Source organism: Acanthopagrus latus, chromosome 23, assembly GCF_904848185.1.
Source record: "Acanthopagrus latus isolate v.2019 chromosome 23, fAcaLat1.1, whole genome shotgun sequence".
NCBI lineage: Eukaryota > Metazoa > Chordata > Actinopteri > Spariformes > Sparidae > Acanthopagrus > Acanthopagrus latus.
Window position 1 is genome coordinate 21166584 of NC_051061.1, and position 281385 is coordinate 21447968.

Genomic DNA, 281385 nt, shown 5'->3' on the forward strand with positions numbered 1-281385 from the left:
GCACTCCAAAAGGGCTGAGAGGGAAGGGGCCGAGCGAGGAGAGGCGTGAAGGGGAGAGAGAGCGAAAGAGCTGTAATGAAAGAAACTAGTGGAGCACTGGAGTGGAAGCCTGCAAACACAGGAGGTTAAATCACTTATCATTTCAGTGTTTACTTTTTAGATTTCTTCACCTCCTCGCAGACTCTGGTATCCTGTCTAGGATAAAAAACCTGACTTACAAATGGCTTAAAAGGTTTATTTCACCAACCTGACATTAATAAAGTGACACTTACTTTAAAGGGACAGTCAAAAATAGTGTTTTACCTCTTACAGTGGTGAAACGTATCCATCTAGATTGTTTTAGTGTGAGTTGCTGAATTTTGAAGATATTGACCAGCACTTGTGGTCCATAAAGTGCCAAAAAAGTACATCTGAATAGCTCAACAACAGCGTCTCTTTCCAGAAATCTTGACCCGGTTACTCAAAATAATCCACAAACCTTGTTGTGACAGTTTCATATAGGAACTATTTTCTTTCTACTGAACTATACCAGCCATCTGCATCACCAGGCAGAAGAAAGCATCTACTCGAGGATCAGAGGCTCAAGCTTGTGGCAGCAGCGGTGACAGGATGCAAACATTAATGGCGTCCTCCTCCGCTGAGCTGTAATGTTCGCGGGCTTATTTATCTGACGGCGCCTCCGGTTCGTGAGTTGATGCGCACTTCTTTCTGCACGGTGGGAAGAAAAATAGCTCCTATGTGAAACTGCTCACAACAAAGTGTGCAGATTATGTTGAGTAACTGGGTCATGATGTATGGAAAGAGACATCGCTGCTGAGTTTTCTGAGCCATTGAGTTCTATCATACATCATATAGACGAGACGAGGCAGACACGTCTACGGCCGATATCTCAAAAACATGGCAACTCACACCAAAACAGTCCAGATGAATAAATAGCCCTACAGGTGAGAGGAAAATCTGTATTTATGATTGAGGATGAACTGTCACTGTAAGTATGCGTGTGTCTAGTTTTATATTATATGAGGGTCTGTGATGCACTGACAGTAACAGAGAACAGAGCAAGTTCAAAACATTCAACATTCATTTTATTGGTTTGGTTTTTTGAGTACAGTGGTTATTTCTGCCTTTCTGGCATTCACAGACAAAACAAACATAAAACAATAACTGGGAACACAAAAAATATAGCTTTCTGATAATATCTGTGGCTCAGTCTAGTAGTTACAACAGATACAATAGTAACTCTCCGTACCTGATCAACACAAACGTAAATACAAACACTTAATAAACATGTAAAAACTGTCCAAAACCTGGAACTAATACTTTTGAAATTCTGTGTGGTTTATAAAATGAAATAGCTATTTACATTCAATTTGAATAATTATCATTTCAAGGAGAAAAAAAAAAAATATAGTGTATGAGTCTGTCATTAACAAAAATAAACACTGATTATTCAAACTTGTGATAAAATATATAATATTGATTACAATTTCCATTAGGTTCCATTATGTACGTTCAAGTGCTATTAATAAGGATACACAGGAGAGCCGCTGGGGTCGCAGCCGTGTCGGCTCTCCTGTCAGAGTGGCATAAATCAAGGTGCAGCTCAGAGAGTCCGGGGGCAAAAGTCAAAGGTTACAAAATTCAGTCAAAGCTCCACCTCTGAGACACAGTCAAAGTGGTTAGTACAGAAAAGTGGTAGTGATGTGGAAGGGTCAGATTCCTTCTCATCACCACCTCGGTTACACAAAAAGAAAGATAACATTGTGTTACAGCACAAATACTGCTTTTTTTTTTCTCTGCTTAGGTTGTTGTTAATCATAGTGATGCAGGGCAGTCTGATTAGAGCAGCGGCTCATCAGGCCACTGAAGGTAAAGGATGGTTAGTTGAAGCCAGTGCTTGTTATCACTGCCAGTTCTGTTTTTTTTTTTTTTCCGTCTGAGGTCTGATGGTCTCAGTTCACAGCTGCTGGGTGATGTTCTCCTCCTCTCTCACCCGAGACCAAAGAGTGACCAGTTCTGCTTTGAAAGCTAAAAACATGCACTGACCGAAAGCCTCCGTCACAGGAGAAAACAAGTTCAAACTAGAAACTATCGACATTAGCAGCTTCTAAAAATCCTCTTGAAAAATATACATTTTTTAACTTTTTTTTTCATATATAAAAAAATATCTGTAATATAACTATGCAGTTCTTTTCACTGGACGGGTTTGACTTGCAGTCAAATGTGCTTCTTGTGTCTTCACATGTGTGAGTTTGTGATCATGTTAGATTGGTCTGTGGCGGCACGATTGCATGTGTTAGATTGTACTCTTTAATCATATCCTTCTCTTAGAATGATTCCCTTTCTTAAAGACTTACATGTCTCCACTATCTGCTCCTCACCTGTGCTATCTGACATTCTCCCTGTCTCTCTGCAGTCCAGCTTCTCTTATCCTCTGATTCCTGGAATGATTGCGTGCGCCTGCTAACAGACAGTTTGCTGGCTGGACAGTGGACTCTCCAGGGACATGCTGGTGGGAGACAGGTTTGGACGGGCGCAGGGCTTAAACATGGAGGAGATGTAGAAGGCCTGCAGGCACAGACACAAAACATGTGAGGAAATGTATGCAGACCACGCACGCTGTCAATCATTCCCTGTTTATGAACACCATCTGGGATCATAGTGAGGAAAACGAGGCAGAGAGTCTATTGTTTAAACTAACTGTCAGCAGAGAGCTGAGAGGAACAACAGATAATAGTTTTTTCAAGAGTATTTAGACAACAGAGATGTTTAACGTACCACCCAGTACGCGGTGAGTCCTCCTTGGATGAAGCCTGTGACGACGTCAGACGGGTGGTGACGGTAGTCAGAGATGCGGGTCAGGCCGGTGTAGATGGCGATCATCACTAAGAGGAACTGTATTAGTGGGCGCAACAGCCGAGCTCCTCGCCACGACAACCGCGCCTGCAGGTAGAACTGCAAGAAAGAAAAAAAAAAAAACATTGGTTACTCGCTCATGTTGATTTTGACGTTTCAAACACGTTGAGACAGGGTCAACAACGGATTGACAGGTTTATTATTAACAGGTGAGAGAAGTATCATGATCGTGTATGAAAGGCGGCCTCCTCCAAAGGCCAAGTCGTTCAAGAGCAGTCGTGGGGCGAGTCTCTCCACTTTGTAAACACATTATTGCATGATGGATTTTCCCACATGGGCTCTGGAACTCTCTGTGAAACTGTTGTCAGTAAACACAGTTCGTTTGCAAAGGATTGCGTTCTGGTTCTATTAAGGCTTCACACAGAGTCCAAACTTTTTGTGGAATCAATTCAACTTCTATAAACACGGGCGGAGCCCTTCAAGAGAAATATACGACATCCACTCCAGTCTGCTACCCAGAGGGGAAGGAGAAGCCTGGCACGAGTCCATTAACACTATCTACGTCCCATTTCCTCCTTTTGTTCATCCTCATCTCCTCCACCAGCGCTGCAGAATACATGTTTGTGTCTGTAAAAACTGGGTCACAGGGCGAGTGTGATGCAGCTTTATGGAGGTGGCTGGAGGTCTGTCTTGACTAGGAGCACGTGGCCTACATTCCTGCGGCGAGGCCGATGGGGTCCTTCTCTCCCTCTCCTTCCCCAGCTGAGTGCAGGTGTCACTGTTCCTGCCTAAAACACGAGCAGCTGGCCGCGGTCCTGGTGGCGTGTTGCTACAGGTTTCACACAGTCTGTCTGGGTTGTCTAAAACACTAGCTAGCAGCAAACCTGAATGCGAGGCTGTGTGTTTGTGCCTGCGGTGAGCGTGAAACAACAGAGCGGGAGAAAACAGGGGTAACAAAGACTGGGGGGTCGTGTTTTTCTCAGACCACTTCATCCCTTCAGTTCTTTACCCTTTTCTTCCTCTCATTCAGTCGTTCCCTACTCATCCTCGTCTGACTCGTTCTGCTCTCAGAGGAGCTGCTTTTCATTTGGACTTCTTTATTGCACAAGTGCTAATAGGGGATTTTCCTTTCTCTTCTCTCTGAACATCTTCATTTCATCATTTTTCTCATCAGCTGCACACGACAAAATATTTAGGTCACCTAAAACTGTAATGGAAGAGTTAATGACGGGGTTTACATGAGGAATATGGACAGTTTGTGTTTAAGAATGCTTTTGTCTCCATCTAACTGTCATTTCTCTCCCACAATGCACCCATGACCACTGGGCAGTGCAGTGTGGGAGAGCGGAGGAGAAAGATGAAGAGATGGGGGAGGCTGGGGGGGGAGAGGGGGGCATGAGAGGGTGTCTCTTGCTGAAAGAAGCCTGTCGATCTCTCAGCAGGCATATTCAGCCCTCCACCCCCCTCCTCTAAATGAGAGCCACAACAAGGCCTCCTCTGTCTGTGTAGTCTCTTCATCTATTCATGTTCCCCATGGAAAACATTCTCCCTCATTCTTTAACTCCCCCCTTCTCTCCCCCCTCCTCTCAGTCTCACCAGCTCTTTCAGTTTGAAGCCTTTGGAGAATTGCTCCTCTCAAAGATCTCCTCCCTCACGATCAGGAAGTGTGAATATATTTAACAGCACATGTCTGTGTGTGTGTGTGTGTGTGTGTGTTTGCGCATGTTTAATTAGCTTATCTAGTTAATAGTTGCACAGAGTGCTCTCGGCCTCCAGAGACTGGTGCTGTCTCTAATAACTGAAATGCAACTGAGAGCTGTAATATTTCCACAGAACCAAATACTGTAATTACACAACACAAGCTCAGGTGAATGTGAAGGTCACACTCCAGTTGTGTGTGTGTGTGTGTGTGTGTGTGTGTGTGCTTGTGGGGTCCCCAGAACATAAATCCTAAAATTGTAAGCTAAGGTTAGATTTACATGGAGACATATAATGCTCATTTTAAGGTCCATAATTTTATTTTGGATGACTGCTAGAATAGATTTACTTGTTTAAATGCTGAAAGAACGCATCAGTTTTCTACTGCTGCAACACTTCCCCCTCTGTCTGAAACACTCAGCGATCCTGTCTCTTTAAGCCCCCCCCCAATACCCACTCTGCTCTGATTGGCCGGCTCACGCACACCTGAACCAGCACCACTCAACATGTCACGAGTCAGCGCTGATGTGTTTTCAGTTTCTCTCCTACTGTGAATACGGGCATAGATGATGCAAATGTATGACGGGGTGATACAACGTGATGCTAAGAACCACTGATGAACATTTCAGGCACAGAAGTCCTTTTTCTGTGGGAGAGAGGAGTTCCTGTTGGCACTTTGTTTTGTGAGTTTGTTTGTGTGTGTCTGTGTGTGTGTGTGTGTCTATAAAATTAGACTTGACTTACTGCCAGATAGAGCATGGTGTACATTGCGAAGGAAGCATGGCCGGAAAAAAAAGACTTCCTGAAAGAGAACACCAATAAAAAACGTCAAAGGTTACACATTAACGGCAGAGCTATTGTACTCCTCACCCATGGCAAACAAGCCAAATCATTTCTGAATGAAGACACACATGCACACAAGCCACACACACCTTGCTTCTTCCACCAGCTTCTGATTAGTCTCCTTGCACTCGAACTGGGAGACGTAGCTCCCCAGAGTGCAGTTGATGGACTCGTAGGTGATTTTACAGACGCTCAGGAAGTTGGGCCGCAGGCGTCCCACACTTAGCTTGGCCATATTAGTGAGAGACTGACCCACACAGCAGCCAAACATGAAGCTTCCCAGCTCCTTGTACAGGCACGACACATAGAGGTTTCGAACAAAAGCTCGCGAGTGCACGCCTCGGAAACGCACCCGGTAGCATTCAACCAGCGCGATCTGGGAAGAAAAAAGGACAAGAGACACTCGTTAACGTAACTCATAAAGTACAGCTGCACGGTGAAAAGTTACAAACACTCTCTCCATTTCACAATATCAAAGTGATTAACATTAACTCACTGTGCAAACACATAACAGCTATCGTTGTCTTACCGTTATGCCAGTGATGGCTATACCACCAATAATGAGCACGCTGTCAGGAATGACTTCCTTGTCTTTGTTGGGATAGGTGATGCTGGAGTCTCCGCAGAAGAAGCCTCGCCTGTACGGAGTCACCGCCTTCAACTCACACGCAAAGAATGGGATGGAGGCTGATGAAATGTGGGAGAGAGACGGGAGAGAGGGGGAGCAGACAAAAAACAAAAGATGGCTTGATGAGCGTGTGGTTTGTGCAACACAGATAAGACACAGAGAGACAAAGACACTCTTGTCTAACAGGAGCATGAAGGGGACATGCTCCTGTGAGCTCTGAAGAGTGTCAGTCGTCTCGTAGCATGATTCCCAGATTCCTGTTGGATGAAGCATTCCACACATAGCTGCTTTTCCCAGATTATCAGGCAGAGGAGATGACAGACGGACAGACAGGGAGATGGGCATGACAGCGGAGGATTAAGATGAAGAAGTAGGAAGAAGATATTAGAGTGTGCCAGGGTGCCAGAAGAGGACAATGAAGTCACTGTAGGAAGAGTGAAGTATTGTTTTATTGATAGCATGAGTTTTAATCCACCTGATCTTACATTAACAACTGTCCTACTTATGTGTTCACTCGCTTCCCGCCTGGTCACTAATTATCAGAGCTCTGTATCAGGTGAAAGTAGTCCAAGGTCTGGCGTGCTTAGGCAAACAAACCTCACAGCCTGATGGTGAAAGTTCGTTGGGGGAAAAAGTTGCGCAACATTTTAATGACAACATGAAGGGAGATGGTGTGTTTGTGTCCCCTGAAACAAGGACTGAGTTACACAGCTTTTATTCTGTGTTATTTATACTTCAAACTCGTGGCCAGTAGCCCTTTAAAAGCCTGCCCGGCCTGCTCCATTTCTCTGTCCCCTATCCCATGTCCCCTCGTCACCCCATGGAATGCAGCGAGAACATGGGACTAATCATTAACCTCTGTGCCTCTTCCTGTCATCCCTGGCCCTGCTGGTTGGTTGGAACGCGCCCAGGCCAAAACATTGCTCCTGCCAGGGAATCTCTAAGAGTACGTGACTGAGTAGCGCACAGGATACACGCTCAAAATTAGGCCAAAAGGAACGAGCAACCAAATACAAAACCACAAACAATGGCATGCAAACATTCTCTTAAGCAGGATAAATCGATCATTACTGACTGCCAAAGAGCTGGACATGAATACCTGACCTACTAAAGGTAACAATGTGCACACAGGCTTTGGTTCAGTTCAAGCGTCTATTCTGTCATAAACTAATGAAAACTTTCTTTTTTGTCCCCTTGTTGTTTCCGCTTTGTTTTTACTTTTACTTTTTATTTTCATTTGGCCAGATTAAACTGTGGAATAAACGCGACTTGATTGGTTGCCATCACAACCATACAGTCCACTAATAAAATGCAATGAAACAGCCTCGGCGAACTGATAAGCATTGATAACAAGGTAAATAATCTATAGGTTTGAGGCTATCAGCACAGAAAACACACGAGGAGGCGACTCCTCACAGCCGTGTGACTACAGCCGAGACGTAGCCAGACTTGTTTAAGAACACTGAACTGCAGTCGAAAGTGTTTTCAAGTGACCGCTGTAGTCAGAGTCATGCTGACCCTCACAGAAAGACAAAACACAGATAAAAACCAGCCCTCTTCTATATATTCTAACGTGGGCCTTAGTAAGAAAACGAGGGAGGGAATGGGCGATGGAAACATGTAGCGGGCAGATAGTCGAGGCTGTGACGCCAGTAAAGAGAGAGAGAGATTGGAAACACCTCTCATCTGACCCCCGATCTCTCCATCGTCTCATTCAGTCGCCACGTCGGCAAGTGTCTACCTCGTGTAACGCACACATCCACATCCAGGTGCTGTCTGTTGTGTCAGACTAAGGAATTCTCAAACTATTTATCATCTATTTTTAAAACCTGGTGTTGTCTCGTCAGACGTCCTGCCTGTATAACTAGTTGAATGTTATCGTGCAACTGGATAATTCTATTAGTGTGTTTTGTAAGTCATGTAATGCGATCAGTTGAAATCACCCTGCTAGTAATTCTGCAGTCAAATCTTACACTGTAGAATCTAATAATGCTGAATGTTGTGGACGCTGATTACCTGACATGTCTTTAGGAGGAGTAACGTCACAGAAAACTGCTTGAAGTACTTCTGATTAGTTTGTATTAGCTGAGATCACACGAGTATTAGATAAATACTTTGGGAAAGTCCTTTTTTTCCCCCCCTGTTAAATTAAAAGTTAATCTCCTGTATGAGGATTTCCTGGTTCCTCCCGGCCACCTGCATAAAGTTCTCACACATCTCGTAATCTTGTAATCGTAATCCCCTTATCTGTGCGTCATACCTTGGTGGAGACCTGCAGGGATGTGGTGCGATTCATCTCTGATTCAAACTGAGTGGGTGTGTGGATTTTTGTTTTGGTTGGCTATAATGTCTATAACTTGGCATTTCATTTTAAATATGTTTTTTTTTAACCTGGGCACTAAATTAGCTAATCTGGCAGATGTAGGTTTACTAGATTTGCGTTACTCAACAGCAACAACAAAAAACAATGGAAATCTGTCGAGAGCCCGTGAGAATATTCATGTTCTCAGAGGTTTGGGTGGTGGACAATCAATGTATAGTTGTAGTTTTTTAAATATTTAAAGTAATACTTGATATGGGCATACTTACTGGACATGAAAGTTACATTTACAGATTGTAGAATCGCTGCTGGTTCTCACTATACAACATTAAAGCAGATTTTTTTTTTTTTCTAAAGTCTTTTATGTCCAAAAGCAGGGAAAGTTAAGGAAGAGTTGGCAGCTTTGTAGTCATTTTTCTACAGGCTCGGACACGCTACAAGTTCTTCTGAAGTGTTTTTTTGAACTTTGATCACGTTGTACATTAACTGCTTTGGATGTAATCAGACCAGTTTTGTGGCAAAGCGAGATCTTTTACTGCTTTCTATAGCATCCATTAACAGGCTCTCTCTGCATCCTCGTCCCATTCCACAGTATGGCCAGTCCTCGCTCAATAATCAATATTTTGCTGCATTGACAAGAGTGGTAATGGACAGACTGTCCATTAAGGACACTCTGCGGTTACAGTAGGAATATGGACTTCTTCAGAGATCGTTTACAATACATATAGGGGACTAATGGGAACCATTAAGTGCAAGGCCAGATAGCAGCATATTTTATTACCCCAGGCCTGCCAGTACTTGTGGCCTGTGTTGTCCATGTGCAGGCTAATGGCCAAGAACCAAAGATCACTGCACAGTGGCAAAACTGTTTGTTAAGCTTCTAGATAAAACAAAATGTACCTCAACCTGAGTTGTGTCACAAATCCTCCGTGCATGTTCAATAAACAAAGCAAAGGCTTTAGAAACCACACGCATCATCCTCCACAATCCCGTAGAAATGACAAGCTTTGTCACAGTCAACCTCTATGCTTACAACTACATTAAAACAGTTTTCACAACAAGACACAAAAACACTCCAGAGACCCTCACATCATCTGTCAGGCAGCTGTGAGCAAACCTCTGCACCTGGCCAAGACATGCTTTAAAAGAGAGCCGGCCAGGAAAGCCTGTGAGGGGACCCAAAAGGAGGCGGAGGAGTGGGTCGGCTCACAGAGCCGGCCAAAATGTGCTGCTCGCTGGGCCTGACACTCAAGCAGGAATGCTTTCAAATAGTCAAAAGGGATAGAAAGAAAGAAGAGGGGGAGAGAGAGAGAGAGAGAGGGAGGGAGGAAGGAGGAGAGGAGGAATGAGAGCAGAGGGGATATGAGCCTCACTCTGAGAAACTCTTCTGGTTCTAATTTACACATCTATGACCACAGCCCAGAATGAGCTCACTGTGAGGGGAGAACAACAACAACCAAAAGCAAGAAATAAAAAAAAAAAAAAAAACTATGGAGAAAGTGATTAAAGGCGGCCTGCTAAAAGAGAGGGCAGATGGTAGTTACTCATCGACATGCTCTCCAGACAAGTTGCTTAACATCTGCTGATCAATAGAGTGTCAAACTAAAAACTAGGCTAAAATGCATAGCCAGGAGGCTAGAAAATTGACAAATGAGGGTGAGGGCAGAAATACAGGGGTGAGAGAAAACTGGAGAGATGGAGCCAAGAGAGATGCGGCGAGGTTTTACTCTGCGGAGAACAGCAGACGGAGGCGATTAGTGGTGGTTCTGGAATGTGAGGGTCAGAGATCTGGGCTCTGCTGGGACCCGCTCTGTAAACACGACCCCACCTCAACCAGCAGAATACCCCCAAACACGCTCACGTACACATAAAAACCTCACTGGGATGCAAACAAACCCAAGCCACAGCCACATACAACCAAACAAACCACCAGGAGAACCCACCAGCGACTGGGAAGAAAAACTAACCAACCAAATAAACCACACCAGAGCCAAAGAATCCTAAAGGGATGTATTGAGGCAAGCAGCCCGTTCACTATCGCAGACCTAAATAAACTCCTCTGGAGGCTGTTGCTACAAACAAACAGCCTGCGCATCAGAGATTAACACAATACCCTGCCTGCAGCTTTATCCAAGCCACAGTAACGGCCATCTGCGTCATCACACCCAATAATGTTTGACTGTACGAGCTACATCGTTCTACATTTGCCCTCTGATAGGCCTGGTGGACACACAATTAGTGACCTGTCAGCACAGGTCCATCTGGCCTGCAGCTCTGGACTGAGCCGGCGCTGTAGCACCCTTCAGGGGTGGTCCACCCTCGCTGGGCCTCTCACCCCGGCTTCGCATGTGCCAGTGTTTCCCAACTAAATTTTAAGCTGCTTGTTTACCTTTAAGTCAACACTGCAAAAAAGTTATAAGGTCGTGAACTGAACTGTGAAGTGTCGTAATCTGAATCTCTGCAAGCACGATAATCCGTGTTCACAACATTACGAGAAGCAGCGCGACGGCCCGCCTGACACGCTCGTAAACAGCAGTCTGCAGTTGGGTTGGGTGGGCTCCAACGATTATTTACGCAATAATGACTTTCACCGCACAAAGTCTCAGTCTCCATAAGACGGCCTTGGCTTGTTCTTTCATCTAATCACTACTCAGTTTGTGACAGGTTCTTTAGGTGCAGAGCCAAGCCTTTTATGTTTCACCTGATAAAAACAAAAGTCTTTGTTTGAAGAGGAAGTCCAGGAACAGACAGTTTGCACCATCACACACAAAAGGCTCAAGCACACAAAAGAGCACAGTTACAGACACACAAACAAGACAGACTGTTGTCCCGTAGGGTAGGTAACACTCACACAGGAGGTGAAGTCATTCGCACCAAGGCTGTGATTATGATTGTCAAGCATAACCCAATAAAGTACTGTGCATGTCTGTGTGTCCTAGGAGTCGGTTCTTCCTGTTCATCCTTGGTGGCCCAGTCCAGGTAGTGGAAAGGTAGGATAAGGTTGAGTGGTGCCACCTGCACTGACACACAGCCAGCTATCTTTCCATAACTGTCTGGACTATTCTGAGGGACTGTGTTTTTTTTTTTTTTTTGTCTGCCCTGACGGAAGAACAAACAGTCTAATCAGAGAAGAACAAAGAGGACTGAGGAGCCACAACAGGCCTGGATCTAAGTTAACCATCTGCTATCATCAGCATCTGCTACTGCTGGACCTCATGCCATTTTTTTTTTAAGTGGATACTTACAGAGCTCACAGGTTTGTCATATTTTTTAAGAACTACGCTGCATGCATCCACATCATCCGCACTGACAAAAACAAGTCATAAAAGGACCAAGGGTGAAACAGCAAGACAGCTGAAAGTAGCTTCATGGCCAAAAATGCTAATATTTACAGAGGAGTTTGAAGTGCAGAACAGAAGACAGTGTGTGGAAACTGAAATATAATGTTTCTTGTTCTAACTAAAGCTGAAACAATTAATCAATTAATTAATCAGTCAGCCGAACAAGAAGTGATTATACTAATATTATTGTTGATGCACATTATAGATGCGTTTTTTCAGCCGGTACAGATTGGCTTCTCTTTGCTGATACCAACAACAAAACAGTTGATTTCACATCTCGGTCAACCTGTAGTTTATTAACACCAAACAGTAAAAAAGGCTCAAAGTAGTGAGCAAAGATGGATGATCTATTATTCCGTTGCTCTATTTTTAATACTCTAGCCGATATTTGTTGTGTTGAAACTGTTTCAGAGTTTGTGAACGTTGCACTTGTTAAGTCCGTGAAAGCAATTTGGCTTTCGCAGGAATTGGACCAATGACGAGGATGATAACGAATGTTTCAATTTAATTTTAGTAATTCATCATGAAATAATCGTCAGCGAGCTGAACAGTCGCAGGCCGACCACCAGCGCACCAGGTGAGCTCTTTCTTGCCCCCCCTGCTGTTGCTGTGACCACCGGCCAGTGGAGACATGCTTCCCACAGCTGCTTCTGTTCTCTCCACACTTCACTGACCTGCTTCCTGGAGCCCGGCTCTGGAGTTCAGGGCATGAGTGGTGAGGGCTGAAGTGGGCTGTCTGTGTGCCTGTCTGATTCAGCAGGAATATAAAGGACCCGCCACTGTGGTATGTACCTTGGAAACTTTAAAGGAGCTCTCTGGTGGTTTCTGTGGTGTGAAGGTAAGGGTGTGCGAGGTGAGGTGAGGTGCTAGCAGTCTGCAACGTGAGAACGACACGGGGTTGTGGTCGACAAGACTGAAGGAGGGGGGGGGAGCCTGATTGTGGTCGTGCTGTATGTATGGAAAGAGTCGAGAGCTGCAGGCTTGTTTTGTCTGAGTGTCTTGGTTTGCAGTGGAACATGCAGTTGGATCGACTTCAGACGGAGCGGAAGCCTGAGAGGATGAAGGGAGAGAAGGCTCCGGCAGGTGAGATGTGACACAATGATAAAATGGTCCCAGTGATGAGTAACCACGCCATGGCGCCCAAGGGTGGATGTTTTAGTCTCCTTACGGGGGGGACAGACAGAAGAGGACGAGTCATTAGTTCTGACAGACGTACAGGCCGGGCTACAGGCTGTGTTCGGATTCAGGTAGATACTTGGATGTTAAACTTCTCCAAACCCATTCTAGCTAATGAGCACTGAGGATTAGAGTACTACACACATCTTCATTCACTCATTACGGCTAATACCTATGGACCACCCTGGGCACTTACGTAACCGCCATCGAGGAAAAGATTGCAGCTGCCTCATTAAAAGTACATTTGAAGCTATTTGCTGTCGAACAGTTCCTATCCCTCTCAATACTACTTCCTCACTTGGACATGGACAGACAGCTGTGGATTAGATCCCCTCAGGCGCCCACGGGTCTGACCTCTGACCCCTACTGTAGATCCTCATCCCCGTCTCTCTTTCAGGCTACTCTCCCCCACCCCAGGGCCGTTCAGGCTCTCACTTGCCCTTCCGCCTTCAGGCAAACGAGACATTTCTGAGGCCCGAGCTGGCTCTGGAGAGCTAATGGGTGAATGGAGACGTATTGACAGCAGCACACGTGTGTCCATGTAGACGGTCTATGGCAGAGCGTCGCTAATGGATTCCTGATTCTGCGCTGCTGTCAAATGGGAAGGAGATGCATTAATAAACTAACGAGGGAGCGTAAGCAAAATCACTTCTTCCACTAGCTAATGATGCGACTGAGCCATTTTTAATGGCTCTCCATCTGTCATCCGCAGAGTGACGCCAGCGTGTTCCATAACTTCAGAGTGTGTTTGATCAGGGCCTGAAACACGCAGCAAAACACACCCGGCGAATTTGTCAACAAACAGCACGCACATGGCAGCTGTAGTAGGGTGTCCGCATTGGCAACCATGACTCATCCACAAAAACACCCACACCCACACTTTTACTCTCAAAGACACACACACACACGCGCATAAACACACACATAGGAGACAATTTAATATTCCTGGCCCTTTACACACAGACATGCTGTGACTTGTTGGCCTTTTGCTGTCTCACTCACTTGGCGGCTTTCTCTGCCAAAAGACTAGAAGCAGGAATCCTCTACGATAAACCCGCCGCCCGCCCAAAGCACACAAACAGACATAAAACACACACGCACACACTCACACACCTCGCTACATTGCTGGATCACCATCAGTCCCAAAATAGAGTCTGTCTGACGAAAAAGGGGGACAAAAAAAAAAAGAGGGGGGGAAAGAAGATATAAGCTGGAAAAAGGGAGCCCTTTAAAACTCAGATCTCCTCGGTAGATATCGGTCCTCTCGTCCTGGCATGCTGCTTCACGTCTAGAACAAAAACACACTCACACACACACAGAAGTGATCAACTGATTCCAGCTTTCTCCTTCTGTAGAATCCGAGAACCAGTTGAATGAAATCACTTTCTGGTTTAAAACTGCCAATTCAAAGCAGGTGTGACAACTGTGAGTGTTTTGTCTCCTTTGAATTATCTAACATCTTCAAATGATCTTCATTAGCTGATGTTTAATTTTTACAAGTCATCATTAAGGAGGTAAAATGTCAGATAATGTTGAAAAATGCTCATCCGTAACTCTTTGTCATAAACGATAATGAAAATATGCAGTAAGAAGCTGAAAATAGCAAAAGTTTGATATTTTTGCTTGAAAAAAAGACTGAAACAAGTAGTCGATCATCAAACCAGCTGACAGTTAATTTTCTTCTGACTGACTGAGCATGGTGATGCTAATGGTTGCAGCTCTATTGTCCATATAGCATGAAACTATTTCACAATTAACCTCTACAAGAAGGTTAAGCCTAGTGGCAATCGTAGTGTTCCTCTAAGCTGTAAAAGCTAATAGCAGGCTGTCAAGTGTCACTTCCAATCGCTTCCCAATTACTCTTAAGAGAGCCAATAACTGGCTTTATTGGGGTGATGACAGAGAAAGGACCACCTGTGCAGGAGGGAAACAGCAGTGCAGGGCTGCGAGGCTTGTCCCCGCATGCTCTGCAGATATGACAAACACCCGACACCTCCTGACCTCTCCGTGGCTGGACTCTAGATCTTAGATGCAGCCAGGGGGCGCAGATCCTGTCAGCTCTGTCCCGGTCAAACTCCTACAGACCCACCAGGAATGCATGCCGACACTTAGGAACACAAGCAAACACTTGCATACTGCAGCTTACTTGGAACTAGCTGACACTGAGCTGAACCAGAACAATCCATCTCCGTGAAGCATCCCTCGTGTGCATGTCAGAACAGCCCCGTGAGCAACACCTCCTTATGGCCGGGGTGCAACAATGTTAGACAAGCCTGGTGTTGAGTAAGAGTCTGATCGGGTAATCTGAGTCAAAACAGCAGTTCATGTCCTCAACATCCATGCAGTCCACAGCTCATTCTTAAGCCCATACCATGCTAACATTATGTCACCCTCCTCTGAATGTTTAGTAAATACAGAAAAACACACGGAGACACTGTGGAATCCCTCTTAAGCTGATAGTGTAATTGGGACAGGATGCTTCAGGGTGAAATTCCACAATTACAGTGGTGAATGAGCCCCTTTACAGGGTGAATAATGCCAGCAGCCAGTCAGCCGTCTGAGTGAATCTGATGATGGCATTTTTAAGGGAAAATTGGGTTAGTCAGAGATAAGAGGGTTTAGCTAAAAGAAGGGCCCTCTTTATTTTCCCTGAGTGATGGCATTCACTGCCAAATACCCAGAGATGAGTCAAGATCAGGCCTCTGCTGATAACTGACATGATGGTTAACACAGCAGAGACATGCTGGAAGCTGCCAGACAGATGGGAATCTGTAAGTAATCTAATAGCTCAGGAGCAAGACTGGGTTTAACAATATGTTATACTCTGCTATACTGGGGATAGACTCATTAACGGATCCAGTATGCAGCATTTTACCGGAATTAGTGAGGGTTTTCTTGCTCCGCTGAGGGTGACACGATTTAAAAGCGCTCAGGTTTGGCTCTGATGCAGCTGTTTGTCTGTCTGTGCAGTCACGTCTCTGCAGGCTGATTGATTATTATTCATGACGTGTAACCAATCAACACTAATTCATCTGAATCTGCACAGTAACAAGCAACTGGAGTTATTGAATACATGAAGAGAAGAAATTTGCCTCCCAAAGGTGGAGAAGTGGAAGTGTAATCGTCATCCTGAATAAAAAGATATAATTTAATATTGTGCCGTCGTGTCCGTACCCTTTGTGTACTGAACAACTGATCACATGTTTTGTTTAACAGGTGGTTATTGGTCTCAGAATGACTTCTGGTTTTGCTTGATAAAACCCACTTCTTTTATTTTACCAAAGAATATTTCAGTCACAAGACCAACTGGCCCTCTGAATCCTCTCAGATGGGTCTAGCTCGAGGCCCGGTGACTCAGTCTCGTGTTGTAATCTAGTGGGAAGGGGGATAAGAGGGGTCAGGACACGCAATTTTGTGAGAAAGCAAGTGGCGTGTCTGCGGAGGAGAACTGAGAGAGACCATTTCCTCCCTTCTGCTGACTGATGCTGGGTGACTAGCCACTTCCGAAGCACAAAACAAAGCTGCTGAGATGTGTGCGGAGTGAACAGCTAATAGCATACCTGCAGGGGTTAAGAATAACACGGCAGAGAAACTGACTGCCTCACACTGTTGTTTTGTCTGCCGGGCTGCTTCCTTTGCTTTAACTGCCAACGAGACTGAGACCTGTCGGTCCGCCTAGACGGGTTCTGCCTCTGTCGTGTTTGCTGCAGGTCCAGATAATCAGTCAGTCGCACAGCGCCGATGCTCCCGTCCCGATCAGTCATGTGACATGACGACATGAAACTTATTAAACTATATTTTGTCACAATGAAACTGGCTTTTACAGGGTTTCCCCCACAAGGCTGAACAGAGGTAGAAGGTAATTTAGTGTTTTTATTCATGTCCTATTAAAGTCCAATACAGTTCTAAGGAGCCAGAGTTTCACTGACGTGTTCCCGTTTTGTCAGACATTTACGCGCTATAACATTTAAGAGATTTCTGCCGATGAAAAGCTAATTCTCATTATTTTACAGTAATTCGCAAACGATGAGGGCACGATGAGAGGATGTGTGATCAACGACTGAGATCAATCTAACTTTAATATAATGATAATCATGCTGCTCTTTATAATCAAAACACAGTCCGATCAAATCTGATCACGTGGAGGTTTCTGATGTTATATGGCTTCATAGGACAGATATCGCTGGCTATGATTATTATGTTACGTTATCTATTGTAGGGCTGCACAATGAAAATATTATTTCATAGTTCTGTCACATTTTACCTCCATCACCTGCGATTTCTATATTTGCACTTTGCCATATTGAAACGTATTATTTCATCATTATTTTAATTCACTGCTTATCTCTGAGTTGTTGCTGTAAAAATGTAAATACACACCAACATTCACAATCTCCTCCTCCATTGTAAGTTTAAAACTATTTGATATTGTTTGGCAGACTGTGTCTGCAGGGGCGAGATGACTTTGAAAAACCTGACCTTAAAAAACACACAATTAGCCGATCAAATCAGCTGTCAGGTGGAATCATCAGTGATTTACAGAGAAACTAACTGTGAGCGCTCTGTCCTGTGTTCCCCTCGGATGTCTCCTCCACATGTTTTGTTCCTGATTGTTTGTACCTGTGAAAACTTGCTGGTTAATTGAATTATAAACCTGCACAAGCCTCCAGCTGAGCTCTGTTAATGAATCTGTGGCTGACGTCCAGCAGTCCTGCAGGGAGAGAGAGAGGCAATTTTCGGCACGAGAACACAAGCACGGGGGCCATGTTTTTATCCCGATTCCCACGTTCTTCTCCCGGGAACTTTGGGGGGGTTACCATGGGAACAGATGAATTCCCGGGACAACTCTGCTGCCAGCTGAGCCCCCCTCCTCCTCCTCCTCTCCTCCTCCTCCTCTCTTCCTCTCCTCTCCTCCTCCTCCTCCTCCTCTTCTCCTCTCCTCCTCCTCTCCTCCTCCTCCTCTCTCCTCCTCCTCTCCTCCTCCTCCTCTCATCTCCTCTCCTCTCCTCCTCCTCTCCTCCTCCTCCTCTCCTCTCCTCTCATCTCCTCCTCCTCCTCTCCTCCTCCTCCTCCTCCCTCCCTCCTGCCCCCACGTGCACTGAGGGGAACAAGCTGAGACTTTCTGCCTGTTTGAACAGTTTCCACTTGACTTCTGGAGAAATGCTTTGCAGCCTCGTTGACTTAAACAAATCCCCATTCGACGTGTTTTGAGTTGTGTTTTTTTTTTTTTCTTTCCATGAGAAAACCAGTTTCGTTTAACCTCCTTCAGACCTTCTGTTACAGTTCACATGATCCGCAGAGCTGCCGTTGACACAAGGCGAGCTGACAGCGTTATTTAAAAGTGTTAAAAGTTACTGACTGTAACCTCAAAGCTTTTTTTTTTTTTTTTTTTTTTAAAGGCAAATTTTAAATTGGAATTGTGGCTGATAAAGTGAAGAAAGAAAATAGTTTGCCTCAAGTCAAAACCCACTAAAATAGGCCAAATGAATAGACCTGCTCTTACCGACACAGAGACATATTACATCCAGACCGACAAGCATCCTCCTCTTGGTGCAAAACGACCTTTCCTCCTCAGGCTGGGCGAGGAAGTGATTCCCAGCCCCGTTCCCGGTGCTCTCCCCGGCACCGCCGCTGTCAGCCAGCCGCAGCTGGAGCTCCGCGTCCCGGGGCAGCGTGTTGCTGTTGGTACCGGTGGAATTAACCTTTTGCATGTCTTTACACGTTAATGACAAAAAAGCAAGAAGAGAAAAAAAGTAGTTGCAGTGAGTCTGTTGAAAAAAAAAAAATCCCAAACTTTTCAGTCCATCCGTCGTCTGTGCGACAAATCCATGTCAAGGAAAGTTTGACAGCAGAGGACCCTGCTCAAACACCCGACCGACCGACCGACCGACCCGACCGACCAACCGACCGACCAGCCAACTGGTACTTTAGGTAAACTCACACGTCTGTCATCAAAAACGCGAGAGAAAGGTGAAAGCGGAGTGGAAGAAGGAGGGAAAGAAAACATCCGAGTGAACTTCAGAGCTCTCAGCCAACTCGTTCAGTGGGAGCGCGCTGTTCCCTCTGCTCCAGTCCCACAGCGTCCCGAACACCTCCACAGTCTCTGCAGCACCGTCCAGACTTTCAAAATAAAACTCTCTCTGTCGGTGAGGGCAGCTCTCGCCGTGGGACGAGGAAGCTGTGACGTTAATTTTGGTAGAAAACTCGTCTTGTTTCCGGTGAAAAAAAAAAAAAAGAAAAAAAAAAAGAGACTAACTAGTAAATCAATGTGTGACGACGAGCCTGCAGCTCTCAGCGGGTTCGATCCACCTGACCTGCCAGCTGAAGCCGACAGAACTGCGATGTCTCCTGTCCCATTAAACTGTCCCACCCGCATGAGACCTCCTGCTCCTTCTCACAACGATACGGGACATTTAACGAGGTTTGTCTCAGCATGCACAAACCCTGAAGGTGTAAACCAGCAGAGAGACATATAGACTATTATACTGATAATGTATGGAAGCCAACTGAGGACAATATAGTAAAATAAATGCTCAGAAATTAAACTTAAGTCAAATAAATATCATAATAATGAGTTACTATCTAAAATAATAATAAGCATTTTTATAAAATGACTTGAATAAATATCAGAATAATGATTTTGTAGCATCACAAAAAAAAGGCTGATCTCAAAATAAACAGTTAGTGTCTCAAAATTATTGAGGGTTTCTCCCCAAAATAACAACTTTCTCTTCTCAAAATAGTGAGCAAAGACTTCAACATGAAACTTACTTAAATTAGTCACAACTTACAAATCTCAAAATACTGAGTCACTTTTCTCAAAAAGGAACTTTCTCAGATACAAATACAGCCACATGGTATCTCAGAATAAAAGGAAACCCTCTCAGGCTAATGACTAAAGCCCAGCTGAGCCCAGTTTTACTCATGATTATAAGATTATAGGTCATTATTTGTAGGATGACCTTCACTACTCTGGCGGAAACGAGCTTCCATCCTCTGTAATGAGTTTATAGGACCTGGTGTGTTTCATTATAACGCAACAATTAATGAAGTCTCTGAGTTGTGATGTCGTTCTGGTCAGAAACCTGCACGGCTGCATGTCACTTTGATTTTTCCACAGTATTGACTTCTGCTGTCTGACTGTGTGCCAGCTCACCACACACACACACACACACACACACACACACACACACACACACACACACACAGTCCAACACATGATGTAGTCGTTCCCTCGTGAAGCTTATGAGAAATTTTGTAAAAGCCACACATTTTATGTCTTAAATCAATCAATCAATCAGCTGCAGATGCCGTGTGGCTCCTCAGTGACTCCTGGTTCAATGTGTGGTGAGAGTTTTCCTGCCACCTGCTGTAGAGACAGAGGCACAACTCCTCCAACTCCTCCATCTCCTCCAACTCCTCCAACTCCTCCAACTCCTGCAACTCCTCCAACTCCTCCAACTCCTCCAACTCCTCCAACTCCTCCATCTCCTCCAACTCCTCCAACTCCTCCAACTCCTCCAACTCCTCCAACTCCTGCAGCTCCTCCAACTCCTCCAACTCCTCCATCTCCTCCAACTCCTCCAACTCCTGCAGCTCCTCCAACTCCTGCAGCTCCTCCAACTCCTCCATCTCCTGCAGCTCCTCCAACTCCTGCAGCTCCTCCAACTCCTATCAAAGGTTTTTCACCAACTTCAGACTTTGGCTGTTTGTCGCACACATGAATGTAATCAGGGGCTGCAACCAGCAATAATGTACATGGTTGATTAATCTAAAGATTATTGCTTAATTAATTTATTGGTGGTGAATAGATAGAAAAAAAGAGGGGTAAAAAATATAAATTCTCAGAATCCAGGTTGGACATTTATCAAGTTTAAATAAGCTTTGTTGGCAGGGATGTTTAAATTACATTGTTGCAGCAGCAAAATTATATATAATTGAATTATTACATTTATATTAAAAAAAAGATGATCACGATGATCATAAGATAAAAACATCAAGAAAGACCAAACAAACTAGCAAATATTCACATTTGAGAAGCTGGAACTGTTTTTTTTTTCTCTTTTGCCTAAAAGGCAGCTTAACCAAAAGTTTGATTATTAACATCGTTGCTGATTGATTTCCTCTCATCTGACTAACTGACTTCACTTCTAAATATATATTTTCCCATTTCCTATTTCCACTCAGCTACATTTAGAGCTGCTTTTTGTATAGATTACAGATATTTATGAGCACACAGTACTCGATATTTACCCTAAATGGAAAAATAGATTATTATTACTTCTCTGCCACTATCAGGATGATTGAGTCATTATTGAATGAACGAAAATGAAAATCGAAAACTACAAATGACCTGAAAAATATTGAAAAGCTTTTGTTTCCCTCTCTCTCTCTCTCTCTCTCTCTCTCTCTCGCTCAATTTTCCATTTTCTCATCTGCTTCTTTCATATTTGTATTTTATTCTATGAGCTGCATATAAACTAGAAGATGTAGCCTTCCTTTTTTTTTTTTTACTTGTGGCTCATCTTTTGATCGATCCCTCGCTGATGGAATGAAAACAGACGGTGAACACCAGCTTTAAATGTGTGTTAGGATCATATACAGCACTAGAGTTTTGCATTTACAGCAGGCCAAGAGCGATGAAGAGCAAAGCATACTGTCATCGGTTTTATAGCCTGTCAGTTTCTATTCTTTAATATGAGGTCTCTCTGGTCTGTGCATTATTGATTTACATCCACTAGATGGCTGTACATCTTCATAATTAGGCCAGAAAATCAGAGGAAGTCAACAAATTGCATTTCAACAGCAGTCAGTGAGACTGCAAAAGTCACAACAATTCCTCCTCTATGGATCTGAAATCATTTTGTTGTGCGTGTTAAAGGATGTCAATATGAGGCCTTGGTATATGGTGCCGTAACACTTTGAGTGTTTCCTCATGTTTAGCACGTGTGTTGCGACACTGACGGTAACGATCAAAGTAACACGATGGTGTCATCGGCCTCAGGCGACTCTGATCTGATGTTCCATCCTTCTTTGACATTCTGTGTCACTGCACCATTATCATTAAACCATCATCAGATGCATCTGCCCTCACCCACGCCAATTAATAGATCAAAGGTCATTTAGAATGAGTTGTAACACTGGATTTCCTCTTTGCTTCTGTCATGAAACTATGATTCATTACGGGTTGTGCTAAGTGCTCTGGCTTTTGTTTGGAAAGTATTATGCTGAAAATGCAGAACTACTGTTTGTCATCTCAGGACTAGAGAAACAAAGGCGATATCTTGGCACAGTATTGAATGTGCACATGACTCCATTCTGCTGACACTCAAAAACACAGCTGCACTTCTGCTTTTCACGTTTGACACGTAACAATATTTTCTATCTGCAGTTATTTAACTCAGATTCTATCCTGCTGATCTGCAGCTCGCATGCAGGACCCTTAACCACTGTGTGATCAAAGTCAGTAACCAGTCTGGGCATGTTGTTTGTTTTGGTGGTAATTGACCACTGCCAGTCATAAAGGTAGCCTACAGGTATCATTTTGTCTTTGAGTCCTTTATTCGGTGTGATGACGCATACCTGAACCAAAGCCCATCCTGTTTTGCTGCCATAAAAACTTTCCCCGACCAAAGCACGAACGGAGAAAGTGAAACCACATTTATTGACCTCAGCCAGATTTAGATGCAGATGGGAATTTTCAAGAAGTGCGAATAGTAAACAAGTAATGGTGACATTTTGTAAGTTCCACTACGAATTAGAATGTGACATTTCATCTGGTGGGTTTGCACCACAACCTGATGAGGTGATGATGCTTCTGTCTGAAAACTGCTTGTTTGTTTTAATCCACATACATTATTAATTATTTTGACTAAACAGTTAGAAAAGTACACTTTTGTACCCGATGTTGAATATGGAATAACAATTTAAAAGGACATTTTAAAAGGGACTAGCCCTTTCAAAATAACGGCATACATTTATTTCCTCCTGGCAGTGATGCACAAAAAAGTCCCCCTTGTTTATATTGTATTCTTTGTTTAATTCCTATAGGTTTTTTTTGTCTTATTAACCTGTAGGAGTCTGTTATGAATGTGATTTGTTTAGTAGTTTTAGTGTGTCAAGTAATTTTATTCTACAATGTTAAATATGAAGATATAAAGGGAAAAAGGCAAAAAAAAAAAAAAAAAAAAAAAACCTAAGATAATGCAAACACCACCGCCTTCAACCAAACACTGGTCATACAGTCAAAGTTCTTGACTCTTCTCTCCTGGTTGTGAGTTTGTTCCTCCTTTTTGTGTCTGTTGTGTTGAGTAAGAGGAGAGGGCCAGCCCCAAGATGCAGTCCTGGCCTGCTGTGTTCGCCTTCATAAAGGGGAAAGTACCATCTGGATTCCTCTTTGTTCTATACGTACTCAGATCACAGCAGCACACAGGCAGACATCAGGACGTCCTCACCAGTTGCACACACTGTGCTCAGGAAGCAAACACACACACTGCTTTGGTGCACAGCAGAGGAAACCCGGGACCTGTGCAGTCATCAGCTCTTAACATCTGTCTTCCTCAGGCTCGGCTCGATCTGAGCTCTGTCGTCTGACTGACAATGCCGCAGCCAACCCAGCACTCCCTGATCCGCGTCCTCCTGTTGTGGACCACCGTCCTCTCCATCATCCAGACTGTGTTCATCATCCTCTTCTTCACCGCTGGACATCTTGGCCAGGTGAGACCTGCTTTAAAAAAACATCCTCACATTGAATTTAAAGATTCATACAACATCTCATGGTCATTAATGAAGAGATACAAAGTTTAAATTGTCCTTTTGTACAGCAGTTTTACCCTTCCACCATCGTATTTGAATGAATCGGATGAATGTTGGCACCGGTGTGTTAAAACACCTGAGTAGTGCATCTGTTGTTTCTTGTGGTCTTGACAGTAGCACAGCTGGTGAGAAAGACACCTCTGCCTGTGGTCTGCAGCTGGTTACTGAGACCCCTGTCGTGACTCACAAACAGTGAAAGCAGCTGCATTATGTTCGGATAGAAATGTGTCAGCCAGTACCCCCACAGATCACACAAGGCAACCCAACAAACACAGCCATAATGCAGAATAAATGATCACGTTTTACAGTCTAATATTATCGCTGAGTACTCATCACATGTGTTCACTGCTTGGTTGAATATTTTACTTTTAACAAACTATACACTGCATCAGAATTTAGCACTGCAAGGTTTAGTGACGGCATTTAGAGAACTTGAGCGGCACCTTCTTTCACCAGGCAGCTTTGTTGTTCAAAAACGTCTTGCAACACTTATTATGAGCATATTTTGTGCTTCTGTTTCCCTCTCCAGTCTCAGAACAGTAGCACTGTAGCACCAGAACGCCAAATTGAACCCCAGCCATTCAGTAGGCCCACACCTTCGGTAAGATAACCACAGCTTCAGAGTTTGTGCGTCTCCTGTTGACCTCACTGTGTTCCGTTATATTTTCGCACATATATGTCTTTTTTTTCTTTACTGATTAAAATTGTCATGCTGTTGTTGTCAGTGTTTGCAATCCCAATGTTCCAAAACACAAAAATCTAAAAAAAAAACAAACAAACATGCAGATTGATCGCAATTTACGTTCCCTTGGAGTTATTTATGTCAGACAGTCTAACAACTGTTCTCATGTCTTGGAGGAAGCACAGTGACGTCATTGCCACATTCGGGGAAATGCCACTAAACTGAACGGTTGTCTCTTCTTTTTTCCCTCTGAAGATAATGAATGATGTTCTGTTCTTACTCCTAAGATGGAGATACAAGTCTCATGACCACAGTTTAGAAAAATGGAACATCCATGAAGCTGGTCTATATTACACTGTGTGAACCTGGTGGGCCCCAAATGTAAAGTTTCATCTTCTATATTTAGAAATTAATAGCTCTCTTCCTGTTTCAGCCTCCTCCAACTGACGACAGGCTTTTGTTGGGCAAAGGCAAAGTGCTCACCTATGAGGCTGCTCTAGGTAAAGGTGTCCTATTTTAAGTATTTCCTTTTTCAGAGTGTATGACAAAGCTTGTAAATATGTGCACACAATGAGTCAGGTCACCAATGTGCAAGCTGCTGGAAGTGCAGATAATGTCCCAGTGTGATCAAACTCAAAGCTAACTGCAGCTCCTCTGTCACCCACAGACACAGACCAAATCATATGGAGGACGAAGGATGTAAGCAACGGCGTCATCTCAGGAGAAGGAAAAAATCTTACAATACTGAAGGATGGATATTACTTCCTAAGTCTTCAGGTGACACTGAAGACTCCTAAGTGTTCATTTAATGGGACCAGGGGATCAGAGAACAGTCAGTCGGTCAGTGTGACGCTGACAGGAGACATGACACGAGACACGACAAGAAAAATTCTCCTGCAGGGTAGGATCAGCACACACACATGCAGCACAGGCCTCCTCAGCAAGGCAGAGAAGCTGACTGCTGGGAAGAAACTGACATTCAACATCACATTGCCACCGAGGGAAATTGATAACGCTGCACATCGTACCCACCTGGATATCATCTTCTTTCTAAAACCACAGATGATATGATGATATATCGCAGATCACAGATCTATATTTTTATCAAATCCCTGGTGTATTCCAGGGTACCTGTTCAGCTCGGAGTCCTTCTCTGCAGCGAACCCGTTCAGATGCAAAGATGGTCGAGTGTACTCGTCCATCTTGTTACTGAACACTTGTACCAACTTTCACCAGATTAGAAAATCAAATCACTCAACTCTTCCTGGTGTACGAGATGAGACTGAGTCACAGGGAAGGGAGGAAAGGGCTGGACTCAGTGAAGATCTTACACCCTCAAAAGAAAAACCTCCCCTTGTTGAATTCTGCTCTGCTAAAACCAAACTAAACAAACTAAAAATCAACCTCAAAACATAATTTATTGGATTAAACGTCTAACTATAACAGCTCAGGATTGGTTAATGCTGACGTCATCACTACAAGTCTGCTTCTTTACTGTTGTGCTTCACAGACGACTTTTAGAAATTCACATTTTAAAACTCAGCTTTTGCAAAAAAAAAAAAAAGGATATTTTTTTTACTTGTGAAGCAGAAAAAGCTTAGAAAAGCTAAAGTTGGATTGTTTTCCTTCTTCTCTGTGATCAAGAAACACATTTTCAGACAGTAGATCAGACGTTCAGTGTCGGGCGGGGGTCTATGGCTATATAATAAATAATATTGTGATTTTTTTTTTTAGGCTGAGTCAGGATGCACACTGGATATCAATATTTTTAAGTCTCCTCAAAAGTACCTCATAAATGCTAAGACAAACTGAAATACCATGATATATTTCACCAAATACCTTGACATCAATATTGTGACAATATTAAGGATGACTATTGGTAAAATATTAACGCAATCAAATATTTGATGAATAATCATCACTAATTTGTATATAATTATAATGTTGGTGTAGGCAAAAAAAAACAGTGTGATAAGCTCAAAAAATGACATTACTTTACTGTTACGCACCTTCAAAACCAGGAAAAGCAACACTTGCTTGTGCTGTATCACGATATAACGATATCCAAAATCTAACAGGATATTTATTGTCTCATATCGCGATTTAATATCAGTAGTTTGTCCAGCTCTGATCTTATTTGACCACTGAAATTGCATTTCTTTGCTGGAGTTTTCTACGTTTCAAATGTGCAGTAATTGACGGCATTGTGAATGTATTATTCTGAACGACCACATCAGTGAACAGAACTGTGTCGTTTGCACAGCTCGTATCTGCTACTCCATGATTTACTTCTTGTTTATTTGAAATATATTGATTTTCTATTTATGTTGTATTTATTTATTGTTTGGGCCTAAGATGCAGTACGTTGCAGTAATATATACAATGTTGTATTTATCAAATTTCCACAGAGAGGTCAGCAGCTATTGAATGAATGTATGTCACTGTGTGACAGTGTATGTCATTGTATGTCATACAAATTAGTGAGTCGCTGGAATTATTTTACAGTTTTCTTTATTGATTTTTGCAATATTGCAGCTAAAATGATTCAAATGTGTTTAGGGGAAAAAATAACCAAAATTTACGGCAACACTTCACAAAAACCTTCATTAATAAATTCTAAATGTATAGTTAGTTAAACTTTAGTTAATATTGTTTCACTGAAGCTTTATGAATCAGTCATTATTGATTAGTTATTGGTAAGTTCCAACAGATGTTTCTAATTCTCTGTAAATGGTTAATACCATTAAATACTGTGTCGTTCATCTATAAACATTATCTGGATTATAAAGTTGCAACTGATGTTTATAAACACTTGCAGTTGCTTAACAAACAGCTTATTGAGCAATTCAGTTCTTGTTCGCTGTGAAATAACTATTAACTAAAGTTTGATTAACTTTTCGTTTACCATTTTAAAATGATGATTATTATAAAGTGATAGATATGATTGATTTGTTTAGACGCGGTGTCATTCTCATTGTCTTTTCCCAGCCTGTAATAATTTAAAGAAGATTCACTGTTACATACATCAGTATTCTATTCTCGTCCTCTGAATTTGTAACGAAAAAGTGAAATGATTTGACTGAGAATCCTCCTTCGCAACTTGAATTGCGCGTTGTGACACATGAAATCACGACTCGAGGTGGTTTACGCGGAGAGTTTCGTGTGTTAAGAGATGCTGAGAGAAGGATTTGGTTTCTTTCAATGATTTTCAGTCGTTAAGTCCTTGAAGATGATTAGTATGAGTTGGAAAAAAAAGAGCCTTTAAACATGTCTTTACAAACTGTTATAATTAAAAACCATAATTTCTTAGTGGTGGTTTGTATTGTGTCGTTATTATATATGTGTTGATATGGAGCTAAACAGCGCAGGTGAGGTTACAATGACAAATCGTGGCATTGTCTGTGATTGTGAGTCACTTTCGAGACCCTTGATATGAAGTGAAAGTGAGAGGTTATAAGTTAACAATGGGACCCTGCTGATCATGAGTCACTAATAGAAGGACACAGCGGGACCCTCCCTGCCCTCTATGCTGTCGAGGAACGTTCCCTCCAGAATCTGAAGGAGCAAAATAACAAATCTACACAAGAACACAAAACATCACATCTACTGACACACATTACAACATTAGAGATGCATTACACCAATATAAAAGGTCATGGGGACAGTGAGTCATCGCAGCCAAGACGCATATTTTCCAAGTTACTTTGAAAACTATTCCTTTCCAAACCTCTGCTGCCATATTTACTGCCACTCACTCTATTAGTGTTACCACCACAGCTTTCGATTACACTGAGGAGAGGTCCAAGATACTGAATTCTAATGCAGATAACAGACATACCGAGTCACCACCCACTCTGTCTCATTTATTAGACATATTTACATGGGCCGCTTTGTTCCTCCCCTCGTTTTCCACTGCTCCATGTCAGAGCAGATGCGAGAGATTTGTGTGTCCACGTAAAGTTGTGTGACAACTTCTGTGTAAACCTTCACCATGTCTTTCCATAATTTCCATCCAACGACACTCCAGGTTGTCGGGCATGTTTTTTCTCTACTGTTATCATTAGTGAAGCCAGTTAAGAATCAACACATTATTATTTCCCAGGATTTAAGATATGTGAAGCCCAGTCACCTGAATAACATGTCCGCATTTGAATTTTTCTGTAAACCATGGATACTTTCCAGGATCAGGATGTTTTCCTAACTCTGTCCTATCCTGCCCTATTCCTAACATACAAATGTCGCGTTGTATCGTAGGCGACTAGACGTGTTTCAGTTTCTTGACTATATTTCGCTTCAGTTCTGACTTGCGTCCAGTCACTAAATATAACCATGACCTGGATGACTGAGAACCTTCATCAACAACTTTACCAAACATTTCAACACATCCGTCAATGCAGAGAAACGCGTCGGCGACATTTATTTTGCAGATTGGGTCGATATGTGAGACGGCTTTTGGTAAGCAACATCACAAACCCAACCACAGGACTTTATACTTTCAAAATTACGAATATCAAACATATGTGTCTTGTTAGGTCTCTGTGAACCAGTCAATTAAAGAGTATGGTCGGAAATCTTCTCCAGTTGAAATGTGTCATAAGATATCTTTTTTCATGAACTGCTGCTATAAATATAACTGATTTGACTTGTGAGAAAAAAGGGATGAATACCCTATGTGACACATATTTTCACTACCCTTGTGACCCTGACCCTCTGAATTTACTGCCTTCAGATGATGCAGTTGTCATCAGCTCCCCGCTGCTCTGCCTCGTCTAGAGACCGACACAAGGGGACAGCATTTAGCCATGAGCTGTGTGCTCCAACAGTCACGCTTTACATTAAAATGTTACAGGAGACATCTCATGTTGCTTCACTGGGTAAAAAAAAAATATTAAGGCTTCCCATGTGACTGATAGTGCCTGATTTCCAAGTAGCTTGTAAAATTTGCTGTCAGCGTCTCCACACATTGTTATCAGACAGCCCTGCTTTATCAATGGAAAATGTTTCATATAAGGAAGTGTGAATGGTTTGTGATTCGTCAAAGAGTATCTTACGAAATAACACTCTCAGTCCCACACAAATTCTCTATAAAAGTCATGTCTAGACAAAAAGTTAAATGGTGAAAGAAAAAGTTACGGCATGAATCCCAACCACACAGCTGTTAAAGTCTCTCACACCTCGCAGGTCAGCCAGCGCTGGAACATAATGACTCACACATGAACCGAGAATGGGAAACATTCAAGACAGTACAAGAAGACTGTACAGAGCATCTGAGCCAAGGCCGCTATGACTTATGACTTATGCAGTCAGACTACACGTACACGAGTGTATGTACTACTGCGATTAGTTTCGGCTTGGGGTGTTTTACCGATTTGAACAAAAACTCATCGTACAAGCCTGAGGGAAAATGAAATTAGAGTTTCACTTAACCTCCTCGCCCACCTGTACACACACATGCACACTCACAGCCCTGCTCAAGTACATTTACACCAAGCGATGATCTGGGGTTGGAAAGTGAGTCAGGCAATCTGCTGACACCCCCCTCCCTCCCTCCCAGCGGCCCCCACCACCACTTCCTCTTCAGTTTACAAATATACAACTCTGTGGGTGTTTTCAAGAGCAGCTTCTTCGAACAGATACAGCTGAGGGGAAAGCGTAACAGTGACTGCATGAGAGACACAAAAGAGAAGAAAAAAAAAAAAAAGCCTTGCAATGTGACGAGGTTGGCCTGCTGTTTGCACATGTATGTGAGCTTGCGTGTCACCACGGTGATGAAGGGCATTACGGGGAATGAGGACGCTGATCTGAGCGCACTGTCCCGGCAGACGTCACAAAAGGTGTTCTCAAATATATCGTGTCACTGCAGTTTAAAAAAAAACCAATTGTCCACAGCTTGCATCGTGCGGTTGGACTAAGTGGTTGAGACATTTGCTGCTTCTGAGACCACTCAGCGAAGGCTTGAGCACGGCAGGAAGTGCACAAAGTAGATCACTTCAACTACCTGACGACCTGTCAGAAGAGTTTGAGAAACACCAACAAACAAGACCTTTTAAATCATCATCTGTTTATTTCAACGTTAATATACATTATTGTAGATAAATACAGTAGAATTTAAGCAGTTCTTTATTCTATCACTGAACGAACAAATAAATAGTCTGCAGTGTGTGTCACAGCAGGAATGAAAAGAAATGTGTAAAGTTACAGTTAGTTTTAGCATGAACATTAACAATACGTCTATACGTAGCAACTATAAATGAAAAATGTTTAACATTCAGAAGACTAAGTTTAAGGTATGTATACATGGAAGCATATAAAAAGTCCCTGATGTGATGACAGTGAGGAAACCCCCAGCACTGACACGACCTTCATCACTCACTGAACAGCATTTTCTTTACAAAGAGGATCAGTAAATCCTCCCATTTCTTCTTCTACATTTTACTCTTATTTCAAGCTTTCCAATTTACAATGAAATATCAATTTGATATTTATATCATAAAAGCACCAAAGACGTTCTCAAAAGATTTGTGCCGGTGAATTTTTGAGGTATCGCTCACGTTCACAAAAATGGCATCACCTGTTTGGAGGTGAAACACTCCACCCAGGTAACTGTTTGAGCGTTTCATTCTCTGTGGCTTCATTGTGATTTTGCTGGATTTCAGAAGGGGAATACTTTGTCCAACGTACAGCTCAGTTCTCCGTTCAACAGAGTGGTGAAATATACCAGTGTCTGAGAAGGACACCTTGGAATAGACGTAGTAATAACCCTCCCTCTGAATGAAAAGACCTCCACCTTCGTAGCCCATCTCACAGAGGATAGGATCTGCAGCAGTGCTCCAAGCCATGATTTGGTGTCCATGAACTACGTCTTGTCCATCTGAAAAAGAGCAACAACATTAAGTCTTTTAAAACAGGGGCTTTGAAATAAAGAATAAATTATGAGGAGGAATTATATTCAAAGCACATGATTACCCAGCTGACACTTTAAAGTGAAACTCTCACCAAAAAGGAACCAAGGCTTTATTCGTGGTTGAATATGAGTCAAACCTTTGTGTAAAAGCATAATTATGATGGAAGAGGCACTTTTAAGATTTACCGTAGTTTCATTTTCAGGCAAGCTAATTTTCAGTGGGAGTGCTATGGGCACTTGGCGCTAGCATCAAAAACAGTAAGAAGGCTCAACACAACATGAAACTTTGCTCGTAGTATCACCAGGGTCTCTACACATGAACACCAGCATTGAGAACATTGTTTGTATATACAGAGTTTACTAAAAAGAGGGTTTTTGAACAACTCACCATAGGAGCTGGATCTCCGGCTCGCCGCCGTCATGGCAAACAAAAAGTGTTGATCCCCGACCTAACAGGCAGAAGAGTAATGGTGGACCTCCTACCTGTTAAGTCGTACTTGGTGATCGACACTTTTTGTCTGCCATGATGGTGGCGCGCCGGAGGTGCTACTATTAACGTGAGTTGTTCAAAAACTTTCTTTTTATTAAAGTCTGTGCACACAAACAATGTTCTCAATGCTGGTGTTCATGTGTAGAGACCCTGGTGATACTACGAGCAAAGTTTCATGTTGTGTCGAGCCTTCTTACTGTTTTAAAAATAGAGATTTTGATGCTAGCACTAAGTGCCCAGAGCACTCCCATTGAAAATTAGCTTGCCTGAAAATGAAACTGCGGTAAATCTTAAAAGTGCGTCTTCCATCATAATTATGCTTTTACACAAAGGTTTTACATATATTCAATCACAAATAAACCCTCGGTTGCTTTTTGGCGCAAGTTTCATTTTAAGAAATGTGCCTTCGTTTTTTTTTTTTTTGGTAATGACTACAGCAATATATGTGATGAAGTAGACACAACACCGGTCTCACCTGTCAGATGTGCAACTGGTTTGGAAGGAAGAACACAACCTCTGGGCCTTTCACTGGGAGAAGGCTCATCTTGACCTGTGTGAGGAGCACACGTAACGTCTCTGATGTGGGTTAAGTCTCTGAAGGTATTTAGAGTAAAAAGGGGCTATGACATACCTGCAATGAGCTTAGAGACAGATGCTGAGGTGTCCTGTGGTGGAAATGAAATAGTTAGACTCGCAGATGTATGTGGACACTTTGTTGTGATTGTGAGAAGCACATGTGAAGAAGAAAATATCATGTGCAATATGCAACTAACTGAAATAAGAATTAAACAAACAAAAAAAAATACAATCTTGCTAAATGTAATCAGAGTTGTTCAAATCGAAAAATCGGAGTTGTTGTTAAGGGCCGCTTTCCGGTTGTTGTTTGTTTCTATGATTTTTATCTTTCAGCAGAAGAAGTAGGACAGATCTGCCTTTCTGGAAATAACGAGGTAGATAACGATCATGCAACAGGAAGTACCCTGCTTCCTTTTCTCCATTGTCCCTTGTTGATATGTACTCTTCTTAGTCACAAGGTGTCAAAGCGGGAAGGCATGTCCCCCTCCCCCTACCCAAACTCATGACTAATCCCTTCACATAGGGCATCATACGCAGACAGGAAACGGCGTCCTGACCATCTACCATCGCGGGTCGTCAAGTTTGCTTGCCCTCGCCACCGCGGACGTCACACGAGTTCCTCGTAAATGGGCCGGACTTTAATGTACTTCTCTATCCCTTCTGCACTCTCTTCCCCATAATCGTGAAATTATTATTCATTGTCAGCAGTTTCTGGACGAAAACAACCATTCATATGATTGAAGAAAATGTCACGAGATTTTCTTGGTTGAGTGATGTCTTGAAACGAGTTTGACAGCAAAGCAAGTTTTCCTCTCGCGGCATGTGACTCGGTAGATGTCCATATATTAAAAAGTTACGTAAGCAACGGCAATCGTCCTCGCGTTTGCTTCTGTGTATTTCATTAATTATACTCACGATACTGAAATTTTACAGTTCAAAAGTAACTTTCTAAAACTAACATATGAAGTGTGCTGCTTCCATTTTATTTCTTGATGTCACTCTCAGGTCACGATTTTGTATTTCACTTTGTGAACACTTTGTCTTGAGATTTCACCGTAATGGTACAAATATATATCTAATTCACTTCAAGGAGTTACATTAATATATCAAAGCAAAGGCCCAGATGGAAAAAAAATCTCAGAAGTCACACTTGAGTAAAAGTAAAGAGACCGCCAATCAAAGAGATTTAAATATTTCTTAGGTAAAAGCGAAAGTCTCATACGAATAATACATAAATTAGATTCTTAAAGTTTCTGATATTCAATATATACTTTAAATGTATACCTACATGTACACTACATATATAGATGTAATTTATGGGTCAACCGATTATCAGATCTGATATTCAGCCTTTTTCTGATAATGGTAATGTTTTGTTAAACCAACAGCCAAATGAATAAATTAATCTTAAAATGGTCTACTTTGATTCGGATACAGTGTACAGTCCAGAAAGTAGTAACTAACATTATCCGATAAATGTAATACACTAAAAGGAAAATATCTGCTTCGGCAATGTAATAAGTGGAAGTAAAATGTAACAGAAAATGGGAAAATACTTAAGAAAAGTATAAGTTTATAGTACATATTGTACCAAATAAGACATTTTCACTGCTGAAGTTATAGTACTTGAGTTAAAGCACTGCGCTGTAACATTCCACCAAAAATGTTAATTCTTAATTAAAAAGCATTTTTAAGAAAATGAAAAGGTGTCATTGACATTAAACATGAGAGCTTTGGGTTGAGAGTGACATGAGAAAAGAACAAACTGTTTTAAAAAAGATGATGCGATAAGAAAAAAAAACTGAAAGTGAGAATAAGGTGTAAAAGCTCATTCAAAGTGAGAATCAAAGGGCTTCAAAGGAAAAAAAAAAAAAAAGCACCGTGACTCTCAGTTTTTAAGAAATCAAAGGATGATATTGCGAAAGGTTGTGCAGGCAGCTTCAGACTCAGACACGGGGTTGATACTCACAGATTCAGCTCGGTAGAGATGGTAGATGAAGCAAGCTTCTATGGCCATGCCACACAACGCCAGGCTCACCAGCAGGAACAGCAGGGTCTGAGCCACTCCAGCCCGCCGTCGCCTCTGACTCAGCCTGGGCGGCACAGGAGGCCTGTTGGCAAAGCTGTCCACCACATACACAGAGGGATATCCACCCTCGGCCATTCCTACAGCGTTCACTCTGCAACTGAAGAGGGATTCAGTGTGGAAATACCTTCCAGTAGTTGTTGGAAGGTTCTCAGCGTCAACAAGGCCGGAGACAAACAGGCACTTGAGAGTCAGAGGCGAGTGGAAGAAGTAGAGAAATGGGTGGGCTTACTTGTGGTTAGTTCAAGTGGAGAAGGCTCACGAGTAGTCAGATGAAGAACAGAGACAGATACAAGAATCTTGAGATGTATCACCAAAGCATCTTTAGAGTCTGTCAGGGATGCACGTCTGGACTCAGAGACGACAAGCATCAAAAAGATACTGTAGTTTTTGCTGGTATTTCCAATGCAGCTGCAGAACCTGACAGTCAATCAGTTTCAAAGTCTGGAGGTAGCAAGCGACATCACTAAGTTGGAGACCGAGCACAATTCATTTTAACCTCCCCTTCACACCCTCCCTCTTCACCGTAACAGCAATGTTGAAATATCTCCATTCACACTTCCTCTCTCGCAAACACTCTCACTGTGGCTTTTCTTGAAGTCGTTCTGCAACAATTATTGACCAAAATGGAGTTTATGATCCATATCACGACCACATATCCCTTTCAACAAGGCTTTGTGCCACGTCGACAGGCATAGAGATGCATTGTGAGGCAAAAAAAAAAAAAAAAGAAGACTGACGACTCAGGCAGGGTAGCGTTCTGTGAAGCGGTAGATTAAGACCACTGTATGTTGAATTGAGGATACATGTTGAGGTTTAAATGCTACACCTGTTTCCCCTAGACGTGACATATATTCAGTTCTTAAAATAATTGTGTCTGTGTGATTGGTGGACTTGAACATAAGAAAAAACAGCAGTGAGAGCTTACATGTCTAATACTGCAGCCTTCAGTCATGTATTGCCTTTGTTCATATATGTATAATATATAAGTAATTCACTGAATTGATAAGCATTTAGCATCCCAGAAAAAGGTCCGGCTTGAGTGTATGGTATTTGTACTTCATGACAGTAGGGCAGGACCACTGAAGGGGCAGGAGGGCACAAGAAGAAAGATGATAAACAGGATGTGATGTAAGGAGATAGGAAGACAGTCAAACAGCCGGGTGGTGCACTGAGCAGAACTGCTCTGTTCCTGACCTCTGACTGTCCAGTGAATTTTTACATTTACGTACACAAAGTACGGTTCTCATCCTCTCTGTGGATGGCCTGAAGCCACAGACGCCTTCTTTTACTACCCCTCATTTTTTGAGGAAGTAAATAAAACCATAACCTTTAGGGTTTTGATAGTTTCGCTTGAAAAAGTGCAACGCAGCATCTTTTAGGATGTGACGCTACTAGCTGTTTTCAATCTGTCACCAGCGCTTTCACAACCCCTGTTTTCAATCAAATGGGCGAATGGTCGTTCTGGTAATAGAAAAGAAATGTGTGGCTACTCTCACCCACGTATTCATACGTTCATCCATTTACATGCGCACAACCTCACAAACACATGCACACATGCGAATTTCAGCTTCAGCAATAATACGTTGCAGTTGTCGCGGAGTCGGCGAAACTGTGAGGACGAATGAACGCACTTTTATGGCAGTGTTATGAAATTATGGCTGACACAGCAATCCAGAAGGAGCATCAATGATGCTTCCCTGAAGAGTCAAAGAGAAATGATTTATGAGTGATGAAATTGGATTTAATGAAATTGTGTGCTTGTGTGCATGTGTGTGTGTTTGTGCGGCCTTGTTTATCTATGTTTGTGGGGTCCCTTAACGTGGACTCACAATGGAGGGACCGACAGCTCAGTGAGGACCAAAATGCTGGACCCCATAACGTACGTCATAGAATTTAATTTTAAAGTTGTGGTTAGGGTTAGGGTCCTGGAAAATTAATATAAGTCAATGTCATGTCCCCACAACTGAATAAAACTGTGTGTGTGTGTGTGTGTGTGTGTGTGTGTGTGTGTTTGGGTTCATGCAAATTTGCTGTAATTGTGCGTCACCACTGGAGTGGCCAATAGCAAAAGGGCTCATCGCTTCTAAACAGAATCACTCAGCATTATGAAACTGTGCAAAAAGGCACGAGCCCAGACAGATGCACACATAGCCCACAACCCACAGCCCCCCAACACACACGCACAACCTATGTGCTGAATTTCAGCCTACTGGGGTAAAAACTGTGGCCCACAAAGGTTTGGGAGATTTTTGTAAACAGACTGACAAGCAAGCTGTGAAGCTTCATTCAGGTTGTTAAAACACATATATTTTTCAGCCATCAAATGGAGAACATTGTGAGTTTTTACATTTAAAAGATAATATCAGGAATATGGTTGTTATATTTATTAGCTTCAACTGCAAGCTCTGTAGGTCAGATCAGTTGGTCCAGCCTTATGATCATAATAAGTCTGTCTGAGCCTCATTGAATTTGTAATTTCAGCAATGAAATTGTCTTATTGGGTCGATTCTTTGTCATTTTCGGAGCTATTCCGCCGATTTTGGATATTGCCTTTCTCAATCATTTTGATTTTAGATTCTAAAATGTTCATTTTGACCTAATGGAACTTTTAATTGGACCCCTAATAAAGACCTTAAAGACCTCCCATCTGACTAATCAGAGGTCTATGATGTGCTGAATCCTAAACACATCAATTTGCTCTCTCAAATATATTCTGTGTGAAACTTCAATTTACAAAAGAAACACATCAGTTTTGACTCTACATATGATGGAAACCACTGCATGATCAGAGCTGACTATATTATGTTAATGGCATCATAAACTTTGGAAAGAATTTCAGCGGAGACGACGAAACGATCTATTCTAGAGCAGCTTTTATGGACCGAAAAAGAGGAATGGAAATCTCTATATTTCTTACCAGTGGAGAAATCTTTAAAAATGAATCATTGTAAAAGTCAGCATGAACACAGTTAGGTCCATATGTAATACTTATGACATGATCACCTAGTAAAAGTAATGGATGTCACCAGTATGGAAGTAAATCAGTTCACTGTTGTGCCGTAGTTGACACCAACCACACTAAAATACACAATGTTTTAAGTAATTTGTGGTGTATTAACGTCATTTCTACTGTCATCGGTAGAAATGGTTGCATATTTCTTGCTATTTGCTAATAACTTGCTAACATTTTGTATCTGTTGGCAGGCCTGGACACTCATGAATCATGAGTCATTATGTGTCATGGATATCTGTTTCACCATCACAGATTTATGAGTTATTGCTTAATAAGATGATCAGTAAATGATTAACCGTTACAGATGTCTCACTTGGAACCTGTTAGATGTTTCGGTTTCACCTTTCCACTCCTCACTACACTGTAAATGATCACTGGCCCATCTGCTTAATTTGCCAATGTAAGTAACATATTGTGAATTGATTATGTCATAATACAAACTCCTAGTTGACTGATCTTCTCTATGCGATTTGTCACCAGTTACATTCATTAACGCATTTAATCATTATGGTCCATAGATCAGTTATACTTAAGATAAGCATGTGTATTACCCCCCAGTGAGTTTTCTTCTTATTGTTCATTTACTCATAGCAGCTTCTTCCTTATACATCCATGATAACAAGACTGTCTGCTTTTACACATAGCTCCCCCCACAGGATAGAAGAGCACAAGGAGAACATCTGTTAGGGAGAATTAATAATTCAGAAAATATAGAACATATTGTACGGGAACAAAAAGAAGTAAAGAGGTGATAGACAAGTTATGAAGTATCAAAATGTACTTTCACTACAGCCCATCATACACCAGGTGTCATCAGGCACCATCAGGTACTACATGATGAGCGGATCACACCTTGTCACAGTTTTGTATGTGGCTGCAGTCCAGACTACAAAGCGACACAGACGGGAGTTCACTCATTCAGCTCTGATCGAGGAACTGTGACTGTACTGTCAGGTGATTTTTCAGCTGTTGGAGTATGACAGTAAGCAACTACACAACCGTAGTGAAATGCTGATGTGTGTATGAGTAACACAGAACAAAGTTGCTCCACGTTGGTGAACGTAGAATAAATGGACTTTGCACTGTGAGCAGAGGATGATGAATGTGTCTGCAGAGCTCGGTTTGTTGGCAGGTTTGATTCTGACTGTGGGCTTGACTTTGGGACTGGGGCCAAACCAGAATGTGGAATTTACATTTCTGTTACCTGCCGGCAGAACAGAGTGTTTTTTCCAAACCACCGTGAGGAATGACAGCATGGAAGTTGAATACCAGGTAATTGTTATCTTCTCTCTTGCTCTCTATCTTTCTCTCATGTCCACTGACAGTGTAATATATTGTTGTTTTAAACACATATTTTTCTTTTAAGTAAGATTTAGAATAATGCCTCGCTGAAAAACAAGTGAGCAGGCCTTGGACTTTGGTCTTGCATGCAGAGAGATAAGAAATTCACTGCTACAGTTGTTGAAGACATCTGTCTTCCTGAGGAAAGGCAATGTGGTGGAAAAACCCCCGTAAACCACATCACAAACATTACTTAGTATGCATCCTATACAAGCACAAACATGCCTTAACACAGTGAGCTTTGAATTGAAAAGTTAATCTCTAAATGGGTTATCGGCCTTAATTTTTTTATGTCCATGACATTTGCATTGCTCCACCTCCTGCCATCACACCACAGTCACACAGCTGCTGCACCCTCTGGCAGCTGCAGGTCAGTAAAGGTTCTGTCCCGCCTGCCGACAGTGACACATCTCAGTGCTTTGCATGGAGTTTTATAACTGAAACTGTTGACATTTGATGCTCCCGGATATCTAATTCAATCAACCCAGCTGCTGCAGTTTCAAAAGAGGCAATCACAAGTGCCCACGGTGGCTTGTAAAGTTGAAGATTGGCACATGGATCTGCACTTATCCGACTCAACTTATGAGAATCGTGCAGATGAAGATCATGTACAGTTTACACAGACTGGATAGTTTAAGAAAGAATTAAGTATTGCTTAACTGAATCCTCTCAGGAACAAGGTTGATGTGATAAACAAAACAAAACCTTGAGAAAGCCACCGATCCCTGTCAGAACCATCGAACTGTGTCTGACACTGAGCTCTCCTTCTACTCGCAGTGATTAGCAAAAATACAGAGTTTCCGTACAAAGATACTCAAACTGTTTTGCTCAGTGTACTATCAGGGCTGTAATTTGAATTTCAGACAGCCATTGCCTGGGCTGTCTGATTAATGCTCGAGCTGAAGATGTGAACAGTGACCTCAAGCCTGAAATGTTCTGACTTCCATCCCTCTGTCTCTTTTCCAGGTGATCGCTGGGTCAGGTCTGGATGTTGGCTTTACCCTCATCTCACCCAGTGGATTCCGGCTGGTCTCGGACTTCAGGAGATCTGACGGCATTCACACGTGGGTCACCTCAGTGCTCTCAAGTGTCTCTGTCTTCCCAGTGTCTTATTTTCTCAGGGTACTAGGTTTCCAGGGTCATATGTTGTCAGGATCTTTTAGGATCATAGGTTTCCAGGCTCCGATGTTCCCCAGTTTAATATTTTGTTCACACAAATTAACCCTTCTATTGTGTTAAGGCCAATAAACTCTAACCCCTAGAACTACAAAGGAACAAAGGACCATGGGAAATTATGACTTTGGGAACATCACAATGACTCTATGATCCTCTATGACTTTATTTTTCCTGCAGGGTGGATGCCACAGAGGATGGAGACTACCGGTTGTGTTTTGACAACAGCTTTAGTAAACTGTCAGAGAAGATGGTGTTCTTTGAGGTGATCATTAACAGTCAGAGCAGCGCTGGTGGAGGCCGAGACGACTGGGCAGACGTGGCCCTGGAAGAGAGTGTGGTGGAGTACAAACTGGAGGACATCAGGGTGAGACGGCAAAAACAAAAAACAGCACTCAGATTATCTGACGTCATTCTTTATGTGCTGGCATTCATCCGCCTGTCTTTTCTTCGTCTTCTTCTAGGCGGCGATGGACTCTGTGTACCAGCGCCTGGAGAGGACCCGCCAGGTCCAGACTCTGCTGCGGGCCTTTGAGGCGAGGGACCGCTACCTTCTGGAGGACAACCTGTGGCGGGTGTCCTTCTGGTCCTGCCTCAACCTGCTCGTCATGATTGCAGTCTCAGCCACTCAGATCTACAGCCTGCGACGCCTCTTTGATGACACCAAGAGGGTCCACACATAGCCACAAAACTGTTCTACTAAGCTCCAGCCAGGAGAGTGCACAACCCACCTGAAGAACCTTGATTGACAGGTGCTTGGTGAGCTGAATTTAAAGGGATAGTTCACTCTTTTGGGAAACAGAGTCACCAAGCACTGGAAACTGTTATGTTGCAGCCAAGGGTGTTTGTGCAATGCCTGAAAATCACATTTACAGCACTGTAATATGCACACACACACGCACAGTATACAAATAAAATATTCATGAGTACACACACATTTTTAATATACTTGCTGCACTGGTATTTGTTAACAATTCAATTTTGGAAGGTAGGAAACCACAGCTGTTGTCACTGGAATGCTGCTTTATTGAATACAAGTAACGTTTCACATCAACATTCACGACCCCAAGCTAATTTTTATCAAACCAACAATATAAACAAACCACAATAATACCAGACACCTCTCCTCAGTAAAAACTGTAACAAAATTTTCATGAAGCCTCAAGCAGTCTTAAGAAATTACACCCAAAGTCTTTACTGTGATAAGAATAGATGTATTCACACAGTCATAGAAGCTGTCTCCCTGATCAATGTCTCCATCTGGAGGTTAAATACACAGAAAACAGTGAAGAAGTCTTTTGGCTCCACATCTTTTGCACTGCAGTCAGTTGCATCATAGAATTGCACTTTGTGGTATAAACATATATAATGCCTATTTTATTGACTACCACTACATCCTTTCACCATTTAAAACCTCCTGTGACTGCTTCACGAGCCATCGTTCAACGCTTTGTTACAAATCATATTCAGTGGTTGAGCTCCACCACTTCAAAGGCATTTTTCTTTGTGGTTAACAGAACAGATGTGCTTCAGTAATAATAATGATAAAAATAACCTTTAGAACTCGACCCTGTATTCTATCATATTTTATCTGAAATGATCACTTTTGTTCAAATAAAAAACTGACACGTTTTCTGCTACATCGTGTGGTAGAAGCCATCAAACGCAGCATCACATTTATCTTTTAAATTAGATTTGACACAATTACAAACTGTTTTCACTGTTTGTGGAAATATTAAAATGTGTTGTGATCACAAGGATTTCAGACATTCACTATAAGGAAAATGACCTATTTAGTGTTATGCAAATATATAATATAAACAGTTAACATGTTTTACTGGCAGTATCAGATTACTTATGTTGGCCTGTAATAGCCAGATGGAGCCTCTTCTTGGTTTTAGAGCAAAATTTAAAGTAAGACATGTTCCTCTGTCGTCCTGCTGCTGTCACGGATGGAAGTCATTTCCACTTCGGGCCGGTCGAGGTCACCACTGGTTTCGACGGGGAGCCGGGCGCCTGTTCAGGAAGAATCAACCAGCATTAATCTCTTAACCTTGTGACGTGCACTCTGACAGATAGTACTACACGATCAAGCCACCGGAACAGCGAGGGCATCTGTAATGAGGCAATCTCTATTAGTGAGGGGGCTTACCCTCCACTCTCATTGGAGGATATGATTAGTCATATAAACCTGGCTTAAGTCATTAATTAATATTTAAGCTCAAAGAGAATTACATGAACAAAAGGGCTTATTGGAAAAAAGTGGGCTTTCTTTGCATTTGGGTTAAGCTTTATATATTATTAAGTGGGTGTGCTTTATTGTCTTACAACTTTGAATTAAAGTAGACCTTTATTACTTTTGACATTAAAGGGTCTTTTCTTATCAGTTTTTTTTAAAAGTAATTAAATGCACTTTCATTCAAAGCTGTCAAAAGTTTAAGGCTCACAAGGGGCTGAATTATTTCTACAGGCGGAGTAAATATTGATTTAGTCTAGTCGATACAGAAACGCAGCGACAAAAGGATACCGTCACTTTGACAAGGTATAGATTTTTTTTTTCTTCCCGCCATTACTTTGGTGAGAATGCGTGCCGAGTTATGAACAGTGACCATTGTTCAAGCAGGCTGCCAATACCGGGTTGCCATAGGAACATATGGGGCTTATGTCATTCTGTGCTGGTTTAGATGTAGAGAGGGAGGCACATCAGGAGAGGAAAACAAGGAGGGCGTTACATTATCAGAGAGAAGAGAAGAGAAAGTGGATCACACAGGACACAAGGAGACACCAACCACCAGAGCCAGTCCCTTTTATTGTACACAACACCTCTTTATTTACTCTCCATTCTAAATCAGTCCATGGTTTTTATTGAAATCAATTAATTGCTACAGAGGCACTTGACAAGGGTTTGCAAAACAAAAAGAAAAAAAGAGATTTCTGCAGGTTGGTTTCCAACCCCTTCCACCAGATTCAGAAAGGGGAGGGAAAGAGGAAGGAGGGAAGGTACACCCATTAGGCAGAGAGGCGATATTGCCTTAACCTGATGTGTTACAGGGTATTTACAGTCTGGGCTTCTCGAGGGCAGGCTGAAGTGACAGGCACGAGGGAATTTCAACAAACTTTGGCCAATAAGAAGTTTTATCACATGAACTACTAACTTTTATGTACCAGGGGTTTGTGGAAGATCTAATTTATAGATTCAGGGTTGTTTTATAAACGTATTTACTCCTTCTGGCACTGTCACTGAAAGCCGGCCCTATAGAAAATTACAGGGGAAGAGTAAACACACTCTGTCTCAGGAGTCTGTGGTTTTGGACAGTTTTGAATTCTTTACAGTTTATTTGTCTTGTCAGGTTTGCTAATTGAGTTACTATCCACTGTCTTGAGAACAGAGAATAGTCTAGACAGCCTCTGTAGACAGAGTGTGCTTTGATAAACCACAATTCCCACCACCTGCTCACCACCACTACTGATCAAACCAATAACAGGAAACATCCTAGTAGCCCAACGTCACACCCCGCTTGAGCACTTTCTCCCTAAACACCTTCAATAAAAGTTGGTTTAACACGGTCAAATACCCTCACAGAGCAATCAAAAGATATTCATCATCAATTAATCACAGATGTGTAGACAATGTCTAACCCCAGGTGCCCTCCCAACACACAACACAAATGTTTAGACACTTATTCCCCATAGCAGAACCCCAAATAACAGTCCGGGAGAAGCTGGGGAGCTGAGTTGTACAGAGCTGATACAATAGCAACCAAAAACATCAAATGAAATGACGAATGCCCAGGTTATAAATAATGCATCAGGAAGTGACCTTTCTCTTTTCCCCCCAAAACGAAGGCTGATCTATGAAATGACAATGTTAGTGCTTCTTTTCATGTGACGACTGCGGTTGCATTTTATCATTGTGGGCATTGATTATAATCAGTAGAATGTTTTTGTCATCAACCCTGCAATTAAACGAGATACAAGTGCTAACTCCCCAGTATAGGCCAGCTATATACAATATTTTTAACGCGTGGAAGCAGAACTGATAGCAATAATAAATGTCCTTGGCAACTAAGCCCAGAAAGAGATGTGCCAACTCCTAAACGCTCAACACCATCTTTATACTCTAAATCACGGATACATCCTCGTCAACACACCCCACTGCTTCACTGAGTTTTATCCTCTCTGAGAGGAAATTGTACTGTGTGCTCTGCTCTATATGAATCAGCTAATCCAGGAATGAACAAAGTCTACCCGAAGGCTCAACGTCGCACCGGGGTTCAATTCAGACTAAAGGGATTAAAAATCAAGGCTTTAACATCTTTGTCGGAGAGAAAGCTTCAGACCGACAGCCTTCAGTCTCGCTCTCCCTCTCCCAGATTTTTGTGCATAGTGTTCTGGTAACGGTCGACAACATCCCCGTTATGAGTGGCTAGTTGTAAGGCTAGATGGTTGCAAGTGCTTGGATTGTAAAGGTCAATCTGGCTGACATCTTTTTCACCGTGGAAGAATCATTCACAGAAGGGGGCTGAAGCTTCTTTCTTAGTCTCATGCAACTCTGCCCCCCGTCTGTTCACGCCTCGTTTTCTTCTTCTCTGCATTAGGATTTTCACTCTTAAAGCTACATTTATGACGCTCATTAAAAAAGGACAAAGTCCCTCAAATAAAATAACACAAGGGGGGAAAAATGTAATCGACATTACCAAAATTACAACAGTGATAATAAGCTATTGTTTTCAGTATGAAATCAGTTAGAAAATGAAAACCCAGTAAACATTAACAGGTTAAGCGTGTATATTACAGAGGTCAAGACTTGGGGGAGTCTGGGCCAATCTAAAACGGTGAAGGGAGGGGAGAGGAAAGCCAGCCTGTAACAGTTAATAAGTTACTTAATGAGCTTTGCCGGGAACCTTGTCAGAGGAAATAAACCAGTTATTACAATAAAAAAAAGCTCTTGAACTGAATCTGACACATCATCTCCTACTGATGATAACTTCGTCCTACAGATCAGCTGGGTTTTATTTTGTATTAGACAATTGCCACAGCAGTCAAATGTAATATTCAAGTTGTTAGGGGCTTTTCTCTCGTTCATGTGCACTGATAAAGACGGTATTAGCAGCTTATTACATTGCTTGAAGAGACATATTAATACGGCTGGACGGTGCACATAATGCACCGCTATCAGTCGCCCCCTCCCCTCGAGCCCCCGCCGCTGGCCTTCAGTGTGCAGATACACACACCCACACACAAACACACACACTTTAGGTGGGCTTGGCCACAGGTCTAGTCTAGCAGGGAGGGCTCAGCAGGGCGGATAATGGTGGGCCGGTGAGAAGGAGCGCCAGGGGGTCTTCGGCTGCAACGGGGAGAGGAGATAAAGTACAAGAGTGAGACCGGAGACAGAAACAACCCGACAGAGGGAAAAGAGGGAAGGTGACAGAGAAAAGTAATAAGTGAGAGGAGGCTTGATTGCCAAGAAATAATATTAAATATAGAGATGGGATAACTTAATAAAGTGAGAAACTACGCCTGTGACTCTTGAAAGACAAAGGATAATGAGATGTTAGTGATCAAACATTAAAAATACAGTGCAAAAAAAAAAATCCATGATATACACACACACACACATCATGACAGGAGGCCATACCTGGGTACACCTGGTGGGACGCGGGCTGGTCGCGAGGGGATCTGTGGGGGTGCACTGAAGGGATCCAGGTTGCTGTTGTAGGCGTTCATGGGTGGGCCTGGTCGAGAGGGGATTGGTGGTGCACCGAAGGCAGGGGAGGGGTTGAGTGGAGCGCCAAAGGCAGGGGAGGGGTTCATGGGTGGCCCTGGTGTTGGGCCCCGAACAGCAGGCGGGCGGCTGGGGGGCGGGGCCGCTGCAGGAGGCGGCCTGCGCTGAGGAGTTGGGCTGAGAGGACGTTAAGATTCAGTTAAACTCACATTGTAATGAACACCTGAAAGATCTCATTAATTCTCCTTTAAACGTGGAGCAGAGTTCACTTATGTGTAACTGCACCTCTGTTGAATACAGCAAGGCAGGCATAAAACTACAAGTTGATTGGCTTGTCTGTATCTCGCCATTTCTATTCACGTACTTTTAGAACTGGATGTGTCATCAGACATTAAATCTTCCAGCTGTTACACGTACAGCTTAACTTAATGCAAGTTATCCTTTATCACCTTGCTTCTGGGATCCAGGTGTTGTTGACCGGGGGTGGTACTGGGGTTGAGATGGTGGTGGTGCTGATGTCACCAATGATGTTCAGTGACTCCTTGAGTGCATGGTACATGCGTAACATTTCGTCTCTTCGCTGGGCCTGGTCAGCTGACTCCTCCATGAGGCTGTTCTGGTCCCCAGATGAGTAGAGGTAGGCCAGCAGCTCCGAGTGGATGAAATCCTTTGCCTGAATGGAAGTTAAAAATTTGTACACAAAAGGAGGCAACTTAGATCTATAAAAACAGTGTGAAGGTTAACACAGTTGAAAATGGCCAACAGAAGTGAAAGACCTAAGTTAAGGGAAATCAAAGCAAAAACAGTGTATTTATTGGAAGATATCTGATCCTTAAACAACATAACAGAAAACCCTTGTAAAGGAAATGCCCAGTGGACAAAGGAGCAAGTGTTGGTTTTGTGTGTGTGTCTGCTGGATTGCTGGAGGCCATCAAGTGAGCTCACAAGAATAATAACACCTAATAAAGGGACAGTGGACAAGTCACTGTGAAGGTGCATCATAAATTTTGTTAACTGGTGTCTCAAAGTTTATGACTTTGTGCCAACATGAAATACACGACCTCTGTTGCTATTAAAATGAACACTAAACACTATTCTGCACAGCGCTGTGGTGCAAAGATATTTAGAACTAATTCAACAGCAATTTATTTGATCTCAGATCGCAATTTTATCAGGAGCCTTGATGATTCAGGATCCTACATTCACTGGATAATTGTAACATTTTTGTCAGCATACATAGCAAGTGGTATATTATATCCATACATACATAAAAGGAGGTCACTGGCCTGTTTTCTTTAAAATCTCCGTAAGGTAAAATACATTAAAGGGTGTTGATGTAACAGACTCAAATCTGCAGACACCCTGTCTGTGTCTGCTGCTGGCAGCTGATCGGCTCACATTGTTGATCATGAGATGCATGATGGTCTTGGGCATGAGGTCCCTGATGGATTTGTTGATGATACCGATGTACGAATCCACCAGATTGCGAATAGTTTCCACCTGCCGTTCCAGCTGAGGGTCCATAGAGAACGTGTCTGCAGGGGCAGCCTCTTCATTCTCCGTCTAATGACAACATACAAACACACAAAGATGGAGTATAAATACAAAATAAAAACTCTCTGTAGAATAATCCCAAAACATGAACAGAGAAATACAGCCGTCTATGTGTTCATTTGTGCTAGGTTTTCCGATCATTTAATATCGCTAACCTAAATAATATTGATTCGAGTTGGGAAATCAGTGACAATACCCAACTCTTGTGTTTAAGACCAATTTATTATGAACTAGTTTATAGATTCTATAGGAACAGAAAACCCCACCAGACCACCCACATACCTGGTCCTTCTCTGGATAAACTCCTGCCCTGAGGAAGGACGCTTTCCAGCTGTCCACATCCTCCTGAGAGTCACAGGCCAGTTCTACTTGGCGAAGATCTTTGTACACGTTCCTGCATAGACACACAAAAGACAAACACACGTGCGTTGGCTTGCTAAGTATACAAGGACATAGGAAAAAAAAAAGAGTATTCAAAGATGCCTTTACAACATAACCCTGACCTCTGTTCAGTGTTGAAGATTGCAAAGATGTGTTTTGTGGACATAAAGCCTTTCTCCACATCTCTGATCTTCAGGTTATCCAGTGGCAACATGTACTTCTTTTCTTTCTCCTAGCATGATACCGACAGAAGAAATGTGCATCAAAAACAGAACTGAAACCAGTTAGTTCGTGACATATTCAGACATTTCATGTATTTTGGTATCTGGGCTGTAAACACAAGGCAGCAGTGCTAACACTTCTCCACCAATGAGCAGACATGATGGAATGCATGTCCTCCTTGTGGACCACCACCAGGCTGGTGAGATGGAGCAATGCATGATGAGGGAGAGGAGGAGGAGGAGGAGGAGGAGGAAGAAGAAAAGGAGGAGCATGATGGAGCTCTGGGGGGATGGGGTGCCAGCTTTCACTGTTGAGCAGCGACATCTGGAAGCATTTACGTCTGCACTAACACAGAACGAGGCGCAGGCCCAACAGTTACATCACTCACAGTTCCACACAATCCCCTGCCCCCACCACACACACACACACACACACACACACACACACACACACACACACACACACCAAGTACACGTGCAAAGACAAACATACATATATGAGCCTGAAAAAAATTGTATAAACACATATCAAATCTTGGGTGTGTACAAAAACACACTCTGCTACGGATATGACCAACTACCTAAACACTAAAAGATACAGGGGACTCATCTCAACAAGCGCCTACACACATGCACTCTTGTACACACACAATCACACCCCCCCCTCCGGCCCCCGTAACCCAGTACGATTTCCTGCAAATTCCAAAGTCAGATCCCGGCTGGAACATTTCAGCCCGCCTGCCACGTCACTTTGCCTCCGCCAACCTCCCTCTCTCGTTCTCTTTCTTTCCATTTCGCTTTGCTTCTTCGGAAAAGGCGACTGACATGAAAATGCACTGTTTCCAGTCGGGGTTTGGGCACACAAGGCCAGTGGACAGGAGTTCATCCTTAGGAATGAAGTGAAGTAATATCTTTCAGGGGTCTTTTTTATTTCGCTGGGAGAATGGATATGACTGAGGCCTTGGAAAGGAGATCAAGTGGTGAGTAAAGCAATAATGCTATGCTTGCATTCTACGCATTTTTGATCACTGCAGACAGTTCTGAAGTTAGTTTCATCAGTTTTTTATAATTAAGTGTAAAACAAAATGATCAGAGAAACTAGATCATGTAAACTTTATCCATCAGCACACTGACATGTCTCTTGTTCTGAATGTTAACCATCAGGTCAGTGAATACAACCTTTGAAAAGGTCTATAATGTAAATAAACTGTAGAGCTGATTCTGCCGAGTGTGTGCTTCCTGAAGTCATTTTGCCAATACAGTCCAACCATTTGTAGATCTATTTGCATAAACCGTTTGAAATCATAGTTGCAGAGATTGGATTTTTCCTACTCAGCTCTATTCAAATCAATATTTGGCTTTGTTTCCACCTGTTAAGCTGTTTCATGTACGTGTTATTTTTCATATGTGCAATTGTTTCACTGTGGTAATGTTTACTCTTCATGCCCTCTGTTCCAGTGTCCTAGGGTAGCGACCTGAAGCCGAACTGACCTCAGGGTCCTTCCTCCCATCAGAGTCCTCCTCACCCCCCCGCCTGCCCAGTGTTCAGACTACCTGTTCATCAGGCTACAGCTGAACAGTAGTCTGCACATTGGTTAGGCTGGGCTGGGACGCACACACCTCCAGACACCAAATCTCCACTTGGGATAACTCATCCCACCAGTGTGAAATTCAGCGTTGTCATCTTCATACATTCTTGTGGTGACGTGTCATCTTATCGTAGCTAGCCATATCTCTGCGTGTGAAGCAGAAATCCCTCTCACCTCCTCATCTTTGTACCAGGACAGGGACTCAGCAGTCAGGACAAACCAGTACTCCTTGGAGCCTCCTTTCATGATGCTGATGTTGATGGTTAGCCAGCCTTTCCTGATCACCTACATAGTAAGGATAAGATGTGGGAGAGAGGGGTACCAGGAGGGTGGAGGAAAACAACCTTGTCAATGAGGCGTATACGCTGGTGACATGAGTGACTGGTGATAATTAGTGTTGCATGATTAATACCAGGATGTCAATGAAGGTTATAATAAAATCTTGCCTACTTACCTGATAGGTCACTGAAATTTGGTCTGTCTCTCATCTTTTAATCTTAATATCCAACATTTTTGTGTCTGCAAGTCTAATATCAAATATGCGCTACAATAAATAGGCACAGCTGAAACATGATAATTACTGAGTTTGTACACTGTGTGTCATATGGCTAAATGTATACAAAAGCATCAAATGGTTTAGTTGAAAGTACTGAAAAGGGATGCAGTCTAACCCTTTTTTCACTCAACAGAGAAGAAATCTTTAAACCAACAAACAGGAGCAGATGGTGTCCACACCATACTAGCCCCAAACCAGTCAAAGACCAAAGGTCGGCGGTGGTATGTTAGTGTCAATGGGTCAGTAAAAGCTAACCTATGTACTTTTTTTAAAAAAAGCAGTTAGTGAGGTTAAATGGATCGGGACAAGTGAGTGCAGAATCAGGGGAAGGGAGGTTAATATATATGCAATGAAAGAGATCAAATGTAGAGTGAAGTCAGCAGATTTAGTTGAGTCCACAGAGGGACAGACATCTAAAGAGTAATGTGTAAATCTAAATTTGAGAGATGGAGAGGGAGGAAATACATCAGACTGAGCGGCTGAGTTGAGTGAATCATTCTGAGGACAATAAGCCATGCATTTTAGAGGAGCTCTCTTAGCGAGGTCTCTTTTCATTTTTTTCCTCACAGACTCTCATGCATTTCAAGTACAACAGACCAAACTATTTGTGAAAAGTGTGCTCTTGTGCTCAGTAAAGTCGAGTGGGAACTTCTGTTTCAAAGTCAGCTCAAAACCTCTCTCATGTACTCCCTCTCCATCCAGCAGAGGACTGGAGTGAGTTATGGGAAAAAAAAGGTTCATTAGTTCAAAAGCGCCAACATAAACATGGGAGAGGAGGCAATTACATAGGAGCTAAACTGGTAGTTTGCCTTGGCGAGGAAATAAATTCAACTTTCAGAAACAAGGAAATCCCCTGTATTAAAGTCAGTTGGAAATGTTTTAACCGAGTTGACATTAAAAAGGAGGAAGAGATGTGATGTGAAGGTGTCACGGAGGAGAGGAGATGCTTTTGTTTGTACACTATTTGCCAGAAGTAAACGCTGTCAAGAGATGTTCAATCCATTTCTGTAAACTTACTGAGTGTAGCTGTAAAAGTGACTCAAGGATTCAAAGATTTTCTTTAAAATGATTAGTATGAAAAAAGCTCATTGGAATTTTAAAGATAGTTAATTATGAAATGATGAGATGTTAATAATGAATTTGATTTAATAATTGAAATACATCCCAAAGCCACAACCGTTTGCTTAAAAACTAACATTTTTGATCAGTTCGGAATGCAGAAATAACAATTGGAGGGTTTTGCGTTTTTTTGCCATAAAGTGAATCTGGACACAATAAAAGTACTTCGAATAGAAAAGTATTTTTAACATGCACCGGGAAAAAGTGATCACTGGAAATTAAAAGAACGGTTCACCCACAAATCAAAATTACATGTATGTTCTTCTTTCCTGTTGTACTAATTAATCCATTTACATCGTTTTAGTTTGAGCTGCAGAGTTGAGGAGTTATCCACCGTAGAGATGTCTGACTAAATGTTTGGGGTTTTTTATAGGGTGTGTGTCCAGCAAACAAACACATAAACTCACTCACATACACACACTCCCTCAAGAGGAACAATGATTAAGGACTTTGGAGACCTGGGATTAGGGTTAGGCATGTAGGAAAAATAGTTCCTACACAAAAATTTTCACCACAAGCTCTGTGGATTATCATGAGTAACCAGGTCGTAATTTCTGGTCAGAGACATTACTGTTAAGTCTTTCAAATGTATTCTTTTGCCGCTTTGACCACCACAAGACGGGTGATATCTAGTTCCACTATAATTATGAGATGGCAGACCTCTCTAGGGCTGACATCTCCAAAACTTAATAACTCACACCAAAACAATCCAGATGGATGAGCAGCACTGCGGGTAAAAAGAAATGTAGGTTTTTTATTTTAGGTTGAACTGTTCCCTCAAAAGAAAAGAAAATGCCGAAGAATCAAATAGTTAATTGTGTTATGTGTCGCTGATTTAATCACTCCCCGCTCCCTCCCCGTTTTGTCCAAAGTGACGCTTAGGATGATTCTCACAAGGCAAACTTCGAGTCACCATGCAAGAGGCAGCAGCAGAGGTATAAACCTGAAGACATGAGAACTGACGCCGTCCAAGGTCAGTGGTGGAACGTTGTGTTCTCTCTCTCTCTCTCTCCATTGTCAATCATAACACACAGCGGTGCACAAAGGGTAAAATGTTAGTAGCAACCCAGATGTTTACAATTAAAGACAATTACTGTCTTATTAAAATTAAACCAAGAATTACGAGTGCAAACCTGCCATGTGTTACTGTAAATGCAGCTCCAAATTACGGGTAACTGCACTGTACTACTCGAATTGATATCATTTTGATTAGTCTGGAGACACTACCTTCTCCTCGTGGACCTCTCCCAGTCCGACAAGCTGCAGAGGGGTAGAACAACTTGTTACAGTGAAAGGTATCGACTCCTGTATCTGCAGGAAACTGTTGATTCTGTTATCTCACAGCACTTTGTCTTTTCTACCCTAACCATATTGGCTGACCTGTGTGTGATGGCCTCAGTTCTTCAGCATGGTCTACCCCTGCTGCTCCCTAGCAGGGTGTGGTTTAAATCTGTGGGGTACTTACCAGAATCTCACCCTGCAGTAATAGGAAGGGGGAGGGGAAATTAAAGCAAAAAAAGGGGGGGGGGGCAGTATAAAATCATAGCAAAAAGAAATGAGAAAGCAGGCAAGCAAAGATGTGGGACAGATGAGAGTCAGGAGGATAGGAGAGAGGAAGTGGACAGTAGGGAGAGCAGAGAGTCGTGGAATAAAGAAGTAATAGACAGTAGAGAATGAATGTTTGAGAAAATGTTGAAGGGGGGGTAGAAGGTGAGAATGAGAGGTTTGACGGAAGGAAAACAGGAGGAAAAAGAAAGACAGAATCCATGAGACAACCAGAGAAACACAAGAAGAGAGGCAGGAGAGAGAAAGAGAGAGAGAGAGAGAGAGAGACAGAGCAAGAGAGTTACATGCAATTAGAATTATTTCAAGTATACCACAATTTGGTTATGTCATATTTGTTGCTCAGTGGGGGGGCGAGGTCCATGCACGTTCTGGATTTCAATACAAAAGATGCTTGTGTGTTAATGGGGAATGCAACAAAACAACCGTCATGAGACCGTGATTAATTGTTGCTTTGCCGTAGAACATGCCTGGGTTACATGCAAACAGCAATTAATTGTAGCCATGGAAACAAATGCTTGTTTGAGAAAAAGCAGGGAATGTGGGGTTCTTGTTTAAGTTCGCTGATACTACTTTCCTCTGACTTCAGTCTATAAAGCTGATTAGCACTATTATGATCATGATCTAGGATCTTACCAACACACACTGAAACTCAACAACCATTGCTAAGTGTCAGTCTGAATAAAACAAAAAAAAAAGGAAAAGAACAAGTTTTACAACATTGTGGACAAGGACCAGCAAGAATAATATTAGGATTAGACGACTAAGACTGGGTACAGTCAGTAGATAATATGATGCACAGGGGAGGTATCATCCCCAGTTAGACAGGTCGAGGTAGATTAATGGCTACTGGCTAAATCATTGCTGGGGTGAGGTGTATTCACATGGTTGATTAATCGACTGGTAATGGGAGGCATCAGTTAAGGGAGATTAAATCTGTGACTGCTGAAAAGGCCAGAGCGGAGTGATAAAACATACCTGGTTGGGTATGGCCCTCTTCTTGTTTGCGGCTGTGTTCCTCTGCTGGGCACTGCCATTACACAAAGAAGGACAGAAAGGACAGTAAATATTGATGACAACACACCAAACACAAACTGTTTAGAATACAGACTAAATAGTCATGTTCAAATATTCATGAACTGATATTGTGTTCCATGAGATGCAGACTTTTACCACTAGGTGTTGCATGTTACTCTGAGTGGCATATAACGAAATCCCATGAATGAGACTGTAGCAGCCCCCCAATTTATCAACACAACTACGACACATAATGTTTTTGTCTCTCGTAACAACCATTCAACGATCTTTTCTCCTTCTAAAGTTAAAAAGAAAAGTGTTCATGGGAACCTTGCTATTGTTTTTGTATTTATTTATTTATTTATTTTTAAATAACGTGGTAATGGAGTTAACACGGCCGTCAGTGTGGAACATGGATAGCATAACCTGCATCACCTTGTTACTGATAGAGAATCTTGTGTGTCAGTTTGAGTCGCTGCGTCTCAAACCTCAACAAATAAGGAAGTCATCATCATGTAGCACTCAGCTAATCATCTATCCTTGGGCTTCTGCTACCTGCCCGCATGCTGCTTGCTCTCTCCACTTACACGCGACAAATTCTAATTCAGTCAGTTTGCATAAAATCAAACCAGTTTAAACTTGTACACCAGACTGGACAAGCTAAACCCTACACCTACCCAACCTATAGCCTTCAGTCTCTTTATATGAATCAACTGCCTGGTTTTAGATGCAAATCCAAGTTTATGATTGCTGTTACTGTTAACAAGGTGAAGGTGAAAGTGAGTTCTGGAGGACTGTGGACAAAGTGTAGGGTCAACATTTCTCTCACACACATACTATACCACACGACCCTACATCCTTTCAGTGAGCCCACCTGTTGTTGCCGTACCCTGGTTGGCTACCATCATCCAGCCTCCTGTAGTCAATACTGAAAGTGACGTCATGAGAACTGTTAAACAGCCCTAGCTGACCTCCGACATATTGCAGCAATCCACTCCGCCATGCAAAGGCTAGGCATAAACCCTCACACAGGCACACATGGGGGGGAGGTTGCTTTGTTACTCAGTCAACAGTGCAACCCACACACACGAGGGAGGGTCCACTCAACTGCATGCTACTGTAACTGCTACACTAGTGACTATGTGAATTCAACCACAACCTCTAAACTGCTTAGCGATACACACCACAAAAACTGTGAGTGCTTTGCAGTGTGCAAATGAGTTTCCAGTGCACATCAACAGCTACAAGTGATGCAATAACACATTAACACTGCTCTGTCCAATGGTAGAGTCAGCGGCAGTCGAACAGGCTGCAGCAGACAGGAAGTTTATCTGACAAACAATCAAGCATGCTTGATCGACTTTGTTTGAAGGAGTAGTAGTATTGATCCATGCAGGAGGGAGAAGTAAGCGACTAAGACAACCTTGATTATTGTAGCTTCGGCTCTCCCACAGGGAGACCAAGCCTCCGATGTGGCAGGATCACTAATTGGCATGCTACATCACACTGACCCACCACAGCCAACAGCATGTGGCTCACTATAAGCAACATTTTGATTCAGGGTCAGTGAAGTGGAAGGGATTCTGTTACATTTTTAAAACAGCCGCTGGGTTAAACGTATTGATAACAGAGTTACAGGATTACATGTCTTTGTATTTGTAAATCTAATGAATCACAAGTGCACCTCAGACAGCAGGCAACATGTCGTTATTTGGGATCATGATGCCTGTGAACTGAGACGAGCTGTGAGTTGGGATACAAAAGGTGGGTGCAGGAGGGTACATACTTTGCGAAGCCAATGAAGTCCTCATGGTTGGTGTTGATGTAGGACAGCTCAATGTCAATCAGCAGCAGAACCTTAATCAAAGGCAGAAAATCCTGATTAGAATGGAGGGGCCTTAATTTAACATCACTTACCAAAGGCACAATGTAGAAGTGTGAAGTCTCACTTGTGAACTGCATAAAACAACTACAACATAGATTACATCTGAAGCTAAATCTACACAAAGCCAAACTAATATAGCCTGTCAGACTGATGGCAGGTATAGTGGAGTTGACAGTATGATTTTATTCAAAAGATTCAGGTTATAATCCAGAAAAATCAACCTCCCTCACATCTTATCTGACAGAGCTGCAACCAAACCTAAAACTCTTGACAAGTCTTGGTTAATGATACATAACGCTACTTAACTGTGATATTATCAAAGCAATTTTTGAATCAGACAGGAAGTTGGAACAAAATGTTTATTGTATCTGTGGCTGTTAATGCATCTTTATTTCTAGAATAGGAAGATAAGAATCTGACCAAGACAGCTGAAACTCTTGCTTGGAAACAGACGGCTCACCTGGTCCTTGGTCTTCCCTTCTCTCTCTCTGACGTGGGTGGTGACGATCCTCTCAGTCTCCTCTCTCAGTCTGGGGTAAGAATTGAGCTGAAAGGCAACACAACACAACTGCAGCACTGAACGGAGACACATACAAACCACACACACACACACTTACATGTGAGCTTGAGCTTAGTAAGACTTACCAATAAGTATCAGAGAGAAACACGGGTGAGAAGTGAGATTAAGTGTAGAACAAAGAAAAGGGAAAGAGATAGTCAAGTGACATTTCAGCGTCACGCATATCCAAACTACCGCAAACCAACACGCACACACTTACAGTCTTTAGATACACGTTGACTGTCCGCAAGGTGAGAAGGCATTTACTATCAGCCAGGGACGACTTTATGAATACAGAACCTATGCCACCTCTTTCATACCAATACTATTAATAACCAAGGAAAACATTGATATTGTTTGATATTTGTTTGTTGACTGCACCGACTGATATGTCACATCCCTGTCATCAGTCTGTAAGGCTATGCAAGTACCGAAGATTTCTTATGATTGAGTAGATAGCTGAATATTTGCTTAAAAAGGCAAAAAAAAAAAAAAAATCTAAATCTGAATCATCCTTTGCTGTTACCCATGTTCACTTGAAGAGGACTTTTATGATTAAATCTGTGTTCTATCAGCTTTAGTGTAATGAAAGTGAGAGTGACTTTGAGGCATTTCATTTCTAAAAATGCAGATTTCCTTTTTTGGCCATGGCACAAAATTTCACCGGTTCCACCTTCATATTAACAGATGAACCCCGTCGATTTGATGACATATGAATTCATTCAAAACTGTCATCTCTGGCTGATGGTAGAGTTCTGAAAGTTATTAAAATTAGTCAAGACTGGATGAGAAGGGAAAGTGAGAGAATGGGGTGAGACAGAACGGAAGGATGGCTGGGTTACTGGGTTGATTCAGGCGTGCTGCGCCTTCCTCTGTCCACAAGATGGCAGTGAAGCCCTGTTGCTATGGAAACACTCCAGTCAAGCTTCCACTGTACCCACGAACTATTAGTATCATCCCCCACCCCCCAATATCACTCCCTTTCCATCCGGTCCAGCAGATAGAAGAATGTCAGTCTGCTGTGTGGGTCAGCAGGCGAGCAAAGCCGGGCTCTGCTCTGCCCAAAATGACAGAGCAAGCTGGGCTGTGGGCAGGGAGAGTGGGAGGAAGCAATGTGGAGGTGGGCAAAAAAAAATAAAGGCTTTAATGAGCTGATGCTGGGATCTGGCTGGTGGAAGTTCAAATTCAGACGTGATTTGTGATTCAATACTCGATGTGAATGATATGGAGACTTTCAGGAAGTAAGGATGGGACGATACACAAACTGGAAACAGTGGGCACGGATGGTGTAGTGGCAAGGGTGGGGCGATTTCATTGGGATGACCATTTTACTGGGATGACAGAGACAGACATTTAGAGAGGAATGAAATCCCTTCTCTTTTTATGTCATCATCTCTGCAGGTGTGACCTTTGTTACCTTCACGGCACACTTCATGACGAGTGCGGTGAGCTCGGAAACCACGAGGTCCACGCATTTGAGGCTGGGCTCTTTCAGTTTGAGGATCTGCTTTTTGACAATCGCCTCGAAAGCCAAGTCAGGGGTGAAGAGCCCCGTTCTAGAAGACCAGCGGGTAAGATTGCATTTTGTTGTGGTGGCAGACAGAGAGGGATAGGTAGAAATGAAGGTAAGAGAAAAAAAAAGAGGACAGCCAGGAAAGAGAAAGAGAAGAAATAAAAAGAGAAAAAGTCTTTGTTCAGTTAGTCATTTCTAGTTGTTGACAGACAAATCAACCAGTGGAGAAGGACAAGCCGCAGGTTTTTCACATCCTCTTCCCTGACAAGCCAGTTCCTTAAAAACTAGGTCAATATGGTTGAGATGGAGACATGTCACCTCCAACTCCAGGCCAGATTACAGCTTACAACTACCTCTTTTGCTGGCTTTGTGCACTGAACTGTGAAACCTGCAGCTTGTCCAGGAGAGAGCAGAGATGCTTAGACAGGTTGAGTCCCTGAAACATCTCATATCCATGACGACACGTCACCCGTCACAACACTCCACAACACGACAGCACTGCCTGCACACAGGGCGTAACCGGGCTGGGCTGAGGGCAAACTGCACAGAACATTTATAAAAACTAAACTGGTCGGTAGAGCCTTTTTCTAGATATTGTAGGAAGCTGCTGGTCTAATGCTCTGTGCCAGTGTACCCTCTGGGACACCCATGGTTGCCCCTGCCCCATGTCTTGGCTGGGTCGGGAGATGCTGGACACCTGCAGTACCTTGTTGGTGCACTGCCTGACTGTGTTGATGAGCTCCTGAATGACCAGATCGATACATTTGAGACAGGGCGTTTTCAGCTTAACGATCTGCTTTTTCACGATGGCCTCAAACGCCAGGTCTGGAGTGAACAGCCCCGTTCTGAGGATTCACAAAGAGACAGAGGCACAGCGACAAACAGATGGGACAGTTAACAGACATGTGGGCCAAAGAAACACATGATGAGATGGATGATTAGGTACATAAGAAGACAAACGGGTGACTTAAGAAATTGGAGGTTTTGGACAAAGAGAAAGAAATGGAAAATTAACGTACTCAGCCACAGCAAAGAGAGAAAAGATAAAGCTCCATAGAGGACCAGGTATACATGTAATTATGCACACAAAATGAGATTTGACAGGCAGGAGAGTATCAGTGAAGAACACATGACAACATTTGTGCAGTAGACACAGATATATGCAACACAATAATAATTGAATGCTTCAGCACAGAGACAGAAAAGGAGTGGGTGGTGTTGCAGTGAGGAGATAAGGGGATTGGAAGAACAGTGAGGGAAAGTTGAACAGAGAAAATACATTTCACATAGAACAGAAAACAATTTTCTGAATATGCCACTTTGAATTGGTGCTTTGAGTCTGTGATGGCAAGGCTTGATTATAAAAATTTGAATTAGAGAACAATAACAGCTTTGATGAGGGGAGAAAAGTAAAGCATGTTTGTATTTCACATAAAAACAGAATTAAAGGTGTCTATTGAGCTCTTTGGGTGGCTACTTTGAGAGACAGGCAGGTTTGTTATCTCTGCTCCACTTGCCTGACACCGTGGACATTCTTGATTGCGTGACTGATTTCTCGCCTTAGCTCCTTCTCGTCAAACACAATCTGAGTGACAGCGGAGAGAAGAAGAAAATTATGTTTCTAATCTAACAGCACTTCAATCTTTGTGAAGACAGCCAGAACATAATAATCACTCATCTTCATGGCACACTGACCTTGACCAGTTCAAAGGGAAAGCGTTCATGGAAGATGCGGTTGATCTTGGCGCCACCTGACAGCTCATTGGTGTCTACCTGGTCCCCAGAGCCCTCAATGCACTTCTCAAAGTCCACACCAAACTGCTGCACCATCCTGAGAAAGGTCAAGAACATAACATATGTGCTAAATGTGAATCATCTTTAGTACAATTTGAGTCAACCTAACTATAATGTTTGCAGTGGATTTCACACTGCAAAAAATTGTAAATGCAATTTCAAAAATGTGTCAGCATGGTATGTATACATTAACTGTGTCCTCCCCAGCTGAGCTGTCACATGTGCTAGTTTAGTTAAATAGCTTGTCGTCCATCAGTAGAGACACACTTCCTTGTGTGGGGTGATACGCTTGGTGGGTGTAGTTTCGGTGGAGTTAGAAACAGTTCCTATCTGAAACTGCTCATATCATGGTCTAGTGATTGTCCTCTGCAACCAAGTTATGATTAATGGAAAGAGATATTGCTGCTGAGTTTTTCAAAGGAATATTTTTTTAGCTATGACCACTAAAAGCCTCATTAATTGAATGTGTCAGCAAAGTTAACCTCAAACAATTATTAGTCCTATCAGCTTCAAGGGGGCTAACCACTTAGCAAGCCGTGCAAGTTTTTGCAATTAGTATCAGTATATCGTATATAGGGTATCAAATGCATGTTGCATTGTTATTAACAGCAACACTCAGATGCACTTACTGCAACAAGGCCTTGGTCTTGCGTGTTGGGTCGTCTGGACGGAAGTTCTTGTATTCCTCCACCTCCTTCTCCAGGGAGAGGAGCTGGCTCTGCAGTTTACTGCGCAGACCAGGCAGGGTATCTCTGATGTGGTTGGTCAATTGCTGGAGACAAAAGTCATATTTACAAATAGATATATTTGAGAATCAATAGCATGGTAGAAAGGAATCACAATTATTATTATCAACTATTGACAGCAGACCTGGTTGAGTGTTTTTTGTAGATGTGGTGTGCCCATACGCTCTGCCAAATGTCTGTAAGCAGGGTGGGAGAGGAAGAACTTCCTCTCTGCAGCGAGAGCCGCACGAATGTCCTTCTTTCCATCGATGTCTTTCTGGCTGCGGTTCACCACACCAATGTAGCCTGGACACAACAACACAAGTAGTGACTATCAGGTAAAAATCAAATCCTGTGAAAGTTCATTTGAGTGATAGTGTGTAAAAGTCTCACCTCTACGCAGTGGCAACAGTTTATTTTCTAGGATGTCCTTTGCATCTGTCCCTTCATCCATCAGGTCAAGTTTGGTAATAACACCAATGGTACGCAGACCTGCACAAAATTATGTGTAACTACATCAATTCAAACAGATTTACTGACTGTCAGCGATGTATTTCCTACTACATCTCTTGTAGAGGAAAAGCACTGATAAGGAACAAAACAGACACTAAAGTACTGACCAAATGGCAGCAGTGGATCAAATCAGTTCTAATGTGACTTTTACGTTACTGCTACATACTAACCCTGTGGATCCACCTCCTTGGCAATCTTCAGAGCGTCTGAGTTGGCCAGGTCAGAGTTGGCAGGGGTGACGGCCAGGATCAGACAGCTCTCCTTGGTTATGAACTGCATCAGCATATCCCTGATCTGGTGCTCGATGTCTACGGGCTGGTCGCCGACGGCCACCTTAGTCATTCCCGGAAGGTCGATCAGGGTCAGGTTCAGCACTGAGTCACATGGACAGAAGTCAAAAAATTTGGAATGCAAAAAAAGATGTGTTTTCATTAGAATTACTTGAAGCCCACATATTTCTCACCACTGTATCAAAATGTATCTTAATAATGTGTTTACATAATCCTTTAGTCCCTACAACGTCGGAGATGTATTATAAATTTGACATATCATTAACTTTATAGGTAATGAGACAAGTAAATGTTGATGATGCTGTTGTTATTAAGTTCTTTCACATGGCAAACTAATGATAAGTACAGTGCTTTTTTATATAAATTAATTTCCTAAAGCTACACTTTAATGCTTATGTGTCTTTGGTAGTGGTGGGAAGTTTATCGTGTGACATTTGAGTTGGGAGGCTTTCGCTGCTGCAACTGTTTAATTCCTTCATAAAACACCGTACGAGTTTTATTACTTACAAGTGTCCAATTAAGTGAAAGAAATAAAACATGAAAACATCTTTCCCACAAGATGAAAGGATTTTCTGTGACAGCCTTTCAGTTCTGCTCAATGTTTTGCCAAAGCAACAACAATCTGTTTTTAAAAAGGAGAATCCTCTTGTTCTCCGTCATGTTCACTTTGCATTAGGTGTACACAATACAGATACAATATTTCACTGTGCTTTATGTAATATCAAGACATAGAGAACATATTTTTAGATATAAGCAATTTAGTGTTTTTTTTGGCTTATCAAGTAAATTAAATACATGACTTCACCAAAATGATTTCATACATTACTGCTACTATGACCTTATAATTGTCAGTCAGTCTTTTTTCTCATTATATACCACAGTGATGTAAGTTAAATGCATTCTACTGCCTTCAGTCTTAAACCAGTCAAGGCAGTCTACCACTCCTTAGGTTTATATATGGCGATGGCTGTAGGACTCGTTGTTTACTGTGTGACAAAGTGGGGTGGCAGTGAGAGGAAAAGAGCACTGCTGTCTATTTATTTTCATAGCACTTCTAGATGTTGTCTTTGTTTGTATTGTATATGTATCAGAATCAGAAAGCAGAATCAGTGTGAGGGCTGTGATGTATATGGGCCTATGTGTCGTGTATGTATTTTATCACACGTAGTAGCAGGGGGACCATGAAATATGTTTTTTGTTTTTTTCTGGTCACATAACATGCAAATTCATGTTGGAAATGCCAAATAGCACAAGTGTTTACACCAAGATTAGCATCCATTACCGTGTGGGGAGTAAACCCTCAGGTTAATTGGGATGGGAGAGATGCCTTTGTTGGAGCCAGTTATCCTGTCAGTCTCCGCTTCAATTTCCTGCCGCACTTCCTCGAAATCCACAAACTTCTTCCCTTTGCAGTGCAGGAATTCAGCATATTCTACACACAGGGTCAAAGAAACACACAAGGGGAGGGTAAAGGCAGAGAAAAGGACAAAGAGAGAGAAACAGCAGGAGAGAGAGATAAAAATAGAATATTAAATTAAAGAGATGAAGGTAGCAGACAGCCGACAGCGAGCTTAGCTTGAGGCAGTGTGGCAGAGTAGCCATATGCACTGCAGCGATGAAAGGAGACAGCGATGTGACTGTGCACAGGGCCGTTACACTCACCTGCTTTATTGTTGACCAGCTGCAAGATGAGAGGTCTCCGGGTAACAATGCCTGATCCACGCGGAAGAAAGTCCCTGAGGGAGGGAGAGAGACAGACAGAGGAGGAAAATAAATATCATGATTGCTGGAGTAAAAAGATATGAAAAGGAAGGATATAAACACAAGTGGGGGGCATGTTGGGTAAACAGAGACAAAGAGAAAGAAAGAAAGACAAACAATAGGACAAAACGGGCACAGATTTCATGCCACAACAAATCAAATGTGACCAAGTAATTTTCTGTCATCATTAGAGCTTTAGAGATTAATTCATGCATATATTCGTTGGCTGTTGTGGGGAAATTCCAACTTAAAATTCACAATATTCTTCACTTCAGTTCATTTTGAATTCATGAACTTGAACATGTCTCTCTGTATGTTGAACTTATCAGGCTGTGATAATGATCTGCTCTAAAGCTGCTCCCTCAGACAGTAAATAATTGAGTAAGTAGGTCACTATGACAGCACCCATGGAGATGTTTCTGGGAATATGAATCCATGCTGTGAATTTGATTCACACATTTCCTACATTCAAATGACACTCATGTTGATGCAACACCTCAAACAAAACCCCTCGGACCACATGTTCAGCCAGCCAGTTAAATGTGTTGTTTCTCTCAGTTTTTAGCCCTGCGTCTCCCAGAGTGCTGTCACGTGTTAACATGTAGTTTTTATTTGGGCTGTGATCAAATAATAACTTTACAATCGTTTTGTTGTCAGACAAGCGAACGGGAAAAGTTTAAATAAGAGCAAGTATATTGTAAATTCAGCTTCATCAAGAACACAATGTAGATGACCACAGAGGTATAACAGGCTGTGATAGGCGGAGGCAGCGTGGCCGTAACGTTTAGCCGGCAACTTTCTGTTATCTAACCTTTTCTGTAGTCAAACAGCAACCTAGCAGTTCACAGTGAACAGCTGATGTCATCGACCTGTATTTACATTGATTTTGTCAGACAAGGTCTCAACCATAAAATACTGATTTGGTCAATTTGGATTTTGGGCTGTCTGTCTCACTCCCCACCTCCTGTCAGGTGTGATGCACAGTTTTGCTATTTGCCAGAGGAGATTTTGCAGTTTTCAGAGGTTTCTAGGAAAACCTAAGTTGGATGCAAATTGTTTCTCTACACAAAATTAACATTTTATACCCCGTGCTAATACCAGTAAAAATGTCCCACTGGGTCATCAGTTATGATGATTTAATTTCTAATTTAGGGTGATCTATGTAAAACAACATTACTTTACCCTGGCTGTAAGGTTTGTGGTGTTTTTCAATTAACAAACTTGTTGAACAATCAATTTACCGCCTGTTTAAAGGACAGTCAAGGCCCATGTTTCAGCTACCGACTATCAGCTAGCTTTTGTGTGAGCCCAGGATGTGTCAATATAAGAGATATCGCCCATGATAACACCTTAACCACACTAGCCTCAGGCCTGAGACTTGACATTGTGCTATGTGCACAGTCACGATCACAAACATCAAGCAACTTGATTGCACAATGTAATGCATTGCACAAAGCAGAAGATGACGGTCGACAGACAACGACTAATGCCATTTGTGCAATACTGCATTATTGAGGCTGCAGTCCATAGGAAACGATCAGACCTTTTATCACAGTGTTCCTCTTAAAGTGACAGGGTACCTCTGGAATGTCTAACTACATGGCCAAATATGCTTAGTCAGCCTTCAGATTACACTCCACCTAGTCTTCTGCACTCCCCTCCCAATTCTGAAGGCCTCTCTGCTGCTCTGCAAACACACTACATCTGGTGGCAATCACCATCCTCAGACCTGGAATAATCAAAGCAGAGCTGAGCATGTCACTAACCCACATTCTCCTTTTCCTCCCCACGGCCAGATGTACAGGCTTTGAGGGGACTATGGTGGTGCTCAGCCTGCCCTCTGACTTCAGACTGGAAGCAATGTGTCAGCCACAGGACAGGAGAAAAGAGAGTAGCCACCATGCTACATGCTGCCTGCTTTTCCTACACTGTAGTCAACAGTGGGGAACATTCTGGACGTTCCTTACATCAGCAAAAATCCACAGGTCTGTGGTTCAGCACTGCTGCTGTGTCATGCACATAATGCAGGAGCACGCAGGCATTTGTCCACACGGCGGACAGTATAGAAAGGCCTGGATGAGGAATGGGAGGAAGGGAGGCACAAAGTTAGGGATAAAGAACAACATGGCTACGGGCTGGGGGAGAGGGAGTGGAGACTGACAGTAAGATGCTGCTGAGAGGGCCGAGCAAGAATAACATCCTCAAGAAACTGTTCAACCACAAGCAAAAAAAAAATTGCAATTAATGGATAGATATTGCGATATGAGTCAGGATTTTAGAACTTCTACATTTTAATTTTTACTGAAAAAAAGGGTGTGATTTTTCACTGGGGTCAAAGAAGCACATGCTATAACATCTGAAGAAAATGATTTGTACTTCAGGACATCTCTGTAGGACAATGATCAATTTATTAGCATTTATTAATTATTTATTAGCACTGGGCTGAACAATATGGTTAAAGAGCTGCAATCGTGATATGATTCACTCAACTATTAACATCATAATGTGACATTTGTGAGGGTCTGTACCAAACATGTAGGCTACTTCATTATAATGCTGTTTTGTGACACATTTTACCTTCATCAGAAAACTGCAGCTTCTTGCAATTTGAGTATTGCCCTTGGCCATAATGTGATTTTGATTACTTCAATTAATTGTGAAGCCTTACTGCAACTTTACTAATGCAGGTCTTCAGTTACAGGAAACTCTCACTGAATTTTGAGTAGTCAAGTGTCACATCATTGGCTCACAAAGCTGCAAACTGGTCAAGGAGGCATTGCAATAAAATAAAGAGGGAAAAAAAAGGTTTAACCATTTGCTCAAAAATACTCCTCATAACATAAGTGCAGAATTGAACCAATCAGTCTTCATTGACAGAATCTGAGACACAGCAGTGGCATATTGAAAAGAAGCAAGAGGCCAGGATTACATTATTGATGCGCTGTAAATGATAGACGAAGCTGAGCAGATTGTGTATCGTGTCATGCATTATGGATCGCTGAGCAAAGAGCATCAGTCTGTGAGCCACCCTCCCTCTATCTCAAGAGAAAGCAAAAGGGAGAGTAGGGCAAGAGGAGAACGGGAGAGCCAACTCCCCTCCCCCTGCCTGACTGCCCAACAGCCTCTGCCTCAAACTGGCAGAGCAACTGCGAGGAGCCATAGCCCACAGCTGATCCTCCTTTTCCTCAAGTCTACAGAGGCCTGGCAGAGCCCGTTTTCAAACATGGGAACTGGTGTGTGAAACTCTGAGGTCATGGAGAACTCTCACGGGAGGGTGCAGTGCATAGAAATGTGTCTGTGGTTTGATGGGACTTATCCCATGGGCCTCTGGTGTGGCAATGAACATATAATTATGGCTGCCCGCATTCCCCCACCACACTGTGTCACTGAGGGTACCAAGACGCATCGCTAGGGAGTAAAGCCTTTACAAGCACTACCAAAATCCAAGTGCTCAATGGAAAATCCCTTTGCTCTCAGTCACTTGGCTGTCTGAGCTTCTTCCTCACAGGGATGTCCACTGTGCTCCACACAAGCATCCAAACTTCTGGACATATCTGTTCAAACTCCTTTATACATATATATGTATATATCCATGCCACTTTTCTAAAAAGTAATCTGCTGTTACAAATGGAGAAGGCCAGCAATGGATTTAATGCCACTTCTCATCAAATAGGTATTCAAGACGCTAAAATTGTCATATTTGGTCGTATTAGAGCAACGCAGAAAAAAAAATGTTTTTAACAAGGAAAAGTTTTTAACCACGATGCAGTCTCAAAATTAGGACAACTGGTCCACACCTTAAAAACTCCTGGTTTCTCAGTCGTTTACTTGCACAGATCTGATAAAAACCTCCACCCAGGCCAGCTTGCAGCGCTAGATATGATGTCTTTTCTCTCCCCGGGGGCAATGACATCCCACCACAGCCTAGAATGGAGACACAGGTCTGATCATCATCTCTAATGTAAGGGTTAATGATGATCCAATAAGGCATGCGTTAAACTGCAGACGAGCCAGTCACAGAAAACTGAAAAGTGAAGAGAAATGTAATTCTGCATAAATTGGCAAATGTACTACAATCAAGTTCTTGTCTCCAGAATCTATTATTCTCATCATCTTGTAAGATTTTTAAAAAAAATCCTGAGTATTCTTTTGACGTCTTTGTTCATTTTAGCAGCTGTTGGTGTCATATAACCTGTTGATCAAGAGTGGCTAGAACGGGATCAGTCTGGAGATTTTAACAAGCTCTACAATGTACACATAACAGTGGCTGTAGACGGGTATACGCTTGCTTTTCTCACAAGATATCCATGCCAATCAGATTTCACAGTGGAAATCTTGAATTATCATACAAATAGCATGTGTATAACTCATAACACTGATAATGTTTATTTTGTATAAGCAAGCATAATATCAGTGCCATACAGCCGTAACTTTAGTGATTACTTAGACCTGCATCTGTTATGGGAAATAGTAATTACACCTAAAAAAGTCTACAGCAGATTTAAGTATATGTAATGAATGCACAATTAATGTACGTTTAATGTCTCAGCAAAAACTTGAAAAGGTGATTAGAGTATTTTTAAACCCTGAAATTGGTACAAACCTCAACCCAAACCTGCGAGTAGCTGCAACATTACCCTTGAGGGCAACCGTGCTTATTATGGTACATCCACTAAAAGTGCTAGTTTTGGCCACTGGCAGGCTGAGGTTGTTATTCTAAGCATCAGACAACATTAGAACCTTTTGTTGATGAGGGAGATCTTTTTTGTTTAAACAGAAACAAACATAATATCTCTCCTTCTCTTCACTGTCACCAGACTCTGTTGACAAAAACAGTCATTTCACCTCATAGAACTAAGGACTGGTCCTGGTCTACAACTGCCTAGATCAGTTTTTTTCTGTGTTATTGTGCACCTTTGGTGTTTAACACGTTAATTCAGTGTGACCTAACCCTTTTTTTTAATTTTTATTTTATCTTGATGACAACTGACAAGCCTGCATACCAACAAGGCAACAACACATATACACATGCCCCTACCATAAGCCAGAAACATTCACAAATACACAAGGCTGTTGAGCCAGAGTGATCTGATTAGCTTCTGTCTAGCAAAGAATGCATGCCAGCCAGCTCTCCAGTAAGTAACTTGCAGGGAACCAATGCCAAAATCACATCTCCAAGATGGGTCAAAACAGCACAGTGAAAAATCTCAATTTCCCCTGACCGGCCGGGGCTGAATATCAGAAGTGTGACAACTACACATAAATTACGGTCCAGCCCTGCCCTCCTCCCTCCATCACAGCCAGGAAATATAAAGCAGAACATAAGCAACGACAGACGTGCATATCATGATGGCACAAAGTTTGCCAGTTATAGAGAGTGAAGCAGTAAGTGAAGCCACTTGATCATGACATTAATGTGGAGTTCAGGCAGAAGACAAAAGGAGGAGCATTTACACTGTGACTGAATCATAGATTCTGTGGTCTGAAATTTGCCTCTTCCCAGCACCAAGTGACTCTATTTCTGCTGTCCTTGGTGCCAGAGAAAGGAAAACAGTTTTTTTTTTGCAAGCCTGGGGGTACAAGGATGAAGCCAGGCTCTCACACACATCACGGTCCTCACCATAACAGAAGACATCATCGACTGGGAAAACCATGGAGTAATCAGTACTGACAGTCTCTAATTGCTCAAGGTTCAAGTCTGTGTCTCCACAGAGAATTTGCTAATCAATTGTCTTACAACACTTATCCTTCATTGTTTTCTCCAGCACATGATGGAAAAAATGGCTGCTAATGAGCTCAAACAAGCCCTTATATCAACAATGAGTCACCCCCACCTGCTGCTATAGTGACTCCACCTTCTAGCTCTGACTTTGACTTTTACTGTTCCACATTGTAGTACAACAAGTTCACCTTCACAGAAGCAACAGGAATACAGAATAGCCACAGTACTTTCCATCTTTTGGATAAAAAAGGTGGGTAACACTAAAGTGCACTACTGACACACACTTCAAAAGTTAGAAGAAAAGACGAGCATGTATACGTATATGCGCCATAGCAAATCTGCATTGTGTTTGTTTAACTTTTCCACACATGGGTGTGTGTTTGCCCTGTCAACAGGAAGACAGTGGAAGGTCTGCACACATAATGAAATTGACGTCGCCACGAAATGTCTCATGATAATTACAGCTGATGTGTGTCAGGTGCTCTCACAGTGCAAAGTCCCACTCGTCTGAATTAATGTACACTGAGTGGTAGTCTAATCTGCGTGTGTTCTTGCCCGAGAGAAGTTAAGAAATGAGCTCACTAGCGTGTTTATTACCAAAGGCCTGTCTGCTTTCCATCTCAATATCCTATGTTCTTCCTCCTCTTCAGCTGGGCGGCCTGCATGCATGTGTGTGATTGTGCGATCACTGTGCGGGCTGGGTTACACACACACGGAGTGTCTCTCAATAGGGTGGAAACCTGCTAAACAAGCTGCTTTCAACTGGCTTGTTTTGTTTCCTTATCTGCAGGGTGATCTCACTCACTGCTGATGTGGGAGAGGACAACAGATGCAACCCGGCGAGGAGCTCCATAGTTTGACCTTCACACCACAGAGAATGAAGAAACATCAAGACCATTTCCTTAATTTGGACAGAAACGGTAACAAAAGAGGAAGCTGCTACGGGAAGTTGTGTCTGCTACAGACGTGAGCTTGTTTTGTGCAATGAACTGACACACTTTTGAACAATACTACTTTGAAGTAAAAAATGATGCATGACCAAAATGTACATCCTTTAGCTCCGCCTCTATTACTTAACTCCACTGGCCTTCTCAATGACATGTTTTTACCCTCTCATATAAATAAAAACACTTATCTAACAACACAAGCCTATGACCCAATACAAGTCAAATCAAGAGCTGTGAGTTGCAGACAATCACTTGTAAATATAACCTCTGTGGGGTTTTCTGGGTGTGGCATGGAAATACAACTGGAAGCACAGGAAAGCACTCCCATTCAGAGCTGGAGCCAAACAGACAATGACAAAACAAGATCAACTGCACTGTGATTTCTGAAATAAAGCAGCGAAATTTTCACTTTAAGCACTCTCTCACTTTCAGAGGAGGAAGATGATGCCGCGGACGCCTGCCTCAGTGTGTTTTATATATATATATATATATATATATATATACATATATATATATATATATATATATATATATATATATATATATATATATATATATATATAGTATTTAGAAAGTACAATTATTGTGAAAGTACAATTATTGTGAAGAGTAATAAAATGACAATGGATCAGCCCACCACAGTAAAGAGCATATTTATACACATCATAGTTTGGAGAGTGCTCGCAAAAGTAAGAAAGCCTACACGAGCTCTCGCAATAAAATATCCTAAACCTCAGTGTGTTTTGGCACGTAAAGGACGCATTTACGTAAAGTTGTTGAACCTGCAGCAACTTCACCATCAACGCCGGTTTACGACAAGTGCGTAGCTCAACACTGACGTTACGTACCGGTGGAGATAACGAACATATCAAACCTGCTGGAACATAAAATACCCAGTTCGACTATGTTAGACCACGCGAGACACCGTATTAGCTATGAGGTCACCTCAACGGTTAACTTAATTGGTCGTGGTAACTCACCTGCCGACGAAATTTTCCAAGACTGAGCTTTTGCCAGCGCTCTGTCCACCGACCACAGCAATCTGAGGAAGATCTAAATTGCAACTCTGGCCAATGGAGCTGAAAGCGTCTTGAAGCTTGTTAATCAGGGGAATCAGGTCTTCCATGCCCCGGTTCCCCATGGCTTCGTTAGCTCTGTGAGCCCCTTCAACACAACGTAGACCAGAGGCTAAAGCTAGCCGCGCTAACTATATAGGTAACGTTAGCTTAGCAGCAAGGTGCTCTCGGGTTACTCTGAAGTGTTGAGTTCCGCCGCTTCAAACAGCTCGGGCTTTTGTTCTCTCCTTGAACACTTGAGCGGTTACCGGTAATGCAATTCACACCAATATCATTCCGTGTTCTTTCAAGCGCATTAACTCAATACTCGGTCAGTCGAAACGGACGGAAAACTCGCAAAACAAAACTTCCTACACAAACACCATCCGGTCAGGGGAGACGACATCCGATCGAAACCGGTGAACTACGACCCGCCTCTTGTCTGTGAAACCATGTTGTTCATTGGCTGATTTTGTTGCCATTCTGCGAAAAACACATTCTGATTGGATATCTATAAAGGCGTGTTCTACGCTCGAAACGAATAGCTCGTCACTGATTGGTCAACGCGATTGTCAATGTCAGTTGGTTCGTGTCACGTGTCCAACGCAACATGGCTGCTACCACAGAGTGTGGAGCCGATTCAAATATGTTAGGAAACAACATGTCGCTGAAGAAAGCTTTCTCTGCGGCTTCTCCGCTCACTCTGTGTGTTATCGCCGAGTGCCCGGTGACAAAAGCAAGAGCCTGTGATCTTATACTGCCACATTCTGACGTCAGCACCCCGGTGTTCATGCCTGTCGGTACCCAAGGCACTATGAAGGGAATCACCGTGGATCAGCTGGAAGGTCTTGGGTGTCAGATATGTCTGGGGAACACGTACCACCTGGGCATGAGACCGGTGGGCAATGCTGCACTGATGGCAGTGCTGTTTTCCTTGTTATTCATTTGACTTCATAAGTTTTCTCTTGAGAATGTGCTTTTCCATTTTAACTCTGCCACACACAGGGACCAGAGCTGATCGAGAAAGCCAGTGGTTTGCATGGGTTCATGAACTGGAAGAGAAATCTGCTAACAGTGAGTATAGCTTTTTTCTAAACCAATCAATCACAGACAACAAAATAGTTAAATGCAAGGGGAGATATTTTATATTCACAAATGTACAAGAGGTAGGTGATCTTTAAACTCACTTTCTTCTGCTTAAAGGACAGCGGAGGGTTTCAGATGGTGTCTCTTGTGGAACTCTCGGAGGTCACCGAGGAAGGAGTGAAGTTCAAGTCCCCGTATGATGGCAAAGAGATTCTCCTAAGTCCTGAGAAGTCCATCAGCATACAGAACAGTCTGGGTCTGCAATGAGTAAACCAATTTGCATCAATAATAAGTAATAAAGATTTGGAGCTTCCTCTCAATTTCTTTGTGGCTGAAAGACCATGTCCATGTTTCTCTGTCTTCTTCCAGGGTCAGACATTATGATGCAGCTGGATGACGTGGTCAGCAGTACCGTGACCGGACCACGGGTGGAGGAGGCAATGCACAGATCCATTCGCTGGCTGGACCGATGCATAGCAGCCAATAAAAATCCAGACAAACAGAACCTTTTTGCCATAATCCAGGGCGGGTTGAATTCAAAGCTGCGCAAGGCCTGTCTAGATGGTAAAATAGTTGTTTTTTACAAGCATGCTGGAGGATTGCACATATTTCGATAGATCCTAAGAACATGTTTTAATGGCTTGAAAATCCAGTTAAAATAATCTAGAGCCACCATATTAACTACAATCACTCCATATATCCTCCAGACAGCTTGAATAGTAACTTCTTCAAGTGTCATGATGTGTAGAGGAATCCAGTAATAAAAGATATGTACTGTCAAAAGTTAAAGGGAAAAATATTTGTGCAAAGATAGTGGCAGCAATGTGCATGTTAATGTCAGGTCTTGTAAACCAACAAGTTTGACGGTGAGTGACTGATGATACGGCCGTCAACTTGTGCTTTAGATATCTTGTCTTTTTCCTGTAGAAATGACAAAACGTGATGTTCCTGGTTTTGCCATTGGCGGCCTGAGTGGAGGAGAGGAAAAGGATGACTTCTGGCGGATGGTCACACTAAGCACCGACCACCTGCCACGAGATAAGCCTCGATATCTCATGGGTGTAGGGTATGTTTGCCTCTCTGCTGAAAATATCTCATGAGAACTGTGGCATTAAACATGCTTCATGATTTTTTTTTAAATTGTATGATCCTTATGTGCTGCAGGTATGCCGTGGATTTGGTGGTGTGTGTAGCTCTGGGCTGTGATATGTTTGACTGCGTGTTCCCCACCCGCACTGCAGTAAGCTGTCTTCACCTTACAGATAATCACTTTTCCATGGTCATTTAGCAGATAGAATTCAATTTCCCAAACAGATTGAAACTGTGTTTCTGACCGTCATCTTTGTCCTCCCTCAGAGGTTTGGCTCTGCCTTGGTGCCCTGGGGATCTCTTCAGGTTAAACAAAAACAGTATGCGAAGGACCTCCAACCCATAGACCCAGACTGCCAGTGTCCCACCTGCAAGAGGTAATTCAAGAACAAACCAGAGATTATTGTGTCAGTTAAGCCTGGCGATTTAGCTCACACAATGCGCATTGTTCCATTGAATTCTAGAAAACAATCTTGATGGACAATTAAGATGTAAGAGGAAAAATATTATTTTTTGATTTTGGGATGGATTGTCCCTTTAACTGGTTATTTTGATCAGACAATGCAATAATGCAGTGTGTTGGGAGAGGCAGAGGCTTTAAATGTATGGAAAGGTATATTTTGTGCTGCAGTTTGATGCCAGTGGCACCCATTGTTTAGACATACACAGTCTGCTGCAGGACCGTATTACTGGGTGACAAATGTAACTGATGAGCCTGCTGTCTGTTTCAGACACAGTCGGGCTTACCTCCACGCTCTGTTCAAGAGTGACACCGCAGCCATGCATCACATCACCATCCACAACATCGCCTATCAGGTCAGTATTGGAAATGACACTTAACAGTCAACATCATATCAGAACCGAGAGACTGAATAAAAACAAAAAAGCAATTTACCAATGAACATAATAAAGTACCTTTTTACGCAAATTGTTTTTTCTTCCAGAAGATTTTAGACCAAAACAGCAAGAGTTTTTGTTTTTTTGCACACTATCAACCCATTTGACTTGAAAGCTGAATAGAATTAAACAATAATTAAACAATAAGTGTGTTTTATCAGTTTATTAGTTAGTATTAAGAGATATCAGCTTACATAATGTGTCCCAAATGTCTAATCGCTCCAACAGAAATCTGACAAAAGATAAAGAACTTCACAAATGTATGCGACACAATTCAGATCGTGTCCTCGCCTTTATCCTTCTGTGCTCTCTGTACCTCCAATGTGGTACAAACTTGCTCTGCTACTCTGACATTATCAAAACAATGAAAGGTCTCTTCTCGTGACACGTGTCCCAAAACATCACATTCACGTAAAGAGAGCTTAACAGATACTGTCTGATTATGCAACATGTTAATTTCTTTATCAAGCAGGGAGGCTGTTGCGATGTCAGTTTTGTCTGGTCTGTTGAGCTTTGACTCTACCACTTCGATCCAAACTGTTCCAAATGTTAATGTCTAAATAGTTATAAGTGTTCTTTCTGTTTACTGTGAGGATGCTGACCCGTTGTTGACCCGTTCACTCTAAAGTTGCAGAGGAGTCGTTGACTTCCCTCCGGAGATCAAGATTTACATTTTTTCACTTGGATTCATCAAACGTTTCTCTTTGCAGCTCTCCCTGATGCGCTCTGTGAGACAGAGCATCATCGAAGGCCGATTCCCCGAGTTTATACGGACGTTCATGAAGCGAATGTTTCCCTCTCGTGACCAGTATCCCAGCTGGGCTGTGGACGCTCTCGCCTCCGTCAACGTTACACTGGAGTAGAACCAGAACCACAGCTGCTCTCCAAATGGGTGTATAACTGTCAAACAGTGACTGAGATTTTATATCTTTTTAAATGACTCTTTTTATGGATGATTGTTTTTTTTCTACTCTTTGTTTATACTTGTATATGCATCGCCGGTTTTGTTGGCGATGAAGAAGATGGCTTTTGATCTGAAGGGAGAAAGCCTGATTGTCTTTTTCGCAACAACCTTCTTTACTCAGCCTCCAAGAATTGTCCTCATAGTACACATTATCATAATGTGAGACCGAATGGGGTTTAAATGAGGTTTGAAACACATGAACTATCTCCTCCGATATGCTCAGACAGTTTTGTGTTGTTACCATGGCTACACAGTTGGCCCACCCACTTGAAATGAAACGTCTTGCCTTCCTGTCAGCCTCTTTTTGTATTTATTTTCTTTGTGCCTCAGTACATTAAAGAGGTATTTCATTTTTGCCACAGGCACAATATTAATACATGCATATGTATTCTGGTATTTTAACCCACATCCTAACAGACTGGTAGATGTCAGCTGTAACTGTTTAAACTGATAAATGAAGCTCGCTACAGATTTGTGTGCTTGTGTCATGTTGACCACCAGAGGGCAAAATAGACAAAACTAGAGCCAAGACTGACAGTGAAACTGAGTGATTATGCTGTATAAGTTTTCTAACAGAGTTAACAGCAGTTCAGCTTTCTCTTAGCACAAAGTAACCTTATTACAGTGAGATTAGACGTATGATCCGAAATGTTATCAGAATGATTCACAACCTAAAGTCAGCATCCATCGAGGTAATTTTAAATCATTGTTATCTGTCGTCATTCCTCATTTTCTCATCATTTCATTTGGCAGTAATCCTTTTTGAGTCTCTTAGGAGGTTTTTGTTCAGTGCTTCCAGAGGTGCTGGTTTATCAAGGCCCCATTTGTGGGTGATTAATATTAATCAGTGTAAGTTAATTTAAATAACACCTGGTGCCTGTGGCTTTGAGTCAACAGTCCTCTGGAGTGCCACATTTGAATTTCATTACAGCTTTCTGTCATGACCACAGGCTCTACAGGATTAAATCTGTGACATGTATTGAGTGGCGGGCAAACAAACATCCAGCACAGCAGTGAAGTGCTACAACACTTATGATGGGTTGGCTGCAAGTGCTTATTCTCTTCACTATAAGTATAGCCAACTTAATTATTCATAGGAGGAGTTCTGCTTTGAAAAAAGTGACTTCTTATTGTATTTCATGGAGAGCCCACATTCAGAGGAGCTTCCAGATTGAAGTAATGATTGTAACTTTTTTATATAAATGACAGTATTATGGTTATTTGTGATGAGAAGAGATTTTTTTTCTTTAATCTTTTGCTTCCACTGTGTATTTTTAACAGCACTCAGAGAAACAGTCAGCAGGATTTAATAACATAAACTGGATGTGTTCTCATGTATATTTCAGCAAGATGGTCCCCAACATGTCATTTGTGCCTCCTTAAACTGACTCTTAAAAAAAGATTTATAACTCCATATTATTTTATTTTCATAGAAGCCCAGTTAACATTACAGAAAGTCTCCGTGCAGAAATAGAAAATTAGGCGTAAATTTGAGCGCTGTTGAGACTCACGACTGAGATGCGCACAAGTCTCAACAGAAGTCAGCTAGAAATATCTGGGCATCGTGTGTGTGTGTGTGTGTGTGTGTGTGTGTGTGTGTGTGTGTGTGTGTGTCAGTTTTATTATCATGCAGGGTTTCAGCAGCGTGTAGACGGACACCGCTCTTTGTAGAATATTAATTATTAATTTTTTTTAAACGCCTTTGTTTTTGTGATCGATGCTCTTTTTTTTAGGTTATTGGTGAAAATGAAAAGTCGTCGCAACAGAAGCCCACAGTGTGACGGTTGGTTACACATTTGCAGCCAGTGCGTCCATGCGTAGCTTAGCCCGGGAGGATGCTGGTGTGGAGAGAGACAACCAGTTGCTCTCCAGCTGTCAGTGTGAAAGTGGAGCCTCCCCTTATACGCACCGACGGATGAACATCCTCGACCTGTTGCCTCGGCGGGAGCAAAAGTAGAGCTGCATTGTGACGGGAGCCAACAGACGACAGAAGTTGATTTTAATATTGACGGGGGGAAAGGTCGAAGACGATGCCATGAGGTGTATCAATGTGTTGGTTTTTGATCTCCTTTTTGAATAGCAGAAGCAAGAGGAACGGAGTTGGTTTTGGGGGATCCACCTCCTTGGTGTGGAGGTGCGGTTTGCGGTGATATCTCTCCCTCTGGGCTCTATAGAGGAGGACCATGGTCGAACTGGAGAAGGAGGTGCTCCCGTTGCCCCCTCGGTACCGGTTCCGAGACCTGTTGCTCGGGGACTGGCAGACCGACGACAGGTAAGGATGCAGCTGCTTGCATCGTTTACGCACGGCGCGCCGAATCCGATGCGCATCTGTGAGCCATGAGAGCATCACAGCACCTTCCTTGTCTAAAAACAACAACAACAAAAAAAAATAGCAGAAAGTACTTATTTGTTCCCCTCTGTGATCTCGTTGATTCTGGGGTATGAGTGTGTTGGAGTAATTCACTGCCAGCTGTGCAGCTCTGTTGTTATGGAGGCTGCAACAGGTTTCCTTGTTGCTTGAGTGCGCAGCGGCGAACGTTGCTAATCCTGCTAATGATCTATATATCCCATAAAGGCATTTTACAGATGAGTATACAGATAACAGAAACACACTCGACAAAGAACGAGAAATGAAATATTAATTTTGGAATATTTCTTTTTTAAATTAATTTTCATGTCGTATAAGGAGCAAATCTTACAGGTACATATCTGGAACATCAGAGAAAATTCCTTTGGTTGCATCGAGCAGGAAGGAAATGAGGAAGCAGCCAGTGAGGTGAACGTACAGTTGGATATTTATGATCCTCCTCATGTCATAATTCCTGCGCTTTACAGTGAACCGCCTGCCACCTGCACAGGCAATTTCAAGTGGGTGCTCTCTGTAACTGGCAATTAACCTTTGCTTACACTCCATTTACAGGGCAGTTCGACGTGCTATAGATATGCATTGCTTAATTTGGCTCTTTCATTATGCCCCCTAATAGAAAACGCTCACCTCCATTTCACGCTTGGTGTCTCTTGTTGCTCGGTTGGCTTTGGGACTGAAACACTTGTGGACTTGAGTGGCTGTTTCAAATCCGATAACTGGCAAATCTTGCGACTGAAAGCGTGGAAGAGATCAATCAAAGTCCAGTCACTGGAAGGGTTTATTACTGAGGCAGTGCTGCATGTTAACATAAAGTCCTGTCTATAATGCATGTCATATTGTTGAAACTATGCAAAAAGCATCATTCCATTGTTTGTAATAAATCATGCAATGTTCTTGTGAATCTGAAACCCAGTATGTTCTGTACAGCTGAGGCCGACGCAGGCCTGCTCGCCCCGGCTGTGCTCCTCTGGCCTTCTGTAATTTGTCAGCTATTGCCCAAGGACTAATGTTTCCAAACCAGAGTGCAGTGTGTGTGTGTGTGTGTGTGTGTGTGTGTGTGTGTGTGTGTGTGTGTGTGTGTGTGTGTGTGACCTCACTCACCTGATTACAAAGGTTCAGTGACAGGGGTCGCTGCCTGTTTCTTGGAAGAAAAGAAATGACTATTTGTAGTCCAGGCACCTCAGTCTTTAACAGAGATGAGGAAACTTGAAGACGGTTGACAACGACTTGATCTTTTGATGTGACAGAAACAAAAACAGGCGTACAGTTCAGTGACAGTGTGGCTGTGATTGCTTGTGTTGTATTGGATGCTGCTGAGGCAGTTTGAGAGGACTGTGTTTGTGTGTCAGTGCCAGTGAAATACCCTCAAAATGCACGATGTGGATGAGTGTTCAAAGATATCTCGGTGTCAATCACTTTAAGAGCTTTAAAGGGTACTGAGATTCAAATAAAACTTGTGTGGGCTGCGCATGTTACATTTGTTTTGTCGTGGAGCAGCCAGTGTGCCCGAGCTGCCTGCTCCACATAGAGAGAAGATCTCAATTATGAGCATTGTATCCAGCAAAATAGAAATTTAGCCCTTTGTATCTCTGATGTGTGGAACTGTGTGTTTGCCAGTCTCTCAAACTCACTCTGTGTGTGTGTGTGTGTCAATGCAAACACTGCTTTCATCTACAAACGTCAGGCGCTTGAAAGAATGTGAGAGGAAGAAGAGAGCGATTCTCAGGTTGGGTCAAGATGTTGATCTCTGTGCCCGGGAGAATTAGTCGCTATAAAATGGACTGATTAGAAGCAAAGCAGAAGCTTTGATTAATAGTGACAGAGAGCTTAATTACAGCAGAATCACACACACACACACACACACACACACACACACAGTTTATCTGCCATGGTCCATTAATGTAAGCAGTAGCCTTTAAAGCAGCATCCCCAAAGAACCAAACGGCCCCGTGAGCTCAGGTGCACAGATCACTCCATACAGTATCACTAATCAAAATGTCAACATGTGCATGCATAACTTATCTCCCTGACACATATGGGGACAGTCCGCTCTGGGAAAACTAACATTATTGAGCCCTATAATCCCTCTTCTGTCATCCTCTGTGGGCCTTCCTGTCCTCCTACCCCCACCGTCCCGCTCCTCCATACATCTTAGTTCTGATTGAAGTGCCATAATACGACGTTTTCCCCCTCTCAAGCACTCTCCTGAAACCTGGTGGAATGCATTTTGCTGAAGCTGTTGAAAGGCTCTTGGATGAAGCAATTTTCAACAATTGATTTTATAATTTATTTTACACATCTCCTATCCCACTTAGTACTATCACTGGTATCTATGGTGCCTCCTTTTTCCTCCTCTAGCAGTATATGTATTTTCTATTTTAATTTTTTTTGCCCTGTGGCACTGCAGCTCCAGTGTACATTTATAAATATTTCATGGTTTAATTTGAATTGTGCTTTTTTTCATGCGGTAAAATATTAAAAACTGCAAATACAATTAGAAGTTGTCTTCCACAACCCAGCAGTGGCTGTATCTATTTGTATGTCAAATTGGAACAAACAGAGATTAAATTTGGCTCTGTTTTTGTTGTACAGACTGAAACAAGCTTTCTCCCCGGAACAGTGTTTGAATAGCTGTCTGCTGCTAAAAGATTGGTTACAGCTGCCAATTATCTTCTATCTGAGTAAGTTCAGGGTTGCGCCTGATAATTGATCAGTAAGTGAATGTATGTCCTGCCGGTACAGAAATGTGTCAAGGACGGAGAAGTGGGAAGATTTTAACGACACAGTTCTGAATACACTGACACCATTTATTTAATTTATTTTTTTGGTGGTGAGTCAGAGGCTTCTGTTTTGAGGAAATGCCAGATGACTAAACAATTAAATACCGATCTTTGGCAGGCTGATGACAAGGATTTTACCAGTCAAAGGAGCTGTCTGGTTTTTTGGCTAAAATAAACATGATATCAAGACCTGATTTCTTCTTGGATGTTTTTTGATATTAGCAGTAGTCTTTTAGTTTGTGTAAATTTTATCACAGCTTGATTAAACACACTACAAAGAGTTTTAAATGATTATGAACAGTCTCAGTTTCTTAGTGATGGGGTGATAGGGTTAGCTCATAGCAATTCATCCTGCAAACAGCTGTGTTTACAAAAGAAAAAAACTAATACAAATATGAATGTCTTTCTTACAGTCACTTCCGAAACAAAAGCCAGATAAAGATCTTTATGACAGGAGTCGATGGAGAACTGCTCTTCCACAGAATCAACACCGGTGGAAGTCACTTGTAGCTTTCCTAAATCTGTAAAGATAGCGTTTTTGTGTTCACCGAAACACCCCCATCTTCCTATCTCTGCTGTTGTCAGACATTTTTACAGTGTGAGAATTCTCAACGGGTTGAATTTTTTGGCTTAATGTGCTGCAATTACTGTGCTCCAGCAATGCAGAGTAGATGGCTTGTTCATAACAGCCTTCAAAAACACACGACTTCCAGCACGGCTCTGCTTCTGCCTAATTTGTTTGAAGTAAAACGAAATACAACAGCGTCTCCATTGCTCCACAATAGAAAGCCTCAATGGGAGCTTTTCCTCAGAGTCTAGGATTATCATACAAATGACAGCCTTTTGTCCTCAGAACAATCTGTCATCGGCTGTCGCTTCCAAATCTTCCTCATCTCTCTGTCTCGACTCTCCACCAGCCTTTCTCCCCCATGCTCCTGTTCCCTTTCCCTCCCCCTTAATTCTTCCAGTCAAGCCTTAATCTAGTAAGGCCAGTGTAGAGCATAATCCATCAATATTGTCGATATTCATGCCCATTATATGCTTTGACTTCACTATAATGTGAACGCCAGAGTCCTTTAACCAGCCTTCCAAGGGCTCATGTAAGTTTCAGTCTTATTGATAATAAGACGGTTTGAAAAGCTGATAGCTATCTCTGTCAAGAATTGTAGAATCGTGGCTGCGTTATGCATCATGACTGCAGAGCCTGAGACTTGGCATCAAGGGTGGTTATTAAAATACAAATGGCTGGTATGATGAGAAGAGTCACTCTGAACTCACTGTGAAGGTGATTTGATCAGATATGAGGCTGGGTGAGAAAGACCTCATAACTTCTTTTGTGAGTCATGTGCTTCACCTCACAGTCATATCAGTCTGCCAGAGACAAATTGAAATTAACTTAAAGGAACCCAGTTACTAATGGAAATTAATTGGAGGGCCTGAAATAGTCGATCGGGAAAGCTGGGCGCCAACGGTGGTGTAGGCGAATGAAACCGAGCATCAGGCCTGACGAATGTCCCCTTCTGTTAATTAGAAAAAAGCTTATAAAAACAACATCCTAATTAATACTAGTGAAGAGGACATGTTGCCACTAGGCCCGAACATTAAAGAATGGTCCATTTGAGATCAAAAGAAAGGGCGAAGTGGGAGGATGGAGGGCTTATATGAGTCTGGGCATGATCCTGCTGCAGAGAACAACGTGCGTGTGATGCCAGGTGAACATGAGCCCTCGCTCTCTTTGTGCACAATACAGAGAAAATACTACCTGAAGGCAATCAGAGTATATTAAATTTAATTCTTTGTTCCTTGAACTCCAGCATCCCCTGTATTGACTATATATATATATATATATATATATATATATATATATATATATATATATATATATATATATATATATATATATATATATATATATATATATATATATATATATATATATATATACACACAGAGACATATTATCTTTTTTCATTGTTATCATGGACGAGCAAAAGCCTGAGGACATAGAGAGAACAGAGTCATTGGTCAGTGGTTATCTCGACTGATGGTTCTTTAATTTATACAGCTGTTTTTTTTACCACTGGGCTTTATTAAGCTACTTATTGAAGTTCCTAACCAGCCGTTGGGTTAGAAAAGCACTGTCAACACTTAAGAGCCTTCCTGCTGTGGAAACTAACACAGCCATGGGGCCGACTAGCATGTGTCTGAGCACTTGGGCCATGTTGCTTAAAGGCCCAATGGCATCAGAGTGGGGGCAGGGAGCTGCGGTGCCACGCTGTTGTGTGGGGATCACAAACACAGTTGTCCACTGATCGCAGCTCCCTCATTCCCAAAGTGTGTTAGCTGAATACACTGCAGGACTTTGGAATCCAAGAAGCTCCAGAGACACCAGAGGACAGAGAAGATTCCTCTCATGTTTCGCTGGTTTTGCGTCATGCGTGGCATCCTGAATGTGGTGATTTGAAGATGACGTTGAAACAGATTGATATCTCACGTTTATTTGATCAAATGCGCACATCTGAGGCTAATGTAATCTGAATGAACAGGGAGATAGAATGTCATTGGGTGGCTTTTGATAGAGCCGCACATCAATTTAAGCCATATTGTGTTTCGTCACTTAGAGATGAAAGGGTAGTTTATTAGCAAGACACACGTGGACCCATGTTTTTCCCATGAATTCAACAGTTAAGAGGAACTGATGGAACTGTGATTTGTGCCTCCTGCAGGTAAACAAAGGAGACTACATGAATGTGTCAGCATATCCTCCTCCAAGCAATAAATAGTGAACGATCGTTTCAGGAGAGGATGAGGCGAGGCTGGTTTACGTCAGGGAGCAGTAGGGAGGAATGGCTGGAGCATTTCCACTGATGATGTATGGAAAGTCTGAATCCATGACAACACAGGGTTGTTCAGGAAATAGCTCTGAGTAACAGCTACAGTGCACACTTCCTTACTGTTAATATACAGTGGGAAACATGACATACTCATTGTAAATGATGGCTGTCATTTCCCTGTTGTGCTTTACCTCGGCTAGTGTGGTAGAAAGAGATACTGTAGGAGGATAGATGCGCGTACGTCATACGTATCTACAGTAGGAGTGGGCGAACTGATGATTTCAGATCATGATCCATTTTGAAATTCTCCATAATCTACTTTTCAGACATTTTTGAAAGTATCCAACCGAAAAATCCAATCCCCTCTCTTCAGGTCTGCCTCTACAACTGCTCTTCTGTAACACATGAATGTTCACTGCCTGACACACAGACACCGACTGCTTTCTAGCTATTGCTGACCAGCCGGGAGAAATGTAAGTGACTAGTTTGCTACATTTAATAAGCTAATAGATATATAAAATAAACAACTTGGTTAAAAAACTATATTCATATAAACACAGCAGTCATGACAAACTTCAGTCTGAAAAGGCCAACCAGCACGACAGTTACTCCTTACTGGTCAAGCTGTGTGCTTTGTGCTAACATTAGCTGCTAAAATAGGCTGTTGTGGCTCCTTTCTGCAGTTCAGGGGTTGTGTGCTTTGTGCTAACATTAGCTGCTAAAATAGGCTGTTGTGGCTCTTTTCTGCAGTTCAGGGGTTGTGTGCTTTGTGCTAACATTAGCTGCTAAAAGAGGTTGTTGTGGCTCTTTTCTGCAGTTCAGGGGCTGTGTGCTTTGTGCTAACATTAGCTGCTAAAAGAGGTTGTTGTGGCTCTTTTCCTCTGTTCAGTGGCTGTGGGCTGGATCTTGATTCCAATTAAATACATTGTGATATTATGTTTTGGTCTGATCGTCTACCACTATTGCACAGTGGATAAAATGGTAGATAAATCGGTCACAACACATATTCCTTATATTTTATTCCAACAGGAGAGAAAGAGACTATTAAGGTATCAGCCATCGTTATTATTTAAGTTCTGGCTTTTTTCAATGAAGTGTTAAATCCGTATGTGGCAGAAGTGTTCTGTCTTTAGCGAGGATGTGTACTCTCATTTTTCATTTTCTGATACGTGTGATGGTTGTGTATCTGGGTCAGGGACATGCTGTCCTGTCAACCGTTGGCTGGGTGAAGCGGTGAACACCTCGCCTTCCTGTAAAGCTGTAAGAGTGACCCAGTGTTGATGTGCAATTTATTTTCCTCTTGTTATCCTATTGAATTTCTCCTGCTCTCATTTGTGTGTCCTGCTTTTTCTTCGCTCTTTAAGATGTGCCCTCTTTTCTCAGACTCTTGTCTCATTTTCATCCATACATCCTCAAGAAATACAGTGTGCTGACAGATAAGCTTCAAACTGGTTGATGGTAATTAGCAGTTCTCCATAAAATGGTTTGGGATTTAAATACCTGGACACTTATTTATCCTTGTTTACATATCAAAATTATGCATACTGCTGAGAGTGTAGATTGACAGGCAGCAACAATCAAGGAGAGATCTTTTTATTTATTTAAGATTCATTCTTTCTCTTTCCTTACAGCATTTTAAGTAACACTGTATTTCGTGATAATCATATTTAAAACAATAAATAAATGCAACACCCTTAATAAGACATATTTCTTGCTTTGAATGAAGTATTTTAATCTAACAATAAAAATTATTATGATGTTTTTATAATTAAAGCATGTTTATAGTCTAATCAGCGGGCTTATTATCTTTTAACTAATGTTACAAGCATGTAAATATAAAGAATACAGCATGGCAAAATATTTATCATTGATGACTTTTTTTCCAAAGCAATAATCCAAATATTGATTTCCATTGTTGCTTTCTTTTAATTAATTAAACCAAACTAAGTAACAGCAATGACATCTTGTCAATGTGTGTTTCTGCAAACCACAAATATTTTTTGTGAAGATGCTGAACTTGTGTTCTGGTTTAGGCACAAAAAAACACTTCATAGAGGTTCAGAGGACGTGTTTAGACTTAGAATACCTGTATCAGTTGCCACAAAGACAAGATGTCCAGACATCTTGTTAAAAATAGCTGGTGTGTTTGCACTGTTTGGAAATTGCCCGAAGGTCTCACCAAGAAAAAACACCAATATCCAGTGGTTTCACACTTGTAATTGTTGAAAAGACATCCTGAACTGTGGCTACTGGCTTGCCTGTAATTTCACCACCATCTCCCCTACACCTCCTAGTATGAACGTCAGGTGATGAATATGTAATCTGAACGTAATATGGCACGTTTTGTAGAAATGTCAGCGTAGCATGTAGCCCATGACCTGTACAAATGTGAACATATCAGTGATTTGCAGAAACGCCACCTGTCAACATTTTATCTGTGACTGGACTGATTAAATACAACAAACACTGATATTGCCGATCTTATCATGAGGTAGACGTTTCCCTTGGTCGCCTCAATTCTATCCTTTATTTTTCTGCTTCTCTGCTATGAATAGTATTTCTGAGGTTGTGTGTGGAGGTTGTGATGAGCCAATGCTGTTGTGCACGCATAGATTTGGGTTTCTTTCGTCTCTTCAACTGTGTCATTAGATGGCCAGTGCTGTGTCATTATGGAGCACAGGCATGGGTGGAAGCAGCAGGAGAACAAGGTTCAGAACTCTCTCTCTCTCAAAGATCCTCCTCCGCATGTCCCCCTCTGTCTTTCCGTCCATCTGTCTGTGTCTACTTATCTGTCTGTATTTTTGTCTGCTCTCTCTCTCTCTCTCTCTCTGTCTTTCACACTTCAGCTATCAGAGTGTACATGCAAAGGCGCAAATGCAAATTTTCTCCCCAGGCTCCCCAGGTTTTAAATTTCTATGCTGCGCCCCCTTTCTTCATGTTCTCATGTTTCCAGCAGTTGAAGATGCTGTTTCCTGCTTATTAAAGCCCGTGAGGTGATCTTAGATACTTGAGAATAATGAGTTTGACAAACCTGTATGCAGAGCAGACCGAAAGAGAGGGGACCCTCTTTGAGGGTTATTCTCTGGTGTGTTTTATATGATACTCTGAAGCAGTTGTCCCCTAATCCAGCGACATGTGTTTTTATTCTGCACAACAGCATCCCAGAGCAGTTTTTTCTCAACAATTACCTAATCATTTATTTTCCTTGGGGGTGCTGCTATCTGGCTATTGCCCAGAGGTGCCACTGTGATGTGCTTGTGTCTCTTTTGTTTTGAAATAATGTACTTTATGAGTTTTTAATGTGTTTTTTCTAGCCCATCCTCCCCTCAGATTAAAGATCCCGACTCTAAATCTATCCCACAGCTCAACTCTTTATTGGGCTATATTTCCACTTTATTTTTCATCCGCTGTTGTACACTCAAGTGGAAAAGCTCGCTCTTAGAGAAACACATCACAGGCAAAATGACCTCTGAAATGATCCTCTTCTCCTGGGTAAGGATCACAGCTTCTTTACACTGAGGTTGGAGAGGGTTTAAGGACTTTGATGAATGAAGCAATCCATGGGTGGCTTGATATGAGAGTAAGTTTCTTAAAACAATAAACAGCCAGTCGATAAGTAACTGAACAATCAGCAAAGGATAGAAAAACACTGTCATGGTAAGATGTGGCAGTGCAGTAACTAATGGATTTGGTTGTAAAAAAAAAACAAGGACATAAGCTTGAGGGGAAAGCGAACATTAAAGCTCTTAAGATTTTGGTTTGTTATGAGGATGATAACCCAGAATTTGCCACTGCGGAGCGCTTTAAAAAGCATGTGCAGTGATCTCATCAGACCCAGCTGCACTTAGCTGTTGGAAATGTGCTAGATAAACACTGAAGCTCTTATATAAGTATGTTTTCTTATCTGAAGAGAAAACAATGTCCTAATCACTTCTGACTGACAAGAAGTTTTAACTGCCCGAACTTGTACAGACCACAAAACCATGATGCAGCACGGATGTCTGATTTTTCTTACTGCTGTTACTTTCTGTTCCTGGTCACTTACATCCTCCAATCATAAACCCTTTGTAGTCAGTCAAACTTTGATTTGGACCGAGAGGGAAAATCTTTCTGATTAGCACAGTGACATTATTTTCATCCCATGTAGTCTCTTACTTCCCAGCTCTGCTTTTCCTCTCGGATGAGTGATAATATTTACATTAGATAAAGGGGTTAATGGTGACCTCCTCTTATTGCCACCATGGTACTGACCGTTTGACTGCTGTCACCACACACGGATACACATGCACACACCATCTTTTCTTGCTTTCCCTTAATGTCTGTGACTACAAATACTGCAGGGCGTCCCATCACTCCAGTAATTCCTACAGTCATTTTTATAACCAAACGTGCAATTACACACCCCTGGGCTTTTGTGAGCCTTGAGATCTGTGCGTATCTACATGTCCGTCTGTTTTCCATCATGTGTGCAGAAGCCTTATTGTTCACAGGCTGCTTGGAGCAACAACAAAAAAAAAAAGAAAAAAGAAAAAAGAAAGGAACCGTCAACAAGCAGGCTATCGGCTTCGATGGCTGAACACACTTCACAAGTATGTGTTTGCCCACATCTGCTCATGTGAGAGGAGGAGGGAAAAGACAACGAATCCCGTGTTGCCATAGCAACAAAGAGGAAAGTTACCCCCAGCCCCAAATGTAGCTGGAAAAAGTGCGCCGTCGGTTTCGGTCTTCGTGTGTCTGAACATGTGGGCTGCTGCTACAGCGTCACTCCGGAACCCTGGGAAGACCCACCACCCCCACTCCCTCCACTCCGCAACCCCCCACCATCACTTCCTCTTCCTGCAGACAGGAGAACAGATTGCAGTTGTTCTGCTTCTCTTTCATCTGTCTGGAGACCACCAGCGAGGCGAGCCTGGCGTTTTTCATCTGCAACCTGAGTCATCCACTCTTCCCTCCATAGGATGAAAGGAAAGCTACCGAGAATTCTCGCCTGAGGTGGTCAGACAGGAAATACAGTCACCCTCGCTCCTGCTGGTTGTGCGTCTGTCCACATGTAAGAGCTGTCTGAAGAGTGTCTCTTTGTCATGTTCATCATGTCTCTCTCCATGAGCGTCCATGTCAGATGGGCGTGCGAATGGTCTAATAACCCTAATGACCCCGCTGCAGGTGTGTATTTGAGGCCTGTGTGTGTACAGTAGGTGTGTGTGTCCCTCTAACAGGAGGGTGCCAGAATGGAAAGGGAGAAAGAGCAGTAATTATGGCCTCCCATGTTCAGCAGAAACATCAGAGGGAAGTAATTTGTTGCTCTATATTTAATCAGTGGAGATAACGAGACTGACTGCAGCTGTCTGGGCCTATGGGCAGGCGGACAAGCGGGAACACCATTTCCTACAAAACCCATTAGTCTTTAATGCAGCCAGACTCGGGGTCTTATTTCCATACTTTTCAGTGTTCAAATAATCATTATCACCCTCTCTATCTCCAATTTGCTCAATTGTGCACTTTTTCTTCCTCCACCTTTTATTCTTTACGCTTTTGTCTCCCAGCCCACCACTTGTTTCCTGTCTTTTGTATCCAGTCTTGACTTCATAGAAGAAGTGTTTCATCCCTTCAGTCACCTGCAGCGCCTCCTGCGTGCTCTCTTTTTTGCTCTTGCGCTATCCTTATCTCCCTCTCTCTCTCTCTCTCTCTCTCTCTCTCTCTGTCTCTGCCCACCTCTCCATCCATCTCATAGGGTGCAGGTAGAGTTCTATGTGAATGAGAACACTTTCAAGGAGCGCCTCAAGCTGTTCTTCATCAAAAACCAAAGATCCAGTGAGTTGCCTTTGTTTGGGATCACTCTGTCCGTAACTAGTTGGGTGCTTTTCTTTCTGCTGCCTGTTTTTCTGACCACATGAGTTATTCGTACATTTAATTGAAGAGATGTGTTGTTTTTTTTGTTTTAGTGAGTGGTGTGTTGTCATACTTGCATTACATTTGATCACCGTTAAAACGTATCCACTCCTTGTGACTGTTTCATAATGTCTGTGTCGTGATTGCGATGATCAATGGATTCATTCATAGAAATGTCATGTTTTTTTTGTTTTGTTTTTTGTATTGTTTGTTTGATTTTTTCCCCTGCATGCATAAAGTCATCAAGTAGATTCCAAAAACAATGTGGACGCTGTGTAAAACATGAATAAAACATAATTTGATAACGTTTCTTGACATAAACAAAGATAATTTATTTAATGTTTTATTATTCATCAACTGTATCAGAATCAAAATTAGAATCACTTTTATTCCTAAGTAAGTTCTCACATATGGGGAATTTGCTGTCGTCTGTAGGTGCAAAAACAACAAACGACAAACTCAAAAATAATTTTAAAATATGCTAACATAGTATCATGATGAGTGTGACAGGCGATGGGGCAAGTTTCACCAGCCTGTCAAACACATAATTGTACAAAGAACTGTGTATAACTCGTTAAACGCAGTTCGTTTGCAAATTATTATATTCTGCTTTTATTTACATTTTGCACATCGTCCCAACTATTTTGTCAAGGTTATATATGTAAATATAAACATGTACCTTGTATGAGATACCTGTCTATTTTGTTCTTATTTTGTTTAATATTAAGTAATTATAGCTTTCACCTCTTTTGAAGGGATTCATAACAGCTTAGGTAACATTTTTTAAGAGTGATATAAATGTAGCTGTAAGGAGTTGAATAACTAAAGCAGTCAAGATAAATATAAAATGTTCTGTTAAATACTTGTATTTCTTTTCCAGGTGCATAGAACATTACCCTACTTAAAACAATCCTCCGGCGCTTTAAAAGAGATTTTTTAAATTATGCACGAAGAATATTTAAAACTCTTCTTACCATCTTTAGAAAAAAAAAAAAAGACAAAGAGGAGTTGCTTTACAAAATGTGGCTGCTGATTGCTATTTGTATTAACTGTCTTCCTTTTGCGTTGCAGGCCTGCGAGTGCGAATGTTTAACTTTGCTCTGAAAGTGCTGAGCTGCCTCCTCTACATCGTCAGAGTCCTGCTGGACAACCCACAAGACGGAAGACAGGACTGGTGAGAGAAAATGTTGAGAACGGGGGGCTTAATGAGGTGAAACAAAATCTCTGTCAGCCCCGACAAGCGAGTAGATGAGATTACAGTGTGTATGGAGTATCAGATGAGAGGACAGGAGGTGAGATGATGTTAAGAGAAGAGAGGGCTGGGGATGCAATCAGGAATGTAATCAGATATTTGGACTGAGCTGAGTCCAGTTTTGGACGAGGGGTTACTTTCATCACTGTTTTTGTGTTGCTGTCTTTTTTGTCCCCCTGCAGTGTGAGCGGAGTGAACTGCACCAAACAAAACAATTCATCGCGTCCCTGCAGTGAGGTTGACTGGTAAGTCTCTAATTAGGAGTGATGGCTTCAGCCTGCAGACAAGGCCCATGAAACCACACACCCCGGAGGACCTGCATCTCCAACAATGGCCCCACCGGTCGGAAACGTTGTATAACACAATCAATGCAACTTCACTTAATTGAAGCAGTTCACAATGCTGATACTGAGCATTACAGAACCACATTCATTTGTCACAACCCGGCTGCATGGATTAGCTGTCAACATAATATGTATGTAGTGCCTGTGTAGCCTAATCAGCAGTGATCTAGTGGAGATAAAGCATGTGATCTACAACAGCAGAGAGGGGGAGAGCAACCAGGAAGTGCACACGGACCTGAGGCTACACCATGTCTCCTGCTCAGGGACCTATTGATCTAATTGGTGGCTGGTGACACTGGCTAAGCTCTGGCTCCACATGAATAAGGAGCCTGACAGAGTGAGCTCAGGAAAGGGATGGGCCGCCTCCTGCTCCAGGCAGCAGACTGGTAGGAGCAAATGAGAGTGCTGGCAGGCAAGCAGCCATGATAAGCCCCAGGGTGTCTTTGTAAAAAGAAGAAGAGAAAAAAAAACAGCCTTTCTCTCACAATAGAGCTGTAAATTTCCATTGATTGTATGAATATTACCTTTTTCCTACAATATGAGCACATTAACAACCGTGCACGCCGCTGCTGTTCAGTTGTAAACAGCATAATTCAATGTTATTGAGCGTCATGAGCTTTGTTCGTGTCAGGCGTGCCATTGTGTTTGGCAGCAAAGAATTTTAACATTTTGTCCGTTTTCTCAGTCTGTTTTTTTTTGTCTTTTAATTTGCCACATCTCTCTCTGCTGCTCTTTCCTTTTTTTTTGTCCTCCACACTGTAGGAAACTGATCATCTGGGTGGATAGACCTCTACCGCTGTGGGCACTGCAGGTCAGATCGATCAGCACGCTCTTGTGTAAACAAGGCCTCAGTCTGTTCACACACATGTCTGCACATCACTTTTTTATCAGCGTTTGATTTTTTTACGTCACATGATTTGAGAGCCTTAATACATGAAATCAGTTCATTGTTTCCTGACATTACAGTATGATTACACATGCATATATGTACACAAACAGACACTGGACTGTGTCTTCCTTCACTTAAACCTGTTCCCTCTGAAGCTCAATCATCAGCACGCCTACTGATTCCACCCACGCTCTTCTCTTCCATCTCTGCGACTCCTAATTTCTCTCTGCTCCGACTGTCTTGACTCCTCTATGTTGTCTGCTCTCCCTTTGTCTGCATTTCTAAATTTCTCAATAACTCTGCCTCCCTCTCTCTGCAGGTGCTTGTGGCTTTCATCAGCTTTTCAGAAACGATGTTGCTCGTGTACCTCAGCTACAAGGTGCGTTAGGTACTCTTTGACCCCAGCAGACAATCAGAAGCCTTTCGTGATGTCTGTGGCTATGTGTGGTGTGTGGTGTGTGTGTGTGTGTGTGTGTGTGTGTGTGTGTGTGTGTGTGTGTGTGTGTGTGTGTGTGTGTGTGTGTGCGTGCATTTAATACTTGAAGGTAGTGTTTGACTACTTCACACTCCTGCTAAACTGAAGTTTTCCTTTCTCCTCTTGCATTTGGAGCGCACCTCAAGCACCAGCCTGTTACTGACACATCAGAAAAACTTTAGTGCCGGCCCCTGTGTTGCTGTAGTCGGGGGGGTGATCCATCAACGGGTTGACTTGCCTTTGATGTACTTGACACTATAAGCCTATAAAGGACTCCCTCTGCAGATTGTTCTGGAGGCTAGAGGCCTTAGCATTTAGAGTTGACTGATTCCTGTGGACATACCCTGTGCCTGTCCACCTACACTAGCCAGATTCAGGTCAGCCATATGTAGGTGGCAGACACATAGAAAAAAAAAACACTGGCTGACATCTTAATTGAATGGTAAATAATGCTGCACTCAAAGGGCACAATGGAGCTGTTTAACCCGAACACATCCTGATCTATTCCATGGTGCACAAGCTACTCAATTTGTCGTTTTCCGTTCTCCACAATCATGCCCGTTATGTGGTAATCCCTTAAGGTCACCATGACAGTGGAGTTCCCTGACCCTGTGTGTGGTTTCTGTTTCCAGGGCAACGTCTGGGAGCAAGTATTACGTGTCCCCTTCATTCTGGAGATGATCAGCGCCGTTCCCTTCATGATCACTGTGAGTGGAAAGATATGGGGAAGAGGATGTTTTAGAATATAAAAATACATTTATTTCATCTATTAGTCTGTTTATCATATTATTTATAAACAGAAGTCAGAAATAGACATTTTATGAATTATTCAACATCATAGTTACGGACGTTATAGTGGATAAATGTTCTGACCTGATGGCAAAATGCAAACCGGCAGTCGACCAGGACAACACGCAATCCGGAGCAATTTCGTGGGCACATTTATTTTGATACATTATCAGACCGGATTTATCCCGCCCACGTAAGATTCAAAGGAATAAGACACAGCGAGGACTCTAACAAAATTAGTCCAGTGATGGACTTGAACCAGAATACAAGTGAACAAATGTGAAGTTTGCTCTCAACATCTCAGCTGTGTGTTTTATATCACGAGTGCGACGAGACGAGAAGGCACAAAATACAGAAATCAGAAGAGCCCAGAAGAGTCTCTCTTAAAATGTCTTTCATGTACGCATTTATCTTTTACTTGTGTACTATGTAGTTAAATGTAGTGTTATTTAGGATAACCTCTAAAAATCATCATGGAAATGTGTTTATTTACTGTATAATACATTTAGATACATGATAGCTGAATGTCAAGCCTGCATATTTTTGTAGGTAGTTGTCATGTAGGCTTACTGAGCACGTGCAGTCCCATCCTCCCTTCATGAACATGTTTAATACTGTAATGCATAAAGGATATCACAACATGCACATGCTCACACAAGCCTCTGTCTTTGCAAGAGATCCTGTGACTGTATAAAACATATTTTAAAAAAAAGGTGAAAAGACATTCAGCCAAGCAGACTGAAGCTTTCTCCTCTTGACAGGTGATTTTGCCCTCCTTCAAAAACCTCTTCATCCCTGTATTTCTCAACTGCTGGCTGGCCAAACACGCTTTGGAGAACATGATAGTGAGTGAAGGACCGTCTCCTTATCCAATTTTCCCATTAGGTTCATCTGAACATCTCTGTTGTTTTGTTGGCATGCACTTGTCCCTCTGTGTGTTTCTGCGATTTCAGCTCACCAGCCTTTTCTGCCATGAAGGTAAATCAGTCACTAAACATGTAAACGTGAGTTTTCAGGATTGTTATTGAAGCTTCTTAAATTCGCAGCCTCCATCTGAGCTTCGACATGCAGCTAACAATCCTCGCTTCTCCCTTTTTTAGTGCGTTTTTATATGTCATCCATCTTTTTTATTGTCTTTTTCCTACTAATCCTCAACCGCATTCTATCTTCCTCAACAATGCAGCACTTACTGTACCTGAACTCACATGTGTCTGTCTCTCTGCAGAATGATCTTCACAGGGCAATACAGAGGACGCACTCAGCCATGTTTAACCAGGTGGTGATACTCATCAGCACGCTGGTCTGTCTCATGTTCACATGGTGGGTATTCTCGCTGCTGACACTGAAATGAGAGGCTGGCAAACCAGGAAAGAAAAGGTGGAAAAGAGAGGCAGGATGTTACAAGCGTCACAGACGTGGAAAGGGTCAGGAAAGGAGCTGAAAAACCAAGCAGCTGTGTGAATCATGCTGAAGAAATTAGACGGGAGAGTAAAAATTGCTGCTCTCGGATCTAGGAGAGAGAAAAGACAGAGAGCAGAGAGGTAATTGGTAACTGTAAGCTTGAGATAGTGCTCTGAAATGACAACTGGCGATTCCTTAAAGTGCAGTGGAGGATGTGTCAGCTTCCTGCGTATCTGGTGTGAAAGCTTGAGCTAATCCAGAAGATCCTACACACAGCATGAATTAAGCTCTCTGACCATTTCAGGGTTGACATTTGCCTGTTGACTCAATTATCCCTTAAAGAACATAATAAACGCAGTGTGCAGTCACACACCTATATATATATATAAATACATAATATTGTCCCACATATGCACTCAAGCATGAATCTCTCCATCCCCTCACACACACAGTCAGACTTACATACAGCTCTCTATGTGAAATGTCCCTCACAAGCACCTGTAATTCACCCAACATATGAAGTCTTGTTTTTTCCGCGCTGATCGCGTCCTCTTCTTGTGATCTCCATGTTTCCCATAATGTCGACCCCCATCAGCATCTGCGGTATCCAACACCTCGAGCGAGCGGGCAACAATCTGACCCTGTTCGACTCGCTCTACTTCTGCGTGGTCACCTTCTCCACGGTGGGCTTTGGAGACGTAACCCCCCAAATCTGGCCTTCGCAGCTCCTGGTGGTCATCATGATCTTTGTGGCGCTCATTGTGCTTCCCATCCAGGTGAGAAACAGTAGCGCTAACCTGTAGGACGATCACAGAAGGCGAATTAAACAAGCGATAGAGTTAGTTTTTGGTCAACCATTACTGCAGACTACCTCCGTACTGTATCCCCTGTCTTCAGATTGGCCAAAGTCGGTCACAGTCCAGTGTCCAGTGTTGTAATGCAGCTCGCTGTATAGCTGACTGTGCTAACTAGATAACAGCCACTAGCCACAGCTAAAGATAGCTACATCAAAGAGTATAGTGAACAGCAGTCAGCAGTTCCCCTTTGATATGTAGGTACTGCACTTTTAAAAGTGAGTTTTAAAAAGCCCTCATTGATTTCTAAGTCAAGAAGCTCTGAAGGGAAAAATCCATCTCAGCTGCCTCATCTTTTATTTTCAATTTAACCAACCAGGCTCTGCCAGGCTGTCTGCCAATATATATGAAGGTACAATGGTCTCAAATAAAATGAGCAGATGTGCCTTTGAAGACAGAAACAAGATCTTCCAATCATCACTGAAATTAATTTATGGGATAGCTTTTCAATTTGCAAAAAAAACAATTTTGTTTTCTTTATATGCTCATTACGGTTTTCTCTCATAAGTCTTGTGTTTCCCCCTTGCACACTTATCCATGTGATGACTCACTGCATCCTACGTACTTTTACAACACTATTTTTATTCAGAGAACAGCGAGCCTGTCTTCCTTACTCGCTCAATTCCCCAAATCCCTCTCCTGTCATTTATCATCTCCACGGAGGGATCTTCATTCTCACACACACACACACACACACACACACACACACACACACACACACACACACACACACACACACAAACATTGGTCATATGACAAACTTGTCAGTTTGTATCCTCATGGTTGCTCCTCGTCTTTGTGCAAACCTTGTGTCCCGGAGGTAACTCGCTTACATGAGTGTCCCAAAAGATGCAAAAGTGCTAATGGGAGGAATTTCCTCTGTGTGTGTGTGTGTGTGTGTGTGTGTGTGTGTGTGTGTGTGTGTGTGTGTGTGTGTGTGTGTGTGTGTGTGTGTGTGTGTGTGTGTGTGTGTGTGCGTGTGTGTGCACTGTACCAGCTGTCAGAGGAGGGCCTCTCTGGGCAGGAAATGACACTCACACACGACTTATAAACAAGTCACAAATGATTTAGTTTACTGACATCCTTGTGTCGCTGTAAATTGGATTTCTTTTGTAATGACGCGACTCGTCTTTGATTGCCTTTTCTCTTTTTATCTCGTCACATAAGCAGTAGGTGTAGGGCGGCATCCTACACACGCGTGATCAACAGGCTATTGAACACGCTCTCTCTGTTTTTGTCTTTCCCATCAGCTGTGGCTGGGCGTTGGCAAATATCTGCACAGAAAAAATAAATAAATAATTCACAAAAACAAAAGCCTGAATATAATTTCGCTGAATTCACACGACTCGTAAAGAAATGCCGACCTCTGCTTCAGCAACATGGATGTCATGTCATCCTCCCCACTCCCTCTCCCCATCTTTCATCCATAAATACCCCTTGACATTTAGAAACTGGCCCCCCTTAGCCCTAACCCAAACCCCACCCAGTGTGTCTGTGAGTCTGTCTGCCCGACTCTGGTCCTGCCATCGGGATCTAGCTTCTGTCATTCTCTTATTGCTGCCTCTATTTGTTTTCCTGCAGGAAATTTGCCACTTTACGAGTCATTTTGTCATTTTTTTTTTTTAGCTTTAAATGGATATTGATTTGAAAATAAGCTAAGAAGCCAACAATTTAGGTAATTTTTTTTCTTGTTTGCAGTTCATTTTCACCACTTTGGAGACTTTCCAAACCAAAAATAAAAGCTTGTTTGTTACATCACAAATCTACCAAAGTAGGTGCCATACACATGAATAAAACACTGTGGCCTGATGATTTTTTTCCAGCGTTAACAAGCAGATGTTGTCTCAGCTCAAAGTTGCTGCAAAATGATTAACCTCCCGGAGAAAAACAGCACACAAGTGAACAGTGTGTGTTGAACGCTGTTGATGCGGCTGAGGTTTATGCTTAGTAACAGTGTCAGCTGTTCATTATGAGCTGTGGATCTCCATCACAGCCGGCAGTGCAGGTTCAATACATTAGTTCATTACCTGTTTAGTGTCGGCTTCCTGTTGCTTAAATCAAGAACATTCTTGGGGGGAAAAAAAGTCACTTGAAATTGAGTGAATGTTTCGCCACTGTGCATGAAAAAGATAGTTTGGATTTTGGGGATACTGCGCTATTCCTGCTTTCACAGGGTGAGACAAAGTTGCATCATAATGGGTCTTTCTGGTACAGTTAAAACGGCCGAGGAGATTCAGAGTGAGAGGAGAGAGGGATCCTTTTCTGCCTTCAGTGATAATGAGGTCGACGGGTGTACAGAGAGCTCACAGGAGGTGAATGATGAGGTGCTTCACAACAGCTAGAGCGGATTACTTCTGTTTTAATTGGTATTTTATTATTGATCTGGAGCTTCAAAAATGATTGGCAAGCCATGGTTATTTGCTTTCTGTCAGAGACACTGTCGTGTCTATAAATCAGTAAATATAAAGCTATAGCCAGCAGCCAGTCAGCTTAGCTTAGCATAAAGAGGGAAACTGACTCTGTCCACAGGTAACAAGGTCATTTCTACACTTAGATTAGAAATTAGATCTTACGTGTTATATAATGAGCAGACAGATTTTTATTTGATGTCCTTCACTTCTTTTAGTCTTTATGCCAAGGTAAGCTAACTGGCTGCTGGGAGTAGTTTCATACTTAGCATGCATACAGGAGAGCTGCTTTAAGATCAGATATCTTTTGAGGTTTTTCAAGGTAGTATCACAGCAAGTTGTGAAAATTGTAATCCAATATAATTGACAGGATTCTGGTAGTGTTTTTCAGGACGACGTTGTTTTGTGCCTGCAGCATGTTTCTTTGAGTGAATAAAACCCTGCAGATGTGATCCGGAGGAGTTCAGGGTGGACAGCAGGCATAAAAAACCTGTCAAACCCGAATCTTGGATCCACATCTAGTCTGTGGGTTTAGGCAATAGAAGCACTTAAGTTGAGGCGAGGAAACAATATTTTTATTTTGTCAAACTCTCACAAAGTTATCTCTAAGATTCACTTGGCTAAGATGAGGGAAAGATCCAGTTCATAAGAGATCGGTCTGTGAAATATTGACCAAATTTAATCATTTGGATTTGTGTAAATTAACCTGAATCTTCGATAATAACCTTTTTGCTGTCTGTGCCCTAATTAGTACATTTTACATTCTGTTGCGGTAAATGATGTTTTGAATAAGTTTAAATCGTGTGTTCGCTGTAAATTATCTGGGTATTATTCAGTAAGTCAGTTTTCTAAATCCCACAATCCATCCATCATGCACAGACTTTTTCTAATGTTTCTTAGTCCGACTGTTGTTTCCGTAAACGGCCTTCCACTATTGATCTCTCCTATCGTGTTCCACTCAACCACCTCCCTTTCTTAATTCCCCTAAACCGTCTCTCTAATCAAACGGAAACACTATACAGTACGAGGCATTGTTTTTGTTTCATATTCCACCTGGCCGCTCTCTTGTATTCCAGCTAGCTTAATCCAGTTTCCATCTGTTGAATGTGGTTTGTGTCATCCTGAATGCAGTTCGAGCAGCTGGCCTTTCTGTGGATGGAGCGGCAGAAGTCTGGCGGGAACTACAGCCGCTACAGGGCGCAGACGGAGAAACACGTGGTGCTGTGCGTCAGCTGCCTCAAGATCGACCTCCTTATGGACTTCCTCAATGAGTTCTTCGCCCACCCCCGACTACAGGTCTCTCCAAGTGGTTTCAAGTAGGACAAAAGGGTGCTGGGGGGGGGGGGTCTCCAGTTTGTGGGTGTTTGTTGTCTGTAATCCTCTTCAGGAGCCCGAGCAGCTGAGGTTAAAGAAGAGGATTAATTCAGCATTAGCACGGATTGAACTGCTGTCTTATTCATATTTGAGCAGATGTGTGTGTGTTTGCTTGAGGGTGCATCCATGTTTGTGCATCCCAGTAATGAAGCCTTTCAGATGAGTCTCGCAGCATCTTCAGAACCACACCACACGTCCAGTTCCCCCTCAGTTTATTTAGCAAAATATCATGACCCGGGGGCGGCTGTAGGTCAGCGGGTAGAGCAGGTCGACTAGTGATCGGAAGGTCACTGGTTCAAATCCCAGCTCCGGGCATGTCGAAGCATGTCGAAGTGTCCTTGAGCGAGATACTGAACCCCACATTGCTCATCAGTGAGGGCCCTGCGATGAGCTGGCGATTTGTCCAGGGAGTACCCTGCCCTCGCCCTGAGACAAGGCTGGGATTGGCTCCAGCAGCAACACCCCGCGACACCATGGACGTGATCATGACCCGAAAAATGGGAATCTCCACGTGTACGTTGCAGAGTCGTTGCCTGTGTGTTGAAGTGCATTTTCCTTTATTCTATTCTAATTTCGGTAATTTGGGTTATGACTGATCCGTTATAGTAATCTGGGTCACATGGATTCAAAACACTTGTTTACTCAACAGCGTTTTTATTTGGACGAAATAAAAATGAATGTAACACCTCGAACCATAATGGTTCCTTCCATGGTAGAGGACTGGGCCGACATCTCTCATGACACCGGGCTACATCTCAATGTCATTAAACAACATCTTGTGTTTTCTTTGTTTTTTGACTCAAGACCCCCAGCTGCAGAAATGACATACTGTGCATTTAATTACCTCCGAGCCTATTGATTGTATCAGCTACCAACAGGCCACAACATTTCCCCAAATGCATCGATTGCAGACACCAACAAAAGAAATCATTGCAGGCCAAACATGAAGCCCAGTGAGCTCAACACGCTAGCTGCAGTGGCTTTGTTTGTCCTCATGGTTTCTGGCCAGTCCTCTCCTCGGGCGCAGCTTTCACTTCTGTTCGCCAAGCAGATGGATTCAGACAGAAATTAACCTGAAACACTTCAGGGAGGATGATTATCATTCTTTGTCAATCACAGTCTCAACAAAAAAAGTTGCTCTGTGCTGTCCTCTGTGCGGTGCACCACTCTCAAGAGGCCACTTCTCTACTGCCACCTCTGTAACATCTGCCTTCTGGCAAGCTCGTATTATGAAACACCCTCTTTTAAAGACTGGCAACCAATCAAAACTTAATTATACATTTTGACAGCGATACTAAAAACAAATTTCCTGTCTGCATACCAAGCAATGCCTCACGGTCAAATGATTTCAGATTGAATGTAGTCAGTGAGATATTTCCTCTAGTTTCAGCAGATTTCTTGCTGATGTCTCGCTTGACTGCCCTTCAGCCGAAAAAACAAATTGTGTGTTCATGTTTGTGTGTGTGTAGGACTACTATGTGGTGATCCTTTGCCCGGCAGAGATGGATGTCCAGGTTAGGAGGGTCCTTCATGTGCCCCTGTGGGCCCAGAGAGTCATCTACCTTCAGGGTTCAGCCCTCAAAGACCAAGACCTGATGAGGGCCAAGTGAGTCACAATAAACAACCACAGAGTCTCGCTTTAAAGCATTTATTTGATTTTATAGATGTATTAAATTATGCAGGCACACTTTGGGTTATTGATGTGACACAACAGATAAACGGATGTCATGTTATTTCCCTGAAAGACTGATTGCGGTCCAAAAATGCGGATATCGAGCATTATAGATGTTTGATTTATATATCGGTGCGTCCCTGCTATCTATCAGATTTGTCTCCACAAAAAATAAAACTCAGAGCTCAGAGCAGAGCTGAGACACGAAACACAGGAATAAGTCTGGAGCTCATAATTAATACCTGCAGCACCTACGGCCTTGAAGTAAGTGCTGTAATTGCGGTTTGAGTCGTATTGCTGTTTTTATGTTTACCCCCCGGCTTCTGATATTAGCAGCAGCACCTCAGGCTGGCTCTGTCGCAGGGAGGGAACAGGAGCAGGAGCCTGTATGTTTAATCTCCCTGTCTCCTCGCCTCCTACTATCTCATCCATAAACGGCGTGGGCTTGAAAGACACATTGGTTTGTTTGTTGTTCTATTGTCCTGCCTTTTTTTTTCTCTTTTGTCCTCCCTCAATAACATGACAACACCCTCCTTCCTGTGTCTTCTCTCCTCTTCGCTTCCTGATTCTCTCTCTCTCTCTCTCTCTTTATTTGTCTCTCTCCCCTGCTCCCATGACCACGTGCTCCACTAACTGCCTGCAGGATGGACGACGCCGAGGCCTGCTTCATCCTCAGTAACCGGTTTGAAGTGGACCGTATCGCTGCCGTACGTTCCCCCGTCTGCTTCCCCCATGACCCCTGCAGAACGTCCACATTAAGACTTCCTGCCTGACACTCATAGTCACAGATTTATGTTTTTTTTTTTGGTTTTTTTTTGCATATTTCCTGTTATTAGCTTTGAACACCGCCTTAAAAGAAAATCAGTGACGCAACATGAAAGTGGATTTACATCACTTCATTGGAAATTCAGGGATGGTATTATACAGTCGTGCATACCACCAGAATATGGTCCCATGTGGGACACTGAAACAGTCCGCGCCTGCCTCTCTATCGGCTGTGTCGTTATGATATTTAGTCCAGACTTTCATCCCACCGTCTTGTCTTGATCCCCTGACTTTTTATCTAGCAGCCACATGTGTTTGATAATGTAGATATTTAGTGATAGTTTTCAACAATTATCACATGGATTGCCTTTTCATCTGGTTCAGACGTACATGTTCCACTGCAGGATAAGCTGTAGCCGCTTTGGCCTTGTCTTGTTTGTTCTTTGACTGACTTTTCGACGACTCTGTCAGGCTTGCTTTTAGTCACTTCAGTCTCGATGGCTGTGTGCTCTGTGTAGCCTCCAATACTTCTCTGTATAGGGATGTCAGAAGTGCACTACTCTGAAACGTTGTGAGAGCCGTTCAATTGCTCCATGCAGTCAGTGGTTTAAGAGGATTATTAGAGTGGAGCTACAATCTGATGCTGCTAATAATGGGTTTCCACATTTTTCTCTCTGTCGCACTTTTCCGCTCTCTCTCCCTCTCCCTCGCTCTCCTTGTTTACACACTGTCCAACACCGTCTCCAATTTTCTCAGGATCATCAGACCATCCTCCGAGCCTGGGCAGTGAAAGACTTTGCTCCGAATTGCCCCCTCTACGTCCAGATTCTCAAGCCCGAGAACAAGTTCCACGTCAAATTTGCAGGTGGGCAGGGAGTGTGAAATCAAATACTCTGGCTGTGACTTGAGGTGTCAGCTTGAAGGTGTGTTTCTCCGTCTCGTTCCGATGCAACTACTGTTATTTAATCGTGTCAGGATGCAGGAAATAATGGGATGACACCTACTAAAAAATTCATTCTCCTGGCCCAGTTTGACAGGGGGGTTTTGCTCAGTGTGTGTGTTGTCACCTGACGTCTTGCCCAGCATTGTAAAAGATGGGTTAGGGAGGATAGGTAAGCATTTTTACTTCGCTGCTGCAGGGTTGCATTGCAGTGTCATGAGCTGTCCTTCCTGTCCTTTTTTTGTTTTTTAAAGTGCAGGTCATCAGCTGTCAAGACTCATTTTCTACCCGAGTGTTTCTACTAAATTCATAAGCCTGAAAAATCTGCGTGCCTGTGCAGCAGCAAAGCTCTCCCACTCCTGAAGAAGTGCTGGACAGATTGGCTCTGCTTGGCTGTAAGCCTTTTTGAGGGTTTCTGTGAGTTTTTGCATTGCCTGCTGGAGAGAGTCCCTTCTTCTCCTGTTCAACAGAAGATGCCAGTCAATCATCTACGAGTGAAAGAAGAGGACCCAAACTCTTTCTCACCCTTTCCTCTCTCTAACACATCTCTCTGCCTACAGCCCTGGAGGACGTCAAACTCAATTCTAGCTTGCCGCCCTCATCCCAGCTGTCTCTATCAATGATTAATGTTGTACTTTGCCACCTTCGCAAAGAAAATCCCCTTCTTTTGATGAGTTCTGCTGTTGTGCTAACCTTGTAGACGTGCTCTCCCCGCAGGCAAACCTTCATTGTCCCCGCAGCGCTGTTTAAACACCTTTAAGCACAGCCAGACCGAAGCCTTTGTTATAAGTGGAGCAGGAACTGTGAGGTAGAAAGATAATTTCATGTTCACCCATGACAACAACCGTTCTCTATTATCAGTGAGCTCTGTGTGGCCAAAACTCCCGCTTCTGTTCAGACAGCCAGACAGCCATTTAAACATGCATGTGATTGGCTTTGATGTATTATATTACACTGACGTAGTGCCGGCCGTCTACACATATTCTACACATTTATTTTAAAATAAGATACAGTTTCTCATGAAATAACTAACAGCCATTCAATGTTGAGTAAGAAATTCTCTGTTGGGTTATAGTGAGAAGTCAAGCAAACCTTTATATTGCTCATGATTTTATTCCACTACAGTTTCAGGACAGTAATTCAGTATTTTTACACAGTAAAGTGCACATATACTTAGAGGTTTTAAACTCCAGTACACCTGCTAATGAATCGCTGACTGACTTCCTTCCTCTGCCAGTGTACCAATTAGATCAACCAGCTAATGCACCAGGAAATCCAGTAGGGCTTGAAGATAGTATTTTGACATAGTAACACAGTCAAACTCTGTAATTATAACATCATGTCACGCTTTATAGACTAATTTCTTGAAAGAAGTGGCTGTTGAATGGTTGATCAATTTGTTTGTCAGAGAAATAACTCGTGTCTCTGTCACAATTTGTTTTTGTAGTTTTGTAGTTTTTGTCTGCTTCATGTGGTAAAGATCAGACCCACTTCCTGTCGATGCTCTGTGCAGTTGTAATTCTACAGGACATCCACCCTGAAGGGAACGGGTGCTCAGGGTGCCGAGCAGGAATGACAAAGGGACAGTTTTCCCTGTTACATGCCATCAAAATGACTGTAGAGCTGTTTTTCTAACGTAAAACACTCACATAATGTTGCTTTAAACACGTAAAACCCATAAGTTCTGCCAACTATGATGTCCCTCCTGATCCTGCAGTCGCTATAGGTGGACTCAGAGAGCACATCAGTATACGTTACACAGGCATTACTGTGCAGACACCATGTTTTGACACCACTTGGAGAATAGTCACTAAGTGCTAGTGTGGGAGGCATTAATGAGCAAGATACGAGATTTAATTTGATCCGCAGGAATAGCTTAATAACAGCCCAGCGTTCATTAAGAAAGATCTGTCGGTATGATGCTGCAGCAGGGCAGGAAAACCCTGAAGCGTCTGAGTAACACAACATGATTTGGAGCAGCGTGTCAATTGATTTTTCTTCCTAGTTTATGTTTTGAACGACAATAGCCAGTCGCCCCCTTGAGCTCGGCTCATTGTGGCCGCACGCTGTTGCTGTTCTGACTCATTCCAGCTAGAATGGCCTACTGATTTAATTAGCTCAACCGGGGGACCTGTGGTCAGGTTGTAATTGCAATCTTGCAGAGGGTGCAAATAACCACATCGGCTCACACACACACACACACACACACACACACACACACACATACGCACATTTCTGAGATGGATACAAAAAAAGTAGATCTTCTAAGTGAGGGCGACTGTGTGTGTGTGTGTGTGTGTGTGTACGCTGAGTTTGCCGAGGTTGGTAATTGGTTTCTCTCCTAGTCTGAGTCCAGGCACCTAAAGGATACAGAGCTGGATGGAAGGCTGTGATGAATGGGAAGCAGACATGTAAGAACATGTGAACTGAAGGGATCACAGTGGTGAGGAGAGGTTTAAGAAGGACACTGGAAATTGGATATTGGAAAAGAAAAGACTCAATTTAGTGTGTGACCACAGTGTCTGTGGATTGGGAGTTAGGAATGTAAGACATAGAGAGAGACGGTGTGTGTGTGTGTGTGTGTGTGTGTGTGTGTGTGTGTGTGTGTGACTGTAACAGTAATGATTACTGTTGCTCCACAGATTCACCATCAGTGTTTTTCGTCTTTTCCTCCGCAGGCTTTAGATGCCTGTTGCTCGCTAAAAGCTTCAGCTTCAAACAAATTTCTCAGGCTGAACAGCAAGAGGCTAGTCGGTGTGTTTGTGTGAGCTGCATTATGATGTCCTGTTCTGAGCCAAGAGAACATCGGCACCACAACTAGACCCACAATCAGCATTTTTGATTGTCATGTCTCTCACCTGCTCAGCTTCAGACACGCGCAGATGTGACTGATTTATTAAAAACTGCATTTACATCTCCGCTGGCCTCCTGTTCCTCAGACCGGCGGCTGATTGAGTCTGATACTTCATGTCAGGCTCTGACGTTCGTCACCAATTATTTTCTAATACTAAGCACGAGTCGTGCTCTCTCGGACCTCGCTCCACGTTGTCGGTTAACAAGAAAGCTCTAATACGCCTGCTCGCTCATCACTGAAGATAATGCAATCAACAATTGCACAGCAGGGGAAATGGTCGCTCCCTGGGCCCGAGTCATTGATTGGTTTACTACAGACATTAATCGCTCTGTTGGTTTTTCCTTTCAAAGAGGGAGGCTGTGCGGCAACAGGTAAACGAGGACTCTCATCTGTGTTTGCTCAGTTTGGGCCAGTTGGGCTGCATTAAGTGTTTGATGGTGTGTGTGTGTGTGTGTGTGAGTGAAAGGTGGTTTAATAAGGCTGTCGCTGAATCACTGGGTCGCTGCTCGGTCTTCCCATCATCCCCAAAATCTGAGCGGTGGGCCACAGCCGTGACACACAATTGATCCCACGGGAGTAAAGGGAGGACGTGTGTCTACGCGTGGCCAAGAGGATGATGGAGGATCCGACGCGGCTGTCTGTTTGACTCATTTGTGTTAGACAAACATCAAGCGACAACATGAAAGAGGGACACAATTTATAGTGTGTGTGCTCGTGTCTTTGGATCGTAAGCTGCAGTCGCTGACAGTGTTTGCAGGAGCCACAGAGCACACAACAGGTTTTTTTTTTATAGAGAATAATTCATCAGTAGAAGGTTGTTGTTAACCTTTCAGAGGATTTTCCCCAGAAAAACATGTTTTTGTTTATTTATTTTTTTTAATGTTTCTGTCCTGATTTTTGAGCTAGTGCTGAAACATTCAGCCAATTAAGTTAATTAAGTTCAAATGAACCTGACTTGCTGTTTAAGTTGTGTACAGTACAGGGCAAAAATGTCAAACGCTTTCTGGTTCTGGCTTCTCAAATGTAGATTTGCTTCTTTTCTTTTTTTTTTTTACCAGTTTTGATTCAAAATGTTGAGGTTTTAAATTGGCTCAACGTTAAAACTTCCTGGCTACATATTACCAGGGATAATAAGTCAAATCTTTCGTGTCATTTGTCTTTTGTGTCATTTTTCTGTCCCTGAGTTGAGCGGCTCCCTTTAGAGGTCACATACGTCGCTCATTTTCAGGTTTGTACTTCTATTCAGCTGATTAAAAAGCCTAGTCTGCTCCAGCTGTTCAGCTCTCTCGGGCACCATCGGTGTGTTTTTGCATCAGTTCTGTCCTGACGGCTCTCTAAAGGCACAATATCTGAATACGGGCTGCGTTTATTTCTGTGTGGACTGAGCATTTTCATACTTTCACAGCATTTGAATAGCACAGACATCGGAAAATGAGACCTGGAAAAGGATTTAATTCATTTGACCCTTTTATTTTACTTAAATCTGTATTAACGAGCTAAAACCATCAACTTTTTTTTCCACACACTGCATGAGGCCAGGAGAGTCTGAGAGTCACATTTTATATCACTGCAGCATTCATGTGTTCAGATTATAATGTTTTATGAAGTCTAATGTGGGTGTTTGCGTGGCCCGGGTCGTTTCCTCTGTCTGCAGATCATGTGGTGTGTGAAGAAGAGTTTAAGTACGCCATGCTGGCTCTAAACTGTGTGTGCCCTGGCACCTCGACACTCATCACTCTATTGATTCACTCCTCCAGAGGACAGTGAGTTCACTTGCTCTCTTTTATCCCTTTCCCACTTTATTTTTTTTTTGATTGTCCGTAGTTTGGTCTTACAGTCTTGACAGTTAAATATACGGTGGTTCGGTGAACAGAGGTGAGCTGCTTCTTTTCTCCTCACTGTCACTCAACTCATTTTACAGAACGGCGCCCCAGGAGCCTTTCAAGCAACGTGTCGGCGCCTTTCAAGCCCTCAACAGGTAGGACGCATCGCACCCAATCTGTATTCACACAGGTGTTCCATGTGTTGAATGTTCACTCAAAATGTTGGTGAGCTTCCACCGTTTACATGCCGTGTGAGTCGATGAGATTTTAACAAATCGCTTGTTTTCCAAATTGTGCTTAAGAGGATTAATTTAACCTATGATGTTCAAATTGTCAGCTTGTTTTAAGGGCTTGACAGATCTGGATTCAGATACCCAGAAATCGCCAGATGTGAACACAGCAGGCTGCAGACAGCATGTCAGATGTGTGAAGCTGCGAAGGCAAAAGATTCAATATGGATGAGTCTTGTGTGGCGGTTCAGTCACAGTTTTAGTTATATGCTGATCCTAGATCATTATCATTCAATTTGCTGATTATTTGCACAATGAAGTGATTAATCGTTAAGTCAGTAAATTGTCAGAAAAGTGACATCTTCACATTTATTTTTTCATCTTTTTTTCCAGCGAGCAGTCCAAAACACAAAGGATTCATTTAGGAATGTTACACTTTTTCTCTCGCTTTAAACAGAAATTAAATGATCCAGTAATTGACTAATTATTGCAGCTCTAAAGAAGTGTGTCACTGAAAGCAACAAAATGTAAACGTCCTGGAGAAAGATCGTTGATTATCGAGTCTCATCCCAAAGTCGTCAAACACAGATGCTTTGAGATGGCGGCTCGGGTCGGACGGCAGCCCAGAGCCTCAGTGACAATGCGGGGGTGACACTCCAAGGAATTAAATTTAATGCCGGAGTGACCAGCACCAGTTGTTTGATGTACAAGATCCCAGTTGCTTAGTTACTTCTTGTGTTCATCATGACAAAAATAATGCTACTTCGATATAATTGTATTTGTTTTTGTTGTTGTTATTGTGCTTAAAGAGTTGACAGTCGACGGCCTCTGAAAAACACGACTATTTATTTTCCAGATCTCTTCGGGTTACACCTTGGCATTTATCCACGCAAATCCAACTAGACAAGAGCCAAATCCAAGTTATTAAAGATTGTTTCAATTACGGTTGAACATAAGTGTTATGTGTCAGAGAAGTACAACACTGTAACTTGTGTCTAAGTTCAACATTCATGTGTTTTGTAAGTATGCTTCTATATCTGGACTTGATGTCATTTGGTTTATTGGCCGCGACAATGCTACATAACTAGAATTTGTCCTCCTCCTTCTTCCCTGCCGTGCACTTGTAAACTGCAAAGTCGCTATAACACTTGTTTATATAATGGCTTCTTTGTCGCAGGCCACCCACATTCACGCTGCCCCCACACACCCTTGCTTCCTGTTATCACCTCTTTAGCCTTCGCAGCTAAAGCCATATTCCCCCGAGAAGAATGTCGTCCACTTAACTGTGGATGTGTACATCTGGTGCCTATTGTCCAAAAACACCCTGTGATTGAAGTATTGATCAGCTCCACTGGCAGATGTAAGACGTCACATCTGCAGCCTTGAATGTAAAATCTCCTGACGTGGCCCCGGCGCTGAGCTTGATGGTTTGTGTTGCATGATTTAAAGGTCAGTCTTTCCCCCACGTGGCCAATCAATCCTCTTTTTCGTTTTCAGGGAGGGCGGCGCGTGTTCAGCGGACCAATGGCACCGAACCTACCGCCGCTGCTCTGCCAACGAGGTGCATCACATCCGCCTGGATGAAAGCAAATTCTTTGGGGAATACCAGGGCAAGAGTTTCACCTTTGCCTCCTTTCATGCTCACAAAAAGTAAGTCATAAGGTTAAAAAGCCGAGACATGTGAGCACAAACCAACCTGCACGGTTCGGAGCTGACCTTGTCTCCTCGCCTGCAGGTATGGAGTATGTCTGATCGGAGTACGCAGACTGGACACCACCAACATCCTGCTGAACCCTGGTCCCTGCCACATCATGGGGGCCTCTGACACGTGCTTTTACATCAACATCTCCAAAGAGGAGAACTCAGCTTTTGTCCGGGGTCAGAGGGAGCCATCATGGGGCGGCACGGGAGGAAATGCCAGGGGAGTGCACCAAACCATCTACCACGGACTCACTCGCCTGCCAGTCCACAGTATCATCGCCAGCATGGGTCGGTCAAATGGGCACGGCACAAAGACTGTGTAACATTTACACACTGACCTTCTGTTTGCAGTTGTCTATGTTGGTCAAACATGCAAGGCTGTCGTTAAACCGTCTCAGACAGCAGCACAGTCGCAGCTGTCAAAAATATTCAGTTCTCACATTTTGAAACCTATCGGGGTGATTAAAAATATTCATAGCTTTCCCACTGAATTATCATGTATCTGATAATAAGTCACACTTGATAAGAGCAACTGCCAAATGAACAGAAATGTCAGATATTGTGGTTTTACAAACACACCACCTGGTGGACAATGATGAAACTGTCCATCTCACCACAGTACACACTCTCAGGGATCTGTGCAAACACATCACGTATAGGGTTTGAACTTTTACCATCATCTCTGCTTCAATAGTCACTGTGGCTGTCTGTGTATGTTCCAGGCACGGTGGCCATCGACCTGCAGGACTCCAGCGACAGCAGTCCAGAAGGCCAGGACGCTGGGAGCACCGGGCTGGGCAGCGGAAGGGGAAGCAGGAGCAGCTCTAGGACGGAGATGGGTGGTGCTAACACTTTGGCTCTGCCTGCCATGGGAGACTCAGCTGAGGAGCGGCGGCACAGCATCGCCCCCGTCCTGGAGCTGGTGGACGGTGTGAACAACCCCACCTTTGACCTGCTGGGAGACCAGTCAGAGGATGAGGTCGGGGAGGAGGGCAAGGAGGACAGTGACAAGGACGAGAGCGCCCACTGGTGGGGGCGACACTGCGAGTAAGTGATGAAGATGGTGTTTGTGTTTCTGTTGTGTGTGTTGTTCAGAGATAACTGTTGCTTTGTGCTACAGGTGGGTGAAGGGATACCCGCTGAACTCTCCATACATCGGCAGCTCACCTACGCTGTGCCACCTTCTTCAAGAAAAGATGCCTTTCTGCTGCCTGCGCATGGACAAGGTATGTGACTTCAATAGACCGCTGCTCATTCTTGGCAACTATACTGATATTATATCATTATCATGATTGTTGAATCCTGATGATGCATAATTGTTGTCTTTTCCTGGTTTTCTAGGCTGCATTACAACTAAGTGATGTAATTATTTGTACCCACGTAGTCATTATACTGTATCTACTGACTGACTGATTTCAAATCAAAGGTCTCATTGTTGGGTTTTAAAAAAGATTGAGATTAATTGTGTTTTACAATCAGGGTTTCGGAGGGTATTAGATTTGTTGAGTCATGTTGACTCAGGATGAATTGATTGTGGTGAATTTCCATCATCAGAATAATTGTGAAATTGGATAATCGTGAATGTCGTCTTTGGTTATATCGGTTACCTTACTGCTTGACTGCTTTTCACCCGAGGCTGCGTGGTCACTCTGCTCCTCTCCCAGGCTTGTCACCACACCCTTTTTGAGGATGCCCGGTCCTACGGCTTCAAGAACAAATTGATCATCGTGTCGGCGGAGAGCGCGGGGAACGGTCTGTACAACTTCATCGTGCCTCTGCGGGCCTATTACCGACCCAGGAAGGAGCTCAACCCCATCGTGCTGCTGCTGGAGAGCGTGTAAGGATACGGTACATCTATGTGGCCTCAAACAGAAACAGGTTATCTGTTAGCGTTTAATGCGGTTTCTCCTTGAATAGAAAACCGAGCTATTTAAAGTCACCGTAAAGATGATTTGTGAGACGCTGAATGCTTTCAGGACAACGCGCTCCACAATCCTGTGTCGTGTTCCGAGGCTGGTACACAAACACAGTCAGCCAAATGAGAGTGGAATCCAATAAAAAGGCAATAAAATGCTGAGTCACTCCTGTGTAGTGCTGTTATTTTCAGCTTTTCTCTGCAGGCAGTGTGTACGGCTGTGTTGTATTTCTCGGGCTGAGCGAGGGGCCTCCGTCTCTGTGGGGACGTTAGCGCTTCATCATGGTACGTATAAACCTCCGCTGGTGGGAATCTCAAGTCTATTTGTGTTTTGATTGGTTCAGACCTGAAGCAGACTTCCTGGAGGCAATCTGTTGGTTCCCCATGGTGTTCTACACAGTGGGCTCCATCGACAAGTAAGACAGCCCAAAGACCGATTTCATTATTTATCGTTATTGCTATCACGCTCACGCTTCTCTATCAATCCTCCTCACAGCCTGGACAGTTTGCTGCGATGCGGAGTGACGTTCGCAAACACCATGGTGGTGGTGGACAAGGAGAGCTCCATGATCGCGGAGGAAGACTACATGGCTGACGCGAAGACCATCGTCAACGTCCAGACCCTCTTCAGGTCTGCTTCGCTCAAACTCTCTATGCAATCTCACACAGTATCTTACATATCAGCACAGAGGTTCATTTTCTGCCCCAAATTACATTTTGATATGTTAGATGCCGAGTCTACCCGTGTTCAGGAGGTACTGGACCAGCTCTCCGTCTAAAAGGCGTCGCTTTAATTTGGATTTAACGAGGGAATGCTCGAGCTGGAAGCTGGTGGCTTCTCACTGCCTACGTTCGATGCAGTCGCCAGTCACGCCCCGTTAACGGCAGCTCTCCTCTCAGTGATCTTAAAGAAATGAGCCGTCTGTATTTTATGGAATTTTCCAGTATGAAAAATGGTGACAGAGCTGCTGCAGTAAAAGTTTTATCAGCAATAAGAATCTCAGTTCCGGTAATAAAAGGCACACAAGGGGAAAAAACATAAAAGATGCACAATCCTGTTCTAATCTACCGCAAGAAAAACATGAGAGATTTAGATCTTCGGTAAATTTGTTAAGATTATGATTTCAGAATTGTGCTAATTGTCTGCATATGCTGTGAAAAACTGTGTTCACGAATGCTAAAACTGTAAAATGAGTGTTTATTTTATTTATCCCCAATATTCTTTCTCTGCCTGTTTGCTTCTTCCCCCCCACAGACTGTTCCCAGCTCTGAGCATCATCACAGAGCTCACCCACCCTGCAAACATGCGCTTTATGCAGTTCAAAGTCAAAGACCATTACTCTCTGGCCCTGTCCAAACTGGAAAAGGTAAAAGCTTCATACCTTCACATCCCACTTTTCTTCTTTCCTTCTTAACTCAGACGTCAGAGGTCATGATGAAAAAACAATGAGAGCGAACACAGCAAACTGTTTGGCATCTTTTATTCAGTATTCTCTCTGTTTTTTGGAAATGAGTTCCCTCTATCACTAATGTTGCTTTGTTTGGATAAAATGCTGCGAGCTGAAAAAAGTCTGTTTTTTTCTCACTAACGCTGCAACATTTCTAACTGATTACAGGCCTGTGGCTTTTTTTAATTGCTGCTCTTCTTATGTGGCGGCTAATGAATTTTCCCCTCTAGGCATCAATAACATTTATCAACAAATCAGTAAAGGGATTTACATTATTATGGAATAATAACAGCCTTTTTTTGAATGTCAGGCAGTGTTGCTTCACAGCAGGAAGGCCCTTTGGTGGATCTGCAGCCTTCGCTTTGTTTGGGTTTTACATGTTTGTGTGTGTGTTTTCTTTGAGATTATCTGGTTTAATCCCATGTCACAGAAGCTGGCAAGTCAGATGCAAAGGGAATTGTGAATTGGCCGTGAGCATGAATATCAGTTTGTGTGTTATATTCTTCAGCCCCTGAATGTTACACTGTCTTAAGCCCAGCGTACGCTCATGTGGGTGCTTGGCTGTGTTAAAAAATACTGTTTTTAAAAAGGTAAAAAAATAAATCTTTCATAGCTGCATGTCTGAGAATGATGCTCACGATCTGTCTGGATTTGAGAAACATCCATCATGTTTTCTCGTCTCTACAAAGACCTGTGTAATCAGGTGTGTGTGTGTGTGTGTGTGTGTGTGTGTGTGTGTGTGTGTGTGTGTGTGTGTTTGATCTGCAGAAGGAAAGGGAGAAGGGGTCCAATCTGGTTTTTATGTTCCGCCTGCCCTTCGCTGCAGGGAAGGTGTTCAGCGTCAGCATGCTGGACACGCTCCTCTACCAGGTATCTCAAACTTCACCCTTCAGACATGAACGCAACAACAAAATACCGTTTGTCAGTGTGGCGAAATGCAGAATCTGACCTATTTCTATCGACCTGTTTGCTGTTGTTTCTCCTGCCAGTCGTTTGTGAAGGACTACATGATCTCCATCACCAGGCTGCTGCTGGGTTTAGACTCCATGCCCGGCTCAGGTTTCCTCTGCGCTGTAAGTAGCTGAACATAATTCGGTTTGTTTCGACTGCCGAGTGGCTTTTGAGGCCAATTATTGTGTTGTTGGTTTTCCAGATGAAAATCACAGAGGACGACCTGTGGATCCGCACCTACGGTAGACTCTACCAGAAACTCTGCTCCTCCAATGGAGACATTCCCATCGGCATCTACCGGACGGAGGCACACAAGCTTCCGGTCTCTGAGGTCGGCTGCGACTGTCACGTGAAGCAAACTCACTTCTTTACACCTTTCATGTCACAGCATGTGATCTATATCACAGCGTTACATACATGTTTCATTTCAAGATTTAGTCAGCACCTGTAAACTGCTATGAAGCTGCGGACAGATATGAAATCCATTAGTTTTGATCTGTTGTTAGTTCTGATTTTGGTTGTGTTGGATAAGAAAGATATTTCATGTGTTGGACTATTCAGTATATGCAACAGACTGTATCTTGTACATTATTCATTTGTAATATGACAAGAATGTATTAATTCAGTTTCATTTGAGGAATTACAGACTGATAAAAAGCTGATTTAATGTAGCAGGATGATTCTCTGTAGGAGGAAATTAAAAGTTTTCATATGGAAGAAGCAGCGAGCATGATTTGACATTTTGAGTTAAAATTAGTAAAATCTTGACGAGCTTCCTCCAAAAGTGCACATGTGAGTCCTAAACCAATTCAAGAACACCTGATATAAGTATATATTTTTAATATATATTGTTCTTTATGAATATTGCGTCACAGTCACAGGTATCCATCACAGTGGAAGACTACGAGGACACCAGAGAGCCCAGAGAGCCGCTGCTGTCCCGGACCAGTGCTCATCGTAACTCCACCTCCTCGGAGCCCGTCTCCACGTCGTCCCACTCCTCAGACCACCCGCTGCTCAGGAGGAAGAGCATGCAGTGGGCACGGAGACTCAGCAGGAAGGGGGGTCGGGGCTCCAGTGCGTCCAAGGGGGGTCCGGGCAGCGCGGCGGAGAGGATCAGCCAGCAGAGGCTGACCCTGTTCAGGCGCTCCGAGAGGCAAGAACTCAACGCTCTGGTGCGAACGAGGATGAAACACTTGGGTCTTTCTCCAACTGGATTCAGTAAGTCTGTGAAAGGATTCTGCTGATAGTTTACCTTAGTTTTGGTGATTGTTTTAACTTTAGTGTCTCTACAGCAACGAAATGAAAGAATTAATGATGTTTTTTTTTCATGGATGAAAAACATTTTTTCACTCAGCTTGACATGTGAAATGTAATTAGTTTATTAGTTAGTTAGTTTATTAGTTATTCACTCAGCTTGACACGTCAGTTTTTTTAAATTTAAGTTAAAAAAACATTTCTCATGATAAATTTTTTTCTGGTGGTCCTTTTTTGAAGTTCTGAAACTGTTTTCTGCTCTTCAGAGGGGGAAAAATGTCACTGATTAAAAAAAAAAAAAATTCACTCTGTTTCATGCATGGAACACATTTTTTGGGATGAGTGACTGTGAATTTCTTTTCATGTTTTCATGCCAAGAAATGTTTTTTCTGGTGCTCCTTTTTCTAAGTTTTTTTTTTTTTAAAGAAAAATTTCATGTGTGAAACAGAGGGAAAAAATATTGCTGATGGGGAAAAAAACATTTCATGCGTCGAGCCGTGTGAATTTTTCATGAAAAAAAAACAACATGTTTTTAAACTTGTTTTTAAAAACAAAAAATGTCATGTGTTGAGCCGAGTGAAAAAGATTTTATTTTTTCTTCTTTTTCTTTCATGTGTGGAACAGAGGGGACATGTGCCGAGTGAACACAGTTTTGTTTGAATTTAGAAAACAGAGCGCCAGATGAAATGTCTCCTTTTGTCCCTCAGGGTTTCTGTTACTATCAGAAACCTTGTGATTAACTGGGGATGTTTTCATGATAATATCACTGTCCAGTTTTATTCCCATCTATATGCTGATGTTTTCATACAAAGGGGTTTGTTCATCCATCATTCATAGCCTGATGCATAAAACATTTTAGTCCAAAAATGATTTTGTAAGGTTGTTGGCTGTATTTTCTGACCTACAGAGTATTAAAATAGATTTATCCATAAACCCCTTTTTAAAAATGTAAAGGAACGTTATTAATTCTCTGAATTTCCTTTCACCTGGAGTGTTTTGTGTAAAGGATCTGAATTCTTCTTCCAGCCACTCTGTAACTATCTATGTTCGCTGCTTGTGTCTGTTTTTATTTAATGTGTCTTCCTGTATGATGACTCAGAGTAACGTAGCCTCTATTCTGTGTGCCCGGATGTTGCACAGCCTGCTATATATCCTCTGCCTGTTTTATTTCCGGCCTCACTTACTTCTCTTCTTCCTGTGTCAGACGGGATGACAGATCAGGGGAACAGACTGTCTTATATCCTCATCAACCCTTCTCCAGACACCAGACTGGAGCTGCACGATGTCGTGTGAGTGCACAAACATAATTGAAAGCACGTTAACATCAGCACAGCGCAAAAAACTACACATATAACAGAGTCCTATTTGTCCACGCTCCCCCACCTGCAGATACCTGATCAGACCAGACCCCCTCTCGCTGGTACCCAATCAGGGCAGCAACAGGAAGTGCGGCGCCGGGCTGTCAGAGAGTCACCGGTTCGATATGCAGGACAGCACCCATCTGTGAGAGGAAGAGACAGACAAATAAACTGTTCAAACACTGCCAGAGAGAGAAGAAACAACAACGCAGCCGTAAGAGAGGGACAGAAGTGGAAAGGGATGCAGCCGGATGGCACGCGGCCCTCGTGTTTCCCCCACATTCAGCATCTGTGAACTCGGAGGTGCCGGACATGCATGGACCTTTTCTATAACTACAGGAACGTTTTATTTATGCACCTTCCTATTTTCAAAGTGGAGAGCTGTGGACACAGAAGTGCATTTAATGAAAAACTGTATGTATTTATATCTGTGTATGTGCATGTTATGTGCTGCATCGTGTGTGTGTGTGTGGCTGAGTGTGTGTGTGTGTGTGTGTGCGTGTGTGTGGCTGACTGTGTGTGTGTGCTTATGGATCAAGAGCAAGACACTGCCATGTTTTATCTGGACAGCCAAAGGAAACCTGCTGCCAAATGAAAGTCGAGGGATGTTTTTTTTGTGTGTGTGTGTGTGTGTGTGTGTGTATGTGTGTGTGTGTGTGTGTGTGTGTGTGTGTGTGTGTGTGTGTCCTCTGTTGTGTCGTTGGTGTGTTTTGTCACACTTAATGTTGTTTGGTGTATTTGAAAGTGACACTGCAGTGCACACACACCAAGTGAGGTTTTTAATTTTTAATTTTTTTTTTTTCTCATAAAGCCATTTGGACACTTTTTACATGTTGCTTATACAGTCGAACGCACACATTCGTTTTACGCTCACCAGCAGCGGAGGAATCCAAAGAGCATCAGTCTCAACGATGGACATCAGTAAACAGCCGGGCCTCGTCAGCGCGGCGCCCTCAGTCACACTGCCGTCTCAAGTATTTCATTATTTATTTGATTTCTCTTTGAACAAACTGCTCTTGACAGTATTGTTTGCCTGTTTCTTTCTTCCTGCTCTCTGCTGCTGTCCGTCAGTGTGAGTCGTCCTGCCACCAGCTTGCTTTTGCTGACGTGCATGTTAGAGATGCAGGGCATGGACAAAATAACAGGAACGTATACCATAATATAAAACCATCCAGTGCAACAGCCCTGCAAATAAATACGCCCTTTGTTAAGCTTATATGGTAACATTTTTTTGAGACCATGTCGGAGAGGTGTTGATCAGTTTAAAAAGCCGATTTATGAGCTTTACAAGTAAACATTTGCTGTATTTATTGCTCACTGCAATGAATATCCACCTTTTAAAATCATTAGTTTGCCCGTTAAGAATTTAAATCTGTAGTACAAATTGGTTTTCAGACAGGAGAAATCTCATTTCTCTGAAAACAAGTGAAAAATGTGCTAGTAGCGTGAGATTCTTCTTGTTTTGTTTTTGTTTGTCAGGCAAGTCCACCGTGTTTCAAAGACTTTCAGTTGTTTAAAGAAACATGAGATTTTAATCTGTGCTATCGATGTAAATTACTCATTAGGTTTGACATGTATGCAGTTTGTTTACCAAGGATTTGCGAGCCGCTGTAAAAATCTTTTGTCAGAAATTCAAAATGTGCCGTTTCTCACACAGAACTGGTGCAGCCGTGTGGTGGGAACGCTTCTCCGGCATCCCAGCCAGCAACACCACTCCTGTAGCTTTAGTGCCAGTAGAACAGATGAAAATATGTACATATTAAAGTCAGTCGTTATAGCTTGTCGTTGCTTTATTGCTGGTCTGGTGTCACTTTCTGCAGCTACAAAACATCAGAACCTCTTCAGATGATTTCACTCAATAGATTCAGAATTTGTAGTCACATTGGTTTTTTTTATTTCTAAACAAATCGCTCGATTGTCGGGCGCGGTTTGTCTTCGTGTTGTTTTCCAAGCTCACATTCTCGAAGCTATTTGTGCTTCGAAACATCAACAGGGTATGAGTCACTAATGGCTCCAATTCATCAACGGCAAATGTTTCCAAGCTCACCAAAGACCACACAATACTGTCAAATGTGCTGCATCAGTTAGTCTGCGCGCCCGTATGACTTGCATTATCAAGATCTGTAATGTGCAACCTGATCGGTGAGTTTGTGTGGACACAGTGGAGGGTGTATTTTAGCGCTCCAGTCAGGTCACTTTTCATTATATTCGTTACTAGGACACAGTTGAACCCGACGCTCCTCCTTTTAATCTGGCATGTTGGAACATTATCACCTTATCAGGTTAGGCTTTACACGCCTAACAAGTCACAGTGACTTGCTCAGATTTTGCTGTAGAGAGGAAGCAGCTCTATACACAAACTGAGACGTGAGAACGTGGGTGTGGTCAGGCTAAAGACCAAACATTCAACCGGGGTCTTATATAAGCGCTCAGACTGAGAACAGTGCAAACAGAGGCAGAGGAAATGGCAGCGCAACCAGTCACCGTGCTTATCACAGGAGCCAACAGAGGCTTGGGCCTGGAGATGGTTAAGCAAATGCTGGAGGGAAAATGTCCAGTGAAAAAGCTGTTTGCCTGTTGCAGAGACCCGAATGGACCCAAGGCTGAGGTGAGCAAAAATCAGTAAATGAACTTGCAAGTTGCAGTGATTGAGAGGTGAGAAGATGTGAAGTGATCATCCGTGTGCGTCCTCTGAATTAAAAACTTGTCTTCTCTGGTGTATTTACAGGCCCTGCGAGCGCTGGCAAAGAAGCATCCTAATGTCCACGTCATACGTCTTGGTATACACTCTGTCTTTCTGTTATATACTGACAAACTCTCTGTCCTGCTCCCAGCAGCCCTGTGTAGTGATATTTATCTGCATGTCTGCTGCTGACTGACTCTCTCACTGTCTCTCTCTCTGTGTCAGACGCCGCTGACCTTGGTAGCATTAAACAGTGCTCCCAGCAGGTGGGCGCTCAGGTGGGGACGGGTGGTCTCAACCTGCTGATTAACAATGCAGGGTACATGTCCAAAAGCATCCTGCAGGAGACCACTGCAGAGGACATGCAGACCACTCTGAACACCAATCTCATGGGTCCTATGTACATGATTCAAGTAAGTAGGCGAGAAAGTGTGAAACGCTTAAATATTGCATTTGTGGGAGCTGCGGTCTGCACGTTGAACGAGTTGTGCTTCTTCTTGTTGACTCGCTTGCTGCTGGTCATCATTAGGAGTTCCTGCCTCTCCTTCGTGCAGCCGTGAAGGCCAGTAAAATACCCGGGATGTCCAGCAGGAAAGCAGCCGTCGTCAGCATCACCTCACTTCTGGGTTCGATGCAAGTTGTCAAAGACACATATTCCTTCTTCCCTGCCATCTCCTACCGCATCAGCAAGGTGAGAAACAACCTGCCAACACTGTAACCTGCTGCTCAAAGGCTTGATCTCACATTCCTTGAGTGAAACTCCTCATCCATCACCTCGAATGACCCGTCACCTCCTTTACCCTCTTCTCTTCTCTTCTCCTCTCAGGCTGGTCTGAACATGCTGACACTGTGTGCTGCAGAGGAGCTGAAGAAGGACGAGATCCTGTTTTCTCTGCTGCACCCTGGCTGGGTGCGCACCGACATGGGTGGAGAGGAGGTGAGTCAGTCGTAACAGGATACAAAAGAGCTATTGTAGAGGAGACATTCAGCTCCTAATGATAAGATTGCTTTATTAATTAAGAGGTGCAATAATTCCACCACCACTCACAGTGATTTCTACAGATCTTTGCTCAGTGATGTGAATTAATGCAAATCCCAGTAAAGACATTACAGAGAGCAGGATCATCAAGCTGAACAGGTCGCTGATACAAGCGACACTGTGACATGCTGCTTATCATTTGCAAGTCATCATTACACATCAGAATCACATTCATAAAACTGAATCTATCAAGTTTGTTTTTCTGTGTCTGAGTCACAAAACAAACAACACTAACCTCACTGATAATTCTCTGCAATGATTCAGTTCAGTCTGAACTACGACCTAAAACACGGCAGCATGCAGTTAAATCTGACTGCAGATAAACTCTAGTGCAGCTTTTCACCTGCTGACGAAGGCTGATGGCTGCAGGACTGATATATTAGACGACACGTCTTGAGTTGCAGAAGTCAGATATTGTCCTGACATTATAATCATATCAGAAACTGTCTAAACAGTGGATCAGAATTCTTGTCATTACAGGTTTTCTGAAGCTTTATGTTAAAATAAGGTATAAATTTTGCACATATTTCCAGAGCAACAATTCAATAAAACCAGGTTCAAATTTCTTTTTTCATTTTGTTGAGATATTACACTCAAAGATTTTTACTGAGGGAATTTTGGATTTAATAATATATTGGAATACAATTTTCCAGAAATCAGGCACAATGAACAATATATGAACAAACCCATGGGAATAAAACTGGAAAAGTTTAGTGTGGGTAGGTGATAATAAAGTGGAGATTTCTGGAACAGAGAACGAGAAAAAACTCTAAATTTTCATACGATTTTAGGGGAGAAAATGTAAGAATAGTAAAAAAAAAAAGACATCACAGCTAAGCTTCGATAAGATTTGAATAAATCTCCACAACAAAGATATGAACTAAAATAAAAACCTATTTTTTTTATTTTATAACTCACCAGTTCATGAAAATGTTTTCACACTGTCTTCATATGAGGGGAGACAAAAGCAAATATAAACCAGTTATATTACTTAAAGCATTTGTGTTGCTGCAGCGTCTATCTGTTTGTACGAACAAACATTAGACAGTATTTTTGTGTGAGCAGAGACGAGGATTGACTTCCTGTGTGAACCATCTTGTTAACTGTGTGTGTTTCTGACCACCAGGGGGAGATTGACGCCCTGGAGAGCGTGACAGGGATGCTTAGCGTGATAGAGTCCCTGACTGAGAAGCAAAATGCAGCATTCCTGGATTATAAAGGCGAAACCGTCCCCTGGTAACAAACAACCGCTTTGTGTGTCACTGCAGTCAATCACTAAATGAACCCAAGTGAAATAAACCAATACTGTTTCAACTACTTTGCTTCCATCGTGCTCTTTTTACACACAAACACACACCAACGTCATCTGCTTTAATCTTTAAATCATATTGATTAAGTCTTTAAAGTCACCATGTGGCGCTGTTCCACACAGCCACCTTGGCGGGGCAGATCTTCAGTGGTTTGGGGTTGTTGCCGTTAATGTTGGCTCCAGGGCAGAAGAAGGGGAACATCTTCTCGGTGAAGAAGTCGGTGAAGGTGTAGATGGGCGTCATGCTGAGCGGGTTGGAGAAGGTCACCTCTCCGGAGTCGTAGTCCAGCTGCACCCTGACTCGGGTGAGCTCTCCCACCAGATTCAGCGGGGTGCTGGGCCTCGTCATGGCCGAGTACTCGCCCTCGTAGTGCGAGATCATCCAGAAGCCGCCCTCGGGGCAGCCGGAGATGCGCCCCTTCCTGTCGATGGACTCCTTGACCACCCCGAGCATCCAGTCCGGCTTGTCGCTCACATCCACTTCCCAGGCATGGCGCCCGGAAGTGAAGCCCTCTGATCCCAGCACGAACACAAAGTGGCCAAAACGTTCAGGATTGGCCGGGAGCTGCTTGAGGGACCCGGTGTTGGTGACGCTGGTCAGGTCTGTGGAGAGGGACAGCCAGGAGTAGGCGGTGTTTGGGTCCAGAGTGATCGCAGCTGAGAGGGAAACAACAGACAAACACAGCGATGTAGTGAAGCAGATGTGTCGGTCGCACGTGGCCCCAAAAATCTGCCAGAGGCGACCAAAGATTTTCATTGGTCTCACTGCTGCACCCAACATTCAGCAGGTGTGATGAAAGAGAAGATGTAGCCTTATGAAATTATTTCTGAGGGGCGCGGGAGAATTTTTTATTTTATTTTTTTTTCTGGTGCGAGTGAAAAAAAAATCTTTTTTTCACCAGTGAACATTTGAAAGGAGTAAAAAAAAAAAAAAATTCACTTTAGTTACAGATTTAGGTTGTAGACCTGTTGATAAATGTTGTGTGTCAGAAATGTTTGATTTTGGATTTTGTACTGTGACATAAGTAAAGTACGGAAGCCCTGAAGGGACAAGAGAGACATTCACCCCCAAAAAATGTTCATGTGTCAAGCTGTATTTTTTTTCCTCTGTTTCACTGTGTTTCTGTCTGTAATACTCATTTTGACCACAAGAGGCATTTTCTTCACTCACTCACTATATGAAACAGAGTGAATACTTTTTTTTTCACTCTGTTTCACACATGGAAAACACATTTTTAGAGCTTAGAAAAAGGAGAACAATAAAAAAAAAATGTTTCCCTTGCCCCTTCAGGGCTTCCATACTTTACTTATGTCACAATAAAAAATACAAAATCAAACATTTCTGACACACGACATTTATCAACAGGTCTACAACATAAATAAGTAACTAAATACCAAATAATAAAGGAGACGTTTTATCAATTTCCCCTGGAAAAAAATGTTGTTTTCACTGGATTTCAAACATACAAAAAAAAATTCAGGAGTGAATTCTATTGTTTCGTATTCAGCTGTATTGTAAATGAGCCGTTACTTCAGTGTATTTCTGAGTTATAATAAAGGTTAAACGAATTAAAAGGTGGAATAAAAAGGATTAAAGTGAGTGTTTACTGTACTGAACCAGCTCCACCATCTTCTCCCACACATGGAACTTGAGGGAACTGACGTGTTTGGCCACATCGATCAGAGCTCCGGACACTTTTCCTGGATCCGTCGGAGGGATCTGCGCTCTGTGAGATGAAAAAAATAAAATCAAACACCAGAATCTGTCAGTGCTGAACGGCTAGCGAGGCCGAGTCTGGTTTAAACAGACACGGAGGATGAGAAAACTGTTACCTTTTCTTTATGTTGGCATAACTCTGAAATCAGAAGAGAGAGGATTAGAAACTGTGTGCCCGGCCGGGAGAGTTCAGAGAGGAGTGTGGATGGTAAACGTCCCTCACCTTGAGGAAGAGAGCGTCACTGGAGGCGATCTCATTCTCGATGGCGATGACAGCGTGAGAGGAGGTGAGGATGGCGCTGGTGATGCTGTCCGACTTCCTCTTCACCAGCTCCTTCTTCTCCTCGTCCTCCTGCTGCAGGGCGGCCAGCCGAGCCGCCTCCTCCTTCTCCAGAAACTCCCGCAGCTGCTGGAACTCCTCTCGGATCTGCTTCTCTGTGGCCTGAGTCTGGTTCTGGAAGACATGAGGGTTCAAACACTGAATGTGCAATAATGTGACTGATGCAGTGGATGGAGGGTGAAAAATACAATACAAATACAAAACTGTAAAAAAAAAAGTTAAGTAAACGTGTGTGAGAATAATCATAAAATGTGCTTAAAGTATCAAAAAGTAATAAATGCAGAAAAATACCCCCAGTGACTGTTTTACATGTAAAAGCATAATTACAACGAAAGAGGCTCTTTTAAGACTCACTGTGTTTTAGTTTTCGGGTCAAACTGATTTTCAGTGGGAGTGCTACAGGCTCTTTAAAGACAGCATCACAATCTCTGTTATTAAAACACTAAGAAGGCTCGACACAACATGAAGCTTTGCTGCTAGTATCACCAGGGTCTCTACACATGAACACCAGCATTGAGAACATTGTTTGTGAACAGAGTTTACTAAAAAGAAAGTTTTTGGACAACTAGCTTGTTCCACTCGCCGCCGTCCTGCCAGCTGAGAAGTGTTGATCTCTGAATGCGACTTATCGTGGACGAGAGTTCAGATGGAACGCTCCCGTCTTCCAGCAACAACCATCCACGCGAGATCTCACGTGACGTCAACGTCAATATTGTTTCTCACTAGCAGCAAAACAACAAATTAACCGTGTATTTATATGGAACTAAGCTTCAGGAGCGTTCCACCTTAACTGTCCTCCAGGTTACGTCACATTCAGAGATCGACAGGCGGCGAGCGGAACAAGCTACTGCTAACATGAGTTGTTCAAAAACTTTCTTTTTAGTACACAAACAATGTTCACATGCTGGTGTTCATGTGTAGAGACCCTGGTGATACTACAAGCAAAGTTTCATGTTGTGTCCAGACTTCTTACTGTTTTAAAAATAGAGATTTTGATGCTATCGTAAAAGTGCCGGTAGCACTCTGAAAATGAGTCTGACCCGAAAACTACAATACAGTAAATCTTAAAAGTGGCTCTTTCGTTGTAATTATGCTTTTATATGAAGGTTTGACTCGCGTTCATTCATAAAAAAAAAAAAAATTTAAAAAAGCCTAGGTTGCATTTTGCCGATAGTTTCACTTTTAAATGATTACTAACACATTAAAGTATTAAAATAATTTGTAGGAAAAGCAGCAAAGTTTCACATTTGTAGAGTCGGAAGCATAAAATGTTCCTTCATTTAAATTTGTCGTCACTTTTCTTCCCCTCAACTTGTTAAAAACTGTTAAATGGTTTCATCTATAACTAAACATATTTTATACAATCATCATCAGCAACCACAGCAATTAGAAAAGTACCATATTTCCCTCCGACATGTTGCTGAAATGCCACAAGAAGACTCGGATTTGTACTCTGGTATCAGTTCCTCAACCCAACCTGAGATTTGGCACCCTGAAGATGAACTGGGTGTGTTTTCTTACACCCTCGGCTGACGTGTTTACACACCAGCAGCAGCGCGGCTCGGGTTCAGTGCTCTGGTGTTTCGTGGATCTCTGGTGTGTTTGTTGATACCTGGATGTGCACCGTTGTGTCATCACACTCCTGCTTGGCTTCATACAGGCAGCGCAGGTTCTTCTTCAGAGGAACGAGCTCTTTCTTCATCTCCGCCTAATAAAAGGAACAAAAGATTATTCTGACAGTGAGCCTGAAATATTAAATATTTATGCTGTGAATCTACTAACAAGAGGCATCAGGAGGACTTGTTGTATAAAGCTGATTGATAATAAACTGCAGCTCAACACGAACGCGTCACCTTCAGGTCCTGAGCCGCCTCTTCCAGGGGGCACACTCGGTGTCCCTGGTGCTTCTTGGATGTGTGACACACACAGCAAAGGACTTCAGAGTCGTCCAGACAGAAGAGTTTGAGGACTTCCCCGTGTGTGATGCACTTCTCCTCCATTATCACCGCCTGCTCCCCCGGCCCCCCGGCCCCTGGTCCGGCTCCTGGTCCTGGTCCAGCTCCTGCCGTGCGCTCCTGCTCCCTCAGGAAGGTGTCGGCCACGTTCTTCAGCGCCAGGCTGACGGTGGGCTCCGTCAGGGAGCACTTCCTCCTGCAGATGGGACATTCGCGTCTCACCTTCTTCTTGTTCCAGAACTGCTGCAGGCAGGCTCGGCAGAAGCTGTGGCTGCACTTGAGCACCACGGGGTCCCTGAAGATCTCGCAGCAGACGGGACAGGACAGCTCCTCCTCCAGCATGGAGCCCGAACGCGAGGAAACAGCCCGAGGTCGAAGGGCCGAAGCCACCTTGGGACTCTGGAGGAAAGAAAGTTTTCCAGGCTGAGAGGAAGCACGTGGGCGCAGCGCCATGGTTCCTGTTGGCACTTTGGTAACTTTCTGTTACAGCTGTGGAAAGTTTTCTCTGAGAGCTCCTCTCTGAATGCTGCAGGAGTCCTGAGTGATCTGGACACAGTTTATGAGCAGCCAGGGTTACAGATCGGCAGGGACTCGAAAAACAGGTTTCCTTCGCTTCTAGTAAACAAAGGGAGCCGTCACAACCCTCATCTGCCCGCCGCAACGCGGTTCTTCGAAAACATTCAGGTGGAGTTAGAGGGCGAAGGGTCAGAACATCTGCATCACGTTTTAATTATCTGAACATACTGAAAAAGGTGCCGAGGACAAATCCGTCCTGGACTCAGCAGGAGGCCTGCAGGTGACCCCGGTGAGCTCCACCAGCACGATCAGGTTCACCGACGTGGATCTTATTACATCACCTGTAACGGCCCCGCCGACACCCACAGTGATTTCACTGTCTGGTTAAATGTCATGAATCTTTCAGGAGGACACGGCGAGAAGAAACACAAACACACACACACTCAGGGATGGTGTGTGAATGTTGGAAAACACCTGAGCACATCTCAGCGTCGTGTCTGATAATCTGATCTCAATAAAAACTTCAACAGAACGAACCAGTGCGACGTCGGAGTGTGTTTTGTTTAGTGAGGCTGCAGCTGACTGATCGATTAGTCTAAAAACAGATTTACAAAACTGGAAAAATCACACTTTCTTCTGTCCAGTAATGAAGTCTCATCATTAACGGTCATCAATGATGAAGAAAAGCAGCCACATCTTTACATTTAAGAAGCTGGAATCGGTGCATTTTTGAGATTGCTGCTTGAAAAAATACTGGTTTTTTTATTACAGCTGAGCAACATTTGGCTTTTAAGTAGAACAGCAACATTTTTTAAGCTTTATCGACTAATCAAATCTCCTCAAAAGCACCTCGGAGCACCAGGATGAGGTGACAAGATCAAGCATCGCAATATTTTTCACTATTTTCACAAAACAGAAATAGTAACACACTTAACAAACACATAAATAATCACCAGTAATGTGGATATAACACAAGAGAAGAGTTCTAACAGTCTGGTAAGTTCAGCAGCCTTTAAAACCATTTCCGCCCCGATCAATCCCCAAAATAGCTGTTGACTGATTCTCTTTCGGTCGGCATTCAGGAAAAAAAAAGACCAAACAGCAGGAAAACTGTCATGTCGATGTTATTATTGCAATATAATTGGACATTGACAACAGTGTAATACAAAGCCATCAAAATAACGTGTTCTTCTCAGTGTTACAGTGTTCTAGCGTCAGTTTCATTACACAACCCATTTAGATATTCATTAACTCTCAAACAAAACTACAAAATAGCTTCATACATTTGGATATACTGAAAAGGTTAAAACACCAAAAAAAAAAAGGTTTTGTTGTTTTGTGTTTTAAGACGTGTGTTGCTCGCCTACGCTGAGCAGTCGGTGCAGCGCCGCCTGTTTCGCGATGGAAGTAGTTTGGTATCTTTTCTGCCCGGCTGACGGGATACAAGGTTTTTGTTTTTTTTCAGCACCGTGCACCGGAATGCAAACTTCTAACAAAAAGAAAAACGCATGGAATGAGAAGAAATGAAGGCAATTTGTTCTTAAAGGGACAGTTCACGCCAAAACCAAGAATCCATACTGTTCCTCTTGTTGTTCGACACTGTTGATCTGTCGGAGCAGAGACGTCTGCCTTTCCTCGGATATAAAAAATAACACGTGAGAAACTCATCAGCAGCGTCTCTTCACAGAAATCACAACCCAGCTAGACAAGATAACTCAGACGTTTTGTGAGCAGGAACTATTTTCTTTTTCACCAAACTGCACCAGCCAATCGCTTCGTCAAGCAGGATCATCTTAGATTATCTTGAGACGTCATTGTTGAGTTTTTCTTTGGTCTTTTCAAGCTGAGCGCCGTCAAGTTCCATCGAGTCTTAGAGAAGGCCGAAACTCTGCGACTCACACCGAAACGATCCGGACGGGCGAACAGCACGACGGGTCGGAGGAGAAACGTGTGTTCTTCATTTTGAGGTGAACTGTCCCTTTAACAGATTCTCCATCTTTCTTTTCCTAACACAACGAACTCCCTCCCTCGACTCTCTCTCCTGTAATACTGCCTTCTGTAATGTTTCACAACAATGAAGTAGTTGCAACACGAGATCAAACTCTTCTTTAAAATAGACGTCACGTCACTTCATATAAAAACACTAACCATTAAAAAAATAATAACACACACACACACACACACACACACACACACACACACAATCCAACAAACCTGGAGACCGACCTGCTTCTCACTCTGGTATCATGACCTTCGATAAAAAAGGTAAATTAACACTGATTCTCTGTATGAAAGTAAAAGTGGAATGAGCCGCAGGTTAGCGTCACTACAGCAGTGTGGAGTGTGTTAGCGGTGGACGAACACCGCCGAGCTTTTAGTGCTACGGTTTAACAATGACGCTTCAGCAAACTACATTTTTAAAAAAAAATCTTTCACCAAAATAAAAGAAAATGAAACCAGCAGAATTCATCATAGAGACAAACAGAAACGTAACAGCACATGCTCGTAAATCTGGTCCGTAAGAGAATCATGGACGCCTCGATCTGTCCGATCTCTCCCAATGTTGGTTTACAGCGCGACACGGTGCAGTGTGCAGCGGGGAAACTAAAAAATATCACATTTTATTTTGTACTAAGTATGAGCTCTTTACTCAGTGTTAGCCGCTGTCCTTCACCTCTCCCATCCTCAGAGACTTGTGCTGTACTCGATCCACTGCCAGCAACTACGACGACGACATGCAGGGTCACGTGATGCGGTCAGAGGGAATGCTCGTCAGCGTGCTCGTAGTTTTCTGGGAAAAGCCGGAAGACAAATAAAAGCACTTGGGAAGTCATCACAGTCTTCTTCTTCTTCTTCTTCTCCCATTAACTGGCATTAAGCTCAGAGTCTCCCAAAAGAGGGTGCACTCTAAATTAAAAACAAGAGGAGTATACACTGGAATAAAAACAAACTCATGACGGTAGTGTTGTGTTTTCCTAGTAGTGCTGACTGTTGTGGGTGTCACACACACACACACACACATACAGGTCGTTCTGATCCATTAGTTTCCGCGGTTACACCCGCCCGACCTTGGCGTCGCCGATGGCACCCCAGACGTCGAAAACAAACTCGTCCGGGAAGGCGAAGTCTCCCAGGGTTTCGTCTAAAGCCTCCGCGAACTCGTCGGGGTTCTTTTTGTCCTTTCCCAGCTCCACCATGGTGGCCGCTGAGGAGACGGAGAGAGGTCAGAGAACGCTGAGTGAGCACGAAGCGGCAGACAACACAAACCGACTGTGACAGCGTCGACACACACGTACCCAGCTCGCTGTCTCTGATGCCCATGTAGCTCTCCAGCAGGTCGTCCACCTTCTCGATGGCCTTTTCCTCGAACGCAGACGGCTGCAGTGGACAGAAAATCAAACAAACAGAGTCAGCTAACAGAATTAGGATCTGTTATTAGTCTGCAGGTGAGAACACACTAACCACTTCTTCCACAGTCGCCGGGCCTTTAGAGCGCAGCCGCAAAGTTCCTCTGCCGGTGCCCAGCTGAACTCCCGACGCCGACCTGGAGCCTCCAGACCGCTGGCTGATCATATCTACACACAAGGAAACAACGATCCATAAACTGATCAATAAACCAGGAGTATAATCAGCAGATTAATCAACAAAGGTAATAATCATTAGATGAAGCGTTACAACACCACCTATGATGACAAAATCTCATTTTGCTCTCAGTGCTGATCAGAAAATAGACTCAAAGGAAAAGTTAACGTCTCAGTACGAGCAGCAAAGGAACTGATCTCATTAAGTCAGGCTGGTTTCAATTCATTTTATGTGATACAATTTCAGATTGTTATCTATAAATCTGGGAGCAGCACCGAGAACCGAAACATGGTGCTACAAACATTAAATAAGGCGACTGAAACACGATGAAACTAAACTCAGACACAGTTTTCACAGCATCACGTGCCGTCAGCGCTGCCACACCTGAGACTGTGGAGCTGAGGACGACTCCACCTACCGAAGGCCTTGAGAGGCTCCGTCAGCTTGATGGTGAACTCCTTCCCTTTGGGCAGCTCCTTCAGCATCTTGGCCACCTCGTAGTGTCGACACCCAATCAGGCGATGGCCGTTGATAGACTCGATCATGTCGCCCACGTTGATGACCTGGATCTGGTGGATGATGCTCCCCTCTCGGATTCTCTGAAAGCAACAAGACCCAAATATATAAATCCAATAAACTGTCCGTCTCATCGCTGTTTCACTCAGCAGCAGCAGCGACTCCCTCACATCGTCCACAGGGTTGGGCCTTTTCCTGTGGACCTGCGAGTCAAAAGTAAATCGACTTCCTCGACTATCTGAACATTTCCCACCTTGATGAAAGCGTAGCCGGCTCCGTTGTCAGTGATCGTCAGCCCCAGCGCATCCTCTCCTTTGTACACCTCTATTTCCTTTCGCTGGCCTTTTATGTGAGCAAAAATAAAGTCCTCTAGCCCAATCTGGCCTCCCAACAGTTTGTCCATGTCCACCTTGTGAGTGTTCAGTGTGCAAAACATGACCTGTGGAAGGGACACAACAAATAATCAAGATTGACACTTAACGCTTTCTTCCCTGATCAACTAAGCTAAACCCAGTTATCCTCACTCCCGTCACACCCAGCAGAGCGGCTCACCTCGGCCGGAGGAATCCCAAAGGCCTCACCGATCTTGGCGTAAAGCTCCCGCACGTTACTGAAGCCCTCGATGCGGCCTGTCGGGCTGCCGTGGGCGAGCTGAGTGTGGAATATGAGGCGAGGTCTCATGGCTGGAGGAGGCAGACCCTCAGAGGTGGCGCCTTCTCCCAGCCCGACCACACCTCCATCCAGGCCGTCCATACCTGACACATTGAGACCGGCGCGGATGGGCTCCGCTTCCTCGTTCTCAACTAACGGGGACGCCTTCTTCCTTCTTCCCAAACCCAGAGGCATAGTAGTCCTGCAGGGAGAGCAGAGGCAGGGGGGAGGGGAGGAGGCTGCTCTGGGGACTTATGCTACGATCCAGGCCAACATACACCTGTCGGGCCAAGTCAGCTGCAGGTCTGCTGGATGTTTATGTCACTGAAGTAACACTGAGAGCAGCTCACATAGCTGGTTCTGTCCGGTCCAGCAGCCTGCAGCGGTGCTCAGCTGGAACACACACACACACACACACACACACACACACACACACACACACACAACAATGTTCATTAGTTGACCAAAGCAGTGACGTCTCACTTGAGCCACTTATCTCATCAGAGCACTTAAAACTGCGAGTAGCATTGCAGACTTACAACGTCACCTTCGCTCTGGCAGACAGGACATGAATCAGTGCTAATGTTAGCCGCTAGCTGTGAGGTACATTCTCCCACACATCTTTCACTTCTAGCAACACAAACACTGACAACTCTCAGGTGGCTAGCCACTTAGCATGTAGCTCCTGGAGACGGAAGCTAGTTAAAAGAGTAAATGTTGATCTCTCCTGGTAGTAAATCACAGCGTGGGGTTGTTGTTTTTGTTTCTTTTCTTTTTTCTTTTTTCTTTTTTTTTTTTGGAGTGGCTTGGACAGCTGATGTTAGTTAGCTAGCTTAGCCATGATCGCTGACTGTGAACAGAAGGGAGTAAACACGGCAGGCCAGTCATTCTTACCGGAGCAGGAGTTGTAGCCAACTGTCGTTAGCGCTTCTTTCCAGCTTCGCGTAGTAACGGCGCCTCCGTGAGTTGTCAAAAATACCGTTACACTTGCAGAGGAAGTCCGGTATCCGTGGCCCCTCCGCCCCTGACAGCTTGACTTGGCCTGGGCAGATCGCGGGTCACCACAGCGCCTGTGTCGGTATGCTGCTGCTGCTGTAGCCGTTAGCTAGCTCTCTGTCAGCCAAGCAAGGGTGGAACTACGACGCCTTCACGGTTCCGCGTAAACTCCAGCTTCCCGGTGGAGCGATTGTTCTCGGGTCTGTAACGTAATACTTCAGCGAAAGAATAAAGAGGGGAAAGTAAGAGTCGTTAACTTGGAGCTTTGACTTTGGATAGAGCTCATGTTTGCCGGGAGTTAATACTAACGAGCAAACATTGTCATTAAGTAGCCTTCGCAGTATCTTCGACTGGAACGATTTTATTTTGAAGGCTTAAACGGAAGTGTTTATATGCTAATGTTTCGGACTTGAACAATAACTTGAACATTATGATTCCGGCTCATTCTGTAAGAAGGTTTTCGGTGGGTAAGAACATATAATCCCTAATAAAAGTACTTACTACATTAAAGAGCTATTGTTTGAATGTAGTTTCGACAAGGTACTGTGGTGTTCATACGGTTAAAAGTCAAAACATCATTAATTCAAGGGGACGTTACAATCGAGAGGTTTTTCTGCCCTCTAGCGGCCACAGTGAGTAATAACAATGACAGAAGTGTCAAGTTAGGCAGAAAAGGGTAAGTACACTTCCGGTAACAACCTTCAAAATAAAAAAAATGATATGTAGCTGTAGTTACGGGCCGTGACCACGAGAGGGCAGTGTATAAACATGATTTTTTTTAATTATTTTTTTTTAATTGACATTCATTTGAAATGGAAGCCGATGCTCATTTTGTACATCAGAAGAAAAAACGTTAAACGACTGTTTGTATGAAAAAATATAAAGTATGTGTAATGTATATATAAAATATATATCTTTATCACTTTCTACCTACTACATGTAATTTTTCGCATTTCATATCCTGTGCAGTCCTATTTAGTGATACAATTCGGCACTGGTTTGGAGTCACTGGGTCACAAGACATGGAAGCTATTGAAAAAGAAAGGCTGAATTTTCATAATAAATACATATATAAACAGAAGAAGTGATAACGTAATAAAAAGAGGTATGTCTTTTTTTGTCTCAGTTAGTAATATAATTCGGCATGTAAATAGTTTGCTATTTATTTATTTATTATCACCATTTTCATCGATATCATTAAAATCAAATTCTTCCGCCCTCTAGCGGCCACACTGAGTAAGTACAATGCCACGATCATCAAGCTAGATATAATAGCATGGTAATGCTTCCGGTAATGCCTTCAAAATAAAACAAATACTAAACTGATGTAGTTACAAAGTTTGACCACAAGAGGGCGGTGAATAAACACGAACACTACCGTTAACTTGGCTAGTTAATGTCTTTAAGCAAGAGATGGAGTTGTGACTTTTTTGAAAGATGTTTGACAGAGACAGGCTTTCTGTGTACACTAGAGGAATAAAAATAAAACAATAAAAGCTTTGTTTTATTCTGTCTAGACTGAAAATGTAAACGGAGGTGAACAAATGAATCACAAGTACGTCTTTTTATTTTTATTGTCATTACAAAATTGCTTCAAACATAACTATGAATAATCTGATTAATGCTTTTAATATAATAAATACTAATAAAAAATAACCAGTATTCTGTACTCTTTAGTCATGCTATTATTCATATTTGCTACACGTACATATTGCATAAAATACAGTTTAAGTAATTTTCAGTATAAGTCTGGGAAGGAAGGAAGGAAGGAAGGAAGGAAGGAAGGAAGGAAGGAAGGAAGTACTTAAGATGGAATTTTTGTTTCAATCCTCTAAGACAAAGACTTTATAGGTCGACTGTGGACAATGACGATAATAAATAAAAACATTTGACAGAAGAGTTTGTGGAAAATGCTTTCGTTGGTAAAATGTCCTGAATAATTAAAACAAGTAGGCCATGATTGATTAGATATGTTTGCCAGTCTCTTTAATGTGGAAATGCAAATCATCACAGCATAGGAAAGAGCTATTAAAAATCCTCCTTTGTTATCAATTCATAACATCTTTGTTATTTAAAAATCAAACTGTCTTCAACCCCAACCTGAGGAACTTCAAAACAACATAAACGGGAGCTAAAACAAAAAGGCTTACATTTGTTTTCCCTCAAAAAGGAAAAAGTGAGAAAAGAAAAAAAAACTTTTTTTTTTTAAACAAAAAAAGTTAAACATTACAGAGATTACACATCTCTACGATCATGTTCAACCACATGTTTGTGTCAGTTTGGAACTTCAGACTCACGCAGGAGCCGCATGAAGTCACATCAAAGCCAAACATACTTAAAAAATACTTAAAATGTGAAAATTAACTAATTTACTGACTTCTACAGACTACAGTCAAAAAGGTGCACAGAGCTGAATGTGAGCCCAGTAATTCCCCCCTGAACTGTGACACAGCATATTTCCAGATACTCTACATCTCCCAGTGATTGTTGTCGGGTACGAGCTCGAAGAGATGGCATTAAAAAATAAGACAAAATAATTAAACACATAATATGTAGTAGGCCTTAAAGTTGGCGGCATAAATTCATCTTCACCTCTGAAATATTTAGCCTGGTACCAGACTGATGCACCAGGTTTTATATCATGTCGGGTAAAAAAAGAAAAGCGAGGAGAAATAAACTCACTGGCTTAAAGATTTAAGTCAAACAGACCAATATCAGATGAGGAGGAACTGAAATATCAAATAAACTGAAGCTTGTGCAAAACTCAGTGGGTACGAATGAAGTTAATATCTTAAGATCTCTGTAGTTCATCAGTCACACGAGACAAGATAACACACACATGCTCTCGACACACATTAATACTACATAGGAACAATTATTTGGCACAAAAAAGTCTCCACACATGTATTTTTTACACAAGTGCACGACCAGATGAACAAGATGCGGTAAAAGTAAACATTTTGAAAGAAGTGCTGGGGACTCGTCATCTGTGCAATGCTACCTCGAGCTCACTGGAATCATTCTTATGTGTTTTTGTTTTTATATATAAATGTAACTTCACGTCTCTTCTTAATTATAACTGGAGACACATGTACATCATTATTGTTTTTAGGCTTATGCATAATTTAAATGATATTGTTCTAGTTGGTATAAAGTGAGGCACGTGTCCCCCGCGAGGTCTCACATCAGGGAAAAACTTCACACACGTTCACTGTCAATTCAAAAGATTATTCCGTAAGCCAAGAAAGTCGCGGGTTGTTGTAAAGACAGTAAAATAACATTTAGTGTCTGTAAACTTCTCTGGGAACTGCTTCGTCTCGCTCAACATACATCACCTCTGCACAGAAAAAGTATTACGAAGGTTAAAATCACTACAAGTCTGGACAGACAGCTGCAGTCATGTGACAGCAGAGGGAGTTTTATGAGTTAGCTTATAGGCTCTGATGAACGAGACGTCACGTACCCGACTGCTGGGTGAGAAGTCTTTCTTATATTTCATTAGCTGTATGACAAACTGCGACTTTCTCCAGTTTGAAAAGTATCTTTTAAACTGACAACCATCGTGTGTGTGAATCATGGCACCGCGGTGTTGTCTCCCTGCTGCTGTCTGCCAACAGATACAGAAGATTCGCTGCCATGTTTCGTACGTGAGTTTTCTCTGACATCAGGTCTCGTGCTGGTCCACCGTCTCTCTTCGCCTACGAGCGCAGAAACATTGAACTGACACTGACAGACAAAGAGTCCTGAACACTGATCAGTCACGTCTGATCTGCCTCATCAAGTCAGTCCAGGTTCTGACACCAGTGGATCAGATCAGTGCGTCCTTTAAAACTCAGATGATTTCAACTTCTCAGGATTCACATTAAGCGTCCGTTTTTATGTAACGGCAACTAAATTCATGTCCTGTTGAGTTGTGTAGTTGTTGCTACGTTTGAGCGTGTGTCACTGCACCTGAGGTATTGTTATTTAACTTGCTGCGTGCGCCCTTAAAGCACTCCTAAAAAGACCAAATCCTCATGAACTATATTACACAACACTCTGCTTCCACTCAAACCTCACAGGTTTATCTTTATACACGCTATATATTGTACCTTGTATTTGCTTTTCCTCCATGATTCTGACATTGTGTGGCAGCTTGTTACTTCACACGGTTCTCAACCTCAGCTGGATGTACAAACGAAACAGAAAGTCAGCTGATCTGTCAGCTTCGTAAAACTGACGGATATGAAAGATAAGAAATCCAACTCAGCTGGAACCAAACCTGCCCTGAGCCTCGATCGTCCAGGATGAAACACAGTGTGTGACACAGTGTAACTGGAAATGTTAACTTGTTTAGATACTCGGGAGGGGGATAAACTTTTATCAGGTCACGGTGGGAGGACCTGCTTGAGTGCATCTCGCGTGCTTTGGCCCAGTTTTTCAGGAAATTTCACTGAGAAGTCCAAGATCATGTCGCCCCTCTTCTCAGGGCACTTTGACAGAGGGAGCCCTTCTCCAACGATCCGCTTCTTCATTCCAGGTCTGACAACGTCTCTGGAGGTCACAGTGATGGTCCGGCCGTCCAGTGTCGGGGCGTTGACGGTGCATCCACACAACGCCTGCAGAGAGACAGGGAGGGAGGGGGAATAAAACAAGGCAGTTAGACAGATGAAGCCACAGAGGTCGTCAAACTGCAGCGATCATTTCTGACATCGGCGTTCACTTACATCTCTGAGTGATATCTTTGCAGGATAAATGATATCCGAGCCCTCTCTTCTGAACACTGGATGAGGTTTATCTTTAACTACAAACACCACATCTGCAGGAATGTTGGAGGGAGTTTCGTCTCCCTCCTTAGGAAAGGTGATTTTTGTCCCTTCCTTCCAGCCGCGCTTAATGTCGACGGTTAAAATCTTGTCTTCGCTGCGTATGGTGCAGCCGTCCGGATTCAGTCTCTTGCGGGAGATCTTCATCTTTTTGGTGCAGCCCGAGAAGACCTCCTCCAGGCTCACCTTCAGCTCGTGCACCACCGGCGGGTCCTTCTTCCTCTCGTGCGCTCGGTGAGGGCCTCCTGAGTGGGTTTTAAAGGGCCGGTGAAACCCGCCCATGCCGCCCATCCTTCCCATGCCAAACGCTCCGAAGGGATCGTTGATGTCCATGTCGTCCTCCCCGTTTTGTGAGAAGAAGTGATCGAAGGGGCTGCGGCCTCCGAAGAACTCAGCGAACATCGCGTGGGGGTCTCCATGGAAGGTGTAGTTGTAGCTGTGACCACTGTGTCCTCCACCTCCACCTCCAGACGAACCCTTTAATCCTTAAGATCAGAAAACATCAGCACACAGACAGAAGCAGAGATTAAATTAGGACTGCAACTCACGGTTGTTTGCTCAATTATGTATTATGAAATATCAGAAGATCTGTGCTGTTCAAAGTCCAAGACGACGTCTTCAAACGTCTCGTTTTGTCTACAACCAAAAGATATTCAGTGAACTGTCACAGAGGAGGAAAGAAACCAGATGATATTCACGTTTAAGACGCTGCAATCAGAGAATTATTTTTCCCCTGAAAAAGTTAACTATAATAGTTGACAACTCAATAATTAATTGTGGCAGCAAACATCATGAGAGAGCTGCAGGTTAACACACATCAGTATCTGTGTACATGTCAGCCAAAACAACTAACAAGAAATTAGAAGACTTTCCACAATATTTCATTTTTGCCAATATTCAATGTTATTTTCAACAATCAGAAAACAGAAAACTTCAAGTCTCTCCTGAGATGTATTAAATATATTATACCTTCTCTTATCATGACTGCTGAAAACTGACAAAACTACGTAAAGCATCATCCTATCGGCCTGTCATACTGTGAGAAGTGTTCACTTCAGGGCCAATGCATATATTTAATCTTAATGCATTTATTGGCTGATAGCAGGACATGCCAATATTATCCTGCATCTGTAGAAATAACCAAACTATCTGCAAAAAGGGAATAAACATAATTATTTAACTGAAATTTAGCTGTTGTATGTTAGAGCTTAACAAATATTAATCTTAACAGGATCACCTATGTTTTATTTGACCAGAAAATCATAAACCCCTACAAAAATGATTATACTTATGAATTAGTTGCAGGATTACTAATGCTCATGCTGCTGGTTTGTTCCGGGATTTTCTTCTTCTTAACTCTTTAAAGTCAGAGCTTTATCTCTGTCCCTGCAGGAGGATGTAGACTGAAGGTTTACAGCCTACAAGAACAGATAAGTGCATTTTTTTTTCTCTCCAACAGGTTTAAAAAGCCAGAGGTATCATTCCAGTGACAATCTGACAGGACAGGCAAGAACTCGCTGTTTCTAGCAAGTTCTCCAGTTAAACCCATTGTACACACCCTTCATTGTGTGCCAGCTGCTGTAGAAGCAAGCCAGACACAGCAGTGGCCGATCAGGAGGATGCATTCACGTACAAACTTGATTTTTAACAGGGAGCAGAAAGTGCAAATGCAAGAACATTAAAGTCACATCACAAGAAGGTGGCACAAACTTGTGGAGAGCAGCTCAGTTGTTTTTTTGTTTTTTTTTTTTTAGTTTACCTTCTTCTCCAAAGCGGTCATATATGTCCTTCTTCTTGGCGTCGCTGAGGACATCGTAAGCTTCTGCGATCTCCTTGAATTTATCTTCTGCTCCAGGAGACTTGTTCTTGTCAGGGTGGTAACGCAGGGCCTGTTTTCTGTACGCCTTCTTTATCTCATCTTCGGAGGCACCTCTGGCTATTCCGAGCACTTTGTAGTAATCTTTACCCATTACAATAACCTGTCAGTCGTCCTTCTTCTTCATAAAAACACTGTCATCACAGACGGGTCAGCTCAGTGTCCGTGCGGTGCCGAATACACACCCGGCATGTCCCGGTTGTGGGTCCGGTTAACGGGCTCCGCCGCCGCAGATGTCACTGCCGCCGACGAACGTTGAAGCTAGCTTTAGCTAACTGTCAAGGTTAGCTTCCCGTCACTTGTCACAGTCCGTAAACAAATTCCAACTCGTCACTGAAACGAGGATAAACGATGCCAGTTAAATCGAGCCACTCAACGTGAAATAACGTCTTCACGCCGGAGTGTCCGTGCGCTTCAGCCGAGCTGTAAACCGGCCGAGGAAACTTCTGGAAGAAGCTGCTGCTGCTGCTGCTGATGTGTGTCATCACTACCGAGCCGAGAGGGTTCACTGTCAACTACTTCCGGTTTCGTTTGAACCGCAGTGGACATAATTAAAGTGTCCGGATCTGTTTTTAAACGAACAGCCAGAAACAAACACACACATCGACCAGAGACTTATGTAAATAAAGGTGGTCTAGTTTGCCTTTCTTGAGTAAATTCATAGGCAATTGCTTACTGTCTTCTCCTTTTAGTTTAATTGGAGTACGCATGCGCAGAAGCTTCCCGCTGCTGCTTTAAATTGCCTTCATGACCAGGGGCTTCGCTCTGCAGACTGTAAGCGCATATTAATTTAGCTCTGTGGATGCAGTGAAAGGTATGCTGGAATAAATATTGGATGGCTGATGTAGTGATCAATATAAACACAGAGGTAGTTAGAATGAAGGGGATTAAGGTGCATGTCAGTGTGTGTGTGTGTGTGTGTGTGCAGAGAGGTGATTTAGTATTCCAGGGTTAATGCATTGGATTGGTTCAATGGTGTGTTGGTTTATGCCCAGAAACAGTCCTTGTGTCTAGTTGTAAACTGGTTGTACTGGTTGTGAGGGGCTCTGTAGCGCCCACCAGAGGGGACAAGATGAGACCTGCCTTGTCCAGAGGGTTCTGTGATGATTCATCAGGTTGGTTTTATGACTCAGGAGGTGTTCAAGTACTGGAGGGTGGGCAGGTTATCATTAGTTATCTTGTCTTTAGCCAGAACTACATTCAAAGTTTGCACAAATATGAGGCATTCTGACAAGTGTTGCTGTGACTACGTCCATCAGCTTTAGCTCATAGAAATAAAAACAGAGGTTTTGTTAAAAGGATGAAGTTACTATATATTTGAATCTTAATATAAATCAAATAAATTCATTTTTTTTCTCATAATTTCATGCCTTGCAGATGTGGAGATTAACAGAATAATTGTCACCAGATGACTCATACAAAATGTGAATCTTTAATGTATCTACAATACGAACAATTTCCTGTTTTGTGGCAAAGCAAATACATTTTCTGGGGCACCACACCCACAGCTTTCTTTGAAAACAAAAGTTTTATATCATTTGGTCATAAAGATCTTTTGACCAAGTATGACCTGTATAAATTCAAAATAAATTAAAAATGGCTGACTTCCTGCTGGATGTAGGTCATGCCTTGTTGGCACCTGCCCTGCTGAGCTTAAACTTTCTTGGGATGTCACATGTGCCTAACAAACTTCATGTTCATGTGCTGATTCGTAACTTTGCAAGCACCTTAACCCGTTTTTTTGTTTGTTTGTTTTTTAATGCAATTGAATGTCAAGAACAAACATATAATAATTCCTTGCATTGCATTACAATAGGACCTTCGCACCTGTCAGTGCTCAGGCCCTAAATATGATCTTGGAATGCAAACAGTGATACCACTGCTCACTGCTCGCTGCTCGCTGCTCGCTGCTTGCTGCTTGCTGCTTGCTGCTGGCTCGGACTGCTCGCACTGGTTAAAAATAGAATATAGAATATAGATATGCAGTTGGCTATGTACGATGATGAGTTGACCCTGCGCGATGAAAGGCATCTTTGATCTTCTCCCAATCAGCATTTTCTTCCCCCTCCTCCCACCCCACAAACCTCCCTGATGTATTTTTAAGATGACGTTCATTCAGCCCACAAACCTTGACCTCACAAACCCTGAAATAAACATGTCTGTCTTTGTTCTGGAGGTCAGTTTGAGTAAAGAATACCAGCCACACAGGTGGCCTGGGGGAAGGGGATGTGTTGGCATGTGGAGGTCTTTCACCCCATGGATCAGGCTTTTAATGGAGCCCGTCACTGTGTAGCCAAGCGAGGAGCAGGGCAGACGGGAGTTGTGTCTTATAGGTCTAATGAGAGCACACTGGCATTTGTCAGTGAGGTAGGGCTGTATGTGAGTACCCAAGGTTACCAAGCTGGTGCAGAGCAAATCAGGCAATTTATATTTAGCCTTGCAAATGGCGTGCTGTGGATTATGTCTTGGGGCTCTCCGGTTTCGTCTTCAGTGCGTTTTGTTGCATGAAGGGGGGCTATGGATCATGAAGTGGCTGCTATTCAGGTGAGGAGCAGGTTCGCTTCACGTTCTTAGGCCAGCGCTGCTTCCACTTCTCCTCACGTTCTTTCCCCGCTCGCTTGCCTCCACTCCTTTCACCAACATACGCTTCATCTGGGGGAAGAAAAGTGTTTATGGGCTCACATTTTTTCCGTCACTCTTCTTCCGGAGGTGGTGGGCTATTCGGAGAGTCCAAAAGACACCAAAGACGACAGCCTTGAGTTGCACTGACAGTTGTGTGGAGCGTGAGCAGGGTGGTCGTTTTCCATACCAGCAGAGGACGACCGGCGTCACTGGACATATCACAGATTATTTCACCGAGCTGCTGAGGGTTGGGATCAAACAGTACCATGGATGTACTCGCCTTAGAGGCAAAGAGCGTGAATGGACCTGAAGCTGATAAGAAGTCTGCACCGAGGCCAAAACCAAAACCTCCCAAAAAGGCCAAAAGGATTGTTTACTTTGAGGTGGAGATCGTGGATTTGAAGACCAAGGAGAAACTGCTGCTGCTGGACAAGGTGAGTGTGAGTGTGTGTGGAATGGAGGGTTTCTGATTACTCTCTCCTTTTATATTGACCATAATGGTTTTAGAAAACTTGCTAATACAAGCTTTAACTGGAGCATGACATATTGTGATCACATGATATTTAAGTCCCGTATGAAAGACACAATGAGTGCTGGAGAATTTGTAGCGTGCCAAAGATTTTATGACCAATTACTACAGTTTATCACCTCCCACTGAATTCCTCTCGGAGGTTCATGATTTAAACATCTTATATCTGTTCTGAAAGTAGCACAAGCCAAGACTGTGATTACTCTGCAGAGGAACCATGTTTGTTATAGCTCAAGAAATACAGGGTCATCACTTTGACCAGCCGGGTAATTTTACAGATAATCATCTACTTCACGTGCAGTCCGGTCGAGCTGAGCTATTATCAGTTACGTTTCTATTGAGCGTCGCAGTTAGGAGGTGAGAATTCCCTCTTCATCTGCCAGGAGTTATCTGTTCCAGCAGCAGCACATGCCTGTACTACACTGAGCGCAGCAGGCAGGCAGGCAGACATGATTAGCAGCATGTGTAAATGAGCAGAGTCGTGTCCAAAAACATGAGCGATCACATTACAGATGGCAAAATGCAAGTCGGACAAATTCCCAAAGCAGTGAAAATGTCTGCAGTACGGACAGAGACACAGATCACCTCTACTTATTTTTATTTTTTTTACACCTTTAGAACTCAGTGTCTGGTACATCGACTTGTAAAAATGTCTCTCTGCACACTCATGTTACTGATAATCCTGAAGCTACTACAAGGAACTTTCATTTCATAGTTCATCGTTGATTCTGTCTTTGGACAAAAGCTGAAACCACCAGAATAAAGAGCAGCGTCTCTCTGCAGGCCTCAAGACTGAACGTTCTGATTATATGACTTATCTGACCTGGAGAAGTTGGAATCCGACCCGATGACAGGCATTAAGTAATAACTATAATCACTAAAGAAATGTCCTTCTCATGTGCTTATGTTGTTCATATGGAGGCATCAGTTTTGAGGCTGTTCCATAAAGAGTTAAAAGTTTCTTTGTCGTGCGCTCACGTATAGTTTATTTTTTACGTTTCTATTGCAGGTGGAGCCAACTGCTACTGTCTTGGATATTAAAGCTTTGTTTCAAAAATCATGTGAGTAAGTTTTAAAAGATTCTGCCAAAATGTAAATAGTCTATTTGTTTATATCTTAAGCTTTTTGTCTCCCCCTTCTGGCAGTGAGAGTAATTACACAAACACTGTCAACATAATTAAAACATTTCAGACTTTGACATACTACAATTTGCTGCGTCGCTTCAGGTTGCTCCCTCAGTGTACATGTATATATGTGCACACATGTGTTATGTATATGGACAGTATATGTGTGTATATTTATATATATGTATGTATATGTGTATGTATGTATGTATATATTTATATCTGATGGGTCAGCCAGATGTCTTCCTGGCCAATATCCAAATCTGTGTTTTTCAATCCAATTGTAGATACAAGATATTAATTGAAGAATGAACTACTTTGGCTCTAATGCAGCAATCAATCGTCAAAGTGGCCTGTAACCAAACTTATCAGTTAAATAGAATAAATATAGTGGAGTGAAAAGTTCAATATCTGCCTCCAGAAGGTGGTGGAATCCATTTATTTAGAGAATGAATGTGCAGTACAGAGAGATTTAACAGGGAGAAATCCTTCATCAGCATTCAAGATGTTCATTCATATGTAAAAGTCCCGCACTGCAGGTTTAATGTTTAATAAATGATCTGTTGCGCATACAAGAGTAAAGTTCCTCTCCGTTTTGACAGATCCGAAGTGGTATCCAGCCAGACAGTCCCTTCGTTTGGATCCAAGTGAGTCTGCTTTTCACTATAAATTCTGCATTTATTCAGCTCAGCTGATTGATGAAGTGATTCGATGTTGTCTGGTCTTATCTTGACTGATGGTTGTGGGACTGTTGTGTTTCGCAGAGGCCAAGAGTCTCAAGGATGAGGAAGTTCTGCAGACACTTCCTGTGGGAACCACGGCCAGCTTTTACTTCAGTGACCTCGGACCTCAGCTCACATGGGCAACGGTGAGTCCACACGTGCACAGACACACAATACTTAGGACCGTACACTACTGTTGCGTGCTTTTGTAGAGATTGTGGTAAATTCAGTTGTGAGTGTGTCTGCCTGTTGTTGATTACAAGGATGCTCCAGCGTGCAACATCTTGTTCTCTGAACAGCAAATGCCAGAAATGATTTGATTCACATGGTCCTGTTCACATGGTCACAAGTCTGAGTGTGCATGCTTGTCCTCTGGTAATGACTCAGCTCATGAACGCGGTGTTTTTCATCGACTGACTGTTTTGGGAAAAGGCTTGCTTTGCACAATGGTCTGCCAAGTTAACATGATACGTGCTTAATAGACTGAAACATGCAAAACCTGAGAGACATGATCTTTAAAGATTCTCTACTTTGAATATAAACAGACACCCTGTCACACACTCAATAACTCTTGAATATAAATATCAACCCGCAGTGACAGATAGAGGTGATTGGCTGTGGTTCGTTTTTCTCTCACCTCCTGCACCGCCTGTCCTCTGTCCGAGGACATATAATCTCACTGCCCCATTTCTCCCAAAGGTGTTTATCCCCCTGACCTCTCACTTGCCTTTCACTGCGTCTCTTTACTCACTCTTGCCCACCCACTCTCTGCACTCCCTGTCCTTACCCACCCTGACACAACCCCCAGCACCCTGCCAGGCTTCATACTAATGTCCCAGTGGGTAGAGGGGCATAAAGTGCCCCTGCAGAGATCACCAGTAGCTATTGGTCCGGCACGCTGAGCCCAGGATCTGCACGTGGTGCTGATTCAGGGATCGATTTCACTGCCAGCTGTGCTGCTACGCTTGATCATATCGCATGTGGAAAGCTGGTATTACAAGCTGTCATAGTGTCTCATTTGGCTCTTGGGCACATGTTGAATACTATTATTGTTACACTGGATGGTTGAAAGCTGCATGTTTGCCCTCCGGCAGAGGCTTTAGATTGACGACGTGCTGATATAACAGGGTGATGAAATATTTAAATTCACTCCTATATCTTTTATTAGAGAAGTTTATTGTTAGAGCCATTAACAACGCTGAGCTATATGGCCCTAAAATAATATCATGACATATTTAGCTCAAACATCTTGATATTTTTAAATTTCCCCAGAGGTCATATTTCCCGATTTTTACCAAATATTTCGATATCGATATTGTGACACTATTTAAACATTTGGGTACAATGACTAAGTAGGTAAGGGCGAGAATTAGAACAAATAAAATCTGATAAACACTCAAAATATTCCATCACTTTACTTTAATGCAGCCTTTAAAGTTATAAACATGTCACATTTCTGCATTGAGATATTGAAAACAACCAGACTTTTGTTGAGTTGTGTACCTAGATCATGACAAATGTTTCCAGCAATGTTAAACCCAGAGAATTATGTGATGTTGTTAAAGATTATGGTGCATTTCACTCGGTCGCCTGTCGCTGTAACTTTCAAGTAAATGGCGGATGATACGTCAGAGGGTGAGGAAGGACGTCACATAAACTTTTGATACATTAACTCATCTGTGAAGCTTATTTCTGTCTCAGTCACGTAGATAGATTCTCATCGACATGGTGGTTTAACTGTTTTGACTGAGAGTGGCAGAAAATCCATACTGTGCTTTTTAAAACCAGGAAATGACAACACTTAACTCCATGTCACGACATAACGATATCCAATAACAGACAGTATAAAGTTTCAGTATATGTTTACGACAATAACAACAATATATTTTTCTGACCTAGCTATCTCTTCATGTCCTGCTGTGTTTCGTGCTGTTCTTCTGACTTTAAACTCTTTCTCACACATCCAGCATCAAACCAAGAAAAACAACATTTCTATCTTTTCTTTGATCAATTCAGGTGTTCCTGGCAGAGTGTGCTGGCCCTCTGATCATCTACTTAATGTTCTACTTCCGCCTGCCCTTCATCTACTCTCCGAAATATGACTTCACCACCAGCAAGCACTGGGTCGTACAGTGAGTGTCAGCTCGCTTATGTTTTCGGGGATCTGTTGCGATGTAGTACACAATCCCAGGCTTTGCACTCCTTAAGATGGCAAACAATCTTGAAATGTACAGCGACGGTGACACTGAGTCAACTGTATTAACCACAGCTAAATATGTAAGTGTGTATATGTGTCCTGTTTGCAGCTTGGCCTGCATGTGTCACTCCTTCCACTACATCAAGAGGATTCTGGAGACAATGTTCGTCCATCGTATCTCCCACGGCACCATGCCTCTCAGAAACATATTTAAGGTGAGTTAGCTGTATCATTTTGACCTTTGATTACTATTCTGTGCTGTCTTAAAGGGACAGCTCCCCAACATCAAAACTACATGTTTTTCTTCTTACTTATAGGGCTCAGTGTACAGTGTTAGTCGCTGAATTTTGGAGATACAGGCCGTAAAGATTGCTATCTTCTCTCAAATATAAAGGAACTTGATCGCTCTCCAAAAACTCAACGGCAATGTCTCCTTCCAGAAATCACGACCCACTTACTCAGGATAATCCACAGATCTTGTGGTGAGCAGTTTCACGTAGGATCTATTTTCTTTTCGCGTCACCATGCAGAAGGATGGCGTACGTTATAGATCAGCCGTGGAGGACGCCGTTAATGTTTACAGCCGGGGCTGTCACAAGCACAGGCCTGCTTCCCTCTGCGTGGTGATACATTGTGGTTCAGTAGAGAGAAAATAGTTCCTACTGCTCATGACAAGGTCATGGATCATCTCAAGTAACTGGGTCATTTTTTTTGCACTTTTAGCACCAAAAGGGTTCATTATTTTTGAGAGATCTCTACGGTTGGTGTCGCCAAAACTCCACAACTCACACCAAAACAATCTAAATTGATAAATAGCACTCTGGGTAACAGGAAAGATATATTTTGGATTTTTGAAACTGTCCGTTTAATCTCATGTATCTGAACCTGGAGCCCTATCATGACACTTTGACTTATTATAGTCCCTCCTTCTCTTCCAGAACTGTGGTTATTACTGGTGCACTGCAGCCTGGATGGCGTACTACATCAACCATCCTCTCTACACCACGCCCTGTAAGTGCAGACCACTGTAATTCTCACTTTAACCCAGTAGCCCTCCATCTGAATCCATTTTTTTTTTTTTTTTTGCAACACATCCACAGATTACGGGCAACAGCAGGTGAACACAGGACTTTACGTTTTCTTGGTAAGTTTGAGATCTGTGTGCGGCTCAGTAAAGGCAACTTACAGACATTAAACACAGCAGTTCTTCCTCCTCTTTGTTTAAACAATAACCATCTCATAATGTCTTTATTCCCACAGTTCTGTCAAGTAGGGAATTTTTCCATCCACGTTGCTCTTCGTAACCTAAAACTACCAGGTGAGCGTTTCCCTACAATGCATATGGTGTTCTTAGTGTTCATTGAAGAAAAAAAAAAGCAGCTAATACAGTAATTCAATGTTGTTTTTGTGTTTTACCGTCATCATCAGGTTCAAAAGCAAAGAAGATTCCTTACCCAACGAAAAATCCCTTCACGTGGATTTTTTGGCTGGTCTCTTGTCCGAACTACACATATGAGGTAAGCAGATACATCATTACATCGTTTTATGGAACAAAAGGTAGCATAATGGGTTTGAAATGTGCTCCTTTGAAGGTAATGTACAAAAAAATATTTGGCTTCAGAAACAGAAAATTCAGTTCAGTCATTTGTTCCCATTTATTCAAGTCTGATACCAGAAATAGTCATTTGTACCAGACAATGAACATGAGATGGGACCTTGACGATATTCCACCTTAATGTGCCTCCAGTGGAAGACAGAATCCACAGTCCTCATCTTGTGCATACGAGGCTTCAACAGTCCGACTTAGACAAATGAGATCTTTTACTGGTCAGTATGAAAGGAGAATGATTACCTGTTTCAGTGTTCAGACGGAAGTAAAATGACGTCATTCAGAGGATTTTGGTTGCTGCTCAGTTTGGTTATTAGTTATTTTCGTCTCACATTCAAACACCGAGATAAGGAACAGCTACAGTGCCTGTATTTCATCCTTGATATTTAGATGCACTGTTGCTGCCATCTACTGGTTACATCCAACACAAACACCATGAATCTGAATGTGTGCCCTGTGTGTGTGTGTGTTTCTTTGTGTGTTTCTGTGTGCGTGTGTGTGTTTCTTTGTGTGTTTCTGTGTGCAAACGTCTTGCTCACAGCTGGGCTCCTGGATCGGCTTCACAGTGATGACCCAGTGTGTGCCTGTGGCTTTTTTCACCGTCGTGGCCTTCATCCAGATGACTGTGTGGGCCAAAGGCAAACACCGCAGCTACTTAAAGGAGTTCAGAGATTATCCGCCTCTGCGCTCCTCCATACTTCCCTTCATCCTGTAGAGCCTTGGCAAAGAAATCCATCCATCCGCTCACTGATCGGGCTCCTATCCGGGGGCCTCTATCCAGTGTGTGCCGGGGTTAACAGCTCGGATGGATTCTGGTCATATGGACTCCATGTAACATTTTCTCACATGTCACTTCATAACGAGGAGTTACTCTGAGTGTTGGACTGGTGAATGCAGAACTGTTACAGGCAAAGAAAGACTTCAGAGTTAAATACAGCAAAGTCTTAATTTAATGTTGAGCTTGAAGAGCAAGAGGATGACCTTTTTTTGCTACTTTGGTAAGTTGTAACTTGGTTGATAGAGAGTGCTGTTAAGTTATATTAAAAAATTATTATTATTATTTTGATAGCCTGAAATGGTAAAGGAAGTCTCCCACAGAGTCGAGAAACCAAGAGGCTGATCTCAGATATCAGATTAGTGTGCAGCCTGGAGCTGACAACTTTGTGGCCTCATGCAATATTCAGCTGTCCTGACTGATCGACGAGACCTTTACACAATAGCAGTGTTAGTTGTACCCGGACTAGAAATTCAATGCAGATTCTCAAGTTGTCCACCATGGGTGATTTACAGTCTTTTTCTTTTTGTCTGCTCAAGAATCTGATTTAGGAAAAAAAAAAAAGTAAACAATGTGATCATTTTTGACATGAACTCGATTAAAAACCGTACAAAGACAATATATATCAGTGTTTTATGTTTTTGTAAATATATGCTTATTCTGAAATTGTTGCTGATGACATGTCTTCAGACAGAGGACTGGGAAAGTTGTTCCACAGGTAAACAGGTAGCAGGTGATCGTATCATGATGGGTATGAAAGGGTTGTTAAAGAAACAAGGCCGGGGGAAGAGGTTCATCACAGTGTATCGTGATATGCAGATCTTTTTACATTTTTTTTGTTGTTGTTCTAATCTGAAGAGTTGTGCAGATGCAAACACTGACTAAAACCCCCGGATTGGATAAGAAGTTAAATCTCTGCTATTCCACTTTCAGCAAATGTGCATTTCACAGAAACACTGCATCGACTGAACTTTCAGATTAAAAGAGGAGCTTTTTTATTTGATTTGATTGATTTTATTTTTACCTCCGCCGATGAGGTTATGATTTCACCCATGTCCATTTGTTGATTGGTCGGTTGGTTTGTCAGCAGGGTCACGTAAGAACCACTGAACAGATTTCCATGAAACTTGTGTGGAGGATGAGTCTCGGCCCAGAATAGATCCTGATAACTTTTGGTGCAGATACAGATAAAGGGACGGATCAAGGAGAGCAAAAACAATGTTTTTCTGAACTTCCCATCAATTTTTCAGCTCATAATGCGTATTATTGATTAAACAATCCAGAGTATATAGGTAGCTGGTATCTGAGAGTGAGTACAATTTGAAATACAAATCTAGCTGATTTAAATATGTTTTATTTTAGACTGGATCAGGCTTCACATAGTTAAAGGGGCCATGGCAGAGGTATGCGCTCTACTGAGTGCCATTCTAGTTTTTGATTTTATTAAAATGTGGTGCTGTGTTGTGTGAGGAGGACATTCAGTAGTGAGCAAGATTTTTAATCGCAGGTGGATTGTTTGTTTACAATTACTTGATTAGTCATCTGGAATAAAATCTATGGTCCTTTTTCAGCCAAAAGAATGTCAAACCTTTGCTGGTTCCAGCTTCTCTAATGAAAGGATTTACTGCCGTTCTTTGTCATTCATGACAGTGAATAAGAGTCTCTGGCTTTGGGACTGCTGGTTTGACAAAATAAACGTTTTGAAGATGTCACTTTGGCAGCTGGGGAAGTTTGATGATCATTATAGGTCAATTTTTTGATCAATAGATCATGACAATAATTGCTAGTTGCAGCCACATTTGCAATATTTGACTGAGACTGAAGAGGGCCTGCGCTTGTCCTCACAGTAGGCGGTACACTGTAAGTTAGAACAAATGTAATAAACCATGATAAAACAAGAGACTGAACAGAGAGACAGGAGCTTTATTGTGGCTCTGGAAGAAATGTCAATGTTACAGATAAAAAGGGAGGAGATACACTGGAGATGTAGACTACATCATGGAATGTTACAATTCAAGAGGCAGACTTAGACTGAAACACTGGACAAATTATACATGGATGACAACAAAAGTATTGCATTTGATCAACATATCTGCTCTGTAAACAGGCACTGAGCAGCTGCATTAAATTAAAAACAATAAATTCGGTATTACAACAACACTTTCCCAAGTTTATTACTTTATTCTGCTTATGAATGAAAGGAAATTCCATTACGCTGCACATTTCCTGGTCACATCTATCTGAAACTGTTCCCATAAATGCAACTGTATTAAGTTGGACCACAGTCAGATCTAAACGAGATAGAAAAAGAAAAAAAAAAGCAACATATTGCCTTGCCAGCAGGTAGTAGTATATCATGTTGGTTATATCTCAGTGTTACAGAGACGCTGAAGACACAATCCAACATCAGCAGCTATTGTCGGCATGATAAGTAAGGAATCAGACTTGTGATGCAGATATGTCGATAGTCTGACTTCCCCAGCACTTCGATGACATTTAACTCATCACATGAGAAGGAAAAAGCACAACACATGTGCGTTATGTTTAACGTTGTGGCTTACAAACTGGAAAAAACAGACGGTACCATAATACGAGAGGATGCAGTGAGAAATTTTAGAGTCACAGCGAACCAACATTTTCTTCTGGACCCAAAATCTGTGACAACATTTTGCTCACGGCAGTCACGTCTCTGTGGGTACAGAAAGCCCATCGATGGTCCACTTGCTTGCAGGGCTCGGTCCCCTTCAGTGGCTGCATCATCCATCTTTTACTCTTGCAGAAAGGTCATTGCTTTTCCACTTTAAACACAGTCTGAACAAAGGGGCACAGTCCCTTGACAATGGAATTGAACGGCCACATGGGTGAAATGAAAACCATTTGAAAACCAAAGACCGTAATGAGAGGTAGGATGACTGACTTTCAGTTTCTGGTCATTCTCACAGTGAAAGTTAATTCCACCGCAGCCTTCCCCACCACTCACCCTCTACATATTCTGTATATGAAGGTGGGTCCAGATGGGAGAGGGCACTGCATGCACGTTTTGTGTCAGTGCAGCATTGTCTGTCTATCACGTGAACCAACGCGTCAGATGTCCTCGTATTCCAGGAAGTGGGTCCTCTGCAGCACCTTTACATGGCGCTCGTAGATCTTTAGTGCAGGGCCGAGTCGAATGGACAAACCGGTCAACACGTCACTGCGCTGCATCAGGAGAAGGGACTTCCCATCAATTTCCTGTTGGGGAGAGAGAAAGTTAACCTCACCCATTGGGTCCTGAAGGGATATTCTGAATGCGTGATGACTTTATTTGATGTAAATAATGTAATACAATTCCAGGACACCTGTGCTGAAAGTTAAATTAACTGCTGAAACCTTCAAATCATGTGAAAAAAAAAATCACCTTACTAAATTTTTAACTGCCTCTAAAAATGCCCTGGGTTATGGGATATCCCTGGCTTTGCTTTAGTGAACGTGTAGCGCCCTCTGTGGTTGTTTTGTGGTGGTGCACTGACCTGTGTTCGAAAAGCTACAGCTTGCTCTGGAAAGCCTGCAGCTGAGAAGTAACTGGCCACATCTGCCACGGTCCACTGCAACAAGTTCTGGCTCATCTTCTCCTTCTTCACAGAGCTGGAGGAAGATCAGATAAACAAAAATAAATACAAGGATCAAATACATGACAACAGGGTGATGTCTCTTCAGCAGGGAATGTCTCAGTTTGTTGTCGTCTTTAAATGCCTTCAGGCAACTGACTGTGTGGTTAGTAATTATTTAAAACATGAGCTTGTAGATGAGAAACTTGTAGATTAATCATTCAAGGCAATTGTTTAAAAAAATAAAAGTCAAGAGAGGCGTATTACACTCTTGTATATTGGAAGGGGACATGATTTTAAGAGTTTGGTAAAAAGCATTTCTAGGAGTGTGTAATGAATTTAATTACAGGATACTCACATTTCATCATCTTTGCCACCGTTCAGAAGACTGTCTTCAGCAGCTGTGAAGGAGGATATCTCTATCTTATTGTTTAATGTACCTGTGAACAAAATGGAAGCAAAAAAAAATTCAAACATCCAGCAAATATTACCACAGTGGAAGACAAACTGGATCGATTTAGCTGGTTTCTATTTTATTTGTCAGTTTGACAACATGTAACACTTCAGTATCTATCTTGTTCCTAAAAGTGAGAATACAAGAGTGCCAAATACTCGTCAAAATCATCTGTGCTTGTTAATTTCACTTCACGAGCCATCATGCCTCTGATTTCTTATGTGAATACCTGAAGAAAAATTTGCAGCGAACAGCTTCAGTGCATCTTCCTTTTGTGCTCAAATCATTTATAGAAACTGAACCGAGGTATTCCAAATTTAGTATTAAACATAACGTGGGCAATTAAAGGGAAGCTCAGTTCATATGAGTCACTATGGGACCAAAGAGATTGTGATTATATGGGAACCACGGTTCTAACTTCCATGTGCACAGCAAAAATTCACATTGGGTGGTGTTGAACAAACAGCAGCAGAGTTGTGATGAAATGGAAGTGATGCCTTTTCCCATGGTACTAGAATGTCACACTGAGGTCTCTACTGTCACGGTACAGTATGCTTTTCTATTAGAGTTTCTTCACGGTTCAGTACAGTGAATGAGTGTTGCTACAGCACCAACACTTTACAGTCCCAGCCCACTTTCTTGGGATTCTGGCAGGACTGTCTTCATGCATGTGACGCATGAGAATGCCCACATTTTTAGAAGGTGCTGCTCCTTCTGAACAAACCATTTCCAGGCCCAGCACACAGACAGTGTCTCTGAGGCAGTGAATGGGAACTTTACCTTTACTTTTCATCAAGCCCACATAAAAATCTTAAGGTTTTATGTTGCCTTGCTTATCGGCAAACAAGCACATACCATAAAATACAATGACAAGGCCTTTTCTGGATTATTCAAAAGAGACAGTTCACCCTTAAATCAAAAATACATGTTTCCTATTACCTGTGGTGCTATTAGCTGAAGCTGATACTGTCATGTTGTTGTTGCAGTCGCATTCTTGTAATGTCAAGTTTAGCGAGACCAGAAACATATGCATATGGGAGATGTTAAATCACCAGTTGTGTAGATATCTGCCATAAAGTTGTCTGCTTTCTCTCTAATATAATGGAACTGGAGGGCTTGTGGTGCTCAAAGCATCAAGAAAACATCTGAAAAACTAAACAGCGGTGTCTTTGTCCAGAAATCATGACCCGGTTACTCAAGATAATCCAGACCTTGTTGTGAGCAGTTTCTTCGAGGAACTATTTTCTCTCGAACAACAACAACCAGCAACCGTATCACTGCACAGAAGCAGAGTGTTCATCTGTTCAAGGATGAGAGGCTAGCTAACCGAGCTACGTTGTAACAAGCATGAACCACTTTGTCCGTGATTAGAAACACTTTCTTCTGCACATTGATACAGTGTGTCTCAGTAAAAACAAAACATGTTTCTCCACGAAACTGCTTACACCTGAAATCTGTAGATTATGGGTAGCCAGGTCATGAATTCTGGAAGGGGACATTTCTCTTTAGTTTCTTTGTATGCATGATTTTGGTGCTTTAAGCACCACAAGCCAAGTACCATCCAGTTCCATTATATTTAAAGAGAAAGCAGACATTTCTACGGCTGAAATCTCCAAAACACGCCAACTCAAACCCAAACAATCTGGATGAATATATAGTTCACAGTGTGAGAGGTAGTTTTATTTTGGGGGCAACTGTCCCTTCAAGCAAAAACATCGTCTACCAAGCAGCTCATAAGATCCATTTAAATTGCCAGTTTGGCAGCTCGGTGTGTAAGACATGGTTGTGTGGTGATTTTTCTTGCCTAGAAAACATGATGCATCAACTTCAGAACTGAATCAAACTGTCAAATGTCCACCTCCACAAGCCACTGTCATTAGTGCTGAGGGGCAGCATGTTTTGAAAGATGTCTGTTAACAGTTAAAGTGAGCACCACCTGGTTTGCAAGGCTGCAGGACAAGTTTGTGAACCATTCAAAACATCTTAAGTCGGCCTCGAGGCAGAAGTGAGTCAAAGAGGCCAAATAACAGCCAGAATGGTCTCTGTAACATACACATTCACGTTACTCCAATAACATACGTGCGCCTCTTTAGAAACCATTTCCCAAAATGACAGAGCCGTCCAGTGATCCATTTGGTTTTCGCAAAACAGATGCAGGCTAAACAGAAGCTTTAAAAAAACTCATAACAAGACAGTATGTTACTCACAGTCGTCAGATGGCAGAGAGAGTGTCTGCGGTCTTCCATCAGATACATTCTTGGTCTCTTCCTGCCGGCCAAACAAGACGGAACAAAACAAACAAAAAAATGTCACGTCTGAAGCAGACACATAAAAGAAGCAGGAGACATACAGGTGGGGTTGTTTGACATACAAGGCCAATTACCAGTCCTGCTGCATAGTCTGGTACCAGCTGATCGGACGTGAGGCCATTATCTTCCACCTTGCCTCCATCTTCTTTCTTCACGTTGTTTTTTAAAGGACCAGGGCTGGTGGTTACAGAGAGGATTGCTGGCTTTGTGACTGCTGCGAACACAGAGATTAATTTACATGACATGCTGATTTAATCCATTCTGTCACACAGAACTTTATTCTTGGTAACTTCTGGTGATAATCACATGAACGCAGATTTAAGACACTTTATATGTGTTTTTTAAAAACAAACAAATGGATGACTGCATCTCTGACTGCAGGTTGACATCACTAGGCCTTGGAAATACATTGTTTTAGAACAGCAACAAAATTAAAGGGTAACTTCACCAATTTTTACACAGCGAGTGTGTTTACAGGTCATGGGCAGTACGACTGCATAAGTTAAATAAGTAGTATGAAGCTTTTTGCGGCTTCTTTCTCCAGAGGAAGCTGCAGTCTGTAATCTGATAACCTCCAGTGATGTCACCCAGTGGCTGAATTGTATTGTGGGTAATGAAGGATCCAGGTTTTTGAAAAGGAAGAAAAATGTGTGGAATAAAAGGGCAGTATCTTTGGTTCCGCTGTAAAGATTTTGATCACTTGTTTTTTTTCTGCCCACAATGAGTCCAACAGTGTTATAGCAGTGCAATACAGACCAGTGGTCACTTTCTAAAATCTGTTGCCTACATTACCCAAAATGCAACTTAGCCACATAAGTGATTGGAAGCAATTTATCAGATTACATGTGGCTTCCTCTGAAGCTACAAAAGGCTTTAAACTACTTATATGACTTAGTCACTGTAAGAACATTTTAATGTGTACAGCTGGTGGAGTATTCTGATTATTCATCAATCAGTTTAAGTCATTTTTACTTTCCTCCTTTATTTTTTGGGTTATTTCCTAGAACAAACAACTAGTCGATTAAACAAGGAGATAATCAACAAATAACTGACCATGACAATAACCATGAGTTGCAGCCTGACATTATCTTAACTTTCATTTTTCTGTGTCTATTTTACACTAACAGCGGCCTTTCTACTGTCAACAAATATGTCACCCGTCCATCTCCTATCCCCATTTCATATCTAATACAAACTAAGCATCAAGCGTGCACATGAAACATTATTTGAGTGCTCCATTAGACTGTGTGAATACCTTTGTCTCTCTGCATTCCTGGGTGCTGGCGCTCTGCTGGGCAGACAGCAGAATGATAGGCCCAGTCATTGTGTGCGAGGGCCCTGGGGCTGGAGGGGGGCAAGGAGCTGGGCCTCTCACTAGCCTTCTGGAAAGAGACACAGTCCAGACCTGAGCCAGGGCTGCAGCCGGGGCCGGGGCGAGGCCGGGTGCCAGAAGGAGAGCAGGGGGCAGAGACGGCGGCTCGCACAGTTGCACAGGGCACGGGGGCATCTTCATAAGTGCTGCCGGGGGAGGGTCCGTCCTGCCCATCCCGGCTCTCATCAGCCCCCTCCTCATCAGCATTACTGTCTGTGTCCATAGCCATAGAGGTGTCAGCCTGCAAAACACAAGCATGGGGGCAACATATCATCCCCATCCTACTGTATTTATGATTGTAACCTATAGGGATTATTTAATTATATATTACTTAAAAAAAATAAAATAAAATAAAAAAACAAGGGTGGGTGCAGAATTAAAATAAACGTCATACATCACAAGTAAATACTAATCTTCAATAGGATCAAAAGGGAGCTCGATGGGAAACATTTCATTCGGGAGAGAAAAGCCAATATCCACAATTAAGTTGATTATTTGACAACAACTTAAAAAAGATGGTAAAAACCTGCATGATTATGAGGGACTGTAGTCATGGCTGGGTACTGATTGTAGGCTGAGCGCGTCACATGAAAACACGCTCGTACAGATGTCGCAATTTGACCGCTGTGGTAGTAAATTACTGCCTCTGAATGCCTCCGTCCCCTTTTTTTCCGCGGTGCAGCGTTCACTCCGCAGACAGACTGAGAGCCCTTCACACCTCAGACGTGTCTCCACTTGTGTATATTCTGTTATCTGGTTGCATGTAACTAGTTTTAAAATACGCACTCGTTCCTTTCGCTGGGCATTTTTTCTTTTTTTTTTTTTTTTGTCGATGGCGCCCGGAGTAAAGAAAAAAAAAAAAAAATTACCTTGTGTGCGACTGCGTGTCCAAGACCCAGCAGTCGAGCACAAGAGCGCACGAAAGCCCGCCCCACTCCTGAGAGAGGAGCCGCTTGTATGGCTTTTCACCCATCGCACTGCATTTCACATAACTTTCATCGAGACACGGTCACAAAAACACCTCGCCCCCCTCCTCCTCCCCCACCTCCTCCCCCTCCTCCTCCTCCTCCGGGGGTCTCAGCCCTGCGTGTTTTCCATCTCGGCTCACATTAAACATGCGATGTGCTCGGTGCGTCCCCGGTCCGCGCAGGCCTGCTTGATTGATAATTCTAACAGACGGGAGTACAGAAGGGGCCGATGGGAGGCGGGTTTTTTTTTCTTTTTTTTTTTTCTTTCTTTTTTTTTTTTTTTAAGGGAGGGGGGATTTCTCTCAAATTTCCTCCAAAGTGCGCATGGAGTTGCGGAGCCGCGGTAAAGACCTCGCCATTGTGTCTGAGGTCTTTAACGGAGCGCTTCCCGGCCCGAGCCGAGCCGAGCCGAGCCGCGGCAAAACACACCAGAGATTAAAAAATAATAATAAATAAATAATTGTAATCATAATAATAAAAAACGAGCTGTAACGCGACGCCGCGAACAACATCGCCTCGATCAGCAGTCTACTTTGACTTTGCACCGGGTCGGCGATGAACAGTAAAAGCGACTGAAAGAGTGAACGCGAATGAGTCCGTTATCGGACACGGTGCTGCCTAAATTTGACCCTCGTATTCAGGTAAAACCTGGACAACAAGCCCCGAGCAGCGCAGTCTCCAAGTCTTCAAACGCACTCGTCTTTTTGTTTTTTTTGCAGTGACACACGCCTTTCAGAGAACAAAGTCATTTGATCTCAGCTTAACCCAAATCGGATAGAGCATCACGGAGCTAGCGCTGGACGAACAGTTTTGCGGTCGCTTCGCGTTAGTTCGGGTCTCACAGTGTTACCGCCTCACGCACATTTGAACACTTCGCAGCGATGTGGCTCCTCTGAAAATGCTGTCTGCATGCAATTGCCAGACGCAGAGAAGTGATGCCATCGCTGTGCGGGACGAGAGAGGCCACAAGAGCCGACACCAAGCATTAGACGTGACCGGGCTCGGCTGCGTGTCCGACAATGGACCTAGGGGTTCGACTTTATGCACTGCGTCGGCAATCGTCCACCTCTCGAAAAACAGATGCAGTTTGCACACGTGAACTGATTGTAGCTTCATTGCGAGTACTTTGGGATCGATTTTAATCGTGTTGGGTGCTGTTTTACGGGACACAACACAGTGATGGGCAGATCTTAAAGTCAGACGGAAGGGGTGAAATCTCGCCGCGGGCGGACAAAATATGCGTCGGGACATGTATGTGGCTCGTGACATTTTGTGTTTGGCCTGAGATGTGTGTCCTCGTTTCTGTCAGGGGGAGAAAAAAACAACAACAATCAACAACCCAACAATGTCCCAACGTCCCCCGTCAGGCTCCTTACATCCGCGGTGTTTCAGACTTTTTTTTTTTCTTTCCCCTTCACCCACTCCCACATTTACAAGCCCGTGACAATGAATGCGTGGATTTCCAGTCCCGCCTTTCAAAATAAAACCCTCGACAGCTCGCGCGTGTACATTGACGCGTTTATTTTGAAAGGGGATACGCTCCGCTTCCGGCCAACGGTCGTCTCGTGCCTTCGCTAGCTTGGCGGAGAGCCCCCCCTCCCTCCTCCCTTCTCCTCCTCCTCCTCCCCTCCGCTCAACGCCGAGTTTGGGGCTCGAAAAGCGCTTTCTGCTGCTGATAATGGTGGCTCGGGTTGTTGCGGACGGGCAGGACGGTGCAACTTTTCCCGTCTTTCATTTCTGCGCCCACGTCAACCGTTTAAACTTCTTCGCGGTGTAGAACGAGCCTCACTCTGACTACACGCGCACCTTCTGTTTTTTTTTTCTTCTCGTCTCCACCTCGGCAGCGCTCGAGCGAGGTCCAACCGCCGCTCCCCGTCTGCGGCAGTTTTGGGTGCACTTGCAAATCACTCCCCTCACCACTCCCCGTGTAGACACACACACACACACACACACACACACACACACACACAGATAGAAAAAAGAGACGTTTTTTCTTGTAAACCACACGCTGCCCGTGCCTTGCTTTTTCTATCTCCACCTGTTAATTTGCTAACATGTGATGTGACAATGAGACGTGAGCACCTTTAAACATGTCCCCCCCCACCACCACCCCTCCAAACCCTCCCCCCTCTCCTCGCATCAATCTCAACATACCTCCAAATCCTCCTCGTCCTGGTCAACAGGACCGAAAGCGCTGTCCCCGTTGCTCAAGTCGGAATGACTGGCTTCTTCCACCGCGCTCCTTCTCGCAGCCGTCGTTAACGTTCCATCGTCTTTTTTTCTGCTTCTCCGCTGAACCTTGGCGGCGTTCCGGTAAGAAATTGAGCCCTTGTAGTTAACTTTCAGCACGGTTTGTTCCTGGATCAGTTTCTCCAGTTCTGCGCAGGTTCGGTCGGGCTCGGACCCGTGTCGTCTCCGGACCATTCGGCAAATCCTCTCCAAGTCCGGCCGGGCTTTTCGCGACCGCAGCGAGTCGATAGTGTCCAGGATCCACTCGCGGTACTTGGATTCAGACATTTTTTTCTTTTTCTGCTCGGTTGGTTCTCTTTCTTTCTTTTTTTTTTTTTTTCTTACCTTGGTGCGTCAACCTTGTACGTTACACACGGTGTTTTTCGTGAGCCGCGGTCCGAGCCCAACTGAGAAGCGGAAACCTCGCTGTACGCCTCCTGCGTTTGCGTGTGCGCTTAAGGTGGAACGACGGAGTTGCAGGGAAAAGTTTCACTCGAGAGGGCTTTTAAGGTGGTATTCGCAGTCCGGGACGGGAACGAGGGCGCGCACCCGGGCCCCCGTGTGCGCCACATGGGTGCAAAAGGTGGTGTTTTATTGCAGGAGTTAGTTAAGTGTGACACCGACAACTGTGAGGATTCAGCCTTTGATGCTGGTGAACAAGTGGTCCATCCTCTTTCAGTTAGCTCCACAAAATCAGATTAAAGACCCAAAACCATATGTAACGTTTTTGTTATTTTATTTGTGTCACTTTATGTACCTTTAAAGGTTGAGAGAGAGTTATTACATTTAAATGCCCATTGTCATTTTTAAGTGTGACTATAAACATGAGCCTTGGGTTAAAGAACCAGATGCTAGCTGGGCTCCATGTGTCCTGTCACAACATGAAACGATGAAAGAATTGACTAAGTAGACAATAAAAGAGGTATAAAATAAGAAACTCAAAAACGTATATCATATCACACATATATAATAATTAGTTTTCTGTGTCTGCAATGGTTTTATTTTCTCAGTAAGCATGTGGCAAGAAATTCACAAAATGGCTGAAGCTTGCAATTAGCAATTTTATTTATTTATTTATTTTAACATACCTATAATTTAAGCCTTCCTGAAATCAGTTATCTGTGAGACATTTGCCCTCATGTTGATTTAACCTGCATGCACATTTGTCACATCTCTGCTGGACAGATGAACTCATCTGTAGTCGCCCCCATGTGCCTAATTATTGTCCAATTATCAATTAATAAATGACTTCATCCCTTTTCATTCCTTAATCGAGTTCCATTCATTGATGGATTTATTCGTTATGAGCTCTTTTGCTTTATATTAATTGCTCTCCGACCATCTGGATGGCTCTCTAGGCCCTTCACATATTACTGAGGCAGACAGATGCAACTCTAAAAAGGATTTCACCCAGGATGGGAATATATTCTGAGAGAGGTGCTGAAAGCTGGCTGGTAATTGATCCTGGACTGTGACAGGATGAACACAAACACTGCATTATTCAAATGCACCTGCCAGCCTCTTAAAACACTCATAGAAACAGACTGGCCGGCAAAAAAACACAGCACCCCCCCACCTATCAACAAGTGTGTTCCTCTAATCCTGCCAATGAGAGTAAACCCTAAGCTGCAAATAATTTCATTAAGAGTTACGTGTCAGAGAAAAACATTTTTTTAATGTGACATGGTGCAAAGGGAAGAGAGAGTTCAGATATAAGCCAGACGTATTAGTCTTAACAAGTAAAAGTTTATTGGAATGATACATTTTGCAAAATATTACTTTATGTATATTTTTTTTAACATACTCATTGTGTTCTAAGGGTATCTGTCAAGTTCTCCAGAGGGTAAGATAGTTAAGACTGTCAAAGGCAAGGATATACAGTATTGTTTCCCAAAAGGTACAATAGACTACACAATCACTGTACCCAGGTCATGAGGAAAAGATTAATGTCTGTTTTTGCTTTTTTGCTTTTTTTTGAAAATACAATTAGAAAATATGAACACAAAACATCTCAGATGTAAAAAGTGTTATGTCTGAATGAAGAGTGTGTGGAAACTTGATGAAAATAGAAGGCAAACACAGGAGAAAAACTCAAAGATTAGCACAGAGCAGTTGATAGTTTTTAGTTGATAGAAGAGAACTAAAGACAGTTGACCAGAAGTGTTGTATGGGAAACAGAAATACATTTTTTAAAAAAGCCATTGTTGACGGCCTCCGTGTCTGAAGTGGATCAAGTGGCGTTGCCTTCTACCCACCAACTCTGATTTAGTCGTTTGTCAGAACATAAGTGTCAAAGATATTACATGTGCTCTCTTGTCTTAAGAGTTTTCTAAATAATTAGCACAAATCAATTAAATAGATTTGAAAGGTTTGTGGCATGTGCTTCACTATTTGCAAAAGACTGGACAGGTTGGTTGGTGATCCACTGCATTGTTCAATGTGATGCTCTAACAAATCAAAAAGGTTACACAGCGATGAGACTGTCGGCTGTGGAAACAATTTCTCAAAAACACGTCTCAGGTCCAGGAGGTGCCTTGCCGTTGGGTTGCTTTACCACATGCAAGAAAAACCAAGCTCACCAGAGAAACATGTATTATACAAAACACACATCATGTTTCCAAACAGCATTGAAACATCTCCATCAGACAATTCAAGACATTCAAAAAGGTATCCTGCGTTTGATCTCAATTACATTAAGAGACTGCCAAAATAATTACTCAAGCCTACTGAAATCATTACAGTCGAAAAACATTCTCAAAAATGTCATGTTACAAGACTTTATGACAAAAAGATCGATGCACATCAAACAATTCACAGAAGCTTTTCAGTGAGATGGACAAAGTCTAGCACCTAGGGCCTATGGAGGGTGGGGCTGGGCGGGCGGGGGGCGAAAAACAAACATCCTTCATCGAACCAAAACAATGTGTTCAGTCAACAAACCAGCAATAAGATTTGGTCTGCGATTGTCTTGCATCCACAGAAATAAACTTGGCAAAAAAGGGGGCAACTTTAGGATAGCTTCCTTTGTTTAATTTGTTACATAGAAAGCTTCAAAACGGAAAAACAAAACACTCCAATCTCAACAGTCTCAAAAATTTGGTTGGACTGCAAAATTATCTTGAAGGTGTTACATGTACGGTATATACAAGAGAGAAGGGAAGGAGAAAAAATAAACCATTATCCAGGTGAGAAGAAGAGGTTCAGTGACAATTATCAGAAAAACTGTTGCCCTACGACTGAATGATGAAAAAAGCCCAGAAGGTTTAACTGGGTCTTATTCCATCTTCAAAATAGAGCAGCTGAGAGTCCATTTTAATAGTTAAGCACATTATCCATGATCTCAGGTACCTCAGCACAAATAAAGCATAATGCTCTGCCATCTTTCTTTAAAAGTGATATTGTACAAAAATAACATGCACATTTTGTTGAAACGTTTTGCTACTTTTTTGCGTATTAAAATCCACCACCATCGCTGTTACATACAGAAAACTTTGCAACGTTCTCAGCTTGCAAATTTGGCAGAATTTATATTTGTTTATTTATGAAATCTTAATTCAGTTTCACAGCTATGAGACAATGCTGAAAAAGATGGATCTTTTTGTATCTCACATATATATATATTTATATATATATATATGAATAAATGTACTATGAATTAAATAAACAATAGTCAGGAGTGTGACCACAATGTTAGTTGCTGCTGAACAGCAGCTCTTTAAACCCACCCTTGAGCACTAAATAACACACAAGCACAGAGATCGACATAAAAAGGACAAAATGATCACCAATAGGATTTCTTAAAATGCTCTAATAAATTCAGCTAAGAGAAAGACAGACTTAAATGCAGACCTCATTTTTACGATTTCTCACCGGTCCCCACAAGGAGTAAGACCTTGATGAATTTTACTGTGATAAATTATTTTCACTCTGATCAAAGAGGTCACCACCGCTTCAACTGCGAGCAGTGAGTGCATCATCTACCCAATAATCATGCCACATTGAGCAGACAAAGGCAGGTGCATCGAGTTTTCAAGCTTTAAACCAAACGGGCACAAGGGCTGATGCCACCATGGCCAAAGCTCTGCACCAATGCTTTCGACACAGTTTTCCAACCAGTTGGCATTATGATAGGCACATCTGTTGGACTTGGTATTGCTTGGACAGATTCAGGATGGAGAGATGGCGGGGGGAGGAGGGGGACCAGGGTGACAAGATACAACAATCACTCTTTGAGAAGCTTGTAGAGGGCCCGTTCAAAAAAAAAAAAAAAAGGAGCCTAGCAGATTCAGTACCTCAACAGAAAATCAATGCCTCAACCTGCAAAGACTGAAAACATGTCGTTACACCATCAGTAAGATACAAGTTTATAGCTGGACAGCCACAACCTAGTCAGTTCTCCTCGAGCCCCTGCCACAAACACAAGAGGGATAAATAAAATGAATAGGTAACAGTTGAGAAACAATCAGAAAAGGCAACACTGCTGGTTCTGTTGGATCTTTCTTCGCTTTGCCTACCTTTCAACTGGGGGGATTTTACATTGTTGTCGTCGTTACAAATAAGCAAGTTAGCAGTCCACCCTAGCGCTTCCTTTCTTCTGACCCCCTTTTACTTTCTAAATACCTGTCTCTGTCTCGCTCTCTCTCCGCTACTCATGGTTGGAATCTAGAACTCAGCAAACTCCTTTGCACACTTCTCTGTGAAGGAGACTCTGATTTCTTCTTCCTCGTAGTCGTCAAAGTTGCTTGTGTCACCAGGGCCTTTGCACTTAGGAATAAAGGGAGCTTCCACCTGAAACACACACAGGACAATGAAATCATCAGAATGATGCACTTCGGTTTCATAGAGAGCACCGAAGCAAAAGAGCAACATAAACCTTCTGGATGACACTGGAATAAGTCCCGGGAGATAAAGAGACAATTAAAAACACATTTATATTCATGTATAGTTGTGCACAGTTAAGATTAAAATATTCTCAAATAGGAGTAAAATGCATTACACGATCAAGAAGTCATGCTTGAATACTTTGAAAGGTTGTCTATTAATCAAGGACTCATTCTGAGATCATGTGCTGATATTTGCTTTCCCTGAAGACAACTCATCCATTTACAATTCAGCTAGTCATTTTCTATATTCCCAGAATGAATTTTCAACAACTGCATGACTTTCCTGCATTCATATGCATGATGTGTAGGCAGAGAAAGTAATACCGGTACCAAAACTAAGAGCTGTAGAGCTGTTCAAATAAATCAAGACAAAAAGAATGAAATTTGTGTGTTTTGCTTGACATGTTCTTATAGTGTTTTGTAACAGTCTGTATCGTTATCCACATTTTGTTTGCACACTGTCGGCACTCCTTACATGCCTGACTGCCCTGATGAGGGACCCCTCTCTGTGCAGCAGTTTTCCTGATGAGTCCAAGGTTAGAAAGGGGTCATTTCAATGTGTGCTTTTTGCTTTTTTTTTTTCTTACCTTGTGGACTTTCTGAAACCCTTTGGAAAAACTATAACCATGGTTCATGACCAAACAAATGTGTGGCTGTTTGTTTCTATATCATAATGTCAAATGAAGAAGTTCACCAGCTTTTATGTTAATAAAAAACTGGAGGGAAACAGACGTTTTGTGTGTTTCAGACACTTTTCTGCTTTCAATATTTTCATCTGTGCAGAGGAGGGACAGATGGTGTGAAATTATCCATAGCCACAAATGTAGACTTAATACTCTGACCAAGCGTCTCATTTCCTTTGTCAGCCTCGCTTTTCTTCTGCCCTTCTGTTTTCAAAAAGGCAGGTGGGCTCTATTTTATACTCATTACTGCTGCAACAAGGGTTGGCCTCTCACCTTCCTCTGGTAGATGGCAATCCAATCAGTGGTGGCAAACCACTTGTGGCCCTTGATATCATTGACTCCGTTCCTGAGGTTGCCAAAGCGCTTGGTCAGGTCCACCTGCAGTAAATTTCTCAACAGATCCTTCAGGTCTGAGCTGAAGTGGGAGGGAAAGCGAACCTGCAAAACAGTAAAAGCAGTGTGAGCGTCTGTGTTTGAGCTCGGCATTGTGTACCTCGTGCTTTGTATTTTTACATGATTACAGCTGTGTGTGTTAGCAGAAGCCTGTGAGTGGTGCGATTTATCTGGATGTGACACATCTGCTTGTTTGCACTGGCCATTTTTGTCGACCGTTTGGATTGTTTGAGCAAGTAGTTTTTGCATTTCACATCACTGCCGAGTTACCACAAGCAGCTGAATACAAGAAGATACATGTGCTCGAGGACTGTATTTAGGAACAACTTTGTGATGCTTTTACAATCGTATACCTCTCCTCCACAACATCTCAATTCTTTCTTTCTGACAGCTTTAGTTACTACTTCCGTTTTAGATGACAACTTTTAATACCCTTCTAGTCCAGTGAAAACCACGCATCTGCAGATGTGTTTATGTTGAATGTTTGTTATGAACTGAGGGATGAAGTGTTCCTTTATGAGTCTCCTTTTTCCTCAGCTAAATAAACTATTTAGTATCCCTCTTGGATTAGTTGGAAAATATATTGGCACAGAGGTGAAAGCAGGGATGTTTTTCTGACACCATGTAAAGTCATTAAACACTGAAAGGGAACATTTGGCTTTTACTTCTCATACTTTAAATATATTTTGCTGTTTATATTTACACACTTTAACTTAAGATTAGGAATTTGAATGCAGGCGTTTGCTTGCAGTGGAGTATTTTCACATTGTTGAATTGGTACATTGACTTGAGTAAAGGAGGTGAATTCTTCTTCCAGTACTGGTTAAAACCATGAACAAAAGCCAGAGATGACAGCCATGTGACGGATCCGAAAAACTGGCCTGCCAAACGTCGACTGTACGATTCCATGATCAACAACACTGAGGGCATGTGTTTAGTTCCAGTGTTCTCATGTACATCAACTGGTGCAAAGAAGACTCTGTTTTATTATTACCATCTACTCTCATACTACAAGTTAAATAAACACTTTTTGTAAATAAAAAGATCCTGATTCAAATTTGTTTAATTTCACTTCAATCTAATGCAGTTTGACCAAAATGCCACAATTTGATCGGTTATTAACTTCACCAGAAAAACATTCTCATGGGCCTGTATTGTGTTTCCTTACTGGATGTAAATGTATCTTCTAAAAATAAAAGATAATTACAAAGAATAAGCCCAAAGGAACATTAAAGATTAAAACACTTTTATTACAAAGTCAGGTAAAAGAGCTCAAGATCTATTAAGAAAGTAAGAAGTATTTTCATGTCACTTCCTAATAATTAAGAGAAATATAATGAATACATAATTTCAAAGAGGACTCAATGCAAGTAGCAGAGGAGCTGATGAGTTAAGAGCAGTACATTTATCCCAACATCGGAGAGTGTTAGAGGCATTACATTAAGGGCAGCTCATTAGAAAACCTCACTAGCTTTTAAATCGAAGGGATTTCAAGGTTTTAGGTATTTCAGAATTATATTTACAACTGAAAAATAGCACCACAATCCTCTTCTTATGATTAAGACTGTGATGTTACCATCACTGCTTAATTGTTTGTACACACTGCTGGTATGAAATCAGGGATGGGCGTGAGGATGTCAGTAATCATTCAACATAATCACATTTTTAAAAATCTAATGCATGTACATTTAAATTGACCCTGTTATATATTAAGTTGAATAATAAATGTTGGATCTGTAAATAAAGAAAATTCCGTAAAATTTCATCAAAACAAACAATCTTATAAAAAGCATCTTAAAAAAAGAAGAAGATTTTTTAGGTAGGCGTCTGTAGACTCACCTTCCCTGATACAATCTTCTCGTAAATCTGAATAGGCTGGTCTGCAAAGAAGGGGGGATAACCAGCAGCCATCTCATATATCAGCACTCCCAGAGCCCACCAGTCCACCGCTTTATTGTAACCCTGGAAAACAAAAAGGAAATGAAGTGCAGTCAGATATATCCTCCCAAAATAAAAAAAAACCTCACACACGAGAGTGTTGACAATAGTCAGTACGGAGCAAATTGTATCAGAGTCCTTAAGGTGACAATTAAATGGTTTCCTTAATGAAGTGAAGTCCCCAGTTGAGCGGAGATCTCCCCTAGCCCAATGACGAAGAGCTATGCTGTTTACTAATGGCTGAGTCGAGCACTTACCTTACTGAGAATGATCTCTGGTGCCAGGTACTCTGGGGTCCCGCAAAGCGTCCAGGTCCGGCCCTTCACCCTTTTCGCAAATCCAAAATCTGTTACCTAGAAAACAGAGTGCACAGCTCTAAACACTGAACACACACTGCAAGAGCACAGAGACCAATTAAGACAAAAAAAACCCAAACAGATCCTTACCTGTATGTAACCTTGATTGTCAATGAGCAGGTTCTCTGGCTTAAGATCTCGGTAGATGAGATCCAGCGAGTGAAGGTATTCAAAGGTCAGTACAATCTGGGCTGCGTAGAAGCGGGCGTGTGGTTCACTACAAAACAGATCACCCACAATGTTTACAGTCAACCAGCGGTGCAAGAAAAATACCGATGGGGTTAACCAGAAGTCAACCCACCTGAATCTACCGATTCTCCTTAGGTGTGAGAACATCTCGCCCCCGGGTACATACTCCATTATCATGTACAGGTTACTGTTGTCCTGTAGAGAAACGAGACAAGTCGTACTTACACAACCGAGGGAACGTGTTGAGAAGATAAAGACATATGGACTTTTGTATGCATACCTTAAAAGAGTGCTCCAGTCGCACCAGAAAGGGAAAGCTGACAGCTTGCAGGATACGTTTCTCGTTCAGCGTGTGTTCTATCTGCTTCAGCTTCACTACCTGCACGGTTAGTTTAGGTTAGTACAACCGAACAAGCAACTAACATTTGAACATGAATTACTTTATCCACACGTGAGAATTCATCGAAGTCAGAGATCTCTATCTGTAAAATGTCAAAAGATTGGGAGAAATGCTCATAATGATTTCCCAGAGAAAGAAGTGACTTCTTCAAATTGCTTCTTTTATCCAGCCAACAGTACAAGACTCAGAGATTCTTCATTTACTGTCATAAGTGACAGAGAAAAGCAGTGAATCCTTAAATTATAGAAGCTGGAGCCAGCACACGTTTTTCTTGAAAAACTATACATAGTTGCCATTTAATTTTCTCTCGATGGAGTAACAGTGCTTCTCTATCTGTGACGTCAATATCATCATCATTAACAACAAAGTGATCTTTGCACCATTCTAACGCAGATTCACCCTCAGAAGATCCACTACAATTTTTAAATGCATTCCATCACTGGCACTTCTCTTTTCTCCATGTAGCTCCCAGCCAACCAAGCGTCATATATCAAAGACAACAGCGACAGCACGCAATGACTTTCAATTTATAGGATCTGGAGGGTAAATAAACATACACACTTTTCAGGAAAATCAGTTTAAAGTTTGTCGGCAACTCTAGGTTATATGCTTTTTAGTAAGTACAGATTATGCTCAGTTCATTGTTTTTGAAACGAAAATTCCATTATGAAAGCAAAGTTTATAGGGAACCGATTTAACGCCAGTGGTGTCATTAATCTACAGCCATTACACTGTGCAATCTGGATTTCATTCATAATAAGTAAAAAAAAAAAAAAAAAAAAAAGAAATCAGGTCTATTGCCAATAAATTTCAAATTGAAAAGCGCTCATATAAATACTCCTCAAGTCTCGGTATACCTAGTATGACAATTTCTACAGAAGAGACACCATTATTTCAGAAATATTCACCTCTTCACCTATTAACAAGTAGTATTTCTCTTACATATTGTGCCTACGAGTACTGTACCTTCTGTTTGTCAAGTATTTTCATGGCAAAATGCTGGCCCGTCTCTTTGTGTTTAACCAGCATGACTCGACCAAACGAACCAGTGCCTAAGGTCTTCAAACGCTCAAAATGGTCCAATGCCGCAGTTTGCTGAGGGGGTAGAAGAGGGTGTCAGAGTCAGACAAAAGAGTTCATAACAACTTTCCAGGAACATATCACGAAAAGCCCTTCTTCATTTACCGTTTAAAAATGGATAAATAGCTAAAGTAAATCGTTTTCATGTGAATTAGATATACTGTCATTTTCCTTATCCAGTCTATAAAAAAAAAAACAACAGGTATTTCACATTAGGCCAGCAGAGGGTGCACTGCCCCTCTCAAATAAATGGGACTTAATTTTGTTCATGGGCGGGGCCAGTTCCATAAGTCTGCCTGAGAGACTGAACAAGTGTGTGAAAACTGGAGTGCTTTAAGATTTATTGCAAGATGCATCATCGCATTAAGGTGTCTCAACACACACAAATCAAAACCACTTTTTTAAAAAAGTCCTGTAACATTGTACAATAGTAATAACAATTAGAGAACCATGACACTGGGAAAATAGTGATGAAAAAGCAATTCTCTTTCACTCTCTCACCTGTGCTGGATTCTCCCATTTTTTCAGGAAATCTTCTTTGGCTTTGGCAAGAAACTCCTTCACTGTAATTAGAAACAAAGTGCATGTTCATTAGAGGGAGTCCATCTGTTTTAAAAACCAACAGGTCCAAACTCATCAGATTGCACATAATCGGCCACCTCCTGTAACCACAAAGACCCAAAGACAACCACAAGTTGGGTGTTTTTACCAATAAAATGTGGAGTCATTAAAGTAACTGAGCATGATTCATGTCATGTGCCTCTGTACATGAACATAAATGTCATCTAGCTGATGAGTCTGCATTCACTACTTTCTTTCCTCGTGGGGTCCCAAACAACTGCTTCTACCTAAACCATGGAAGTGCACAAGACAAATAAAAGTAACATCTGGCTGAGGTTTTGAATGAGACTAATGTCAACATTTATTCAAAAACTGGTACTGCTGAAGGTAATAATGCAACGGTTTCCTCATGCAGTAGAACAAATCACTCAAAAGGTAAGTCTGAAAACATAAAACCAAAAGTACTGATTATTTCCCCGGTTATTATAACACATCTAAATCATGACAGGTGCAGAGAACTGTTTTTAGAAGCTACATAATAAAGCTTGATAGGGATCACCTCTATAAAACCAAGGTTTAACATGCACCAGCATATGTAAGCTCTGTCAGCTGTTTGTAGATTTTTGGAAGGAAACTGACACATGAATGAGGACAGAAGGACATTTCAAAATAGCTCATGACAAGTTCAATGAAAGAACCAGACGGGGGAGGGGTACAAAAAAAAAAAAACCCTCGAAGGCAGGCGCTGATCGTCCCTCAGAGAACTGTAAAGTCAATCCATTAAAAATGATGCAGTATGTATGACAGCTGTAAATCTTTCTAGTGCAAGAAGGTCTGTGCAAGACGGGAACTAGTGATGGAGGCCACCATGAGACCTCCAACAACCCCGAAGAAGCCACAGGGCTCTATGGCTGCGATGGGAGACGTGACGCAGACAACAACAGTTAGTCGCGCCTCTCATACGTCTCAGCTTTATGGGAGGGTGGCAAAGAGAAAACCACTCAGCCAGTGTTTGCCAGAAGGCCTTGTGGCTGAAAAGGTTCTATGGTCTAATTAAACAAAATGTGGCCCTTTTAACCCTCATATTCAAAATGCTAGGGGTGGCAGCCTGGCCGAACGATATCATGATCTATTATTGTTTTGTTCTTAATTTTGAAATGCCCTGTCGACTATAGCCTGCTATACATTTTATCCATTCACACCATTAAAACAAAATAATGCATTAAAAGAGTTACTTCCTGGCACAAGCTCCCCAAATCCTCCATTTTGCTAGCTTTAACTTGTGTATTTATCTACAAAATGTCATCTAAAGAAGAGCCACATGAAGTAATGTGTGCAATCATTTGGTGATGTCACTCTATTGGTATATTCAGCCCAAACCTGCTAGTCAGTGAGGTTGTATGAAAAAGAAGTAAAAAGACATTTAATAACGCAATTTATATGACTCGCCTGAGGTATGGATTGTGGAGGCCATCAAGTTCATTCCCAAATTTAAAATATGTGCTGCTCGTTAAACCAAACACCGGACATCACCATGTCATTCACAATATGATTAATGGCGGTGCCAGCATCATGATGTGAGGGATGCTTCTCTGCACCAGGACTGTTGGGGTAAAATAATTGTAGCTGGAGATGGAGGATTATTGTCCAGCAAGATGCCAACCCAAACATAAAGCCAGAGCACTATGGAAGCAACTCAAACAGCCTGGTGTGGCCCAGCCAGAGTCAAAGCCTCAGTCCCATCTAGAAATTGTGTCAAGACTTCAATATTGTTGTTCAATCAAAGCACCCACACAGCTTGACACTATGTGAGCAGTTCTGCAAGAAAGGCATCAGGACTGTACATGCTGGAGGCAGGCACTGCCCCACACCACAAAACCCGAACCAGAGCATCACAGCCAAAGTTGGATTTGCTCACTCACACATTCCTGAGATGTTCAAAGTTAATCTCACCAAAAACAGCATCTTGAATCCATTAAAAAAAAAATATATTTTTTACAAAAATGGTCATTGTTCTCCGAGATCAGACACTGACTCACTTAAAATGATTCTGCACTTATCAATGAACGATTGTGGAACAATAAATGGATCTGGAACCATTCATTGATCTGTGCCAAGAGTGCTGTGTAACATGTGGCTACAATGCCTTTAGAGGAAAGTTAAATCTGGTCTCCGAACACACACGCAACACTGTTCATACACCCATTTTTTAAAGAATTGCGACAGTGAGTAAAATACAAATTGAACTGAATGTTATCGTTTTTGACTATTATTTATAGGGAATAATACCACAGCGGTTCAGGAACACTTTGTAAAATTGTGCGTGGTAAACACAGTTTATTTGCAAAAGACAGATTACTTACGTTTGACACAGCATCCCACCTTTTTTGGTGGGTTGAGGTTATATCAAAGACCAACAGAGATACCTGTGGACATTTTGACAGCTTGGCAGAGTGTCATCAGCAGTAAATCATTTCGCATTCCCTCATCTTTATGGGGCTAATCACAGTGCTGTGTGGGAACATGCAGATAACCTGCTCTTCCTCATTCCTCTTTACACACTGGGTGCTAGTTTGGAGTAGCTGCCCGAGCAGATGTGGGGGGGACTGTTAGCCTGCGACACAAGATGATCAAGGTTGTAAAATATCCAAAGCACAAAATGTGTTTAATCTTTATAGTAAATAAAAACAAAATCTTATTTTTTTCAAATGATATGCTGAACATTTCAGGTGCCAGATTTCAAATACAAGACTGAGTTCAAATAAGAAATGATGGAAAGATGCATTTATATAAATGAAAATAAATATCATTCATAGTAATTTATGAACAGCAGAAATACTGCAGAAACACAAACCACATTTAGCCCTTTGGGATAATGTGGAATGTGTCTGCTGCCTAGAGTGCAGTTTAAATAAAGCAGTAAGTTGTCGATGGTGACCATATTTTGGACATATTTAAGTCAACATTTTGATCTAGTGTTCAAATGAGTCAACTGAGCTAAATATTATGAAAGTGTTATAAACAATAACCAACTATGCAGAAATTTCTCAGGAAAGCACTTGAGCATCTCTCTCACACAAACACACACATGCATTTAAAAGCAACACAAAAGCTTAATCCTGAACTGGCTAATGTGATTTCCTGCTAATTCTCCGAGGACCAGCAGCTCCAACAATAGGATGGGAGAAAGCCAGCAAGAACGGCAAAGACCAAAGTTCGAATAAACATGTCGGGAGTGCCGCTGCTCCCACAAGAGAGCGATGGAAGCAGACTGGTCAACAGGGAGAAAACATTTCCCGTGAAAGTTGCTCAACTCCCACTTCCAAGCAGAGAGAGCCACAAATGGAGCTATTACTGTCATAACTTGGAGCTGGTCAGAGGAAAGATGTGGGTGTTCCTGCAAAAGTAGCTGGTAGCTTGGTGGTCATATCAACAGCTGTCTGGGAGGAATTCTTTTCTGCTGCCGTCGCTACCACCACGGCAATTGCAGGTGATCAACTAAGGCTCAACATCCCAACTCTTCTGCAACCCCAAACTCCTTACCATCTGGGATGACTATGGGCACCTCTAGTGCTGCACCATCTGCTGAGCGCGACCCTGATTCGCTTGAGCGCGAGGATGACTCCCTCTTCCTTTCATGCCTTCTGGAGCTCTTCCTGTCACACATTAGCCCTGCAAAGTCTCCCCTGTTCTTCTTCCTTGGCCTCTTCCTCAGTCACTGACTCATGACCTATCTGCCCCCTCTGAGAGCACTCGAGTCAGATCAGCAGCCCCAATCATCCACAGAATCCAGCCAAGTGTCCTTGCCGGCAGGGTGTCTTCAGTCTTTCCTGTGATTGTCACTTTGCTGGGCACCAAGTTCAGAAAGTAGCATCCACATCCAGTGTACAGTCCAATTTAGCATTGACAGCAGCACTGCTCCCGTTAACACTCGCACAGATCAATTGGACCCTTGCTTTGGTTTGTATCAATATTTATCCTGTGCACAGAGTACTCTCTGCCGTTCCCTCCCATGTCAAACACACACAAACATATGCACACACAGAGGCTATATATTGATCTTAACAGGGGCATAATCACCAGAGGGAGGGGCGTAAAACACTGGCTGGTATATTTATCCAACCCAGAGAGGAAGTCCTATGGAAAACTAGGCCTAAGTGAAGGCCCTTGAGATGAACTAGACAGATCTAGAGGAAACTAAAACTTTCCCTAATTAGCAGAACCAATCAGATGTCACATCTGTGATGAGAAACTTTCAGAGTTGATCTGGGTGTTTTCAAAAACATAAAAGTGCCCCTCTCAGGAGACACTAGCAGAGCAGGAACGCACAAACCACAGTAAACTTTTTCTCCCCCCGCCCGAATGCACCAGAGAGTCTGTGTAGTGCCAGTGCTGAATCGATCCTCCAAAAATCAATCCTACATCTCTCCCCTGGGCCTCTCTGGCCCACTCTGACGCAGGAACAGAGGGGTTATATTAGGGCGAGCTGACCGACATTCAAGTGTGAAGCGCGCCAAATCAAGTCCCAGTGTACACCAGGCCTTGTTCAGATAGCATACTCTCCTATGTGGTGCATAAGAAATCAGCCAGAGTGCAGAGATCTAAACTGGAAAGGTGTTCCAATTTGTGTAAGAGGTAAGAAATCAGTTGTAGCGATCAGCTAAAATACTGGCAGTTCATATTTTACTATGACTACAAGCAGTTACCGACAAAATCACAGATGGGAAGTTACTTAACATCCTACAGCATGTGCACCTTAATTTTCCAGTTAAAGCAGCTAGAAGAAGCTTTTATTTTTTGATACTTCTGGCGGCCTCTTTGGACAAAAGTGGTATGTGCACCAACTCCAGTGGCAAAGCTCCTGGTCTGGTAAGAGCCTGCTTTTTTTTTTTTCAAAACTGAGTGAACTGATATTTAATACAAATCATGCTTTTTGCATGATGCATGGCAATGAGGTAACATATCGATCAGTGGTTATGCTATTTTTGCAGACTTGTGGCAACGACGACTCATCCAGATTTGACATTATACTTCTGTTTTTATTCTACTGTTTTTTCATCTTTGTCTCTGCAGGGTGATGAAGAGAGCCAGGACAAGAGCCATGCTCGGAATACAAATATGTGTCTTATCAACATCTTTACAGAGACCCGTCTCCACCACAACATCCCGAATCAAGCTGCTGCACCCAACAGACAGAGCGTGTTCCGAGTGGACATAACACAGGTGGAGAAAAGGTGAACTTCTGTTTACATCACCAGATGATGAACCATTTTTTTCCATGACAACATTGTTGTTTACTATCTCCTCAACACAAATTCAAAAAAGGCACAGCAGAATTATTTCCTGAGTGTATAACTGTTTATCTATATAAACTATATATTTTGTGAGGGAACTTTCATTTCGTTGTGCAACCCTGTTTTGTATAATGATAAATCAATGACTTTATAGAACTATAGAAAGATAAAGTTATCAACCTTAGCTTGGTAGCAAGCCCAACAAAAATGTTTAGGTTTTAAGCCAGTTGGAAGGCTAAAGCTAACCAGCTACATATCAGGTAACTAATGAACATTTACTTATAGGAAAGAAAATACCAACTATTTTACTGATGAATTGTGTTCTTACTAATTTTTCAAGCAAAGATTTCAATAATTTGCTAGTCACAGGCTCTTAAATTTAAGGATTTGCCATCTTTGTAATGAATAGTAATGAATGATCTCTGGAAAAAAAAACAAGTTGCAACCCTTACTGCCTGTAAATTCAAAGGCAGCCTCAGAAGTTGCCAACAGACACCAGGTTTACCACCGCGCCTGTCGCTGCTCTGAGAATCCAAAGAAAACATTTTTTCCTTCTCCAATAACTGAAGTGCATCCTCAGTTTTGCTTTGCTTGTTGCTGGATTTTGCATCTCGGGCTTGTTCCCTGGCATCTGGCCAACTTGCCAGTTTGGTGCTGTAAGCTTATCTGAGGTGGCTGATTGGCATTTCAACAGCAAGGTCCACTGGTAATCAGTGCAGGCTTATAACAAAGCCCCTTTAACTGGAGACAGGAAGTGATGAGCGATCCAAACACAAACCTTCCCCTGTTACACAAACCAGCTGCGTGCAGCGCCGGGGCAGGACATGAACCACGCTGATATTTATAGATAGAGGGAGTTGCACTTTGACAGGGTGCCACCTCATTATATGACTAAATTCAAAGTGCACAACATTCAATGCAACAATCCCTTATGTCATAACTGTCTGGATAATGGTCCTGCTCTGATGTTCAAGAAGAAAAACATTTAAATGCTACCAAACAATCAGGTAGACTTACAAGGGCCCTCAGTGAGGACAGTATCACAAAAGTGTATCCAAGTGTTTGGATATGTTCATTATTGCACTACATATCAGTTTAAGGCCTGTGGTGTTCTGCTGTGCAGCATGACACCTGACACACACTTCCAGAATAACAGAAACATGACTTCCTTTGAACTGAACACCATAGGTAAGACAACCAGCAGGCTGCTCTCTGTGTGTATTTGTTTACATAGATGTGAACATGGACATATGCACACACAAACACACACACGTCATGGCTACTGCCACACAAATACTAGACCAACCAATGTCATCCATTATCTAAAAAATAAAATAACTATCACTCCACCAAAGCCAATAGTCACTAAACTTGCCAGGCTAGGATCTAAATTTAATCATCAAACATCATCATGAAAAAGAAAACCAGCTTTATTATCTGTTAAACAAGTTTCTTTGAGCTCAGCTTGATACCAACTAAGCTGACGGAGAATAGCCGGGGCCGCGGCTTAAACCCGTGCTCCTGCCCCGCTCCAGAATGAAAACTCACTGCAGCAGCAAGCCTCTAGCTCCTCCTGCGGTTGGTCATGTCTGTCGTCTCCACTGACTGTGTCCCCTAGACAGGGCCCAGCCCGATGAAACAGCCTTCCTGCCAGCCTGTGAATAACAGACATCGTACAAGGCAGGAAGAAGCCAGCTGATAGCCGGCGCAGAGTCTCAAACCTGCAGTCTGTCCAGAGGTTTTAACAAGTGGGAAATCCAAAATATGCGACACCAATGACGACTTAAAATTTCAAGCTATCCTGGCCGGGCCGTGTTTAGTTTGTAGAGCAGTACAGGCGACGACCAACTGTGCAGAGCTGGGCTGGACCTTCCTTGCTCCTTCACTTCCTGCCTCAGTTCAGTGTCTGTCCACCCTGTTTCCTCCTGTGGGCCTGAAATCAGCTTTGTGTACTAGCGCAGCAGCTCTCCGCTCGTCTTCTTGAGCCTGGAAAGTTCAGGGGAAACAGCAGCTGAACAAGCTCTTAGCATTCTCTTTTCATTTTCTGTTGAAACCAAGCGAGCTGCCATGTTGTCCTCATCTCTCGCTGCTCTGTGGAAAATTACGCTCCGGGGTGTGGGCTCTGGACCACAGGTCTGCACCTGTCTCTGGGGATCAGGGTGGACCCTAAGCGATCAGACTGATAAGGATGTGAAGCATGGCATGTGAACAAACCTTCCACCAGCAGTTCCTCCTCTGTCCCTGCTTTTAACTGACTAGTTCCCAATTTTGCAATACTTCTTGAGCACTGAAAAACAAGCGTATGTGCTATTAACACCTGAAAGTCAGAAAGTCAAGCCTTGTTACAAGTTAGAAGTACTTGTTACTTTTGTATTGTATTGTTTATTCTTTTACTATTAATATTGTTTATTACAATACCACTGTCCTTTAGCTGCTGTGATGAAGAAATGTCCATTTTTGCGGGACAAATAAAGGAAATTCTGATTCTGATTCTAAAGGGTTACCAGTGACGGGTTAACATTACAGAGGGACTGGAGGCCATTCTTCACACATACTCTCTACCAGCAACAAGGAGCTGACACTCATTTTGCAGATACCTGCTCAGACTTAGCACTCTTGAGTGTTATTTATAGTGTCATGGATAAAAACATAAAACGGTGTCCTCCCAGGCCTTGACTAGGCCCTGTGATCCTGAGCACTGGCACTGGGTTAACAAGCATTTTAGTAAGAAACAGTATGAAATGCGTGTCTTACTTAGCAGTGAACCACTTGAATCTAATTCAGGATGAAGATAACATCATTTATAGGTATGCACGATATGGATATTTTTTGAGATGATACTCATACTCATTTACCTGCTTCTCAAAGCTAAAACCCAATTAGATTACAGATCATTTCACATTTTCATATTCTGAAAAAAGCTCCTACTCTGAAATATAAGCACAGCTGGAGGTACAAAAGACATTGTGAACAAAGGTGGATGATTTAATATTCCACATCACTAATAAGCTTTGTTGTGTATAAAACCCGTACACAACACATCGCAGACTACAACCTTGTCCTCTTTCTCTTAAATGGTAAAGTGTTCATACTGCCAACAATACGTTTGGCTCTCTACCTCCTCGCTCTCGCCAGGTGCATTAGTTTGATGTCATGAGTCTGACAAGAGTATGCTGCATCTTTTCTTCTTCTTCGGTGTTTATTAATGGATTGTAAGACCAACTTTAGAGGAGCATGCTGCCAGCTACTATGTCAGAGTCTGCAGATGCTCTGTTAAGTCCATGAAATCAATTCAGCTTTACATTATCGTCTCCATTTATGAGTTACAATTTCAATAATACTGATAAATAGCAGATGATACACATTTCCCTGTACCAATATATATCGTGCATCCCTCGTCATTTATTTTACTAGCTAATACAAATGTCCTCCTGTCATTTGTATCAATGTTAAAGTATAAAAGAAAACTGTCAAGAAAAAAAAAATACAATTGACAAGAGCATCTCTTCCTCTCTGTCACGTACACAAACATGTGCATGCACAAACACACACACACACACACACACACACACACACACACACACACACACTCTGTGACACAAGTACCCTTGTTCTAAATGCTGCTCATCACATGATATTCAAGAGACTCCTAAACTCCCAAGTTTCTGCCTGGAGAGTATCACCCTCGTGCATCATATGACCGCATCTTGGTGCCTTTTCCCTTCTCTGATAACAACCAACTCCCCCCTGCTCCTTACTGTCAAACCCAATCTGTGGGACTCGGGTTCTCACTGCACTGACATTCAAATCATCACTTGCAGAAACCCACAGAAATATGTGCATGTCCCCTCTCTGCAATTTCAAACATCTCTTTTCTATACACTGGGGAATATTTTGTCCTGAAACAATTAATGACGAAGTGCACAAGAAAGCTCCAGCTAAGGGGTTTTAGGATTGTTATGTTATTGCAGCCGTTCATAACCTTATGAAGGGAGGAGGGGGGGAATCATCAGAAACACATGACCCACAAAGAAGCCTATGACTGTTGTATAAGGTTAGTTGTCATCCTTGCTGCTACCTCAGAATATAACCTGAGGCTTTTGATCACGAGCTTTTCCACAGAATCGGCGGAGAGAATGAATAATATCATCTGCTCTTCAGTTACCATGAACATGGTGTCACACTTCACAGTTTGGCTAAACTGAATGGGAATCGTCACGTAGAGTGAAACAACCCAGTGAAGTTTAGCATATTCTGCTCAGCCACTCTTTTCCGTGCTGGAACAGGGTGTCGAAAGCAATGTAACATGGTGTCATTGTGGAGGGTCTTTGGGCCTTTTGTGCATTATACAGGTGTTAACTTTATTTCGCTGCTGTGGGAAACAGGAAATAACTGCAGCGAAGCGGTTCAATGACAGGCGACGTGACATGGCTAACGTTAGCTTCTGCAGCTACAGGTTAAAGGCTACTCACCGCTCTCCATCTCATTGCCCTTCTTCGCGGTGGGCGTGTTGCCCATGATGGCAGGCTGATGGTGGAGTCCCTGGGCTCGGACTGAGTCTTCCTTCACGAGTCGCTGAGAGATGCTACACAGCTAACGCAGTCGCTGGGCTCAATGAAGCTGACAGCTAGCTACTAGCTAACAGCTATCATTATTAACTAACCAGTGTAAATATATTTCCTCCGATATCTTCCCTTGGTGTGTTTCGAAAACTCCCAACCAAGCGATTATATCCAAATATGCAGCTAACACTAACGCCTTAGGTTAGCTAGGCTAGCACACAAGCTAACTCTACTGGAGCTGGTCAGTTGATGTTAGCTTTGCAGCGTTAACTCGTCAAATTCCAAGCGAGCACCGGTGAATTAAGATGTCAGTCGACTGTCGTTTATTTCCAGGGGTGGCTTGGTGTTTCAAAAATCCCAATCCAGAGCATTAGACGGACCGTCGAAGGCTGTTTCCGTCTATCTAACCAGCAGGCTAGCGTTAGCTTCTGGCGTCCCTCGCCGTCGTATCCTGGCCTGAACTAACCAGGTGCTATCTCTGTCAATGCAGGCCTTTTCAGTTAAAAACCTGGATAACAACACTGCTGTCCGGGTTATTCGGGTTTTCCGCTGTCGGTTGTTCAAGTGCAATGGCTTCCTGGGACCGACCATCTGATAGTCGATTCCTAAGATCAACAGACCCCTTCCATTAATCTTCAGACCGCAAGGGAAACTCCAGTCATCCATCCACTGGTCCCGCCTCTCGCGGGCTCTGATTGGCTACTCGCACAGCTACTTAGTCGACAGACGTCACGCATCGCGTGCTGATTGGATAAGCGCCAATAAATCCAGTCGTTGCATTGATGCGATTCGTCTGTCAAATGGGATTGTCCCGCCTCCCGGACCCGCTAATGAGCAAAACGCCCATTAACAGTAACTGTTTGTTTCTTCTTCCTTTTAATTATCAGCTGATTTTCTATATCAGATTGATTTTCGTGCAGGACATAAATGAAGCGCTGCAGCATCTCACAGCCTTCATTCTATGTGCAGAGCAGTATTTTCCACAGCCAGCTCTGTATCCTAGCCACCCCTTTTACCCGACTGATCTGTGATTGGATGTGACGTTAACACGGGCTATTTTTAGTAAAATGTGAGAAATATAAGGGGATACTCACACTGTTATTTGTGTTGCAGCGCTGCCTCTCTGTTGTGTTTAACCTTATGATGGATTGAAGATGAAGTTATTTCTTGATACATTCTTAACATGTATTTTCAGCACAGATGCATTCAAAAGTGATTTATATTCTGTTTTCCTGCCTCTGTGATGAAAAGTGAAGACAATTTAGCAAAGTATAATGGCAAAGCATGATCCTCTCTGTCACACAGTCATACACAGATGCATAACAAATACAATGTTATTTTATTTAGAACACAACACTGCAAAAATGGAGGTGATTCAGCCCATACAAAGCCCATTCAAAACCCTAAGGGGAGAAAAAGTTTAAGTGCAAAAGGAATTTAAACCTAAAAATGTAATGGCAGAATATCAAATTCCTGTACAGCAATATATTGCAGTTTATTTGCCTATTGCTTCAGTGCTTAAATGCTCTGAAATGGGTACAAATCAGTTCTGCACCAACAAAAGCAGGAAGGTGAATCACACATCAGTGATCAGTTTCACTTCACTGTTTCCCTTCCATGAGTTGAAATACTTCAACACTGCTTGCAACATCATGGTAAGGAATTCCCCATTTATAACTGAGCATTATACTGGTGAGATGTTCATTATCATCCTCATCTTCCTTGGAACAAACACTCATCTGAAGCCAGAGGAGAGAGTTCATTCTTGATAAGCTTCAGTTAAATAGGGGCAGCTGTAAGGCAAAATGTCTGTACATCCACACTAGAATGTCCACAGGCATTCTTCAAAAATAAGGTCTCATACTGTCGGGCATGGGTGGTCTCTATAAGCAGTCCATAGAGTTATCTGGTAGTAACCCCAGGGGTGGGGCCTTGCCAGGGAGACAGGATGGAGGGAGCGTGGAGTTTGACGTAGGATCCACATTTTCAGAGTCTTCCATTCGCTCTGCACAGCCTTCCCAATTTATATGGAATCTGGTGACACGTGGGTTTGATGCCAGAATATTTCTCTGGAGCTGAAAAAGGAGAAGACGGAAATTTACATAAATACTTTGGACAAATAAATGCCCTCATTAAAAAGTATGTGTAGTTAGAAATACATCCTACTCAGCTGTGCATCTTGACATCTACATCTGTAGATCAGAATGGTACAATGGTAGCAAATGATATCCATCCAACATCATTGCATGATCACATAAATAACTTTATGTTTCTTCTCATATACATACAATATTATTTAAAGTTTCATTCCAACTGTCAGCAACCGTTTAAAGAGGTGAAAACTTTGAACAAAATCCTTTGGCACCACAACAAATCTCACAGTGGATTAGTCCAGAAGTTACAGAATAGTAACATTTCTGCTGAACTAGTTATATAACCACGAGAATTTGATAGGATTATAAATAATTGCTCCAAAGTGCAAGCCCAACAGAAAGAAAAGCTTCAACTCTACAGTGTATCATTGCACAATGCTGCTCAATAACCTTTGTTCATTTTCACGGTTTATACAATAAAAACATGTCATCATGCTGGGTTGTGTGTTGTATTGATGTCTTTTACCAATTAAAATTGTGATTGTTGATAATGATTGAACCGGGTATTTTTAAAAACTCTAGAAAATAATATTTTATGTGTATTAAATGTATAGTACTGCCTGCTTGAAAGCATTTTATAAAATGTTCTCCCACCACCATACAAACATTAATATTTATCTCAAAACACTGCAATAAAACATTAAACAGTTTCACTGCCAACCATTAGTCTGACCTGTGTGTAGTCTGGCTTGATTGGTGGATTTTCACGCAGCTCAGGGTCTGTGTACTCATTGTTCACATAGTATCCAATGCGAATGAACTCCTGGCCCCGGTATGTGCAGGTGATCAGCACTACAGTTACACCAACAGCATCACTTTCAGGAATCAATCCAGTGTTTGGGGCATCAGCCTGTTAAAGGAAAAACACAATACAAAGATGTGCAAAAATATACAAATTTTGTTTACATTCATTGACAAATAGAGATTATGGTAAGCTGTGGCTCATAATACTTTTGATAAATCACTTGATCAATAGAAGAAACATTGCAGTGAGATCAACAGGTAGAGCATAAAAAACAAAGGTTGCAACATGCTGATTACTTTAAGAGTAATGTGTAGATTTGTATGACGAGTGCATGATACTTTGATTCTCGTTGAGTTGTTGTTACAAGCTAATTTTGTCCCAGTGTATTGATCCTCGGTGCAGGAACACACCAACTGCAATTGATATTGGCTGGTATTTATATATGTGTTATGAGCAAGCAGAATTGAGTTTTGCTTTAAAAAGAAATTAAATCAAGAGGAATACACTGGTTGTCAGTAGTAGCTACTGTAGCCCAAGTGTACAAAATTTTTACAGATACAAAAAAAGAAAGAGAGAAATTATAGATCAGACATACTATAACATTAATAAACACTTTTGTTATGGTTCTCCTACATTTTTAAAAAAATATATAATTCAGATCACAAGATTTTCTGGGCATGACATTATATTAAAACACTTACTTGTCACTATCCTCTGGTGGACAAATTATAGAATGCTGACCTTTACAAAATCCTGTCATTTCTGTGCTTCAATTTTTTTGTAATTTTTCATCTGATATATCAGTCAGGCTCTAGTAGCCACTTTCTTCCATACAATCTCACTTCAAGTTTTATGGATAAAAAAAACACAACAACCCACCAGTGGTGCCATGATGTGAAACAACTAGGGTGCTGCATTATTGGTACATATCAAGACAAACAGGTAGTAAAAACAGGAAATGCAGTATATTCTCTAGGTTGCTTGAAAAAAATATATAAATAGCTGAAATTTGTAAAATTCTCTGTGAACACACCAAACACACCTGAAACACAAACATGTGTCTTCCAGCAGGTACTGGGCCGACCAAGACTGAGTCGAGGACCTGGTCATACTCTTCACTCTCTGCGGAGCCAACATAGATGATCTTCCACTCCAGGTCTATAATAAAACAGAACAAATCAGTTATGTCTCATTGTAAAAAGAAAAGTTATTAATGTGGCAATAAGACAATTAGTACACTAACCAGTTAAACCACCAATTGACTAAATATCATACATAATGCTGCTGGATAAATCTTCTAAAATACGTTCAAAAGAATAATTCAAATCCAGCTGTTTCATGTGCAAAACTGTTGTGCATGAAACACAGCAATTCTGTGTCTATTGCCCAAGTAACATGAATATACAGCAAAGCAAAGCTGTTGTTGTACCATGAAAACACTAACATTAAATGTATTTGCAACCCTTCACACCATTACCTGAGGAGAAACAAAGGCTAAGACGGAACAGGAAAGGTATGAAATGAATGCAGTTCAGGCTGTCGTAGCTTTTTAAATAATCTCGATTAGCATATTTATATATGTCACGGACCGGACCTATAAGATTATTATCATCAGATAGCTTATTGAAAAATCCACCTTGGGAGACACAATCAGTAAAGCTGTGTGACATTACTTTGCCATTACCTTATATCGTTACGTTACTTTTGACACATTTGACGACTTTCTTTTTAGCTAACCTAGCATTAGCTGTTAGCAATCACTAAGAGATGTTGACAGCAGGCTTATGCTTTGGCTTCAGACACACAATAATGCGTTTATCTGCGATGGTACGTACCTTCGGGGAGGTCCTCCATACACTCAAACGTTATTTCAAACTGAAAGGGGTTTCCAAAGGGACTCGGGTTATCTAGGACAGCCACATTCAACACCTGCACCTTCGCCATTGTTTCTAAAGCGCTAAAAAAAAGGGGGGGCTAACCAAAAACAAACGTTCAAACCAGTTTCCCGGGGAAACAATAAAAGCGACACTACAACCACACACACACTAAACCGTATAAACTGCCAGACACCTTAGATTTGACCAAGCTTAAACCTCGTGTGCTCGCCTAAATTCACTCTATTCAGTTAATTGTTGCTCAGCATAACAAAAATGTGTTAAATTTGAGGATGGATGTGCTGCTCTCCCGCCGCTTTCAGTCTCCCAATACCCAGGCTTCACCGCGCGCGCGCCTACGGCAAGCGGTGAGTGCGTGGCGGAGCAACCGCGTCCATCCAAAGGCAAAGCGACTCCACCGCCCCCTGGTGGCGCACAGCGGCATCGCACCTGTTTTGAACTACCCCTGGGCTGGAAGGGTGCAATAAAAAAAAACTTTATGGTGTCTCACCTCATGAAGGACACACAACTGGCACAATATATCCTAATGCAATAAAGTTCAACCCTGAACAACATCCTTGAGACAGTTCTTTACTGAACAAAAACTAATATGTACGAACAGGGCTGCAGCCAGGATTTTAGAAATACTGAGGTCATTCCCCCCAACACCACTAATACATGAGGGATATTTTGAAAACTACAGTATAAATCACATCCCTGTTTTTTGACAGGACCAATAATGGCTTCAGAAATAATATCGGCCCCAGCAAATAGATGAAAATTGGACTGAGATTCTGACAGAGGAAGAAGAGGACAAGTAACAAATATGTCCAATTTGACTTAAATTTATTATTTAAACTTATTTTTATGCTAAAAAGAACTTACTGACATGGGTGAAACTTTATAATAATCATCATTAATAAATGGTAAATGTATAGTTAATTAGATTCATTTCAGCAATTGCACTGTTAAGAAACATTACAATGGTTATTAAGCAATTGTAAAGTTTAAAAACATCACTTGCAACTCTCTCAAGGCAATCTTAATAATGTTTGTAAAAGAACTACACAGTATTAATTAACCATTTATGAAGGACTATGAGCATCAACTGCAACTTTCCAATAAACAATTGCCAATAAATAGATTATACATCATTTCATTGTTTGTTAACAGTTAAATAACAGTTAAGTAAAGTCGAATATACTGTTACTTAAATAATGTCTTATCAAATATGTATTAAGATATCAAAGATCATGACCCGGGTGTCCTCAGTGGTAGCTACGGCACTGTGTTTGTATCGGCTTTCCACAGGTAATATTTATTAGAGGACTAGATGTTTTGTGTGATGTTTCCACGCCCTGTTTACACCAGAAACAGGTTTTTTCCAATAAATTGTCAACATTGCTTTAAGTAACTGAGGGGACAACAGAGTTTGCCGTGCAGGCAGAACGGTGACATTCACAGGTCAAACCTGGAGACGCTTCCAGAAACTGGAAATCTGTCTTTGAGTCATGTGTGGGCCTGCAACTAATGTCAACTAATGTCACATCTCGATTAATCGGTTAGTTGTTTGTTTCTCTCTGCTCTCTTTACTGCCATCATTCTCCTCTACACCTGTTATGCATTAAAGGTGCACTTTAATCAGAAGAGACAGATCTCTGATGTTTTTATGCCTTAACAAACTAAATACTCAAACTCTCCTTGTTTTCATGAGTGAGGACAACACAGGTTCATACTCTGCGTTCACATATGGCGGACCCTGCCACCTTTGTAACTTTGTACAGTGTTCAGGTATGGAAAATTTGATATTACTACCTCCTTAATATTGTAATTATTAGAATTCTGAGAGTGAATTTCTTCTCCAAAGCCGCATCGCGCCCCTTTAATATAGTTTAAATTAGGGTTCAGTGAACTTTGAGCCTGTGTGACTCATAGTCCATCCGTTCCCAGGTATCACTCTGACTGAAATAGGCGACTGCACATGAGACGCAAGAGCAAACAGCTCGGTCATATGGGATCATCTCCACAGGCTGACTCACTGCTGTAATACAGGAGTAATTTTCCACAGCGGTTCTCTGCCTTTCAACAAAACGCCTCGGTGCTCTCACACACAGTCCAAATGAAAACTATCTGAGCACCACAGATTAGGCCCGAAGCAGCCTACATTTTCTCTGCCCCTCGGAGTCTGAGCAGGGGGAGATTAGGCGGGGATTAGAGCCCACTGGACCAGCTGGCCACCGAATTCATCCTTAAAATATCTCAGGAATGTTGATTTCCTCGCTCATGTTGGAGAAACGTGAAACCTGCTGGAGGCGCTGTTTCGTGCCCCCGTCACCATCAGACAGGTTGCTAAGGTGGGAGCTGGGCACCGAGCACAGACACAACATTGTTCTCCGGCAGGTTGGAGGGAGACGGAGCGAGCTGGCATCATAGATCACTCCACAGGAACAGAAGAAAGTCCAGTCCAGTTTCAATCGAGCATCAGGAGGTGAACTTATAATGTGTCACAGTAATTTACTTTTTGTAAGATAACATACAGTTGAGGAGTCTTTTTCTAACAAGTGATCACCTGAAAGCAGCGTGATCACTTCAGGACTCTGCTTCATCAGACTGCGTTCTTCCTCAGCTTTGCACAAAGGAGGATCTGTGCGCTGCAGGTGGATAACTGCGCTCAGGTAACGTAACACGAAACTGAAGCATGTGACCAATGGCGATCTGAAGAGTCGACGGAAAAAAAAAAAAAACTGCTTTACATAAAAGCGCAGCAGCCGGCGGTGCAGTCGATGACTGAAGTCTCCCGGAACTGTGCTGGACGGATTAAAGTGGCGTTCTGTCCTGAGATGTCACCTGTCACCTGTCTGACTGGACCGAACCATTCGCTGCAGGTTCATCTCTGACAAGGTGAGGCGGAAGCGACATGGCTCGCGCGTGAGGAAACTACCTGCTGGATGTTGGCAGTTCTGCTTCGATCACCTGAAAGCAGCGTGATCACTGAAGGTGAGTGGCTTTAATTAACCCTAAATCAAGTTGTGTCCTGTTTATTAGTGAGTATTATAATAGTGTTGGACGTTGAAGCTGTTATAGTTTTTAATACATGAGCTATTAAAAGGGTTTAAAATGGTGATTCAACATCAGGCTGAATGTGTGACTCAGTTGGTTCTGCCTCCTGACTCAACTACAGATTAAAGTAGATTTTACAGAGCTCAAAATACATTAAAAGAAGGACATTTGTATTTATATGACTGACAGTAATGTGTTTTTGTTCTAGGGAGGCAATAAATCCACAAGGTGCACCTGATGAAATGGACCCGAGCTGATGCCCAGAAGCCCCAGACGGCCCCGCTTGGCCCCGCTGGTCACAGGTAGAGAGAAATGGCAGCGTGCCTGGATGTCCTCGCCATACCTGGAGTTGTGGTCGGGAGCGTTTTACTGCTGGTGCTGAGCAGTGATCCTGTGTGGGGTGAGTCAGGAACCATCCCACTAGTCCTCAGCGCTCCCACGCAAATCAGACAACTTTCTGACCACACCTACATGCAGCACACACACACACACACACACACACAACACTCAATCCTGCAACGATAAGAGTTAAAACAAAAACACAGAGGATGTTTCAGAGCAGATCTAAGACATGCACAGGCCTGTCTGCGTGATGTAAGACCTGTGGCTCGAGACATGATTTAAGAAACACACCCTGGCTCATGAGATAGAGGTTTAATAATATCTGTTTTTAGCTTATCAATAAGTACCTATGCAAAAGAATTTCACAATTCGTTGAGCTTTTGCTTCAGAGCACGGCTGCCCCGTCCTGTGACCCCTGCGTCTTGTTATCAGGTTGTACTTGTGCCCTTGCAAAGTTTACTGTTTACCCTGTGTGGATGATTGACTGAGAAAATGATAAGAGGGTTTTAAGTTTCCAAACAAAACTTCTTTATTAAAGTGACTCTCGGTATCTATTATACAAAAACAAAGCAGCAATACATTTGAGGGTTTTTTTTGTTTTTTTTTTACATATTAACTCAGCTGACTGTATAGCTGCAGTACAGACTGCATTCCTGAGCTTCTCCTCCTCCTCCTCCTCACTCTCTCCTGGTCAAGTGGTTACTCTGTAGTTTTCATGATGTCCCTGAGGAGTCACATGGCCAGTCATGGATAACATGGCCGCAATAGACTGGTTATCTGGAATGCTGCGTTTTCATGTTCGTTGCCTGGAAAGTGTGCATACAGCCAAAAGCAACCTCTGCTGCGCTCCCTGGTCCCTCAGTCCAAGACTGTCGTTTCCTTTGGGATCATATTTGTGTTTCACTGAAGAAAACAACAAATAAGAACTAGATGATTCAGACAGGAAATGGGAGATGTGGGAGAGAGAGAGAGAGAGAGAGACAGAGGAGGAGGGTGACACACAACAAAGGTCGAACCGTTGATATATGCAGCCACGTGGCTGAAACCATTCAGCTACCGAGACGCTCCATCGGCTCCTTATCTTTCTTCACTTGTGTAAAAAGTACACAAAACTTAAGCAGAAGTAAAGATAGTGTCTTAAAATATTACTTTGGTCAAAGTGAAACTCAAACATAGGAATAGTTCTTGATTTAATGTGTCATATATTAAATGTATTTATGTGTGAATAGTCATGTTCTGTCAATAAGAAACAGCTTTTTATTTTTATTGTAAGTGTTTCTTCTATCTGATTGCTGATTAAATGAGTTAATGTTGTTACTACAGTGTTGACTTCTATGCTCTGTTCACAGGGAATTCTACTACTCTGGCACCACACACCCACACTAACGGCACTAATGACCCTAATGTAAGTTAAAAAAAAAAGAGTTTTATCATGACCAGTAAATACCATCCAGCTGTATCTAGTGCCAGCAGATCGCTCATTGTTCTGTGTTTTTTTTTTTTCTTTTTTTCCCATTAGCAGGGAGTCAACATCGCGGCTATCGTCGCCCCCACCGTCATCTTTGGCGTTCTGGCCATCGTCGCGGCCGTCCTCGCCTGGCTCTTCTGCGTGGTGAAGAAGAAGAGGCAGACTGAAGGGACGTATAGGCCCAGTGCCGAGGAGCAGTCCGGCGCCAGCAGCGTGGTGGCACCGGATGCGCTGAAGCTACCGAAGGAGGAAAGACTCATTTGAGAACTCCTGAAAGGAAACACGACGAGGCTCTCCACCATGAGCTGATCAATGAGAGGAAAGTCTGAGCAGGTTGTTCAACGAGCACTGAACATTTTCCTGAGAGCGCCGGGATCGACGGATCCAAGGGATTTTAAAAACAAGTGAACATTTCAAGGAGGTTTTGAACGTTTCCTATGCACAAATGAAACGAGAGCTTCAGTATTTTATTACCACTAATAGTTTAAGTTTAGAGATGTTTTCCATTCAGTTGCCTTAATATACAACTCGCCTGTACTTGATTTCATACAGTCTATGATGATTTACTGTCACTGGCAAAAATCACTACCGATCTCTTACCTCAAACCTTTGCCTCTGAGAGTCCTGATGAGTCCGCTGCATTTTAAATTGAAACAGATGTTTATTTTTTATTCTATTACTCTAATAACGACTGGTCACCACACTGCGAAAACTCGATTTGATTTTGAATCTTGATTTTTACAAAGACTGGTGTTGAAAAATTAGGTTCTGCTGAGAAATCACATCGAGCACAAGCAAGCGATTGTTTACACTTTTCTACTGTTCCTCAAGTAATCAGAGTCATTTCAAGTCACGCTGTTTGAAGAAAATCATTTCATCGCATCGACCACGCAGTGCTTTATGCATCGTGATCAGGCAGAAGTGTTTACAATTTCACAATGTTTCTGCTTCTCTCAGATTATTAACAGCCTCTTTTGTAAAAATCGTCGAATGATTAAACTTTACAAAGCAATGAAACTATTTAAAGCACGACTGACGGTGTCGCCCTGTCCTGATTTATGTGTTCTTAAAATGACCTGATGTTACAATTCACTATATTCAATCCCAGTGAAAATATAAATACAAGAATCACTGGGAAACACTGAAGCCAAATAATAATTTAGTTTGTTTGTATTCTCTGTGGTTCAAGAATGAATATAACTATTAAAATGTGTGCAGCCAGTGGTGGATGTTATTGGAAGGTCTCCACATTCTGACCTTCATCCTGAATTCATCCAGGCAGGATTTATTAAAGAAAAAAAACAACAAAACATAAATAGTTTTCTCATCCCGACCACTCACCGGATCGCCAGCTGCTGACTCAGAGTCCCAGATAAAGAAGATTTTGTGAGACATCTCACCGATAAAACAACACGTCTCCTCTCCAAGGAGCTCAGAACAAAGGTGGAGCTTCATCTTAGATTGTGTTGGGGTTTTTTTGTTTTTTTTTACTGGAAGTCTGTGTGAAACTACTAAGAATAACTTCCTCTCCCAGCTCAGTTATTCCCAACTGTGCAATGTTTCATTTACTTTGCAGCTCAGTCTGTTTCCTGTGTGTCTTTTCACTGAGAGGGAAATCATAGTAGTTATTGCTTTTATATTGAATACGCCTCAATATTGATCCCTAATCCATGCTTCCATGTGCACGTTTGATTTTGGTGCACATTTTATTATTGCTCTTCGCGTGAAAAGACACTTTTATTCTCTGGTGCTCTCGTTTCTCCACGACTACAAACATGATATTAATTTTTCTGACTTCTTTTCACCTTGATTCATCATTTTCTCCCCTTTTTTAAATGAATTATCCTTTAGGTTTACAGAATACATTTCAGTATTTCAAGTGGAAACAGCCAACTCCCCCGCTCACCACATCGCTTTCTGTTTTCCCCAGAGTAGCAACGACCAACAACACAGGACAAAACATGAGATCATTCATTCATGCGCTCCGTAACACAGATGAGATCCTTTGTTCTTCCCAGTGTGTGAATAAAGCTTATAGGGAACCAATCTAAATGCTGTTATTCTAGAGGGCTTGCATTGTACAATCATTTTACATCATAATGATACGATAATAGATGAAGCTGTAAAGCAGGAACATGTTTTAACAGAACCCAAATATCATGTTGTGACCTTCAGGTTGAGATCTTCTTGCAGGAGGGACATTAAAGTGCAGTAAACATCAATCAGTAACAACTCGGACGCAGTAGAAACGGCCTTTTATTCAGATTTTTTACCATCCTACAACGTCAAGGCTTCACAGTTGAAATCGCTTCTGCAGGGGCGATGGCAGGACAGATGAAAGGACGCAAATAATTCAGTGCGTTCACGACATACAAAAAACATTTTAACCCAAAAACGTCACTAGTATCAGTTAACATTGGCGTCTAACACTCGAGCAACACAGATCTAGAACTGAACTTTCAATTCAGAATGGAGAGGGATTCAAAATGAGAGGGTGGAGTCGGGGGATGGGTGGGGTGGAAATGATGTTTGGCAGCTGAGTGGGTGGAGGTTTTTAGGCGACTTCCTCCTCTCCCTCTTCCTCGAACTCGCCCTCCTCAGCGGTGGCGTCCTGGTACTGCTGGTACTCGGACACCAGGTCGTTCATGTTGCTTTCGGCCTCGGTGAACTCCATCTCATCCATGCCCTCGCCGGTGTACCAGTGGAGGAAGGCCTTGCGGCGGAACATGGCGGTGAACTGCTCGGAGATGCGCTTGAACAGCTCCTGGATGGCCGTGCTGTTGCCGATGAAAGTAGCGGCCATTTTAAGGCCACGAGGTGGGATGTCACAGACGGCGGTCTTCACGTTGTTGGGGATCCATTCGACGAAGTAGCTGCTGTTCTTGTTCTGAACATTCAGCATCTGCTCATCCACCTCCTTCATGGACATGCGGCCCCTGAACACTGCGGCCACGGTGAGGTAGCGGCCGTGGCGTGGGTCGCAGGCGGCCATCATGTTCTTGGCGTCAAACATCTGCTGGGTGAGCTCGGGCACAGACAGGGCGCGGTACTGCTGGCTGCCCCTGCTGGTGAGCGGGGCGAAGCCGGGCATGAAGAAGTGCAGGCGGGGGAAGGGCACCATGTTGACGGCTAGTTTACGGAGGTCAGCGTTGAGCTGGCCGGGGAATCGCAGACAGGTGGTCACCCCGCTCATGGTGGCGGACACCAAATGGTTGAGATCTCCGTAAGTGGGCGTGGTGAGTTTGAGCGTGCGGAAGCAGATGTCGTAGAGCGCTTCGTTGTCGATGCAGTAGGTCTCGTCTGTGTTCTCGACCAGCTGGTGGACGGAGAGGGTGGCGTTGTAGGGCTCCACCACAGTGTCGGACACCTTGGGGGAAGGCACCACGCTGAAGGTGTTCATGATGCGGTCGGGGTACTCCTCGCGGATTTTGCTGATGAGCAGGGTGCCCATGCCAGAGCCAGTACCGCCTCCCAGGGAGTGAGTCAGCTGGAAGCCCTGGAGGCAGTCGCAGCTCTCGGCCTCTTTCCTCACGACATCCAGGACTGAGTCCACCAGCTCAGCTCCCTCGGTGTAGTGGCCCTTGGCCCAGTTGTTTCCGGCTCCACTCTGACCTGTAGCGAAAAGGATCACAGTTCATTAGAGCAGCAATAATTAGTCAAAGAGCGGATTAATCAGAAATGGCCAAATATGTTGATAATCGATTAATAGTTTCAGTCGTCTTTCAAGTAAAAATGTCAAACACTTGCTGGTTTGAGCTTTTTAAATACGAAGATTTGCTGCTTTTCTTTATCATTTATGAGAGTAAATTCAGAGTCTTTGGATTTTGGACTGTTGTTTGACGTCATTTAGGGATCTGGGAAATTGCGATTGTGATTTTTATAAACAATTTTTGGCCATTTTAAAGACGATTGCTCATTAAAATAATCTGCTAATAACTCTGCAATGAAAATAATCATTAGTCATAGGCAAGCTTTACCTATGAAGTCCATTCTAACCTGATTATCAGTAAGTGCATCGTCATTTAATTCAGCTTATCTTACCAAAGACGAAGTTATCGGGTCTGAAGATCTGCCCAAAGGGTCCAGACCGGACTGAATCCATGGTGCCGGGCTCCAGATCCACCAGGATGGCACGGGGAACATACTTTCCACCTGCAGTCAATCAACACAGTCATTTTGATTTATAAAACACAGATGTGCAAGCGAATCAGTTTGTGTATCGGAAGAGCTGAGGAGGAGAAAGAGGTCTTTGGATCGGTAGCGTACCTGTAGCTTCATTGTAATAGACGCTGATCCTGTCTAGCTGCAGGTCGCTGTCTCCATGGTAGGTACCGGTGGGATCAATACCGTGCTCATCACTGATCACCTCCCAGAACTGAGAGGAAAAACAGGCGTGGGGGGAGAAGAGACACACACGGAGAGTCAGAGTAGCACCGATAGATAACACACTGTGAGAGCGACTGTCCATGGAGCTATTTTTAAACAGGCAAAGCTGCAGGACCCTTTAATTCTCTAATTGAACGCAGGTTAAAAGTGCTCTCTATTAGTCTGGAACTCAGTCTGTCTCTGGGGGAATCAAGCAGATGGCAATAATCTGATAAGTGACTGTCTCAGATGCTTCAAAGACACATACAAGCTTTAAAATACAAATGTTAAAAATAAAAATAATAAATAAAATAATCAACTGGTGTAAAACAAGATTTTTTTTAATTTTTTTTTTCACCAACACGAATTGGCTTGAAAGGAATCAAAGGTAGAATTAGGTCACAGATGCGGAGGGGGGAGGGGAGGCTGCTGCTGCTACGGTGTCAGTGAAGTGACATTTTTACAACCGCCCATCGTTCACAAAGTGACCGAAGCGTCGAGAAAAAACATGCAGATGCACGAAAAAGTAAAATTTGCATGTAATTTTTAAACTGAATTTTATTTTTTTGCGCGTGCAAGTTGCAGAATTCGACGCGCATCAACGCGTGATTTTCCCAAAAGTGAGAACAGAACAGAACAGAACAGAACAGAACAGAACACCAGGCAGAACATCGACCATGCGCTGCACGGAGGTTCGGTCCAGTCACCGATGTTAATGTGTGTGTGTGTGTGTGTGTGTGTGTGTGTGTGGGTGTGTGGGGGGTTTTATTCTAGAAGATTCCTGTTGGATGGATTAGTCGGCTCCAACCGAGCTGTGCATGCAGGAGCGTCAACAGAAATTTAAAAAAAAACACACAAAAACGACACAAATCAGAAAAGTACCTTGGCTCCGATCTGGTTCCCGCACTGACCCGCCTGCAAATGCACAATTTCGCGCATTTTGGACTGGATTGGATTTGGAAGATCTGTCGAGGAGAAGCTGAGATTCCCGGGAAGATGGTTTTTCCTTTGCGGTCGACGGATTTTGTTGCACCGCCTCAGAGAGATCGTCTAGTTGGGCTGGTGTCGGTGGCGCAACTTTACGTCATCGCCATGGCAACCATAGACCGGAGGAGAGAGAGAGGGAGGGGGGAGGAGCCAGGAGCCGTGGACATGGCGGATAGGATGCGAGGAGCCTGCATCAAACCTCATCGATACGATTCTCATTATTCTCACGGACCCGAGTGAACCCACGCACACACCTACACACACACACCTACACACACACCTACACACACACACCAGCATCAAGGTCGTTACTGTGCAGTTTTAACAGACTTTCATCAGAGCTGACTTTAAAGGACGAGAACTCATAAAAAAAACTCTAAACTACAGTCTGAAGGATACATGTAACTGTTGGTGCCACCGGGTCTGCATGTTGGAACAGGACAGAAACACTGAAAAGATTCTCAGGATGTGCAGCCGTGAAGGTCCAGTACATCAACTATGTGCTTTATTTCATCTAAATAAAAAAATACTCTTAAAGGAACAGTTCACTCAAAAATGGAATTACAGTCAGTATCTTCTCACCTCTGATGCTGATGGAAAGTCAGGTGAGGTTTTATTGTCCTTGAAACATTTCTGGAGCTTCACAGGTAAACAGCGTACTGACTCCTAACAGCTCATCCAGCGTAATCCAAGTTTTGAAAAGACAACATTTTTTTATTTTAAAATCTTCCCTGCAGCTGCCGAGCTGATGTAAGTGCACAAGCGCGACTGTGTTGAGGCTGTAAATAATGTCATTTCAGGTACATTTAGGATCTCAGGGCTTCCAGATACTTGGAATTCCTCAGGAGCCATTTTGTGCTTTTTATCTGTTGTTTTTTCAAAATTAAAACTAGTCTCCATCTTCTTCAGTTGTTTGGGAGAATGCTGCAACGCTGTTTTGCTGTGAAGCTCCAGAAATGTTTTGTGGACTACGGAAAAAAAAACCTCACCTGACTTGGGTGAGCTTATCCTTTAATTTACAGGAGCCTCTTTTCTTGTACAAAACTGGACAAAGAGAAAAACACTGACACACGTATGGTTACTTTAAAAAACCAACAACAAATCAACACAAAAAGGTTAGACAGAAGAACAAAAACAACACACTCATCAATAAATGTTGAGCATTGTGAGTATATCCTCAGTGACCTACAGACCGTTTTTAAAGTGAAACCAGTTTTAGTTTGTATAACATCTGTTTAACTGACAGAAAATCTAATGTTGTATGTGAACAGCCTCAGGCCTGGACGACAGATGCTGTACGGCACAGCGTTTGGTTTTTATATTCAGGATCAAGGACACATCTAAAATTAGATTACTCCAAAACCCCGTCAGCCGTCACCCACATGTGTGAACGCTGCGCTCTGTCTCCTCAGACGAACCACAAACTCTCAGGTGAGATGTTCGCTGTGGTGTTTCATCTATTTTTGGCTGCCACCTTTATTTCTGTTCAGAAAAGAAGAAACAAATCCGTCCCTGCAGCATAAATGTTGCAGTGACACCATTTTTAATATTCTTAGCAACCTGTCCTACCTGTATCGATACAATATTAATGTTTCAGGTGACATGTTTGTCAGAATGAGTAACATTTGGGTCCAAACTCAGATGCTAAAAGGTAGAAAACCACATAGTTAACGTAACCAGGACAGCAATACAGTTATTAATTGACTGACATTTGAAATAATAGTTGTTTGTGTTGTGCAAACGGTGAGTTACTAACATTAATTAGTGGGTTTAAAGGTTTGCCTGCGTGCAGCCTTGGGCTGTATGCTGGATGTCAACACTGACACATTCACATCCTGAATGATGACATTCCATTCAACTTGCAGCAAGTTACCAACCAGTTTGAAGCTATCCAACAACTGGCCAATAGGGTTTATTTCCTGTTTCCCAGCACTGCTACACACAGCGGTTGGTTTTTAGACTGTTGCAGGAGTCGTGCACAGGAAAGCCAAGAGCATTCTGCTTCACGGGCAGAACAATAGGTCAGGCAGTCAGTGAGGGAGCTCTGAGGCTCTCACTGGATGAGTTCAACCTGGCGCACTGAATTATGTTGACGACAGAGGAATCATTAAGGACTTAAACCTGAGGACTTTTGCTCTTTTGACCTGTGGATTTAATATATTCTACATGACAAGCTGCTGATCATGTCACTCCCAGAGGAGGATCTGACGTGCCCCATCTGCTGCGACATCTTCACAGACCCCGTCCTGCTGTCATGCAGCCACAGCTTCTGCAGGAGCTGTCTGAAGCGCTGCTGGGAGACTGGGCCACGCGAGTGTCCGGTGTGCAGGAAAAAAGCCTCAAAGTCCAACGCTCCCTCCAATCTGGCTCTGAAAAACGTCTGTGAAGCTGTGCTGCAGGTCAGGAGACAGAGTTCACTGCTGGAGGAAGACAAGACGAACTGCAGCCTGCACGGGGAGAAGTTTAAACTCTTCTGTCTGGTTGACAAGCAGCCCATCTGTGTGGTGTGTCAGACATCCAAACTGCACAAGAATCACGAGTGCTCGCCTATAGAGGAGGCGGTGCTGGACTGTAAGGTAAGAGAAAATAAACATGTCGTTATGTTTCCTAACTGCTCTCTAACAGAAACCTGATAAACAGACTCAGCTGTTCAAGGTAACACCTAAAGTTAGAATGCTGCTACACGAGTCTGCCCTGATTGTCATCGACGCCGCGGTTGTCTTGTCAGTTATGTATCCTGGGCTACAATATGTAGAGTACTCAGAGCATGAACCATAACTCCACTAAAGGATGAGTTCATCCAAAAATTTAAGTTCGGTCATTCACTCACTCTCATATTGATGGAAGGTCGGGGGATGTTTTGTAGTTCACAAGGTCACAACATTCTCCTGGACAACTGAAGTAGATGGGGACTTGTTTTAAAAAGCAAAAAAACAACTTGAAAAACATAAAATGGTTCCATACAGCTTTTTTGGCTTCATCCAAATCTCTGGAAAACTACTTCACACGAGGTGCATGCCAACGCTTTTATCTTGGAATATCTTTTATCTTTTGAAGATTTCGACTTTTAAAATGTTGTAAATAACATCTTTTCAAATCCATTTTGGATCTTGGGGCTTCCAATGACACGGATTATGATAGATGAGCTGTAAACTATCTAATCTTTGCTGACTGAGCCCTGCTTGCTTTTCAGGATGAACTCTCTTTATCGCTCAAGAGCTTGCAAAATAAACTGGAAAGCCTCAAAAGAATTCACTTGACCTCCACGAACCTGTTCAAGTACATCAAGGTATCCTGCGATGAGATGATCTGTGATTATATTTGGTGTTGGATTACAAAAGGAATATCTGGTCTGGTCAAATAAAAAACTCTCTGCGTTTGCAATAATCTCCCTCAGAGTCAGTCGCTGGAAACACAGAAGTTGATCAAGAGCCAGTTCGAGCAGCTCCATCAGGTCCTCCACCAGGAGGAGTCGGAAAGAATCGCAGCGGTGAAGAAAGAAGAAGAAGAGAAGATGGCAGGAATAAAGGATAAGATGAAGGAGCTTTCAGCAGAAGTGCTGTTGCTCACAGAGACCATCTCAGTCATACAGGAGCAGCTAAAGGAAGAAGATATGGTGTTGCTGGCGGTGTGTAGAGTTCATTATACGTCAACTTTTTAATTGTAGTTCACAAAATCGTACCACCTTGACAGTGAATTTGTCTTTTTTTTCCAGAATTTTAAAGACACTCAGGACAGGTAGGTACAAACAAGTGATGGATTTTTTTTTACTCTCTCTTGCACTGATGTGTTTGTTCTCAGTGTAAGATCTCTGTTGTTATCCTCACAGAGAAAGAAGCATCGCACTCGGTTCAGAAAACATGTCCGGCTTACTGATCGATGTGACCAAGCATCTGTCCAACCTCAAATACAGAGTGTGGGAAACAGTGCTGGACCATATTGATTACAGTGAGTACACCAAACTGTTTTCTCTCCTAGTGAAAAAACCTGAAGTGCACATTCTTCCTCTTACCTGCACATTCTTCCTCTTACCTGCAGTGCTTTTTATCCATCTAGATAGTTTTGTTTGGGCAGCATAGTTTTTGGAGATATCAGATGTGAAGATGTCTGGAACTAGATAGCGCTCAGCTTCTGGTGCTCAGTTTTAAAACCACCCATCAACAGTATCACTGGGCAGACAGAAGCATGCATCTACTTATGGATGAGAAGCTTGCTATAACGTGATGTTGTTTAAATCCCGTGCTGTCACGAGCACGGGCCTCTTGTCCTTGTGTCAATGCACGTTTGTGGATTTTCTTGAGTAACTGGGTCATGATTTCAAGAAAGAAACATTGCTGTTGGACTTTCCATATATATTTCTTTGGTGCTACCACAAGCAAATAAGAGAAGGCAGACATCTCTACAGTCGACATCTCTCAATGAATCAATCTTGAAGGATAGATAGCATCACAGCTATGAGTTACAATACATATTTTTCATTTTTGGGTGAATTGCCCCTTGTGATATATATATATAAATCTTCCTTCATGGATGATTTCCTCCCCTTCAGCTCCCGTGACTCTGGATCCAAACACAGCACACCCCTGCCTCATCCTGTCTGACGACCTCACTTCCCTCCACTATTCAAAGCGGCCCAGTTATTGCCCTGACAACCCAGAGCGCTTCCACATCAGCGCCGAGGTGGTAGGCATGAGTGCGCTGGGTTCAGGAAGTCACCACTGGATCGTGGAAACAGGAAGTAATCAGGACTGGATGCTGGGTGTGGCTTCTTTGTCTGTACCTCGGGACGCTGAGATCCCGGCCCGGCCCGAGAATGGCTTCTGGGCTTTATGTTTCCGGGATGGAGAATTCAGGGCCATGACCTCCCCACCCACCCCGGTGACTGTTACAAGAACGCCAAAACAAGTCAAAGTGCAACTGGACTACAACAAAGGGACGGTGTCCTTTTCTGACCCTGCAGATGACACACTCATTTATGCATTTACACACACATTCACAGAAACTTTACTTCCCTATTTTTATACACAGAGCAGTTCTCCACTGAGAATAATGCCAGAGAAGGTACTTGTCACGATGCTGCGTCAGTGACTGGATGAATGATTTTTTAATTATGTAAGAAAATCGAACCTCAGGCCTGTTTACAAAGAGATTGGCTTAAATGTAACACTGAGATTGGTGCATTGACAGGCTAATATTATTCTCTCACACAGAGATCATGCACAGTATAAAGTCATTTTGCAGCTTCAAAAATGTGTAGCATTTGTTTATATATCTGGTGATGTCACTAATTAACTTTGAACTATATATATATATATATATATATATATATATATATATATATATATATATATATATATATATATATATATATATATATATATATATATATATATATATATACTAATCTGCCTCCGACTATATGCGACTTGTCAGAACAACATGAAGGCATCAGTATTCACGGGTCAGAGGATAGAAGATTATGGTCTATATAAAATTGTCTTGACATCCAAATCTCAGCAAGAAAACAAACAATATTTCCCAAATTAACTATGAACTTGATGGCAAATATGCTTGTTTTTGTAAAACAGGCCTTTGAGTTCAGTTGGTGTAAAATGGCAAAGCGTTTTTCTTTATTTTGAATGATACTGACGTGCAGCTGTTTTCAGACGATATCCATGTTATGTTGGACTGTGATGAGGGAGCTGTTTCTAAACCAACTCGCACCAAGCACTTTAAGAAACACACAAACACACACACCATGTAAATTTAAGTTGTTGAACAAAAGTAACAGTTCACTCGTCCATAGTATTCTCTAGACTTCATGCTGCTGTTTATTGGTCACTTTTGTACACATGATGGCGCCAAAGTCAACAAATTATGTGAAGGATTTTAATTGGGTGGAGACAGCTTCCAACACATGATCCTCACACTGTTATGAGGATATACATTAAACTTTCAGAACATGATCAGTACATTAAGAAAACATTCTTGAATTGTATTCTTCAAATATCTCTTTATTATTGTCTCTATTGTTTGAGACTAACTGTTGTGCTGCAACTATTTCCCTCTGAACTGCTGTGTTACCTACAAATTTCTCCCAAGGGGGAACAATAAAGGAAGATCTTAAATTTTTTTCACGATTGCTTCCTTCACTTTACATACAGGTCTATTCAATCACAACACACGTTTGAAGATAAAGTAGTTAAAGGTTCAGTGTGAAGGATTTCAGGGGATCTATTGGCAGAAATATAAAAACCTTTTGGTTGGTTGATATCTGCAATCTCATAATCCTTCACACTGGACTTAAATCATGAAGTCACAGTTCCTTCCTTTACAGCTCCTCCTTAAAGACATAAACTATGCATCTACAAGGTTCAATATGTGCATTAGATCTACCTAAGCCTGAGTTGGGTTTGGTGCAGGTGGGTTTTCATTTCTCTCTGCAGAGACACAATGGCACCACTTCTTGATGCAGGCGTCTGAGATGAAAGGCACCTTCTCCAGACGGACGAGGTAGGAAAGTGGCTGGATGGTGCTGCTGATGTTGAGGAAGGCAAAGCCCACCGGCTGCACGTAGCATCGGAACACGAATGGGGAGTACATGTCTTCAAAAGGAAACAGCGCGACAGGCGGCAGGTAGTTCAACACAATGATACAAAGGATAAACAGCACCGTCTTGAAGGCTTTCTTCTTCATGGGGTGCATCTCATCTTTCCCTGCACCTCGCGACTTCTTCAGGGCCCACAGGATGCTCGCGTTACACACAATCATCCAAACAAACGCTGCAAGGATCTCACCAGTGAACACGTTCTCAAAGTTGGGAAGACCTCCCACCATCTTGGCTGCTGAGTAGGCAATGGTGAGGCAGAAAACCAACACTGAGAGACTTAACCTGTACTTGATGTGTTTAAGCTGCCCAAACATAACTGGAAATAGCACGGCCACAAAGCGATCCAGGCAGATACAGGAGAGGAACAACGGGCCGCTGGTGTCTTTCACACCGTAGGAGAACTTAAGAGAGGACCACACCTCCTTGCTCTTCCAGTGATAAAGGTTGATGAAGCTTATGGGGGTCATGACGCCAAAGTAGATGTCCATGAACGCCAGGCAGCCCAAGAATATGTCTGAAGTGGAGGGCTCTTTGCGATGGGCGATCAGGATCACGATGACAAGCATGTTGGCAGGGATTCCCACGACTACGTTGATGATCTGCAGGGTCAGGTCGAAGAGAATGCCCTCTACCTGGTGATCGCATCCGTCAAACACACTGAAGGGTTTCACTGTGGCGTTGATGTCAGTGGTGGTGTTGAGAGGGAATTGAGTTGGAGAAGAGGTCGAGTTGAGAGGCAAAGATGCATTTATCCTCATGATTTCACAACTTTGACCTCAGGAGTCTGAGGGGAGAAGAATGAGTGATCAGCGTTTAACAAATTTACCATCATCTGGACACTTACTAGTTCAACCCAGTAACTAGAACATTTATTGTTTCTGCAAGTCAAGAATATGCATTATATACATAAAAAGGGTCACAGTTTTTGACCACTTATAAGCAGGAAGCCTCTGGATATTTAATGTTGCACTCTGTCATTTATAGATTTGCAAGCTTGAAACTACTGGATGGTTTTAGCAATGACATTTGACCAGTTCTGAGCCTGAAACCACTTTCAAATTCTATCAAGGTACCACAGTTTTTCCAACATCTGCAAGCATGAAACCACTGGATATTGCTGATGAGACGCCGGCCAGTCTCTATCGGTCTTACCACCTACGCACCACCAAAAAATAAACCTTTTCTCCCCGAAAAGCTCTGTCTCCCATCTCTGCATTTGTACTCAACCCTAACAGAATAATCTGGCAGATGGACCCAGCAGAGACAGAGCACCTGCGAAATGCCATCTCATCCCGGGGGTCATGCTTGGCAACCACGTACAGACCCTCCGCATGGTGATGGAGGCCCTTCGCGGTCTAATCGGCAGCTTCATGCACCTAGGCAATCGCTTGGACCAGGTATGCACTCAGCTTTCAGCTGCCACTTCTGGAACCAGTCCCTCTCCGCCACAGGCTGCACCACTACCTGCTCCAGTAGATGTTCCCCCTTCCCCTCATGAACCATTCATTCCCATTCCAGCTAGATATTCTGGTGAGTTAGGTCAGTGTGGACAATTTTTATACCCTGTCTCATGGTCCACTCATCTGCCCTGGGTGGAATATGCTTATAATTCTTTAGTCAGCTCCGCCACTGGTATGTCCCCATTCATGGTTACTAAAGGTTTCCACCTCCCCTTGTTTCCCGAACAGGAGGCTGATGTGTTTGTCCTGTCCAACCAGGACCACATGCAATGGTGTCGCCTGGTTTGGCGGGCTGCTCGCACTGACTCCTCCGCTCTACTGCACGGAACCAGCATCTGGTGGACAGACACTGCTCACCAGTACATGTCTACACCCTGGGTCAGAGAGTGTGGCTCTCGTCCAAGGATCTTACGCTCCAGACAGACTCCCAAAAACTGGCACCCCGGCATAGTGGCCCTGTTTGACACTGTCAGGATGATTAATCCTGCAGTGACCTGCCTAAACTTCCGTCATCTCTTTAAGGTGCATCCATCATTTCATGTTTCTCTGCCTGCGTGAGCTTGTCTCCTCCAGCCCACTGAGCCCTCTGGCCGAACCCCCTCCGCCGCCCCGGCTGGTGGATGGCCAACCTGTCTACTCTGTTAGTCGACTGTTGGATGTTCACCGCTGAGGGAAGTGGCTTCAAGTACTTGGTGTACTGGGAGGGTTATGGTCCTGAGAAGTGCTCCTGGGTCTCCCGCTCGTTCATTACAGAAAATGCTCTGCTAAATGCTCTGCTTTACCGGATAAGCCTGGCAGGGTGCCCAGAGGCGGCCGTTAGGGGGTGGGGGTACTGTCACTGTGACAGCCTGGTTGTGTTTTGTTGTGTTTTGTTGTGTTTGTGTTTTTCTCCTGTCAGCCACCCCCATCCTTTGTCACCTGTGTGTGTGTGTGTGTGTGGGGGCGTGGTGGCAGCAGCATGGCGCACCTGCTCCTCATCTACTCACCACCCTCCTACTATATTACCCTGGTCTCTCCACAACTTCAGTGCCAGATTATTCCATAACTAAAGGTGGTAACATTGTGGAAGACGTGTCTTACGTTACCTCTACGAATTCCATGTCCTGTGTTTTTGCTCTCCTGCTAACGCTCGTCTTGGTGGCTCATCCTGTAGAAAACTCCAGCATTATTCCACTCTGTTTCCTGCGAGCCAACCTTCCTGCGCTCCTTCGTGTTGGCTGCCGGAGACCCTGCCTGCCTGCCTGCCTGCCTGCCTGCCTGCCTGCCTGCCTGGCCGACTCCCAGCATGCTCGCCTGCCAGTCTCTACCTGGATATCATGCCTGCTTACCACCTACGCACCACCAAGAAATACACCTTTTCTCCCTGAGAGCTCTGTCTCTGGTCTCTGCATTTGAGTTTACTGAACTCAACCCTAACAACCATAACTATGTAGTTGTTGTTTCAGAAACCAGACCATAAACACAGTGTTGTCACGGCATAACATTAAAAACGTACAAAGAAAGCTTCAACATATCTGTGGTTTGCAGAAACATAAACTGCCACGCTGTTTATCTAGGGGACTTACGCTGTTCTTGTTTTCCAGCTCAGGGTCATTATGTCAAATACACTATTGTTCATTAGAGTTCTATCTTTCTAACCTGCTGAGAAGTTTAGTCTCCGTAGAGTTAGACTAGCTGCAGAGTAAAGCCTGACAATTTCAAGAGAGCAAAAACATGTCACAAACACTGCCAGGGCTTCTCCTCGGGCTGTTATCTTGTTATTGTGCCTGAGTGGACCTTCCTCTGGGAACCGTGTCTCCCCGTATGCAGGGACCTCTAACTCACTTAAGGGACTCATATTAAAAGCACCACCCTCTCACAGCAGAATAAAAGGGCAGCTATTCCCAAATTAAAATGGCAAAGGTACAAATGCTGCACTTAGAAATCTGTTTAAGATCATTGTTGTAAGGGGCAGCGGTAACCTGGTGATATCCTGGAGCTCTTAAAAGCCTGACTCTGACACTTAGCTATTCTTAAAGCCAGTTTCTGACCAAAAAAAGGACAATAACTTGGAAAATAAGTGCAATAATGTCTGGATTGATGGAATAATAACTGGAGTAAGACATGAAGCAAACCTATATAGGTGTCATGGGCCTTGATCCTACAATAGGCTGCAGCACGGAGGCTTTTCTAGCAGTTTCCTTTTGTAAATGCTGGTTTTAAATGTCAACTTTTGATCTGGGCTCCGGGACTGTTTCCAGCAGCTCTGAGTCAGGCTGATTTGCACAGACTCTCGAATTGTAAGAGTCTCCACATGCAGCACACCTGAGCTCCCTTCACTGAATGGACTATCGGAGCCAGAGGCTGTGATTGTTCCTTGAACAACCATCAAGGGAACTATTGTGTGTTTAATCTGGACCTTTCATCCCTGTGCTCCTTCAGTGGATGGTGTTTCTCACCTCCCTCTGCTGACGGCTCGACTTCAGGCCACACACACTCCTGTGGGACTAATCACGCGGAGGAGTCTGTGCCAAGACCACGTCCCTGGAGATGGAAGACTTAATCAATTGTGTTTTTCTTCAGGCATGAAAACGAAATAAACAAAGCAGAACATTAAACAGTATATTGGACGTTTAACAAGGTGCTGAATACCCAACAGTATAATTAACTGTTTAACTGTATTCATTTAAAAAAAAAAAAAAGAAAAAAGAAATGCTGAGATGTCAGTGGATATTTTGTGATAAATTTAGAAGCAGGTTTGGAACTTTATGCTTAAAATTTGTAATATTTCTGTCCTTTGAAATTGTAAAATTAAATCACTTTCAATGTATTGTCCAAATCAATTGTTTATCTATGTTTTTCTTCAGTTTTTAAAGTTTTCAATAATGTGAGAAAACATTTTGCAAAATATTTCAAATGAAATTACAGAAATATTTTAAAATGGAAACTCTTTTAAGACTTTGACGACATATTAAGTGCTCATAAATTGCAATCAAACAGGACTATACCTGCATGCATAAAGATCTTTGTTCATCAATAAAAGTCTAAAATATTCTGTTAACTGTCCCGACTTTGAAGTAACAACGAACGTGAATTGAAGCTTGATTCATCCACATCATCCACATCATTTTAACCAAAAACAATTAGAATCAGGAACAAATCACTTCATGATTTCAGTAAATAATAGCAAATTAGTACAGCTTAAAGGAAACTCAACAGTTAAGAAGTGCTGCTGTTCTTTAAAGGTCATGCATTGATTGAAACTACCTGTCGAACTTTTCAAAAGTACAAACGTTCAGTTTTTTACTCACCCGTGTGAAATATTCTCCCGTGCTGTGCACTGATGAAGTGTGTGTCAAACATCACGGGCAGGGATTAATTTATAACTGCGTCGTGGATTTGATGTTGACCAGGAGGGGAGGATCTCCTGGAGTTTCTGATTTACCACGGGGGGATTGTGACTCTTCCAGTCGAAGCCTCTTGTTTAAGATGCCTCTGTGTGTACAGCAGCCATGTAATGACAAAAGGGAACACGTCTGAGGAGCCAAAAGTCAAAAAGTGGTATATTGACCCAAGCTGACGGGCTGCAGAACTTCTACTTGAGCTTGATTCTTAGTGGAGGACATTTATGTGTATTCATTCTATATATTGTTGTACTGAAGTACTGGACATGAGGACTCCATCACTGTCAAACTGTGTCGGAGGTGTAGGAATCATTCTCTTGTCTCCTGGTTTGTCAGACTGGACATGACATGTGGATTCAGAGAGCATCATGGGACCAGTCTGGTGACACTCCTGCTTTTCCTGAAGCGATCTGTGTCATCCTCACTCAGCCCTGAACCCTTTTTCCTCCCGCTGCTGGAGACGCTGAGCACAGGTGCACGAGAACAATGTCAACAGCCGCGGAGCAAATGTCAGCATCTTCATCACCGTGACGCAAAATGAGAAGCATCCTCGCTCCGATGTCGCTAAGTATTTGAAGACACTCTCTGAGATGTAACACATAGTGTGTGTGTGTGTGTGTGTGTGTGTGTGTGTGTGTGTATGTGTGTGTTTGCGTGTGTGTGTTGGGGGGGGGTGTTGGAAACAGACACTGTGTGTGAGTATGTGTCAGGAGGTATCGATTGTTTTACAGGGTGGTTAATTACATTTGAGCTGCTCTGGGCGAGGAGAACCCAATGTTCTGTTCCCTGTGAAGACCAAACTCACATTGATTCATTGTCTTACTGATGTGGAAAAGAGAGAGACTCAAAGAACAGGGAGGCCTAATTTTGGTTGCTTTACCACTTGTTGTCGAGGGGGGCAGCAGCGGTCTGCACTTCATGCTGGATATTTGATGAGGACAGCAGAGTTTCACCAGAGGAGCCTGAAGCTTCTGCAGACATTATATCATATTTACATTATATTAAACTCAGCAGGACAGACTGAGATCTGTCACGTCTCCTGTTTTTCCTCTCCAGTTTTTAGCTGTGATGGATCCCAAGACTCTTGTCTTTCTGTACCAGTTAACTTCCAATCAACAGTATGCTGTGGTTGGTGCTGTGTGTGGCGCTAATAAGCTAATGTAACCATGCTAACATCCCACCAGTACTGAAGCCCAATTACAAATATCAAGGAATATATCAAAATAAATTTTAATATATGTAAGAAGCCCTCACATGTCAATATATTGTCATTTGTGTTCAAGAATGTATTGAAAAATAATTGCAAAATAATCTGTATTGGTAATGCAAATATTCTGATATGTATTTATAATTTTGCCAAAATATATGCATATTATATTACAAGATAATATATGTACCTTTTGTAAATATATGGAAAATGTCAATAATTGGTATGTTTTTCCAGTATGGAGAGACTTAAATTGTCATCAACAGCTTGACAACAATGCACTGTTAACGGGATATTCAAATGCTGAACTGAAATTCTCACAATTTCCACAGAGCACTTTCAACTTGAATCGATAGTAGCATTAGCAAATGACTCAAAGTAGCAGTTAATAACTTAAAAGATTTTGGTTAATCCAATCAGTTATAAGTTTGATTGATAAATCAGTTCTTATCACACTGCAGTTGTTTGTAAGCACAAATCAACTTCTACTTCTGTAGAAGACTAGTGATTAAATGTAAAGGCTTTTGGCTAAAGGGTTCAAGATGTGAATCTCAAGTTTAGCACTGTCCAAATTATGCTGAAATTAATACACATCCTCACACGGGGCACCATTATACTTGTGTTATGGATCACCTTGGGGCACCAGCTTCGAAGAAGGGAAAAGAAATCGGTCAGATAGAAAGGTACTAAACTGTTTATAACTCTGATTGATAATCAACTCAATAACTACAACCACATTTACCATAACAGCTAGTTATGATTGAAGGCTTTTGGAGTTATTGACAGTGTAGAGGTTTGCAACAATTCACTCTTGTACAATATTAAATAGACAGCAAGAGGGTTCAAAAATTGTGTGAAGTTGTGAAATTGGCTGGCAAACTTTGCGTTGCAGCTGCTGGTGCTAATTGATCCAAAATATTGGCAGGACCTCGTGTCGCTGCGGTGAGGAGAAGTTCTTTGGGCGTGCTGCAAATGCAGCTAGCAGCTATAATCTTCATGCCAGCACTCTCTAACTCCAGTCTCATTATTAGATCATGACAGATGATGCTGAGATCCCGGCCCGGCCCGAGAATGGCTTCTGGGCTTTATGTTTCCGGGATGGAGAATTCAGGGCCATGACCTCCTCACCCACCCCGGTGACTGTTACAAGAACGCCAAAACAAGACAAAGTGCAACTGGACTACAACAAAGAGACTGTGTCATTTTCAGTCTCAGTGCTTAGCTTAGCACTGAGACTTCAGAAATTTCATCAAGAAAACAAACAACATTTCCCAAAGTAACCATGAACATGATAACACATCTGCTCTTTTTTGTAAAAACAGGCCTTTGAGTTCAGCTGGTTTGTCAGTTTTGGTTTGTCGACTGCTGATAGATGTGGCTAAACATAAGTTGTGGTGGAGCGGAGAGCGTGTTTTCATTTGATTGAGTTCCAGGTTTTTCTCTTACTTGGTTTTGGTGTACAGAAAGCGTTTTTCTTTATTTTGAATGACACTGATGCGCAGCTGTTCTCAGACGATAACCATGTTATGTTGGACTGTGATGAGGGAGCTGTTCCTAAACCAACCAGCACCAAGCACTTTTAGAAACACACACACACACACACACACACACACCATGTAAATTTAAGTTGTTAAACAGAAGTAACAGTTCACTGGTCCATAGTATTCTCTAAACTTCACGCTGCTCTTTATTGGTCCCTTCTGTACACATGATGGCGCCAAAGTCAAACAAATAATTTGAGGTATTTGGATTCGACAGCTTCCAGTACATGATCCTCACACTGTTATGAGGATATACGTTAATCTTTCAGAACATGATCAGTACATTAAGAAAACATTCTTGAATTGTATTCTTCAAATATCTTTTTATTACTGTCTCTGTTGTTTGAGACTAACTGTTGTGCTGGTACTTATTTCCCTCTGAACTGCTGTGTTACCTGTAAATTTCTACTAAGGTGGAACAATAAAGGAAGATCTTATCTTATATTATCTCATATTATCTTTTTTCACAAAGCCTCTTCTTCACTTTACATACAGGTCTATTCAATCACAACACATCTTTGCAGATAAAGCAGTTAAAGGTTCAGTATGAAGGATTTCAGGGGATCTATTGGCAGAAATATAAAAACCTTTTGGTTGGTTGATATCTGCAACCTCGTAATCTTTCACACTGGACTTAAATCAAACTACATCAGTCGCATGAAAACAAAACATGAAGTCACGGTTCCTTCCCTTATAGCTCCTCTTTAAAGACATAAACTAAACATCTAGAAGGTTTCATATGTGCATTTGATGTTCCTAAGCTTGAGCTTGAGTTTGGTTCGGTGCAGGTGGATTTTCGTTTCTCTCTGCAGAGACACGACGACACCACTTCTTGATGCAGGTGTCTGAGAAGAAAGGCACCTTCTCCAGACGGACGAGGTAGGAAAGTGGCTGGATGGTGCTGCTGATGTTGAGGAAGGCAAAGCCCACCGGCTGCACGTAGCATCGGAACACATCTGGGGAGTAGATGTCTTCAAAAGGAAATAGCGCGACAGGCGGCAGGTAGTTCAACACAATGATCCAAAGGATAAACAGCACCGTCTTGAAGGCTTTCTTCTTCATGGGGTGCATCTCATCTTTCCCTGCACCTCGCGACTTCTTCAGAGCCCACAGGATGCTCGCGTTACACACAATCATCCAAACAAACGCTGCAAGGATCTCACCGGTGAACACTTTCTCAAAGTCGGGAAGACCTCCCACCATCTTGGCTGCTGAGTAGGCAAAGGTGAGGCAGAAAACCAACACTGAGAGACTTAACCTGTACTTGATGTGTTTAAGCTGCCCAAACATAACTGGAAATAGCACGGCCACAAAGCGATCCAGGCAGATACAGGAGAGGAACAACGGGCCGCTGGTGTCTTTCACACCGTAGGAGAACTTAATAGAGGACCACACCTCCTTGCTCTTCCAGTGATAAAGGTTGATGAAGGTTATGGGGGTCATGACGCCAAAGTAGATGTCCATGAACGCCAAGCAGCCCAAGAATATGTCTGAGGTGGAGGGCTCTTTGCGATGGGAGATGAGGATGGCGATGACAAGCATGTTGGCAGGGATTCCCACGACTACGTTGATGATCTGCAGGGTCAGGTCGAAGAGAATGCCCTCTACCTGGTGATCGCATCCGTCAAACACACTGAAGGGTTTCGCTGTGGCGTTGATGTCAGCGGTGGTGTTGAGAGGGAATTGAGTTGGAGAAGAGGTCGAGTTGAGAGGCAAAGATGCATTTATCTCCATGATTTCAAAACTTTGACCCCAGGAGTCTGAGGGGAGAAGAATGAGTGATCAGAGTTTAACTAATTTACTACCATCGTCTGGATACTTACGTAGTCCAACCTAGTCACCAGAATAAAGTGTTTGCACGTATTGTTTCTGCATATCACAGATATGCATTATATAAATAAGTGTTTGACCACTTGCAAGCAGGAAACCACTAGATATTTCTAATGTGTGACTGTCGTTTATAGATTTGCAAGCTTGAAACTACTGGATGGTTTTAGCAATGACATCTGACCAATTCTCAGCCTGAAAACACTCTAGATTTGTATGAAGACACCACAGTTTTTCAACATTTGCAAGCATGAAACCATTCAATATTGTTGAGGAGACGTCGGGACATTGTCCGGTCATGTTTGTGGCAACAGCACCAGGTAAACATGATCGTTTCCTGACTGTAACCATGTAGTTGTTGTGTCAGAAACCTAATCAGACCATACACACAGTGTTGTCACAGAATAAAATTAAAACCTGAACATACAAAGAAAGCTTCAACATATCTGTGGTTTGCAGAAACATAAACTGCACCGCTGTTTGTCAAGGGGACTTATAGTTGACCTTGTTTTGCAGCTCAGGGTCATCATGTCAAATACACTATTGTTCATAAGAGTCCTTTCTTTCTAAACTGCTGAGAAGTTTAGTCTCCGTAGAGTTAAACTAGCCGCAGAGTAAAGCCTGACAGTTCCAAGAGAGCAAAAACATGTCACAAACACTGTCAGGGCTTCTCCTCGGGCTGTTATCTTGTTATTGTGCCTGAGTGGACCTTCCTCTGGGAACCGTGTCTCCCCGTATGCAGGGACCTCTAACTCACTTAAGGGACTCATATTAAAAGCACCACCCTCTCACAGCAGAATAAAAGGGCAGCTATTCCCAAATTAAAATGGCAAAGGTACAAATGCTGCACTTAGAAATCTGCTTAAGATCATTGTTGTAAGGGGCAGCGGTAACCTGGTGATATCCTGGAGCTCTTAAAAGCCTGACTCTGACATTCAGCTATTCTTAAAGCCAGTTTCTGACCAGAAAAAGGACAATAACTCGGAATATGAATGCAATAATTCCTGGATTGATGGAATAATGACTGGAGTAAGACATGAAGCAAACCTATATAGGTGTCGTGGGCCTTGAGCCCTGTGCGTCTGACTTTTTTTTTTTTTTTTAGCAGTTTCCTTTTTTAAACGCTGGTTTTAAATGTCAACTTTTGATCTGGGCTCCGGGACTGTTTCCAGCAGCTCTGAGTCAGGCTGATTTGCACAGACTCTCGAATTGTAAAAGTCTCCACATGCAGCACACCTGAGCTCCCTTCACTGAATGGACTATCGGAGCCAGAGGCTGTGATTGTTCCTTGAACAACCATCAAGGGAACTATTGTGTGTTTAATCTGGACCTTTCATCCCTGTGCTCCTTCAGTGGATGGTGTTTCTCACCTCCCTCTGCTGACGGCTCGACTTCAGGCCACACACACTCCTGTGGGACTAATCACGCGGAGGAGTCTGTGCCAAGACCACGTCCCTGGAGATGGAAGACTTAATCAATTGTGTTTTTCTTCAGGCATATCTGCTGAAAACGAAATAAACATAGCAGAATATTAAACAGTATTTTGGACATTTAACAAGGCGCTGAATTCCCAACAGTATAATTAACTGTTTTACATGTGTTCGTTTAAAAAAAGCTGAGATCTTTGTGTTTTGTGAAAGATTTAGAAGCAAGCTGGATATTTCATGTTTCAAATTTGTAATATTTCTGTCGTTTGAAATTGTAAAAATTAAATGAATTTAATTTTTTGTCTAAAACAATTGTTTATCTAGTTTTTTCTCCACTTTTTACTGTTTAGAATAATGTAATAAAACATTGTGTTATGTATTTCAAATGAGATTACAGAGAGATTTAAAATGGAAACACTTTGAGGACACTGACGACACAATAAATGCTCATAAATTGCTAACAGACATAATTACAGCAAGCATAAAGATCTTTGTTCATCATCAATAATTAAAATATTTCCAGTTAATTGTCGAGACTTTGTTACAAGGAAGTTACAAGGAATGTGAGACGAAGCTCGATTCAGTCACATCATTTTAACCAAAAACACCGAGTATTAGGAATTAATCACTTCATGAGAGTAACCGGTTAATCTCAGTAAATAATAGCAAATTAATGTAATTTAAAAGGAAACTGCCGTTCGTTAAAGGTCCCGCACTGATTGAAACAACCTGTGGAGCTTTTTAAAAGTACAATCGTTCAGTTTTTTACTCACCCGTGTGAAATATTCTCCCGTGCTGTGTACCGATGAAGAGTGCGTCAAACATCACGGGCAGGGATTCATTTATAACTTCTCAGAAGTGTCGTGGATTTGACGTTGACCAGGAGGGGAGGATCTCCTGGAGTTTCTGATTTACCACGGGGGGATTGTGACTCTTCCAGTCGAAGCCTCTTGTTTAAGATGCCTCTGTGTGTACAGCAGCCATGTAATGACAAAAGGGAACACGTCTGAGGAGCTAAAAGTCAAAAAGTGGTATATTGACCCAAGCTGACGGGCTGCAGAACTTCTACTTAAGCTTGATTCTTAGTGGAGGACATTTATGTGTATTCATTCTATATATTGTTGTACTGAAGTACTGGAGGACTCCATCACTGTCAAACTGTGTTGGAGGTGTAGGAATCATTCTCTTGTCTCCTGGTTTGTCAGACTGGACATGACATGTGGATTCAGAGAGCATCATGGGACCAGTCTGGTGACACTCCAGCTTTTCCTGAAGCGATCTGTGTCATCCTCACTCAGCCCTGAACCCTTTTTCCTCCCGCTGCTGGAGAAGCTGAGCACAGGTGCACGAGAACAATGTCAACAGCCGCGGAGCAAATGTCAACATCTTCATCACTGTGACGCAGGATAAAAATCCTCCTTGCTCGGTGTTGCTAAGTGTTTGAAGACTCTCTCTGAGGTGGAAGAAATAGGGGGGTTGGAAACAGACACTGTTTGCGGTGTGTGAGTATGTGTCAGGACATATCGATTGTTTTACAGGGTGGTTAATTACATTTGAGCCACCACATCGGGCGAAGAGAACCCAATGTTCTGTTCCCATGTGAGGACCAAACGCACATTGATCTATTGTCTTAGAGAGACTCAAAGAACAGGACGGTCTAATTTGCTTTACCTCTTGTCGTCGAGGGGGGCAGCAGCGGTCTGCACTTCATGCTGGATATCTGATGAGCACAGCCGAGTTTTAACTAAAGGAACCTGAAGCTTCTGCAGACATTATATTATATTTACATTATATTAAACTCAGCAGGGCAGCCTGAGATCTGTCACTTCTCCTGTTCAATAAACATACACTTTAAGTTTTTAGCTGCGATCGTCCTCAAGATTCTTGTCTTTCTGTACCAGTTAACTTTCACTGTTGTGTTTTAGTTTCTCCTCTGCGTTGTTCATATTTTCCTTATCGTTTCCTACCTCGTTACTTCTAATTATTGTGTTTCTATCTCTGCTAAACATACTTCTCTGGCATCACAACCGTCAGTGTCGGCAGGGCAAACAGCACCGTAGAGGGCCCGACACAGTTTGAAGTAAAAAATAATTACACATCCAGTGGAGAATGTGTTTATGAGGATTCACATAAATAAGACAAACCGCACAGAACTAACAAACAAACAGAACTCAAACTCTAATCTTGGATTCGATAATGAGGAGAGGCTATTTATATCGAAAGGCTCTGGAGGACAGGACGTCACTCTGGCCGGCTCCAGTGGTTCATATGATTTTAACAGAGTTGAGTCACGTCTTACATAAACGCATCGTGAAATCAGGCTGTCATGATGATGAAGTTCCTGTCTCAAATGTATTAATGTGAGCGAAGGGGCCCAGTGTAGAGGAGGCGGTCTACAGTACCTGGTGTCAGGTGGTCATCTACCTACTTACCTGCTAATAAGCTAATGTAAGCATGCTAACATCTGACCGGTACTGAAGTCCAATTAAAAATATCTTGGAATATATCAAAATACATTTTAATATATGGAATAAGTCTTCAAATGTTGATATATTGTCATTCAAGAATATAATAGCAATATAGTAATTTTAAAAATATATTGGTAATTGCGTATACTGACATGTATTTCAAATTTGGAAAATAATCATTTGTATGTTTTTCAGTACAGAGAGAGGCTCCATCATTGGACTCAAATATAAATTACAAGTAGGCACCATTATTAAAAAGCCTAATTCAATACATGTAAAGGTTGATTTCAGTGTTAATGTTAATCAATACATGTTGATGATACAAAACTATTAAGAAATATATCAGATTTCTCTCTCTCTCTCTCTCGCTTATAAAATATATATAGTGAGTAAACATAATATCTGCTGTTAGTTTAGCTCTGTGCTGAGCGTCACAGAGCAGCTATAGGCTTCATGCCTGTAATCTCTCACTCAAGTCTCGTTATTAGATCATGACAGATGAAATCATTGTTGTTTTTATGACCCGCACGACCACGACTCAAACACCGTAAACGTAGCGGACTAAAGGACTAAAGCACAAGATTGTTGTTGTACAGCAAAATGACTCATGCAAAAAAATCTGCTCTCTCAGTGTTCATTGAAATCATACGGTTGTAATTGGAAATGGATGCAAAGACACAACTGCAGGGCGGGAGGTGATCTCACGTTGGTCAGATGTAAACAAAGAAACAACAACTCTTCTGTCGTTCTCTGGGACCGGTTGCGAGAAATGAAATGAGCTGTGACTGAAGCCTGTGAACGTCAGCCAGAGAGAGCTGGAATTAACAACAAGACCCAAAAACCTTTTTCTGTGACGACACACCCTGGAGAAAATATCATCAATCAATGTCTCAGATGTGTGGCAGTAGAAAAAGCATGAGAGAGAAGCAAAGAGAAGCAGAAATGGACAGCAGCTTCTTCCAGCATCACATATGTACAGCTGATCGTCTCAATATCGGTGCAGCAGTTGCTTTAAACCGCACGAATGTCGGTATAAGCTGCATGTGTTCAGCTCCACATGATGAAAAGTCGTTTGTGTGGAGCGAGCAGCTACTGACCCGACTGCTTTTAATGGGATTTCACCACAGTGGAACTAACCGAATGGCCTGTAGCCAAAACAGGATGATCAGGCACCCCACCAGCTTTCCACCCATTATTACAATTATTGCCACTCTAAATATGCAGTAATCACCGTAATTATGGCCTCTCAGTCTCGGGGCAGCTAACCAACAAACAAACAACCCAGAGTTTTATTTAGCAATCACTTCTTAATGGGCTTTATGATGGAAACAGACCGCAGGATGTGACTACGCATTTTTTCAGACTGTATGTTGCACAAAGAGCTGACAGACAGGATTGCGACATAATCAGGTGTTAAAAAACTTAATTCAGTTATGTGATGTGTCATGTCAGAGGAATAAAGACAGGAAAAGGGCACATTATAAGATGATTTACAGCTTCGTGCAGCAGTCAATGTTTTCTGCAAACCACAGTAACATCCGAGGTTGACATGTGCAACAAACGTGTAATATCGTGTTCACATTATTTGCTGTTTAGCCGCCTGTTGCAACAGTAGGTGGAGGGGAAAGTGGTGGTGTTATTACAACAGGGCGGCCAAGTGGATGATAAGTTGTAGTGACCAAATCCAGCTGTTTTTCACAGGAAGTCTGACCATTTCCATCTTTGAGCATGTTTCTTTGCGTTCAATTTTCAGTTTTATGTTATGACAATGTTGTGCTTGTATTCTGCCACAAAAAAACACTTCGTCAGTTAACGTTCTGGCTTAAAATATCTGGTTTTGTCACCACAAACATGGCTTGGAATTGCCCAGAGGTCTCCTAAAAAATATCCCAAAAATCCCAAAATAAAAGTCAGATCTTAAGTGATTCAGTGATTTGCAGACGCGATAATAACCAACATTTTATTCTGGGCTGAAAGTTCAAAACATATTCGACAAGTGAATATTAAAAACATGTGTTGTGGAGACTGATTTGGAGGTACTGTGTTCAACAGTGCTTGCTGTGTCATTCAGGGGAGGTTTTCCGAGGCTGGCAGTGTTTTCATAGAAAGCTGGAGCTCTCGCCTCACACACACCTGCAGCACGCCTCATCATTAATCTGGGCTTTAAACACCCTGGTCTGCTCTACACTCGCTGCCAGATTGTTTTCCGTCTACACCGTGTGGTAGATGAATCCTTCGAGCTCTGATTTTTGTGTTTCTGCTCAACCCCAAACCTGTTTCTTCTCATTATCTCCTGTGTTGGCCTGAGCCTCAAACATCGGCTTCAGCCACCTGCCTCCCAGCCTCGCACACCTCTGCCACCAGCCTCATCTTGGTCCTGGCTCCACTCCTCTGCCAGCTCATGGCTTCACCCACTACGCTCCCCCACGCCAGCCCACACGCCACTCAGAGCCTCCACCTGTTCCACGGAGCCTCCCTGCTGCTCTGCTCCCAACCTCCCTTTGAGTGCAACGATAAAATCCTTTAAACCGTCTCCTGGTCTGGTTTGTCCACTTCTGGGTCCAATTTACAAACATAATTCTGCACAGATTGAATTGATTGCTGAGCAGAATTGTTCAGATTTATTTATGACATGCAGTGTTAAATAAAGCTGCTCGAGGCTGCAGGGATTCTGCAGCTATCTGTGTTGTGTGCTGTTCTTTTTATGTGTTTTCTTCAAATCAGTTCGAATCAGTTTTATTTATATAGCCCAAAATCAGATTCACATTGCCTCAGTGGGTTTAACAAACAGCACAGTGAACGACATCCTCTGTAAAGTGGTTGGATTCAGGAGGAGACGACTGAGCAGACCGAGGCATCGCCAAGCGGCGCCCGAGCCGGACGACCTCCTCTCCAGCGTCGTGACCTGGAGGAGGACAGGACGAGCAAGATAATTAGCAGGAAAGCAGAAAAGATCAGAGTGAAGAGGCATCACATTTGACAGAAATACAGATATAAGGAGAGCAGTGATCCAGAGGTAGATGGTCTCAGAGGCCCGTGGTCCATCAGAAGGGAGCATGAATGAAAAGAGAGGAGGAGGAGGAGGAGGAGGAGGAGGAGGAGGACAATATGAATTCTAATACTTTAGGTAAGAGACTCTTTGTGACTGAGACTGACCGAGTGAAGAAGCTAACAATTGAAGTCAAGCACTAATTAAAGGTCAAGTCAAAGAAGAAAGTTTTGAGTTTAGATTTAAAGGCATCAGCAGAGCCAGATTGTCTGATGTTATTCCAGAGGAATAAAGTATATCGTATCGTATCGTATCGTATCGTATCGTATCGTATCGTATCGTATCGTAGTATCAAGTCAGTATCTACTAAAACAGTCACTTTTTCTTTGAAGGATGGTGTAATCAGTTCATTGTCAGTATCCCAAACTTCAACTTGTGTGTGTCTTTATCTGCTGCTCTCTCCATGATTCACTCATAATTAACATCCTCAGTAATCTCATTTTAAACTGAGCCTGTTTAGTTAAATTAAGCAGTGGCTCCGTTAAATTAAGCTGTTTGGTTGAGGGATGAATTTAAAGTTGATTAGAGTTACAGAAGATGCTCATGATTCAATTCAATTATGAATAATGCTGACAAAGAATTTACTTGTTGATGACGACAGGATTAAACAATAGCCGTTTGTTTGCAGAACTACTGTCTTGTTTGACGAGCTCGACGTGGAAGGAGTGGTTACCTTTCATAAATACAAATGTGTTTGTCCAGCGGAGACTCTAATTATTGACTCCCTTCTGCAGACGGGCAGAATTTGGAGTTACAAATGTTTTAGAAAATGCTGGCGTGAGACATGTTCTCGTTTCAACCGTCCAACCCTCCACATCACTGCTGAACACATCGGCTTTATAGAGTAAAGTTTAGAAGCTCTTCAGGACGAATCTTTGAGCAGCATTCCTCTGGAGCTGTGTGAAAAAACAGAACACATTCATAAATGATTGGAAATTTAGAAAACATTGGGGTTCTGGTCTCTTCTTAGACATCACGTTTCGTTCTCCAACTTTATTTTTCAGTGCATGAATTATTTGTTTTTTTGTTTCCATCAACTCGTCTACAACTTATTGGAGGCCCATTAAGCAGAACGCTGGCGTAAAGACTGCTGCATTTTTTAGCTCGGAGCTCCAAGAATTTCAGATAAGATAAGCGTAACGCAAACCAGCCACGAAGATGGCAGTCAGACGCAAATGTACCAGGGTTAAGAACTAAGTGCCTTTTTAAACTGTTAATGTTTCATATTACTGACAGCGCTGAACCTGACCACTGTTTGGCTAAATAATTTGTTAGTGTAGATTCTTGCTTTGCAGCTTGACTATTATTTAATCATAAGAGCTTTATGAATACTGAACTATATTCTGATAATGACTTCTAAATCAGTGTTGACCTCATACAGATTAAACACAACTTGAGCAAACTTTAAATCACATCCAGCATTTTAAAAACACGTTGTCGTCTCCTTCCAGAAGGAGATTTGTGGATTAATTTAAGAGGGAGGAAATTCTGCTTCTCTGTGTTTGCATTATTTACTGGAGGCTAATAAAACACTTCATCACGATGCAAGTCTTTGAGGAGAGATTTGTGTTTGGTTTGGATTCTCCATCACAGAAATCTGTAGTGTGAACCCTGCTGGAGAGAGAGCGCTGGCTTGGCTTCAGGTTTACTGCAGGAGGGAGAAGGGGGAAGTAATCTATGTCGGTCAGTAGTTGTGTGAAAAGGGAGATAACGAGATCCTGCGAATGGCTATTTCTACACCCGGGGATGTGGTCAAACCTACGTATTGTGGCGCTCTCGTCCACGGGAATAAACACCTGCAGCTGTTCTCAGAATAATTATACACACTGTGAAGCTTCCTTATCAGTGAGTACCGAGCACATGGACAGATGCATTTCTCAGGAGACGTAAGTTCAGGTTATTTCCAGGAAGAAGCTCTGCGTATGAAAGTAGGTTAAACAAACTCCAAAAACATATTTTCTCAATCAGCTTCTAACTTTTAGCGATGTGATCCTGCTTGAACCCAATATTTTATGCTTAAGTCAGAACAGTTACGTTTATTCTACACGACAGTTTCCAGGCTTGGGAAAAGAAACAAATCAGGCTTTAAAAATGTCATGTGTCACAACCCGGGCTCATGAGGGAGACCACACAGGACTGTAAGTCGTTTAAACAATCTTATTTGAAAAGCAACATGATAAATGAATCTGTAGTCTGAGAGTCAGTGGTGGGTGCAGTGTGTTTGGTATTTTTAGGTAAAATAAAGAGGAATAACAGGTCAAAATGGTCGATGATGATCGGGGGGAAAGACTGAAACAGATTTGAGGGGCCAGTTCAACTGTAATTGATTAGTTAGTCTCATTCTGAAGTCTCGCGAGAAGTGAGTTGTTGCAGGAAGATGACGGTTGAAATGTGAGTCAGAGCTGGAAACAGGAGACTTTATTTCCCAAGTCGTGGTTGAGTATTCAGCTGATTGTGATGAGGCAAAAACTGTACCAGCTCACATCGCAGGACTTCTCCTCGGGCAGGAGTTCTCAGTGAGTGGGACTTCCCCTCCTTGAGTCTCCGGTTACATGAAGGATCTTATTATTAAGGACTACTTTCACTAAAGTAGTTCCTTAATATCATCAGACACGAGCCCTCAGAATAACAACCTCAGACTTTCAACTGGAAAAACAAGCATGTCAGTTTTTAACGGACGTTTCCCTGCAGGATTACATCTGGACCGATTCCCAAACATTTAAAAACCACCAGGATTCCTACCCCACAGTAAACCTGGTCCTGATTCAGAGAAGGTCCTGCAGGTTTCCGGACAGCTGATGTCCGCCCACTCCGGTCTCTCGGCAGCAGCCTCCCCAGGGGAGAATCATGCCTTTGCCAGTTGCTGTCAGAGGCAGCAGGGTGAGAACAGAGCTGAGAGTCTTTCAGCGCGACTGTGCTGCTTCTCTCTTAACACCCTGCTGTTACTGTCGATGGATCTCTGGCTGACGAACACTCGGGCCATCGCATCAGCGCACGTGAAGGCTTGAATGGAAACATGCACCGATTGGCTGCTCGAATGTTGCCTCGAGTTGCCCGTGTTGGGGAATGTGTGTGTGCTGTTCCATTACGTGTTGCTGTCAATCCCCACATGGCGAAACAGAAGCTCAGGTGCTTCACCATCGACTCGCTGTCTTTATAAAGTCAAAGGCTTATGTAAATGTAAATTTCTGCAAACCACAGCTGCATTACGTCTGTACGTTTATTACTTCAACGCTCCTACAATATGTATCATGTTCGTATTACATGTATATGACCGTCATGTCAGGAGGAGGAGGGCTGGTGGGCGAGACTGCCGCCAAGCCAGCGACCGCTGTTCAAGCCTGTGTTTCAACATTTGCAACTAAGAAACTACTCCATGTTTTTTAAGGAGATTTTGGGACATTTTCCAGCCATGTTAGCGGCGACAGACCCAGATCAGCCAAAACATGATATTTTCTTAAATCTTTCCTGTCGCCAGGATAAAATGTTGATATTTCTGTAAACCACATTATGCACTATTTTGTCATTTTGTCATGTCACATCAACATCGATGCAGTGACCTGACTATCACATCTGGAGGTGATGGGGATGGTGGTGGAGTTGAAGAGTCAGGGATCACAGTTCAAACCTGAGTTTCAACATTTTGTCAGCGTGACACCACTGGATATTTCTGGTGTGGCCCTCGGGACAAAAGCACTGATGCTTAACACGGGAAGCGGAGACATTTCCAGTCATATTTCTGGAGACCGCAGGTGATTCATACCAGAATACGATCATTTTCCAAACAATAATCAAGTGTTTTTTGGACCTGAGCCAAACCAGAACCATGAGCACAGCATTGTCAGAACATCACATAGAGAGAAATGTACACTGCCAACATTTATCGCCAGAATTTACCCGAATAAACGTTGATGATGTTTCTGCAAACCACTGACATGTCAAAACTCTCTTGTTGACATGACTGAACTTTCCTTTTCTTTTATGTTTCATTTGAAGCCGTGTTCACGCTCTAGTGAGAAAAGGAGCTACAGTCCTGAACTGAACTTATAAACTCCCAATATGTTTTATGTTTTACACGCTGCAGGTCGATTTAAAATATTCTGTGAACACCAGTTTTTAACAATGGCTTTCTTGAAATGAAAATAAAAATTATTTGATGTGACATCCAGGCCACATTGGTCAAAACAAAGTTCTAGCTAATCAAACAATAACAATTACTGCAGGAGAAAGTAGGCTACCACATTGAATGTTGACAAAGCCCTAATTGATGCTCCCTCTATTAAAAGCCTTCACTAATTCAATGGAAGATAATTTGGCCATAATGAGGAAGTGAAGCATGAAACATTGATGGTGTTTCATGTTGTCTCATGTGACCCACATGTGTCTCCACATACATTAACTGTAATGATTCACTGTACATTGTATGAACACAAACAAGTTATTATATCAATGGCCTCCATTCAGGTTCAAAACCATCAGTTTTAGATGCCGCAGTGCACTGATCTCATTGTCCTGGCACAGAGAATGTGTTCCTGCTAAATGCCAATTGAACGGTCGGAGTCAAACAGCGTGTCCAGACTCCGAAAAACAAGTCTGTACGAGGGATCAGATGCCGAGCCACAGCTGACCCAAATACACACACACACACACACACACACACACAACACTCTCACCTGTTTATTCCCACTGTCAGCAGAACCTGTTCAGCTCAGCGCCTGCAAGGAAACAATGTGGAGCACAGATTTATTTTTTTTCTTTGTCCTACCTGCCTGAACGTCTCGGCAGCCTCATGTCCAGCTGGTGAAATTTGCCCCGGATGTAAACAAATACCTCGACAACATGCAGTTGTTTTAACTTGTATGTCTATAAAGGATAAGTCCACCCAAAAATTAGGGTTTAGTAATTGTCTACTCACATCGATGCTGATGGAAAGTCAGGCGAAGTTTCTAAGTCCGCAAAACAGATATCACAGATATTATTTACACTTCAGACGCACGTGCATGCTAACACTTTTAGCTCAGCAGCTACAGTGAAGATTTGTGCTTTAAAAAGGATGTAAATAACGTTTTCTGAAACTAGTTTGGGATCCCGGGACTCTTGGGAGTTTTATTGAGACACTTTTAGGTTCCCCATCTTCTTCAGTTGTTCAGGAGGAATGCTGAAACACTGGTTTTGCTGTAAAAGTCCAGCGAATGATTTGTGGACGACAAAACTTCACCTAACTTTCCGCCGGCACGGGGAGAGGAGCTCATGACTACAGTTTTTATTATTTATGGACAAACTGTTCCTTTAAATTCCCTGTGTGCAGTGGCATGTTCAGTATGTAAGCACACTTGACTCAACCTTCGTTTTACATCCTCGTCGAGCTCCCGAGCCAGATCATAAATATCTCATCTATACATCCAGTGTTTACATTAACCTGTAGCAGTGGGACTAATCTCTCCTCAAACATTATCCTGTCACACAGCTGTGAAAAGATGTGTGTGCTTTAGAAGTGCAAGCTGCAGGAAGGTGAGAGAGATTAGAGGAAGACATAAACCAGAAGAATATCTCTTTTTAAACATCAGAGGACAGTTTTTGTTATATTTCATCATGATGTGAGCCTCATTATCAATGTTAATACTTTGCTGTGTCTCATTCTCTTCTCTGGCTCCCTCTGTTGGACAGTCTGGGCACTGCTGGCTTCACCTTCCAGTCACTCCACACACACACACACACACACACACACACACACACACACACACACACACACACACAGTCATACTTTCACTGTCATTAGTTAAATACCATATTGCGTTTTGCTGTTTTCAACCAGAAACACTTTTGCATACGTAATAAGACTTAAACTGTTTTTTGCCCTGAGGTTGTCTGAAAGAACGAACGAACTACGTCTAATTTATCAGACGTGTCTCTTTTTATAGCTCGTGCAGCGCCTCTATAGCAGAAAAACAAGATACAGATGGTACCGTGATCAAATTCGAGTCAAACAGAGCCTATAAATGTGCCAGTAGGCTGATTCAGACGCTGTTATTGTATTGCCTCAGGGGACGATGGGGAGGGGTGGGAGATGTACATCAGGCTCTCCACTGAAGTTTTCATTAATTTCACTTCGTTTGAAAGCATTTCAGTACAGAGGCAGTGATGCCTGTCTGATGGACGCCGTGACACTAAAGCCTGAGAGAGCTCGAGGCTGTTTTAACGTCAGTCCACACAAAGAGGACAAAAAGTCACAGAAGCTGCTCGACATCTATTCCCATCTCATACTGCGGCATCTTTAACAACAGATGTTACATGCCTGACTTTAGATAAGTAACAAACTAGAGAAAAGCTGAAAGAGCGAGGCAACAATTTAGATGCAACAAGTGTAAGATAATGATTTATGAATCGTGTGATCCTGCTGGATTGAGAGTCTTCATCTTTATTTCATCCTCTACTTGCATCAGATATTTTATCGCTGAGTAGTGATTTAGTTGGTCTGTGTTGTGGCATGTCTGTCTGTCCTCGGAGACGGATCCCTCCTCCGTGGCTCCTCCAGAAGGTTTTTCCATCGTTCTTCCAGTCGAGAACTGTTGGAGGAGTTTTTCCTCCCTCGAATTTGAAAAGGTCAGAGGACAGAAGGTGTCGTACCGACTCGACTTGCTTCGAATGCATCAAGCCTCTCCTGTGCTAAAAGCATTAAATCATAAGACATTTATCATAAATGGCAGAATATTTTTTTTTAATTCTTTTTTTAACATTATACTTCAGGGAGAATTCAATCCAGGAGATGATTGCTTCAGCTCTGCAGAGCTTATTGACACATTGAGGAGGTCCTTGAACCCTGTTTATGGGTAAAGTTCAACTCTGTTTATGGGCAAAGTTCATGTTAAAAGCTTATGTGTGTGTGTGTGTGTGTGTGTGTGTGTTTGTTTTGCAAGCAGAAACACAGTGTTTTGTTCAGGGATTTACTGCAACTGCTCGCAGGCCCCAGACAGTTCCATTTAAGTAACGGGAAGGATTGTATTCACGGTGCGATATGCAGCTCAAACGCACCACGTGGTGAGGTGATTGATTAGCTGCTTACCCAGAAGAGATTCCCCAGACTGTGAGTGTTAATATACTGCGAGGCTTCATAATGGGGAAACTACGATCTCCCGATTAATCCTGAAAGCGCTGACAGTATTTGATGCATTTTCAGTAGCTAATCCTCCAGCCGACCCTCCACAACCACTCACTCCACATTTTACCGTGATGCATTCTCTGCTTGCAACATAACTTCAGACACATTCAAGTATGAATATCACTCAGGAGGGTCATGAGTGTCTCAGCTTGGATTTTCTGCTGTGATCACAACAAATTCAGCCCTCATTAGCCGTAAATTATTCCAGCCCCGAATCCTCTCGAGGAGTGCATTAGTTCGACTCAGCCTTTGGTTAAAAAGAACAACAGCTTTGAGAAAAGAGACACCTGAGAGCACATCAGAGATTTTGTGTAGCGTCTCATGTCCTCTCAGCCGAAAACCTGCACCTGAACGCACCGCACAGATTACAGCCAACAGCCAACTGGCTTGTATGTTCTGCTCTGTATGAAAGGAAATAACTCTCCATACCACCAGGTAGTCTGTAATTGTCATTCATGAAGCGAACCTGGAGGTTTCCCAGCCACTCCTGCTAATATAACCACTTTTAATTAAGGATATGTCTGATACGAAATTGCCAGTGGCACAGGCGAAGAGGCAGAGGTGAAAAATGAGGAGAAGCTGAATTAAACGTATAGAATAAAGGATACTGCAACAGCAGACTCAAGGGGCTTTCCCTTCCTCTTTCATTTCTCTTCTCGTGCAAAAATTCATAAAGCCAGTTGAGACTGATTGTGCTCATTGAAAGGCTCCAGCACAGATTTGACTCGGCCAGTTGGCTGAAATTACCGGCAGTGCAAAACAAACCTCTAAAGCTGGAAACACAGACGCACGTCGACGGGTCAAAACCCCGGTCAGGTCCCTCAAATGACCATGTTTACATTTCTGTTTTTGGACGGATCTACCTACAAACTTTATTACAGCGAGCTTTAGACAGACGGAGCCAGATCAGCTGTGTCCGGTCTTCATGCTAAGCTAAGTTATGTGGCTGCTAACTGACAGTAGCTTATTTAGCTAGCCTCCAGACATTAGATCAAATCACCAACGTAGACATTAACGTAGGCAGTTTTGAGAAGGAAGAAGAACTGAAATAAAAAAAATATGACATCTCTGATTCAGCTGTATCCATGACGAATCCACTCGTGTTAAATGCTATACTGCTTTTGAAAACCTGGAGCCTACACTACCCACAATGCAACTCAATCAGATTACATGCAGCTTCCTCTGAAGGCTTCTAAAAATAGACGCAGTGGTCCTCAAGACCTGTAAACGTACATTAAAGATGTCATATCGTGCTAATTTTCAGTTTCATACTTTTATTTGAGGGTCGGGGTAGAAAAGGTTTACCTACTTTAATTTTACAGAGTGAGACATCTCACCTCTGTCCAATCTTTGGCAGGAGTTGCACACACATTATGTAAATGGGCAGGATGTAGCCAATCAGAGGCAGAGTAGGGCGGGTCATGACGGGTAAAGGTAGTGTGATCTAAAATAACATCAACTGTAAATTTCATAACATATTTGTCTATAAATATATATATTTATGTACCATCTGTTACATAGTGACACACGTGAGTTATAAGTTAAAGCATAATATGACCTTTTTATGTTCAAAACTGGTGGAATTACCCTTTAATGAGTGTTGCGCATCTTATTTATTTACATATTTATTGAGCAATACCTCATTAACACACAAAGAAACACACACACATACACACACTCACAATATTAAAACCATAAGTCCAGTCGGTGAACACACACACACACACACACACACACACACACACACACACACACACACACACACACTCTCCCTGTTAAAGGAGCGCAACTTAGCAGCTCGCGCTCACTCAGCCGCGGTACTAACCCGCAGATCTCCACCGTCTACTTTTACTTCTTTCTGTTTTTTTTTGCTCCTCTCCTCGCTACGTTTCCTGCTTTTAACCCCTTTTTTTGATTTAACACCCAGAACACACACGAGGACTTTCTCTCCGGAGCCGATCGGAACCAGGCGGTGATTTATGGTTAAAGTTGGATTTACAGCAGCAGCGGAGAGGAAATTACTGTCCGACCGCCAGCTGCCGCTCAGAAGATGAGCAGCGGTGAACTGCTGCAGGACTTCAGGGGGAAATAAGAGGATTCCCGGACTGTCAGCGGTAATTAATTTCATCTTTATTCCCTTCAGTTTGAAGAGATTGAACATGTTGTCAGTGGACGAACTCAAACTCTTTACCGAGCGCTGCGCACACGTTAATTCTCATTATTCAGGCGTGTGGTGTTTCCCTGAATCAGACTTCCAGCAGCTGCAGGTTCAGGCTGAACTTATCGCTCCTGTTCAAATGTTTCTCCTTATCTGAACCATCCTCTCTATCTGGAATCTGCCTCCCGGCCTGTGTGTGCTTTAGCTGAGTGGATGTCAAGGTAGAAATGTGACGGAGCTCAGTGTGGTGTAAAGCAATGCTGTCACTGTCCGGTTCTTCTTATTCAGCAGGAAAAAAAAAAAAGTGCATGAACACATGTGCACATCTGTCTGCATGCACGCTGCTCATTGCACAATAACAGTATTTGCACACTTGAATTATGCTGCATGGGGACAATACAACATCTGTATCTGTGCACATGTTGTCCAGTATGATCTTTTCCTCCGTTCTTGTAGAATCTAATGCAGAAATCAATCCTAGTTGTAGCTCGTAGTTTTTAAATTCTCATTGCAGTTTAGTCTTGTCACTCACGTTGTCATTTTGGATGATAATGTTCGAAGGTTTTTTAAAATATCCTGCCAGTGCGGATGAGACAGCACAAGATTTAGTTGCAGATCGTGATTAAAAAAGCACTCGATAAGTCGATAAGTTGATCATGAGGAACTGTCATCATCGGTGATATTGTGCATCGAGATGATTATCTTCACAGCGTTCTGTATTTCTGCGGGAAGACCAATTATATTATGCTTACATATTTACGATCCTTCGATTTTCACTAAAAAAGAAGTGAAACATTCGTTTTCCTGCACTTCTAATCTGTATTTTAAAGAATATTTCGATGAGTTTTGGGATCATTTCCCGAATAAGCAGGATAACTGTGACATCAGGTACATATCAAATCAAATCAGTTTTATTTATATAGCTCAAAATCACAATCACGTCGCCTCAGTGGGTTTAAAATCTGTTGTCAGCACTGATTTCAACATTAAGTCGGCTCCACCACAAACATGATGACATGTTTTGATTAGAGGGGAGATTTTACTCTATTCATGTCTTAAAGCTGTTGTTGGATTGTGTTCTCTTGCAGTGTGTTTGTTTTAATGGACTCGTGTTGTTTTTGTATTGACAAGTGCTCAGATCAAACCCCTCTGAGGGTTTTTCACATCTTGTGTTGCTCGTGTGTGTTAATCGTCATTATTTGTGTGGATGAGGTCTCCACAGAACAGAAGTCCAGACCAAAAACTACTAGACGTTGTGACCCTAAATGTACCTTACAATTGTACAAATGGCTGCACAATTGATTGAAAGGTCACTGAAAACACGAAACGACCAACACAATATCCAAATCACGAGACGCTGTTATTAAAAAAAAAAAGGTGAAATGTGTGACAAAACATCCAGCAAGTAGAAATACTGCAGTCCTGACCCGCAGATCTTGTTCTCCAAATGTCAGAAGACTTTAGTTGTGTTTTCTTTTTAAAGAAAATGAAAATCATGATGCAAAAATGATCGATCCCTCTATTCGTGAATCACATATTGATATATTTAACATTTGGTTCCTGTTGTGAAGCCTTAACTGCTGGACCAGTAATAACAAACACTGCTTTGAATAACTGAGTTATTCTGCCCTGGTTGTGCATCGGTTAACAGAATTACTACACATGTTCAGGCCTGGAAACAAGAGAGGGGAGCGCTCGAGGTGCTAATCAAATAATTAACATGATGTGTACATTTTTTATTCACACATTTAATTTTTACAAGAACATTGCTATTTTAAGGCTGGCGGCAAATTAGAGAAACGTTTTTTTTGTTGTTGTTTTTTTCCTCATCGTGTTCCAGACAGAACAAACACATTAGCGCTTGTTTGTGTTCACTGTAACACTGCAGACAAGAGAACTTAATTGTTGGGAGAGGTAATTGCTCCGGACAGATTTTGATCCTAATTAGAGCTTCTCGGGCGGCATCACGCTGGTGAGAGAACAACATGTGGCCCCATGTGCATCTTTTGCCCCACTGTATGCAGCACTGTCACATAACTAAGCTAACATATTCATTACCGCCACGACACATCTGTGCGCCCATATCTTGTCGACGCATACAGGTGAACGCCACGAGTGAGCGATGCCTTCGCTGTATGTTGTCTTTAGTGGTAATTTGCAAACGCGAGCAGGTGGCGCAGGTCCTCCGACGCATACGAAATACATATTAGAGCAGTTTAAAGCTCCTCTGCTGCTACAGTCAGCAGGGCGGACTCCTCCCGGGCGCCAGCTCCATTATGTATGTGGATGATAATGCCGAATGATAATACATGGTGAGTTGGTGGGTTTGCTTTTGCGAACAGGTTATATACATACATTTCATTCTCTCATGCATGCAGCACCTTGTGCATTCAGAGACCCTCAGCAGCGACTGTGATCTGTGGCCTCAAGGGGCTCAATTTACAAGCAGAGAGTGCTTTCTGATCCTTTCACCCCCCCAGAGTCCAGCGCGACACTGTTCAGCTCCAGTAAGGAAGGGCTGCTCCTCTGTTTCGTGGCTTTATTAGCTTTGGATGAGCATGTATGACAAGATACATTGATATTCAAATGACTCCGCTCTCCACACTCTCTCTCTCTCTGCCTGTGTAATTTTGTGCCTCGAGTGAAAAACAGCGTCTGTATTATACAGTGTGATGCGTGTAGTTGCACTTTGTCATTAAAGTGTGAGTGGTGAACATCCGTCACCTGGGCTGTTTGTTGCATCACGCTGTAAAACCACCTCTGAGATGTGTTGCTGTGTTGTGGACTGGTTCTCAAAACAAGATTAACATTTACACGCTGTCGCCTCAGCGGAGAGGACGGCTGGTCACGGCTGATCTGAATATGTAGTACGTGATGACAAGGCAAGAGGCGGCTAATCACTCGAGTCCAACTGTGCTCATGTTGTTGAGTCTCATATTCAGCCTTCAAGACTGATGCTTTTTATTTCTCTGTCTAGAAATAAGAAGTTTAAATCTCGAAGAAAAGCAGCAGGATCGACACACCTTGGAATAATTTGATCTGTGATGGAGTCAAGTGAAAGTAGTTAGTAGGTTATAAAGGTGGTGAGGGCGGCTGGACTTTATGTTTAAGCTTGTTGAAAGGGTTCGAATTGTCGGATTTCCATTGCTGATTAATCTGACAAGTATTTTCTTGATTAATCGATAATTGTTTGGTCAGTAAAATCTAAGAAATGGTGGAAAATGCTGACAAGGGTCAGAGAGGAGAAAAGAAACCCGACAATATTCACATATAAGCAGCTGAAGTCAGAGAGTTTGGACTTTTCTTCCTTAAAAAAAATTACTCAAAGGTGTTAATCGATTATCAAAATAGGTTGTTTTTTTTATTGAAACAGTGTCAGCTATTTGATTGTGTGTCCTATTTGAACCAAAGTGCACCTTTATAACCCAATGGAGTGTCTAACAGCATGAGTCAGGCTGAACTACTTTCAGCTGTTAACATTTAGCTTTCTGTCTGCGTGCTGACACTAACACAATCTATATTAAATAAGGGAAAAAGCCCCATTGAACACTATGAACTGAATAATGAAGCAGAGAAGCCTCAAGAAATATAAAATATGAAAACAGAGAAATAAAAAAGTGATCTGTGAAAATTCAAACAGAAAAAAAAAAATTAAAAAAATGGACAAATTATGAAAATGAAATGGAAAACGTTTTATTTTCAATATTATCTTTGGTTTTGGCATCTTCAGGCCTCCGTACTAAGTGTGTCTGTTGGAGGGAAAGACGAGGACGACTCATCACAGAGATCGATTTCGTCTCTTGACTCACACGTACGGAACATCTTCACAGTCGATGGCCACGTTTTGTATCTGACAGCAATTGCTTTGACCTTTTTGATGAGTGTTTTCGGGATTGACTGTCAAGTATTTAACACTGAAACGAGGGAAGAAACCTTCTAATCTAGCGCTTGAAAACCCATCGGGACGCTCCGTGATGACACAGTTCAGTACACAGTCGGCACGCCGCAGAATTGAGGTCAAAGAGAGGTGAGCGAAGCAAAGAGAGGAAGCTAGAGGACAACGCTAACAAATATCAGCCTTTTGTGGTTTCCTGAGTGTGAGCCATCCAGCGAGATGAAAGCGAGAGTGAAAGCGGGATGCATGAGAACTCGAGTGGCTTGTTTCCTGCTGCGCTCCCGTCTGCTTTTTCTTTGTAGCGCAGAGAAAAGAGCTGAGAGTTACAGAAAGGCAAAGAGATAGAGAGCTGAGCGAGCAAACAGAAGAGGAAGAACCAAAGAGAGATAATCCTCTGCCGGATGGACGTCGGCCCGTGGTGGACAGGTGTGAGCACGAGTGTTCGTTGTCAGCGCCCATCAAGTGACACGGCCGCCCTGCGAGGCTGGACGGGCGCCGACACAAACGGACCCCCGCGATGGACGCAGGAGGGCTAAGAATAGTTTCCACTACAAAGAGCTGTCACTCTGGATTGTAAGGGTCTGTCTCTATACAGCCGCCGGGCTCCACTTTAGCCCTGTGTGCCATCCAGCTCATAAAACCCTGTAGACACACACACACACACACACGCGGATGTGTACACAGTCATTGGTACATGAGTGCAGACGGACACGCTGTAGATTTGATGCACGTAATGATTAAACCATCCAGGAGTCGCAACACTGACAAAGGAAATGAAAAAACTAGAGCTGCAATGATTAATCGATCAAATTCCAGCTTTGTAAATGTGAATATTTTCTGGTTTCCTTTGACAGGAAACTAAATATCTTTGGGTTGCAGACAGAACGAGACATTTGAGGACAACAGTTTCGTACCATTCCCTGACAACTTAAAGACCAAACAACTAATCGGTTACGTGAGGAAATAATCAGCAGATCACAAACAAACACACACCAGAATCAAACATGCATCCTGTCTTTCCTCCTCTCTCATACAAACACGTATGTTTGGCACACACACGTAATCTATATGTACGGATACAAAGTGTTTATACGCGATTCAACAGGAAGGATCAGAAGCGATTTCCTTCCTGTTAGCGGCAGGAAACATCTACTGCTTATTGGATAGACATCGACTCCCACGTCGCTCCGAGCCTCGATTCTGCTGTCCGACTCTCAGGCACGAGCCGGGCTAAATGGATAATTTGAAGACTTTATTAAATCATCTCAAGTGCACCTCACGGTGTGCCAGTAGCAGAGAAACTGTCAGTTCCTTTAATGACACCTGTGGAGGGGAAAAATCAGATTACCTGCGTCTTTGATAGAACAATAAACAGATGGACCTGTTACAGCAGCAGAGAACTGCTTGTGGAAAAGGAGGATGGGCGACAGGATGTTTTTATTGAGATTCATCCAGCTGCATGGAGAAATTGCATGTTGCTGTGTGTTTCTGCAAACCGAGGTTCAGTTTCGTGCGTAACATATCAACACGAGATCACGATCGAGACCAGACGGCTGCCAAGAGACGGCGTTTCAACATGTATAGTCTTAAAAACCGCTGGATATGTTTAATGAGAGGTTGGGACATTAGTGGCAACAAAACCTGATATTTTCTGGAAAATCTTCAGCAGTCTTTGTGGCGACAGAACGAGGTGAGCCAAAACACGATCCGAACCGTAACCAAGAGTTTGTTTTTTTTTTGGTGCCTAAACCCAACCGGACCTCAAACACACAAAAATAAAACATAAAGAGACGTAAAGCTGCAACATAATGAAGTTTTGATCCATCTGTGGTTTGCAGAAACATACAACAGTTAAGGCTCAAGGTTAGATGTGCAGCTGGGAGGAGACAGGACGGGAATGAAATGTGCACAGGAGAAGTCCAGGTTCTTCTGAGCTGCGCCCTCTCGCGGTTCTGTTCCTTGACATTCATGTGTGATGCATCTATACATCACACACTGAAGCCAAACATGTCAGCGTCTTCCTTCTTCACGTCAGCCACAGTGATTAAACGTCCTGATGTTCGGCTCTCTGATCTTCTGGGCAGCATCTGTTGCCCGTCCTCTGTGTTTTCTCTCCGCTCAGAACCAGAACCAGAATCTGATGTGAAGTGAAGCACATTCCATCACTCGCTGTGGCCGGAGCGGCTGCCAGCGGCTTACCTTCCTGCCCCCATGAGCGAGCACAGACATTGTTTTGATGTTCCCGGCCGTGCTGCTGGAAAACTACAAGATGAGTCAATCTGACGTGCCAAAAGAGACGCGCGTCTCCTCACGGTGGGCAGGCCGAATTGTTTCTGCAGCGGCGGTCAGAAGGAATCAGCACTCACGCTTCAAGCTGTTGAAAGTGGTTTTGGAATTGCTTTTTTAGATATTTGTGTTTCAGCGAGTCTGTGTGTCTTGCCACAGTCAGAAAACATGATGTCACCCCCCCACCCTTTTTTTTTTTTTTAACTTAAGCTTATTCTAACGTCGTAAAGGAACCCAAAGCATCATTTGCTCCTCGGTTATGCGAGAGCTCTGCTATTTCAGCCTCGCAGCACGAAGACTCACCACATTTCGCTCTGGTTATCAGCCAGACATCAAAACACTTAAATCCTGGTTTTTGCCTAATAAGTTCAAGAAAGTCCCACGAGGAATAGTTTAAAGATGACAGCGTCCCTGTGTGTAGGAGTTTCAGAGGCGCATGTCTGAAGCAGAGGGAGATTAATTCATCCAGGAAATGTCATTAATAATGACTTTTTGAAATCACGCCTTCAAACTGAAATCCCGATTGTTCGTAATGAAACGGTCGGTAAAGAATACGAATCTCTGTTGAAACAATTATACAATCAAATGCCAGAAGTCAAATTAAATTTGTTTTGTATAAACTAAAATGTCAGTCGAGCTACTTAGGCGTAATTTTCCATTTTACACAAAAGGATAAAACTGCTGTTGGATGTATTTGTGGAAACAGCATCCGTGATTCCAACCCCGCGGGTAGTGTAGGTGTTCACCATGCTGGGGTTACAAAGACATGTGAGGGCATCGCTGGGAAATGAGCTGCTGCTGCTGAAGCACATGATGATGTCTCGTCTAAGAGCCTTAATACAATGACCTTCTTTCTCCTGTCAACAAGCTCACATAGTGTCGTAGTTACATATCATCGGGAATGAAAGACGTCTGTCCAATCACAGCGTAAAAAAAGACTCAAAAAGAACAAGAATGAAGCACAAAATGATCAAGACGAGATGTAAAATGACTACAAACTGATGCAAAATGGCTGTCAATAGATGAAAATTGTCCATGAAAGGTGGCAAACCACTGTGAAAAGTCTCAAAATGACCAGAACGAGATTAAAACAGACCAAAAAGGGGCACAAATGACTAGGAAGAGATGAGAAAAAAACTTTGAAGGGATGACAACTGGCTGTAGAAAGATGCCAAACATCTACGAACGCATAAAACGAATAGTAAGAGATGTTCAGTGGCAGTCAAAGGAAGCAAAATCTCCTCTAAGGGATGCAAAATGGCTGTAAAAAGTTGCAAATTCTCCAGAAATGAATGCGAAACAACTACAAAACGGATGCAAAATGGTTGTCAAAGGATGCAAACCCTCCACAAAGCGACACAAACGACTGTAAACAGATTCTGGAGGCGCTGAAGGAGGATCGGAAGTGGAAGCTAGTTAGCCTAGCTTAAGAATATTAGCAATAATTCCAACTAGACTGTAGAGATAGTTCATTACAACACTTGCTCCATCATCATCATCATCATCATCATCATTCAAACCCCAACAAACACATCATCATTCCTACCAACTGTGACTCATCACAATCACAATATCTGCCAAAATATTGCAATATTATTATTTTATATTGTTCGTATTGTTTGTCCTTACTCGCCTGACTTTGTCCTTGTTTACATCCCTGGACATTTCCTGTCTCTGCACTGTATCAGTCAGTCAGTAGAGACTAAGTGGCGTGAAACGATGTGCAAAAGCAAAAAAAAGAAAAACGCATTGTGATAACATGCAAAATGACTTGGATGTGTTATTCATGACCCTGTTTCCCTTCAGCTGGTTAAAACGACCACGTGGTGATTTTATGAACTATTTTTAGTGCCCGCCTACAAACATTACACCCATCAAATTACAGTAGGACATTGTCAGTCATAATAAAGAATCCACTGCCTCAAGCTTAATTCTTTTAATTGAAATTTAGACTCACCAGACGGAGCTGATAAGAAAGTCTCTTTACGGCAGGATTTAGGACGTCGTGCTGCAACATCGGCAAAGTTGGAAACAAACATTGTCTTTTGCACAGGCGACCTCAGAGCCGGCTACGATTACAAAATACAGATTTTTTTTCTTAAAGTTATAAATTTTGCCTACAGTCTCATTTACCTGTCAACACCTTTAATTGTATGAAACGAAGACGGTCTCTGGGAGTACGAGTCTTTGATATCTGAGCTCAACAGATTGATGATAATTTACTGCTCGCTCTCATATGTTAAGACTTACGTTTGGGGGGTTGTTCTGGTCCGTAGCACTCGACGGACGATCAACCTGCCCCATTACATTTAATCAGAACCGGGAGACGGGCTGAGATACGTGGCCTCGTACTCCTGGAGGTCGTGACTGGATTTATCTCCGAGGCCTCAGATAAGTCATGTTGCTCTGAGAGAAGCCGGTGGGCTGTGATGATGGAAACACTTCACCTCATCTTGCTCTGAGATGAATCACACAATCAGGCTCAATGTGGCTTATACGATTACACGCTAATGACCAACCTACACGCTCCAGTGTTGCCTGAACAAGAGGCCGCGTGTAACGTGGCTGACCGGGGGTCACCGGTGTCAAGCTGCCCATCAGATTTGAAGGATTTGAAAAGGTGGCAGCTGAGTTCATGTTTTTGGCTCGCGGCCCGTTCAGCATGTGTGTGTGTGTGTGTGTGTGTGTGTGTGTAGGGGGGAGGAAGGGGGATTTAACCTGAGGTCCGCTGGGAAGTGAATTCCTCTTCAGTGCACACAGAGACATTTCCATGTAGGGTGGAGACTGGAACAAAAAAAAAAGATTTATCGCAGGAGAATCGATAGCAGCGGAGGTGCGGCGAACGGTTTGAAAAGATAAAAGAACACAACAAGGTTTTGCTTTTCTCTGAACTGCTTTGTGAACCCTGGGGGAGGCAGCGGTATTGAGCCATTCTCTGTTTGTTCAGATCCACATTGGCGAGGCACTAAAAATACCCCCTCCCCCTTCCTCCCTCGCAACGTGTGTGGGTCGAGGGTCAAGTGCAGCTGGTTTTTGCTCCCCAGCGTGGCCCATTATCACACCACAGAGCACAAACGGCAGCTAGCTCGACGGCAGCGCAACTGGAAAGTGTCACAACCGTTCCTCTGCCACGGGCTTTGGATCACACGTCGTCCACATGGTCCCCCTCCTCCTCCAGCCAAACACAAATGATCTGTGACCTCTGGCGCGCTGCTCATTTTGGAGTGAAGGGATTACATGTAAGACAGAGCGTCGCTTAAATCCGACTAAAAAAAAAAAAAGCAGTTGCTTTAGTCTCCTTACTCAAATATAGAAAATAATACGTTAAAAGCAACGGGATCAAAACAGGAAGATCAACAAGGTTAAAGCAAAAAGAATGAATCGATAATGGATTCATCTAAAATGGCAGATAAAGCTTGTTGTTTCTAAATAAACTGATTTCGTGTCCCCGGGCGTCTATATGTTGTCGTGTTTCCGTCTGAAAGAACAGAGTGAATCTAATAACTGTGGTTTTTCTGTTAGTGAGCTTCTCACGCGACGAACGCAGCCGGAGGGAAAATGCTTCCGGTCAAAAACACAAATGAGCTGCTGCTAATGTACATTTATTGATCGGACACACGTTAGATTACATCACTAGCTACAGATTTATAAGCCTTAGAAATGGTTAATCTGAGCCACTCAGCAGAATAAACAACCCTTTGAGTTTATTTCTTGTTCGCTTTTTAACACCTCCTTAACGATCTGCAGAGGCCAAACCACCCGTCCACTAAAAAAAAAAAGAAAAAACATTGCTCATGAAATGGATCAGGACTTCACAGTGTTTCTTGTGGGTTTTGGATCCAACACAGCTGTAGATCATCATTTGGCTTATTGACCTCGAGCAGTAAATGTGCCAGAATAACATTTAAAATCGATGGAGCCACAGAGGGAGGCTCGGCTCGCTTTCCCCCTCCAGCTTTAGGAGGAGCTGTGCACAGTCGCAGGGGTACCGATTGTATTTCTTAACTTCAGTCTGAGTGCAGCTCACGCGCGATGAGCTACAGCGACATACAAAGTCGATGGGAGTGGAGACAATTCCCACTTCTGGGGGGGATAAAGAACAGAGCGTCTTTTTCTGAAGCGCAATTCTGTGAGATAACTTCATCAGTGTTAAAGAATATAAAGGACGGAGGAAAAACCTTTTGTTTAATTGATGCAGAAAGAAAAACAACATGTTAATTGTCATCAAATATGGAGTCGTATGAGTCAAATCAGCTCAAGGAATAGTTGAGGGGAAATGTTTTTATTCTCTTTCTTATTGAAGGTTAGATTGACAACACTCAGCACAAAGACAGGAAGCAGTGAAACAGCTTGCCTGGATCTGCCTTCCAGCATCTCGTTTGCTTAATTCAGATAAAAACCGAAGTGTAAAATGACGTGGGTTTTTTTTTTGCTGTTATGCGCCTAAAAACTTTCTGTCACATAACCTCCCATGAAACTTTGAATTAGTCGCTTCTTTGCCGTGTAAAATATTTCACTTCCTGCGCCTTGAGTTTCAGCGGGCGTGTTTGCTGACACTCACATCGCTGCTGCTAATAATCGCCGAGGTCTCCGTTAAGGCGAGCTGCTCCGGCTAAAATAGAAGCGCTTCTTTGAAACACACGATCAATAATTTATCAGTTATAGGTTCTGTTCTGCCTTTTAGTGATCTCGGGGTGGTGGAGAGGGATGGTGACCCTCCTGACATCACTCCTACTGTAACCTCGAGAAAATACGTTTTTATAAAAGCAGGCGTCCAGGAAGCAGTTAGCTGACATCACACACACACACAAAGAGCTCACTCTTCTCTGCACACCTGTGTTGGACAGCTCCCGTTCATTCATTCATCAGTTCACATAATTGCAACACTTAGCTCGGACTGCGATTTCAGCACTTCACGATACGCTGACTGCTCTTGGCGCTCCGCCGCTCCGTCTCCTCCGACAGAGCGCCCAGATTGTTCTCTGCTGTCGGGAGAGCGCGGTGCTCTCAATCACCGACCGCTGTATTCCAACTAACGGCGCCGTTTGGGCCAAACTGTGCCCTGGAGCTCGCCGGGACTATTTACGAACTCAGCTGAACTCTCCCCAAAAAGCATCGCTCCCAAACTGTCCGTGTTTTTATCCAAAGTTGGTCGTACACATAATTCTGGTGCTTCATAACTTCAACATGTCGGCCTTGGATGGTCTTCGTTAAGTCGACATGTTTTTTACTTTTATTCTCTGGCATTTGTAAGTGATTGCGGTCGTCAACACTGCTGCTGTGCTGCAGACTCAGGCTAATATCTTCCAGACCGGCGTTTTTTCATCTGTTACCTTCCAGTGAATGCGAGCTTTCTCCCGGGTCTTCAGTGGTGCTGATTGTTAGTCGGAGTCGAAAAACAACATGTCCTCTTGCGTCACCGGAGAGACTGCTGATGTCAGTGTGTCTCTGACCCGAAGGGGCTGGACTCGAAATGCTGTGTACACAGCGGGAGACATTGACCTCCATCCACATGTAACACACTCACACTCCCAGCTGAGGGCTGTCACAAGAGCGCAGGAAACACCCACCAGGGCTAGTGTTGGTTTTAGTGACTTAATCAGACCTTTGTACAAAAACGGCTTTGACAAATATGGAAATGTTGCTTCAGGCTTGCTAAAAAAAACCCATGTTTGCCAAGAATAGTCCAAAATTACACGTCAGAGTCCCTCTAAGAGATTCGGTGACAAATATCAGCAAATGTTTGAAGCTTTGAACCGGCATGTGCACCAGAAGTCCTCCCATGTTGAATGTAGTTGATCCTCTGCACAGTTTGGTAAATTCTTGAAAAGAAGTAGTTCGTACAACGTGTTGACATCACGTTCTCACCCCCAACTCATCAAACTTGGCAGCCAGCTCAGAGCCCTGGAGCATCAAACTGTGACGCTCTACCTGCACCTCCAGCGTCCGTTTTGCACCTGACGGGCTCCACAGGCAAGCCAGCGCTAATATCTAGCATACATCATCCGGTTAGACTTTCAAAATAAAGCGTGCTGACAAACACATCACATTGTACGACATATTAAGATGCTTGGATTGTTAACCTCAACAAACAGTCACGGTTTGGTTTGGTTTCCCCCCAAAGAACCAACTTGGTTGGTTTAGGAAAATATGATACTTTGGGTTAAAATAACACAATAACCCTGATAATTTAAATACGGGGAGAACGGTGCACAGTCTCTCCTGGAAGGCATTCACGGTGTTGCATTCAAATGACAGAAACTGTTGAGAAACTGTGTAAAAAGGGAGCGAAGAGAACTAGAGAGAGAAAAGTTCCAACCCTGGCTCGTCTCTCACAACAGCTGGCCAATCGCAGCGTGAGGTGTGAGTAAACGTTGGCTTGTCAGTTTTAGGAAAATCAGAGAAATGGTCGGACACGGCCCCAAAAAATCCGATGTTGAAAAGGTGTGGGTGATGCTCCTGCTGAGCTGCCATCCTTTGTTTTGTTCCCCGTCAGAACGTTTTTTTTTAATAACGGGATTTTTTCCCTCACTTGAATCGAGGGTCACATCCACTGAGGTGATGTGATTGTTATTTTTTGGCTGTAGACATAAAGATTGATTTGATTTTTAGAAGTTGCATGCTAACATGTTAACAGGGCATACTGTTTCCCTTGTTTATCATCTTAGTTTAGCTGTTTGCATGCTAACATCTGCTAGCGATCCTTAAACACAAAGCAGAGCTGAGACTGATGGGGATTGTTGAGCGTGTATTCATGCACAAACCAAAGTTTTGGACAGGAAGTCGAAGCTCCAACAACGTTTGCTGCATAAATATCAACTTTATTTTCAGACGCAAGCCTAAATGCTTTTGTCTGACAGTGAAATGACACTTTATCCTAAAGTTTCACTGACCTCCATCTGACTGTTTTCCTTCTCCGTGAACCTACGAAGTCGGTGGAATCTCTTCTCTGCACTCACATCCCTGGAGACCTGCCAGGTGACAAGATAACAGAACAATAAAACATAGTTTGAGGAGGAAGTTTGAAAAGTTTGAATCATTAAAAATAGAAAAAATACACTCTAATATCGTAACCGTCCTGTCCCGTCACATATTGTACTCTGAAGTCTGTGTGGGAACAGCTCGGGGAGCGGAGATGTTATAGTCATCACAACCAAGCCAGTGGAAAAGTTCACTTTGTATTAAAATCATAACAGAAGTTGTGGGGTATCGAATTCCTTTCAGCATTTTTCAGCTATTCAACCTTCATATTATCCTGATGATGTTCACAATTAGATCTTATCTGTAGTTTTTCTGCTCCATGTGTTGATTTATATATGAGACAGATTCCCCTCAAACATTCTTCTGCGGTTTATTTATCACCTGCTGTGAGATCGGAGGCATTTATTTTCCCTTCACGCCTCCTCCTCACCTGTCTGCTGCTGCTTCTTCTTCTTCTTCTGCACGGTGATTCACGCCTGCTGCCTCACCTCCACAGCTCCCTGCTGTCAAACCTCATTTCCTCCTCTACTTTAAAGAGCTCACATTAACTATCCTCCCTCCCCCCCCAACACACACACTGACTGAGCTGCGTTGTCATAAACCAAACACATCAAATATTCATTGTACGCTAACACACCGCTGCTGTGGAGTCTCGCAGGACCGCCTCCACCTCACGGCCGTCTCTCCGGCTTTAGTTATCAGCACAGCAGATCTTATGTGCAAACACGAGCGAGACGCTGACATTTATATTTAATCACCCTCGTTTGTACGCCAGGTTTGTTTAAGGACACTACAGAGTGTCACATTTTATAGAAGCTGTGAAGCTGCAGTTTAAATGTAAAGACCCCATGTGGAGATCAGGTGCTGAAGGGTTAATGTACAGAGAGCGAATGTGTTCAGTGAAGAGTCCTCATAAGGCAAGAAGACGTGTGTGTGTGTGTGTGTGTGTGTGTGTGTGTGTGTGTGTGTGTGTGTGTTCATCTGTTTTACTGCCCAATTAGTCTCTGTTTGCTGATTACATTACCTGCACTGCATAGGCAGCTGAATGCTTTCAGCAGCTGGGCTTCGGCGGGTCGACACAACTGCAGCTGCGGCAGAACTTTATGACAGCGCGCTGACTTGTGTTTACCTTCTGTTGTTCTTCGCTTTACACCAACGGCTCCTCGTTTCTTTTTTTACCAGTTTAAACAGGATTTTATGTCCATCTCATCCCCGAGCGTCTAAATACAGGTCAGAGTAAAACGTGAAGCGATCCTTGTGACACTTTGTTGTTGTCTTTAATCTGGTTATGTTTTGGCAGAAAAACCTTTTGGCTCAGTTCAGGAGAAGATGTTTACTTGGTTGACATCCAGACATCTCAATAAAAAATATCCGTGATGAGACGTGATGCTTACAAATGTTGAAACACTGATTCAAACCGCGGTCTCTCTTGGCAGCCATCTTGTCTAGCTGCCATCTCGCTGTGAATATTTAGTTTTGTTAATCACAGAGGTTTTGTGTTTTGTAGATTTGTAACTGGCTTCAAGCTTCTCAAATGTGAAAATGTTCTGTTTATTTAATATACAGTTTTGCAAATCTTGGACACTTTCTTGTGTTGATTTTTTAATGTTATGTTGTGTCAATGCTGCGTTTATGGTCTGGTCAGGTTCAGGCACATAAACCACTTGGTTAGGCTTCAGAAAAGTCTTGGCTTAAAATACCAGTTTTAGTTCCCACAAACACGACTGAAAACCAACCTGACATCTAGTTAAAAACTCTCTGATGGTTTCAGCTCATGCAGATGTGATTCGAACATGACATGACACATTTTTAGACCGAGTTTAGACATTTTAGACAAACAAATGAATCAGCTGCGTCTTCAGTCCCGACTACAGTCACTCTGGCCATTGACTTCACCGTGTTGTAGCCGTGCAGAAGCCTCCACATGAACTGCAGGAGACTTTGGATGTATTCTTAATGTTCCTGACCTATATTACATCCACAGTTACATCTGCTCCTCCCCCCCTCGCTCACTCTGCTGCTCGCTGTTGCGTGTCATGTTAATATCTTGGAAGCGTACTTTCTCATGAGCGAACGGAGATGTTGCCCAGTGCACGTCAGCCCTGCTCTGTGACGAGAGGCAGGGCATGTTGTTCTGCAGTATATAAACTGCACATCCAGCGCACGGACATGGGAAAAAGATAAAGCTGTGGGTCCCGTCTGCCTAATTAATGCCTGAAAACAAACCAGGCCACACACGTTTGACGACGCACGTACATGGATGAGCTCTCTGTTTGTCTTTTCCAACCGCATCGCATTCCGAACACAATCGCTTGTGTTTGCAGATAACGTCTGCTGCCGAGGCCTCGATTGTTTTGTGTGGTTAATTTGTCCGTGAGTGGGGTCAGTCGCAGCGAGTGAACCCGGAGCTCTTCATGGGAGAATAAATGACACTTGAGGCCTATTTAGGTAACTGCTGCGAGCGAAACTGTGCGAGCCAGCGAAACAAAAGCGTTAGCGTAGCCGCCAACAAATGGGACACCCCTGGCTACCTGTAATTATTTTGGGAACATTACGGAGTTTACATAATGACGGCTGTGAGCATCTCCTGCAGAGTGTGTGTTTGTGTGGGTGTGTTCGAGCCGACCGGCGGCACGTAATGTGAGCACAGCCGAGTAGATGGAGACGATACGTTTCTTTGCTTTCTCTGGCAAGTGTTCATAAGCAGCTGAGTTCATTCAGATTAAGGATGATACGGATGCTGAGAGGAGGGAAGTGGAGTGAGATAACGCAGATCAGGAGGAGCGGCGGTGAAGAGGAGGAGGGGCCGCGGCAGCCGAGTGAAATGGAGATAAATCACCTCGATTTACTTTGTTTCGCGATAGGAATGCGTGTTTAAGATCCCCCGACTCGGACGTCTGCTTAAAGCCAGGTTATAGATAATTCATGGTGGACGTCCGCTGAGCCAGGATCTGCATTCATATATAAGTAATGTAAGTGTAGGATTATTTCTCTCAGGGCTTGATGGGATCCACTTTTTATTTATTTTTTTTTTTTTTGCTGCTTGGGATGACATTACTGTCAGCTGTGAGGAACTTCAGACTCACCAGTTATTTTAGGGACCTGCCACACACACACACACACACACACACACACACACACACACATTGAATCACTGTCGAGGCTGAGGGTTAGACTGTCTGTAACCAGCTGGGGAAATCTTGGTGAGCAAAGTAATAAAGCAATAAATCACCAGCTTGTAGTTGAAATTAAACGATAATGTTGATGTTATTTGATCTTTTTGTTATCATCAACAAATCAAGAAGACCAGAATCAACAGTGGACTCACTATTACACCTGTAACAAGGACCGAAGCCTGAAATGTCTGGAAAACACTTTAATATCGTAAATGTCTTATGAGGTAATAATACAAACTTTTCTCCGTAAGTGAGTAAACAAGCTGTTCTCAGAGGGAAATAAGCTCCCCAGAACATTGTTTGAAGCTAGAAAGGTGGCGGGGTCAGCCACATATCAACAAAGTGAACCAGTGTTGTCCTTTAAGATCCTTTAAGTTTGTTCATTCAGTCGTGAAATCAAAGAAAAGTGTGTTTGTTTAGTTTGTTTAGGCCTCAGTGACGATCTCTCTCTTCTCAGTGACATTTCTTCCCCCGAAACTACAAAGTGCATCTTCAACTGAAAACATCACAAGTCCCGCATTCAAAATATTTAATGTAGTGAATGTAAAGTGCAGGTTGTTTACAGTGGCTTGATTCAGACGGAGGAAAGTATTTTTCAGTTACAAAATCTGACAAAGGAAAGAATAAACGATCACTTTAATGCGTATAAATTAAGGAAACAGTTAAATAGTTGCCACAAAGGCTCAGTGATGACACAGAATGGCTCCATTATTATAATAATTTAATTGTTAATTTGAATTGTTCCATATATTGTATAGATGTAAAGACACTGAGGAGGAGTTTTAGCTTTTGCAGGAGATTCAGCTCAGACTCAAATGATCATTCCAGCGCTGAGTGCCTCATATGATCGCGTATATTTACTTTCCACCACTGTACACACAGTAAGTCACCATGACAGTGTTGTTTCTTCCCCTCGACATGTGACATGTGGCGGATTAAAGGACTGTCATAGCGAGGCTGCAGACACAAGTCGTTAGCGGGATAAATTCGCTGCCGGTCGCCTCGGGGGGAGATTTGACAATCATAAAGAAACAGTAACAGCATCATCCTCTCTGTCGCAGGAGTGATTCAGCCCAACAGTCAATTCATGAATGCTCCCACATCTACTGGGGTGTCTGTTTTCTCTGCAGCAGAAGAAAGATGTGAAGTGTTTACTCGACTTTCTTTACATGATCTACAGTGAAAGTGATCTTTTAGACATGAACGCTCCTCTCCTGCAGCTTCTCCCTGATAAACGACGTCCCTTCTCTCTCGCTTTGCTAAATATGGCTTCATATATTCAGTGTATCTACGTATGGGGTCCACGATGCTGCGCAGCCACTGGATACGACAGGGGGATTACTGCACGTAAACGCACCGTCCATAAGATCTCATGGTACAGCGGAGCCGTGTGGAGACGAGGTGCAGGGATCACCCAGGCCTGTTCATAATCCAGAGGGTTTGTTTGGATTTACCTTGTAAACCTTAAATATTACAGAGGGCATCGCAGGCGGTGCCTCTGGTGGACGTTTGCATTAATCATATACTGCTCAAACCTGCTGCGCTGTGTGGGAATATCTCTGAATGTGGAAGGAAGGAAGTAAAGTGAGTTAATGTGCGTCCTTTGTGTCTTTATCTCTCCGTCGGTCTCCTCGCTTGGTGTTTGTTTTGTTTATCGAGGCTGTTTCTCATTTCCTCACTTTTTTTTTTCTGTTTATGGTATTTATTTTTTACAATCCCATCAGTCGCACAGCATCCATCATGAGAAGTCTCATTAGTGTAGAAGCGAGGCGATGCCAATCTGGGTGCTCGACGTCTCCTGAAAGTGTTAATCGTCGCTCTCTGAAGTTTTCAGATCGGCTGTGCGACTCTGCGGTGAGATTTTTGCTCGTACAGTAACTTTACATTCTGCTCAGAGATGGTGAATCTGTATTTGTTTATTTCCCTTTACAGATCTTGTCCCTGCTGGACTTAATTAGGCAGGTTTATCGTGTGGTCTCGTTCAGATAACAGTGTTTGTTTGTCAAACAGAGGCCGTGGCCCTGAACTCGAGGCCTTATCAGGAGTTGTACATTGTCAGAGCATCAGACGAAGAGCCCTTAAATGTCTTGTTTAAAGACTGAGGCAGTCTGACGCTCTGGTTTCGTTCCTGATCCTAACTTCTGCTGTCACAGAATCACTCAGCTGCTGGAACACAGTCAACACTTTTGCCGTTTGTTTCCAACCACATCCTTAAAACGTAAAAGGCCTGTTGATACCACGAACTGAGCAGCTGTACCGCGCTCCTCTGGCACCGATAACACTTCCAGTAAATGTCAAAGTAAGGGCTGTTTTCTGTTCGCGGGCGGCTGAATCAGTGTGTTTGACTCGTCATGCTACCTTGCGGGTGGCGACAGGTGAAATTGCTGCTTCGCTCCGCGCTCGCTTTGTTTGCACCAGATCGCAGGCAATCGGTGCGAGTGTCACAGGGAGATTTATTACTGTGACAGAGCGCTCCTTTGGCTGTTCTCGTGGAGATGTTCGGTCATAACTCACTGGTTTGCAATTGCCTGCGATTGGACGTAAGAATTTCAAGGAGCTGAATCGGCTCAGATTGTAAAAGATTCTTCAGTTTGATGCTCAGGTGGGCGATCAGTTACCTGGAGGCGGAGGAGGTGACACTTGAGTACAAAACTTTGGATGCACAGAACAATTTACTTGCAAAGTAACTTTAGCTGCAGCACCGTGTTTCTGTAGTTGCATGATGTGGAAATACAACTGAAAGTACAGCACAAGTACTTAACCAGTCTGATTCTGCTTCCTGCTCCTTTTATGGTTCAGATTCCTGGCATATTATTTTGTGGTGCATATTGTGAAGACACGTATAGACACGAGCTGCCCGTGGTCGAGGCCTGCGCGCGGTCCAGCTTCACGGCTGTTGAGACGTAAATTGAACGTTGGATGTTTTTGTTGAAGCGGGTGGGTTACCACAGAAACAGCGCAGACCTGCAAGCAAAACCGATGATGTAGATATCGTCTCGAGTCCTTTTTTTTTTTTTTCCCTGCGTCCCCCCGGTGCCAGCCACGTCAGGGAATATCAACAAGTACCCAGGCGGAGAGCAGAGAGCTCAGTGCTGCTCTGGTTTGAAGCTCGGACAGATTTGTTCCTGCCGAGCTCAGACGATCGCAGGCGGCTCTCTGCAGGATGTCTCGTCCCGCTCCTTGCTGGAACTGGCAAACAATTTCGGACCCGCTGTAATTACACTGCGGTCTCACAATCAGGTTTTAATCTCAACTAATCTCTGTTCACTTTGTGGTGAGAGGTTACAGCACAGTTGGGAACTGTTGGCTCGTGTTGTCAGGAGGTGTTATTGGCCTGCTTGGCTCAGGATCAATAATCCTCTTTAACAGCACTGTGCTTTGTGCGAGGGGGAAATTCTAACTATGTTGTGATGGAGAGCACAGTCCTGGTCCTGGCACCACAGAAGAGGTTCACTCGAGAGGAAAACTTGAATATTCAGCACTTAAATCAACTCAAATTAGCCGCGGAGAGAAGGATTGATTAACTGAGGGTATTATCGTAGATCAATGTGTCCAGCTTCTCATCCGTGATATGGGGCTGGAAAGCTTTTCAGTACGATCAGATTGTGTGTTGCAGCCACACAAACAGCATGGAGGGACGGAGCTGATTCTTTAGAGATGAAAAATAAAAATAACTTGTATTTATTGATACCAAAATTGCTCCACATTGGACCTTATTGTCACCTACACACCCTCGAGAGTGCAATCAGGTGCAGTTGCAAAAATACCCAGTTGGCAACCACAAATAGGACAGAAACACCATTACAGGCAACAGAAACCAGCCGTCTGTCATCATGACATACATATATCATATGTAAATGTTACGATGTCAGATGTTCCTGTTAGTTGTTTCATATAATGAGGAAAACACATGTTAAAGTTCTCCCTGGCTGCTCTGAACGCACCTTTTCCAACTGTTTTTTTTTCTGCCTTCACAACGATCTGATGACATTTTGATGACGGCTCGTTCGTTTTCCCCCCCGGGCGCTGAAAGTACGAGGACGCGACCGTCCACCGGTCTGTCTGTTCGTACTGAGGTGATAAACGCCGACCGTGACTCCCGATCTGGTTCATATTTTATGGAGAAAATGTTTTTGTCCTCCGGCTCTTCTGTCATAGATATCTCTACTTGTAACCTCTAACTGCTGCCGTTTGGTGTTTAGCTCAGTTAGCCCTGCAGTTTGCGGTCCTGTTAGCTGACCACGGGCCTCAAACCTGCTAATTGAGCTAACTAAATAAGTTTCCTGATGATGCAAAAGACATTTTTCTCCCTAAAATATGATCCAGTTAAGTTATAAAGTTGTGTGTTTGCATAGTAATCAGGGAAGTTCAGTGCACCGTCACCACGAGGGTGAGAAGCACTGGGAGCTGCACCAAACGACCAGAACCAGCGCCAGACTGAAGCTTATTTCACGTTATAACGTTCTCCTTCAGTGTTTAATAGGCGGCTGTAAAACTGTGTTTATATGTCACAAACACTCTCCACTCTGCCGAGGCTCCGGTTACCTTTTATATCAGGGGAGTTGAGCTTTTTTGGCTTCACGTCGCCACCGAGCAGCTGTCGTCTGAGCGGGTCTCTGCCTCCGACACCGTATCCAGATTTCCCTCATTAGGTCCGCGGTGCTTTGGGTCAAACATTTGTCCAATCAGAAAGCAGGATTTTAGGAAGTTGGGTCCTTAAAGAGACAGACGATGTGTTTCAGATGATGAACTCAGGCGCGACATAATAGCCCACAAAAAAAAAATGAATAGAGATACTTTAGTGGAGTCCCAGATTAAAATAAAGAGCTGGAAATTGGCTTAATAGTTCCACTTAAATGTTTTTATAACTTTTTTTATTTGATTAGCTATTAATTAATGATAATCTTTAAATATGCTCTGTGTGGGAATCACACTCTCTCACACACCATCGCAACGTAACTGTGACCAAGATATTTAAGTTTTACATTCAGAAAATGTAGATTCTCTTACTCTCTAGTCGTTGAATGTTTCTGTTACATATCGACCAACTTTCTGAGATATCTGCAATACGCTTTTATCGTTCTCGCTCCATGTCTAACTTCTATCTTCGCTATGTATATGACAAATGCAGGAAGAGTGTAGGATGGCGAGCATAACTTATAATCGAAGGCTCCCTGTGGGGTTGTTGTTGCCTCGCGGCGGCTCACAGGTCCACTGAACGCCTCCCACACACATGCCCAATGTTCAGAACATGCAAACAGCTACATACACTCACACACAATACAGGTGCACATAAAGCGTTACACAACAGGCTGTCATTGTTCCGCACCCACGTGCATCACGCGTGACCTCTGCGTGTTTATCAGAACATGTGAGTAACGTAGAGGAGGACAATGGCTGACGGAGGCGGCGTTGAGCGAATCGAGCCGCCCGGGGGTCGGTGGAGCTGTGACAGCCGGGCGCTGACGGGTCGCTCTCTGACCTGAACCGCTGCTCCTCGTGTGTTTTCACCCGTCGTATTCGCGCTGAATAATGAAAGTACCCTGACATGGGTGGCCGATGAAAAGATCTTTTCAATACCGACTGCAGGCTGTAAATACTTCATGTTTCCTCCCCGCGGTGAAAAAACACCTCCTGATAAGTGGGGTGAGGAGACAGGTGATGAATAATCAAACACTTCTCCCGAGTGCTGCTATTAAAATCTTGTGGGTCACTTTGTACACGTTATTATTTTGAGATGTTCGACGTTACGGTATTGTGGACATTGAAATCACTATAATCCCTGGGTTACTTTTTAAATGTAGCAGATTAGCAGTCGTAGCACGAGGATGATGGTGGTGACTGGATGAGATCTGGGTGGATGCGAGGAGGTTTAATCAGGTTAGCTCAAGATTTCGTCAAGACGTCGGTTCTTCTGCTGCTCACCCGTCGATCTTCAGGTGTGCAAAAGCTGCACTCAGAATAAAAACTCTCGCACATGAGGAGCAGCTTCATCAAACATTTCTTTTAAACGCTCACGCTCACGGAGGCACTAGGTGTGCGAGAGACGAGCCGACGAGCTAAATCGCTCGACTTGACACATTTTCCAAACAGCATTTTTGCAGCAGAGAAGCTCCAGCAGGCAGCCAACCAGTCGCCCAGCCGCTCGTGTCATATCTTCTAACTAATGCGACGTGACCTGACACGACTGAATCCCGCAGTCAGACTGACCAAATTAGGCGAAGGCCGCGATGAGCCAGGGGTTACTCGGTTGTTAGCGAGCGAACGGAGTATATACAGCGTGTTTTAATACGCTTCACAGGCACGTCCAGGGTCAGACAGACTGGGTGAAAGAGACATAGCTGCTGTTTTTTTTTTGTTTTTTTTTAAGGCTCTGTTCTCCATCCAACAGGTCTTGCTGATGATCGTGCTATTACTGTGATTATTATAATGAATATCAGCAACTCGTTTGTTCCTTTGTGTTGTTGTACAGTTACGGCTGAAAGTTCCTCATCCTGTGTCGTTTTGTAACGTTTGGCATGTGGCACTGAACCCGAAAATCAAACGTAATCACTGTCCTGATTTCATATCTCATTTGCTGATGTGTGTTCTGGTAAAGTAGGACGTCAACAGGAAGCTGTCATCAGGATGAACTTCCTGTTGTTTCAGATCTGATGGTACTGAGGTTCTGCTGATTTCACGGTTAGAATCTCCTTCGGTTTTAAAGAAACATCGCCCTCAAAAGACACGTCTGAAAATAGCTTACGCATGAAATCAGATGTCGGGATGCAGCAGTTAACCTATTTCACAGTCAACCACAGTTCAAGATGTCATGTTTTTGTACCTGTGAAGGCCTGACGCATGTTTCTGTCCTTCATTTCTCAAAGTATCTGTGAGCTGAGAGTTGCTCCTATTAACAGCCTGACAGGCAAAACACCTTCTGGAGATCATTTTTACTGAAAACTAAAAACATTGACCCGATTCTTTGTTTAGTTTCATGCATCATTCTGCACTGAAGCACATGGATTTACTATTTTATACTTTTTCAAAAGCAAACAGGGAAAAATGTTCTTTGGACAAAATGCAACAAAAACCCCAATTCAAAATATATTTTATCCTTAGTGTTGAAGAAAATACTGAACTGTAGTCCTTGTTTTCTTGGTTCAGTAGCTCTCCAGTCTCTCGGGACATGAAACAAGCTACAACTTGTCTTTTGTTTTCATTTAATCTTCTTCTAAATGACACTAACACATCAGGACAGTGTCCACTGCAGTTAGATGAAGAGGGGGGGCGATAAACTCAACTGGGAATGTGGTCATTATAAATTACCCCGGGCATATTTCTTTGTGATTATAATCTCTGGCAATAATTTCATCTCAATACATTTGGGACGATGTATACGCAGATACCCATCTGTCTTTAACAGGCCGATAACGTCGCACTCTAATTGAAATCTGTGGTCGCTGCATCCCATCAGCGCACAAACCAGCCTCCGTATGCTGTACGTTCAATCATGGGAACAGTCCTGAAAAAAAATCCTGAGGAAGGCTGGAAATGAGTTCAAAGTAGACGTCAGGTCAGAGTTATGATATTTGGCTGCAGGACATCACAGAGAAAGAGAGACTGACCACACCAGAGAAGAGTTTTACAGCGTCACATGTCGGAGGCTGATGGAGTGTTCGCCTGGTAACAGATCATCGTGCTATCAAACCGAACATCGGGTCGGTCACGCCTAGATTTAACCTGCGTCTTCCTCACAGCTGCGGCGTGTTTCAACACGACGCTCCGTCTCCTCTGAACTCTGCGTCACCCCATCATCAGATAGTATTCTGAGGTATGAACATGGCGTTGCTCTGAGGAAAGAAGGACGAATACACGAAAACACTCCCTCAGAGTTTTGCTACCTACTTGATTGACGTCAGTGATGTATTTCAGAAACAAAGCGAGGTTCCTGAACGTCTCATCGATAAAATGGAAAACTGATGATGCAGGAGGGTTCTGCGTTTGTGAGGCCGCATGATGGATTGTTGCTCAGGGGCATTTTCTGAACCGGACAGTCATTGTGTTTTTCCAAGAGGTTTGTTTTTGATCCTTGCTGCTCCCACTCGGCCCGCATTCACGCACGCATACTCCCTCTTTTGTAATTTTATTTGTCAGACGGCGTAATCGAATGAAAGGTAAGTACTCTCGAGCAAAACAACAGTAATTGTTAGTGGCCATTGTGTCGAGCCCCTCCACAACGTGCACTTGAACGCAGAGAGCGCTTCGGGACGATTCAGAGAATCTGCGTCATTCAGTTACGATCGCCGGCGTATTTTATTTTTTTATACAAATGTAAGAAAATGACAGGGACGTTATTCAAACTAATCGCCGTCCGTCCTTTTCAATCAAAGGGGAGCAATGACCCTTTAGTGTCTCTGTTTAAATCATCTATTTAGTTAGTACAACATTTGAATCACAGCACGTCTCACACACAGAACGCGTCCCGAGGCTGTTTCAGGATGAAATCACCAGAAGTGAAACAGGCCCAGAAAAACCCGAGAGGTCCCTCTGGCCGTCGATACCACTCTTAAATCAGATGTGCAACAATAGTGATAAAAGCTCCAGGTCATTTCCCGGAACAGAGCGCTCGCGAGGCTGAACAACACATGTTTCCAGAGGACCTTGATCGGTGTGGATCCACAGCGGGGCCCGAGCTCCGGCAGGATATCATGACAGCAGAACACACTAATTACCCTCACACCTTCGAGGATATTAGTTCCATGTCAGCTGCCGCCAAACGGCCCAACAGACGTGTTTGTCTGTGACAAATCTGCACAAATAAAGCATCCAAGACTCGGGAAGGTTTGTCTTCAGGGCGTGTCTGTTAAAATCCTTTCTTGCTTTTTTTTCTGCAGTGAGCGTTACAAGCACTGACTGCACTTTTTTTTTTTTTTTTTTAGGGAAAGCCTTATTTTGCGTTCGGCTGGGGGGCACTCGGTGATGTCGGGTCTAAAAATATGCAGATGTGATATGAAGCAAAGGAGAAAAACTTCTTCGCCTGCAACCGGAGAGAGAGAGAGAAAGTAGTCAAACTTTAAAGGAGCATCTCGGTTTGTCTCTGGATTTGAGGACATGCTTCACTTTCTCTCACGACGAAGTTGTTCTCAGCTGTACAGAAACATATGTGATAGATTTGGAGCTCTCTTCTCTGTGCTGATTTGAAACACATTGCAACATATGCGCTTCTCAACCTCACATGGAAACTTGGAGCGTATGTAATGTGTAGTGGGTCAAAAACAAAAAAAAAAAAAGAAGGTCTCTGGGGCCGGGAAGGGTTGAGACGCCCTTTTTTTCTGTCTCACCTCCTGGTTAATCATTGCTTCCACTCGGTGCTAAGTTGCAGAAAGTGTTGCGGGCGAAGGCTGGAGTGTTGGGAAATGAGCGCCCATATGTGTGTTTGTGGAACGGGAAAGAGAGCGAGAGAGCGAGAGCGAGAGAGAGAGAGATAAGCAGGGAAACTCTTGGGAAAGTGTGATACAGCAGCGATGCCCCCGTCAGCGAGAGCATGTGCTCGGCCACATGTTAGTCAGCCTGCTGCACATGGACACACAGAATGATGACTGAGCACTTTCTGTCGTAACAACTTACATAATGAAGCTTTATTTATAATACACCTAAAGAGCTGCAGTCGTTATGTCTGGACGCACTTCATCTACTCGTCTTTTAGTGTTGATTTCCTAAACAAACCCTCACTCGCCTCCTCACATCCTGAAGCTGCGTGTCGTCCTGCTGGTGCCGTTTAGTTCACAGAGACTTCGATCTCCTCGCCCACCTCCGTGAAACAGTTCGATTTTCTCTTTCTGTTCATGACTAAACCCCTCGACTGTGAGGGGGAATCGCGAGACAGAGGGTGGATTTTGGATTCATAAAACCTGTTTATCAAGGAGTTTTATCGCAGAGGATCATTTGTGAATTAAACATGAGCACACAGTCAGAAAATTATCTTTCAGAAAAGTCTTATTACTACACAAATTCTAGATCTGTTGGGTTTCAGTGGCTTGGATGACACTTTACGCCAGATGAGCCAATTTATTTTGCTTTATTTATGTATTTCGTACGTTTTAAACCAGGTCCCCGTCGACTTGAGTTGTTCAGGAGAATGCTGCGTCGCTGCGTCGCTCCAGAAATGTTTGTAGACTTTGAAACTTCACCATCACGGGAACGAGAAGATTCTTTCAAATTTCTGTTTCTGGGTGAACATGTCCCTTGGGTTTACGTATATAAAATGAGGCGTCAGATGTTGTTGATGCTCAGTCTGGTGCTGCTGACATAATGTGGCTCTTATTTTGTCATTCCGTCTGTTTCACATGTTAACGACTTGAAGTGCCTTCAACGTCCAAATGAGCCGTTCCCAAATCAAAGCTGAGTCATCGCATACCAGAGATGCTTCTTTGTTTTACGGCACTTGGGTCGCTGTGTGCGGTGAAATCACAGTGGAAACAGGATTGTGACATGTGTCTGATGGTGTTAAGGGCACAAAAGTCAGCACTGTGATCTCAGCTGGACCAGTCGTGACCTGATGTCAGACAAGACAAGAGTGAGTCTGATCCCCGAGGCGCCCGAGGCAATCAGTCAGTCTGTACTCCAGCTAATGCTAACTGCATCCTGTGGTCATTACACTGAACAGGCCATTAAGAAGAAAGTATGGCTCTTTGGTTTAGATATTATCTGAAGTTCTGACTTCCAGTAGAGCTTTGTAATACACAGGGCGGACCTTTAGATTATGACTCCTGCCGGCTAATTCAGCCCAGACTTCAGAAGCTTTGTTGACATGTCGGGTTAAGAGACTCTTTCTTGAGCGCATACATTAAAAAAAAAAAAGCTGCACATCTCTCACGACGCATTGTTGCTCTTATCGCTTGAGCCAAACAAAAAAGAAAAGTCCACACACATCAGCACGAGCCCGTCCTCCTCCCACGCCACGAGACTGGAACAGAATGGAATTTGAAACGTTTTAGCCAAAAATGTTTCCATGGTCAAGGTGTTTTTTGCAGAAACGTTTCAGATTTCGTTCCGTTCTCCGGCTTCAAACGACTCTCTCGGTGGAGTTTGTGGCGTCCGTCGACACGCAAGGTGAGTGACCTCTGGCACACAGGCTCAGTCAGACACTGACGGGCTTTAAGATGAAGGTGGACGGCCGCCAACTGTGAGTCACGGACTGAGTGCAGCTCTGCTGAGACGCAGCTGTCTCGCTGATGGGACGAACAGCGTTTTCCTGGAGGTTTTCGGTCCTGTACTTGATGTTCTGGATCATCTAATTTTGGATGGACCGTCCTGATGCATCTTTCATTTGTGCATCTTCATTTAAGCCTTGTCTCGGTATAAATGGACCCGATCAGCTTCATAATGCATATCTCCCTCCACATTAACTGAGCCTATTTATGATCTTTATTCTTTGTCCCGGCCTCTTCCTGTTTTGGCCCCTCCTGATGCACGTGGCCAAGTTGAAACGAGGTACTGGGTGGTGTGTTTGCAGTGAGCTTTGATGGATTGTGTGTCTCTGTGTCATCCAGGCAGTGTGGCGAGCGTAGATAAGCCCCCTTATGAGGTGAAAACCCCGTCCCCGTCCTGCAGTAACCTCTCCCAGCACCAACAGCAGGAATAAGGGATGTCACGGCTGTTCCTCCTTTTGGCAATGCTCATTGTCTGCTGCAGCGTCCAGGTGGGTCCTGAGAGAGAACACACAAACACACACATACACACTTTGTCCCGGAGGTAAACAGCCTCTACGCAAGTCAGTGAACTTCCATTAGTCACTGGCCTTTACAGTGCGGGGGCGGTTTTGTTTCTGTACCTCTGAAACGAGCCAGAGAGCCGCGGTGAAGAAGCCGAAAAAACAAACTTCCCGTCGCTGTTTTTAATGACACAAGACACAAACTCCGCCCTCCCACATACAGTCAACACGTTAGTGGGACCAACGTCACCCTGATGGATTATATCCTCGTCTGCAACACGTGAATTCCAATTCGGGTGATGCATCCATTTTGTCCTGCTGACGGTACAGCTCATCCCGGTGTAACTGGACGTCATGTGCTCCATTATTTTCCTCAGGTGTCTCCCACCGCCACCCTGGATAAGCTGAAGGAGAGCTGGAAGTTGTACATGATCGAGTGCGAGAACAACAACAGCCGAGAACCAGCGAGCACCGGTGAGCAGAACACACCGTCTGTCCACTTGACGGCAAAGGAAATCGACACAGGGATGTTTGTTGATATATTAAAATTATAAGCATACAGTTACCTACTTAGACATCGAGCAGATACAGAGCAGCATTAGCTGTCATTAGCAGGCGTCTCTCTGGGCGCTTGACACACAGGTTTCATCTACACAAATGAGCCAGAAACCGCGAAATGACTCGTTTCACTGGAAGCCCCATTGCATTAAAAAGCAGGTTTAAGTGGGATTTCTTTGGCTAACTGAAGCGGGATAAATTACATTTTTGTACATCTTTTAGCTCCGTTTTTGTCTCCACCACCTCCTGAGAGACATATCGGACCGTTTGGCTGCTAAAAGCTCCGCTATGTTTACCAGGTCGTTGCAAACATTGCCTGCCTGAGTCCTGTACAGTGTAAAATGCGCCATATTGCCATCGTTTAAACCTAATTGTTGCTTTTAACGTGCATCACATCACCACTTAATAAACCCTGTAAGCACTGAGGAAATGTTCCCATCCATAAAAAAAAGCAGCACATGAATACATTAATCTCTGGTTAATCATCACTTCACTACTCTGACAACATTTCTGTGTGAAAGAGATATTTTGCGTCGACATAATCTGCTTTCACATTAGAGAGGAAGTCAGTATTTACCCTCACCTCGGTGTGCAGGGGCAACTCTCTAATGCAGCAGAGCAGGTAATGGTTCGGTCACCAGACTGTGGAGTGGCAGCAATTTCCTCTCCGGGCTGAAAACCCTTGTATAATCAGTCTGCTTCCAACCGCTCCCAGTTTTGTGTTTGCTGCACCACACTGCTGTCTGCACACACACAGAGCTCCAGTTTGAGTGTTTAACTACATGATGAATTGCTGCTCTTGAGTTGCATTACAGTCTGTTAGCTTGTGTAGTTCTGTAGATGTGGAGATGCTCCAACTTTCGAAAAGGCCGCTTCCATCACTGAACACAGGATCACAGGTGTTGAGGAGAGACGGACCACTTTATGTACGTCAGAGGTCATTCCAGAAACTTCCTAAAGTCGGAAGTCTGTCTTATCTCAGTTTAGGATGAAAACTCTTATCAAAGGATAGGAATTTAGCTGTTACAGAACCATCGTATCATAATGTTTTTTGAGTTAGGAATCCGAAATTAGGATGGCATAGCCTTAAAGTCAGAAGAAACAGGCTAACACTGTAGTCAGCCTGTGGGAAAAGCTAACACTAATATTAGCCTATTAACACCAATGTTAGCCTAGCCTGTTTCTAGAAACTAACAGAGATGTTACCCTGTTGGAGAAGCTAACACGGATGTTAGCCTGTTGGAAAAGCTAACACTGATGTTAGCCTGTAAAGGAAATTTACACCAATGTTAGCCTAGCCTGTTTCTAGAAGCTAACAATAAAGTTAGCCTGTTGGAAAAGCTAACACTGATGTTAGCCTGTAAAGGAAATTTACACCAATGTTAGCCTAGCCTGTTTCTAGAAGCTAACCGAGGTGTTAGCCTGTTTCTTGCACTGATATCAACTTATAAGCTTTACATTTCACAGACCATGTATGAGTTTCCTAATTTGCCATGAGACATACGGTCAGAGACAGGATAGGTTGAGATCACAGCCATGAGATAGTCTTTGAAACAGACAGAACTGGCTGTTAAGACATGTTTCTGTTACCAGCCAGCTGACCTGTCCATGCACTAACAACCAGAACTGTTTATATGCTTTGTTGAGAAGATGAAAGTTGAGGTATAACCAGCAGGTCATCGACGCAGGACTCTGAAGTCAAGATGAAAGTCCGTGATGTGTCGGCCACACAGACCATAATGACCAACATCACTTCAAAGACATGTTACTTCCCCGACCACTCCAGTCTGTACACACACAGAGTATAAGGGCTGTGGAAATGTGGAGCAATCCAACATAAACATCATGCTGTTTTCTGCCCTCAGGTCTTGTGTGCAACAGGACTTTTGACAATTACGCCTGCTGGCCGGACGGACTCCCGAACACCACGGTCAGCGTGTCGTGTCCGTGGTATCTGCCCTGGCACCATGAAGGTAAGAGACATGTGGGAGGGTTTGTTGATGCAGAGTAACTTAAAATATCCTGCAGAGACAGACAGCTGTCCGTGATGACTGCACTTTCCAGTAAATCACACAGACCGTGTGTGTGTGTGTGTGTGTGTGTGTGTGTGTGTGTGTAGTTCGGCACGGCATGGTGTATCAGGAATGTGACGCAAACGGCCAGTGGGTGACCATGAAAAATACCAGCGAGTGCGACTCTAGTGATCCAAATGAGGTGAGAGGAGTCTCTTTTCTATCAGAGAAACAAATAAGATATTAATCACACACCTTCTCACCTAACGACAACCAGTCTAAAGTCCTTTGTGTGTGTGTGTGTGTGTGTGTGTGTGTGTGTGTGTGTGTGTGTTCTCATTTGAAGCAGTATTACAGTCATATTCGGGTCATGTACACGGTGGGCTATTCCTTATCACTGGTGGCTTTGGTGTTGGCGCTTGGCATCCTCATATTCTTCAGGTAATAATGATTTTCACTTTGAATTCAATTCTGAGAAATACAGGGGGAAGTACAAGGAACTCATATTAACACGACGGCCATTTTTACTCAGACATCACGCTCAAGGGGAATGAAGCTAACTTTTGTAGCAGCCAAAACATGTAATTACAAAGTGATGTGATGCACTGCTGCCTCTTTGTTCCCGACGACATGAAGGACCAGGTGATTTTATAGCCGGGAAGTCGAACCATTTTGTCTTCGTGTAACGTCCTTGGCTCAAGGCTGCAATACATAAATAGATAAACAGATTGTTGGCTATAAAGTGGTCGTTGCATATGTTAGCTGTTGTCTAATGTGAGGTAAATAAACACGACCCGATTTCACTCCTGACTGACGTTATCCAGCTGCAGTGAAAATGGCCGTTGTGCGAATGTGGTTTATTAGGCAGCTTAGCTTAGCTTAGCTTAGCTTAGCACAGAGACTGGAGGCAGGGGGAACAGCTAGCCTGGCGCTAATTAAACTTTATACAAAAGTTTGAAATGACATTTTGCTGCCACGGCAATAAGTCAGCTCAAACTCAGAATGAACAAATTTAAAGCTGCGGCTGTATTGATCACAGAATCTCTCCTGCCGTTCATCAGGAAGCTGCACTGCATGAGGAACAACATCCACATGAACCTGTTCGCCTCCTTCATTCTGCGAGCGCTGTCCATCCTCATTAAAGACGCTTTGCTGGAGGCCACCAACATCACATCGCAGGACCTCAGCAGGGACCAGGAGCAGGGGTTCCCCCAGGCGTCCATGCCTCCAGTGGAGCTGTTGGTCAACAACGGGGTCAGTACCGATCCCGCGGCTCGGCTACGAGCTGCACAGGGCAGCGTCGCTCAGAGATAACAGAGGGACCGCAGAGATATTATTAGAGGGTTACGTGATTTTTGTTTTTGCTACGGGGAGGGTCGTCTGAGAAAGTGGCTCTTCTTTTTTTAACACTCTGCATTTATCTTCCAGCCTCCGCTTGTGGGATTAATTAAAAAAGGAAATAAATAGTCACAGACGAGGGTTTTAACACGAACAGCGGATCATCAGAGGTCAACGATCCTGATAATGTTTCAAGCTCGCTGAATAAGATCTCTACCAAAAGTCGTCCTTCACTTTCTTGTGTGTTTTTATAATACATTTTGAGCATTTTGCTTTATTTATCACATGATTTAAAGCAGCCAATTTAAGTTTTGGCTCACTGGTGGCTTCATAAATATAAATAAGCTTAAATAAGATTACTCCATCTCTGTAAAACTTTGTATAAAACTCCTTCTAATAAGTAATAAGGCCCTTTCAAATCCTTTTAACAAAAAAGATTATCATTATTTTCTATGCAAGTGTTAATAACTGCTAATAAATACATTATAAAGTTAGACTCAATAAATGTTTGTAAACAGTTACAAGAAACTCCTAAGACTTTATTAACATTGTGAAACTGTCATCAAGTTTATTAGAAGTGCTCGTAATAATAAATAATAACAGAGCTACAGCATATTCTGAGGGAGGGTGTTGCTTTTTGTAATATTAAAGGCTGAGATATAAAACTAATCCTCCGTCTGGACTGCGGTTCAGTCCCTCAGAATCTGGGATGAATCCAGAAAGCACTCAGCGCTGCGCAATCTGTGTTTTTAATATCGGATAATATTTACATTTTTCAGTCTGTACTCGACCATTATGTTTAAATAATATAGATAACAGAATATAAAAAGAAATAACACAAGACTACATCAGGTCTATTAAATATTGCACAGCTGTAATTATGATTCATATAAATACGCAGTTGTATGTGTAGGACATAATAACCGTAATTGTAGCCACGAAGATAATTGCAGCAACTAACGATCCGTGAAAGCATGGAGGGGTTAACGACATGGGCTGGTGTGTAGAGTGTGTAGAGTGTGTAGTTTGTGTGTTGGGGGTCACATCTGGCGGAGGTCGGAGTCAAAGTTGCGGCTGCTGTTGAATCTCGCGGCCGTCAGCACAAAGCCTGGACCCAGGTGGCGGCAGAAGGAGCTCCCATGTGTTGTTTAGTTTTTTTTGTTTTTTTTTATATATCTCGCAGACGACGGTCAGCTGCCGCATCGCCGTGGTGATGATGCAGTACAGCATCATGGCCAACAGCTACTGGCTGCTGGTGGAGGGCATCTACCTCCACAACCTGCTGGTCATCACCGTGTTCACAGAGAGGAACTACTTCAAGATCTACCTGTGCATCGGCTGGGGTGAGCCAGCCGCCATGTTGAATGTAAATCAAATGTGTGTGAAAACGAAGGAAGCTTGAGTCGGAGCAGATAAATGTGAACGGCTGCTTTGCAATTTAGGCCGCTCTCGTTTCTTCACAGGTACCCCGTTAATATTCCTCGTCCCCTGGGTGGCGTCTAAATACCTGTATGAAAACTACGAGTAAGTTTCCACAGCGCTCCTCCTCCCCCTCGGCCTCCTCCTCCCCCTCGGCCTCCTCCTCCCCCTCCTCCTCCTCCTCCTCCTCCTCCTCCTCCTCTCAACAGCATCTCACATCTTAGAAAGCTGGCAGACGTGCTCGTCTCCTCAGCTCACGGTCAATTTACCACGTAATTACAAGACGAGGCTGTGAATTAATGTTTTCACACGAACTGCAACTGGACGCCAAATGTAGAAACTATGTCAGGGCAGCAGTTGTGTTGGAAAACTTATTAAATATTTGATGATAACAGTCAGCGCCTAAACTTTATAATACAATCTCTGAGGGCCTGCAGCGTCCGGGGGGGGATTTGAAGGCAGGAATTTCTGAAGACACGATGTGTTGTTATGTAAAGCTGTAAAAAAAAACCCTGTGGCGCTGCTGCGTGTCACAGTTTGGCTGCCAGTCTCACAGCAGCTGCAGGACAGTGTGATAAAATGTACAGCGTTTATATCCACTCGTATGTCACTGATCTCTCCTCTAATAACTTTCTTTTTTTTTCAGGTGCTGGGAGCAAAATATAAACATGAACTTCTGGTGGATCATCCGATCGCCGATACTGCTGGCAGTTGTGGTAATTTCCTTCTTCTCATCCCGATGCTGTCACTTCGCTCCTCCACGCTCCCTCCCTTCCTCCCTCCACGTCACATCACGATACTTTCCGAACGTTTCAGTCCAAAAAAGGCCTGATAAGTTAAATAAGTCCTCACACATTTGCCCGCCGCTCTTGAATTCCAGCAGTTCTTCTTCTATTCATACGCTCTACAATATTAAACACGTCTCTTTTATTCATGAGGTGTAAAAGGCTGTCTGTGCTGGGGGGCGAACATGAGGGAACATCTTCAGACTCAAAGGTTTTTGGATTAAAGAAATATGAATTTTCTTGTGTTCTGACCGTCTACAACAGTTTGTCCACTCTGTGACTTTTTAAACATTTTTTTTTTATAGGTGTGCACCGCTGAAGGTCACATCAGAGCTTTTTATATAAGTCTGATTTATCACGGCTCTTTAAATTAAGCCCACTGACGCAGACATCCTGGCATTTCTTTCCATGCATTAATCGTCCTGCTAAGTGGCCTGTATCCCGCAGGAATTCCTGTGTTTGAGTTGTCGCAGGGACGGGAGGGCCGGTTCCCATTTCAGTGTTTCCCTCCTTATCCTGATCCCACCAGAGTCCGAGCTGCACATCAGAGCAGAGTGCTGCAGTCAGTAGTCAACAATGTGTGTTTGTTTGACCTGCAGTTTTTTTGCTTTTTTTTAATCCTTATCTCTTCATCTAATCCTGATTATATGTCACTATAAGACCTTTGCTAAACGTTCCTTCATCATGCAGTCGTTTGCGGATGGATGTCACGTGTAGTAACGTCCTGTGTTTCACAAAGTGCCGACCTGGAAGTGATTTTCATTACAGACCCCCCCCGCTGTGCTCAGAAATGTCAGCTGTAGTGTGAAGCTTCCCTGATAACAAAGGGCCTCTGCTGTGTGTGTGCAGTAATGTTAAAGGTTGTGTTCACTCAAACGACCCACAACACGCGCTGTGCTCTTTCTGTTCCTTTGTCCCACCTATGCCAATATTTTTGTATCTGTATGAAACATCATTGATTTCCTGTCCAACTGTTTTGTTTCTTTCACAGATCAACTTCCTCATCTTCGTCCACATCATCAAAATACTCGTGTCCAAACTGCGAGCGCACCAAATGAGATACACGGATTACAAATTCAGGTAGTTAAGACCTTGAAGCAGGTTTTTCTTCTTTGTGGTTCGATCGTTCTCTCGTCTCACTCGTGACTTCTCGCTGTCTTTTGTCTCTCAGGTTGGCGAAGTCGACGCTGACTCTGATCCCTCTGCTGGGAATCCATCAGGTGGTCTTCATCTTCGTGACGGACGAGTCCACCATGACCACCATCGGGCTGCGTCTCACCAAGCTCTTCATCGACCTCTTCTTCTCCTCCTTCCAGGTTGGACGAACTTAAGCATCTTTGAATGATTCATGAGCAAACACCACGGCTTTTATGGAGTACGGAAATATGAAATATCCTGCTTCAAGGCTAACGGGATGAATCAGGTTTGAGTTGGCGTCAGCCGGTGAATCAGGGATCTTGAGACAGTGTTGAGGCATTTTATGGGTCCATGAGTCCTTCTGTTTATCCTGCACGTGGACAAAATTAAAAAATGAATAATGAATTTTGTTTTGGGGGAGAGATGAGAGAGCTGAGCGCCACAGAAGATGGATCGACATGCCTCATTAGGATGAAACACAAAGTTTAAAGCGCTGTCTTTGTTCTCAAATATGAGACGAACAAGATTAATTGGAAGGCGCACGACTGCAGCCGAGAATTCATTTATCTCCTAATCAAATCCGGATCAACATTCCCGCTGCACCGAACTGACAGCAGAGCACTAAAGTTAAGTTGAAGCTTGTTCAGTGATCTGTTCAGACGTCTGAGTTTCCCTTCCCCCAGACATTTTGCAAAGTGCAATGTTTACATTTGTGTCAGAAGGGATTATATTAACATAATGTCGTATCAGCGCTGCTAACTGGCTGCAGCACGCCGTGAGATAACAACAGTGACCTTTTTGCTGCGGGGACATTTTCAGATTACAGCAAAAACCAACGGGGGACAAAATTGGCTTGATTGATTGAGCCACAGGGAGACGAGGACACAGTCAGAATGCCACAGTCAAAGTTCAGACATGAGACAGAATAAACTCTATTAGACCATTTTAACAATCAAATTAATGCTTATATGCCGGTTTTTGATTCCCAAAAGGGAGCAGTCACGAGCAGCAGGTCATGTAAATCATCAGACTGCGTTCAGAAGACGTTAAAAGTTGTTTTTTAAAAGGTATTAATCATAAATTCTATTCTGTATTGATGCGCCAACGTCCTCAGCTGCAGCGCACGTTATAGCATCACGTTGACAAACTCCCTGTTGATTTTCAAAATAAAGTGTCATTGATTTTGTATCTGTCACGATCGTGTTGATCTCGGGTACTGACCCAGTGTTGTTGTCTCCACAGGGTCTCTTGGTGGCCATCTTGTACTGCTTTGTCAACAAAGAAGTGAGTCTCCTGATCAGCGGGACGAAAACACAGTTCCTGATACCGACTCTCTTTCTGTTTCTGGGTTTTGGCTGCTTGTGCAGGAACAAATCTGTTGCATACAGCTGGACAGGACGCCGCTCAGACGTAGCAGCATCCAGTTTCTAATAAATAAACGATGTGGTATTGGATTGTGTAACAGCTGATTCAGATTCCAGCATTTTCAGCAGTTGTATCAATATCAGAACAACCCTGAAAAACACATCTGTCAACTTCCCCTTTTCCCTTTCCTCTCCATCCTCTTCCTCAGGTGCAGTCCGAGATCCTGAAGAAGTGGAAGCGCTGGAAGCTCGGGAGGAACATCGAGGAGGAGTACCGCCACACGTACAGCAATACCCCAAACACCAAGAGTGGCAGCCTGATGAACCACGTCCCTCGGCTGCCTCATCTCCCGGACATCGCCAAGTCCTCCACCCCGGCCTGCACGCCCGAGGAGCGGCACATGCTTGTGGCCGGATGCCACAACGGCGCGATCCACAGTAAGGACGACGACCGGTGCTGCTCGCCACTGCACAAGGGAACCATCAGCAACTGCACCGTGGTGGAGGACATCGGCCTCATGGACAAGGTGCAGTGTTACGAGGGCCAGCGGGAGAACGTGGAGAGCCACCTGTGACAGGCTCCTGTAATGAGAACTTGATGGATAAAGTTGGAGGGTCGCTCGGCTCTCACGTGGCTCTGACACACTGCCCTGGGTGGCTGTGAGGAGCTGGGCTGATAGAGTCATCTGTCAGAGAGATCAGCGTGACTGGGAGACTGAGCGGCACTCAGCACCTCTCCGCAGCCTGAGAGCGAACGCGGCGGACGTTCCACGCCGAAAAATGTCTGATGTGTGCTGTGAGCCTCGTGAGAGGACTTCTGTGGATGTTTGTCGGATACCGAGAGAAAACTGATGCGTGCTGAGCATCCCGAGACAGATAAGCCATGTAAAATAACAAGAAAAACCTCAAACAACAGCGGCAACAAATACAACAACAAAAAAAAACAGACACAGGGTTCCTCGCTCGAAGCCTCTGCTTTTATTTGTGCTGTGTATCAAATGTGTGTTTTGTGGTACTGGAGCTTAAAGACAAACTGGACACTGAACTGCATACAGACAAACACAGGTGACACAGGACCAGGTGTTAGCGAACAGAGTCGACGCGTCTTTCTTCTTCTTCTTTTGTCGCTTTGCTGTTTCTTTCACGAACATGTACAGATTTAGAAGAAGCTCTCTGCTGACTGTACCTCAGACGTGACGGTGACCACAGTGTTCTGTTTCGATATTGGCAGCTGATCTCACCGGGTCATTCCTGGCTCACATGTACAGAAAACAAAAACAAAAAAAAGGTCCAGAGATGAATTATAAATAAGCTAATAAGCTGCTGAGGGCTACTGTGGAAATGTGCGAGGCGAGTTGTGGGAATAGTTGCAAATCTGTGCCACTGAATATGTTTTTTCTTTTCTCTCTCCCTCCCGCCGTCTCATCAGGATGTCGTCTGACTCACGCACGCCTTGTCGTGTTATTTGAATTTCTACACATCGGTGCAATCAGCTCCCCTCCCCCCCCGGGATGAACACTGATACGGGAGACCGTGCTCTCAAATCAAAGGATGAAAATACGCATCAACTGTAAAAGCCACACATGCATGAAGTGTGAGTCTCGACACTGTGACTCAGAATAACGCCTGTGTTGTCGACGTTGAATATAGGCTGTCGTGCATGCAGATTGCGCAGATTTAGCGAGCTTCGCTTATAAACCGTGTTGAGTCATCTGACAGCGGCATCACATCTGTATCCACTGTGCAGCACAAAAGGCCAACATCAGTAACTGCATGCCAGAGGTGGGAAGTAACAAGGTACAAATCCTTTGTTACCGTACTTAAGTTTTCCAGGTGTCTGTACTTTACACAAGTATTTATTTTTCTGGCAACGTTTTACTTTTTCCTTCCTACATTTAAAAAAACAGGCTCATTACTTCAGTTTTAACGCATTCAAACAGATTTATTGATAAAAGTCGTGTTAGTGTCTCGTATCTGCAGCTCTCTGCCCGGATTTTATTCATGTTCTTACTTTGTCGCTGCTCGGGAAGCTTTACCAACCAAAAACTCAACAATCGACTGCCTTTGTGGTGCGTTCAGGAACAGCTGGGATGAATCAGACTGATTCTACGTTTAAGTTTATAGTCTTAGCTTGTAGAAATGAGGTATCCTTTTTTACTTTGATACTTTGAGTACATTTCAGAGCCTTTTTTACTTGAGTAAAGAAGTTGAATCACTTCTTCTTCTTCTTCTTCCACCTCTCATCTTTGTATTTGTACGTACTGAGTAAAGAATGTGTGTACTTCTTGCCACCTCTGCTGCATGCAGCCCGGTTACTCCACAGACAGTGTTTTATTATTATTATTATTATTATTCAGCCTCTCGATTCTCTGAACAAAACTCTGCAGCCTAAAAAAAAAAAAGTTGAACAAAAAAAAAAGAAACCTCTCCGGTGAGGCGTTCGAGTGTCAAAGGAAGCTGAACGAGCGGCGGTGCGTTCGCTTCTGAAAACGTGTATTTTTAAAGAAGGGAAGCCGAGCCGCCATTAATCCTTTTGAGTTTCGCCAGAACTAACTTGACTTTGTATGTATGACTATTTGCACAATGTTAATTTATAATTGGTAAATACTGTGTGTATGTATATATATATGTGTGTGTGTTTATACAGGTGATTTATTTGATTGCTGTCGATATATTTCATAACATATCCGTGCGAATGTGCGTGCGTTCAAGTATATTTTCAGGTCGGTATGAATGTGTGTAGTTTCAGTATTCAGTGGGATGAATGATTGGATACTGGGTTGATATAAAGCAGTGAAACAGGCTTCAAACAGCGGCGAGGGACGATGAGTCGGTGTGAGGCACGAGGACGACGCGGCTGGGTTTCATCATGGGAGCTGCGCTGGTGAGATTCCCTCAGCGACGTGCTCGTCATCCAGATAATAGCTCTGCATTTACACTTCAGCCAGGTGCTGGTGGTGGAAAAAAAAATTGCAGGCCGAGTCTGTTTTTCATCAGCGTCTGTCGAGGATTGTAATCGAGCAGGTGGATACTCGTTGGCGCTGGAGAATCTGCAGCGATCTTCTCGGAGAAATATTCAGACGCTGACACGGAAACGAAGGAATGTCGTGCACCTTGAGTTAAATATAGTATTTAGTAGAGTATATAAGTATATTGCTGATTTTATTTCCAACTAATACATGTATTTTAAGCTGTGACCATGTATGTTTTTTCGAAGCCAGCAGCTTGGGTCACTCCCCCCTCCTGTTCTGGACCAAAGCGGTTCTGTCTGAATGTATTCTTCAAGAGGCCCCGATTTCCTTTTTACTTTTCTCTTTTAAAAGGTGGTTATGTACAGTATATTTTCTGTCAGTGAGAAGCCGAAAGAGTTCATGTGTGTGTACAGTTCATCATATATTGTGTCCGCTTATCAAAACTTTGTTCAAATGGTGAAAGAATAAATTACAGTGAACGTGAAAGAGGATTTTTTTTTTTTTTAACTTAGCATCTTAGCAACTTAGCATCTTTTGTGTTGGCTCATCGTGATTGAATATGTGCAGTTCTGGACTTGTTGGCGATGCTTCTGGTTGGCTGAATGCCGGGCTGGCTAACATCAGAAGGTGAGTATTGATTCTACCTCGGGGTCGGGTCGCTGTTTGTGAGCACCCTCGGTTCATTTTTTGGGGGCCACTGGAAAGGTCAGCTCATACTCACTTAGAAAAACTGCCATGTTTCAGCTTACAGGTCACCTCAAGGTGCCAGTAAACTCCATCAGATGACCCGTTTCACTTCATCTGCGTTAGTTAAGGCTGCGTCCAACCATTTCTCTAACTCTGGAACTTCTCTCTCCAGCTCCGTTTGTTCATTTGTCAAGTATTTTGTGGCGTTTTAATTAGTACAACTGACTGCAACCGCCGTGGATACCTTCCAGGCGAGACTGGGTTTAGTCGATAATGTCTCCCACCTCTCTATGACGGATCACCTTTCACCCTCGAGTTTGGGAACAAGAACAACTATAATGAGTCCTACGAGCTCGTTCTTTCTGATGCCGGTCCAGCCAGCAGGGCATCGTGTTCGGTAGCCGCAAAATCAAAGACTAAAAGGACAGACGAGGTCTTAACGATGAGGAGTACAGGACGCCTTCTGACAGGTTCGGCTACCTTTAATGTTGTATTATTTCGCGCTATGATCCCTTCACATCTAGGTCAGTGAACACACCTGTGATTATTAAAACTGAAGCAAGCAGTGCTAAACATGGAGTCAGGATCATCGTTCTCGTCCTGCAACTTCACGAGGGCATTGCAAAGTAACAAAAACCGGAAGTGCAACACTAATCTGTGAAATAAACAACACTGTTGAGACAAAGACAGAAGGTTTAGCACATGACCATGACATGGCCTCAGTGTTGTCGGCTGACATCAGAGACAAATGACAGATTCCCTCAGGGGGATTGTATCTGGGGGGTCTCAGGGTCGCACATGAGATAATATTGTTTGGCAAATCGCACAGGCATAAATCCCAGGGGGGGCATGACCTCCAGCCCCGCGAACGATGTGCTCTGCCTCCTGCACTACATCAGCGTAAACACCACCGGCAGCGTTCGTCGTGGAGAAGAGTTACAGCAACTCAAGAATTCCTGTAGCTGCGTCGTCCATAATTGATGTCAGGTTTTCACGGCTGCATGTTTGAATTTCCAGATTAAATATTCAATATAGTTTTTGCACGCACGACACCTCCGCGGCTCCGCCAACCACCCACCGCTCCTCCAACCTTCGGGGGAAAACGCCGAGAGATTCGGAGAACAGGATGATTATTTTCTGCTCTTTCGTCAGTGAATTCCTTCCCGTACCGCTGGTTTCTCTCTTTCAGCAGTATGATGTTCGTTGTGGGGACAAAACGTCGACCACAGATTTAAACACAAACTGTGTCCAGAGTGCCGATCACCGTGTCGTCTGGGCTGCTCTCCAACTTTGTGGTTTTTGGCTTTTGAAACCCACCGTAAAAACATTTAATGTCATTAAAGGTTCTTACTTTCAAAAGGCTCGTAATTAATTGGGTCAATCTGAGCAGCTATTATTATTATTTCAGCCCTCTCGACTGCTTCTTCAGCAGCATGTGATTAACGAGAGAAAACGAAATATTTAAACTCCGATGAGATGCGGTTGAAGATTTTTTCTGCAGGCCGTGTGGAGCAGAGAGTGAGACATCCAGTGACAGCGGCAGTTTTCCTAATGACTATATTTCTGACCTAATAGCAGCCCTGCCAACAAACAAAGAAACTAAATACAGCCCTCCAGAATACTTAATTGCGTCAACTGACATGTCCTTGTTTGCCTTAACAGCTAATTATATACAGGATGCTGTTTACCAAGTTTTGGCTCCGTTAAAGAAAAAAAGACCACAGCAGCTTCTCTCAGCTTGGAACAATTTAACCTCCTCGGGGAATAAAGGGATGGGAAGTGGTGGAAAGAGCGTCTTCTCTGCACTCTGTAATGCACAAGAAGCGGGTAAAGGTCAATAGATGGGTAAAGGTCAGTAGTGTTTATGGCGTCTCTCTGAGGACTGTGGACCGGCCTTGTGTCCTGATGTGGACATCCCGTGTGATTGGACGGTTACTCTTCGCCCTCGGCTCTGGGACAGGTTGGGCGTCCATGCCATCATCCGTTCCCGGCGCCACAGCTGGCGAGGACGAGGGGCGACTGAATGAATATTTAACATCCGTGTTTCTCTCTCCAAGTCGCCAAGCTACTTAAATCCTATATATGTCTGACAGCAGCGCACGCACATGTGACTGCGTTAGTTAGCACTGTGTGGGAACTCCAACATGTGCTCTGGGCCACGAGGAAAAAACAAAATCACAAGGGATTACATCAGTGTCACTCATCACCGGATATTATGAACTGCATCCATGGAGGAGATTTTAGCGTTGACACGTCTCAGGACTTCTGGATATCGTCTGTTTATCTGGAGGAAGGTGTTGTTTTGTTTTGGTTGCTTGTTCGCTCGCTCTTCTTCCTCTCCACCATCTTCACATTTGTAGTGCAGAGATTTCCAAAATTATTCCAGTGGATCCACCATTACCTCTGGATCACAGCTTGGGGTAAATGATGCTACTTCCTGTTTTTGTTTGAGTTTCTCTTTGTGCCGTAATTTCACCTTCATCTTTCTGGAAACCTCCAGCGTTTCGGCCTCAGTACAGTCGCCCGAGCTGATCGTTACAGGATCACGTTTCACTTCAGTACATCGGATATTTAATTACGTTGACGCTCTCGGAGCCTGATTGACATCAGGGTGTTACAGCGAACCAGTCTATATGTGGACGTTGTCAGTAAATTGTGCGGTCAGTATTTACATCAGGATAATGAGTTAAAACAAGCTAGTTATCTGTTGATATTTAAGCAGAAGATCTAGATGCTTCCTCCACCTCTGCTCAGAGTGCTGAGGTGTGAAAGGCAGCTGTTCAAACCTGCCTTCGCTCTGCAGTTATGACTTTGCCAGAGCAGGAAATGCAAGAAAATATCAGATACGGCACGTCGACATAAAAATGAAGACTGATATCACACGTGTGGCATCTCAGCGCTGTTATCTTCCTCTCGCTCGCTCCGTCTCTCTGTCTCATATCTCTGTTTGTCCAACAGAGCCTGAACTGAAGACAAACAAAAGAAAGTAAAAGAATGTTTCTTTACTTCTGGCTGTTGGGAAACAATCCCAGGAAACTATCGAATACGCTGAGCGCTTATCTAACCTGCCCTCTGCTAACTCGTTTAAGCTATTGATCACTGTAAAGACTACGGAGCCATCAATTACCAGCCTCTTCTACCGTCGTATAAATCTCCTGACCGGGCAGCTCCCATTCATCACACCGCACCACTCCACCCACACCGAGCGAGGGAGCGCCGCCGCCATCAGGATCAGACAGTCACACAAAACCAGGCAACGATCGAGGATACATCACAGAATTTATTTGACCTTTTGAACTAGTTTAACTTCACATCAGAGTCATAACGTATGTAGTTACAACCACAGATCCAAAGATGTTCTAAAACCAGTTTTCAGCCCCGACTGCCGGAATAAACATTAAATTTGAACATCTGAAATTTCAACAATCTGAACATCTAATTGAAAGTAACATAAAAGGTTCAACCTATCCACGGTTTGCAGAAACATACACTGCCGACATTTATTCTGGTGATTGGGACGGCCAGTGACCACGGTTCAAGACTGTGTTTCAAGTTTTGTAGGCATGATATTACGGGATGCGTTTATGGAGAACTTTGGCTTCTTTAATTGTGGCGAGAAAAGATGTTTAAAGTCAAAACATGATCGTTTTCTCACCCTAAACTTTACCAAACCATAACCAAGCTGTCACAACATCATAGACATATAAACCTAGCTGCTGTTTGCAGAAATTCACATTGCCAACGTTTATTCTGGTGCCATTCTTACATGTTTGTGCTCTCAGAGTTGAGACAGTAAAGTGAACATTTAAAGGAAAGCTCTAATTAAATTCTTCAGAGTTAATCACCTCCTTCAGCGCAGCAACATCAGCTGTGTTTGTAGTTTCCCTCGGAAGACAAACTGGCGAATATAAATTCTTCTATTTCAGACTGTGAGCAGTTTAGAAATCATCCCAAGCCCAAACAAAAACAAGCAGATACAACATGAAGCCTAATTAATATATATGATTTGGCTTTGGAGTTGTCAGTTAGAAGTAATTGCTTAATTTAAATGCACAAGTCAGTGTAGTCACTACAAATGTGTTGCCTTGGTCTTTGAAAGTGGGGGATGATGATCCGAACACAAACACTTCCCGATGTTAAAAGCGTGGACAGCTGCTCGGCTTAATTAGCATAATTTACTCAGTTTCATAGAAGGAGGAGGACGAGAGGCGAGCGGACGGAGAGACCGGCTGGTTTGGTTAATGCATGAGCGTCATCAGTCGGGTTGTTAGAGCTCATTAGCTGTTGGAGAGGTCGCGTTATCGTCCCTCTCGAGCAGAGAAGCGTCCCCTGAGTACACTCGCTCTGGGTCGAGGCAACCTAATCTGCTACGACGTCATGTCACGTGAAGAAGAACCGTCTCAGTTTACACCAACACACACACACACACACACACACACAATCACACACGCAGCCTCATCCCCCCCTCGCCGCGACCTAATAGTCTGTCAACAGCCGCGCATGGTCTGGTCTCAAGCATGTTAAATTAAATCAACTGAACGTGCAATCAGATTATCGCCATCGAACGCAGAAGAAGTTGAATAAATCCAATATCTCAGACAGCGCGGTGGTTTGGAGCGGAAGCGCCGAGGCAGAGTTACTGACGTGGCTCCGGGTAAATTCAGCGGCCCGGATCCGAGTCTGATAACCGAAATCGTCCCTCAGAGGACGATTAACAGGAGCGCTCTTAGTGAAAGGCCACCGCTGGTATCATACGGTGGAAATGTCAATCAAAAAAATCTCCTTTAAAAGAGTATTCTGACATTTATAGAAAGTATCTTTAATAAGAGAGTAAGATGAGAAGAACCATCATGTGTTTATGGTCGGGAGAGTCGAGAGGAAAGGATGACAACACGGACCTTGTTAGTCTGGAACGTACCCGGAGGTTTACGGAGGCTTAAGTTTCAGTTTATCTGTGCTGCTAGCTAGAGTGGAGTGGACATATTCAGTGTTTCTGTCTCAATATATGGCAATCGGTTGGAGGATTAACTTAAGCATTAATAAGCCAGAAAATATTAAAGCATATGTTCATCCAATCATGGAAATTCAGTCATTATCTCCAACCCGCCCATGCAGAAGGAAAGTCGGGTGAAGTCTCATTCAGCTCAGAGTCTCCAGGAGTCTCGACATTAACACCCTTTTTTACAAGATAAAATCTTAAAAACCAGCTCGACAGCACAGCGTTTTCATTTTTGGCTGAACTGGTCCTTTAAATACATTGTGGATTTATCCAAACGCTACTTGTGTCGTGGTCGAGGGGAGGAAACGTGACGTGCGCTACTTCAATTTTCCGGTCTGATTGTGTCTTTGGACAGCGTCTCCATGCTAAGCTAAGCTATATCTCCCGTAAGATGGACTCAAACTGTCAGTGGCCAAAACTTTCAGTCTTAATTTAAACGCTCTCGTCCATTTAGTAACAAGAAAGGTTCTTTTTCTGCCACGCTGCCCGATGATCATTTCCAGCGGAGATGAGAATAAAAATAGTTGGTCGGGCTCGTGGCAGTTTATTCAAATTGTGACTCAATAAAGCCCCGACGATGACCGAGACACGATTTAAAGAAGCTATAATTTCTCCAATTGCGTTCGTCCTGCTATTATGTAAAGGTCACTCTTCCTCTCCTATTATGTGGCTGAAAACCCACGAATAGATTTGAACAATTTGTTCGTCCGTAAGTGGTGAACGACTTGATTAATCTGACAGCTGACGACTTTCATATAAAAGCGTTTGACTCTTCCCGCGCTCACTGACTCGTTCACGCCGACAGATGATAAGATAAAGTAATAACGGCGGTCAGGGAGGGAAATAACCATCATTTAGTCGTTTAGCTGAATTTAGAAGTACAGTCTTTTGACCTGCAGTACAGCGGGCCAGAAATCTGATCAGCCTGAGCCGCGTTACGTCAAACTCTTCTTCAAATCTGTAACTGTAAAATGTAAAGAATTCAAACAGGGGCTGTGTGAGATGGGTGCAGACAGGTAGAGCAGTCCTGGAGCAGTTTTTAAGTCGCGGCTGAAAAGTGCGTCCGCGATTCAAAGTGACAAACAAAAACCTCCTGATACTCCAAGGGCGCTCTGCTGTACGTAACTGTGCCCCCGACCGAACTTCGTCCTTGTTTATCCGTCAGTCGGCCACTTCACAACTGCTGTGTTTCATCCGAGTCAAAGCAGCAAGTCAAGCAGCAACGAGGAGACGGATTTGTCCGAACCGAGTCCCAGCAGAGGCTTCAAGGTGAGGTCAGGAGGGAACTTGTCGCCAGAATCAGAAGAAGAGGGATGTTTTCCAGATTGAAAACATGGAATTCCACATGTGCCGTTTAAAATGTTGCACACAAACTCACATGATTGCCTTTTTTTCCCACATGAGGATGAAAATTATCACATAAAACAAACAAATATGGGACATAATGACATTAATTTACATGTGAATTCCACGTTATCACACATTTTCACATGTGAACTCAAATTTTAAACATGTGAAAAGGAAATAATATCACATGTGAGTAATAATTCAACCTAATTTTCCACTGATGGAAGCTCACAAAAACACACAACATTTGCTTCCTCGCATTTTTACACACAATTGTCTATTTTTTAATCTTTTTTTTTACACATGAACACAAATTTGAACATGTGAATCTAAATTGATGTCACATTTTCCCAAGTAATTAGCTTTTTCCACCTATAATTAAACATGTGAAATTAAACGCATTGATGCTTTTGGTGTTTGTTTGTTTTTCACATGCTGATTAGAATTTACACATATGGAAACAAAACATGGCGTTAATTTCCATGTAATCTAATATTTTGTAAAAAAAAAAAAAAAAAAAAAGGAAAATAGTATCACATGTGAACAAGTAAAAATTCAATAATGTTACATGTAAACTTGACATTTCCACCAACAATTTGCTCTTTTTATGAATCACTGAAGATTTCCAGATGCAGACGAGTCTCATTAAATCACATGAAATCTGCTTCTTCACATGTAAATTCCACATTTATTCATTCTTTTTCACATGTGAACAAAAAAATACAACATCAGAAAAAGAAAACAAGGCCTCTGGAGTCTGTGAACTGTATGTTTCTTCACAATACGAATGTAAACCAGGAAGGAAACCAGGAGCTCCGCCTGATAAAGAGATTTAAACTCAATTCATCATTTTACACGGCGGGATGCCTGTGGGCTAATTTCTGCTCATCGTTTTAGGCCAAACACTCCATAAAACAGCGGTGAAGAAAAAACAAATGTGGCCCGGGCTTTCATCGCAGTTTAATAAGACAGATTTCTGGGTAGATTCTGTGACGTGATTTACTCTGAATTGCAAAAAAAAAAAAAGTAAAGAAAATCCTTTTTCTGTTAAGGGAAATTAGCAATTATGGTGAATGGCAAACATCCCAAAGAATCTGGGAAGCCGAACGTGCACTGCTTGTTTTTCAGGGATTTTCTGTGGACCGACAGTAGCCATTATTATTGACTGGGCAGCTGAATAGTTTCCCCGAGCCACTTCTGCTGTCCTCAGGCGGTGCCAGGCTAAACTACCAGCCTGTTGAGCCTTTTCTCAGACGGCGCTAAGCTCCCCTCAAACTCCTCAAAATCTGCTATTCAGATTTTTCGCAGTTATCTCACCTCCGTAGGTTCCTCAAACTGCCCTGACCTCGACTGGAAGCCGTGAATCTGGCTGCATCCTGAACCGAATCATGAATAGACAATCGTTCTGCACGTTGAATTTAAAGCTTTACCGTTCGAGGCACCGCGAGGAAAATCACGCTCGCTTACACGTGTGCACATGCAGAGTTTACATGAGACTGATAAATGAAACACAAAAACGCTCGTGCTATTCAAAAAGCCACAGAAATAGATCTTAAAGTTCCTGTTACACATCAATCAGTTATTCTCTCAACTGAACCGTGAAGTGGTTTTTCGGAGAAACTCGTCATCATCATCATCATTTCATGAAAGCCTGAACAACCTGGTGCATAAAAGCTTTTCAGACGTGTTCTTTAAATGCAGAAAGAAGATTGGCATGTTTGTGAGGTGAGAAAATGTCAAGAAGTAGTTTCAGAATCACCATTTTGTTTTTATTTTTTTAAAATACTAGTTTTATTCATTGCACTTCAGAGGTTTATCTGTTCAACTTCATTTCTCTTTGGTTGTGAAGTGTTAAAATCTGACTTATCTCATATTAAACTTACATGTTTAGTTTATTTTCATGATTTGTTACTGTCGTGTCCACAGCTGACTGGATTTCCGTTGTATATTACACTGATTCTGTGCAAAGTCTTCAACACTCCTGATTTAAAACCTGTAATATAGCGACATCACTGCTGTTGTTGGGTTTTTGAATTTCAGCCCCTTTCATAACTCATCAGAATTAAAAACATCTCGGTTCTTTAACATCTGTATCAGCGATGGATTGTCCTGCCTGCTGAAATCGATAAGCCTCGTGACCAGAAGCGGTAAAGCTCGACATCTCGACGACCTTCTTAATGTGCCTCAGTGACCAGGCGACGACCTTCTTATTACAGTGTCACATCCGTGGACCCGTTCCCCCCCCACCCACCTCGCCTGAAGGACCAAATGCAGCTTCCTGTTCACAGTTTCATGACCTCCTTGATGGTTTTCTACGTAAGAGTGAGCAGGAACATGTGATATGTCATTTTCTTGTTGGAGCAAGAGGCTGCAGGAGCGTCACGCTGCTCTGCAACCAGCTGCAGAAACAGCTCCGGTCAACAGAAGCTGCCAGGAGATTAACACCGGCGCTCTGCACACTCGTTTGCGTAGCGGCCCGGTGAGTAAATCCTGATATAAAACCCAACATCCCCCCTGCTGGGAATTTAATCAAAGAAAACCAACAAGTTAATGACGACCTGCTGGGAGTTGAACTACTATAATTTACGGAGCAGGTGGTAAAAATCAAGTAAAAGTAAAAGTAAAATACAAAAAACTGGCCGCTTTGATTTCCTTCCCATAATTCCTCTCTCTCCATGTCGCAGGGTTGATGACTCCCCGGCAGCACTCGGGGGGGAACAGGAGTGTGATATCCTCACCGAGACGCTCTACAGAGAGTTCATTCAGAAACGTGTTTCAATCAGATGTCTTTTTTTTTGTCAAACCTTCGGAGGTTCGGACGCAGGTTCAAATGTTTTTTCATCCGACGAGGAGAAATCAAGAGAGCGGCCTGTCTTGTGAAAATGGAAAGAACATAATTCATCTTTAAGCCGTTTCATTCCATCCTCTGTGTAATCCATCGAGTATAAGACCCCTGATTTCAAAACAAGCTCTCGCCCCTCACCACAAAGCCACATCCTCCCACCGCAGGCTCCTCTCTCAGTGGCTGGCATCTGCCGTCTGCACTACAAGCGTCTGTAACCTGAAGAATAAGAAAGATTAGTCTGCTCATCTGAGACATGTAGCGTTTTATCCCCTGATCCCACCTGCAATTTTCAGCCAAGTACAGGAGGACTTCAGTATCTATCCACCCGACCTGCTCGGCCTGAACGCTGATGTGTGCCACCGGCGTGATGACGGCATGTTCGTGTTGCGCCCAGTTGGAGAAAACAAAAACGGGAACGTTGCAAATATATACAGCTTCGTATTCTCTAAACCTCGTGAACGGCCAAAACACGAGCAGGATCAGTGGTTTTACTGTACTTAGTTGTTTGCATAACTTCCCCAGCAGTCCTTTGAATTAACATCAGCATACTAGTGTGCACAACAACAACGCTGACCTGCTAACTTTAGCTGATTAGCGCTACACAAACTACATCTTAGGCTTACAGTAATTCATGCGTGCATTTATTCACCGATGGCGGTGGTCGACCTGCACACCAGGAGCAGTTTTGAGCTTCAGTATTTTGCTCAAGAACACTTCAACATCCAGACCAGGGGAATCGAACCACTGACCTTCCGATATCAAGACGCTGGCTCCACCTCTGAGCCACAGCTGCCCTAAAGCACCAGCGTCAGGATCATAATTAGACTAAATCTAGCAGCCAAAGTCATTGTAAACATGGATTGTAATGATCTGTACAGTTGACACATTTGGCCGCATGAGTAGTTAAGTTAGTAGATCGCAGAGAGTCTGTGGACGACCAAACCCATTAGGGTTTATCCTCCGGGGACCAGATCTGTACCCAGATCCATGTCAACCCATCCAGTAGTGGTTCTGCTATTTGAATCTGGACCAAAGTGGTTCACCAGCAGACCAACGTCATCATCATTACGCCTCGGCACTAACATAGCTGAAAATCTAATTCTTCGAATAACTTAGAAGCAGCTATCATAGTTAATAAACTAAATAATGCTGCTCTTACGTCTCTGTAAGTAGAATAATGGAGCCCGGAGTGTTTGTGATGTTTCGCAGGCACTTACACAAGGCTGAAAGTCGTCCTACGCGCCCCGCGGAGCCTTTAGTGCGCTGATTGAGGACGTAACCACACTTGTAAGTGGAGATGGTCCAAAGTCAGAACAGCAGTGACCCTCCGGTAACTCATCTCTTTACTCTTTACATCTCTCTCGTTAATGACCTCTCATCCAACGCTTTAAGTAATGCCTGTCTCATCACTTATCGTTACTTCTCTATGTGTCCACGCTAGAGAAGCAAAACAAGCACAAATGAGGCAGAGGCAGCGAAAAAAAAACAAAAAAAAAAACAGACCTCTTAAGTGGCGGAAAGCAAATGTGTCTGATGGAAAAAAAACAACAACCCAAAGCTGAGCAGTGAAGGGATGCTGAGAGGATGTAGTGGTTTTTTTAGCCCAGAGAGTAAAAGGGGACATCAAGTCTGCTCTTACATAAAGACCTTGTTGATTACAACATCCATCCTGCCCACATATCAGTCTTTTCACTCTCCAGCGGAGCCAGTGGACTTTCAGAGGAGTTGCTGTGAGGGCTTTTAGGAGATCATCAATCCTCAACAGGCAACGGTTAGGCACCTTGGCAACGATCTCGCAAAGCAAAACGCTGCATCTCGTCTGACAGATCCTCATTTGTTACTTCACACCGTGCCATTAGACAAACATACATCAGCGAACGCAGTATTTATCAGAACGTGTAGCGGAGCAGCAGGAATGTTTCTTTGTTTTGAACCCACCAACGAGCCCAAGACGAGGAAAGTCCATTTCCCCTGGAAGCAGCGCAGCCAAACATCGACGTGTTGCTGCCTGGTCGGCAACTCTAATGTGTTTAAACAGAGCTGAGAGCGTATTTAAGGATAAAAATCCACCTTGACACTGTGTTTATTTCTTTCTAAGGGTTCTGCTTACGATAAAGACGCTGTTATTTTAATCAGAGAGTCCACCACAGAGAACTTATACACTGTGATACGACGTCAGTCTGAAGCTTCTGGTGAACCTGCTGACCCAGTTTTCTCTCCACCAACTGGAGGGAAACAGATGCATGTTGCAACGAAGCTGATGAGTAAATAAACAGCAAGGTTGTAATCAAAATAGAGCTGAGGAGAGGGTTGATCAGCCCTCCCTCACCTGATAAATAAGCATAAGCAGCTTCTTATGCTACGTATCTTTGTTTATTGATGAGGACACCAGCTGTCACGGTCAGAGCGTCTGTGAGACACAGGAAGCCAAGTAACTGAAGGAAAGGACAGCTTTAATGGAATAAAAGTCCAAATCCATAAAATCCCCAAAATAGAACAAACAAAAGGCAGATAGCTAAACTGCAAAAGCAAAAACTAAGGACAAACAAAAAGAAACAGGGAAGAGGCTGACTGAAAAGACTGGAAGGACTAACGAGGGAGACGTAGTGCAGGTGAGGAGGGAAGGCTGATTAATCAGATACAAGACAGGTGTGGAGGGAAGGAGCGCGAGAAAACAGGAGGGAAAACATATAAAACACACATGCAGTGAAACTAAAGCTAAACCTAATCAAACTGTGGCTGCAGGGTCTCGTTTCTGTACGTACATGTGTTACAATTCCACATCAGATCCACTGCTGATGTAATTATTACACTCCACGTCTTCCTCTGTTGCAACGTCTCCCATTATTCCCACAATCCCCGCCCCCCGGACAACAGGTGAGAACATGGCAGGCTCTGTGTCATTTATTATCGCACTTAGTGTGCGGTCACATTTAATCAGCGCCTTGCTCGCCTACGGGGGCTGAAAATGATGCGGGCTGCTGGTGGAGGACGAGGGCGGCGTCAAAGAAAAAAATAATAATACTGCGCACATCTAATCACGTTAAAAGTTATACAGGGACTAAATCAGCAGCCTGTGTAATTGCTCACTGTAGGATTTGATTAAACTTTCATTAAGTGGAGTTGCTGTCAGCTGTATAGAATCCCCCGCCGTGACAGGCTTTCATCACCAGGCAGCACGGGAGCCACGGGAAGCTCCGTAATGGAAACAGCCGAGATATGATACAGTCAGACCACTTGATTGTAGACAGAATCAGGCCACTGTTTATGCCTTCCCTCACTTGGTTATCTTTGGCTACCTCCGTCCGTGTATGGATGTATGGCATTAACGCTCTGCCCCCGGGGTTAAGTGTTTCCAATCTGTTTAGAGGTGACGAAGCAGACGGACCTCCCTCTCTCTCCCCAACACACGGCAGCTTTTGCACATCCGCGTTATCACATCAGCTCGTTTGCCGCGGGGGGAGAGCGAGAGCTAGTTTGCCTTGCAGATTAAATTTAAATGTAATAGAAGGATCCTCTCAACACCGACGCTCAGTTCGTTAAATCTGGGGGGAAAAGCCCCTCCGGCGTGAGAATAAAGGGCTGAAAGAGAAGCCAGCAGCCGTCTGCTCCGCTAAGAACTCGCAATTAGAATATCCTCGGCACGAACGAGTGAGCGCACGCAGATGAAAATCACAAAAAAAAAAGACTTTAATAAAGACATTGTGTGCTTGGAAGGGCTTCTCAAAATAATGTCTGCAGCTCTCAGGAACAGCTCATCATGAAAAGTGACCGTTAGCTAAACCCTTGTTTTGTCTTAACTTGGGTTCGAGTTAGCGTGACCGTCTGTGGAGTTTCGACGGCAGTTTCTTCCATTTACCCAAAAACAAAAGAGAAACGCTGGAAGGAAGGAACGCATCACGTGTCCGCTCTAACGTTACCAGTCCAACTAGTTAACGACCTAAAGGAGCAACAAAGAACATCAACCAGGCCTGCATAGTTCAGCTCAACCCAACACTGCCGTGCCGTCTGGATGAAATAGAGTTTAAAGTCACGTCAGCTTTGTCCGGCGCTGTATTGGATTTAGAGCGCGACCACAACCAACATGTCTTCACAGGCACGTTACATTAAAACTGTAAACATGTACGCTACGTAGCCTCAAACATATTTAGCTGCAATATATAAACCACTAAAGGTATAAATGTAAGGAAGCTAGCAGTTGCCTTTACTGGTCAAACAGAAGTGCAAACAACTGTAAGACTTTGTAGACTTCTCCACCTGGGACGTTAACCTCTCGCTAAGTTGCCATCAAATCACATTTACAAGATGATTTTAAACAATTGTGCAAAACGTACAAAGTTGTGGAGCCGACGTTAGCTCAGTTAGCCACCTATACAGCTAATAAAGACATCATCAATCATGTCATTTAATCGATATTGTCTAAACTGAAAGCTCCACTGATCAAAGATCACTTCGGTAAATCCATCACTGTTATCTATTTTTAATCTGCTTCTGCGTCTCGAGAGAAACTGGAAGTTTAACACATAAGCCGTTAACAGTCTGAGAGGAGTTAATGCAGTGTATCTAAGTTAGCTGTAATAAAGTTTGACAGATTGATGCTGATTACTCTTCAAAATGACTTTGGGGAGTCTTGCTGTTAAGTACGCTCAATGATCCCAAACGTACCATTAACACAATCTAGTGTAATTAGAGTTATCAGCTTATCGGTGGGTAAACCGCCATCAAGACCTCGCAGATATTAATGCTGAAACATTACCGTTCTGCTCATTTTCTGAAAAATGATGATCGTATTTTAATACAGCGGGAAAGACTAAAGCGCGAGGAGCCTTGATCGCAAATACAAGGAAATGATTTAATTAGAGAAAATGAGTGCTCAGAGACGATGAGAGGGTGGATGTGTGCAGGGTCGTCTGTGCAGGTCGGGAGGGGATAAATTCTCCTTTATATCACCAGAACAAGAAATCTTTGGGAGTTAATTTTGTCAGATTCTCCGTGTGCATATTTTCCCTGCATCATGATCATCGTCGTTTATTTTTGCCCTCAAGCATTTTGCAGACTATAATTGTGGGACAGTTGTTGATACTGTGTCTCTCCTCCGCTGTTTTATTGGGATATTAAAAATATATCCAGCGAGCGCAGCAAACATATGGTAAATTATTTAATTTGCAGTTAAGCGTAGCGCAGTTAAACGTCCTTTTAAATGGACTCTGTTCAGCGTCAGAGGATCAGAGAAGAGCAACGTTTCCTCCACAAGACAGATACAAGAGATTAATATTAATTTAACCACCCAAACACAGTTTCACTCCTCTGCTGCTGTGTTTGTCTCAGATTAATCCACAGCATTACAAAATCAGCCCTCCCCCCGTCGTTCCTCTGTGGATCTTCGGTTTTGTTCGCAGCGGGGGCGTCGACTCATCTGATGTGAACGCTCCAGTGATTTTATTTTTCATTTTTTCTTCTCTACAGCCCAAACTGCAGAAACCGTGTCTCTGCCCTGATCAGCAGAATAATTGGAGCAGAGACATAAAAAGATTGAACAGATAGATTTATCTTGAGACGTGAGAGTTCAGAGTAAAACGAGTTGAGTTCACTTTGGGTTTTTTTTTTTGTTGCTGTTATAGATTTTTTTTTAAATTCTGGGCTTCTCGTCCCAAAAACGACTGGAAATACATTTTATCAGTTAAACGGCCTCTGTGGGTCTTTTTAACGTTAGCCGCTGTCGCTCTCAGGCAGAGACGAGGCGCTCGAGAACGTGCAGAGAGTCACATCCTGTGGACGGCGGTGGAAAATACGAGCCAAAGTCTTCCACAAGGAAACAAATAGACAAGAAGACGGTTGCCACAGGCGTGTACAGGCAAGAGGGACAGGGAAGCTCTCGCTTTTCACTCACTGTAAACACCCAGAAATACCTCCGCCAACGAGGACGTTCAGTCATCAGTGTCAGGTTTGTTAGAGCGATTACAGAAAAGTAAGGATGGGTCACAGCCCAGAATACAGCCTATTAATGGGTGCAGAACTGAATTAAGGGACGGATCCAAAAACGGTTTTTTTTTTTTTAACATTTTTAGTTGATATCTCACAGAATAAAAGTACATGGATCAAAACAAAAGGTCCATTCTAGTCATTAATTCAGATATTAATCAAAGTTTGACACTTTAACACCCTTAAAATAAGGTTATGCTGTAGCTCAGGAGGTAAAGCGGCTCCTCCAGTAATCGGACAGTCACTGGTTCAAATCCCTTGGTTCCCTCGGCTGCTTGAGCAAGTTACTGAACCCCAGATTGCTCCTGATGAGCCGTCGGCACCTTCCATGGCTCCCACTGTCATTTGTTAGAGACTGAGTGATTCTGACAAGTGTTGTGCGGCACTTCGAGCGCTCAGTAGACTGGAGATGTGCTGTAGAGATGCAGAAGTCCATTCACCGTCTGATGTGTTTAACTGTGAATGCACGTATTGAACAGAGAGTTAATGAATGCACAGGAAGAACATCACAGCAAAGATAATTCTGTGAATTAAACCATCCATGAGATGGAACGAGTCCCGCGCCTCTGCATCGCCTCCTCCCAGCGGGGGGTCCTGATCAGCTCGACAGTGTCCGTTCCCACGAATCCTCATCCTGACAAAATGGCCGTTTCCTCAGATTCCGCGGTTTTCCTTATTTTCTCGTGAGGCTGACTGAACACGAAACCGATGTCCAAATAGCTCACAGCCGTGACAGTTTGAGATCCGTGCGAGACACGT

The 281385-nt window shown here is 43.0% G+C and overlaps 21 protein-coding genes across 45 annotated transcripts; 9 read left to right on the forward strand and 12 right to left on the reverse strand.

The window, feature by feature from the left end:
- Nucleotides 1-1067: 1067 nt before the first annotated feature.
- Nucleotides 1068-18930, reverse strand: ppap2d (phosphatidic acid phosphatase type 2D). Its single transcript, XM_037088910.1, has 6 exons — nt 18366-18930; nt 5927-6084; nt 5487-5773; nt 5299-5356; nt 2779-2955; nt 1068-2568 (listed from the first exon to the last, which is right to left on the reverse strand). The coding sequence occupies exons 1-6, from the start codon at nt 18571-18573 to the stop codon at nt 2464-2466; spliced, it is 993 nt and encodes a 330-aa protein (XP_036944805.1). The 5' UTR covers nt 18574-18930; the 3' UTR covers nt 1068-2463.
- A 173-nt stretch (nt 18931-19103) lies between these two features.
- Nucleotides 19104-27599, forward strand: LOC119013976. Of its 4 annotated transcripts, none has more exons than XM_037088912.1 (5): nt 19104-19283; nt 23426-23578; nt 24207-24278; nt 24793-24859; nt 25027-27599. In XM_037088912.1, the coding sequence occupies exons 2-5, from the start codon at nt 23462-23464 to the stop codon at nt 25428-25430; spliced, it is 660 nt and encodes a 219-aa protein (XP_036944807.1). In that variant the 5' UTR covers nt 19104-19283; nt 23426-23461; the 3' UTR covers nt 25431-27599. The 4 variants fall into 4 exon arrangements, with proteins under 4 accessions (XP_036944807.1, XP_036944808.1, XP_036944809.1 ...); XM_037088913.1 differs by lacking the exon at nt 19104-19283 and adding an exon at nt 20489-20542; XM_037088911.1 differs by lacking the exon at nt 19104-19283 and having other exon boundaries at nt 22879-23578.
- A 2804-nt stretch (nt 27600-30403) lies between these two features.
- tnfsf14 (TNF superfamily member 14) lies at nt 30404-35300 on the reverse strand. The gene is made up of 5 exons (XM_037087599.1): nt 34648-35300; nt 34299-34515; nt 32385-32418; nt 32229-32303; nt 30404-31230 (listed from the first exon to the last, which is right to left on the reverse strand). Exons 2-5 carry the CDS (start codon nt 34491-34493, stop codon nt 30842-30844), a joined length of 693 nt encoding a protein of 230 aa, XP_036943494.1. The 5' UTR covers nt 34494-34515; nt 34648-35300; the 3' UTR covers nt 30404-30841.
- A 2964-nt stretch (nt 35301-38264) lies between these two features.
- Nucleotides 38265-40878, forward strand: tmed1a (transmembrane p24 trafficking protein 1a). 2 transcript variants are annotated; one of them, XM_037088057.1, is made up of 5 exons: nt 38323-38413; nt 38646-38703; nt 39739-39836; nt 40126-40312; nt 40410-40878. In XM_037088057.1, exons 2-5 carry the CDS (start codon nt 38686-38688, stop codon nt 40626-40628), a joined length of 522 nt encoding a protein of 173 aa, XP_036943952.1. In that variant the 5' UTR covers nt 38323-38413; nt 38646-38685; the 3' UTR covers nt 40629-40878. The 2 variants fall into 2 exon arrangements, with proteins under 2 accessions (XP_036943951.1, XP_036943952.1); XM_037088056.1 differs by having other exon boundaries at nt 38265-38703.
- Nucleotides 40879-40953: 75 nt separating this feature from the next.
- On the reverse strand, nt 40954-70842 carry dnm2a (dynamin 2a). 4 transcript variants are annotated; one of them, XM_037088042.1, is made up of 21 exons: nt 70363-70523; nt 62615-62688; nt 62235-62384; nt 60833-61036; nt 60543-60641; nt 60295-60455; nt 60054-60196; nt 59326-59461; nt 59148-59215; nt 58337-58475; nt 56019-56105; nt 55460-55530; nt 53635-53686; nt 52559-52570; nt 49593-49703; nt 47731-47840; nt 47510-47621; nt 47072-47236; nt 46123-46346; nt 45587-45850; nt 40954-41961 (listed from the first exon to the last, which is right to left on the reverse strand). In XM_037088042.1, the coding sequence occupies exons 1-21, from the start codon at nt 70521-70523 to the stop codon at nt 41931-41933; spliced, it is 2574 nt and encodes an 857-aa protein (XP_036943937.1). In that variant the 3' UTR covers nt 40954-41930. The 4 variants fall into 4 exon arrangements, with proteins under 4 accessions (XP_036943937.1, XP_036943935.1, XP_036943936.1 ...); XM_037088040.1 differs by lacking the exon at nt 40954-41961 and adding an exon at nt 42736-45295; XM_037088041.1 differs by lacking the exons at nt 40954-41961; nt 52559-52570 and adding an exon at nt 45223-45295.
- Nucleotides 70843-70893: 51 nt separating this feature from the next.
- qtrt1 (queuine tRNA-ribosyltransferase 1) lies at nt 70894-74769 on the forward strand. Its single transcript, XM_037088046.1, has 9 exons — nt 70894-71335; nt 71443-71511; nt 71641-71779; nt 71893-72087; nt 72451-72589; nt 72688-72763; nt 72880-72989; nt 73344-73428; nt 74220-74769. Exons 1-9 carry the CDS (start codon nt 71048-71050, stop codon nt 74370-74372), a joined length of 1254 nt encoding a protein of 417 aa, XP_036943941.1. The 5' UTR covers nt 70894-71047; the 3' UTR covers nt 74373-74769.
- Nucleotides 74770-75083: 314 nt separating this feature from the next.
- Nucleotides 75084-116821, forward strand: LOC119013477 (potassium channel subfamily T member 2). Of its 4 annotated transcripts, none has more exons than XM_037088036.1 (30): nt 75084-76745; nt 88187-88266; nt 89416-89518; nt 89779-89841; nt 90703-90751; nt 91149-91208; nt 91937-92011; nt 92855-92938; nt 93319-93413; nt 94090-94270; nt 97888-98052; nt 99600-99736; nt 100446-100509; nt 101324-101432; nt 106016-106124; nt 106283-106339; nt 107912-108064; nt 108150-108403; nt 108838-109162; nt 109236-109341; nt 109780-109952; nt 110375-110446; nt 110527-110661; nt 111286-111397; nt 112247-112348; nt 112468-112551; nt 112632-112760; nt 113305-113650; nt 114891-114975; nt 115076-116821. In XM_037088036.1, exons 1-30 carry the CDS (start codon nt 76657-76659, stop codon nt 115191-115193), a joined length of 3714 nt encoding a protein of 1237 aa, XP_036943931.1. In that variant the 5' UTR covers nt 75084-76656; the 3' UTR covers nt 115194-116821. The 4 variants fall into 4 exon arrangements, with proteins under 4 accessions (XP_036943931.1, XP_036943932.1, XP_036943933.1 ...); XM_037088037.1 differs by having other exon boundaries at nt 112250-112348; XM_037088038.1 differs by lacking the exons at nt 75084-76745; nt 88187-88266; nt 89416-89518; ... (2 more) ...; nt 91149-91208; nt 91937-92011 and adding an exon at nt 93047-93071.
- Nucleotides 116822-116968: 147 nt separating this feature from the next.
- LOC119013485 (C-factor-like) lies at nt 116969-120054 on the forward strand. The gene is made up of 6 exons (XM_037088055.1): nt 116969-117652; nt 117773-117824; nt 117953-118140; nt 118257-118418; nt 118554-118664; nt 119893-120054. Exons 1-6 carry the CDS (start codon nt 117509-117511, stop codon nt 120004-120006), a joined length of 771 nt encoding a protein of 256 aa, XP_036943950.1. The 5' UTR covers nt 116969-117508; the 3' UTR covers nt 120007-120054.
- Nucleotides 118721-125570, reverse strand: trim35-12 (tripartite motif containing 35-12). The gene is made up of 6 exons (XM_037088044.1): nt 123986-125570; nt 123745-123840; nt 122016-122246; nt 121909-121931; nt 121684-121802; nt 118721-120732 (listed from the first exon to the last, which is right to left on the reverse strand). Exons 1-6 carry the CDS (start codon nt 124538-124540, stop codon nt 120173-120175), a joined length of 1584 nt encoding a protein of 527 aa, XP_036943939.1. The 5' UTR covers nt 124541-125570; the 3' UTR covers nt 118721-120172.
- Nucleotides 125571-125711: 141 nt separating this feature from the next.
- On the reverse strand, nt 125712-130656 carry gipc1 (GIPC PDZ domain containing family, member 1). 2 transcript variants are annotated; one of them, XM_037088053.1, is made up of 8 exons: nt 130247-130656; nt 129254-129745; nt 128955-129140; nt 128604-128784; nt 128066-128178; nt 127900-127981; nt 127628-127808; nt 125712-127394 (listed from the first exon to the last, which is right to left on the reverse strand). In XM_037088053.1, the coding sequence occupies exons 2-7, from the start codon at nt 129545-129547 to the stop codon at nt 127657-127659; spliced, it is 1008 nt and encodes a 335-aa protein (XP_036943948.1). In that variant the 5' UTR covers nt 129548-129745; nt 130247-130656; the 3' UTR covers nt 125712-127394; nt 127628-127656. The 2 variants fall into 2 exon arrangements, with proteins under 2 accessions (XP_036943948.1, XP_036943947.1); XM_037088052.1 differs by having other exon boundaries at nt 125712-127510.
- Nucleotides 129757-147213, forward strand: tecra (trans-2,3-enoyl-CoA reductase a). Of its 4 annotated transcripts, none has more exons than XM_037088048.1 (12): nt 129757-129955; nt 139739-140085; nt 141190-141241; nt 141907-141951; nt 142069-142172; nt 144043-144158; nt 144333-144438; nt 145162-145234; nt 145324-145367; nt 145484-145541; nt 145652-145740; nt 146374-147213. In XM_037088048.1, the coding sequence occupies exons 2-12, from the start codon at nt 139918-139920 to the stop codon at nt 146545-146547; spliced, it is 1029 nt and encodes a 342-aa protein (XP_036943943.1). In that variant the 5' UTR covers nt 129757-129955; nt 139739-139917; the 3' UTR covers nt 146548-147213. The 4 variants fall into 4 exon arrangements, with proteins under 4 accessions (XP_036943943.1, XP_036943942.1, XP_036943944.1 ...); XM_037088047.1 differs by lacking the exon at nt 129757-129955 and adding an exon at nt 137695-137843; XM_037088049.1 differs by lacking the exon at nt 129757-129955 and adding an exon at nt 137764-137803.
- dnajb1a (DnaJ heat shock protein family (Hsp40) member B1a) lies at nt 132309-137495 on the reverse strand. Its single transcript, XM_037088051.1, has 3 exons — nt 136913-137495; nt 135055-135638; nt 132309-134946 (listed from the first exon to the last, which is right to left on the reverse strand). Exons 1-3 carry the CDS (start codon nt 137121-137123, stop codon nt 134716-134718), a joined length of 1026 nt encoding a protein of 341 aa, XP_036943946.1. The 5' UTR covers nt 137124-137495; the 3' UTR covers nt 132309-134715.
- Nucleotides 147214-148510: 1297 nt separating the features above from the next.
- On the reverse strand, nt 148511-158059 carry samd1a (sterile alpha motif domain containing 1a). Of its 3 annotated transcripts, none has more exons than XM_037089874.1 (7): nt 157452-158059; nt 154213-154570; nt 153020-153168; nt 152856-152916; nt 150553-150634; nt 150117-150231; nt 148511-149838 (listed from the first exon to the last, which is right to left on the reverse strand). In XM_037089874.1, the coding sequence occupies exons 1-7, from the start codon at nt 157812-157814 to the stop codon at nt 149692-149694; spliced, it is 1275 nt and encodes a 424-aa protein (XP_036945769.1). In that variant the 5' UTR covers nt 157815-158059; the 3' UTR covers nt 148511-149691. The 3 variants fall into 3 exon arrangements, with proteins under 3 accessions (XP_036945769.1, XP_036945768.1, XP_036945770.1); XM_037089873.1 differs by having other exon boundaries at nt 153020-153171; nt 157452-158053; XM_037089875.1 differs by having other exon boundaries at nt 153032-153171; nt 157452-158050.
- Nucleotides 158060-159252: 1193 nt separating this feature from the next.
- On the reverse strand, nt 159253-178545 carry prkacaa (protein kinase, cAMP-dependent, catalytic, alpha, genome duplicate a). Of its 2 annotated transcripts, none has more exons than XM_037089862.1 (10): nt 177776-178545; nt 167950-168011; nt 167335-167463; nt 166249-166347; nt 166081-166163; nt 165870-165996; nt 165681-165776; nt 165325-165447; nt 163366-163530; nt 159253-162314 (listed from the first exon to the last, which is right to left on the reverse strand). In XM_037089862.1, exons 1-10 carry the CDS (start codon nt 177819-177821, stop codon nt 162189-162191), a joined length of 1056 nt encoding a protein of 351 aa, XP_036945757.1. In that variant the 5' UTR covers nt 177822-178545; the 3' UTR covers nt 159253-162188. The 2 variants fall into 2 exon arrangements, with proteins under 2 accessions (XP_036945757.1, XP_036945756.1); XM_037089861.1 differs by lacking the exon at nt 177776-178545 and adding an exon at nt 174852-175109.
- A 638-nt stretch (nt 178546-179183) lies between these two features.
- Nucleotides 179184-183012, reverse strand: asf1ba (anti-silencing function 1Ba histone chaperone). Its single transcript, XM_037089865.1, has 4 exons — nt 182599-183012; nt 181806-181921; nt 180692-180868; nt 179184-179940 (listed from the first exon to the last, which is right to left on the reverse strand). The coding sequence occupies exons 1-4, from the start codon at nt 182705-182707 to the stop codon at nt 179749-179751; spliced, it is 594 nt and encodes a 197-aa protein (XP_036945760.1). The 5' UTR covers nt 182708-183012; the 3' UTR covers nt 179184-179748.
- A 1689-nt stretch (nt 183013-184701) lies between these two features.
- On the forward strand, nt 184702-188539 carry crb3a (crumbs homolog 3a). 2 transcript variants are annotated; one of them, XM_037089867.1, is made up of 4 exons: nt 184702-185634; nt 185906-186097; nt 187389-187444; nt 187562-188539. In XM_037089867.1, the coding sequence occupies exons 2-4, from the start codon at nt 186010-186012 to the stop codon at nt 187769-187771; spliced, it is 354 nt and encodes a 117-aa protein (XP_036945762.1). In that variant the 5' UTR covers nt 184702-185634; nt 185906-186009; the 3' UTR covers nt 187772-188539. The 2 variants fall into 2 exon arrangements, with proteins under 2 accessions (XP_036945762.1, XP_036945761.1); XM_037089866.1 differs by having other exon boundaries at nt 184721-185634; nt 187559-188539.
- A 1206-nt stretch (nt 188540-189745) lies between these two features.
- Nucleotides 189746-192950, reverse strand: tubb4bl (tubulin, beta 4B class IVb-like). The gene is made up of 4 exons (XM_037089860.1): nt 192755-192950; nt 191774-191882; nt 191549-191659; nt 189746-191119 (listed from the first exon to the last, which is right to left on the reverse strand). Exons 1-4 carry the CDS (start codon nt 192809-192811, stop codon nt 190062-190064), a joined length of 1335 nt encoding a protein of 444 aa, XP_036945755.1. The 5' UTR covers nt 192812-192950; the 3' UTR covers nt 189746-190061.
- Nucleotides 192951-193111: 161 nt separating this feature from the next.
- On the forward strand, nt 193112-198165 carry LOC119014562 (zinc-binding protein A33). Of its 2 annotated transcripts, XM_037089858.1 has the most exons (9): nt 193112-193464; nt 193882-194024; nt 194131-194290; nt 195056-195435; nt 196053-196148; nt 196257-196487; nt 196575-196597; nt 196689-196807; nt 197409-198165. In XM_037089858.1, exons 2-9 carry the CDS (start codon nt 194013-194015, stop codon nt 197945-197947), a joined length of 1560 nt encoding a protein of 519 aa, XP_036945753.1. In that variant the 5' UTR covers nt 193112-193464; nt 193882-194012; the 3' UTR covers nt 197948-198165. The 2 variants fall into 2 exon arrangements, with proteins under 2 accessions (XP_036945753.1, XP_036945754.1); XM_037089859.1 differs by having other exon boundaries at nt 193112-194024; nt 195098-195435.
- An 86-nt stretch (nt 198166-198251) lies between these two features.
- LOC119014565 (G-protein coupled receptor 183-like) lies at nt 198252-203410 on the reverse strand. Of its 2 annotated transcripts, none has more exons than XM_037089864.1 (2): nt 203368-203410; nt 198252-200253 (listed from the first exon to the last, which is right to left on the reverse strand). In XM_037089864.1, the coding sequence occupies exon 2, from the start codon at nt 200225-200227 to the stop codon at nt 199256-199258; it is 972 nt and encodes a 323-aa protein (XP_036945759.1). In that variant the 5' UTR covers nt 200228-200253; nt 203368-203410; the 3' UTR covers nt 198252-199255. The 2 variants fall into 2 exon arrangements, with proteins under 2 accessions (XP_036945759.1, XP_036945758.1); XM_037089863.1 differs by lacking the exon at nt 203368-203410 and adding an exon at nt 201559-201658.
- Nucleotides 203411-207433: 4023 nt separating this feature from the next.
- Nucleotides 207434-208794, reverse strand: LOC119014487 (G-protein coupled receptor 183). The gene has a single exon (XM_037089714.1). It carries the CDS (start codon nt 208792-208794, stop codon nt 207817-207819), a length of 978 nt encoding a protein of 325 aa, XP_036945609.1. The 3' UTR covers nt 207434-207816.
- A 16019-nt stretch (nt 208795-224813) lies between these two features.
- On the forward strand, nt 224814-263081 carry gcgra (glucagon receptor a). Of its 5 annotated transcripts, none has more exons than XM_037090166.1 (14): nt 224814-225104; nt 253021-253169; nt 253559-253655; nt 255605-255712; nt 255859-255953; nt 256098-256192; nt 256813-257005; nt 258273-258432; nt 258553-258613; nt 259155-259224; nt 260285-260373; nt 260465-260609; nt 261673-261714; nt 262004-263081. In XM_037090166.1, the coding sequence occupies exons 2-14, from the start codon at nt 253116-253118 to the stop codon at nt 262367-262369; spliced, it is 1575 nt and encodes a 524-aa protein (XP_036946061.1). In that variant the 5' UTR covers nt 224814-225104; nt 253021-253115; the 3' UTR covers nt 262370-263081. The 5 variants fall into 5 exon arrangements, with proteins under 5 accessions (XP_036946061.1, XP_036946062.1, XP_036946064.1 ...); XM_037090167.1 differs by having other exon boundaries at nt 256101-256192; nt 262004-262369; XM_037090169.1 differs by lacking the exons at nt 253021-253169; nt 253559-253655 and having other exon boundaries at nt 262004-262369.
- The last annotated feature ends 18304 nt before the right edge of the window (nt 263082-281385 follow it).

What these genes read in the sequence shown, in the direction of transcription:
- LOC119014562 (XM_037089858.1), top strand. An exon ending in AAGATATGGTGTTGCTGGCG is followed by an intron (nt 196,488 to 196,574) that starts GTGTGTAGAGTT and finishes TTTTTTTTCCAG; the next exon opens with AATTTTAAAGACACTCAGGA. An exon ending in TTTAAAGACACTCAGGACAG is followed by an intron (nt 196,598 to 196,688) that starts GTAGGTACAAAC and finishes TTATCCTCACAG; the next exon opens with AGAAAGAAGCATCGCACTCG.
- gipc1 (XM_037088053.1), bottom strand. Translation starts at nt 129,547, where the DNA reads ATGCCTCTGGGTTTGGGAAGAAGGAAGAAGGCGTCCCCGTTAGTTGAG. An exon ending in TTGGGATTCCTCCGGCCGAG is followed by an intron (nt 129,141 to 129,253) that starts GTGAGCCGCTCT and finishes TCCCTTCCACAG; the next exon opens with GTCATGTTTTGCACACTGAA. An exon ending in CATCAGAGACAGCGAGCTGG is followed by an intron (nt 127,809 to 127,899) that starts GTACGTGTGTGT and finishes CCGTCTCCTCAG; the next exon opens with CGGCCACCATGGTGGAGCTG.
- gcgra (XM_037090166.1), top strand. Translation starts at nt 253,116, where the DNA reads ATGTCACGGCTGTTCCTCCTTTTGGCAATGCTCATTGTCTGCTGCAGC. An exon ending in CGATACTGCTGGCAGTTGTG is followed by an intron (nt 259,225 to 260,284) that starts GTAATTTCCTTC and finishes TTTCTTTCACAG; the next exon opens with ATCAACTTCCTCATCTTCGT. An exon ending in TACACGGATTACAAATTCAG is followed by an intron (nt 260,374 to 260,464) that starts GTAGTTAAGACC and finishes TTTGTCTCTCAG; the next exon opens with GTTGGCGAAGTCGACGCTGA.
- samd1a (XM_037089873.1), bottom strand. Translation starts at nt 157,814, where the DNA reads ATGTCTGAATCCAAGTACCGCGAGTGGATCCTGGACACTATCGACTCG. An exon ending in AGGACGAGGAGGATTTGGAG is followed by an intron (nt 154,571 to 157,451) that starts GTATGTTGAGAT and finishes TGTGTTTTGCAG; the next exon opens with GCTGACACCTCTATGGCTAT. An exon ending in CAGGACTGGTAATTGGCCTT is followed by an intron (nt 152,917 to 153,019) that starts GTATGTCAAACA and finishes TTTGGCCGGCAG; the next exon opens with GAAGAGACCAAGAATGTATC.
- tecra (XM_037088048.1), top strand. Translation starts at nt 139,918, where the DNA reads ATGGATGTACTCGCCTTAGAGGCAAAGAGCGTGAATGGACCTGAAGCT. An exon ending in GTCCCTTCGTTTGGATCCAA is followed by an intron (nt 141,952 to 142,068) that starts GTGAGTCTGCTT and finishes TGTGTTTCGCAG; the next exon opens with AGGCCAAGAGTCTCAAGGAT. An exon ending in TCCTCTCTACACCACGCCCT is followed by an intron (nt 145,235 to 145,323) that starts GTAAGTGCAGAC and finishes ACACATCCACAG; the next exon opens with ATTACGGGCAACAGCAGGTG.
- LOC119014565 (XM_037089864.1), bottom strand. Translation starts at nt 200,227, where the DNA reads ATGAGGATAAATGCATCTTTGCCTCTCAACTCGACCTCTTCTCCAACT.
- LOC119013976 (XM_037088912.1), top strand. Translation starts at nt 23,462, where the DNA reads ATGCCGCAGCCAACCCAGCACTCCCTGATCCGCGTCCTCCTGTTGTGG. An exon ending in CCGCTGGACATCTTGGCCAG is followed by an intron (nt 23,579 to 24,206) that starts GTGAGACCTGCT and finishes TTCCCTCTCCAG; the next exon opens with TCTCAGAACAGTAGCACTGT. An exon ending in CACCTATGAGGCTGCTCTAG is followed by an intron (nt 24,860 to 25,026) that starts GTAAAGGTGTCC and finishes TGTCACCCACAG; the next exon opens with ACACAGACCAAATCATATGG.
- crb3a (XM_037089866.1), top strand. Translation starts at nt 186,010, where the DNA reads ATGGCAGCGTGCCTGGATGTCCTCGCCATACCTGGAGTTGTGGTCGGG. An exon ending in GAGCAGTGATCCTGTGTGGG is followed by an intron (nt 186,098 to 187,388) that starts GTGAGTCAGGAA and finishes CTCTGTTCACAG; the next exon opens with GGAATTCTACTACTCTGGCA. An exon ending in ACGGCACTAATGACCCTAAT is followed by an intron (nt 187,445 to 187,558) that starts GTAAGTTAAAAA and finishes TTTTCCCATTAG; the next exon opens with CAGGGAGTCAACATCGCGGC.
- dnm2a (XM_037088040.1), bottom strand. Translation starts at nt 70,523, where the DNA reads ATGGGGAACCGGGGCATGGAAGACCTGATTCCCCTGATTAACAAGCTT. An exon ending in GAGGGTTTACTCCCCACACG is followed by an intron (nt 61,037 to 62,234) that starts GTAATGGATGCT and finishes CATGTGACTCAG; the next exon opens with TGCTGAACCTGACCCTGATC. An exon ending in ACCTGGATCCCAGAAGCAAG is followed by an intron (nt 45,851 to 46,122) that starts GTGATAAAGGAT and finishes ACGTCCTCTCAG; the next exon opens with CCCAACTCCTCAGCGCAGGC.
- tmed1a (XM_037088056.1), top strand. Translation starts at nt 38,527, where the DNA reads ATGATGAATGTGTCTGCAGAGCTCGGTTTGTTGGCAGGTTTGATTCTG. An exon ending in GCATGGAAGTTGAATACCAG is followed by an intron (nt 38,704 to 39,738) that starts GTAATTGTTATC and finishes TCTCTTTTCCAG; the next exon opens with GTGATCGCTGGGTCAGGTCT. An exon ending in ACAAACTGGAGGACATCAGG is followed by an intron (nt 40,313 to 40,409) that starts GTGAGACGGCAA and finishes GTCTTCTTCTAG; the next exon opens with GCGGCGATGGACTCTGTGTA.
- asf1ba (XM_037089865.1), bottom strand. Translation starts at nt 182,707, where the DNA reads ATGGCGAAGGTGCAGGTGTTGAATGTGGCTGTCCTAGATAACCCGAGT. An exon ending in TATGGAGGACCTCCCCGAAG is followed by an intron (nt 181,922 to 182,598) that starts GTACGTACCATC and finishes GTTTTATTATAG; the next exon opens with ACCTGGAGTGGAAGATCATC. An exon ending in TCAAGCCAGACTACACACAG is followed by an intron (nt 179,941 to 180,691) that starts GTCAGACTAATG and finishes CTCCTTTTTCAG; the next exon opens with CTCCAGAGAAATATTCTGGC.
- qtrt1 (XM_037088046.1), top strand. Translation starts at nt 71,048, where the DNA reads ATGGCTGCTACCACAGAGTGTGGAGCCGATTCAAATATGTTAGGAAAC. An exon ending in GCGCAAGGCCTGTCTAGATG is followed by an intron (nt 72,088 to 72,450) that starts GTAAAATAGTTG and finishes TTTTTCCTGTAG; the next exon opens with AAATGACAAAACGTGATGTT. An exon ending in TGTTCCCCACCCGCACTGCA is followed by an intron (nt 72,764 to 72,879) that starts GTAAGCTGTCTT and finishes GTCCTCCCTCAG; the next exon opens with AGGTTTGGCTCTGCCTTGGT.
- tubb4bl (XM_037089860.1), bottom strand. Translation starts at nt 192,811, where the DNA reads ATGCGCGAAATTGTGCATTTGCAGGCGGGTCAGTGCGGGAACCAGATC. An exon ending in GGAACCAGATCGGAGCCAAG is followed by an intron (nt 191,883 to 192,754) that starts GTACTTTTCTGA and finishes TTTTCCTCTCAG; the next exon opens with TTCTGGGAGGTGATCAGTGA. An exon ending in CTATTACAATGAAGCTACAG is followed by an intron (nt 191,660 to 191,773) that starts GTACGCTACCGA and finishes GATTGACTGCAG; the next exon opens with GTGGAAAGTATGTTCCCCGT.
- tnfsf14 (XM_037087599.1), bottom strand. Translation starts at nt 34,493, where the DNA reads ATGGCCGAGGGTGGATATCCCTCTGTGTATGTGGTGGACAGCTTTGCC. An exon ending in ATCTCTACCGAGCTGAATCT is followed by an intron (nt 32,419 to 34,298) that starts GTGAGTATCAAC and finishes TTTCCACCACAG; the next exon opens with GACACCTCAGCATCTGTCTC. An exon ending in TGTCTCTAAGCTCATTGCAG is followed by an intron (nt 32,304 to 32,384) that starts GTATGTCATAGC and finishes CTCCTCACACAG; the next exon opens with GTCAAGATGAGCCTTCTCCC.
- trim35-12 (XM_037088044.1), bottom strand. Translation starts at nt 124,540, where the DNA reads ATGGCGCTGCGCCCACGTGCTTCCTCTCAGCCTGGAAAACTTTCTTTC. An exon ending in GTGACGCTCTCTTCCTCAAG is followed by an intron (nt 121,932 to 122,015) that starts GTGAGGGACGTT and finishes TTCTGATTTCAG; the next exon opens with AGTTATGCCAACATAAAGAA. An exon ending in TATGCCAACATAAAGAAAAG is followed by an intron (nt 121,803 to 121,908) that starts GTAACAGTTTTC and finishes TTCATCTCACAG; the next exon opens with AGCGCAGATCCCTCCGACGG.
- LOC119013477 (XM_037088036.1), top strand. Translation starts at nt 76,657, where the DNA reads ATGGTCGAACTGGAGAAGGAGGTGCTCCCGTTGCCCCCTCGGTACCGG. An exon ending in ACGCTTTGGAGAACATGATA is followed by an intron (nt 92,939 to 93,318) that starts GTGAGTGAAGGA and finishes GTCTCTCTGCAG; the next exon opens with AATGATCTTCACAGGGCAAT. An exon ending in GCTGCCTGCGCATGGACAAG is followed by an intron (nt 109,342 to 109,779) that starts GTATGTGACTTC and finishes CTCCTCTCCCAG; the next exon opens with GCTTGTCACCACACCCTTTT.
- LOC119013485 (XM_037088055.1), top strand. Translation starts at nt 117,509, where the DNA reads ATGGCAGCGCAACCAGTCACCGTGCTTATCACAGGAGCCAACAGAGGC. An exon ending in TGTCCACGTCATACGTCTTG is followed by an intron (nt 117,825 to 117,952) that starts GTATACACTCTG and finishes TCTCTGTGTCAG; the next exon opens with ACGCCGCTGACCTTGGTAGC. An exon ending in TCTCCTACCGCATCAGCAAG is followed by an intron (nt 118,419 to 118,553) that starts GTGAGAAACAAC and finishes TTCTCCTCTCAG; the next exon opens with GCTGGTCTGAACATGCTGAC.
- prkacaa (XM_037089861.1), bottom strand. Translation starts at nt 174,975, where the DNA reads ATGTCTGTTATTCACAGGCTGGCAGGAAGGCTGTTTCATCGGGCTGGG. An exon ending in ACAATCAAGGTTACATACAG is followed by an intron (nt 165,777 to 165,869) that starts GTAAGGATCTGT and finishes TCTGTTTTCTAG; the next exon opens with GTAACAGATTTTGGATTTGC. An exon ending in CAGAGATCATTCTCAGTAAG is followed by an intron (nt 165,448 to 165,680) that starts GTAAGTGCTCGA and finishes TTTGTTTTCCAG; the next exon opens with GGTTACAATAAAGCGGTGGA.
- dnajb1a (XM_037088051.1), bottom strand. Translation starts at nt 137,123, where the DNA reads ATGGGTAAAGATTACTACAAAGTGCTCGGAATAGCCAGAGGTGCCTCC. An exon ending in TGACCGCTTTGGAGAAGAAG is followed by an intron (nt 135,639 to 136,912) that starts GTAAACTAAAAA and finishes TCTGATCTTAAG; the next exon opens with GATTAAAGGGTTCGTCTGGA. An exon ending in CAAAGATATCACTCAGAGAT is followed by an intron (nt 134,947 to 135,054) that starts GTAAGTGAACGC and finishes GTCTCTCTGCAG; the next exon opens with GCGTTGTGTGGATGCACCGT.
- ppap2d (XM_037088910.1), bottom strand. Translation starts at nt 18,573, where the DNA reads ATGCAAAAGGTTAATTCCACCGGTACCAACAGCAACACGCTGCCCCGG. An exon ending in ACACCATGCTCTATCTGGCA is followed by an intron (nt 2,956 to 5,298) that starts GTAAGTCAAGTC and finishes TCTTTCTTGCAG; the next exon opens with TTCTACCTGCAGGCGCGGTT. An exon ending in GACTCACCGCGTACTGGGTG is followed by an intron (nt 2,569 to 2,778) that starts GTACGTTAAACA and finishes CTGTGCCTGCAG; the next exon opens with GCCTTCTACATCTCCTCCAT.
- LOC119014487 (XM_037089714.1), bottom strand. Translation starts at nt 208,794, where the DNA reads ATGGAGATAAATGCATCTTTGCCTCTCAACTCGACCTCTTCTCCAACT.